Source organism: Festucalex cinctus, chromosome 1 (genome assembly GCF_051991245.1).
Source record: "Festucalex cinctus isolate MCC-2025b chromosome 1, RoL_Fcin_1.0, whole genome shotgun sequence".
Classification (NCBI taxonomy): domain Eukaryota; kingdom Metazoa; phylum Chordata; class Actinopteri; order Syngnathiformes; family Syngnathidae; genus Festucalex; species Festucalex cinctus.
The window spans coordinates 15,637,487-15,925,844 of NC_135411.1; the positions used below are offsets into that span (position 1 = coordinate 15,637,487).

Genomic DNA, 288,358 nt, shown 5'->3' on the forward strand with positions numbered 1-288,358 from the left:
TGGTAAACGTAGTAGCAGTCATGAAGCAGGAGTTGTAGTAAAAATGCTAATAAGAGTAGCATAGTAATAGTTGTAGGTAGCAACACTAAATAGTTCCTCATTTATGTAGCACTTTTCCACCTTACAAGGCCTAATCATTTTGACAGCGTATCAGGAGCAACTGGGAGTTCAGTATCTTGTGCTGGGATACTTTGACTAGCTCACAACGGCTTGGGATTGAACCCACAACATCACGGTTGGAAGATGACCACTCGATCATTTAGCCACGCGTATGTGTAGTGCTAGGAGCAGTCAGAGTAGCTGCAGTATAGTAATAATAGTAGTAGTAGTTCGGGGTGTGCTCAAAAAATCGATACGGCAGTACATCGTTGCGACCCTCATTACAATACATGTATCGATACGCATGCGTCAGAATCGATATTGCTCGTTAAGTTTAAATAGGCAGTTCACGTTTGCCTTTGCAGCCTGCATTGTGCCTAAAAAATAAAAACCAGCAGCCTCTTTGAAGTTAATTGCCTTCAATTAATGCAAAAATAGCTCACCAGTGATTAGACACTGTGTCTTGCTAAGAAAAATGAAAGCAGAGGAAGAATAACATTTATTTACTTATAAACTTAACATGGCACATGTATCTTAATGTACCAATTTTCCTATATTTTGTTTAAAAAACGAAATAGAATGTGTTACATGAAAAAAATGGTGCTTTTATTTCCCCATATATTTCAAATAAGAACATTTTTTAGCTGTAATTTTAATACTTTAATATTTTTGCTCATATCGGCTCATGCTTATTAATAAATTTTCCCGGTGTATCTGTGAAAACTGCTCCTTGCTCTGCAGTGCGTACACATTTAGACCAGGCATGCCGCTTGGTGGTAAACCACAAGAGCTACTAACAAAAAAACATTTTTGTCATCCAGCATAATAAACATATCCTTTAGGTATACATATGACTTTATTATAAAATGCAAGTAAATTAATGTAAAATATCGGGATACGTATCGCCTTGAAGATCATGCATTGGGATATATATGTATCGCGATACGTATCGTATCGTGACCCCTGTATCGTAATACGTATCGTATCGTGAGGTTGGAGGCAATACCCAGCCCTAGTAGTAGTAGTAGTAGTAGTAGTAAAAGAATTAGCTCGGGTAAGAAAAGTAGTAGTCAGAGTTGTAGTTGTGGTGATAATATATTATTATAGCCACATGTACTTATTAAATGCGACACAAGCCGTATGCTGCCCGCTCTTGAATGTCAATAAACAGATAGTAAGAAATCTCAATGGGGGACTTACTTGCACTATAGCAATATTTCCAAAGTAGGCCATTGTGCTAATATTGGAGCAAAAGTCAGGCGTAAAAATAGAGCGTGAAATAGATCTGCTCCTTTTTTTTGGGAGTGGATGAAAAAAAAAAAAAGAAAAAAAAAAAAGAAGAGTGTTTTCCTCGGGTGCCACAAGTGAGACCTGATTAGGCCTCTGTTGGCTCCATCCGCTGCACCTCCAGCCCGGCATTCTTTGCTAAGGACGACCTCTAGAAAAGACATGATTGAGAAAAGCTAATATGCAAAATAAAGTCTCCTGCATGAAGTGTGCAGATGGGCAGCGTTTGAGGGCTCAGACGGGGGATTGGGACGGCAGCCAACAGGCATTGACAAGTGTACTCTTGGCAAACAACTAAAAGTCTGCAAGGAAGTAAAAAAAAAAAAAAAAAAAAGTCCAAATCAAGTGTGGGATTAAATTCAAAATGAGATGACTTTTAATTTTTTACATTTAATTCAAGGGGAAGTGGAAGTCATGTCAAACATTGTCTTTACGATTGTCGGGTCATACGTCATCACAGTCAATGTCAAATGAAAAGCATGTATCGTTGAGTCAAATAATCTACTATTTTAATGTAAATGGACATAACCCTGTCCAAAAAAATTCAAATTTTTCATCATCATTTTTCTTTAAATGTATTAATTTTATTTAAAAAGTGTTCATAATAATGAACACCTAATTTATATACTGTGTTATAAAATATATGACCACATATCAAATCATTCACTGTCCAATGAAATCCCTGCAGGCAATTGGTAATCTTGATTTTTTTTTTTTAATGCATCATTTTTTTCAATTACTTTAAATATCATGTTTTCATTCTTTCTTGAATGACAAAAATATGTGATTATGATTCTTAGTTATCATATTTTTTTAAATAAAAATAAAAAGGGGAGGGGGGAAAAAAAGTGATCACTATTCAATGGAAAGTATGGAAAGACATTGACCCACAAAGGTTACAGAAAAATGTGTAAAATGACCAACAACTCTATGCCATGCACCTCATGCTACATGAGCAACTCCTCCTGCACTTTTACATAAGAAACATCATCTACCAAAAATGTTTGTCCATCTCTGCAAACAGCATCTCTATCCTTCTACTTCCTCTCTCTGTCGATCTGCACCTTCTCCAACTGTCTGCTGTTTCCATAGCGACCGGGCTGGCTTCAATTCCTGCTCTCGTTCTTTTTATTTCTGCCAACAAAAGACATCTTTCACAATGGCTCTTCCTACAGAAATCTGCTTTTTCGTCACACACAAACGCACACGCGCGCACACAAGTGCAGCGACTCCGTGAGCGCCTTGGTGAGGCTTTGAGATCGACTGTAGTTTTTGTTTTGTGTGCTGTATAGTGGAAATTACGCAATATTGACAAATCTAGAGAAACTCAAACGCACATTTTTGTCATGTACTCCTCCTAATTAATAAATAAACATCAATTAGGGACCAAGCCCCTTGAGTTCCCTCTAAATCACAACACATCATCATCTCTGATAGCTTTTTATGTGTTTATGTGTTATGTTCTGAGGTTGGATCCCAAAAATGCAGACACAAATAAGACCTTAACTATTTATTCCCATCGAGAGGCGTGGAACAAACTTGACTAGATGAGAAACAACGAGAGTTGCACAGAGGAACAGAGGTAATAATCCGACAAAACACACACTTCTCAGACAGGCTTATATAGACAGCGAATCGATCTGATTTGCTGTGGCTAGACATGTGGGTAACAGGACTGACATGGAATTATCTGATTGGCTGTTGACCAGATAAAGAGATTAAAGATTCTGACATCACATAGCGTCTTACCAGTTGAAACTAGATGCTGGTTACATCAGTTCAAAACAGACACTTGACCTCACGGTCATGACCCAAACATACCCTTGCATGACCCTAATCATGACAGTAAGCTTAACCCTTGCATGACCCTCGTCATGACAGTAAACATAACCCTTGCAGGACCCTCGTCATGACAGTAAACATAAACCTTGCATGACCCTAGTCATGACAGTAAGCATAACCCTTGCATGACCCTAGTCATGACAGAAAACATAACCCTTGCATGACCCTAGTCATGACAGTAAACATAATCCTTGCATGACCCTAGTCATGACAGTAAACCTAACCCTTGCATGAGCCTAGTCATGACAGTAAACATAACCCTTGCATGACCCTAGTCATGAAAGTAAACATAATCCATGCATGAGCCTAGTCATGACAGTAAACATAACCCTTGCATGAGCCTAGTCATGACAGTAAACATAACCCTTGCATGACCCTAGTCATGACAGTAAACATAACCCTTGCATGACCCTAGTATGACAGTAAACATAACCCTTGCATGACCCTAGTTATGACAGTAAACATAACCCTTGCATGACCCTAGTCATGACAGTAAACATAACCCTTGCATGACCCTAGTCATGACAGTAAACATAACCCTTGCATGACCCTAGTCATCACAGTAAACATAACCTTTGCATTACCCTAGTCATGACATTACGAAAGTACAATTAAAAATGGATTACTAAAATGGATTTTTCTTTCGTTTTTTTTGTTTTTGTTTTTGTTTTGTTTTTAGCCAAAAATGATTGTTTCCACATAACATATATATTTTGGTAGCCTTGCTAGGTCTGAGTATCATTCTACTCAAATGTCTACTGGGGTTCCACAGGGTTCAGTTTTAAGGCTCCTGTTTTTCTTTTTTGCCTTTGCTTCTATCTTGATAAAGCACATGATTTCAGTCAGATTCATGTGCCGCTTAAGAAGAAAGATGCCTTCGCTTAACAAGCATGCCTTGAAAACGTTAACTTTAAGTTGGACAGTGATTTTAAATTGGATCGGCAAATCGATGTGGTAGTTAAGATCAGAAGTCAATTTGACCTACCGGTACATCACAACAGGAGGGTTACATTTCAATTCAATTCAATTTGAATGACATTTTATTAACCTTTGTTATGTTTTTGGGCCAATGTGACCTGAGGCAGAAGATATTATTTTGTCTATAATTATGATAACCATTATTTTTCCATGAACAATTAATACCTTTAAAAACTGACTCTACTTGGCTAGTATCGATCATGACAGGACACGTGATGCAACTTCCTGTGAAGAAAAGGAAGTTGCCTCTTCCAGCCTCGTGATACAAGCGCACACGCGTGAACTATAAAGAAACATGCTTATGCACGTCTGCATTTATATAATTGCATGCTTACAGCCAACATTTACGCAAGTGGTTCGTTTGAGTATTTTTTTTTTTTCTTTAAAAATCACATTTTTTCCTCTCAGTTGTTCCCTAGCAACGGATATCCGCTCAAATGTATGACTAACCATGCTGTGGAAGTGGATGCTAACTGTTCATTAATGTGAAAGAAATGTAATGTGTTGATTTTGTTGGATATGTATTAAACAATAGTAAGGACATTCAGAGTAACTATAACAATTTGCTCCAAAATATCTTTACTAGCCTTTTTATTTGACCATTTATGACTGAAAAATCTTCAAATGACGTTTTAGCTGTTCATAATGGAGATTTGGGTTCGAATTTCCTGCCCTGTCTGCAACGTCATGTGCATCGTGTATGGCAGTTGTGTCCAAACTCGGTCCTACAGGTTTTGGACATTTCCCTTTCCCCAACACAGCTGATATATGATCAGCTCATCAACAAACTCTGCATAAGCCTGATAATGATCCTGTTGATTGGAATCAGCTTGTGTTGGAGCAGGGAAACATACAAAACCTGCAGGACTCGAGGACCGAGTTTGCCCACCACTGATGTATGTGAAGAACGATATGTGCAGTTTCCTTTTTCGGCCACAGGTGGCAGTAGCGATTCAGCCATCCGTCCATTTTCTTGACCGCTTATTCCTCATAAGGGTCGTGGGGGGTGCTGGCCTATCCCAGCTGGCTTCAGGCAGTAGGCGGGGTCCACCCTGAACTGGTTGCCAGCCAATCGCAGGGCACACAGAGACGAACAACCATCCACACTCACACGCACACTAGGGACAATTTGGAGCGGCCAATTAACCTGCCATGCATGGCTTTGGAATGTGGGAGGAGACCGGAGTACCCGGAGAAGACCCACGCAGGCACGGGGAGAACTTGTAAACTCCAGCCAGAATGGAGCCTGGACTCGAACCGGAGTCCTCAGAACTGGGAGGCGGACGTGCTAACCAGTGACCACTTATACACCATGCCACCCCCATATATCGATCCATATACAAAAATAAAAAACAACACAAAAAATAAATATAAAAATAAATGTGCAAATGAATACAAAATAAATATATACATACATTTAAATATCAATCAATAAATACAAAGGTTCTGCTCCCATATTTATTTATTTCATGCTGCGGAAGCTGTGAGCATGAAATGCGTGATGAAACGTTATTCAAATGTTTTTGATTGATTTTTTTTTTTATCTCGTGTGTGTGTGTATATATATATATATATATATATATATATATATATATATATATATATATATATATATACATATATATGTATGTATGTATATATGTGTATCATTGCCATTGATATGTATTTTTTAGGGATGTAACGATAAGCGCAATATGATATTAAAACTGCTGTTGTCGTCATGTTCACAATATTTAAATGCTGTTAAAAATCTGTTAAAAAAAAGTCAGGTTGATTTGCATTTGTGCAGTTCTAGCACCCTCTGGTGACTAGTTTTTTAGTGCAATTTAATTTTCATTTGGCATGTTTTGGCCCTTCTATGTTTAAAATCCACACTAATTGTCAGATAAAGGGGAACGTAATATGCCTGTGAAGCAAGTCAATATGTGGAGGAACTCAATGTGCGTGCATTAACAACGTAACATAATAATAATAACACAATAATAATAAAACATAATAATACGAATAACATAACATAACATTGCTGTTATGTACAAAAGCACAATATTGTGCTTTTTGTAGTATGAGTTTTTTTTTTTTTTTTTTTTTTTTTACAATATTGTGACCTTTTTTAAGTATCGCCAACCTCCCAACAATATCGTGATAATATCGTATCGTGACGTTTGGATATCGTTACATCCTTAGTATTTTTTATTGAATCTTTTTTATTGTTCATTTTATTTTATGTATTTATTTATTTATTATTTGGGTATTTTTGGTCCTCCATAACCAGTTGAGGAGTACAAAGACAAGTTGCTGACAGTCAAGCCTGGTAGTGGGAGTGTGATGGTCTGGGGCTACTACGGATGATTGAGGAAAACATGAACGCTAAGCAGGATACCCTCCCTCCGGAAACTGCGCCGAAAAAGCGATATTCCAACACGATAATGACTCCAAACCAAACCCGCCTCCAAGACGATCACTGCCTTGTTCAAGACGTTGGGGATGAGCACCTCTCCAGACCTAAACCTAAATCTTGACACCATGCCCAAGAGATTGTGCTGCAAAACAATGATGGCCACAAAAAAAAAAAAATATTGACCCTTTGGGCAGTTTCACTTAAGGGTCTACTCACTTTTGTTGCCTAACGAATGTATTTTGAGCAATTTTGAGGGAACAATAAATTTACACTGTTATATATAAGTTGATGCTATTTTTCATTGTGTCAAAGTGTCATTTTTACAGTGTTGTAAGAGGGGTACTCACTTTTATAATGTACATAATGTAAATACCACCTCAAATTCTCCTCCATTTTTCCTTCCCTTTGTAATCCTAAATTCAGCCTAATTGCATGAAAGCTGCAATGAGTTAAAAGCTGTCAATCCCAAAAGCATCCATTGCTGCTTCCCTGCTGCTCTCCTACATTGATTCCCTAGCATCCCCTAATGGACAAAAAACTGCAATACACTCGGCACTCAAAAAGAAAAAAAAAAAAAAAGAAAAGAAAAAAAAAAGAAAAGAAAAAAAAAAAGGTAGCACAGCTTGGTGCATCCTTTCACGTTCCCAATGTGTTATGTCCAATAATAAAAAGTGAGGCTTGCAAATAAACAATGAGCTGCTAACTGTTGGAGTGGATGTTGGAGGAAATAGAGGAAGAAGGAGGGGGAGGAAGTGTGCGTCTATGGGGTGGGTGGGCTTGGGGTTACGCTTGATGGAGAGCCACTCCACGCTCGAGTGTTGGCAAGCGGCTCATCACGGCACCCTCGGCTCGGCCGTTAATGGCTCCTGCAGTCCCCGCATTGCTCAACACACGCACACACAAATAGTGAAAAGCTGAGTTTGGAGCCATGAATCAGTGGGAGATGATTGTGTGATTCAGTGCTTTCCTGCAGAACTCTTCAAGAAGAAAAAAAAAAGTAAGCAGCATCAAAACAGCATTAGTTCTGTGTGTGGATTATTATTATTATGAGTTGTTGAATATTATTATTTTCCTAATTTATTTATTGAAAAAAATCTATTCTTAATTGACTTTGTAACGTATTTCCATTTTGATGGTCCCTGTAAGTGAGCCGCACAGAAGCAGGTGGAGGCTATTTAAAGCGACGAACATATAAGCTCACCTTTGGGGGTTACTGGAAACGGAGACGCATCCATCTAGCCAAGTCTTCAACTGCGATAATCATCTTATGTAGGCAGTTGTAAAAGTACAAAAAATAGTGGAATACCGGTTAGCATGTTCGGCTCACAGTTGGGGGACGACAGATTTGATTTAAATGCATGTAATTATTATTTAATGATATCTATTTGTGTTTAATTTTATGTAAATTAATTTAATGCAATTAATGGTAGCGTTATTGCTGTTTAAATGATTTAATGTAATGCAATTTTATTTCATAATTTATTTTTACATTTTATTTTAATTTATTAAACTTCACTTAATTTTTTTGTGTTATTTTTTAATTTAATTATTTTTATTATTATTTGTTTAATTATTTTTGATACATGTTAAAAAAAAAATACCTGTAGAAACGTTACATTTTGTAAATTTACTGGCTAAACCTTGACTTGACTTGACTAAAAGACTTTTACTAGGTCAGTTACATTATATTAAATAATAAAATATACAGCGTATTAATGGGTCTAATATTATATTATACATGTTATATTTGATGTTTATAAGTGTTTTTTTTGTTTGTTTGTTTTTTAAAGATTTTTTAGGGGCATCATGATAGGTTATCATTTGTTTTCTTTTTTTTGAGAGCGAGCTCAGTACTGTTCATACGGTTGTCTTACCGATTCAACATGTCATCATCATTGCACTCTTTTTTGTGTGTGTGTGTGCGTGTGCGTGTAGGTGTGCGTGTTCTTGCTTATTAATTCACCTGAAACCTATTAAAAATTCCATACCCTTCACCTTAACCAAATACTCGAGTCCCGCCAGAGTCGTGAAGTTTCAGGAGACCAGAGGAAGGATCAGAGAAAGGAAAGATGAAACAAAGTGAAACCCAGCACTGACCAACCACCACCTACTACCCACAGAGTTAGAAACCAGAATCTTTCACCAACCCCAGAAACATCTGAATTCCAACAAATTAGGGAGACCTCAAGAGACCAGAGGAAAGACTAAAGAAAGGAAGGAAGGACAGATGAAGCAGAGTGAGACCTTCCACCTATTCAACGAGCAGCGGGAGAAGCAAATTCGGTTTGAATTTCAGTAGGTGCTGGTGTGGTGGATCTGGCAATGCATGAGAACTCACTGATCAGCCAAAAACTCCTGATCATGTAAAGACTACTTACTACATTTGTTAAACTCATCAGGGTAATATATGGAAACAGGAGTTCAGAACAACTTACTCCCACTCCTTTCTGCGAGCTTGCGGCGTGCTCTGCATCTTGTGAGCCTGGTGAGCCATGATGACGTCCCTCTGCTCCACGAGACCCCCGCGGCGCCGGAGAGCGCCGTGCGGGCTCGGGGAGCCCGAACCCCGGTCGGACTCGTCGGCTCCGGTACGCGTCAGGTCGAAGCTGGCCGCCCGGGCGGGAAGGTCCGGGAACTCGCCGTGCGGCACCTGCAGGGAGCAGGAACGGGCGCCCTGCGCCAGGCCGGGCCGACCGGCCGGGAGGGGCTTCCGCCAGGGCTCGGGTTCGGGGAGGGACAGGGAGGAGTGAACGCGCTGTTGCCCACCCGGACCGCATGTGGACGGGGAGTGGAGGGTGGGCGTGAGGGAGACGGACAGGGACTGATTGGAACTAGTCAACATCTCGACGCTGGCAACAGTCCAACATGTAAAGATGTCTGGGCAGAGACAAGGAAGCAGGAAAAAGAAAATGTCAGCTATTTAGACTCCAGTATGGACAAAAACAGAGGAAAACAGGAGGACTTACATTTTTGTACATTTGATTTAGAAAATAAATACATTGGCAAAATGACATTAAAAAGTTAAAATGCAACATAATACACTAAAAACAGTTGGGTCAAAAAGAACCCAAATTGGGTCAAAAGGGGACTTACCCAACTTTTTGGGTTTTCAATTGACCCAAAAAGTTGGGTCAAATGAATAACCCACAAAATGGGTTGCTTTGTGGGTTATTAATTTAATTTGACTTAAATAATGCAAAATGTTGGGCCACTTCCTTTTTTACCCAGTTCAATTAAGTTATTCAAATAACCAAAAAACTGGGTCAAATGAATACCCCCACAAAACAACCTCCAAAATTGGTTTCGAATGGGTTATTAATTGAATTTGACCGAACTTTGGGGGTTAAATAAATATTTTCGTAATTTAACTTTTTGGGTTAAATAACGCAGGGTCAGTCAGTTCTTTTTTTTTTTTTTTTGACTATTCAATTAACCCAAAAAGTTGGGTCAAATGAATAACCCACAAAACAACCCCCCAAAATGGGCTGCTTTGTGGGTTATTAATTTAATATGACTTAAACTTTAGACTTAAATAACTCAAAAAGTTGGGCCACTTCCTTTTTGACCCAGTTCAATTAAGTTATTCAAATAACCAAAAAACTGGGTCAAATGAATACCCCCACAAAACAACCCCTAAAATTGGGTTGCTTTACTGCAACTCAACTCAACTCAACTCAACTCAACTCAACTTTATTTATAAAGCACTTGAAAAATAACAGCGGCTGAATACAAAGTGATTGCAGTGAACATAAAACATAATAGATTTAAAGTTAAAATAAAAACATGAAACATAAAATAGAATACAGTCTTCCCTCGCTATAACGCGGTTCACTTTTCGCGGTCTCGCTGTATCGCGGATTTTTTTTAAGTGCAATTTTGCATATTTTTTTACAGTAATATACCCATTTTATAAAATTTATGAAGGTTTGAACATTGTCAATGTTTGAACAAGAGAGAAATGTGAGAACATGTAAATGCCTCAATGAGAAAAGTGTATAAATTGTGCGGTCGGGGATTTTAGAGCCTTAAAACATTTATAAGAGTTGTAAAACATGAAGCTAACTACTTCGCGGATTTCATTTATTGCGGGTATTTTTTGGAACCTAACCCCAGCGGAAAACGAGGGAACACTGTAAAACAATTTTTTTTTTTTTTTTTTGGTTATTAATTTAATTTGTCACAACTTTTTTTAGGGTCAAATAACAGAAAAAGTTGACCCAACTTTTTTGGGGTCAAATAACTCAAAAGTTGGGTCAAATGAATAACCCACAAAACAAACAAACAAAAAAAAAGTTGGTTTTTTTGGGTTATTAATTTAATTTGACCCAACTTTTTGGGGTCAAATAACTCAAATAGTTGGGACAAATGAATAACCCACAAAACAAACAACAAAAAAAGTTTTTTTGTGGGCTTATTAATTTAATTTGACCCAACTTTTTTAGGGTCAAATAACTCAAAAAGTTGGGTCAAATGAATAACGCACAAAACAACTCCAAAAAAAATGGCTTGCCTTGTGAGTTAATAATTTAATTTGACCCGACCTTTTGGGGACAAATAACTCAAAAAGTTGGGTCAAATGAATAACGCACAAAACAAATAAAAAAATGGCTTGCTTTGTGGGTTATTAATTTAATTTGACCCAACTTTTTTGGAGTCAAATAACCCAAAAAGATGGGTCAAATTAATAACCCACAAAACAACCCCCACAAATTAGTTGCTTTGTGGTTAATTCATTTCCTTTGACCCAACTATTTTTGGAGTGAAATAACTCAAAAAGTTGGTTAAAATGAATAACTCACAAAAAAAAAAAAAATGTTTTTTGTGGGTTATTAATTTAATTTGAGCCAACCTTTTGGGGTCAAATAACTCAAAAAGTTGGGCCAGTCCATTCTCGACCCAATTTGGGTTATTTTTGACCAAACTGTTTTTAGGGTGTTCACGTTCACAATTAAAAAATAACAATAAAATCACTATAAATACTGGTAAACAATTGTTTATTTTACTTTTTTTTAAATTACATTTATTATTTGCTCGCGAGCGTTTGCGCATGTAGCAATTGTTTTTTCATTAAGGTTGCAAAGTCATTCACTAGATGTTCACAAACTGATTTTTCTGTTGCACAGAAATGTTGATGTTCAAAATCAGGACACACCTGTCTCTGCTGGATGATCAGCACAACCAGTTGACATTATAACAAAACGAAAAACAGGATGTGCTCACGACACAGTTTCAATCTTCATGGGAAGAGACTCGCCTCCAAAAATGCAAAAAAAAATAAAAAATATTCCTCTGCTCTTGAGCACTCTTTTCTTCTACAAGCGTTCCAAATGACAAGAGTCCAAAGACGGGGGCGTGGAGAAGCAGAATGGTCCCGGCGGATCCTCGGTCGCACAAAAAGTCACAAAAGATGGATCAGATGTGGAGGCTGGAAGGAGGATGAGGAGGATGAGGATGAAGATGAGGCCAAGGCACAGCAGTGACTCACTCGTCAAACGTCAACAGTTTGGAGTGTTTGAAAGCGCAAGACTGCAGGTCACACGCCAACAATGAATGAAAAGTCGAATTGAACATTGAAAGGCGGCGCCGTGACGGTTTGCGCAACCGCCTCACACTTCTCAGGTTCTGGGTTCGAAGCTCATCTCTGGCCTTCTTGTGTGGAGTTTGCGTGTTCTCGCTGTGCCTGTCTGGTTACTTTCGGTATCGAAGACGGCAAATTGTTGTGAATGCTTGTTTGTCTATATGTGCCCTGCAATTGGCTGGCGACCAATCCAGGGTGGACCCATCCACTCACCCAAAGTCATCTGGGATACTAACTCAAATGCGAGGCAGAAATGCTAACCACCCTCCACCGTGCTGCCTTTTTCAACATTTAGTCGAAATCAATTCCAATCAAAATGTTCACAAATGGATGGCATATGATTAGCTAATAAAATAAAAATAACATGACGAGTCTAACACAATACAATAAATAAAAATATATAGGACCAGGATGCTTGTTATCTGGTTTACTAATAAAATGTTGAAAATTACCTTAACTAAAATGCAAACTTGTCACCTAGGTTAATAATTTAAAAAAAAATGTTGCTCTCAAGTTCATCTCAAACTAAAATACAATGTTTTAATCAAATTAACTCATTCACTGCCATTGACGGAAAAAGACGTCAAATTGTGCATTTTTTGCTGGTCTGGCAATGAATGTGTTAAATAAATTGTTAGAAAATTATATAAAATCCATCCATCCATTTTTTTGACCGCTTATTCCTCACAAGGTCGTGGGGGGTGCTGGAGCCTATCTCAGCTGGCTTTGGGAAAGTAGGCGGGGGACACCCTGAACTGGTTGCCAGCCAATTGCAGTATATATACAATAAAATGAAAATATTTATCAACAGGGTTAACAATTAAATATCATAAATAAAATAACATTAATTAAATGTTACACCTGGATTGATATTAAAATAAAAAGAAAAACTATTTAACAAAGCAGAATAAATTGTTTGAGAATTGCATAAAATGCATTAAAAAAAAAAGTTTCACATACTGTAGGTTAAAATAATTTAAATTAAAATAATGTTGATATATTTGAAAAAAAATAAATAAATAAACATTTTTTTAAAATTAAAATAAAAAAAATTGCTTAAAAATACAAAAAATATTTTTTTAAATCTTACTTGGGTTACTAATAAAACAAACATAATAAATAATACATAAAAATTAATAAAATGTTATACCTGAGTTGCTAATAAAATAAAAAAATGTAACATAAAAAAACAAAACAAAAGAACAATATTCACTCGTTGGACATAATATAATAGTAAATTTCTTACACATGAAATGCGGCAATGGATCATAATAAAAGAAAATAAAATGAAACATTTTCACTTGGACGCAAACTACACTCCAAATGGCTTGATAATAAACAACATTTGATGACGGTTGCCATGAGGATCTACAACTTAGCAATACTATGCAATTGATCCGTTTTGAAATAATGATTGCTTGAAAAACAGATTATTGGTTCAACTGATGAATGTGAAGATGGGAGTAACCGGCTGTGATTTATTTTTTGCTTTAAACCGCCCTTGCGGCTCACAATACACATTACGCACTTCATCCACATCAAGTATCGCAATTCATCCATCAGCCAATTATGTTGACCTGCCCATTGGGTTCAATTGGAGCAGGTGACCATTCCTTAACATCAATTGCAACTACAATTGCAGACACATATGAAACAAATATGAAAGTCATGCACTGATTAGACAAAAATGAATCACTTTTACCTCCACCAGACGACCTTATTCCTTCACGGCGTCCGGTTCGGGTTGCATCCTCCACGCAGACCCTCCCTGGCCGCTCCACACAAGTTGGGAACGAGGATGGTGATGATGAAGAGGATGATGCTTTCGCGTGGATTCCTTGAGCGATGCTTCCCGCCGAGGGGGGTGGGGGAGGTGGGGGTCTATAAATACCCGCCGGGTGGCTGGCAGCCAAGGAGCATCGTTCCTTCCTTCCCCTACACGCAAGAGCGTAAACACAAGTGGAGCGTGGCAATAAAGCGAGACCACCAGCCCCCACAAAGCCAGCCGCCCCCTCCTCACCCCTCAGCACCCCACCCCAAGCGACCGGCTGCCGTGCTATGAGTCACTTTGTGTGCTTGCTTCTCATCTTTTTCTGCAAACAATGTCAATAATTGTCCTTTGTTGACCATTCAAACAAGATGCGAGTGCAACAGGTTCGCTGGAGATTGAGAGATTGTATATATGCGTGCATGTGAGCGTACGTCGAACTACACTGACCACTAGATGGTGGAATGAAGCCACATACCTCAGCAACCTCTCAATCGATACTGTGTGATGCTTGATTGACGTCGCAAAAATAAAAGCCTTACTTCAAATAGACAACATCTATGTTACAAAAATGGTCTAAGAATGATAAAAAAAAAAAGTGGTTTCTCAGAGTAAAATGTAACTGTATAAATAAATCGAACGTCACCTCTTTGTAGGGCTGTGCAATTAATCGGAATGCAATTACAATTTCAATGATTACACTCCACAATTATGACATTAGCATCATCGTAAAAGATTATTAATACTAATTTTTGATTCATAAATTTGCACCTTTTTTTTAAATTTTAAATTAGCTAACTTAATATACTTTGTTTCATCCAAAAGGAACTTGCACAATTATGTTTCAAAGAATTTTACTGCTCCGTCGCAGGAATTATGCAATTATGAATAATTCATCTATTACAATTTCAATGATTACACTCCACAATTATGACATTAGCATCCTCGTAAAAGATTATTAATACAAATTTTTGATTCATAAATTTGCACCTTTTTTTTTAAATTTTAAATTAGCTAACTTAATATACTTTGTTTCATCCAAAAGGAACTTGCACAATTATGTTTCAAAGAATTTTACTGCTCCGTCGCAGGAATTATGCAATTATGAATAATTCATCTATTACAATTTCAATGAATACGCTCCACAATGATAAAATTAGCACAATTGTACAAAAACATTAATACAAATTTATAAATTTGCACCTTTTTTAAATTTTAAATTAGCTAATTTAATATATTTTGTTTAATCCAAAAGGAACTTGCATAATTGTGTTTAAAGAATTGTATTTTATTTGTCATAATATTTTTTATTTGCTTTTTTCTTGTTTTGTATCAAAAAATAAATGGTTGTCCTACTGCACAGTGCTGCACTCCAACTTCAAGTTTTTGCCAACATTAATAAATAAATATCCATCCATCCATCCATCCATCCATTTTCTTGACCGCTTATTCCTCACAAGGGTTGCGGGGGGGTGCTGGAGCCTATCTCAGCTGGCTTTGGGCAGTAGGCCCTGGACTGGTTGCCAGCCAATGGGAGAATAAATAAATAAATAAATAAATATTATGAATTCTGTTTGGTCCAAAAGGAACTTACATAATTATAGTGTTTCTATTGTTTTTTTCAATTGATCTTAATATTTTTAAATGCTTACAAATTTTCTTGTTTTGTACCAAAAAATAAATAATTGTTTGAATAATCGTGATTCAACTATTGCCAAAATAATCGGGATTATTATTTTTTGCCATAATTGAGCGCCCCCTACCGCATTGGTTATTAAGGAATTGCAGCATGTGAAGTTGAACAAGTAATTAAACACCTCACCACAAATAAATGTCATCATCCATGTCACAAAAAAAGCATGAGAATAACGAAAAATTGTTTGTAAGAGTAAAAATGCTAAATGGATAAATAAATCAAGTGTTAAAGTGTTGGTTTAGACATACATGCATGTGCACTTGAAAAAATAAACACCTCACCTCAAATAGATCCCTCCATCTATGTCACAGAAATGGTGTGAGGCTCAAATATATGCCTCTATTAAATTTTTGAGGTAAAAAAATTGTGCAATAATGCTGAAAATGTTGCAGGGCCACAGCATCTGAATTTCAAAAATTAAAGACCTCGCCTCAAATACAGGACCTTTACCATTCGTCCATGTTAGGTTAGCTTGTTTTTCCCGGCGTCGGCGCTTCCTGCATGTCCCGCCCCCAAACGCAAAGCCGCTTTGTGATTGGTCTGAACCACAAGTGGTGAAAATCAAAAGCTCAGTACAAGCTGTATTCTCCGGAGTTTGTGAACCCACAAATACCGCGAGAATTCAGCTTGCACAAGCAAGGTGACAGAAAATGTGCTGCGGGTGTGCACAACCACATTATTTCAGTTGTTTATTTCTACTTTCCTGCTCTTAAAAAGACTTTTAAAAAATCATTTAAGTTGTACAGGTTACATGCCAGAGTGATGTTGTTTTTGTTTTACTGATTTATCTGGGTCTCGTTTTTTGTACCACAAAAAAACTGGCATTTTAACAGGGGTGTGTACTTTTTTTTTTTTTTTTTTTTTTTTTTTAAATATCCACTGTATGATGCCATGACATTGTTCCTTGTCTGTCTGTCAATAGCGACATTGATATTCTTAAATGAAAAGTCCAGTACTTAGAACATCACTGGACAGCGGTAAAAATGCGTTCAGTTAACAGCTCATGATTTTTCTCCCATTACATTTCATTTTCAATGTTGTCCTCTTATCGAGATAATGTTAGAATCTCTACACATTCACATCCCTTCTATTCTAATGTTCCGGCTGCGACAAAAGACACATTTTTACAATCTATGACTAAACTTAATGAAAATGTATGAGTATAAAAAGCATTTGAGTCACCACATTTGAAGTTATTGTCACATCCTGACCACAAGAGTACCAGGAAGCTCACATCCTGTGTGACGAAGAAAATGTGCTATTATTTGACCACACTGTTAATTAAAAGTTCACCTGTGTTCACCGCAGTAATTCCCCAAGCAGACGAAGAGGCGTTTCGCATTGGCCGCTAAGGCCTGCTGCCTTGACACATACGGATTAATTAAAGAATTTTAAACACATTCTTGCGTAATGCTTCCAACAGTGCTGCCAACATACCTTGTGGCTCGCTCAACCAATCAGCACACAGCGGCGTTTTTTAGCTCCACCCACAACATAAGCAAATGGATATAGCGGTGAGTCTAAATAAATGAGAATATCGAACAAAATTATACAAAATCAAATTGTGAAATGTGGTTTTTGTAAAATACATTTCCCTTAAAAAAAAAATAAAAAATACTTTTGTTGATTGGTGTGACTTAGAAAGAAGAAATATATAAAGTAAACCCATCAAATAGCGATAGATGAAGTTATGGTCACAAATGAAAAGGCCACGATAGAGTGAAACTGCAATAACCGAGTTTCACCTTTTGAATTGAACAACTGAAATACATTCAGTTTTCCACCATAAATATCCAAATGTGCCCCACGATTGGCCAGTTTACACCATCCAAAGTCAGTTGGCATATAGACTCCAGTTCACCTGAGGCCAAGCACCATAGAAAATGGACGGACGGAGCGTTTTGTCATCAAGAGTCAATTTATTTCCATATTCTAAAATGCAAAGGACATAAACAGGATTTGAGAATAAATCCAAAAATGTTTTACTGCAGCAAGCGATTATGTACAGGAATGAAGTCAACAAACATTTACAGGATTCAACATTTAGAGTCGACTTTTTTTTTTTTTTTTTTTACTCCGTAACATAGACAAGACTGGACTCATTTGTACTGAAAGCGTTTTTTTTTTTTCTTGTTTTTTTTCTTTTCTTTTTTTTGTTTTGTTAGTAACACAACACAATAATTCATTTACATTACAGTGAACTCAAAAGCTCACTTTTAGTGCATTAAGGTCCGCTGAATGATCATATATGAAGGAGTATTGGGGCCAAACTGTGAAAAAAAAAAATCATAATCATTGTAGAAAAAAATTGTATTTATACAAAAAAGTCATAATCTATGAATAAGGAAAAAAGGTCTTACATTTTTTTTCAAGAAAAAAATGCAATCCCATGATAATAGTTGCAATTTTTATTTATAAAAAAAAAAAAAACATTTGCACAAAGTCACTTATTTTATTTATTTTATTTTTTGAAAATAGTATTTTTTTAAACAATAAATTCAAACTTTTCAGAAAAAAAAGTTTTAATCCCACTAGATTTAAATTTTAAATAAAGCATTTTTAAAGTAAGTCATATTTTTTTTGCCCATGAAAAAAAATAACAGTTACAGGTATATATTATTTTAATCTTGTGTTTTTTTCTGTAAAGGTATCTGCATTTTCAAGAAAAAAAGTTGTAATCTTGATTAAAGTAAAAATATCAAAAATAAGACTTACAAAAAAAGTAACTCCTCCTTTACTTTCTTTTTGTAAAATGTATTCTCATAATATTGTGACTTTTTTCTTTATCCTTGAAAAAAAATGCACACATACCAGACAAGTTTGTCATTTTTTCCTCCAATTGCATACTTGTAAGATTACGACTTTGTTCCCATAGTATACTGCTTATTTTATTTATTTATTTTTTTCTCCAGTGTGGCCCGAATACTTCTTCATACTCTTAGATGGAAGATTGTAGTATGCCTTTTTCTCCCGTCGGTGGCGTGTCCATTTTTACTCGCCACTCAATTGACCTAAACATGCTTCCATACGTTGGCGAGCAATTACAATTTGATTGTACCATCAATATGTCATTCAATACACATGAACGTGTCACGATTGAGATTCTCTATGACATCAACCAAAAGGTGAGAAAATCTTCCGAACCGTTTGGAATTCAGTCCACTTGGGCTGCACATTTCAAAGTCATCATGATGGTTTTTTTACAGTGTAATTTGAAAAAAAAAGAAAAAAGGTCCCACTTCAGATGCAAGAATGTGAGCAAAATAGAAAGAAAGAAAGTATGCTTAAAGCAGGTGACAAAGTGCCAAGCTAAGCCGTGACAACTATTTATACATGAAAAGTAACTCACCCGGTCCTGGTTGGGCTCCAACGTCCAGCGGGAATGATCACTCTCTCCCTTTCTGTTTGTTGTCGGATTGACATGTACAAGATTATGATAATGTGCTATAGAATAGAAGAAAACAGCCATCGACAGTGTCAATAAATCAGAGCTCATACTGTAAGAACGGGACCAGTTTAAATACATGACTTACACACCGCTTTCCTTCCCTCTCTTTACACCTTCAGAAGGGAATAACCAAAGTGCTCCGGTCAAACTTGTAAAAAAATAATGTATACACCCCCACGCGACTGAGCAGAAAAGGGGGAGTTGGTGGTAAAATGGCTGCCCGTTTACGGGGCGCTACTCTCCCCAATCATCACTCTGGTTGTCGTCCCCGGGCTGGATTAGTTGTCATTTATTGAAGGGGAGGCACGCGGGCAGGATGACGGTGGAACAGGCCGGGCCCGCCAAAGGTTCCGCCACCTCGCCTTCCAACTCTGTCCATGTGGCCTTCTCCGGGCTGTAGCAGATGGTTGAAGACTTATACGCCCCCTAGGGGGGGAAAAAGGGAATGAAGTCAGAATCGAGAAAAAAGGTCAAACTGAATTAAATCAAGTTGAATATTTGTTCAAGACATTTGGGCACATATTTTTACCAAGTCATTTTTTCTAGATGTATTTTTTAAAATATAAAAATGTGTTAATTCTTATCTTCTAAGTCAAACTCTAATAAGAATTAAATTGGTTGATTAAATGTATAATTTTTTTCAAAATATATCTAGCAGCTAAAAAAGTCATTTTTAATTTAAATATATATATATATATATATATATATATATATATATATATATATATATATATATATACATATTTTTTAAGTTGTACAGTAATTTTAATAAATTTACATTATTATTAGTATTTTCAGACAATAAAAACTCGAATGTTTCAAGATTTTTTTAAATAATCTTGCCAATGAAGTTGCATTTTTTTTTCAAGATAAAACATGTTTATGGAAAAAAAATAATATATTTTTAATTTATTTGATTTTTTTAAGAAAATAAGTTATAATCTTAAATTAACTGAAAAATGAAATTAAAAAACAGCAATTTTTTTTTACATGTTCTCCAGAAAAAAATCAGTCTTATGAAAATTACGTTTTTTTTCAAAATGAAATGTCTTTCTTCAAAAAACAATTTTGTACAGTATTTTATTAATGTGACATTTTTATAAAACACATTTTTTTGGTTTTAAACACAAACTAAAAAAACTAAATTAAAATAAAACTTGTATTTTTGAAGTTGTTCTTTTTTAGAATTAAGTTGTATTTCTCGCAAAAAGTTGTATTTGTTTTTGAGATAAAATTTGTAAAAGTTTTTTCAGGAGTATGATTTTTTTTATGGGTTTCTTTTCAGAGAAAAAGTCTTTTTTTTATTTTTTTTTTTATAAAAAAAAGTTGTAATCATCATACAAGAATAAAGTTGTATTTTTTACAAGATAAAATGTTTTTATTAATTAAAAAAAAGTACATCTAAAAATACCATATTATTTCTAAGAAAAATCCCTTTGTTTTAATTTTTAAATGTCTGATAGGATGGTGACCAAGCCAGCGTATGATTCATTCAACTCACCAGTGAATCTAAAATTGATAAAGCATATAAAATTGATGGATTTTTAAATGTCTGTAATGTTTTTATCATAAAATTTGTAAATATATGCGATTCAAATCAAAATTTAACTAAGAACTAGTAATATTTTAACAAGTCAATTACAAGCTCCTCCTCTGTTCGCCTTTGTTCACCTCCCCTCGTAAAATGCATTCCCATAATATTGCTCTTTTATATTTTATACGCCCACAGGGACAGAGGTCTTTTGTTTCATTTCTAGGAGGATATTTGGCGTTTAACCAGAAATGCCTGCTCGTAGATGACGGCCATGCATCCTTTGGGACATCCTAAAATCAACCTAAAACAATTGACACCTGTTGAGATATAGACACTCAATATGGGAACACGCCCCCCAAAATATGAGATAATTACCCTTGAAGTATAATTATCCGATGTGACATACTGTACCGTACCATGCTCCAGCTGTAGCCACCCACGAGGAAGATGCTGTCGTCGAGGACGGTGCAGCCCGGCCCGCTCCGTCCCTCCAGGATGGGCGTCTGCAGGATGTTCCACTGGTCGGCTTTGGGGTCGTAACACTCCACTAACATGACGTCCAAGTGAGAGAAACCTGCCAGTGGGGACAGAAAAAGAATGAATGGTTTCAGGTTAAGTTTGCATGTGGCTAGAAGGACTTAGCAAGTTGCTAAATGCAACAACAAACATTTCGCGAATTTCATCTGATGCCGTTCAAATTGAACTCTTTGACCGCCAAAAATGTTTAATGACGTATGCTAAAATCCTAATAAAAGCGCTGTTATTGTGATTGTATTGTATTGGTGTTAATGTTTTATGTTATGTTTGTTTTTTGTGTTTCTGTGAAGCGCTTTGTGACAGCTTTGGCTCTTTGAAAGCACTATATAAATAAAGTTGAGTTGAGAGTTTACTTTTTTTTTTCCTCAATGGGGAGTGCAATGTCTTGTGCAGCACTACCTGCTCAATGGGTTGTGGAATCAAAAACACCCACTAACTATGGCCAGCTGTATATGAAATTACAATGAAACACGACTGATATGATGAAATTGAACATTTTCAAGGATGACGTGAATGATCAAAGCCTTTGTCACATTAAATCTAATTCACAGAGCGTCAATAAACAACAAAAAACTGTCTAAGTCACTATTGTGCAAAAAATGTATCTTTTTTTAATCTCACTCAAATGACCTATTTTCGAATGGTGATTACTAAAGAACGGAATAAGGTAGAAACATACTTTTTTTTATGTTTATGTAGTCATAGCGCACAATATTTTGTTTGCCTTGAAAGATGAGTGAAAATGCTCAAAATCGGCTGCCACTGTTGTTTTTTTTTTATTGGATAATGTTTGGCAATCAAAGAAGGGTTCTTGTCCTGACCTAAGAAATCTGTACCAAATTATAACCTTAGATTATGTCTACCTCACTAGGAAGAACTATAAAAGCAATAATATTGGACAAAACCTGAAAAGAATTAGTTGAAAAGGACACCTGGCAGAGAGTTTCGTATGTACACCAATTCTCCCTTCGCAAATCTTAAGTTAGATGTCCTTCAAAATAAAAAAAAAAGTTCTTGCTTGAGAGAGAATCCATGAATGAAAACCTGAATGGAAAATGTTGAAAAGGATTGTGTGCGCGAGGAACGAGTTGACCGTATTTCTTTCAGATACAGTATCTCGCTCGGTTTGGATGTTCTTCGAAAATCGATGTTCTTGCTTTCACAGAGAAATAATCCCTGAAAAGTGTGTGTGAGTGTGCAAAATGGCACCTGGCAGAGCGTTGCAAAAAAAACGTTTGTGAGCGCTGATGTGACCTGCTTCACATATCTTGTGTTGGATGTCCTCCAGAATCAATAAGGTTCTTGCTTTGACATTGAGAAAGAATCTCTGAATGGGAACTTGAAGAGGATGAGGGAAGATCTGCTTCACAAATCTGGTATCAGTTACGGTTCTTACTTCGAGTCGAGTTGTATTTAACGCATTCACTGCCATCAACGGCTATAGACGTCAAAGATACCTTTTAAACTGGGCTGGCAGTGGATGAATTAATATGGCATATGTGGGTAGGATTTAAAAAAAAAAAGGGTTACAACTTCAAGATGGAGGTAGGGTTTCAAACCAAGGCTAGTATTTCAAATTAGGGTTTCAAGCCTGGTTTGTGTTAGGGTTTCCATTCATCGTTAGGGTTTGAAATCTGAGTTAGGGCTTCATGTTGGGTTTGAAGACAGATTTTGGGATTTAAACGATGGTTAGGGTATCAAATTAGGGTTATGGTTTCAATCCAATGCTAGGGTTTAATATTAGGGATTCAATCCAGGGTTAAGATGTCAAATAAGGGTTTAAATATGGTGATAGACATGAGAAATGAGGGTTAGGGTTTCAAATTGTGTTTCAAGATGCGGGTAGGGTTTCAATCAAGGCATAGGGTTTCAAGCCTAGTAGAGTTTCAAGACAGGATTGGGGTTAGGGTTTCAATCCAGGCTTAAGTTTCAAATGGGGTTTTAAACTAGCGTCAGGGTTTCAAATTAGTGCTACAAGCGGAGGGGGTAGGGTTTGAATTTAGGGTTTCAAGACAAGGTTTAGGTTTCAATTTGGGGTTAAGGTTTAATCCAGGTCTCAATCCAGGGAAAGGAATTTAATCAGGGTTTCGTGCCAGGGGCAAAGTTTCAAATTAGGGTTTTGAAGCAGAGCTACGGTTCACATACAAAGTTTTATCCCGACATAGCGAGATAATGGTTTCATAAATATATTACTGAAAATAAAGCTCTACAGATAGGACAAGAAGATGGAGAGAAAACATTGAGGGTAAAAAAAGAAGCGTCTCAAAATGTTTTCACAGGAAAAGCAACTTGCGATACAACAACATTGTGTTGTATAGCTGAAGAAATGAGAAAGAAAGGAAACAATGCAGTGAAGACCATGGTCGCAAGCGGCAAAAAAAAACCCCAGATCAATTTCTTGATCGTTTGCCGACACGCTCCGGCGCTTACCTTTCAAGTGGTTCCCCCCGATGGCGTAGAGGCGATCGTTCATTCCGGCCAGCGTGTGAATGGCGCGCTTTGTGTTCATGTCCTGTTTGCGGGCCCACACGTCCATTAGCGGGTCGTAGCAGTACAGCCACGACACGTATTCGCCGTTGTGGACCCCGCCTGGAAAAGGCAAACATACTGGACATTAGGGATGAGCACATGGTGCAAATACTTTGTAAGTACATTTCTCAGATATCTTTACCTCATTTTTCATTTTGTGACAACTTTTCACTTTTCCCCATACATTTGAAAACAGAGCTGTACTGTTTTCTCTTTGTCAAAATAGGCTCCTTTTTTTTTTTTTTTTTTTTTTCAACCTCTGCAGACGTTACTACAAAGCAGTTGAAATCTTGATTGATTAATTGAGATCTTGGAGACTTAAAAGACAAAAAAAAAAAAAAAAGTTGAGTGGTCTTTAGCAAATGAGAGTGTGGCGGTTGCTAGCTGTTAACTAGCTAGCTGCTAACCCATTAGCCGGTCTGCGTGATGAGTGACTTATGAATGTGCTTAAGTGTTTGTTCTCTGATTAATCGTTCAATAAAGCTATTGAACCAGCAGCTGTGTGTATTTTTTTACCACTTGCATTTAATGATGCTAGGCTATGCTAAATTAGCTAACATCAAAACAATCCCTTGTGATAGCCATTGTAGATGTGCTACAGTGCATTTTATCTTCCTTGTAAGCCTGAAATGATCCCAAACTTTGGACATTCTCTGTCTTTTAGGGATTCTTGTCACCTGACTCACTGCTGTGTTGCTATAAAGAGTTGTGCTTGTGACCCCTACAAAGCTTCAAGATGAGATTTAGCTAATTCGGCCTTTTTTTCTAACTGAATTATTCGAGTTATCCAATTAATTGCAGTCCTAGAAAGACAATATAGAAAGGGTAAGGAGTATTTCTTTTCACTTGTCATAATTAGCTAATTTAGCATTTTTGGTTAGTCAGTTCATAATGTTAGCAAAGCAACTGACACATTTTGCTGATATAAAAGCCGGGACCAATGCTAACTAGCGTTTTCCCTCATTAGTACCAACACTATGAAAGTTAATAAAAAGAAAAAAAATTGTGTGCACAGATGTTTTGAGTTTTTTTTCAGTGTGCCACGTTATTAAAACGGGTACTCAGATTAACTGACAAATAAAGAATATGAACTTTTTCATTTTTTTACTTGAGTAAATGAACTGCATAAGGACTTTCACAGCTATAGACATGCCTAAAACACATTTACTGTAAATGTAACAAAACATTAAGTGCCAATTTTACACTAACAAATACAAAGCGACCGCCTGCTTGAGCAGCCTCAATCCTACTTGTTGTTTTCTCTGACCTGATATGTAGATCTTGCCGTTGTGCACGGCGCCAGCGTGGGCGGCCAGAGGCTGCGGCAGAGACGACACGTAGTGCCACTCGTTGGTGTCCAGGTTGTACGACTCCACGCTGGACAGGTAGCCCGTCTCGTTGCGGCCGCCGATCACGTACAGGTGCTTGTCCAGGCGGCAGGCGAAGAAGCTGGCTCTCCTGGGGAGGAAGCGGCGCCCGCGAGATGTCAAGGAGCGGAGCAGCGAAAGAACTCAAATGCCGTCAGTACTGTGTTTAGGAAGACAGGTTACCTCCTCCGTATAAATCATAGTAACATCACTCAAGTTACAGTTTTCTAAAACCAACGAGATATTGAGTTGCAACTGTTTTTTGCTGAGACTTACAAAACTACACACTGAATCAAATGAATAACCACTAACCATGACATCTTAGGGCAGGGGTGTCCAAACTTTTTCCTCTGAGGGCCACATCCAGAAAAATAGAAAGCTGCAAGGGCCACTTTGATTTTTTTTAAAGTTATTTATTAACACATTCATTGCCAGACCAGCAAAAAAAAATGCATCATTTGACGTCTTTTTCCGTCAATGGCAGTGAATGAGTTAAACATGGTAAAAATCAATGAGGCAATTATAAATTGTTGATATAATGTGCAGTTACTTATTGAAAACTGCTAACAGTCACAAGGCAAATAGTGACCCCTGTGTGCCATTATAATAGATATGCCTGTCCACTGAGCAGCAGCTGATCCCAACTTAACATTCTGAACCACAACAAGAACAATCGGTCGTCAACTGACCACACTTAAGAACCATTAATCTAATGTGATGTTTTCACAAATTGGACCTTGACACTAAGAAACAAGTGGATGAAACTATTTTTATTTCTGAGATTGAATTATTAGCTTCAAATTTGTCTTTTCATAGCTAGAAATGTTTAATCCACCCTCTTTTTTATTTTATTTTTTTAAACAGCATTGAAAAATTACTTATAGTATTTGTCGCGGGCCGCCAAAAAAATGTATGGCGGGCCGCAAATGGCCCCCGGGCCGTAGTCTGGACACTCCTGTCTTAGGGTTTCAAGACAATCTTACATGTTCAAATAGCCTGTGTTAGGGTTTCAAGATGGGGGTAGGGTTCCAAGCAAGGGTTAGAGATTGAAGTTAGGGTTTCAAGTGGGGGGTAAACTTTCAAACAAATGTTCGCCTTTCAAAATGAGTGTTTCAAACCACGGTTATTGTTTCAAATTAGGGTTTATAGCTGGAGTACGGTTGAAAATCAGGGTTAGGGTTTCAAATTCCGGTTCCAAGCCAGGGGTGGAGTTTCAAACAAGGGTTAATATTTCAAATCAGTGTCCCAAGTCTAAATTAGGGTTTCAAATTAGGGCTACTTCTTTTGTTGTCCCATTAGGGGTCACAAAGGCTTGAAATTAGGGTTCAAGAAATGAGTAAGGTTTCAAGCTGCTTTAAGTTAGAGTGGGGTTAAATCCCGGGTTAGGGATTTAAATCAGAGGTTTAAACTTGAGTTATGGCTTCCAGTTAGGGTTTCAAGCATGGACTGTGGTTTAAAAAGAGAGTTGGTGTTTCATATGAAGGTTTCAAGCCAGTGTTAGGGTTTAAAATTAGGGTTTCAAGCCAGGGTCATTTCCATTGACTACAAGTTTTGATCGCTACTGAAACCCTGATGCTCTGGCAAAAATGAATGGATTAATACTAGTAATAAAAAACCCAAAAAACATCCTGCTTCATTTTAATACAAGATTTACATCGTGCTGAAAGTGGCCTCACCTCTCCTGCATAGGAGGAAGTTGAATCCAACTGTTGAATCTGGGATCATAGCGACTGACAAAATTGGTGCTGTGTTTTCCTACAGAAATGGAAATTGAGAAAACATCATACAGTATTTACAATCAGGATTTTACAGTCTTTGTTTCTCACTTGATTGTCATCACAATTTCACAATAAAGCAACTCGACACGTCAAATATTCCACTGCTACTTCTCGGTGCCAAATCATGACAAGTGTGACTGGTGGGTGTTGTTTGTCCACTCGGTGCTCATTTGGCTTAAAGTTGTGATCTCAACAAGTAAGTAGTGAGTGCTGGAGTATACAGTACAGTTCACAGAATTCTCTTTTGGTTTAGCGAGCACAAAAGGACGGGAATGGAGAAGTGGTGAGGTGCTTCGCCGTTACCGTTGGGGTTCCATTGATCCTCTCCGCCGAGCAGTAGCAGGAAGTTCTCCACCTCTACAACGCAGTGATGGGCACTGTTGTAAGGCATGACTGCGTGGCACACAGAAAACAAGAAATTTCAACTATGAATGATGGATATAGGGAGCTGAGCCCAAAACAACAGAAACAACACTTGTTCATGAGTTTTAGAGGAAAATCAAACCCGATCTATTTTCACAATAGGAACAAATCTGCGATAGAGAAACAAAATCATTTTACCCCTCGGATACACTTAAAACATACAAGTTGTTAAGACATTTTTAAACACATTGTAAATGTATTTGAACTCACACAAAGAATTGTAAAATGTATCATTATGTATTACATTGTCTGTGTGTTAGATATGCGCCTTAAGGGGCGGGGCTTGGTGCAGTTGTCTGTGACGTCAGTAAAGGCGCAACGATTAATCAACTTTAAACTACCCAATAATTATTTTGATATTCCATGAATTGTTTAGAAAGCTTGTTTAATTTAAAATTGTCTAAATCTTTAGCATTTCAGCCTCTCAACAGGAAATATTCTCAGAAATGAAATCTGACTTATCTTTGTGTTAACATCTGCTTTTATTTTGGAAATCTTTTTTTTTTTGTTGCTAATTTTCTGACATGTTACGGACCAGAACAATAATTATATCTGACTTCATTTGTATTTGTCCATTTTCACTGCAAATTCCTGTTGTTGTTTTTTTATGTCGGGATGGAAATTTAAGCGTTCTTTTTAAAATTCTGATTCATTAATTAATTGACAAAAAAATAAACAGATGAATTGATTATTAAAATAAATGCTAGTTGCAGCCATAGACATCAGCAAGTGTACGTGTGAGTGTCCGGGTGTGAGCTGTAGACAACAGCAGCACCTGCATGAGTCTGCCCATTGTGCTAAAGTGACCCCTTGAAGGAAAAATCAAGTAAAAAACAATTTCTTTACAAAAATATGTTCCATGCACCCCACAAGTCTTAAACACAGTATTCTGACTAGTATTGCATTTGTGGAATGTGACTTCAGAAGCAAAATCCACCCATTTTTATCCATCTCAGGGGGCGGCCATTTTGTGTCGTACTGCCACTTGCTGTCGACTGAAAATGACATCACAGTGCATAAGTGCACAGCTTGCGAATGTTACAGCTCAACTTGTTTTCCGGGTTTGGTCATGTGACGTTTGCAAGATGAGCCCTGAGCAACTGTGAGGTCATTTTCAGTCGGCAGCAAATGCCACACGTATTTTATCCATCTTAGGCGACGGCCATCTTGCCACTTGCTACCAACTGAAAATGACATCACAGTTGCTCAGGGCCCAGTTAACGATGGTTCAGCTTGCGAATATTACATGACCAAACTCAGAAAACAGGTGAGCCGTGATTGATTACCAGAGCCCTGAGAAACTGTGGTGTCATTTTGCGTTGACAGCAAGTAGCAAAATGGCCGCCCCATGAGATGGATTCAAACAGATGGATTTTTCTGAGTAATCAACATCCCACAAACACAATATTAACTCATTCACTCCCATCCATTTTCACAGAAGCAGTCCCGTTCGCTCCCGGCTGTTTTACTGGATTTTGACTGATTTTTGCAAGGCCCACAGAATGTTGTGTTCTATTGCTATAAAAGCATGGAACCTGCAAAAGAAAATTTAAGTCTCTTCTTTCATCAGGAAAAAAAATATGTTTCTATCTGTTTCTGTTTCGCAGCGATTAGCATTAGAAGAGAGCTAAATTTCATCAGTTTTCACAAATCTATTCAAAATTGTAAGTAATTGAGCTTTTTTTCTACATGGCCCTGGTTGATCTCCTTTGCTCTGCTGCCACCTGCTGGCCGTTTATGTAATAACTACCATTTCTGCAACCGTTCTTTGCAGTTGAGAAGCTGCATCAAAGCCTTCTGTATGCTCTAGCATAAAAACAAAAACAAAAACAAAAAAAGTATAAATACGTCTCTGGGACACTTAGAACATTAAAAAAAACATATTTACACGTCATTGGGAGCAAATGAGTTAATCAGTATTGCTCTAAAAGGAGTTGGAGAGTATCCTCGTTATCATCACTTTTGATGGGGTTCACCTGCTTTCGCGCTCCCTCCCTGTCCTCCATCTTCTTTTGTTGCGGTGACCCCCATTGAGATGTGGAGAAATGGTCTTGGGTGACAGTCGTAATGAACATGATCGTGTTCACTCAATAAATCTCGGGCGAGGTGGCGTCTTGGTGGGGAGGGGGCTCTGGTGGAGCACAAATCAGTGGAATGTTAAGGCCCACCTGTCTGTCTCCATCAGTCATTTCCACTGCCGCCTTCCCCGGCGCCTGATGGATCACAGTTGCTGCAGAATTAGACAGCCTTGAATCTCATTTCTTTCCAATTGGCCCTCTCGCTGCAATCTCACTCGGCCCTGCCTGACATGTGCCGCTCCTCGACGAGGCGGGAGAACGAGAGAGAGAGAGAGAGAGGCGCTAACGCCGCGTACGCTAAACACAGCTTTATCTCAAAAACGAGGGGATTAGGTTGCCTGCCTCCAGTGCACCTCAAAGACAAGTACCATATGACTGCCAAACTCCCTTACATGCTATTTACATTATCGTTCAGTCAGCAGTATATAGGCCACGCATGGGCGGCTTTTGATTTGATGTCGAGCGACTTGAAATCATCTCGTACTCGTGGAAGGGGACGGGCGGTGGCGGCGGGGTGGGGGGGGAATCTCTGCGTAGTCGGAGGAAGCGGGACAGTTGTCCTGCCGCTACAGGTGCCTCGGACACAGGCGGGATAAGTGGCAGGCCTACCTGAGATGGTGGAAAGCATAAAACATGCCATTGGCTTTTAGCTCTCCCCCGTGTTGCACCTTATTGTAAAATGAAAGTGGATGAAGTTAATCTACCCTCTCGCTTTGAGATCCTCCTGCAGGGTCGCCTCGGTGGCGGCTGTCTACACTGAGCTCAGGGGCTCACTAGAGGGAGTCAGAAACCTCCGCATGGAGGCAGCAGGCCACGCTTGACTGACTCCACGGCTAATGCGCCAGCTCTCTTTTTCTTTTGTGTCCTTTTTTTTTTTTTTTTTATTCCCGCACTAGGGTGGAGTCCCGTTTATCTTTAATGATGCAAAGTACACGATCACGGGCGTTTGTTCACGCTCCTGTTGGTACACTAGATGGCAAACTCGACACTGGGATCAACGGCGATGCGTCTCCGTGACACACAACAAGAGTGAAGAGAATCAAGAATCGTCCCAAATTATCTTGATGAATGTCTTAATCAAAGGCTGTCCCTCTCAGGTTTCGCCTCATTGGAAAGTTATGATTGAATGTTAATAATCTCCTCTCTCTTTCACGTCCATTGTGTGCGCAGGCGACATCAGACGCTCGCTGATGTGTTCAGGGGATGATTGTGCAGTTTTGTCCTTCCGCAAGGCCACGGACCATTTGAGTGTTAACTTTTTTAGTTGTGACTGATGGAAATCCCCACTGACCTTTTTGGCGAGTTGCCGTTTGTACCCGTGAGGGCTGAGGGTAATGAGCAAATGGCGGTGCAGACTGAGCATGTGCGTGTAGAGTGCAAATTGAGGAATATGGAGTAATGTAAGCAAAAAAAAAAAAAAAAGAACACATGATAACCATGGCTTTTAAAAGACGACAGAAAAAAAAGTCAGGCGATTAAGATTTGTAATCGTAATTAATCACATGACTTCACTAGTTACTCAGGATTAATCACAATCTTTTATATCTCTTATAAATGTACAATATGTATAATAAAATGTTTTTTCATACTCTTGTTAACATAAAAGTGAAAGGTTAAACTAATAGATATATGGCTGCAACCTTTTCGTAATTGATACAGTAATTTCATAATAATTCATAAAATTTAGTTACAAGCAAAATGATGTACTGTACTGTAAAAAAACACAACCCCCCCCCCCCCCCCCCCAAAAAAAAACCCAAACAAAAAACGGGTGTGATATTGATTTGTGTTAATGTCCTTATTCTGCCACTAGATGGCATAATTGCATTTATAAGATGTTGGGATCAGCTCAATGCATTTTACTCAACTCAACTCAACTTTATTTATAAAGCACTTTAAGAACAGGCATTGCTGTATACAAAGTGCTGTACATAAACATAAATATCGGTTGTGCAGTAAAGAATACGGTAACAAAACAAGAACAAAGCAAATGTTTTGAAGTTCGTATACAAGTTGTTTTTTTTTACAAGTAAATACATTTTACATCAGTAAATTAAGAATAATAATAAAAATTTACTGCTAAATACACTGCTAAATAAATACTGCTGAATTTGGACATGGACGTGTCTGCTGTACAGTGTTCCCTTGCTGTAACGCGGTTCACTTTTCGTGACCTTGTTGTATTGCGTATTGTGTTTCGTGCAATTTTGCATAATTTTTTTTTACAGTAATGTAGTTATTTTATAAAATTTATGAAGGTTTGAACATTGAGAATGTTTAAAAAAGAGACATGTAAGAAAATGTAAATGCCTCAATGAGAGAAGTATATAAACTGAAGGGTTTTAGAGCCTTCAAACATTTCTAATAAATGTAAAACATAAAGCTAACTATGGATTTCACTTATTGCGGGTATTTTCTTTGTAACATCAGCGGAAAACGAGGGAGCACTGTATTGAGACTGGAATTCCCCTAAGTAAAGGGCGGTCATTAATCTCACGTTATAAAATTTAGTGGCATTAAATTAACTCAAAATTAATTTTGCACTAATTTTGACACCCCTATAAAAAAAAAACACACAAATTGTGCGGTGAGAATCTCCGAATAGGCACAGGAAAAAAGTATCTGCTAATGCTGAGAAATGAGCAACAACAAATAAAAGCTCAATAAGAGAAAATAGAAAATATGCTTTCCCATTATCTCAAGTTTGACCTTTGCGATATGAGAGCAAATAGAGGGGTGAGTCTGGAAAAGGTCGAGGATGGATGGGCGCGAGGGACGGAAAGTGGCTCAATTTCCACATATGAAATCCTATTGCGAGTGGTTGGATAAAGAAACACTGTCAGATAATTGATGCTCGGAATACAGGGGATTTATGACGGACTTCTATGGCGGCGGCATAAACTGAATTTGTACGCAAGTCGATAAGCGCCAGTCTATTAGTAACCTAGCATTATTCAACAGGGCCATTTTTCCGTCACATGTGTGACATTGTTCCACTAATTCTGTTGGGCTTCCAGCTTCGGCAATAATTGAGACATGCAAATTATAGGATATTTATTGTCTTAGGTTAGCTCTGTCGACATGTAAGTAGTGTAGCATTTTCACTTCCCTTCTTAGAGATACTGAGGAAAATGTGCCGTCACGTCACGTGTGTGATGTCACGTGCGTCTACTTACGGATAATATGTTGACAGAGCTAAGATAAAATAAATATCCTAGAATGTTTAAGGTCTCAATTATTGCTTAAGCTTGAAGTCCGAAAGAACAACTGAATTGCTATGAGACTGGCTCGAAAGTCATAATTACAATAAACATTAATTATAAATATTTTAAGACAATACCTTCTCAGCAATAAAGATAAAATAATCGAATGAAAAACAGAACATATGTTGCCATTTAAATTAGTGTTGTTCCGATACCGTTTTTTGTCCCCCGATACCGATTCCGATACCCAGCTTTGCAGTATCGGCCGATACCGATACCATGCCGATACCTAAGGTTTTTTTTCCCTCAACATGAAAAAGCTGTCCTGCCATTGGTTCAGAGCATTCAAGGGCCAATAGGATATCTTAGATTGGCATGCAGTGAACATGTCACATATCAGTGAATGTCGTGCACCAGCAAGACACAAGATGCTGCATCCAAAATCCTATATTAGTGTGGGAATTAATGGTATCGGCATGTTACTTGTGAGTATTCACCGATACCGATACCACTGTTTTAATGCAGTATCGGCACCTCTGACGATACCAGTATCGGTATCGGAACAGCACTAATTTAAATACAAATTCTTACACCACTAAACAAACTAGTTAATCATGCACCGTTCGCAACCTCGAAAATGTTATCGTTTAATTGTGGGAATGCTGAAAGCATCCCACATGTTATTCGGATTTTTATTCTCCTCACTTTTTTTGCCGAGAAACAACTGCCACATAATACTTCCGATTTACACCGTTCAAATATCAACTTCAAAAATTTATGCCTTCCGGGCTATTTATCGTCTCATTCCACATTACTTACAGTATTTAACGTTAAATATCAACTTTTTCCCATTCATTTTCAATGTGAATGACATTGAACTTTCCACGCCCACTTCCATACACATAACTGAACATCATGACCAGCTCTCTGATACTGCTTAGTGGCATTGTCCAGTAACTCTGCGATCCTGGGTTCGAATCCCACCTCCAACTGTACATTGCAAAAATATCTATGGCAATTATGCTTAGTGACATAAATGTATACCAAGCGACTATCATGTCAGGAAATGCATTACAATTTCACTGAAATGATTAAATGCATGTTGGTTTGCTGTTTCAGATGACACTTGTCAAAATAAATACACCGTTAGCCATGAATCTGAACAAGGCAACTCATCTCAGTCCTTAGAGGAATTGCCTCCCCCACAGAGAACCACATTCGATGGTTCGATACCAACTGACTATCGTTTCAAAAAATGGATTATAATTTCTCTGAAATGATTAAAACCCACCTTAGACAGATTGCAGTTCAGTTGTTCTTTTTATTCATTTATCTTTCAACTTCAATTAAAACTTTGTAATTTTCACATAATGTATGAGATTAGCCTTCAGCTATTAGCATTCAGCTTTCAGCATTCCCACACAATTTCTCCAGAAATTGCACTTAGTTTAGTATTAACATTAACCTTCCTGTAGCTATGTCTGAAACATTTTGATGGCACACCGGCTTGCTGTACAAACAATAACATCTCACTTGTTGCCACGGTGACACTAGATCACCTACATTAGTGGCGTGTAATATTGGAGGCCCAGCCAGGTCATTACTTGCCTGTTGCTAAATGCTAGTGTCCATGTTACAGATGCTATGGGGAAAACTAACTTTCAAATTCTCAAATAATTCACTCCTGGCTGGGGAAATCCCTCTGAATGTTCTGAACTCCTGTTTCCACACTGGTGTGGCTGGCTGACTTTCCACATCTGACATTGTGTCAAACTAGTTTAGAATGAATCAATATTGTATTGACTTAATATCTATACTAGGGATTAGGGGTGTTAAAAAAAAATCGATTTGGCAATATATCGCGATACTTCATCTCGCAATTCTCAAATCGATTCAAACGGCGGCTGAATCGATTTTTAAACTTCATTTTTGATGGAAATATATTCAACAAAACGTCTGACTTCGGGTTAGGATTCACACCTTGAGCATGGAAGAATGTTATATGAACGGAGCATTAAGCCTTAATATTTTATTTTAATGCTGTTCAAACATGAAACAGATTACAACCTCTATAAGACTGAAATTTCAGATAAATAAATAAAACATTTTCATACAAATATTACACTCTACAAGTTTACTGATTAGTATTTTCTAAATTTGAATGAAAAAAAAATCTCAACAGTCGACTTATAAATTCGTACCGGGAATAATCGGTATCGAATCGAATCGTGACCTGTGAATCGTGATACGAATCGAATCGTCAGGTACTAGGCAATTCACACCCCTACTAGGGATGATATTTATCAAGTATGGGGGGAAATTAACTCTATGAATTTATTCAATCATTTTTGTGATGCAGAAATCTCCTTTTAAATGTTCTGTACTCCTTTTACCTCACTAGTGTTATACTGAACGAATGATGCTACTCGAAGGAGTTGCATCGTAGCATGGATGTAGCTTGATATCATGTTGTCATGCTTTCGACAGCAATATAGTTGATAGTAAATCAACAGCGCCTCTGCTGGTTGCTGCCTAGTACTACACTCCATTTTACCTCACTGTGGACTAGCCAGGACATTTATTGTATTGTGTTAATGGAGGATAAATTCCCTTGATCAACAATGGGCAAAAAATATCAATCACATAATCAATTAATATTTGGAATGAGGATTCTCTGAATGTACTTAACGTCTGTTGCATTGCTAGCAAAAATAATGCTGCCAGCAGGAATTGCGTCATAGCATGAATGTCGCTCAACCAGCGTCATGTTGTGCTTTATTGGCTAGCAAAGTAGATGAGAGTCCATCAACAGCGCCTCTGCTGGTCGCAGCCAAGTAATGCACTCCTTTTCACCTCATTCCCTTCAAGACAGGATCGCAAACGAGCCATTAATCTGTTGTGCCCATTCCGAGTCAATGCTAAAATGAGTTTTAAATGCTAACATAAATTCAAGATAGTATTAGTACAGATTGTCGAAAAAATAGCAAGTGACCTTCCTGCTAATGCTAAACATTCGTTTTTTGTTCTAAATTCAACACGAGTTAGGAGACTCGGGCCACGTTTAAACTGTTTGGGTAAATAATTAGAGCAATTGAGCAGGTATTGATCAACGTTAGGTGAATAATCAGGATGAATTTGAAAGCCACGCGGCAAAGATATCACTCAAACCCCGCGTTCAATCTCTGCCACAGCAGATCATTAGATTCAAGTGAATCTCATCATGCATCTCTGCAGCATATTTCAGCAAAAACAAGGCGAACCAGGCGTGACGCTCCGCAGTGGCGTGAAGTCACGCTCTGATTAGAAACTTATATTAAAAAGTGATAGTGATATATTATTACCTGAAGGATTTAGGGAACTCCTTCGCTCAAATTAACCCGCGTTAAAGTCATCCACAGGAACGACCGTAAAAATCCCCCAACAGGAGAAAGCTGGCAAAAAAGAAAAAATCAAATAAAATCTTTTGCTTTAAACTCACTTGTGAGGATCTTCCATGTTTTTTTTTCATCGTCGTAGTACTGGACCAAATTGCTGGGGAGGCGATCGGGTCCAGGGGGCAAACCACCCACCAGTAACAGCATTCTCTTATTGGAGCGGATTCTGTCATGACAACAGGAAACAATTGCAATAATAAATAAATAAAAGAAACACTGCTCCCATACAGCTACATTTATTACAATTAACAAAAGGCACACTTTTCACGGGGGCTGTGTTATCGAATGGTTATTACACTCTGAAAATGTTTGGTTCTAATTAGCTGTGAAGTGAGGATGGTCCTGCAGGGTGCCGTGCCGGAGGCGAAACGGCAATTGACGACATAACCTTGCCTATACAATGTCTCCATCTCATTGGCTGCGATGATTCATGTGACGTCCCCCGGCCGTTTTGTGAGAGTTTGCGTGTGATGTATAACCCTGCGGCGCCACGCTTTACTCGACATTTAGGAGAATCGTCTGGCTCCTAATGGGCCCCAACACAAATCTAGCAATTAATCACAAAAGTGCGGTAATTATATTACATTAATACACCTTATTTCCTTTTTCATATTGTCCTTTTTTTTACGCATGGCTACATCGCTCGCGTCTCTCTTGCTCTCTTCGTGCCACTGGCCAACTTGGATGTGTTTTAGGGGTTATTCGTATGCAAATGAGCCCCTGGACATAGATAATGGTGATTAATTGAGAGGAGAGACACAGTGGCATGTGAAACTAATTATGACGATTTCCGATTCCGTGTTCATTTAGGCACTTGTGTGAAAATAGATGTTAGACGGATTTCTGCAATCAAAACACTTATGGGAGATGAACACCTATGCTTATTATTATAACATCGCTGCCAATCAATTAACATCTGGACAAAAGATGTCGACTTTCAGCTTCTCAACAACTTAGTATGGACTTTCATAAATGTTTCGATATATTACTGGCGTATATAGTCTCATCAAAATGAAGTATTTCGTGACAAGAAATTTTACATGTAACGTCTTATAATAAATAATAAAAAAATAATAAAATAAAAAATAGCAATAATAAAAATAATAAAATAATAAAAATAATAAATAATAGTAAGTAATATTTACTTGAAAAAAAACTAGTAGTTTTTTCACTCAAAAATTTAAAGTAAATTTTACAAGGAGTTTTGACTACATTTTACAAGTTTATTTATTTATTTTAAAAGAAGAAGACGTTGAGGAACGAACTCACGACCTTCAGCTTGGGTGAGAGCCACTCTACCACCTGAGCCATGCCACTCCTTCTGTGTGTTAGTATATTGCTGGAGTCCTCGTACCGCCAAGAGACCAGTTTCGGTCCCATTTTGAACTCACCAGTAATGCAGTATAGTGGCAAACAGCAAAGAGTGGCACGACTCAAGTGGTAGCATGGCTTTTTATTTTATTTTATTTTTTTTATATAAACTAGTAAAATGTCCTCAAAACTCTCCTTGTAAAATTTACTTGGAATTTTTGAGTAAAAAACTTTACTATTTTTTTTCCCAAATAAATATCACTCCCTATGTTTTACAGTGTGCAAGTGACAGTGGTTAACTCATTCACTGCCTTTGACAAGTATACTTGTCAGTTGTATTTTTTAGAGCGGTGTTAAATGGGGGCGAATTTGAGCATGCTCCACTTTGAATATCAAACTTGGAAACAACTTTACTGATGCCCAACCACCAGTAGATGACATCATTGCCCCATTTTATACCAAATAAACACAGTTTCAGAGTCCATGGCAGAAATGGCTGTATTTTGGCAAACCTACATTTTTCTACTGTCAATTATAAAAGAACGGGACGGGGCAAAATGTAGGGCGTCTATTCTGTTATTTGATAGATTGGGTTTATATATAATTATTGAATGTAATATCACGTGAGTATTGAAAATTTAAACATTTTCTAAAATGGCTGGCAGTGAACTTAAAAGCCATACTACAACACAGTGGTGAGCAACCTGATGCTTGTGGGCCACACACGGCCCGTGGTGGATAAAATCTGGCCCGCCATGCCACAAATGCTTAAATTGCCAATGAAGTATGGCCTGTGAATGACTACAAAAACTGGACTGTCCCCTGATGTCGTAACAAAAGAAAACATTGCAACTGACTACACTTAACTTGTTGACATTTACAAGATAAAAAGTGGTACCTGGTGATTTTATAATCTTACCTGCTGGCTGTGGTCTGCTTGCAGTGCTGCCTAAAGGGCATCAGGTGGTAGTTCATGGCATCCAACAGCAGCTTCTGGCAAACCGGGTCACTCCTCATGAAGTCCACCGACTGCACCCTCTCCACCAGCTCCGGGGCCGGGATGAGAGCGAAGCGCAGCCTCTTCATGAGGTCCGGCGCGTGGTGCATGCGGGTCTCGCGCTCGTGCTCCAGCCACAGCACCGACATCTGAAAGAGCGCCAGCTCCGACTCCACCGGCGGCGGCAGAGCGTCCAGCATGGCGCACATCTCCTCAAAGTTCAGCAGCAGCACGTCCTCCACCAGATACTTGTTGGCCAGCTTCTTGGTCTCGTCCAGTCCGTGGAGCGCGGCGATCTTGCAGATCTGCTTGTAGTTCTGCACCGAGATCTGGTCGTTGAGAAACTGCACGCTGAGCTTGGTTATCTGAGGGATGTTGAGTATCTTGCTGACCGACAGCACCTCTTCCACAGTGTCCAGTGAGAGCGTCACGTTGGCCGTGTACAGGTACTCCAGCACGAGTCTCAGTCCGATAGAGGAGCAACCCTGCAGGACCAGGTTATTGATGGGCCTGGCGCTGGGGGTCACCAGCTTGTCGTCGGGCGAGGACGACGGGGTGCCGCTGCTTCCCTGGTCCCCCTTGCCGCCCTCGTTCTTGCTGATGGCATTGTGGGAGGAGGAGAAGAGCGACCTGAAATACTGGGAGCAGGACGCCAGCACCGCTTTGTGGCAGTGGAAGTGCTGCCCTTGGGCGGTGAGAGTCACATCGCAGAAGAGCTGCTTCCTCCACAGCAGGTTGAGTCCGTGCAGCAGCGTGTCACTGTGCGCCGGGTCAAAGGTGGACGTTCTGTCACCCGATCTGGACATGGCTTCCTGACTGTGGACGCCACCTGGGCAACAAATAAACCACGCAAGCCATTTACCTCCGAGCAGCACAAACACACGGAGGCTTAGTCTCAGCAAAGAGAGGAAAAACAATCTCTTGTACAAGTTAGTGATCCAGGATGACGAAAATTTCACATCCCACGTGGATTAGGTAGTCTTCAACTAACAAGAAAACGCTTTACTTCCCATCGTCAACCATGCTTAAACCGAAGCTGTGGTTTAAGGAGCGCAGGAGAACGACCGAGATGCTGCGGATCTTCAGCCCGCGACGAGGCTCCACTCGGCGGATACGCAGCGGCGAGATCCCCGCTAGGGAGAGCATGCAGCACGGATCCCTTCTCGTCCTGCCCCCCCCCCGCTACCAAAACACCACACTGCGCGCGCAATTCTTACATAAACAGTCAATCTTCGCGTCCAAAAGTATATTTAAAAAAAAAACGGCGAAAAGTTCACGGCGACGTGCGCGTCTTTTGTTTGCGACAAAAACGCCATTTGTGCGTGCGTAAACTTACGCGCGCAAGTGACAACTAAATGATGAGAGCAAGCCACAACTTACCTGACACACTCGCCACGCACACACGCCAGAAAGAAAAAAAAAAAAAAAAAAGAAAGTAAGTAATCTTCGGAGGGGCTCCCCAGAAAGCTCACTCAAGAGTTCCTTCTTTTGTTCTCCTTTTTAAAAGAAAAGCGAGTCCAACCCCCCCAAAAAAGAAAGAAAAGAAAGTCCCAATTTGGCGTTATTTGTTGATCATTTGTTTCCTCGGAATTAACCAGAAGTGTGCGAGTATGTGAGAAGGGAGCCGTGCTTTCTGCAAGAGGAGAAGAAGAAGAAGAAGAAGAAGAAATATACGTGTGACAAATTATGCTACCAAGAAACAACACATCATTATCCTTGGGCCTGGGGCTCAGTGAGTCGTAACGAGAGTAATAGGAAATCCACGGTTGGGGAGAGAAACGGTCGTGCATGGCCGGTGGAGAGAGACCATGCAGGGGTATGGATGCTGGAGAGACTCGCAAAATTATGGCTCAAGGCTATTGTAAAAACTGTCGAGCGTAAATGACTGCGATTTCAAACATCTATGGAAGAAAGGAAAGAGGGAAAAAGGGGGGAGAAAAAGGCGAGTCTCGTTTTTTTTTTTTTTTTTTTTTTTTTCCACCCCTCGCTGTTATGGAGAGAAACCGTCAAGTTTTAGTGCGCATTGCTAATTAGTCAATTTCTCTCTGCCTTCACAGCCCGGCGACTTTGCTGCTGAGCTGAAACTGCTAATTTCTGGGACCAGCCTTTTTTTGGCTGTGAACTGGATGGATGAATGGCTTGTCTCGCACAAATGACAAAAAGCCCCTGCCTTAATCTCCATCGGCAAAATAACCCCTCATCCACACCCCCCCCCCCAGCTAGTCCTTCAAAAAGCAAGGTGCTCCATACAACTTGGAATTTATGATGCATATGCACACGTCCACTCTGTGTTCATGGCGCACCTCTGACAGAACAATACTGATCATTCCACACTTATTTGTATATGCAAGCCTGGATACAATCAGAGAAGTGTGTTCTTGTCGGGTGTATGCATGTGCACAAATTGGCCCCCAAACCAACTTTGTCTCACTATAATATTAAGACAGACATGTCACACTTTATATCACTCTATTTCCCTGCATCAAACATCGAAAACATGTTAAGGACAGGGGCCCTCGAGGACCAAAGTTGGTAATAATCTTAGTTCCTTACCCACCTCCAGCGTCAATCAAATACAGTAGGGTTAAAAAAAAAAAGGGTCCTCACAGCGAAGCATACAAATTCTGACATCAATTGTTACTAGGGGTGTGAATTGCCTCGTACCTGACGATTCGATCCGTATAACGATTCATAGGTCACGATTCGATTCGATACCGATTAATCCCGATATGAATTTACAAGTCGATTGTTACGATTTTTTTTTTACTCAATTTAGATAATACCATTCAGTAAACTTGTACATGTACACTGTTAGATTTGTATGAAAATGTATTATTTATTGATCTGAAACTTCACTTTTATAACTGAGCCACTGTATTTAACAAACAGGTTGTGACCTTTTTCATGTTAGAACAGCATTGAAATAAAATATTAAGGCTTAATGTTCCATTAATCTAACATTCTTCCATCCCTAAGGTGTGAAAGTTAGACGTTTTGTTGAATATTTTTTCATCAAAAATGGACGTTAAAAAATCGATTCGGCTGCCTATTGAATCGATTCGAGAATTGCGTGCTGTAGTATCGTGATATATTGCCGAATCGATTTTTTTTTTAAACACAACTAATTGTTACAGACCTGTGAGGAATTCGACAGAGAGGACCCTATTTTCATGCCCAGCACAATTTTAGCACAAAGTGCATTTGTAGAGTTTTCCTTCTTTTGCTATTTTCGTATGGCAGTTATGGAAAATGTCAACACATTTGCACCGTTGTGAGAATGAACACAGCCAACTTGATTTGGCGTAGCGCCCCTCATTCGTTTTAAATTCAGCATGGGAGAGGTGCGCTGCATGAATTAACTGATGTAATAATTCAGAGCATTCGATGCATGTTGTTGTCATGTAGTATTTATGAATGGAATATGACTTACTTAGATATGAACACTAGATGGCTCATCCGCGCTGTGAGCCATTGGGAAAAAACGTAACCATAGGGCAGCCATCTTGGAACAGGGCTGCTCGATCACTCATAACATTACAGTCAATGTAGCACCGACTTTGAAATAACTGCAGATTGGCTCATCTCTCACAAATTCTCAACTGATTTTCATTTATGTTGTTAGATATGACATAAGAGATGACACAAAAAAATGTTTTTATTAATAGTGGAAGTCAACCTTTCTTGACAATAATATGTTATATGTGACCTCACTAGTCTAAACCTGACATTCTAATTAATATTACATTTGTGGAATATGAGTTGTGAAGCAGAATCCAGCTGTTTTTATCCATCTCAGCCATTTTGCCACTTGCTGTCGACTGAAGATGACATCACAGTTACTCAGGTTGAGGCAACGACCAATCACAGCTTACCTGTTTTCTGAAGCGGACCTGTGATTGGTTGTTACCTGAGACCTGAGCAACTGTGATGTCATTTTCAGTTGACAGCAAGTGGCAAAATGGCCGCCTTCTGATACTGATAAAAACAGCTGGATTTTGCAGCTTAACTCATATTCCACTAATGCAATATTAACCAAAATATCGTATTTAGACTAATGGGGCTGCATAGCATATATCATTGCCAAGATTTATTTTATTATAAAAAAAAAAAATTCGGAGGTGGGGGGGGGGGGTGACTTGCCTTTTACATCTGCAATTTAAACATTTTAGAATCCAACAAGTTATGATTATTTAAGTGAATCAATCATCCAACCTGCAGAGCAGTCCCCTGCCCTAAGATGGCCGCCCAGCGGTTATGTTGCAGACTCCACCTTGACATCCACCAGCAGAGTCTTAAGTTCTGTCTTAGTTATGTATGTTTTTTTTTTTCTTTTCCTGCATGCTTTCCCTAAGATCTGTCTGTGGCCCATAGGTGGGGCAGCTGAGCACCGAAGTACACACCTGTGGGCAATTGGTAATTAGTTCTTTGTTTTAAGGCTCCCCAGCATACCAGCAGGTTGCTGGATCGTTCTTCCGTTTGCAGTGTGCATTCTGGTTTTCGTCTGTTTGGGTTACAGTCCGGTCCTCCTGTTTGTGGGAGTGGGTTTGTTTTTTTCTAGCATTATACATGATTTGTTTGTACTTTATAATTTATGCTCTTACCCAAATGGTATCACCTTTTGTTCCACACTTTTGTTCTTTTGTACTTTACAGTTTTGTTTGTCACTTTAGTTTTTTGTAATAAAGACTATCAGTGCTTTCGTCGACGTCTTGTTGCTGCTTTGGGCTCCGACTAATCACAAATCTTGACACGGAGACCAGAATGCCTTAATCAAATTCACCAAAATCACATTACACCACCTGCGCCACCAATTAGTCCTGCTTTTACCTGGTCTCAAGTCAAATCTACTTTTTGTCACTACGTTGTCAGGTGTGCCCGGGGCGTTTAACTCATTCACTCCCAGCCATTTTCACAGAAGCAGTCCTGTTCTCTCCCGGCTGTTTTACTGGATTTTGACTGATTTTGCAAGGCCCACAGAATATTGTGTTCAATTGCTATAAAAGCATGGAACCTACCAAAAGAAAGATTAAAGTCTCTTCTTTCATCAGGAAAAAAAGTATGTTTCTATCCGTTACCGTTTTGCAGCAATTAGCATTAGAAGAGAGCTAAGTTTCATCAGTTTTCACAAATCTATTTAAAATTGTAAGTAATTGAGCTTTTTTTTCTACATGGCCCTGGTTGATCTCCTTTGCTCTGCTGCCACCTGCTGGCCGTTTGTGTAATAACTACCATTTCTGCAACCGTTCTTTGCAATTGAGAGGCTGCATCAAAGCCTTCTGTATGCTCTAGCATAAAAAACAAAAACAAAAACAAAACAAAAAACGTATAAATACGTCTTTGGGACACAGAACATTTTTAAAAAAACGTATTTATACGTTATTGGGAGTAAATGAGTTAAAAACTTTCTTGGTCTGGAATACCCAGAAATGTGCAGCATGGTCCGCCAAATTCTCAAACACAGTAAACTAGACTTGCGCTGATATGAAAATGATGTGCCTATATTTGCACCGAGTGCAGGTGCACCTCTCTACAAATATAGAGTCCTGAATCTAAAGCCCTGAATCTGGGTCTTTTAGACAGAAATAATAGTACACTAACCATGACACACAAGAGGCTGGCTATGTTAGCCAGATCGCTGTAATGAAAGCACGCGTCAACACACTAGTTCCCCTTTCAAGAGGGGCGCACGTGTCCCACACATGCCCAAAACAATCGTCCCAGTGTCTCACCAATCTCTGGGGTCCATCACTCAGCTATCACCTGTCCCAAGCGCCCTTTCACACACGCACACACACTTCTAGCACAAATTGCTAAAGAACTCCGAAGAGTTGTCCCCACAATCTTGCACAATGACGGAGACCAGAATGATAAGAAGACTGACTTGGAATTTGGTCTACTTTAATGGCAACGGATGGTTAACAATGCTATGAAAAAATTGGTCGAGAATGACTTATTAGGACATAATGAACTGTCAATTAAATAAAGAGCTCAATTAGAGCAAAAAAAAAACTTCCATGTGGGACTCCCGTGGGACCGACGGTGACAGATACCTCAAAAGTTATACGGAATGACAGATCGGGATAAATGTTCACGTACTATGAAACAGAACATTGTGCTTTGGATATGGACATGCACTAACTAGCACATGGAAGATGTTTTTATCCAAATGAAACGTTTGAGAGACACTTAAAAAAAATTTTCAAACATGCCTAGTTGGTGTTTACTACAGTTTAAGTCGTAGTTGCGAGGACGCGTGGCAGCGCTACAGTAGTTGGCCGCGTTGCACTTGGGAGTCACATACTGTTATCTTTACAAGCGCTCAGTTAGCACTAAATTACCCAAGTCTCCAGCGAGCCATTCCAACACAATAAAATGACCATTTCCAAACTCTTTCAGCTCTTTGTAGCAGCTCAGTCTCCCGAGGCCGCTGGTCTTCAGATTGCTGGGCGTTTATGGTTGCAGTGTGCAGCAGGAGGAGGTGGTGGTGGTAAAGGGGTGGAGGAGGAGGAAAATTGGGGAGGGGGGAAAGGGGGGGGGGGGTCATCAGATAAGAGAAGAATTTCAAGACTAATTAAACCCGTTGAGACAAAGAATCACACTACAGTGATTTACAACTCTCTGTGCCAGTTAACCCGACTCATATTTAGGTGTCATATTACACAGATCAGATCAGGTCCACCTCCATTCCTATTGAAGGAACCCATTAGAGAGGATGTCAACAGCAGGAAGACAGTTATACGTAAGGTCACGCATAGACAGCTTTTTTATTAGCTAAAATAAACACGTCCATTGGCTAAATCGCAATGCTATGGTAAGCTACAAAGAGCTGATTTCTGCACATCATAAGGTCAGCCGTGTTTTGTTCCGTTAACATAAAGGGTGAGCATTTACTCCCATCAGTGCACCGAAACAAAAAGGCAAAATCCAAACTTGTGAATAGCAAAGTCTTTCATCCGTAATTCCGTTTGCTAGCTTCTGCAGACAGAAAATTGGGTGGCGAGGGAGGGGGGGGGGGGGGGGGGGGGGGGGTTATGCTAAGATAGAAAGTATTATTTTCCTAAATGGAAGGTGTCAGATGGTCACGGAAATGTGATCGGCTGTTCAAGATCACTGCTTCCCATCTGCAATTTGTGACGTGTGAAAGATTCAGCCCAAATGTGCTCAGCGAGCGTAAATCCTCAGCACTTTCTCTTATCGTGGAAAAGCAAGATAACCAGCTGTTTACAGATCACAGAACATATCATATTAATATCATGGAGAGGGCGATATCATCTTGTTTGAAAAAAAAAAAAAAAAAAGATATAAATTTTGTTAACCATCTGTGGTATGGTATTGCAATTTATGAATTAATATGCGTAATGTGAGTCAATTAAATTGTAAAAGTACACTGGCAGAATTACATCCAATGCAACAATTCAAAAAGTAGGATTATTTCTGGAAAAGAGATTTTCTTTCAACAAAGTCTGCATTGTACTAAAGGCTTTGGAAATAACGCAAATTATTAGGAACAGCTCTCAGTATTGCGCAATACAGTTATAAAACATAGCAAACTAAAAGTGCAGTCAAAACTGAAAATACTCATGGTAAATCTGCAGGTTAAAAAAAAACTAGCAAAAATATTTAATAATATACTGTAGCGATATGTATTTTAATGCAAAGTACCTCAATCGACCTTATACACAATAGTGTACAAGCTGGTTCAAAACAACTGGACAACAGTGAGGCACTTTTAAGATCTTTGAACTGTGAATTTCTATATTTAGTGTTGCATTAATTTAGAAAAACAAAACAAAACAAACACTTCGATCGATTTTGGGTGTTGTGGTTAAAGCAAGTTAAATGCACCAGTTCTCAAACAGCAAGGTGGATCCCCCCCCCCCCCCCCTTGGGTACGCGTTTCGATACCAGACCCCAAGAAACCTTTTTTCTTTTTTTTTTTAAATCTAAAGCAGGGGTGTCCAAACTACGGCCCGGGGGCCATTTGCGGCCCGCCGTCCATTTTTTAGTGGCCTGTGTCATATGCTAAAAATGGCATTTGACTCAGTTCAAATAAAATAAACAAAACAAAAATGTTTGGAGATGGTCAAAGTAAGAAGGGAGGGTATCGAAAAACGGGTGCAATTAAAGGTTATTTTAGTTAACTAAAACTAACGAGAAAACAAAATCGAAGATGCTTTAAAAAAAAAAAAGAAAACTAACTGAAACTACATTTTATGTTTACAAAACTAACTAAAATAAAACTATCTTTTAGTAGATTTATTTTAATGGAACTGGAATAATGACGTCGTGCCCATGGTGTTTTTTAAATGTCGTGTACGAATAATACACATAAAAAAAAACCTCAAACTAATACTGAAACTAAACCAAAAATAAGCATTTATTAAATAACTAAAACTAATGAAAAACTAACAGAACCACCCTGAAAAATAATTAAAACGAACTAAATTAAAAAAACAAAAACAAAATAAAAACTAAAATGAAAAATTCCAAAATTGTAATAACCCAACTGCCATATTACAAATAAATCGGTTGATATACCGTAGCATTTTTCTAAATATGCTAAATATTCTAAATAAAAAGCACAAATAAATTATTTGTACAATTTTTAAGACTAAACACAATTTATCTTCATAACATTATGAGGCCCTTGCGCCCTTCTGATTTTCTGTATGTGGCCCTCAAATGAAAACGTTTGGACACCCCTGATATAAAGGGATACTTCACTTATTTAGCCCATTATAGCAATAAAAAGTTAATATTTTGTCTATAATTAATTTGATACTTTCATTATTTTTCACGTACAAATAGTACCTTTAAAAACACATTTTGCAACTTGCTGTCGACTGAAAATAACATCACGAGGGCTCAGGTAACCAATCACAGCTCACCTGTTTGTTAGGTTTGGTCATGTGACATTCACAAGCTGAGCTGTGATTGGTTACCTGAGCCCTTGTGATGTCATTTTCAGTCGACAGCAAGTTGCAAAATGTGTTTTTAAAGGTACTAATTAACTAAGGTACATGAAAAATAATGAAAATATCAAATTTATTATAGGCAAAATATTAATCTTTGACTGCCAAAAATGGCTAAATAAGTAAAGTATCCCTTTAATGGGTTTGGGAATAAAGTGTAATTGTACATCCACAACAGTAGGTGGCAGTGGTGCTCTCATTGTCAGAGAAATCACAAGGAATAATAGCTCCTCTCCAGAGTTGTATTCATGAAAATTTCATAGACAAATTGTAAAATTTATAGTTGAGGCAAAGAGGTGGGCGGTGGGGACGCAAAAAAACAATTTTATTTTCTTCAAAATAAATAACGGAGAAGCACAGATTTAAATGAAAGGTCAGTTGTTTTGATTCTTCTGTCATTCTAGAATGGAAAAGTGTTCATTTTCTGATTGAAATAGTGCATGTTGGCACAGATGGGGCTCGTCGAGGTCATGAAACCGTATTTTAGAGGATCAGGAGCTTTTGAATGGGAGCAGCTGCTTCACAAAGACTCTAACAGTCTCCTCGCTTCTCCATGAAGGGAACAAATGAGGAGAAAGCAAAGGAGTCAGAGGTCGCAACTTTCCTTTCTAGTGCTCAGTTTGGGAGAGGAAAGAGAGCTGGAGACTAACACGAGTATTTATTATACTGACAGTTAAGTGCGTGCGTTTCTCTGATCAGATATGACTCCTAAACCACCCACAGGGGCAAAAAAGATAAACAAGACAGGACTAGCACTTTTGCGTATACAGTATGTGCCATTCGGGGAGCCCTGCTGTTCTCTAACCCCCCACACATGGCGTAGCCACCACAGACACGCCTCAGGGAGTCAGCAGGCAGCCGGGAGAAACAGGCGGTGCCACCACATACACACACACACACCCATGCGAGCGCAGGAACATATGTGTGTGGTTCTCAAATTAAAGAAAGAATACTAGTTTGTGGGGTTCAACTGTAACTGGGACTGACCTGAGCGTAGAGTCCGGACTTGTATGCGTGTGTGTGGGTAGTGGGGTCTGAAGTGGCTTTCAGCTGGGAAGTAAGGAGGAGGGGGAGGGTGGTGGGGTGCTGCTTCTGCTGCACAGTCCCCCAGCGTGATGCATCTACCTTCAGGGTGGCAGCAGGCGTGGAGTGGGGTGCGACGGAGCGAGCACGGGCTCAGTGGCGCGGTCACCTGGGGACGCTGAAGCTGTTGTAGCAGGACTGATAGTTCTTCCTTGGGAGGACTGCAAGATGAGCCCCATTGTGTTAGCAAAGTCCTTCTCATACAAAGTTCTCAAGCCTTCAGCATCATACTCAGAGCTGTATCTCATCATTTGACCTTCTCGTGTAGATAAAGAAAGGTTGATAAAAAAAAAAGGAGTACCTAATGTTTTGGCCAATGAATGTGTAAAACGAGATGTTTAACTTTTATCTCAACTGGCGTACTGTATTTGAGATGACGAACATCAAACGCATATTTCTATTGACAGTTGCAAGTCAAAACAAAAAAACAGATTTATGGTGCAGTTCCAACACTAACCTGTGAGAGGCAGCATGATACCACAAGGTTTCAGGACTTCCTGGAAATACGAAGAAAAAGAAAGAGAAGAAGGTGTTCTGTTTCAGCACAGTTAATTTATTTAAAAAAAAAAAACAATGCATAAAATATGTATTCTTTATTATTGTCTACAATGGTTGCACCAGATAATGGTTGGTCGCACCACATACTGTATTTTTCCGATTATAAGTCGCAGTTTTTTTCAGTTTGGCTGGGGGTGCGACACACTCTGGTGCGAATTATGTGTGAAATTATTAACACATTATTATATAATTTCACATGTTATTTTCACACTAAACCGCAAGAGGGCGCTCTAGGCCTGTGTTGATAATATCAACATTGCCGGTAGAAGAGGAAGCGGCGCATCGTCTACCTCCCGAGTTGGGGGAGTTGTTTAAAAGTGACACCGAGGATGAGGTTTCATTGGATTTAGTAATTTGGAGTGAAACTGATAGTTTGGTAAACTTGTTAGCATGTTCTTTATGCTAGAGTTATATGAATAACTTGTAGTGATGGGAACATAAGGGAGAGTTCCGGGTGAGAAGGTTTTGTTTTGTGGAAAAGGGGAGTTAGCCTGTTAGCTTCTAGCTTAGTGGGGAGTTGCTGTTAAGACCTCAGAAGATGATGTCAATAAAACGCCAGCCTTTGGCTCCGTGCTTCAACACTCCGCCTCCGACTCCCGTCACTGCTCGCTACAAACTCTTAATATGTTACGTCGTTACTGACATTACCAGGCATGTCAGTCATGTAACGTTAGTATACCGTACACTTATTCAGCTTGTTGTTCTCTCTTTTATTTTTATTTTAAATTGCCTTTCAAGATGACATGTATGATTTTGGTGTTGGATTTTATTAAATAAATTTCCCCCCAAAATGCGACTTATACTCCAGTGCGACTTATATATGTTTTTTCCTTCTTAATGATGCATTTTTTGGCTGGTGCGTTTATAATCCAGAGCGACGTATAATCCGAAAAATACGGTAATATTTTCAATTTAAATCAAAGTTTTGAGGCTATCAATTAGCCATCTAAACAAAACAAACTAGCTAGCTACACAAGTAAAAGTCTAACGAAAAAATATATTTGTTGGACAAAATTAATATTTATTATTTTTTCCAGGTCATACCACATGATGTCCACATATGAGCTCTACATACCAGTTGCTAAAAGGGTAATTTTTTACATAGCTGTGAGTTATTACAAACCCGATAGCAGCTCCCAAGTGTCCTTGACTGTCTCATGGGTAATATAAAAGTTCCAAATTGGTTATTTATTTTTGGTCGCACCACATGATAATCCATAAAATAGGCATTATCAGACAAACTTATCCGTCAATGACCCATTGACAGTAATAACCAGAACTGCCAATACCGCCTACTCGCAGTAACAAGAATTGAAGCCACCGGCAGCCATCTTGCGTTGCCAATCACTAAGCACACCTAACTTGAATACATTGATTTCTCTGTGACGTTTTCACGTTATTTTCTGTCTCTACGGCAAAAATGGCACAGTATATGGCATACGGTTGAACCAATAAGTCTGTCAGAAGCTCTAAATAAACATTTCATCGGCAAAGATTCCATTACAAATTTTCTCTCAGAATGTATATCTCCGAGTGCTACTCAAAGATTCATCTGCATCATGTTGTCGGAATCATTAACAATGACATGAAAGCAAATTCCATTCAAGACTTCTGTAAGTGATGATTCACCATCCTGAAATAATATCCGTCCTTTCGTTGGTGTTGATGCAGCCAGTGAAATTCATTTTTTTTTTATGAGACTCATATTACTCCATGCAGGGATTCTGGCATAAAATATAATGTTTTCTGTGAAAAGGACTAACAGAAGTTGTCAGTTACAGAGGCAACGCAAAATGGCTGCCCTTTGGTTTCAACCTCAAGAGGCAACTGACAGTCAAAGTTAACATCCACGGTTTAACAGCACATGGCTTGGCCAAACTCATTGTTGACCATGAAGATTTGCCATCAGAAATAATAAACATCCATCCATCTATTTTCTTGACCGCCTATTCCTCACAAGGGTCGCAAGGGGCGCTGGAGCCTATCTCAGCTGGCTCTGGGCAGTAGGCGGGGGACACCCTGGACCGGTTGCCAGCCAATCGCAGGGAATAATAAACACATTTATCATATTTTCCAAGCATATCAGGACAGAAGAATCACTCTAAAAAACACTCCTACTCACAGAAAAACCACTCAGGATAATAATTTGACAGAAGCGAGCAAGAATGCTCAAATTTGGCCAGATTATTGGCACGACGATGTTATCCGACTTATAAAAGTGGGCCAGCTGCATTAATAAGCGTCGAATGAGCCACTTATCATCGTTAAAGACGCTGTCTCCATGTGACATAAAATCTGATTTAATATTACGAAGGGAAGTCATTTAAAATATGCAGTCAAACGCCACACGAGACGGTTAAAAGTGCTACCGTGCTGCTGTTTTGGTTAGCAACTGGCTTAGCGGTTAAGTAACTACAATAACCATGTGTGAACAAAAATAATTATGATCTGAGATAAGTTATCTGTCTAAGTCAGCATATAGCCACTAGGGATGTAACGATATACAAATGTCACAATACGATATTATCTATCACGATATTGTGGGGAGGTTGGCGAAATTTTAAAAAGGTCACAATATTGTAAAAAAAAAAAGAAAAAAAAAAGCTCATACTAGAAAAAAAAACTATATTGTGCTTTTGTACATAACAACGTTATGTTATTATTATTATTATTATTATTATTATTATTATTATTTTTTTTATTATTATTATTATTATTATTATTATTATGTTGTTGTTAATGCACATACACATTGAGTTCCTCCACATACTGACTTGCTTCACAGGCATATTATGTTCCCCGTCATCTGACAATTAGTGTAGATTTTAAACAAAAGGGCCAAAAGATGCCTTATAGAAATTAAACTGCACTAAAAATTTGGCCACCAGAGGTTGCTACAACTGCACAAATGGAAATCAACCTGACTTTTTGAACAGATGTGTTGCATTTAAATATCGTGAACATGACGACGACGATATTGTAGCAGTGTTAATATCACGATATCACGATATTGTGCTTATTGTTGCATCCCTAATAGCCACTATGAAAAACCGGTTGGATGGATTTGATCAAAACACAAAGCTTCGAATAATATTCTGTGGTAAACAGTGTTCACTTCACTAATTCCTTTGGCAAAGGCAAGCCGACAAATTATTCCAAAGCTTTTCATTTCTGAAGCGTACATTTTGTGTCGCAACTATTGGAGTCCTATCTTTTGGAAAACTCGGCGTCGAACATGGTCAGCTTTCGCAATTATTCAGTCCACTGACAAGTGAAACAAATGGGACCAACCCAGTGCATCCTGCATTATCTCCACTCCTTGGATTCGCTGACAATAATTAATACAATGGCAACTTTCTGTTTCCGGGCACAACATAACATAAGCTTTCCCTTTACAGACAGCTGCTAGAGGAAAATACACCTGGGGGCGATGTCATACTGTAGACGGTGGCCCATTGCAAGCCAGGTCACATGGTGACAGTACCTCTTAGCTGCGATGATATATGTATGGTATGGTGATGAAATAGAATGTGAAACATGCCAAGAGAAAAGTGCAAAGACCCTGACCTACGCACCAAGCACGGCCCTTCCATTTTGTGTCAAGGAAGGTCACGTGACACGAGCTCACTACAGCACACACACTATTTCATCACATTATCATCAGACTCACATCAACATTATGTCTAATATATGTAATAAAGTGCATATACACACTCGCTGGACACTTCATTAGATACTCACACAATCGAGTAAGAGCCAATACAAGAGCTGTCAGGGAGGTATTCATTTAACAATGTGTTTATTATTGCACTGCATCATGGGGGAGAGCCGCTTGTAATGTTTTGGGCAACTTATTTAGCTACACGAGGGAGTCTAAATATGAGACAAACCTCTCAGTATGCGACCACAAGAAAAAAATGGAAAGTAAATCAATTAGCTCAAGGCTCAATTTGTCACCATCACAAAACATAAATGTTTTAAAGAGGAAGACAACCATAAACATTTCTTGACCTCACTAGTCTAAACTTGACATTCTGATTAATATTACATTTGTGGAATATGAGTTATGAAGCAAAATCCAGTCATTTTTATCAGTATCAGGAGGCGGCCATTATGCCACTTTCTGTCGACTGAAGATAACATCACAGTTACTTAGGGATCAGGTAACAGCCAATCACAGCTCAGTTTCAGAAAACAGGTGAGCTGTGATTGGTCGTTGCCTGAGCAACTGTGATGTCATCTTCAATCGACAGAAAGTGGCAAAATGGCCGCCTTGGCACCTTTTGATAACGAAAAAAACTGCTGCTTAACTCATATTCCACTAAGGCAGTGCTTCTCAAATAGTGGGGCGGGCCCCCCCAGGCACGAGGGGGGCGTGTTTGACCTCGGGGAACATACTTTCTTTATTTTTATTTTTATTTTTTACTGTCCTAGAATAAATGCATTATTATTTATTGATTTTATGTCATTTTATTTTTCCGTATCATATGAAAAAATGTCTATAGTTTAATTAAGGATTTAATTTTATTTTTTAATTTCAGATGCACTTTAAATCTTTTCTGTTACAGTTAATAAAGCTATTCTTTGTAAGTTGGTCCATATTTCTTTCTTTTTTTTATTCTCTTATACGTTAATATGGATACAGTGTTATGCAGAGGTGTGCTTATAATAATTTTATAGACAAATGATACTTACTGGGGGGGCATAGAAAATAATTGAGAAGCGCTTCGCTAAGGCAATATTAACCAGAATATCGTATTTAGACTAGTGAGGTTGCAAAGAACATATTGTCAAGATATTTTTTGACTTCCCCTTTCAGCAACAAATGCAAAAGAGGTTAACAGTGTAGAGTAAAACAAAGTAAAACTAGTCACCCTCTGAAGATGCCTGGCAGACAACAGAGAGAACAGGAAGAGCAATACTATCTCCTTGTTGTGTTTTAGAGGTACTGTACACAAATTGTGTTTATCATTTATTAGGTATATTATTGTTAAGCAAGGACTATTCAATTTTTCCACTGAGCACGTGTTGAAAATGAAACCGTGTTACCCCAGTGGAGCGCCGAAGATGAGAAGAAAGAGTTGTTTTTTAAAATCAAAACTACAGTTTCAAACTTTTTCACTGTAACAACAGCAAGAGCAAGAAGCTTTTGCTAGTTGCAAATGAGATGATCCACTTCAAGAAAGCTTTTAAGGACTTTATGTTACGTACACTAGCTCAGGAAATAGGAAAGTTTTCTCAAATTCACACTTTTCTGTTGATGATCAACATTAATGTTCCAAAACTTTTTTTGATTATCCAGATGTGGAAGACTCATGATTGGGTTTTTATTGCGCAACCTGATGACTAAATAGTACGGACGGATGAGCACCAATACGTGGTTATTTGTATCGTGTTAATATCCGACCATATTTCAAGGTATTGATACTCACGGACAGGATCAGCCACTCTCTTGTGGCCGTTTATGATCAGAAACTGGAAATTAGAAGAATAGAAAAATGACATTAATTTCATGCAAGTTGAAGAAAATGCTATATTGGGATACATAAAACTTTCTTTAAAATTAAAGTTATCTGTAATTGTTTTTGGGGGATAAATTTTATGAATCAAAAGTACTAGTGGTATCCATACTAGCGATGTAACGATAACGGCAATATTGTGATATCGCGATATTAAAACTGCCACAATATATCGTTGTCGTCATGTCCCGATATTAAAAGCAGCACATCTGTTAAAAAAAAGTTGGGTTGATTTCCATTTGTGCAGTTCTAGTTTTTTATTACAGTTTAATTTTCGCGAGGCATGTTTTGGTCCTTCTTTGTTTGAAATCAACGCTAATGGTCAGATGAAGGGGAATGTAATATATGTAATATTTGGAGGAACTCGATGTGTGCGTGCATGAGCAAGTAAGTGCCTCAATGTTCAGTGTTATTGGAGATTGTAGGTTGTTTATTTATATGCATTGCTGTTATGGACAAAAGCACAATATTGTTTTGTTTAGTAGGCGCTCTTTTTTTTTTATTTATTTTTTTTTATTTTTTTTTATTTTTTTTTTTACAATATTGTCACCTTTTTTTTAGATCACCAATCTCCCCACAATATCGTGATAATTATTGTAATTAGGGATGGGCGAGTACCGAAACCAGGTATCGGTATCGGGCCGATACCAGCCTTTTTTCAAGTACTCGAGTACTCGTGACGCAGACGAGTACAAGCGACCGATGGCAGAGTGGGAAGACGTTAAGTGAGTCCTCCTTGCCTGTAACTGGCGCTAGCTTGCAGCAGTTTTTCACCAAAACTTCACTGGTTTGGAAATACTTCATAATTGTGAATCTTAAACTAAAAGAGCATTTTTGTGTTTTATTTTGAGTGTTAAGACTATTGAAGAGTGACTGTGCTGTTTTTTTTTTGTCAAAATTAAAGGAAATATATTTGTTTCAAAATATCTTTTAGTGATTTTTTTTTTTATTTGCCCAAATGTACTACTGGTATCGGCAGTTGGTATCGGTATCGGTGAGTACTGAGGGTTTGACAATCGGTGTCGGTCTGAAGAAAAAGTGGTATCGAACACCCCGAATCGTAATCGTGTCCTTCATATCGTGATATCGTATTGTGATGTTTGGATATCGTTACATCCCTAATCCATACATGGTATTGGTATCTTTGGCTACTCAAGAGTTGAGTATTTGCAGTGGTATCTGTCTGAAAAAGTGGTATCAAGCATCCCTAATGTATGTTATCATAACAAAAAGCTGATTTTTTTTTTTTTGGGTGCGTGAAGGGACCGATCCGTCCCCTGAGAGAATTGCCGCCACTCCTATTTCGGCCGATGAGTGTATTACAGGTTTTTTAATTATAGAGGAGCACATTCCCCCAGCATCCATTAAAGGAATGCCATGCTAATTTTAAAACCTCACAGCAGGCACTGGCGTCGACGGCAAGAAAAGTGGATGAGTTTCTCTTTAACAGCTGTAATTTGTGTTTTCCAATCACCATGCTGATTTCTGCTCATTATGCTCCGGTTTCACACCGGTAAGTGAGCAAAGTTTGGATTGATTGACTCTAATTAACTAAGAAATGTTCCGAGCCACGGATTTATTATCATGCTAGCTAGCCACAAATGTCAGAGACTTTCACAAATTATTATCCTGCTAAGATAAATATCTGGGAAAATCAGACGAGTGTGAAAGCAGAAGGAACATGTATTGTTATCCTGATGAATTAGTTTGGCATGTTTTCTGCACGTTAAAGAATCACTTGAGAGAATACACAATTCAAAGCATTGACAGATCATTTACTTTGCTGAACTTTGCGGAAACTGAATTACAGCGCCTGGAATTAGTACTGTCTTAGTTTTGTGTAAATGTTTAAAGATACATTAAAAGGGATAGAGCGCACATGCAACGTGTTTTGATAAGAAGTCAGTTGAAAAACTTGCAACAACACTTTCTGTTTATAACTAGACTTCTTGAAATTGTGTTTGATTATTTGAATGAATATTTGAATTCAGACAAGAACAACATCCCGGTATTCCACGCATTCTTGGTTTATGTGTAATTTCAATTGGAACAGTACTTGTAGTCTGGAAACCACGGTCGCCATGAAACACATTTCTAAGGCAGGTCAAACCTGACCAGACAGATGGTGAGTGGAAAGAACCAATCAGCAAAGAGTGGGCGGGACGTTGGAAAAGCAAGTTTGATTTTCACCTATAGTGTAGTTGCCGTAGTTGGCGCACAAATATGGTCGACCTGAGCACGCGCGCCTCAGATCATGTAATCATATTCTCGGGCGCACACAAAGTACATTTAAAGAGACAGTGTGTAGAATTTAGTGCCATCTAGTGGTGAACTAATAGAATGCAACAGCATAAGTTTGAAGTGCCTACTACAGTGCCTCAGACAGACTTCGCAAACCTACCACCAATTACTACGTTCGTGAAGTTCTTCTCCTTCGGGTAACTGTAGCAGAAAGTTGCCCAGTGAAACATGTCAGTCTCCTCTAAGGCGCGGCGTGATCTTTATAATATGATTAGCTATTACAAGACCTATTATTGTATATTAAAAAAAAATGTATGTTGATGTGATAGAACGTGTTTTTGCATATTACTGAAATTAATAGTGGGGTTTTAATATGAATGAAGATTGAAAAAATCTAAAATCCAAAATTCTACACACTGTCTCTTTAAAAGGAATTACAAGAACATCAACACTTGGATGAGACCGCCTTCCACCCTGATCATGCATCCGTGTGATCAAAGAGTGCGATTAAAGTATTTTTAAGAAGATAATGAATTGTTCAATTGATTTCTAGTGATTCAGAGGGATTTCCAACGCTGTTGTCATATTTATTAATGAAATACGATGACATCCCCACACACATCCACAGACCTCATAATCTGTCTGTCCCAATCAAATCCACCAAAATCGCATTATACCATTGCACCACAATTTAGACACCCTTTTAGCGAGTCTAAAATCTAGTCTACTTTTTGTCACCAAACTGCCAGATGCGCCAGGGTCATGCAATGGAATACGCCGGAATGCCTATTGAGGTGTGTAGCATGGTCTACCAAATTCCCAAACACCGTAAATTAAACTTGCCCTATCATGAAAATGAGAATTTAAAAAAATATGTTTTTATTATTATTTTTTAAATTTCTTTTGTATTTTTGTTGACAAATACAAAAACCTGCAGGGCAACACACAAAAAAAAAATAGATATTTTAAATTAAATTATATTTTAATATAAACCGGGGGGACAGTCAATATATTTCTACATTGTTTTTTTTCAGGTAATCCAAAAAAGCGCAATCTTTTTAAGTCAAATTTGGCAAAATTTCCTTGGTCAAGTCTGGCTAAACACAATTATTCATAGTTGTCGTATTAAAATATACATTTTAATTCAATGAGAATATCTCTTGATTCAATGACTGATTGTTATGCCCAACCTAGACTACATGGTATTTGTTTTGTCACTGGTGTACCCCAAAACTTTGTCAGCATCTCCCTCATTGATATTTTCGACACAGTCGCACATCTCTTCTCCACTCACATTCTTTCCCAGTTCTCCGTTTCCTCGGTGGCTCAACCGTGCTCTCCGGCTGGGGAACAAAAGGCGGCCCGGTCAGAGAGGACACCTCCATTTCCCTGTTTTCAAAGAGACCTCAAAGCAGAGAGTTTTCGTTAGCCTGAGAGCCACGCTCCGGTTCACATGGCTTGCCGCTGATGACTAAAAGCGATCGCTGGGGTGAATCGGCGCGAAACGGGCCCGTCGTCTGCATGGTGGCGCCACGCTCAAATGCTGCCTGTAAATCAGATTTTTCTTTTTTTTTTTTTTAAAGAAAGGATGCCGCTATAGAAACGGAGAGAAAGAAACACTTCGATATATCACAGAATCAAAGCCCACAGTAAGATTTTTGCATCCTCGTCACAACAAACTGCAAAACGCAAATACAGTTTTATAGCAGGATTTAGGTACAGTGATGACAGCTGGTTGTAACTTCCAGTCATTCAGGGGAGTCACAAAGAATATAAACAAAGTATCATGATCTATTATTAAAGAATTGTGTGTAAAAACAACACTTACTAAAGTTACAATTTCATAGCTACCTGTTGCTAAAAAGCAAAGCATGCAGAGTCTCTGTCCTCGAAATGAATTGCATTCAATGAATGGGGGCAATCATTGCCGGCAGCCTCTTAAACATCCACATGCTCTCCTTTATTTCGCACCCACTTCCTCTTTGTTTTAATATAGCAACAACCACCAGCGCAATCCGCTTCTTCCTCGATAATCACATCATGTTACTTGTGGATCATTAAAAAAAAAAAAAGAGCCAGAAAAATGATGTTTCCTGAGAAGAACACTAGATGTCGCAGGTTTTCTGTTGCGGCGAATTGATAACTACATTTTACGTTTGTCTGCAGTTTGTCAGTGATACTTGCCTGGGTAGGTGCTGCAGTTTTGGTTAGCAACAAAGTTCAAATGGGCACATCAAGTGAACAAGTTGTCTAGCTATGCTTTTTTCACAGATAAGATGTGTTTATATAGTTCAAGTGGATTACACAATTGGGGACTAATTACTGAGTCCCATTATTTAAGAAAATACAGTAAATATCATGTGTTGATCAGGTTGTCTATCTCTATATTTGCCATGTGATTGATTGGTGACTAGTCCAGCGTGTCCTTTCATAAGAAGCCAGCTAGGATCAACCAAGAAAAGATTAAGCCATATGAACAAATGATTCATCCATTTCCTGATGGATCATTTGTCAATGTACTACTAGTAACAAGATTTTTAGAGGTCAATCTTAGGGATTCTATGCAGGTCAAGTTAAAGTTTATAAAGACAACCTAAACTTCATTTCAAACTAAATTCTTCCCAATGTCAACGATGACCTTTTTCTTGTTATTGAAAGCTACTAACAGACCTGTCGGTGGGCGTGAGGTTGTTGTGTCCATACTGCCCCCTTCTGATGCCACCAGCAGACCAGTTTGGTAGCACGACCACATTTACAGCACAAAACCACTCTATTAGCCCGCCACAGACAGACACAACGGGAGCAACATGTATTCCTAAGCGATCCTGAAAGCGGCAGATTTCCGACAAGCATCAAAAAGAATTTGTATTCATGCATCATTTTCATTATTTATCATTCCTATTTTGATGGATGTAAATATTTAATGGGTCGGTTTGCGTTTTGGCATGTATTATTTATTCAGGAACATTGAACTTTTAAAATGGAGCATGCATCATCAGCATGATGCTGGTGACAACAACAAAAAAATATTGATTTTTTTGAATGCGATTCAGTTAATATTTCAATTTGAAATAATGTTTCCCCAGGCTTTTTTTCTTTTCCTCCCATAGTGCAGAAGCAACATCCTTTTGTGCACACTATTTACCCCTGGATTGCTTGGGGCTAATGTCTCAATAATTTTCACTCCTTTCTCAGGTCCTTCCCACAAAGGACTTAACTAATGATCCGTGGACAAAATGAAGCATTCAAATTTATTCATTAATCATTCATCTCCAGCTCATTGAAAATGCTAAACTTCCACAAAATTAAGATTGAATATTGAAAAGTGATTGAGGGAGACAGCTCTCCGAGTGACGGAGAGCGTCGCGGTTCTGATCGAGAACCAAACCGCCATCTCTGAATCAAACGCAGGGTGGTCAAGGTGTGCTAAGTGCTAGTTAAGGTCACCGGCTTTCACTAGTTGTAATTAGATCTCGGAATCTGGAGAAGCGTAGAATTTCTGTCAACACGGCCTGTAATTATTCTCTTTTCCAATTAATGGTGACATAGATTAATTATCTGATGAGGCAAAGCCAATTGCAATCATTCACCCAGCTAAAATTAGATCAGTCCTGACAGCAGCATGAAAGTCACCTGTTTCATTGTTATGGATCTGCAGCGAGTAAAAGAGGAGAGGGGGGGAGGAAGATAGTGAAGCGTGTGAGGGTAAGTAAGTTGTCTGGTACAGGTGAATGTCCCGAGCTGAAGACATCTACTTGTCCACTCTGGATTGTTTGCTCAGGTCATGACTGGTTGATGGATGCTTGGAACGCAGAGTTGAGCTCAGTTTCATGTGACAGCGCCTCCTGGTTCAGAACATGAAAGCAATAATTAAAACTTGGAGTGTCAAAATTAGTACGTTAATTTTGAGTTAATTTAAAGTTCCTTTAACAAAACTTTTTTTTTTTTACACGCAAATAATAACCACCCCTTACTTGGAAAATTTAGCTGTAATAAATTTAATAATAATGCATACATTTGTGGCGACTTGGGGTCAAGTTGTATTTTACAATCTTAAAAATGTGCAGAATTTCACAAGTTACCTCATGTTAAAAATTAGGTAGCTGTTAATATGAAAAGAAAAATGCACACTGAGCTGTCACCAATGTCTTACAAATTGAATTATGCCATCTAGTGGCAGAAAAATGACCTAAACACAAATCAATATCACGCTTTTTTTTACATTAGAGCATTTTTTTTTTTAAATTTATATCAAGAGCTGTCATACGACTAAATTTTTAAATCAGATTAATCACATCTTAGAATTTTGATTAATCATGATTTAATTAAAAAGGCTTTTTAATCAACATGTTTTTGGCAGCAAAATTTAAAGAGCACCTTTTATGTGTTAATTCTCTCGACATTTAATGTTATGAGGACGTCTTCAACATTTTTTGATCCACCACACACGCTCATCCTCCTCTTTTTCTAATCAGTTAATTACTTGCATAATTTAAAATGGGAAAAAAATGACCCTGATAGTTTGACATGAACAAATATTCTGAATGTCATCCGCGAACATTTATTAAATGCTTTACTTTAATGCATGTAGTTTGTTTTTTTATGATTTTTATAAATTATGAAATTACTGTATCAACGACTAAAAGATGCAGCCATATTTCTATTAGTTTCCCCAAACTTTATGTTAACAAGAGTCTGAAAACCTAGAAAAGAAATATTTTTATAAAATTTATTTGCGATGAAATTTGCGATTAATCGTGAGTTAACTTTTGGAGTCATGTGATTAATTACGATAAAAAAAAAACAAGTTTTAATCGGCTGACATCCCTATAATTGAAACGAATGAGAGTCAGCGCCGATAGTGTGCTACTTATTAAACAAGAGACTCATGGTCAACCAAGTGCAGGTTCACTGCTCTTCTGTTCTCAGCATGCAGTTTTTCTATTAAACTGCCTGGCACTGTCAACCAGCTTGGGAATGTGAGCCGGCGCAGCCATGCAGAAATTCTCTGACTAACAATTATATCAGAAACAGGATCTTGGATTACCGTCCCCCGGGACTGGGCCGGTGGGCGTCTGCTCCAATCATTACCGGCCATTCAACAAGGCTCGGCGCTGCTCTCCACTGTTAGCCATTGTCAATTATGCCATCCCTGGTGTAAACCCCACGCAACACAAAGCTGAACTGCCAGTTCCGGCTGTAGTGTAGCGGGGCTGACAGCCCGCTGCATCCCCCTCCCCACTTCACTCCACATAACCACCAGCATATCTCCAGCCCCTGAGGTTTGCCTGCATCCCTTTCCCTTCAAGCTACTTTCCAGCAAAACCGCATCGAGCCTGACCTTCCCGCGGCCTGGCCTAGCCGGCGGGGTCAAGTGGACATGATGGATCCGTAAGAGCCCCAGGAGGATTCAGTCCTCCTATTGATTTCTTACTTCAAAACTGGCAAATGACGTGGCTAATTCATGTCGCACTCAATTAGAAGCTATTACCATCTCTGTCCAATTCTTTAATATTCTGACAGTCCTTCAAATTTTCTGCTTTTTTTTGGGAGGCTTGGCCTCTTCACACAAGGAGCTAAAGTGAGTGCTGCCTGCTCTGATGGCTCCTGCGCTCAGCTGTGACGGGTGACGGTACGGTGCGCTTGAATACACCGGCTCTTTTGTCCTTCACACTCTGCAGCCCACTGATAGCTCCTCCCCACCCCGCCTCGAGCTGTGTGATGTGCCGGGGGTAGGGAGTGTGTGCGCGTGTGCGTGTGCTGGTGCATTCGGAGGCTAGGCCAATGAGACATGGCTACCCTCTGTAATGTCCGGACTGGAGCCATCAAAAAGCATGTCAGCAGTCTAAGGAGTGTGTGTAGTTTGTGTGGGGAGGAAACCACTTGATAGTATTTTCACAAGGTGAAAAAGCTCTAATCAAATCATGGTGTGAGCAAATATCCGGTCAGTCAGCTCACCTTTGATGAAAAACAGCAAAGCAATTGAATCTACCTTTTGTGGCTATTAACTCATTTGCTCCCAAAAATGTATATACGTTCTATTTTAAATATTACCATGGTCTCAAAGACGTATTTATAAGGTTTTTTTTTGTATGTTTTTTTTTATGCTAGAGCATACAGAAGGATTTGATGCAGCCTCTGAAGTGAAGAGAACGATTAAAGTAAAATGATAGTTATTTAAAAAATGGCCAGCAGGTGGCAGCAGAGTATAAGAAATCAGTCAGGGCCATGTTGCAACAAGCTCTTTTCCCCACTGTTTTAAACATCTTTGTGAATAATGATTAAACTTAGCTATATTCTAATGCTAATTGCTACAAAACAGAAACAGATAGAAATGTACTTTTTTTTAAGAGAGAGAGCTCAGAATTGTTCATTCATCAGTCTTTTTTGAGAGAGAGAGAGAGAGAGAGAGAGAGAGAGAGAGAGAGCTCAGAATTGTTCATTCGGCAGGCTTAGCGATTCAATATCTTATCATCATTGCACTCTTTTTTTTTTGTGCGAATGTGCGCATTTGTGTGCGTGCGTGTGAATTCGTGTAAATTTGTACTCATTAGTTCACCTAAAACCTAATAAAAATCCCATTACCCTTCACCTTAACCGGATACTTCAGAGTCTCGCCAGAGTCGTGAAGTTCAGAAGGTCAGGAGACCAGAGGAAAGGTCAAAGGAAAGAAAGATGAATCCAAGTGAAATCCAGCACCAACTAAATACCACCTGCCACCCACATGGTTACAAAACCAGAGTCTTACGCCAACCCCAGAAACCTCCAACAGATTAAGGAGATCTCAAGAGACCAGAGGAAAAACTAAAGAGCGGAGGAGGGAAGGATAGATGAAGCAGAGTGACACCAGCATCCACTGATTCAACGAGAAGTGGGAGGGAGAAGCGAATTCTGTTTGAATTTCAGTAGATGCTGGTGTGATGGATCTGGCATGCATAAGGACCACCACCAAAGAGGGGAGCCGTCGACTGCGGCCCAGCAAAGCGAGCACGGGCCCCCCAGTATCCCCCAAGCCATGACAGCACCAAGGCAACACCCCATGCCTCCCAGGCTGCCACCGGCCGGAGAGCCAACCAAGACACCCCGACCCGGACCCACTTTTTTTTCCCTGATGAAAGAAGAGACTCTAATCTTTCTTTTGGTAGGTTTCATGTTTTTATAGCATTCTTTGAGCCTTGCAAAAATCAGTCAAAATCCAGTAAACTAGCCGAGAGCAAAGGGGGTTGGTTCAGTGATAATGGCTGCGAGTGAATGAGTTAAGAGGTTCTGGTAAAAGTGGACTTTCCCTTATGCTCGCACGCTACCTGGCTCCGGAATAATGTCGGACAAAATGATTCATCACTGTCCCCCCGTCCGCCGTGACCTCAGCTCACATCACAGCGCAGATGAGACGCTGATTACGCTCTAATTGAAGATCCTTACGTCTCAACCTTGCGGAATCTGCAGCTACTCGTCCGCATGAGAGGAGGGGGGTTGTTCTGCTGCCAAAAAAAAAAAAAAAGGTCCCACTTTAATGTAACGTGAGCTTATGTCCGACACACGAGGTCAGCGGCATAAGCACCCAAGCAGACTCAGCATCATCTGTCCCGTATCAGTTGCTCGTCTGAGGACTGGATGGACAGAGTGGAGTCAATGATGCAAGGAAAACATTCAGACAAATTATGTGAAGAATTTGTATCAGTGCTTGTCCTACCAGTGTTATCCAAAAGAATGTGTGTGTATTTGGGTTGAGGCCTGCGGTTATGGGAGTCATTTATCTCAGCTGGTCACAATAAATGTAGACTCATTATTTGAACCAGGTCGGTGTTCTACCATTAGTGAATGAAAGTGACATGCTCGGGCATGTGCACGTCCTCCATTTAAAAAAAAAAAAAAAAAGAGTTAGAAGTTTGTGTTTTTACTTGGTGTGTATTTGAGCGGCCAAAATGACATTTTTTTTCATTTTATTTATTTATTTATTTATTTTTAGTTTCCTAACGGTCCAGTAATAATGAAAATGCAAACTCAATAAAAACATTTTTTTAAGTAAGGAATGATGTCATTGCCCAACCTCAAAACACCTAAAAATATATTTACAAAAATATGTTGTACGTGACTCCACTAGTCTAAAAGTGGTATTCCGATATAATATAATAATTAATATTGCGTTTGTGGCATATGAATTACGGTAAGCAGCAAAATCCATCTGTTTTTAATCCATCTCAGGGGGACGGCCATTTTGCCACTTGCTGTTGACTTAAAATGACAGCTGCTCAAGAATCAGCTAAGGACCAATCACAGCTCAGTTTGTTTGTGAATGTCATATGACCGAACTCAGGTGAGATGTGATTGGTGAGATGTGCAACTGTGTTGGCATTGGCTTTTGATGGATTTTGCTGCTTAACTCATATTCCATAAAAACAATATTAACCCATTTATCCATCCATCCATCCATCCATCCATCCATCCATCCATCCATCCATCCATCCATTTTCTTAACCGCTTACTCCTCACAAGTGTCGCAGGGGTGCTGGAGCCTATCCTAGCTGGTTTCAGGCAGTAGGCGGGGCACACCCTGAACTGGTTGCCAGCCAATCGCAGATTAACTCATTCACCCCCAGCAATTTTCCTGAAGCAGCCCCCTTCGCTCCCAGCAGTTTTACTGGATTTGGACTGATTTTGCAAGGCCCACAGAATATTGTGTTCTATTGCTATAAAAACATGCAACCTACCAAAAGAAATATTAGTCTCTTCTTTCAACAGGAAAAAAAAAGGATATTTCTATCCGTTTCCGTTTTGCAGATATTAGCATTAGAATATAGCTAAGTTTCATCATTATTTACAAATCTGTTTAAAACAGTGGGGAAAAGAGGTTGTTTCAACATGACCCTGGTTGATCTCTTATACTCTGTTACCACTTGCTGGCCATTTTTGTAATAACTACATTCTCTTCAGTTCAGAGGCTGCATCAAAGCCTTCTGTATGCTGTAGCATAAAAAAAAACATAAAACAAGTATAAATATGTCTTTGGGAGCATGGTAATATTTCAAATAAAACATTTATACGTTTTTAGGAGTAAATGAGTTATACAAACAGCAATCATCTTTTCTCTTTACAAAGTGAGGGAAGGCATGATCTAAAGCTGAAGTACAGTAAATCCATCCTAAGTACATACAGTCACAGATACAGTTACTGATTTTTTATTTTTTTTTAATATTGTTTGTAGACTATTTTTGTTGTCCATTGCACCTGCTCTCTCTTCATATATTATGTATGTTTCAAAGTGTTTGTATTGTTTGAAAATTGTGTTTAAAGGCCTTTAGAAATCTATAAATGCCATAAAAACACGCCCAGGGTGTATTTACATGGGGTATTTCTTTATGGCGGATTTTCACTTGTGGTGAGATCTGGAACGTAAACCCCATGATGGAGGGAGATTACTGTACGTGCACTGCAGGACAGTTCTGAAAGCCTACTCAGTTTCGACGATGTAACCGTAATTTGTATGCCATTCGGAAGATGTCCTAGCTTATAGCTAACGTCTAGTCCATAAATGATAAACAATCGAATGAAAAATATTAAGTGCAACGGTAAATGAGTATGCTTTCATTCTTGTGCCACATTATGACATCGTGCTGTGCAAACTAGGTCATTTGTAACCTTGAAATGTTGTATACCGAGAGCCCTTTATATTCTTTCATTGAGTGACTTGGAGGATATGACCCAGTAGAAAAACCCTGTCTGAGCAAAAAGTTGAATCACTTTGTAGTGAATGGTGACAGTTTGCACTTTACTTGACATGCAGACATACAAATACTGTACCTGGGCTGTTTTTATTTTCTGGTCGGCTTGTCGACAAAGAGCCTGGCAGCGGTCCAGTTGAGCCTCGCCGCCGAGGCTGCGTTGTCTGAAGTATTTCACCAAAGCTTTGTGCATCCTCTTCTGCAACAAAGAGAGCTAGGGGGAGAGAAGGCAGAGAAAAGGAATTGGTAAGGCAGGGAGAGGAAATTAATGGCAGTGTTCAAGAAGAATGATGGAGGGGAATAGAGAAAGCAGTCAATAGCCCATTCTGCAGTACACGGGCCTGACAGGAATTTCACAGTCTCTTGGTTTCTCTGCCCACTCGTGTGCACTCATCAGAATCCAGTCACATCTGGCTGCCAGGATGGGGGGTTAATTTTCTCTAAATGCTTCAGCAGTTTTGTTCTAGCTGAGGCAAACTCTGTGACTGCAAAGCTGATGAGTAAAATATTTCTACTTCACCCAGTTTAACTTTATACCAATCCCCTCAAGACATATTTTCCACGTACACACGGAGCCATGAACCCCCCACCGAAGGCAGAAATTATTCCTAGCCTCTTGGAAAGGCATGCTGCTTGCTTTATTATTTGAACACAGTTTCACGCAAAAAGAGGTTTCCATTGTGATTGATGACATGGCAACCTCACACCCACACCTTTACTCTTTCGACAAAGCTTATCATCGCCTGGCAATGTGTCCTCCAATGCTGGGAAGTGAAGTGAATTAGCGAAGTCATCAGCTCCTTCATGAAAGACAATAACACGAAGGCTGATTAGGGTACCCTATTAAGAAAGCCGAGCATACCCGTATGAACAAACCACGACATGCTATCATGCTAAATGGGTAGTAAAAGATTATTATTATGATTCTTTTTTTTAAATAGGAGCCCTTAGATACTAATTTATTTCAATGGTAAATCACAATTGACCTTTCGCAAACTCCGCCCTCCAAACGAGCATTGACCAATCACACATTTAGAAACCGTTGCTATGTAAGCATAGTCCGTCACGCTTTACTCAGCTCTCGATGACGTCCATAGTCTGATTGATTTTATTTGATGGCTTACGAGACTGCTCACCTCCATAAAACTTTACGGAAGAAGAGTGACAACCATTAACAAGCTCCGGACCTCCAAAATGATGAAGCGGTGTGCCTACGGAATATGTAAATCGGACTGTGCTAAGGTAAGACTATGCTAACTCTAACGGGCTAACTAGCTAGCTGTAGTGTAGTTTGCTTTCGGGGCAATAACAAAACGATATCAAAGTTATTGTAGTTACTATTAATAAATAATATATATTACTAGAATGTCATTGCCATCTAAGTTAAGCTTGTTCAGTCAGTGGTTAATGTTAGTTTAATGTCTTCTGTTAGCTTTTGCATTTGTCTAAATGTTGCGAGCTAACGTTAACACAAAGCTTCGTCAATTTTGGAAAACTTAGCGTCCTAATAAGTGCCCCGAGCTTATCTTGTTTTCATTTTTCATGCAGCATTTTGTGAACGGACACCCGTCTCCGGAGTATCCCAACCTTGTGCTTGCTGTACAAGTGTTGAACCAGACAAGGGAGCAGCTCGAAGGCTGTTAACCTTAACTAAATCCATGGCTAGGGTGACATAAATATTTTTTTTATGATGGACAAAGAATAACAATGACTGATCTGATGCTTTCAAAGACAAAAAAAAAAAAACACTAATGTTTAGCTAGCTATAAACACCGAGGTTTAGCTAACTTGCTGACCTAACAGTAATCCTCATATTTTAACAATACTAGACTAATATAAGTAAGAAAACTTATCCGGCAGTACAAGAGCACGACTGGTCCATAATGCTGTGCTGGTTGCATCTGAAGTATAGGTCGTGGGGTTTTCTCAGATTTAGCGTGTGTCCTGTATGTTTCCCCTTCGCTGGCTAATTTAATATTATGACTATAACCCTCCACTGCATATTGTAAACCTTTTTGCCTCGATCTGGAGGATATTGCACTGGTATTGCTCCAAAAGAAATCACTAATACACGCCGGTGTAAGTCTTCCCGTCACGGCTTGTGCTGTCGGAGTCACCAAGCTTGACGGACTAGCAACAGTAACTAAGGGGGGCGGAGCTTATGCGAAAGGTCAATTGGGATCGGTATTTGAGTGAAATTAGTTATGCAGCAAAAATCCATCCGTTTTCATCCATCTCAGGGGGTCGGCCATTTTGCCACTTGCTGTCGACTGAATATGACATCACAGTTGCTCAGGGCTCAGGCAACGACCAATCAGAGCTCACCTGTTTTCTGAGCAACTATGATGTCATATTCACTTGAAAAGAAGTGGCAAAATGGATATTGATATTCTTCTGATATTGATAAAAATTGATGGATGGATTTTGGCGCTTAACTCATATTCCACTCACGTATTATTAACCAGAATACCATATTTTGACTAGTGGGGCTGCATACAACATATTGTCAAGGCATTTTTTGGAGGTTGACTTCCGCTTTAACAGCAAACTTGTTGAGACTGAATCAACAGTGTCCCCGATGGTCATAGCCAAGTAAGGCATGGAATTTACACAGGTAGTAGCCAAGTGTTTATTCATTCAAATGAAAATATGCACTTGCATATTTTTAAGATGGAAGCCTTTAAGGCTCCATTTAAAAAAAAAAAAAAAAAAATCATCTGCGCGACTGTTTACATGTTTTGGAGCTGTTGTTTTTGTGTGCAAAATGGCAAAACTGATTAATCAGTTAACTATTTGATCTTCATGTGAAAGATTAGAGGACGTTTTGAGGGACGTGTTTAATTGGGCATGGCGTTTTTAAGAGGGATGGGAAAATACAGTGAAAATTCACTGTTTGAATCAATTAGAAAGTTGGTAAAATGGAGTAAGCTTCTGAAATTCTCAACTAACCATGAATCGAGGGGTCTTGTTTATAGTCAAAGTAGAAGTTGAATCAAAGTAAGACATTCGCAAACAAATCAACATTTTCGCTGATTGTCTGACAGATGTTATGGACCAAACCAGAAATTATAACCAATTTGTCTTTGCAGTTTCTGCATGTCCTGTTTTCAATAAAGAGGTGCAAATGTAAAACTATTATTCATCAGATTCATCGATTTAAAAAACAAAACAAAACAAAACAATCAACAGCTTAATTGATTAGAAAAATGTTTTTTTTTTTATTCACGGTCTGCAAGGTTTTTTTATACAAATATTTACGGCAATTATCTGTTAGCTCAGTATACAAATTGTGGTTGTGTCCGTAGAAACGGTTATTCTGGAGAACCTAGCCTCCGCTATTCACTGAAAAACCCACCTATTCGCTGGCCATTGCCATGTCAAATGAAGAAATATTGCTTTGGTGCCAAGGAACTATGTTGAACTGAGGAGAGGAGCATCTTTTAGTCAGCCCATGGAGTTGTCTGCTTAAAATAATAATAATAATAATAATAATAATAATAATAATAATAATAATAATAATAATAATAATAATAATAGTAATAATAATAAAAAATAATAATAATAAAATAAAATTAAATAAAATAAAGGGCGGCACGGTGATTGAGTGGTTAGCACAACCGCCTCCCAGTTGTGAGGACTCCGGTTTGAGTCCAGGCTCCGGCCTTCCTGGGTGTATTTTGCATGTTCTCCCCGTGCCTGCGTGGGTTTTCTCCGGCTACTCCGGCCTCCTCCCACATTCCAAAGACATGCATGGCAGGTTAATTGGGCGCTCCGAATTGTCCCTCGGTGTGCTTGTGAGTATGGATGGTTGTTCATCTCTGTGTGCCCTGCGATTGGCTGGCAACCAGTTCAGGGTGTACCCCGCCTGCTGCCCATAGCCAGCTGGGATAGGCTCCAGCAACCCCCGCGACCCTTGTGAGGAATAAGCAGTTCAGAAGGAAATTACAAACCTTTCTATGTGGGCGTCAAACACTGGCAGCCTTTCACTTTTCACGGCAGGCCTCGTTGCCTATTCCTCTCAAACAGTTGCACGCAAATAATGCCTTTATAAAGCAGAAATTTCTGAAATGTAAATCATCTTGTCGAGCCTTCTTTGTTACTTGTCGGTGTTTGTCCAATGTTAATTTGTCGTATTGTGACAACATAATGGTTCATTTACAGCGGTTCACCTTGACGGCACTCAATGTTGTTGGGATGCCGTTTTATTTTCACTGCATCGTTCTGCTGAATATCAAACAGATTAATGTGAGGTGCTGATTTTCTGATCCCAACAATGGTAAAGGCTGTTACACAAGAAGCGCCTCAAGTCAAGAACAAATCAATTAAAGGCAGTGCAGTCTATACATACATAACTGTGGCATGAAATGCTGGCGCTAAAATATTAGTAAAACAGCCCAAACGAGAAAGAGTCTGCAAGTATGTAAATTTGATTTAACAGGATAGGTCTGAATCTACATGTTGACATAAGCTTGTTAAAAAAAAACACAAACACACAAAAATTAAACTTAATTTAGGAATATAGCAAAGAAGCCAAAAGGCTTGTGTTGTAAGAGTGTCGAGTGGAGACAAACAAAAACGGTGGAGGGCTGAAGCTGGAGTAAAAGGAAATCAGGCTTTGATCACGAGCGTGGAAAATCCTGTCCACAGGATTTTATTTTTGCATGCATTTTGCACTTGATAACATTCATGCAGTTAGATGAGGAATTGCTCAAGTAAAGGTATTAGTCAGTTTTTTGGAACAAATAATATGTATTTTCTCATTGCAGGGAGCGCACAGCCTCTTGGTGACATTAAAGCTGTCAAGTGCAATTCCATTCCGGTTAAATAGTGCCAGAAACTATAAAGATTAAACAGGGGAGAAGCATTTGTCTCCATCAAGACGTCTTCCAATGTTATTTTAGTACCTACCGATAACATACAAACGCATGTGCGCCTAAATGACACCATCTTAAAAGCCAATTTAGCTACAATGAATTTAAAGAAAAAAACAAACAAAAAAAACAAACCTTAAACTATAACCTGTGATTTGCACACAAACATAACAGTTGGACTACTAATATAATGAATCCCCTGTGGCCAATACAAATATTACAAAATACAAATGCAAAGAATACTGGAGCAACCTAACGTAAAGAAAACGTACCTGTGTGATCTCTGCACATGTTTTTTTGTCACTCAACACACGTACGGCCTCTTTTTTTGTCTTCCATGGGGAGCTTTTGAAGACCTTCGTACTCGCTGGCCAGTTGCTTGTTTTCCCTCAGTGCAACTTGACATGCATCCAACACAGATTCAACATTAAAGTATTCATTTGTCATACTTAGATTTCAACTACTTAATAGGCAGCAGTAATGACTTTTAAAGGGGATAATTATGCTGCATTCAAGGATGGTCGGAAGTCGGATTTATCCGAGTTGTTTTTTCTCCAGTTCCGACCTGAAAGCGTTCGAGAAGAAAGTAAACAACTAAAATGCTAGTGATAAATTGTTTTTTTATTTTGGTCCTTAAAACTCATTTTGACCTCCAGCAAACTTACCTTCTTGCAATTTTGCTATTTGTATCTTATATCATAAGCATTTCATGCAGTTCTAATTTTATGCAGGAAGATTGCGGCACACTGTCACGTATGTTGCGTTACGTGAAGTTATGCTGGATATTTATGAATGAAGAAAGCTATCTAGTTTTCTTGAGTAAATTGTGTTTTACTATTCACGGTTATTGTAGTCGGTCGATGAAGCCGGGATGTGGAACGGAATCTAACGAAAATATAGTAGGAGAGTGCACTAAGAGTTGAGAGTAACGGCAAAATGGCAACAACCACACGCTTCAACCAAAATTATCTTTCCTCATTTACCTAATACAAAAAAAGTGTAAGACTTAATGCAAATGTGTTTTCCTCTTTTCTTTTGCAGTCTAAGTTATTTTTTCAAATATCAGCAATACCTATAAAAGGCCACTTGCTAACATTGTTGCTCAGCAAGCATCTACTAATCAATCTCCATTATGTGACTTTAAGGGTGAGTAGTTTTACTTTATTTTCGCTGTCTTTTTTTTAAGTTAGCTTCTTTTGTATGGCAGTTGGGACTGTCCAACTGTTTTGCATACACAGTTCAAGGTTTTATGATGGCAACAATCTAAGCCAATTATTTACTATAGGGGAAAAATGTCATGTCTGGGGTCACGCCAGGGTTAAGTTTGAGTTCATGACCTGTTAAGTTGGGTTCATGACCATGAGGTCAAGTGTCTATTATTTACTGATGTAACAAGTGTCTGTTTTGAACTGATGTAACTAGCATCCAGTTTCAACTGGTTTTAGGCTATGTGATGTTATGTGATGTCAAGGGCTATGTGATGTCAAGAATCTTTAATCCCTTTACCTGGTCAACAGCCAATCAGATAATTCCATGTCAGTCCTGTTACCCACATGTCTAGCCACAACCAATCAGATCGATTCCTTGTCTATATAAGCCTCCTGAGAAGTGTATGTTGGATTATTACTTCTGTTACCACTGTCTCTCTGTGCAACTCTCTTTGTTTCTCGTCTAGTCAAGTTTGTTCCATCCCTCTTGATGTGAATAAATAGTTAAAATCTTATTTGTGTCCAACCTTCAGCACATGACAAAAAAAAAAGTTAAACCAAAGTGAGAATAGCACACTAGAAGAGAAAAAAAAAGATAAATACACTGCCTGAGTTCACTTGATGTGAGTTGAATACTTGCTGAGGCAGCACAATGCACAGCACAGATGCAAATATGTGATGCACATTACACATACGATGACGGCAAGTATGATCATATTTGAGATTTTTTTTGCCATACCGAGTTTGTCTACAATACAGAAATAATGTACTGCTAATTAAGTATAAATGAACAGCAATGCAGAAAACCTCTCAAGTGTGGCGTCTCCCTACATGTTTTCGCTAAATATTTCAAGTCTACCTGGAGACATAATGGAGTGTGTCCCCCTATAGTAAAAAGCAAAGAGCTCAACAGTGATGAGTTGAACCCAGCAGAAAGGGGGCCTGTAAACATGACAAATGCCTGCCATTGATTTTGGGTTTAATTACTCCGTGCAGCTCTGACAAAGCCCATCTGACGCTGTTGTGAAATGTAAATGGAACAAATTACACTTGGTTGCGCATACGAAACTGATAGCGTCTGCAGTTTGCATTGTTTACTTTGCTAATACCGAAATATGCGCGTTAAGGAGCGAGGAAAATGAAGTGGAACCTCCAAAGTGGAACACGATCCATTCTGTGACGCAGGTTGGCTTCAAAGTTGGGCTTGTTACAATAAAAACGTTTCCCGTAAGAAATAATTTGAACTTATGAATCGGTTGCAATTGCTCATCATAAAACCTTTACTATCTCTACAGGCAATGTTTTAAGTTACTTTTTAATATGCTTACATGTCACACAAGCATAAAGTAGAAATTAAACACTGGGCAATTAAATTAAATGCTGTACAACTAAACTAAAGTAAAACCATTCACCATTTGAAGATGCCAAACAGTGACATGACATGATATCATGCTAGTCATTAACCACTCTACTATTTCCGTTAGCATCCATCCATCCATTTTCTTGGCCGCTTATTCCTCACAATGGTCGCGGGGGGTGCTGCCGCCTATCTCAGCTGGCTTTGGGCAGTAGGCGGGGGACACCCTGGACTGGTTGCCAGCCAATCGCAGGGCACACAGAGACGAACAACCATCCACGCTTCCGTTAGCATCTGCTTGGTAAATTGAATGACTATACTGAATAGGCAGACATTTCTTGCTCTACGGTTATACAGCGAGTTACAACGCACTCGACCTACAACGTTTCGACTTTACGATGACTGCAAGTCGTCCGCCATTTTGTCCCTTTGTCCACCATTTTGTCTCTAGTGTTTCTGCTTAGCTAGTGCGCTAGCACTCATCTGTGTTTGTGCACCAGGAGTATCTATAGCTATTCCATCCACCGCTAAGCAGTAATGGTAAGTACAGCATCTTATTTTTATTTTTTTATTTTTTAAATGTATTTTAGTCATTTTTATACAAAGTATTTTGATGTAAATTTCAATTTTAACGTGAAAACCGACGTATGCGGAAATTCGGGTTACATCGCTTACAAAAAAAAAAAAAAAAAAAAAATGTGGATGGTCATTGAGCTGAAGTCTCATGAGAGTTTCTGACATCTCACATGAGGTCACAAAGGATGATAGTTTGAATTCTTAGGAAGTGTAGTTTTCCAGAAAAGAAAATTCAATACCACTTTTATTCGGACCAATAACAGTAAAAGTACTCAATTCATCAGTGGTCACTGATAATAATACCAAGTATCGGTACCACTCGTACTTTTGATACATAAATTCTCCATTAAAAAAAGACCAATAATTTTAAATTAAGACCTATATAGCCCAATATATATATATATATATATATATATATATATATATATATATATATATATATATATATATATATATATATATATATATATATATATATATATATATATATATATATTTCCCCTCAAAATTGCATGAAATTAATGGCAATTTTGTTTGCCTAATTTCTAATCTCTAGTTCCTGGTCATAAAATGGCCACAAGACAGTGGCCAATACTGGTATCGGCCGCTGTCACGAGTACCATTTCCTTGAAATAAGGCCTGTCTTTCCTTTGATCCTTCCTCTGGTCTCCTGACAACACAACTCTGGTGGGACTCTGAAGTATCCGGTTAAGGTGAAGGGTATGGGATTTTTAATAGGTTTCAGTTGAATTAAAAAGCACAAACTCACACGCATGCCTGCACACACATACACCCAAACACAAAAAAAAGAGAGCAATGATGCTGATACGTTGAATCAGTAAGACTGCCAAATGAACAAAATTGAGCTTTCAAAAAAATAAAAAATTGTTCAACATATGTGGCTATGTTTTTATGTATGTACTGTAAATACGGCATTCTGATTAATATTGTGTTTGTGGATTGCGACTACAGCAGCAAAATCCACCTGTTTTTATCCATCTCAGGGGGCAGCCATTTTGCCATTTGCTGTTGGCTCAAAATGACATCACGGTTTCTCAGGGCACTAGTAACAACCAATCGCGGCTCACTTGTTTTCTCAATTTGGACATGTGGCATTTGGAAGTTGAGTTTGCTGCTTCATTCATACTCCACAAACGCAATATTAATCAGAATATCATGTTTGGACTAGTGAGGCTACATAGAATATGAGTGTAGAGAAACGTTTTGGGTTGGCTGCCCCTTTAAATCATTTACTCTCAAAAGCGTATATGTTCTATTTTAAATATTACCATTCTCCCAAAGAGGTTTTATGGGGTTTTTTTTGTGCTAGAGCACACAGAAGGCTTTGATACAGCATCTGAACTAGCAATGGTAGTTATCATAAAAACGGCCAGCAGGTGGCAACAGAGTATAAGAGATCAACCAGGGCCATGTTGCAAAAGGCTCTTTTTCACACTGTTTTAAAAAGATTTGGGAATAATGATGAAACCTAGCTATATTCTAATGCTAATTGCTGCAAAACGGAAGGAGAGGAAAGAAGAGACTCTAATCTATCTTTTGGTAGGTTCTGTGTTTTTATAGCAATAGAACACAATATTCTGTGGGCCCCGCAATATCAGTCAAAATCCAACAAAACAGCTGAGAGCAAATGGTTTGCTTCAGTGAAAATGGCTGGGAGTGAATGAGTTAAACTCGTGAATACGCACATTTTATGTTTTTTAAACATCATCAATAAATGTCTATGAGTGTGAGTGTTCCAGGATGTACAGCGTCTGTCACCCAAAAGTCAGCTGGGATCGGGTGCAGCTCACCCACAACCCCCAATGAGGAAGAGCGCTATGGAAAATGTATGGATGGTTATTTTGACATGCAGCTAGAGGTTAAAATGCTAATGTAGATATCACACGCGCTTTATTTGAGTCTGTGTGATTAAAGTAACCAATTTACTTCTCGGGGCCGACTCTCATCTTTGTATTTGCCGGGGACTATTGTTGTGGCATCAAATTTTGTCAAGTGCGAAGACGAAAGCCTTTTCTTTGCTTGGCTAACTCTTATCTGGCTAATGGGAGTTGTGTCTGTGCGACTTCTAATTCTTAAATTGTCTCACACCAACAACTTCCTTAAAGTTGCTGCACTTGGATGCGTGCCGGCTTAAGCTCCATTGCCTTTTCTTGTTTTGAACTAATGCATTCTTGATCACCGTTTAATGAAACTATATACCACATGGCGATTTCACATTAGATAAGCCATGTGAAACCCCCATCAGCAAAGAGGGCTCTGGATGGGGCTGATAATCCTGCAGATGAAAACCTTACAATGAACAGGGCTCCCTCTCGCAATTCCCGGCGTCTTTTAAATCCCAAATCCAAATTATATGTTTATCCCGAAGCAGTGTCGGCCCACAGGTAACAAGCAGCGCGAGGCTCGCGGCATCTCCCTGCGACACGCATCATCAAATACATCCAGACAAAAGACTATAACAACTGTGAGTTGTCATTTGTGGGAAAAGCACTTAAACAAGATTGACCATGGCTTGTAGCTTTAATTGCCCACAGCTCTTTTGTCTGCATCTTGAGGGGGAAGCATTGTAACGAGCAATGTGCTAATCCACAAACAAACAGCGTTTTTATTTTTTTATTTTTTTTTTTCAATCCTGACAGTGTTTGACACCATACGTCATGTGCTTAATTGTCGGCGTGATGTTGCGTCACCTTGGTTTTTGCTTTATTCTCGCCACGATGTGAGCGCCGTGCCTCTGCGTGGATCGCCGCATGCTTTGTATATCCAAATGCAAGGTGCTCATTATGGCAGCAGCTGAGTCCCTTTTCAACTCCTCCATGTAGAAAGAAGCCCTGATGGGAAAAATTATAGCATGAAATGTTAAGTGAATGAAAGCCATTGTGGCACTTTTGCTTTAGTATTGAACAATAATGCTTACAAGACAATCAAGGATGTGTCAAGTACAGTATCAGTTAAAATTCAGTAGGGATTTTGCTAGGACAGTCGACACTGAAAGTCAGGTGATTGGTCTGATTGAACAGAAGACTAGAATTTAAAATGATTTAAAGTTTGACATCAGGTAGTTCAGCCATGTTCCAGGTTTCAATAAAAATCAAATTTTTGCTCGCTTGGTGTGTGCCGAATAACATTAAAAAAAAATATTTAATTGGTTTGAGCTAGCACGATAACACCTGTATTATAAATGTTTGTATACAGTGTTCCCTCGTTTTCCGCTGGGGTTAGGTTCCAAAAAATACCCGCAATAAATGAAATCCGCGAAGTAGTTAGCATTATGTTTTACAACTCTTATAAATGTTTTAAGGCTCTAAAATCCCCGACCGCACAATTTATACACTTTTCTCATTGAGGCATTTACATGTTCTCACATTTCTCTCTTGTTCAAACATTGACAATGTTCAAAACTTCATAAATTTTATAAAATGGGTATATTACTGTAAAAAATATGCAAAATTGCACTTAAAAAAAAATCCGTGATACAGCGAGACCGCGAAAAGTGAACCGCGTTATAGCGAGGGAAGACTGTATATAAGGTTTGGCCTCAGCTAATTGGGCTTGAGTCAATCTTCCTTATATCCTTCAAAACTAGGGATGGATGAGTAGTTAAAAAAGGACTCAAAACCTACCTTTAAAAAAATAAAAATAAATAAATAAATAAGCTTTTCCTGGCTGATGATGATGATGATTATATATTTTTTTTATCTACCGTGTGCTTCCATTGCTTTTATTGTTGCCTGTGATGTGCACTTTGAGATTTATTTTATAAATGTAAAGTGTGTTACACATTAAATCTATTATTATTATTGTAATTATTATTGTTGTTACTGATAACCAGGTATTGGTATCGGTGTTGATATCAACCTTATTTTAAGGTATCAGGAACTCGTGACCTTGGCCGACCAGAATCGACCATCCTGCTGTGGCCATTTTACAATCAGGAAATAGAAGTTAGAAGAACAGAAAATGGACATTAATTTCATGCAAGTTTAAGGGAAAATACTATATTGGGATGTAGAGGTCTTTCTTGAAAGTTATATATCATTGTTTTGTTTTTTTCATTTTTTAAATTTCGTAGTATTGGTATCGGTACTAGGTATTGGTATCGGTGACTACTCATGAGTTGAGTACTCGTACTGGTATCAGTCTGAAAAATAAAATGGTAGCGAACATCCCTATTCAAAATTAATAGGATATTTAGCCATGGCTAAATATTGAGCGACTCATTGTCGTGGCATGGAAAAGTGACCCAACGGGATATACTGTACTAGCAAAACGACATCCATTTTTCATGGTCTTATGCTGCCTTCATGTGGTATTGTAATTATGATAAATACCACATGTCGAGTAGAAAATTGCATGTGAAAACCCGCTCATGTCATATTTCCTACTGGAAAACTGGGAATTTATTTTGATCCCGAAGTTTCCGAGTTGAGAGAACTTTTTAGGTTTCAACATGGCGGAGAGCGCAGAAGGATTCGTGAATGGTAAGAAATATTAACACTCATAAGGGCGTTAACAATCTACACAATTTTGTAGCTTACACAATCTTACTATGACAACAAAATCAGATGAACTCGGTCGAAATTAGACGTTTCCGTGTGGTGAAAGTAGGGTTAGTTGTGGTATTTGATTGACAGTTAGCATTTGAGGGGGCGTGGCTTCAACACACAGCAGACACAACCACAGTTTGAGAGTGGAAAAAGTACTTTAGCTTGATTTTTTACATGATTCTGAAGCCTCAATTGTATATACTTATATTATTATTATTATTATTATTAAAATTTGGCAGGGTTGTTAACACTCTTATTTGACGGTGTAAAATTCAGTAGACATTTTCACTTCACACAGACTTTAATGATGGTACAGATTGAAATCAGATAGCTTGGCTAGATTATGTTAATTCTTGCTTTGGAAAAGCCCTAAAATTTGTAAGGATGCGACAGAGTGGCCAACAATGTGTTATTAGTTTCCATCTTCTACCTACTGGAGTTTTGCCATGGCTTCAGACATGCATCCAATATTTTCTTCCATTGTATCCGAAGCATCTTTGTATTGTTCGCTCTTCTTTGTTAGGTTACCAATCCTGCCAATTATGTTGTCATCATATCGCCTCGTCGTCGCAGACTGGAGCTCCTGCACACAAAGAATATACATAAGAATAGCTGTCACTCACTTTCTCATCGACAAACGCGACAGAATTAGCCCACTTGAGCAAGTGTGAGACGTTTCTTTCTTTACCTCGGCAGCTGTCAGTTGGCCACGTTTCAGTTCTTCGTCCCTTCCCAGTCCAGCGAGTGTCCCAATGTGCTCCCGCTGCATCTGTTCTGCTTGTTGTGTCAACCTATTGACATTCTATAATCACAAGAACACTCTGGGTCAGTTATTGTTATTTTATTTAAAAAAATTGTGGTTTGTGTAGGTGTTGCAGCACCTCAACTTGTGCTTCAAGACCTTTTGTTGCCGCAGACGCCTCCTCAAATTCAGCCTGAAGTTTTTGGTTGACTAGATTTGAGCTTGTCACTCCAATAAAAATCATATATGCTTTTGGGACCTGGATAGTCTTTTGTTTTTTTCTTTTGAGAGCTCAGTATTGTTCATTCAGAAGTCAACATATCATTTTTTATTTTTTTATTTTTTTTTTAATGGGCGTGTGTGCGTGTGCATACGAATTTGTGCTCATTAATTTACTTGAAACCTAATATAAATCCCCTTCACCTTAACCGGATACTTATGAGTGTCGCCAGAGTCGTGAAGTTCAGCAGGTCGGGAGACCAGAGGAAAAATCAAAGGAAAGAAAGATGAAGCAAAGTGAAATCCAGCACCAACCAGACACCACCTGCCACCCACATGGTTACAAAACCGGAATCTTTCACCAACCTCAGAAACCCCTAAATCCCAACAGATTAGGGAGATCTCAAGAGACCAGAGGAAAAACTAAAGAGAGTAACTAAAGGAAAGGAAGGAAGGAAGGAAGGACGGAAGGATACGGGACCTGGATATTCAGGGTGGGCTGACTTGACTTAATGCGTCTCTAAATGCCATCACCATCTCATTGTAATTTCAGATACAATAAATTTACATACTGTGCATAATCTGGAGCAGTTCAGAATTAAAGAGGCTGTCTGCCGGATTCACTCAGGAAAATGCACTTTTTAAATACAAGATGTACACACTTTAACTTTCTCTCAGTCTACACAATCTGTGTTTTTGTTAATCTTTTGTGGTAATTTCGTTTTAAACCCCCACACCCCCAGTCTGTATTTTGCCATTTTGTGTTCTCACTCACAGAAGCTTACGTATGTGAATGAGTGAGTGAAGAAAAAAAAATAATCCGTGCGTGCTTTCAAATTTCCGCGGGAGTGACGTCACGCAGCTGACACGTTCGCCCGGCCCCGTTTGCGACACGCCACCTCCCCGCTCTGCGATTGGTTGGAGGGTTGTAAACACTGTCTTTCCACTGAAACGTCCCACTGTTTACAAAACAAACACAAAATGGCAAAATACAGGCTGGGGAGGTGGGGGTTTAGGATGAAATTACCACAAAAGATTAACAAAAACACAGATGTGTAGACTGAGAGAAAGTTAAAGTGTGTACATCCTGTATTTAAAAAGTGCATTTTCCTGAGTGAATCCGGCAGACAGCCTCTTTAACATTTACCAAGTACAGTCACAAAAATTAAAAATTTGGTTTTAAACGTAGACCAGAGGACTTAAGCATTGACATTTGTATATTTTCCCACTGCCAATACCTTAAGTCCTTCCAGCACAGTCATCTGACCCATCATCTTATTTTGTAGTGTTTCCATCTCTCCCTATAAGGAATAAAGAAAGGAAAGCCACAAGAAAGTACTGAATATCCCTCGACACTCACACACGAAATGTACAACAGGTTACGGGGCAAAGCCTCCACTGACCCTGACCCGCTGTTCTTCCGTGAAGGTGAACTGCTGCCGTTGCTTAAGCTCCGCCCGAGTGACGCCGTGCTGGGCCTCAATCCGGGTGACTTGCCGGCGGGCTTTTCCCCATTGCTCGTCAATGGCGGCAACCTTCTGGAGCATCTGCTTCCTTTCCTCGCACATTTGCCTCACTGCCGTCTGGCTAGATGGAGGGTGGACACGTAGAGTATCGTTAGGTGCGGAGGTTTTACGACGTTTGCCTAATGGATTTGAAATAAAACTGTCAAATATGACTAAAGCGTCGACTTTTTGCTTTAAATTAAAACATTTCATAAACACACACAAAAAAATTGTCTTTATGAATTACAGCCATTTGATGCAGGAGTACTTTCATTTCCAGGGCCTCAAGAAGTGTTTAGACCAGGGGTGTCCAAACTTTTTCCTCTGAGGGCCACATACAGAAAAATAGAAAGCTGCAAGGGCCACTTTGATTTATTTTTTTTTAAAGTTATTTATTAACACATTCATTGCCAGACCATCAACAAATGCATCATTTGACGTAGTTTTCCGTCAATGGCAGTGAATGAGTTAAACATGGTAAAAATCAATTAATCAATTATAAATTGTTGATATAATGTGCAGTTACTTATTGAAAACTGCTAACAGTCACAAGGCAAATAGTGACCCCTGTGTGCCACTATAATAGATATGCTTTCCACTGAGCAACAGCTGATCCCAACTTGACATTCTGAACCACAACAAGAACAATCGGTCGTCAACTGACCACACTTAAGAACCATCAATCTCATGTGACGTTTTCACAAATTGGACCTTGACACGAAGCAACAAGTGGATGAAACTATTTTTATTTCTGAAACTGAATTATTACCTGTAAATTTGTGTCTTTGCATAGCTAGAAATGCTTAATCCACCCCTTTTTTTTTCTTTTTTTTTAACAGCATTGAAAAATTATTTTTAGTATTGCCGCGGGCCGCCAAAAAATGTATGGCGGGCCGCAAATGGCCCCCGGGCCGTAGTTTGGACACCCCTGGTTTAGACAATAGATGCATTTTTAAATACAACCATCAGTTTTATTAGCCTACTTGGATCAAAAAGCCTGGCGAAAAGCATCTCCAGGGAGGAAACTCAGATTTGAGTGCTACTTCAGGCAGTCAAAACGAACAATTTTCATCTAAAAATTTAAATTGATGCCTTTATTTCGAATCATGACGTCATTGCTGTTGTTGTGAAATGGTGAATGTCCTAATTAGGTGACAGCTCTTAGTCTTCACTTCAGTTTTGACTGTCTAGTTCAAATTTGAATTTTAGAAAGTACTATCAAAGTAAAAGCGTTAAATAATTAATCACAAAAAAATTATCGCATTAATCATTAGGGATGTAACGATATCCGAACATCACGATACGATATTATCACGATATGAAGGTCACGATACGATAATTATCACGATATTGTGGCGATATTTAGAAAAGATCACAATATTGTAAAAAAGAAATTATGCAAGTAATTAACTTATTAGAAACGGAGGATGAGAGTGCATTTGATCAAAACATGTTGACGACGTCCTCATAACATTAAGACAGTTGTTCTTCAAATGTGGCGGGCAAAAAATTTTGCTAAAAAAACTTTTTAATTAAGTTATTAATTGTGATTAATCAAAATTCAAAGATATGATTAATCTGATTTAAAAATGTACCGGTAATCGATTGGCAGCTCTAATTTTAGACCACATTAGGTGCATTGGATAACCAGCATAGGAGCTATTAAAAAAAAAAAAAAAAAAAAAAAAAAGCAATATAAATATCAAACGCTCACTTTTGACTGACACCGTCACTGACATATTAATTGAACATGTTTATTATTAATGTATTTGTTCTTCAAAGTCATGTACACGCTGCATCATTCTGAAAGGCATTATTATTATTATTATTCATATATATATATATATATATATATATATATATATATATATATATATATATATATATTAATAATAATAATAATAATAATGCCTTATATATATATAGTATTATAGAAGTTTGACCATTTCACATAGCTAAATAAGTAAAGCAATTTAATAGAATGTTTTTCATAATTATGCAGCTCCTATTATATAGTGTCAAACAAAAATAACAGGACTTTGGATACAATTTTCTCCATTTTGTAGATGTAGATCTTGACAGACACAAGCAAATGTGTTGCGCTTTGCTGCTCGTCTCTGCAGGACACCTCTTCTTCTCCTTTAAGTTTCTGTGGGTGTTTCAAACGTGTTTAGACAACGCGAGTACAACAAAGTCTTGTCTTAGTAGTGGAAATTATGTCAAAGTATAGCCGTAATAAAACTTTGAAAATCAACATAATAAAATGAATGTGCAATGTTGCTACATGTATGTTATCCTGACAGTACTTACCGTCTTCTCAATTTCGTGCTGCAGTGCAACTGGTTTCTCTTTTAGTGTCTTGCTGGTTTGTATTCCCACCTGAATTTTAGATTTTAATTGTGCAGTCTACAAATTGGAAAAAGAAAAACATGAAAATGATAAATCTCTTGAGTTTCCCACTAATACAAAGGAACCTCCAAAGTTGAACACAACCCATTTTGGGCTCTAATTTTGGATCTAGTGTAGTTGTGGTACACTATACAAAAAATAAAAAAAAATAATAAAAAAATTTAAAAAAAGCCAAAGAAAACACTTATAACATGTTTGTTTGCATGCAAAACTCCATACAGGACGACTATCCTAGAACAAAAACCGAACTCTGAACTGTGAGGAAGACGTGCAAACCACTAGCCCACCGTGCTACCACTTTGGAGGTTCCGCTGCACACAATGATAAGATACCTGATTACTTTGTGCCGTCTTCAATGCCGTCATTTGAGGCAAACGCCGGGTCACGGATGCACACTCTTCCTCCGCTTGCGCGACCGCCTTCTCGGCCTCCGCAATTTCAGCGCAGAGGCTTTTCTCAAGCGTTTCCAAGTGGTTTAACTCTTCTCTGAGGTGACAAATTGTTTTGAAGGTAAGTGAATTAAAAACACGGTCGAGGGAAGGATGTGAAAACCAAAGTAGGATGGCATACGGGAAAAAAAACAAGCAATCACAACAAAGCAACTTTTTTGACTTTGACTTGCTTTAATTTACTTAAAGGGGATATGTTATGAGTTTGTAATTGTTTGTATACAAATTGTTGGGTCTTTAGAGTGCCTGGCCACCCATCAAGTGTGAAATTAAACAACCAAGTACAGTAAATCTTTTGTTATCTTCCTATTTCTGAAAACATGCCTGTGAACCGTTCTGGATTTTGCCGAATTCTGATGTTATAATATCGTGATATTATAATACTAAAACTGACACAATATATCGTCATGGTCATGTCACGATATTAAAAAGCAGCACATCTGTTAAGACTCAGGTTGATTTCCATTTGTGCAGTTCTAGTACCCTCTGGTGGCTAGTTTTTTTTTTTTTAGTGCTGTTTAATTTTCACAAGGCATGTTTTGGTCCTATGTTTAAAATCCACGTTAATGGTCAGATGAAGGAGAACGTAATATGCTTGTGAACCGAGTGAATATGTGGAGTAGGGGTGTTAAAAAAAAAAATCGATTCGGCGATATATCGCGATACTACATCACGCGATTCTCGAATCGATTCAATAATCGGCAGAATCGATTTTTTTTTTTTTTTTTTTTTTTTTTTTTTTTTTTTTTTTTTTTTTTAGGATTCACACCTTGAGCATGGAAGAATGTTATATGAACGGAACATTAAGCCTTAATATTTTATTTTAATGCTGTTCAAACATGAAACAGATTACAACCTCTATAAGACTGAAATTTCAGATAAATAAATAATACATTTTCATATAAATCTTACACTCTACAAGCTTACTGATTAGTATTTTCTAAATTTGAATGAAAAAAATCGCAACAATCGACTTATAAATTCGTATCGGGATTAATCGGTATCGAATCGAATCGTGACCTGTGAATCGTGATACGAATCGAATCGTCAGGTACTAGGCAATTCACACCCCTAATGTGGAGGAACTCAATGTGTGCTTGCGTTAGCAAATGCCGCAATATTAAGTGTTATTAGAGATTGTAGGTTGTTTATATGCATTGCTATAATGTACAAAAGCACAATATTGTGTGCTTTTTTTTTTTAGTAACTCATTTTTTTACAATATTGTGACCTTTTTTTGTATCGCCAACCTCCCCACAATATTGTGATAATTTGTTTACTGCAAAACTGATACTTATGTTTATGTACAGCACTTATATATAGCAATGCCTGTTCTTAAAACACTTTATAAATAAAATTGAGTTGAGTATCATGACCTTCATATCGTGATAATATCGTATCATTACATCCCTAGTTACAATTAGCCAGTGATGGTTCGCACATGCGCCATCCATCTGCAGCCTGGAAGCAGGGAGACGTCTGTCTTCAATAACGGCAACAAAAATTTGCTAGATTTTGAAATGGGTTGGAAAAATCACGAGAGGCACTGAATCACTACGTTGGAAATGTTGAGTAGCTCCGCCCCCATTGTCATGGTTACGAAAGCTGTGCTATGGATTTCCATTTCACAGAGAACCAGAACTGTTTAATCTGTGGGAAAAAAATGCATATACAGTGAAATCCTGCTACAGAGATTATCACATGTAATCCCACAATTTGGCACTAAATTAATACTTTTTCAACTACTTAATGAATCTCCTCAAAGTACTTGTTCCATTAGCTATTAGCTCAAGTCCAGCGTCTCTCTAACAGTGACAGTTTGCGATTTGGCAAGGAGGATGTCGTCGTCCAAGTGGCGATTCAAAAGCTGTTTGTGTGTGTCACTTTCCGCTGGACTTGCTCCAGTTTGTCCCTTTGCACTTTTAGCTGACACACAAGCTAAGAGACATCTTTAACCCAAGCCTCTTGTTCTGGATAATAAAACATACATTTTCACATTTGTAGTAGCGTTGCCATGACGATGAAATCACTGGAGCAGATCGTCTTAAGGCGAACGCTATTTGTTCTGATTTGGAGGAAATAATGTCAGTTTACCCGTTAGAGTCAAGAGACATATTATGGAAAATTGATTTGTTAATGGCTTGTATACAAAAAAAAAGTTGGGTCTCGTCTGGAGTGCCTGCCCAAACCAACCAAGTCAAATCTTTTATCTGCCTAGTTCTTAAAATGTATCTGTAAGCCACCAAGTTTCACTGCAGATGACATAATTAGTTAGACTGGGTGAAGCTCAAGAGCCACTTTCAAGTGACGATTGGAGTTCGGCCACCAGACTACACTGTCTACATCATCCATCCATCCATTTTCTTGACCGCTTGATCCTCACAGGGGTCGCGGGGGTGCTGGAGCCTATCCCAGCTGGCTTCAGGCAGTAGGCGGGGTACACCCTGAACTGGTTGCCAGCCAATCACAAGGCACACAGAGACGAACAACCACCCACACACACTCACAATCACACCTAGGGACAATTTGGAGCGCCCAATTAACCTGCCATGCATGTCTTTGGAATGTGGGAGGAGACCGGAGTACCCGGAGAAGACCCACGCAGGCACGGGGAGAACATGCAAACTCCACCCAGGAAGGCCGAAGCCTGGACTTGATCTTGCGTCTACATCATGTCATGTAAAAACATCCACATCCCCAATGCCCGCTATCATATTGAAGTCAAAAGGTAAGCAGAGCTGCACTGAGTTTTCTTGGACTCACAGATTAGCATTAGCTAACAAAGTCAGCTTCTGATAAGTAGCACGTCCTTGAATTCTCTGTGAAGCTGTGGACATGGTGGTGGGGTATTTGTGTTTTATGCTCCTAAAACGCCGTGCAGTGTTGAAGTGCTGCCTGAATGAGTGAAAATGCGCTCACTTGCTTCCCCCAACTCTCGTCACAAGCCTCAGGCTCCACCCACTGCTGTCATTGTGTGAAATCTGTCCTTGCCATTGTCAAGTGCTCACACCAGACAATGTTGTCCCATCTCAATCACACCAATTTCAACAAGACATGAAATATGGTGCATAATGTGTACTTTAATTCTTGATATCTACTTTAATATGATGTTTTTTAGGAAGACAACTCTAATGTATCCTCATAAACTGACCTTCTTGCACAACACAACAGCACTCCGGTTGCCTCCATTGTGAAACATTTTCAAGTTTCTTCTCTTTTTCTTCTTTTCTTTTTGACGAGGGCCTCGGCCGCACGCTGACGATCGGCCTCCAGTCGCTCAATAAGGTATGAGGCTTCTCCAAGGACGTCGTTTATTTTCTTCAACAGTGGTGATAATGGACAGCTTCCTGCAGGGATGACAACACTCGCAATAGTGCATTGTATGGTTGCAGAACACTGCATCTTTCAATGTTGAGCTGATATTGCAGCAGTTTTTCATTGAGTAGTGCTTGAATCGTAATGGAAGTCAGACTTTGCACATTGTCTGTCAGTTGTTGTTTTTGGAATATACTGACTCATGCAAGCACAGGGAGATTCTGAAAACTCCAATACTGAAGGCTGCGGCCAAGATTCTAACCTTTCCTTTGCCCATAATTGTCTAAAAACAAAATTATTTTCAATAAAAGAAAAGCTTAGAAGTCAACCACCGTCTCGTAACTTTTGACACATGGGGCCAAGATCATCCCCGGGCACACGGCTGTGGTGTCTTTGAGAAAGACACCGATACATTACTACACTACTAAGAAACTCTTTTACTGTGGTGTGCCTAATGAAGTCAAATGCTGTGTTCAAAATGGCCATATGTCAAAATTCACCTCTTAAGTCTTTTGCTGCCACACAGTACCCAAAAAACAACCCTGACAGTGCCAGCTGATTTCGAGCATTTTAACTCATCTTTCAGGGCAAACAGAATATTGTGTGCTCTTACTAAATAAACATGAAAGATCACGTTCCATTCTTTCATTAGAAAAAAAAAAGTATGTTTCTACCTTATTCCGTTATGTAATAATCACCATTTGAAAATAGCTAAGTTGAGAATATAAAAATGAGGGGGGGGGAAAGGCTTTTTGTGAAAAGATACATTTTGTGCACAACAATGACTTTGATTAGATTTAATGTGACAAATCATTCATGTCATTGTTGAAAACGTTCTATTTCATCAGATTCGTCATGTTTCATTGTAAATGGATACACCGGCAGCCCATTGAAAAGAAATTAAAAAAAAGAATAAAAAAAAAAAGAGAGAGATACAATGCTGCCATCTGCTGGGCATAGTTAGTGGGTGTTTTTGATTTCACAACCCATTGAGCAGGCAGCGCTCCATTAGACGTTGCACTGCCCATTTATTTATGAAAAACAAACAAACAAGCAAAACATATTTGACGTCAATTAACGTTTATGGCAGCATACATCATGATTTAATAATCGTTATTAAACGTTTTTGGCAGCAAAAGAGTTAAGGTCATTGCAAAGCCCTCGACAATCAACTTGGAATCTTTGGTAGGACACCTGCGGAGGAAAAAGTAATATTTTACAACATTAAACGTATGTTGCAAAAAAGACGGCAAGCAATCACCTTGAAGTGTCGCCGTGTTGGTGATTCGCCTGGTGAGCGCGTGCTTGATCGTTTCCATTCTGGTAGGAAATACAAGTATGACTTTTTGGTCGTTTCCAGTTACATTTAGTCCACCTGCTGCTGATGCCATTTGTCCACCATCCTGCGGAGCTCCCGAAAGTGGTGAACAGCTTTGCTGACACTTGGGCAGGGACGCGACAAGCGCGACGTCGTCCGGAGGAGACGGTCGACAGGCCTGCTTCATGAGAACATTGAGCTCCGTGAACCAGACTGGAATGTTTGTGTATCACAAACAAACACTTGTCACTATTTAATGAAACAAAGCCCCTTGAAATATACGTGGAGGTAGAACCATCGCAGCATGAACATCAGGAAGCAGCAGATGTAGTTGGAACAAACACTTGCTCTATTTGATTAATTTGACTCTGCAAAGTAATTACAAAAAATTATTTGGCTGTGAAACATCTTCTGCGACTCCGTACTCTCACTTGGGAGTGTGGTTGTATAGACTGACATGTTTTGTTTTTGAAAGTGTCAGGGAGAGAGGAGCAAACTCCAGGCAAAGCCAAGGTGGGGAAAGGGCGCCATCTGGAGGTAAACAATACAAATAAGTGATGCATGGCAGACATTTTGAGCAATTTGTATCAGAAATACTTTACACGTACCTGATGAGGACAAGCACTGTAGAAAATGAATGGATGGATTTATATTCAATATAATTGTAGAACATTCAATGTAGCCACTACAGCATTTGATTTTATTTGTATTTTTTTAATGCCAACATTCTACATTATGACTGTAGAATATTGTCCCTAACCACTGGGCAACACAGTCTACAAATTAACTGAAAAGCACTGTAAAAAAATATGTATATATCTTTAAAAAAAATATAATAATGTGTATATATATATATATATATATATATATATATATATATATATATATATATATATATATACATATATATATATATATATATATATATATATATATATATATATATATGTGTGTATATATATATATATATATTGCCTCAGATATTTATATCCATATAATTGGATATACAAATAAAAATGTGTGATATTTTTATAAAAATGTATGTTTGCTCTAGACATTGTTCAATATTAATTTTAAATTAAACAAATATTTGTGTTATTTACATTCTGTAATAGTTGAATGCTTCTCGAGCCACTAACAAAATCAATGCTAAATAAATATAGATATTTTGAGATATTTAAAGACATTAATTGTCAACAACTGAAAGATTATTATTCATAGTACAATATCTGTTCCGATCACTAAGCGATATTAACATCAAATGAAAGTATAAAAATAAAAAAATTACATCTGCCATATTTATGTTCGTAATTGTGAAATATCTCATAATATAATTGTTGAATAAAAACATTATAAAAATAAGAAATAATTCCGATATTCATATTCAAACAACAGTAGAATACTGCATGTGGTCTAGCTATTAAATAATAATATTAAATAATTTGAAAATAAGAGTAACAGAACTTATTTTTTATTTTATTTTTTACATCTTTTGAATTCATTATAAGTTATATGTTTCTTGGTTCCAGCCCTACTAATTAGTCACATGAGAGGGGCAAAATATAAGAAACACTTCTCAGTAGGATGCAGCTGCCCTAGGCTGTGTCATGCTGAGCTGTTAATGTTAATAAATTCCAAAACGTCCAGAAAGTTCCACATACCTGTTGATAATACAATGCAGGACTCCAAATAAGCGGTTTCACATCACAATTTGAAAGACACAATTTTCATTTCGCGCCTCATCAAAGCACAGTGAAGTGAGACTCAAAAGCGCCTAGACGGAACGAAAAAGCTTCGCTGGGCTGGACGTCACCTACTGCTGGTCGTCAGATGTGCTAGGTAGAAATGAGCTTCGGTTGGCTACGAGTGCACCCAAACACATTGCGGAATCACTCCTCAGTCAGTAATCAGCGCCTCAGTGATGGTAAATAAGCTACATATCATTCTAGCGAAAGGATGATCAGAAAAGATGACGACACCATGCTAATTGCTATGCTAATCTAAGATTGTCAGGCTAGCTAGCTAACCACTAGTGCATTAAAACCAGAATTAAGTGTTAAATCGTCATAGCTCTGCGTCAAGATCACCGCCAGTCTTAAAGAATTCCTACCAACAGGACCACAAGACTGGGCAAAAAACGAGAGCTGTGCCGTCAAGTGATCTTTGTTGATAAAATGTTACGTCCATTAATGCATGGACAACAACTGTGTGCTCACTAGTATTGTTCCGATACCGATACTGGTATCGGTAGAGGTGCCGATGCGGCATTAAAACAGTGGTATCGTATCGGTGAGTACTAACAAGTAACATGCCGATACCATTCATTCCAATGCTAATATAGGACTTTGGATGCAGCATCTTGTGTCTTGCTCGTGCATGACATTCACTCATATGTGACATGTTCACTGCATGCCGATCTAAGATATCCTATTGGCCCTTGAATGCTCTGAACCAATGGCAGGACAGCTTTTTCATGTCGAGAGGAAAAAAACCTTAGGTATCGGTATCGGCCGATACTGCAAAGCTGGGTATCGGAATCGGTATCGGGGGCCAAAAAACGGTATCGGAACAACACTAGTGCTCACAAGAACTTTATTCACCATACATAGGTATCCGTACTCGCAACGGCAGCCATCTTGTGGCTGTTTTACGATCAGGAACTAGAAATTAGAAAAATAGAAAATTGCCATTTATTTCACACAATTTTAAGCGAATATTGGGATATATATATATATATATATATATATATATATATATATATATATATATATATATATATATATATATATATAAAATTATCCGTCATTGTTTTTTGGGGAGAAATTTTATGTATCAAAAGTACTATGGCAAACGGCACTTCATTTATATAGCGCTTTTCCACCTTACAAGGCCCTCAAAGCGCTTTACATTTTGGACTACCCATTCACCTACTGATGAAGCAGCATCAGGAGCAATTGGGAGTTCAGTATCTTGCTCAAGGATACTTCGACGTGGTCACAAAGGCATGAGATCGAACCCACAACCTCTGGGTTGGGAGACAACCACCATACCACTGAGTCACGCCGCCCATTATTGGTATTGGTGCTTCATATTGGTATCGGTGTACTAACTCATACTGGTATCGGTCAGAAAAAAAAAAGTGGTATCGAACATCCCTATATTTAATCTATGTTTGCCTTATATAGACTATGGCAGAACAGGTATGCACGACATTCTGCCTGGTGACACGATTGTGCTGTTTCACAAGTGTAATAAAATAAAATGAATTCATGACCATTTCCTGTGGTTAAATTTGCCTTAGTTTATGTTATTTTATAAATATGTAATTTATTGTTTTAGTTGAAGTAATATAATGGTGAGGAATATCTCAAGATTCACATTTGTCATGTTTTTTTTTTGTTTTTTTTTACATTTATACTCTGATTAAAGATAATATTAATAATAAAAATAACAATAAGAACATGTTACCAGTTGGCGATAGCCTAAAACGCTTAACGTAACATTGCTTAACATGCACAATAATAAAATAAATGTTCTGATATTTTCAGAAGTACAAAGTGGTAGATTTGGGTGATGACTGACAGCAGTTTTCAGTCAAAAAAAGAAGTTTTTTTAAAGGTTAATTTTAGACTTTCCACCACTTATTACTTGTGTAGTTTTTTCTCACTGAGTTTTCACTGTAGTCTATTTTTCAAATAGGACTACTGTTTACTTTTACTTGAGTCATATACCGCATACTAAAGTAAAAGCACTTCTACTTGACTACGACTTTTTCCTATTCTAAATACCTCTCTCTTAATTCAGTTGATAAGAGCAAGTTGGTGTGGTGTTCAATTCATGAGTACAAATTGGTGATTTGCATGAGGCTGCCAAAAAATATATAGCTATGTAGCTTACCTAGGCTAGTAGTCAGTCAATTTGAGGTCATTAAGCTAATAAATAAATAAAGAAAAAAGAACAGAAAGGGGGAAAACAATCCTATTTAGGCTAAATGGGCTTCCATACAGTCCAGTTCAATTGTACCTTGTTTAAAAGCAGAATCTGGTCCTTCTATTCTTGGAGGGAACGTGAGGGCCTCGACAACGTCAGCCATTTGACGGTCACGGACACAAATATCCACGATGAAAATCACCACAAGTGAAGGTACAACATAAAATTATTGTTTAGCGGTAGGGGGGAAAAAAAGCAAATGTTAACTGAACACTCGCCAAAACTTGGTGTTTGGAGTAGACTCTACTCCAAACACTACTACTCTACTCTACTCTACTCTAGAGTAAGCTAACGCTAGCATGAATTGATACCTTCATAGTCTCCGGATAGTGGGAAGTCACTTACCGATCTCGCGTCAACGCTTAATTAACTGAGCTAATAACAAATTAATGAGCTCGGCGGGGGTCGTTGTCATGGCAGAAAGTGAAAGTGAATATCGACTTACTTGGAAATGACTCGTTTACCTAAGCTAAGTAGCCGCTTTGTGTGAAACGATTAGGCTAACACCACGCCGGGTTGGTAAGTTGTCTTTTTTTTTTTTTTTTTTTCAAAGTTTCACGTGAATCAACCAAAGCGCTCAGCCTGTCAATCTTCCTGGGACGGTTGCTAGGCAACAAGGAGCTGCGCTCCAGGGTCCCGAGGCGTTCAAAAACATTGCCTACGGTTGGAAATATTCTTTAACAAGCTGAACATTTTTAACTAAAGCATTTCGCGTTCATTATGTACGTAGTTCGTTGTATAGACGTGAATTAACCTGTATGATACTTGAAATCAGCCTCATTGACGCATGGTTTAGTATTTTAAATATTAAGAGAGGTTAAGGTAATTATTTCAGTTGCAGTACTTTTACTTAAAATAATGAAAGAAAAATGTAAAAATCACAGTAATATTACAAATTTTGAATGTGACTATTTATGCGTTTTAATATGCGCTCACTGGCAATATATCTTCCACGCAGGCTTAGTACCTATGTCCATTACGTCATTGTCAAGGGGGTTGGGAATAAAACTTTGCATAGTCATGTTATTTTAAAAAATGGGACCTCGAGAAAATAGGCTTTGGATATTCTCCATTTCTGTTCCAAACTTGAAATATCCTGCAGCCAAAAGGGGGGGGAGAAAGAAAAAAGAAGACGCACACTGGCGCGAGTGACGAGATTCCGCATTACGTCATCTCTCAAAGGCCACCCGTGTGCGTGTGCGCGCTTTGCAAAGCACGAACATTCCCGACAACACCAGCGAGTCCGACAAGGGGGGGACGGCCGCTTGTAGTGATGCGTCGCCCGGCCACGAAGGAAGCCTGGTAGCGGGCTGCAGGACACGGTCGCCGGTGTTGGTGGTGCGATTCCCGGAGGGACGATGTGGCGTGACGAGCCTCGGAATACGTTGTGGTAAGTGGCCGTGCAGCTGCAGTTCAATCGCGACCTTAACCCAAGACTGTACCGTGTGTAGTCTGACACTATACGCGGTGTAAATGACACTTCTGCGTTGATGTAAACATCGGAATGGTGCGTTTAGTGTTTCACACAGGTGTCTCCTGTAAGATGTATGCTGAGCATACGAGTCAGTAGGCGCCTGTTGCCTTTCTCGCTGCCCTTTTACCTTTTGACCACAATGGCTGCTGTGGATGTTTCACATGCGTTTCTCCCTGTGTGCAGGCCAGTGCTTGGTGCTTTTATTTGGTTCGGTTTTGTCCCGTGCATGCATGGCAATTTGTGCACTCATTCAGTACCTTATCATAGTCATTGTGTGCACTGAAATGACCTTAAAAGCAGGTTTCCCCAAACTTTTTTTGGATTAAATTAGAAATTTGCTGTGCAGCATAGTACGATAGTGGTTTTCACTTCCGCTCCGGAGTTCTGAGGTTCTGGGTTTGAATCCCAGCTCAGGACTTCCTGTGCGGAGTTTTCAATTTCCCTTCACTTTTAACTGATTTTACATTTCTTTTACCAAATTTAAAAAGTAGTTGCGTACTTTAATGTATGTTTGCCACCATTTTTCCTAACTTCCGATTTCAAATTCAATTTGTTGTTCAAGATATGAGTGAACCAAATCACGAGTTTGTCAAAATATGAGCAGACGTTTTCTGTTTGTTTTTTCTTTGACATGCAAGCACAATTTTTACATTCAAGCGTTGTATGGTGAACTGTCTCAACTCACTTTCACAACAAGCAGCAGTTTGGCAGAAAGTGAACAATTCTTCAAAATGGAGGGTTGAAGCAGTTTATTACCACTTTCAGTTAGAGATTACTGCACTAAACATTACAGATGTAACAATAAGTGCAATATCATGATATTAAAACTGCCACAATATCGTCGTCATCATGTTCACAATATTTAAAAGGAACACATCTGTTAAAAAAAGTCAAGTTGATTTCCATTTGTGCAGTTCTAGCACCCTCTAGTGGCTAGTTTATTAGTGCAATTTAATTTCCATTAGGGATGTTTTGGCCTTCTATGTTTAAAATCTATGCTAACTGTCAGATGAAGGGGAAACTAATTTTCTTGTGAAGCGATCAATCTGTGCTTGTATTAGCAAGTGCCTCCAATTTGTTATTAGAGATTGTAGGTGGTTTTATATGCATTGCTGTTATGTACAAAAGCACAATATTGTGCTTTTTTTTTTTGTATGAGCTCTTTTTTTTTTTTTTTTTGCAATATTGAGATCTTTTTTACTGCGATTGGCTGGCAACCAGTCACCCTGCCTACTGCCCATAGCCGGCTGAGATAGGCTCCAGCACCCCCAGCCAACCTTGTGAGGAGTAAGCGGTCAAGAAAATGGATGGATGGATGGATGGATGGATGGATGGATGGATGGATGGATGGATGGAGATCTTTTCTAAATATCGCCAACCCTCCCACAATATCGTGATAATTATCGTATCGTGACCTTCATATCGTGATAATATTGTATCGTGATGTTTGGATATCGTTACATCCCAATTAAAAATAAAACAAATGTGTATTTTGACAAAAAATGCTGCCAAAAAAATGCTAATTTCTATAGACAGGCTAATGAATAGTATCGGTGTCATGGTGTTTTTCAATTGTTTTTTTTTTACAGTATACTTACTATAATACATTAAAAGTAAGTAAAGGTGATACACAAATATTAATGCATTTTTCCACCATTTATTGAACAGAGACACAATAGCAGAACACACAAACCCAATTAGCACACTTACACAGGAGCTGCTGTCAGCCACAGCTCACGCCCAGACACTCACTGATGTTTATACAGAACTACAATATTTACAATATCCTCTGACTGCACATTTTATCCATGCAGTTTCTGTGCATGTTCAAATGATAATTATACAATTAATCATGAAAAATCATCATAAAAACAGTTATTGTAGATTTGAGCCACCAATTGCTTATTTTTGGCCAAAACTATGGCAACAAGTTAGTAATCAGATCGCAAGGGGAAGAGACAGCTATGCTGTGCAGCATCTCTGGATAATTTTTTTTCTCCCTCTGGCTCAGAGGATGGGAAGCCAGTGTAGTTTATAGTATCGCGGTGAAAAAATAACTCCCGGCCAATCGGTGTTAACAGCTGCCATGTGCGGCAAACAGGCAGTAGACTGAAACTCTAGTAAGTGTGTTTGTGTACAGAAATGTCACACCATGATGTGCTCCAGCTCACTACAGAGGACAGAAATGAACTTCTGTACAAAATTAGGGGACAATTTAGACACCAACGTCATTTTTGAAAACTACAAAGTAGGTTGGTTGCAAATTAATACTAATGTTAATTTTTCTTTTTGATCAAGAACAAACTTTCCAATATAATAATAATAATAATAATAATAATAATAATAATAACATTTCTATTATTGTCTTTTTCCGATGAGTAACAGGGCTGTGTTGGTTTGAGTCACACACGCCAGTATATCTGAAAATCTATTATTTTTTTAATATGAAAAATAAAAGAGACAAGCTTCGTGATGTCATTTCTGCTGAGTCATGTAGCTCACTTTTTTCCCACCACTCTTCCTTTATTTGGCTAAAAGGGGTTTAGCAATACACATTTAGAGCATTGTTACTATTTAAAATATGAATGTGAAAATACCAATTTATCAGGAAGACCATCCATCCATCCATCCATCCATCCATCCATTTTCTTGACCGCTTATTCCTCACAAGGGTCGCAGGGGATGCTGGAGCCTATCTCAGCTGGCTTTGGTCAGTAGGCAGGGGACACCCTGGACTGGTTGCCAGCCAATCACAGGGCACACAGAGACAAACAACCATCCACACTCACAAGCACACCTAGGGACAATTCGGAGCACCCAATTAACCTGCCATGCATGTCTTTGGAATGTGGGAGGAGACCGGAGTACCCGGAGAAGACCCACGCAGGCACGGGGAGAAACTCCACCCAGGAAGGCTGGAGCCTGGACTCGAACCCGAGTCCTCAGAACTGGGAGGCGGATGTGCTAACCACTTACTTACCGTGCCGCCCTTATCAAGAAGACATATTAACAAAATCATACAGAAAGCTTATTTAAAACATCACATTTGACATTTAAGTTCATAAATAGAGAGGCTCAATCGGAAAAAAATATCAGTGGTTGCTCAAGAGCTGTTTAGTATTTCAAAGTTCAGTCAAACGTTTTCTTTACAGTAATGTGCTCTATGTGCCTCCATTGGTCTTAACACGGCGTTCTGATTAATATTGTGTTTGTGGAATATTAATTAAAGGGATACTTCACTTATTTAGGCAATTATAGCAATAAAAAGTTTGTCTATAATTAATTTGATACTTTCATTATTTTTAACGTACAATTAATACTTTAAAAAAATAATTTTGCCACTTTTGTCGACTGAAAATTACATCACATGTGCTCAGTACTCAGGTAATGACCAAACACAGCTCACCTGTTTTCGAGGTTTGGTCATGTGACATTCACAAGCTGAGCTGTGATTGGTTACCTGAGCACATTGTGATGTCATTTTCAGTTGACGGCAAGTTGCAAAATGTGTTTTTAAAGGTACAAATCGCACATGAAAAATAATGAAAATATCAAATTTATTACAGACAAAATATAAATGTTTGACTGCCAAAAATGGCTAAATAAGTAAAGTATCCCCTTAAGCAGAAAAATCAACATGTTTTTATCCATCTGAGGGGGCGGCCATTTTGCCACTCGCTGTTGACTGAAAATGACATCACAGTTGCTCCTGGCTAACAGCCAATCACAGCCCACATGTTTTCTGAGTTTGGTCATGTGACGCTCATAAGCAGTGATTGGTTGATGCCTGAGTCCTAAGCAACTGCAACAGCAAAATAACCCCCCCATACCTCTGAGATGGATGAAAACAGGCAATGGCAAAATGGCCGCCCCCTTGAGTTGGATGAAAACAGGTGGATTTTGCTGCCTAAATGATATTCCACAAACAGTATTAATCAGAATGCCTTGTTTAGACTAGTGGGTGATCATAGAACAAATTATTAGGGATGGGCGAGTACCGATACCAGGTATCGGTATTGGGCCGATCCCAGCCTTTTTTCAAGTACTGAGTACTCGTGACGCAGACGAGTACAAGCGACCGATGGCAGAGTGGGAAGACGTTAAGTGAGTCCTCCTTGCCTTTAACTAGCGCTAGCTTGCAGCAGTTTTTCACCAGAACTTCACCGGTTTGGAAATACTTCAAAATTGTGAATCTTAAGCTAAAAGAGCATTTTTGTGTTTTATTTTGAGCGTTAAGACTATTGAAGAGTGACTGTGCTGTTTTTTTTTTGTCAAAATTAAAGGAAATATATTTGTTTGAAAATACCTTTGAGTGATTTTTTAATTTTTTTATTTGTCAAAACGTACTACTGGTATCGGCAGTTGGTATCGGTATCGGTGAGTACTGAGGGTCTGAGTATCAGTATCGGTCTGAAAAAAAGTGGTATCGAACATCCCTACAAATTATAGTAAATAAAGTAATATTTACTTTTGTCTCAGTACAGGATTTTCACAAGTTCTGTTTTTTTGCGCATTACATGGAATATAAGACATTTCAAGAGAGGTACAGAAAATTCTGTAATGACCTATACATAACTGTCTGAACTGGTGTCACATACTTGCCCCCCCCCCAAAAAAAAAGTCTGAGTCTGCATTCCTTGCCATGTCTTTTGGCAGGATTAGGCCCCAGAGGCTGTCGGTGGTTAATGGTATGTACCCTGTATGTGATGGCTTTCTCTTTTAAGGGCATCCAATGCTGCCAGTGTGACAGTAGCACAGAGAGTGAGGTAGGTTTGGGTTGGAGGGTGGGAGAGAGTAATGTGTGTTGGGCACATGCCAAGAACGAGATTTCGGCTCTTGCAACTGGAGCGCCAGTAAAGCTGCACAAGAATGTGGAGCCTTCTCATTTGATAGTTAAAGATAGAGGCAGCGCAGGCCGCGTCCTAGACGCGTTCTAATTTCAGACACATCTTTTGTCGTTATGTTCCCCCCTTAAGACGGGGATTTGGCCTTGCGTGCACTTCTTTCCGTCGGGACTTTGTAATAAGTCAAGGCGAGGCGAGCGGAAGGAGTCGCAGCATGGTGTTTTATGAGAGGTATAGTACACTATGATTCGTTTTGGCTGCTTTAATATCTACTCATGCGCTCGATTGTATCAATCTCTGTTACTTCCCGGAATGATAACAGTCTGCCGAAGGTCGCATGGCTCGGACGTGACGTGCGAGCGCTGCTATCGTTGTGGATCTTTTAAAAGTGCATATGTTTGCGTTTATATTCGCTCGCAGGAGCAAATGATGAATGGGGCAGGCTCGGAGTGTGACCCCGGGTTTTCACTGGATGCGGTTGCGGTGCGGTTGCGGTGCGGTGCGTCTTGACTGCGTGCTCCGGACGGGTCAATTTTTTTGTCAATCCACACCGGCTCCGCACAGCTGCGGTCCGGCAGCTCCGTCGCCGCCCACTTCCCAACGTGTCTCGCGGGGCCGCGCGCGCGCGATCATGTGGCATTTCACAACGAGAGATGGACTTCTTTTGATTTAACCTTTTCTTCTTCTTCTGCTATGAGATTCCATGCAGCATCCTTTTTTTGGTTGTCCTTGTAAAGTATATTAATAACGAGAGTCGGGTCAGTGCGGGTCCACTCTTTATTTCTGTCTTCCGCGTCCGGCTGCCGCTCAGTACGGCAAGCGAGACGGGCACAACAAGCAATCGCGAACATCAAACTCACAATACATTACAGTCCTTATAAAAAGGATGTGCCGTGTCATATATTATTTTGTGGTTTTCCACCTCCAATATAAACCTCTCCTCGTCCATGTTCGCTGGTGTCTAAACCGTGAATGAGCACATGGCCCGGCGACGCCCACGTCACGTTTTGCTGAAAAACTTGCGAAATAGGAGCTGGCGAGTGTTTTATTCTGAAAGGTAACCGGAAATTTATTTTGAAACTGCCTCGGTCTTCCTGTCCCGCTCGATGTGTTTTGTGCTAGCTTGCCATTTGCCGGAGGCCTACCGCTGCGGCGTCCGGCAAAAATAGAAAATAGGCTATCCTTGCGGAAGGCTTGCGGCACGCCGCAGGCCTTCCGCAGTCGACACGCAACGCACCCGCAAGCGGTGTAAACTGCACCATTCGAATGAATGGAATCTAATTGCTTGCGTCGCCGGACCGCACCGCAACCGCACCGCAACCGCATCCAGTGAAAACCCGGGGTGACAGTGGACTAGTGGCTGCTGGTGGCGGCCTGATGTGTACACATCTCAAAGCATGGCCTCACAATGAATCACGCACTACTTCATGGCCGTGTCTTGTCCTAAAATGATGCTCAAACTGCTTTTCTGTTGGATTAGCCTCATGGCTGCTTAGTGGTTGGCATTTGTGCCTCACGGTCCAGATATTCTGGGTTCGAATCTCAGCTACAGCTTAACCGTGTGGAGTTCGCATGTTGTGAGTTTTCACAAGATACTCAAGCCGCCTTCCACATTCATGTTTGCATGTTAGGTTTATTGAAGTCTCAAAATTACTGATAGGTGTGAATGTGAGTGTGAATGGTTCCTCTATGTTCCCTGTCCAGGCTGTACCCCGTCTCGCACCTAAAGATCTTAATGAGGATAAGCACTATAGAAAATGGATGGGGATCCAAACAGTAGGCATGGGCCGATATTGGATTCTGACGGTATGATAACTTGAGCCAAAATATCGCTGTATCACAACATTAAAATTACAGCTATAAATGTAAATTTTTGAAATATTTGGGTAAATAATTTTTTTCTTCTTCCATTGATCACAATCTATTTTATTTTCCAGCAAAATATAGAATATTTAGTACATTAACTAATGTTTACAATGAGTTTAAATAAATAGCTAAATAAATGTTAACAATCTTCATCTGTTTTAATGCTTCTTAGTAAGTCACATTACTGATGTGTTTATTTATTTATTTTTTTTTTTTAAGGACACTCACATTAACTCATTCATTCGCAGCCATTTTCACTGAAGCAACCCCCTTCGCTGTTTTACTGAATTTTGACTGATTTTGCAAGGTCCACAGAATATTGTGTTCTATTGCTATAAAAACATAGAACCTACCAAAAGAAAGATCAGAGTCTCTTCTTTCATCAGGAAAAAAAAAGTATATTTCTATCTGTTTCCGTTTTGCAGCAATTGGCATTAGAATATAACTTAGTTTCATCATTATTCACAAACTTGTTTAGAATTGTGGGGAAACGGCTTGTTTTCAAGATGATCTCTTTTTTATACTCTGCTGCCACCTGCTGGCCATTTTTGTAATTACTACCATTTTTTTTTTTCAACCGTTCACTGCAGTTGAGAGGCTGCATCAAAGCCTTCTGTATGCTCTAGCATAAAAACAAAAACATAAAAAAACGTATAAATACGTCTTTGTGACACTTAAAACATTTAAAATAGAACATATATGTTTTTGGGAGCAAATTAGTTATCAAACGTTTGTAACGATGAGTTTAAATAAATAGCTAAATAAATAAATGTTAATCTTCTTCTGTTATAATTCTTCTTATTTATTTTTAAGGACAACGCACATTAATCAACAGAGCAAAAATGCATGTGTTTGCAGTGTCTCTTTCCTCTACAGCGTACACAACTGCTCACCCTCTCCTCTCTGCTTACCGAGGAGAGGGGGCAAAAATTAACTAAATTAACTTCGAAGAGGCAGCTACTTTACTCAACTCTGTAAGCAGCCACTCATATTGTGCCCTGCTCAGAAGCCCCTTCAGCTCATTACATTTAAAAAAGCGTTAAAGCGGTATGCGACCCATGCCGAGCAAACTGATTTGTGTCCAATGGCTACCATTTAGTATTATACTTTCTACTGTTTTTTTTGTTTGTTTGTTTGTTTGTTTGTTTGTTTTCCTGTAGCAAATATTTTAAGGGACAGTAGAACCTCCAAGGTCAAAGGTCATGGAAATGTTTTTAAAGTGTCGCCATCATGACAACTCTTAAGTGTAAAAGCAGTCGTTTAAGTAACATTTTAACAACCTTAAATACACCATACAACTGTAAAAATAAGTGTACTGTTGTAAATAAATTGAGTAAAATAAAGAAAGCTGATATTTTAACATGTGATGTCACATCAAAGTAAGCTAATACATTCCATTTTTCATTATTCAGTTTTGATTTTGAGTTATTCTTATTTTTTTTACTCCGAATTTGTGTAGTTTTCCAAATTATTCGACCCTATTTAGTTTGAATTCAGAGGTTCCACTGTCAGGCATTAAAGTAGTCTTTACACCTTAGGAACAAGCACAGGACATGTTTTAGTGACCTTGAACATGATTCAAAAGTGCAAGTCTGAGAAGTTTGAAAGCTGATCTTGCTTAAATCTGACCTTGAAAATGTGTCTAAACCCTCTGTAAACTCTGTAAATCCATCTCAACGCGTTCTTTTCCCTCGCCAACTGTGGTTCAAAGAACCACAAGTGACTGTTCGCAATGATTGGGATCAGAAAAAGAAACCTGCTGATTTTAAATCCTGGTACTTTTTTTTTTTTTTTTTTTTTTTTTTTATTACGCCACACGTGTCTGCAGAAAACGGCTAATTACTGTCAAAGTAATATAAAATCGTATGCCTGAATGATCATCTCAAGCCTTTTCGTCCAAAGAAAACGACCGTCCCCCCTAAGCTACATCTCATAAATGATATTTACGATAGAAAAAAAACTTTCTTCCGTAAACTTTGCCCGTCTGCAGTGGGGGGGGGGTGTTGAGTCAGGCGTGTGAGGGGGGGCGGGGAGGGGTGTGTGTGGGGGCTTGCTGCCATGGCAACAATGCACATGACTAGGTGTATTAGATTGCCTCGGACAGTGTGCGGCGAGGCGTGGTGTGAGTCGTCTCTCGGCTGCTCCCTCTGCCCCGCTTCCTTGAAAGTCTTCTCCTTGTCTTACTTATGTTTGCTCACCTCCCCTCGGATTCTTTATATATATATGTGTGTGTGTGTGTGTGTGTTGTACATTCAATTTGGAAATGTAGCAAAACGGAGGCAAAAGTGAAGCAGGGAAGGAAAGAATGCTTAGAGGCAACAAAACTGCCCTTGTGTGTGTGTGTGTACTGAATGCTTAGTTTAAATGTTTGATTTTAAAGTTTCAGATTCATCGATTAATCAATGAATAATCGATTATCAAATTAAACGCAATTATTTCTAGAAGTGAGTAATCATTTAGAGCCATTTTTTTTAAATGGAAGCCACGTAGAAAAAAAACTTCTATGTACCCCCAGTCCACCCATTTTTTCAAATCTGTCTTAGCGGGCAGCCATTTTGTCTTGTCCTGCCACTTGCTGTCGACTGGTGACATCACAGTGACGACGTGCTCGGCCTGTGAACATCACATAATTACTAGGGATGTCACGATAAGGGCAATATCGTGATATCGCGATATTAAAACTGCCACAATATCGTCGTCGACCATCTTCACAATATTTAAAAGGAACACATTTGTTAAAAAAAAAAAAAAGTCAGGTTGACTTCCATTTGTGCAGTTCTAGCACCCTCTAGTGGCTAGTTTATTTAGCCAATTAAATTTTCATTAGGGATGTTTTGGCCTTCTATGCTTAAAATCTATGCTAATTGTCAGATAAAGAGGAACCTAATTTTCTTGTGAAGCTATCAATGTATGCTTGCATTAGCAAGTAAGTGCCTCAATATTGTTATTAGAGATTGTAGGTGGGTTATTATGGGATTTTAGGGTTTTGGAATTATTTTAGTTTTTGTTTTGTTTTGATTTTTAAATTCAGTTAGTTTTAATTAGTTTTCAGGGTGGTTCTGTTAGTTTTTATTAGTTTTAGTTCTTTAGTAAATGCTTAGTTTTAGTATTAGTTTTAGTTTTTTGTTTGTTTGTTTGTTTGTTTTTTAATGTGTATTACTTGTGCTCAATATTTAAAAAACACCATGGGAGCGACGTCATCTGAAGGTGCTTTTCTATTGGCTGCTACTAGATGATGTCACTTCTATGTGACATACTTTCAAATGTCATTATTCTGGTTTAGATCAAAATAAATCTACTGAAAATTACATTTAAAGTCATCCGCAAAGTCTCATGCATTAAATTAATTACCACAGACTAAAACGAAGGAAATTTTTGCTGTAATTATAGTTTTATGTATTTTTATGTATGTTTATGTATTTTAGTTATTTCATTGTTAACTAAAATAACTTTTAATAGCACTTGTATTAAAATTAAATGTATTATAAATATTTTAACTGAGTCAAATGCCATTATTAGCATATGCCGCGGGCCACTGAAAAATGGATGGCGGGCCGCAAATGGCCCCCGGGCCGTAGTTTGGACACCACTGCTCTAGCATAAATAAATAAAAATAAATTATAAATACGTCTTAAGGACACTCAATACTTTAAAATAGAATGTATCTATAGTTTTTGGGAGCAAATGAGTTAAACTAAATGAAGCTCCTCCCCCACTTTAACAGGTCCTTGAACCTATGATGCCACCAGAGGCAGAGCAATATTTTTCTATTAGACATGGGAATAATGAAGGATAGCACCCCCCAAATTCTTGTATTGCATCTCATTAGATTGCGCAGGTGTACCTAATGAAGTGTTCAGTGCATTTCTATGTACAAAAACACAAATGAAAGTACATGAATTTGAGTTGTGGTCACGCTGAATGGCTGTTGTCTCATTATGTCTGCTTGTGTTAATGAAGTGGTTCGAGTCTCGCATGCACAATGGTTTTATCAGTTGCCTTCTGACGCTTCAGGGAATTAAGCCGAAAACATTTCGTGTTCAGTCATCAAGCCGTGATTTTTATGAGGACGACGCTAAAAATCAGGAATGCGTAGATTGACTTTTACTCTCTCTCTCTCTCTCGATCAGAATGATTGAAGACTGCGGGTGGAGCGGGGACAACATGGCAGACAGAAGGCAACTGCTTGTCGAGATGAGTAAGTACTAAGGCGCACACGCCCGTGTCCTGATCTATGCCGGCCTCCCTTCACCCGCCGGCCATTAACATGTCCGCTTCTCCCAAGTTTGCGTGTAAGGCAAATATGATGGAGATGAAACGGTCCCACTCGCGTCATATCCAGGTTGATGATAAACTGAAGGAGGGTGACATACCCTTTATCAAACAATGCATCACGTTTGCCCCTCCTTGTAGCCCCTTAAGGTAAACAAATTATTAGAAATGCTAAACTTTTATGTATTATAATTTATTGCAATTGATTAATAAAATGTGCAGTGATCATACTGAAAGAAGGACCCACTTGAAAAAAAAAATGCAGGGAAAAATATAGCTGTGAAAAATGTGAACTCATCCGATACGTTTTTAAGACCTTTCACAATAAGGGTTGAAAAGCTCGAGTGAACTTTAGTTAATTGCTGCGACTCTAGTCGTCGGCCCATTAAAAAGTAACTTCACACTAGACTGAGAGGCGGCGCTTCGCTTGTATCGCTTTGGACGGCACCCAAGGTCCTCGATGGGCTTCGTATGACATCTTTTGAAAGTGTTAAAATGGGGAAAAAATGTTTTTAAATGTGAGCGAGTCCATACATGAGGAGGAAAACAAAAAAATCAATAGTGTTCTTTAGGGGTGTTAAAAAAAAATCGATTCGGCGATATATCGCGATACTACATCGCGCGATTCTCGAATCGATTCAATTAAAAAAAAGCGGGTTTTTTTTTAATTTTTTTTAATTTTTTTTATTTATTTTTTTTAAGAGCTCAGAATTGTTCATTTGGTAGTCTTACCGATTCAACGTCTTATCATCATTGCCTTTTTTTTTTTTTTTTTTTTTTGTGTGTGTGTGAATCGATTTTTAAACTTCCATTTTTAATGGAAAAATATTCAACAAAACGTCTGACTTCGGGTTAGGATTCACACCTTGAGCATGGAAGAATGTTATATGAACGGAACATTAAGCCTTAATATTTTATTTTAATGCTGTTCAAACATGAAACAGATTACAACCTCTATAAGACTGAAATTTCAGATAAATAAATAATACATTTTCATATAAATCTTACACTCTACAAGCTCACTGATTAGTATTTTCTAAATTTGAATGAAAAAAAATCGCAACAATCGACTTATAAATTCGTATCGGGATTAATCGGTATCGAATCGAATCGTGACCTGTGAATCGTGATACGAATCGAATCGTCAGGTACTAGGCAATTCACACCCCTAGTGTTCTTAAAACCCGTAGGCGTTATTGTGACCGGTTTCGGGTTTTTGATGGTTCTGACCAAGTCATTTCAAAATAAGATAATGCCCAGGGGTTAAGATGACCAACACGCATAACCATATTTCTACCAACAAAAACAAGTCCAATGTCTGTCTTAGCATCAAGATCTGACCTGTGAACGGCAGAGTGCCGGAAAATACAAAGTAAAAGAAACCGTATTAGTAGAAGAATTCGAAAAAGTGAGGCTCGCTGTTTTCTCATCTGGTTATCAGAGTTGATGTAAACGCTTCTCCTTTTTTTTCTTTTTTTTTATTATAGTTAATGACTGACTTGTAAGACACAATGCCAAAAATTACACTGGCTATTATTCAGTTACATGTCACAATCACAGAAACAGTGCATTGGCCGATCACGTTTAATGAACAGGTTTAACTCTTAACACACACCAAAGGATAATCACTTGTGATAATCTTTTAAAGATATTGGATTACTGATAAACTTTGCTGACTTTTCCCATAAAGCGTGGAAATCAGGCTCAAATTAGACCCATTTGCCAGTGTGTGTACCACCCTTCAGGATTTGCTGATTGAACAAGTTCAACATTTACTATTGTCACCCGACCATTTTTCTAAACAGATTGGGGGTGAAGAGTCACCCAACACTACAGGATAATCACAGAGGATAGTTTAGAGACATCTGTTAACCGATAAACTGTGCTAACCTTGATCGTAAGGGCGAAGTCTGGCTCAAATTAGGCACGATTATCGGTATGTGATGAAGGATTGCTACAAGTTTAACGTTTACGATTGTTGTCCATGATGGTTATCCCACTCAGATCGGGAAGTAAAAACCTCAAGTTGGAAGGGAAAATGCTGAAATTAGGCCCGTTTTTGATATGTGTGTACCCCACTTAAGAATCTGCGATTGTCAATATTGAACAGGTTTAATATTTACATCATCACCCCCGATTCTTTTTCCAAACAGAAAAAAATTTGACCTATTATCAGCATGTGTCTACCACACTATACCAAGTGACTATTTTGCTGGCTCTCTGTGGGGGAAAAAAAAATACTTTATTTGGGGTGTCAAAATTAGTGCGTTAATTTAAAGTTCCTTTAACACCACTATTTATTTAATGACCGCACCTTACTTGGAAAGCCTGTGCTGAGGTAATTCCAGTCGCAATGCAGCAGACACGTCCACGTCAAATTTAGTAGTAATAAATGTAATAATAAGCATATATTTGTGGAGATTGCAGTCAAGTTGCGTTTAAAAATTTTAAAATGTGCATAATTTCATAGGTTACTTAATGTTAAAGATTAATATGAAATAAAACAATGCACTGAGCTGTCACCAATGTCTTTCAAATGTCATTATGCCATCTAGTGGCAGAAAAATGTTCATTTTTAATTTGAACTCAATTTTATGAATTATTATGAAATTACTGTATCAAAAACAAAATGTGGCCATATTTCTATTAGTTTAACATTTTTTCCAATTTTATATTAACAAGAGTATGAAAACATAGAAAAAAACATTTTATTGTTCATTTTTTGTACATTTAGAACAGAAATAAAATTTCTGATTAATTGTGAGTTAATAACTATTGACATCATGCAGTTAATTATAATAAAAAATTTACTCGCCTGACACCCATATTATTGATTATTTGATCATAAGGTAATTCACTCAGAAAATCTTCCTCAGGGGCTCAGGATTTGGACTCCATTCGACTGTCAACATACAGGACGGCCTGCAAACTGAGATTTGTGCAGAAGAAATGCAACTGTGAGTATGACGTGTCCACTTACGCCTCTGCTGCCGCTTTGTGCCGCGCACTATTTTCCCCACTTTTCTCCCGCAGTGCATTTGATCGACATCTGGAACGTCATCGAGGCCTTCCGAGAAAACGGCCTCAACACCGAGGAGCTCCACGCCGAGCTCCCCGTGGCCCGCCTGGAAGTGGTGCTGTCCACCATACTGTACCAGCTGAACAAACGCATGCCCACCACGCATCAGATTAACGTGGAGCACTCCATCAGCCTGCTGCTCAACTTTCTGCTGGCGGCCTACGACCCGTGAGTCACTCGTGCTGCTTTGTCGCCTGAGGTGGAGAAATACACGCACAGTGTGGGAGGGAATCTGCTGACTATCGACTCCAACAGTGTCACAAGTGCAAATAGTGTGTCATTTTTCTATAAAAAATCACACAAAGCACAGTGGAGCCTGTGAACATAATATTTAGGGAAACGAGTAAGCTGGCACCCATGCTAGCTGACAGCCAATCATAGGGCACCTATAGACGCAAGCACCTATAGAAGCAAGCAATCGCACTCACGTTGAAACCGCTGATCAATTTAAAGTGGAAGTGAACCTTTAACATTTCTTGACAATAATATGTTATATGTGACCTCACTAATCTAAACATAACATTCTGATTAATATTACATTTGTGGAATATGAGTTATGAGGCAAAATCCAGCCGTTTTTATCAATCTCAGGGGGCAGCCATTTTGTCACTTGCTGTCGACTGAAGATGACATCACAGTTGCTCAGGGCTCAGGCAACGACCAATCACGGCTCATCTGTTTTCTGCAGCTGAGCTGTGATTGGTTGAACCAGAGACCTGAGCAACTGTGATGTAATTTTCACGCGACAGTAAGTGGCAAAATGGCCGCCTTCTGATATTGATAAAAACTGATGGATTTTGTTGCTTAACTCATATTCCACAATATTAACCAAAATACCGTATTTAGACTAGTGGGGCTATATAGTAATAATTTCAATTAAAATTAAATAATACTACTAATAATAATAATAATCATAATAATCATAATAATAACAACAACTCAAAATTAATAATAATAATAATAATAATTCAAAAATATTAATAATAATAATAATAATTCAAAAATAATAATAATTCAAAAATAATAATAAATTAAATAATAATTATTAAAATAATAATAATTTTATTAATAATAATTATTATTATTTCAATAAAAAAATTTTTGGGGGGGGGCGGGTTGACTTCCTCTTTCAAGTTTTCAATTAATCATAAATGCCCCGAGCACCGGCAGAACAAGCAAATTCCACACAAAAGAGGGCTTGAGCAGAGATTTGAACCCAGAATATCTCAACTGCATGACAATTGTGATAACCACTCACCACAGTGCTGCTTTAAAGTTAAAGAAAATGTCCACATTTTTGCCGGAAATTAATGGTGGCCACAACAAATTTTGACACAGGACATTTTCACAGAGGGGTGTACTCACTTTTGTTACCATGGCTTTACTTTTATGTAAACACTCATCTATACACTGACTACTTTTCATGTCAAAGTGTCATTTCTTCATAAAAAGATATAATGAAAATATGTGCAGAAATGTGAGGGGCGTCATCACTTTTATGAGATACTGTAAATTGATTCTTGTGTTTTATTTTTAATTGTATCATTTTCATTGGCATTGCTCGTTTCAGTGTCTTATGTTCTGTTGTCTCACATTCACATTTTGTTCACTTTTTTTTGTATGTGCCTACCTATAATATAATATTTTTGTTTCTAGAGATGGCCACGGCAAGATATCTGTCTTTGTTGTGAAGATGGCCCTGGCAACATTCTGTGGAGGGAAAATTCTGGATAAATTAAGATGTAAGCAGCAACTTTTCAAAATGATACACTTCACAAAAGTAGCATGCTGTATGTAGATTTTAGTTCACATAATTAATGTGAGTAATTTATTGACTCAGAATAAATAAGGTGCTGATCTGTTTACAAGAGGAAGTCATTGGATCAGGTGGTTCATTGGATCCATGATTAGTGTAATATGATATACACTACAAAATTATATAAATGTAAAAAGATTTCATCCACGTTTGTTTTGAAATGCATGAGAAAACCCAGCAGACTCCCGGTGGGATATATAATATATATCTACAGCCCAGCATTGCTTGTTATCTGAAGGCGATGACATCATCATCAAGTGGCTGGCGAACAAGCAAAGAAAGTGATGAATTCCATGCTGGTTGTGTTTTTTAAACAAAACGATTTGAACAGCTGCTTGTCTTTAATTTGTTTCCCACAATAAGTGGGGTAATTGCATTGTGTGCGATGCTGTAATTAGCCGACTGCGTTGGAAGCCGACAATTATTTTTGATTCGTTCTCGTGATGCCGCCCCCACAGATATTTTTTCGCTAATATCCGATCCGGCGGGAATCATGGTGTACGCGCAGTTTGACCAGTTCCTGAGGGAGGTTCTCAAGCTGCCCATGGCCGTCTTTGAGGGGCCGTCGTTTGGCTACACGGAGCAAGCGGCCAAGAGCTGCTTCATGCAGCAGCAGCAGCAGCAGGTGAAGGTTCATTAATTAACTCATTGACTCCCGCTCCTTTTCTCCCGGCTGTTTGACTGGATTTTGACTGATTTTGCAAGGCCCACAGAATATTGTTTCCTATTGCTATAAAAACATGGAACCAACCAAATGAAAGATTAGAGTCTCATTTTTAATCAGGAAAATAAAAATATTTCTATCTGTTTCCGTTTTGCAGCAATTAGCAATAGAATATAGCTACGTTTCATCATTATTCAGAAATCTGTTTAGAATTGTGGGGAAATCAGCTTGTTTTCAACATGGACCTGGTTGATCTCTTATACTCCGCTGCCACCTGCTGGCCGTTTTTGTAATTGCGTCACCCGTTCTCTGCAGTTGAGAGGCTGCAGCAAAGCCTTCTGTTTGCTCTAGCATAAAAAAAACAAGCAAACATCAAAACGTCTTTGGGACATTTAAAACATTTAAAATAGAACGTTTTTATATGTTTTTGGGAGCAAATGAGTAAAACCTCATCATGTATGTATTGTCACATTTCCCTGCCTTGAATATCACTTTGTTTGCATTGTGAGCAGAAAACGGTCTCCCTCAACATTTTCCTGGACACGTTGATGTCAGACCCGCCTCCTCAGTGTCTGGTGTGGTTACCGCTCATGCACCGGCTCGCCAATGTGGAAAACGGTATGTAGCACACGTATGAGTAAGTTGTTCTTTGCATTATAACCCCAAGTCACAACACAGTACACGTACACCTCACACCCTTTTTATGAGTCCTCCGAAGGCCATACTCTTAAAAAAAAAAAAAAAAAAAAAAAGTGATATGGCAATATTTATTGTGATACATTATGAGCATTTGTGAGTTCAGTGTTTTGGAGCTTTTTTATAACACAAGGTTTTATTATTATCCCTTTTGGGATCACTGCTTTTATGAATGGATCGGCATTTGCGGTGCCTCAACGTGGCTGAAAATGCACATTTCTTGCAAGCCCTGGTGAAAATGGATGGACAAGAATCGATTTTGACCTTATTTTAAGGTATCGAATACCATTGTGGAGGTTGCTGATATCAGCCACTGATACTTAAGGGATTTTTGACTCATTGAGCCATTTTCAACAGTAAAAAATGATATTTTTTTCTGTAATTAATGTGATAACTGTTGTTTTTCATCCATCCATCCATTTTCTGAACTGCTTGTTCCTCACAAGTGCCGCAGGGGGTTGCTGGAGCCTATCCCAACTGGCTATGGGCAGTAGGCGGGGTACACCCTGAACTGGTTGCCAGCCAATTGCAGGGCCCGTTGTTTTTGAACAATTAATACCTTTAAAAACTAATTTTGCCACTTGCTGTTGACTGAAGATGACATCACCTGTGCTGGGGAAATACATAACGACCAATCATAGCTTACTTGTTTTCTGGGTTTGGTCATCAAAATGAGCCATGAGACAAAATACAATCTTCTTACTGTTGACGATGATTCAATGAGTCAAGTATCCCTTTATGGCACAAAAAAAGTAAATCCTCCTTGGCAGTAGTTGGCACTATACTGCAGTAGTCTGCGTCAGAAAGAAACATCTTTAGAATTTTTTGTCATTGTGTTGAATTAAATTTCATATAGAAAGTACTGGTATTGGTGAGTACTAGTAAGTGTGGCTATTCATACTGGCACTGGTTTAAAAAAACAACAAAAATAAAAGTTGTATTGAACATCCCTATATTTAAGGGTTCCATGTGACCCCCAAACCCCACTCAAATTGACTCACTAGCGCCCCCTGGACAGCTTGAAAAAAAAAAACATCGCCAAGACACCAGTTTCACTAATCAACATGAAATTAGGTGAACATGTCTATCATAACAAGACTCACAAAAATATCTCAAGGACCCATACCTGAAATAAAACAATACGTCAGCCATTTTGTTTTGAAGCAGCCTTTTTATCCTTGAGTTAAGGCGCACTCGACCTAAGACTTTATAACGGTTACACCTGGTCCGCCATTTTGGCCCCTCTTCCGCTATATAGCCCGCAGTGTTTTCCCCTCGTCCTCTATTTAGCCCTTAGCTAGTGCTTGTGCACTTGTGGGAGTATCTTTGGCTTTTTCACCCTTTTTTTTCCCACATCATGGCCCCAAAGATGAAGAAAGCTACATCTTCTATCAATGTTGGGAGACACCGATGAACATTTCCTTATATGTGTGGCGTATGGCAGCAAATTTTGCTGATTGTTTTGTGTATTTTTAAATGAAAAATGGGGTAAATGCCTCCTGATCACTGCTCACGTCTTTAATTTGTTTTTAACTCTTTCACTCCCAGCCATTTTCACAGAAGCAGTCCCGTTCGCTCCCGTCTGTTTTACTGGAGTTTGATTGATTTTGCAAGGCCCACAGAATATTATGTAATATAGATATAAAAATATGGAACCTATCAAAAGAAAGATTAAAGTCTCTTCTTTCATCAGGAAAAAAAAGTATGTTTCTATCTGTTTGCGTTTTGCAGCAATTAGCATTAGAAGAGAGCTAAGTTTCATCAGTTTTTGCAAATCTATTTAAAATTGTAAGTAATTGAGCTTTTTTTCTACATGGCCCTGGTTGATCTCCTTTGCTCTGCTGCCACCTGCTGGCCATTTGTGTAATAACTACCATTTCTGCAACCGTTCTTTGCAGTTGAGAGGCTGCATCAAAGCCTTCTGTATGCTCTAGCATTAAAAAACAAACAAACAAACAAAAAAACGTATAAATACGTCTTTGGGACACTTAGAACATTAAAAAAAAACACGTATTTATACGTTATTGGGAGTAAATGAGTTAAAATTGCACAGTGGGCCGGATCAAATGCTCTGGTGGGTCAAAGTCCCAACACCTAAGAGATATAATCTCATTTTACATGACCATAAATGACTCTTGTATTAAATGTATTATGGAAAAGTATCTGTTTAATACCACATCTATTTATTTATGCATGTGTGTTCTTCCCCCCTGCAGTCTTTCACCCGGTCGAGTGCTCCTACTGCCACACTGAGAGTATGATGGGCTTCCGCTACCGCTGCCAGCAATGTCATAATTACCAGCTCTGTCAGGACTGCTTCTGGAGGGGGCATGCCAGCGGTTCCCATAGCAACCAGCATCAAATGAAGGAGTATACATCATGGGTAAGGAGCGGGGAGGGGAGAGGGAGGTGTGTCTGCGGCCGCACCAGTCAATGCGGCTATTTTTGCACCATGACGTAAGGGTGGCTTTCAGGCCGTGTTTGTAACCAGCATCCTTAAGAATTAGTGCACTCCTGGTGTCTTCTGTTCACAGAAATCCCCGGCCAAGAAGCTGTCTCATGCTCTGAGCAAGTCTCTGAGCTGCGCATCCAGCAGAGAGCCTCTTCATCCAATGTTCCCCGACATGCCGGAGAAACCGCTCAACCTCGCCCATATTGTGTACGTTCCAGTTGCTTTCTATACTTTCTCCACTGAGTAGGATCGGGTCACTGCCTCCTCGAAGTCTTGAGCGAATCCAGTCAATCCCGTGGGTCAGCTAATCAATGAGGCTTAATTACAGCCCCCGGGAGCGATCGGAATCTACAACAATGTCGCGACTGTTGCTTTCACTTGAGCTTTTGTTGTCTTTGTGTGAAAGTCTCCCTGATGCCTTCTGTTAAATCAGGTAGCCGCCCCCAGCATAAATAGTCTCAGGAAGTCAAAGCGTTCCCATGGGAATTTAGGAGGAAATCCCATGAAAAGTGAAGCTTAAGATGATTTAACACTTTTTTTTTCTTTTTTTTTTGCATGCACAGTACAGAATTTGTCTTTGTTGTGAGAACCATTTATGACTCGAGACTTGCGTTGGACGGAATTTTAGCAATTCTCCCTTCTGACGGCCCAATTATCCTTTGGTGTGTCAAGAGTGAATTTTCCATGATTGAGACATAAAACGATAGCCAATTAGAAATCGACCAAAAGTTTGCACTTCTGCCGCACACAAATAGAAGAGAACTAGTTGTGTAGAGTTTTTGTGTAACTCGTCATTCACCTCAATAAAAATGACAAGGAGAGAAGTTTGGCATTCCCACACATTTCAAGAATCAGTGAAGATAATGAAGATTGGTATGTTTGTGCCCTGCTCAAGGTACTTTGCTCAAGGGCATCCATGCCGGTTGGGGGATATCAAATACAAAAGTCTTCAGCCACAGATTTCCCTTATTTACACTAGAATGGTTTCAACTGAAAACACAATTCATTTCAGTTATACATTTGTGTGACAACTTGTTTTTAAGACTAAAAACGAGTGTTATCAAGCTATTTTAGGACAAAGGAATGAACAAAAATGTGCGTTGAGCCGCAAAACATTTGAAGATTGTGATGAAGGAAACAGTGTGTTTGTGTTGTGAGGGCCCAAAAGCTTATTAGAGCTGCACCATAACACAAAAATATGAGAACAGCATCCAATAAGTACACAGTCATTTTCTTCTACCATTCCTCTTCTGTTTTTTTTATTTTATTTTACTTTTTTATGCTTTGTTTTTCATACATTTTTAGACATTTCTGCCTTTCTGTCAATTTTGTGACATTTTTGGCAATTTTATGGACACATTAAGGTCATTTTCTGCCTCCTTCCCCTTTTGGATATATTATGGCAATTTTTTATTTTTTTTAATACATTTTTTTGCCTTTTTTTTGCTAGAAATTTTCTGACCTTTTCTTTTTGGCAGTGTTGTTAATTTTATGTTAATCTTTGGGATTTCTTCTTTTTGGACATTTTATGGTTACGTTTTGAACATTTTCTTTTCTGCCTTTTTATTCAATTCTCTGACATTTTTCATGACCATTTTATGGTAATGTTCTTTTTTTCCTCTTCATTTTTCGGCATTTTATGGTCACTTTTTGGATGTTTTTACATAACTTTAAAAAACTTTTTCATCTATATTTGGTCTCTCTTTTTCTGACAATTTACAAATTTGGACATTTTTCGAGTATTTAATGATTTATTTTAATCTAAATCATTAATTCAGTAAAATATTTTATCCAAAAATAAAAATGATTATTTTTTATTTCTTTATTTATTTATTTATTTTTTAGATCCACAGGAGAGGGTCTAAAAAAAACACATGTCGCTCCAGAGCCGCAGGTTGCAGACCACTGGTCTAAACGCTGAAAACGACCATCTGTGTGTTCATTCTTTAAGTTACGCCCAAGTTTGTACAATACAACAAAATTTCCAGCTCATGCAAAAATGTCGGCAAATCTCATGAGACCAAAACTCTGATTTGCCTTAAGTAGGTGTTTTTTGTGATGTCCCCGCTGAAGGATACAGAGGGAAACAATGATTGATTATAGCTGCCATTTTATTTTCATTCATCTACTGTAGTTCATTTTATTCTCGGGACATTGAAACAATTGCAACTAGACCGTTGTGATTATTTTAGAATTTTGTGAGTTGTTATGAGCCACATATGGCAGCCAGTCACAATTCCCCAAAATAAATATGGCCACCGTATTTCAGAATGTGTGGTTTTTACAGTGAATACTCAGACCAAATCTCTCTTATGGAAAAGTATTACATTGACACCGTCTTGTGGCAAGCAAGTAAGGGGAGGAGCTTCATGTCGCCTAATATAAAAGTAGTGCTTCGCCACCGTTTTGTGCAATTCTAAACCTTTTTTATAAACCTATTTATGGCAGGGCTCTGGTCCTTATAACTCGTAAATAGAACACGGTAACTGTAATTTTACCATTAGCTTGCTTGTCTTTTATGCAGAAAAAATATTAACTGGATGTTAAAAGTTTCCTCTGTGACTTTTCTCTCTTTCCTTTGTTCTCTCTAGAGACACGTGGTGAGTGTTCTTTGATTATTTAACACCTCCCAAAATGTGTCCCTTTGAATCATGTTGTCTTTTTGTTCTATCACCCACCACTCACCCACTCTTTAGCAGCTTCTAACTTTCTTTTGCTTCTCTTTTCACTTCGTTTCACGTCATTGTGTTTTGTGCTTTCTTAACTATAATATTTCACATCTACTCATGAACCGATTATCTAAAATCTAATCTTACCTTGAGTCAGTTTTGTGATTGAAACCGCCACTTGTCTCCCTAGGCCGCCAAGACCAATGAACGTCCCCAGTGAATACTCGTTTTCCCACTCCATGCCAACTTCAGGGAATCCGTACTCCACCAAAAAGTGAGTACAACAATAGATGCCCTGGATTTTTCCAAGGGATCCTTTCAGCTTGTAGTGCTCCCAGCGGACTCCAAACAATTGTGTATGTCTCTACGTTGCCTCCTCTTGCTGAATGCACCTAGTTTGCCTTCCAGCACAAGTCATGATATCGCTCAACATCTGTTGAAAAGCAGAGGGTAAGTGACACAGGTGTGAGAGTGCTCCCATGCATGTGTGTGGTGCACTAATATGGATAACAATGATAAAATGAAGTAATAATACTCACCCTTTGAATCCACCAATTCTGAACAATCAAAACTTTTTCAACATTAATGTGACCTGTACAACTCAATGGAAAAAAAAGTAATGGAAAAATAAGCAACTGATTGCCCATGGTTGTAAATGGAAATGGTTGCACAAGTGTGCACACCCTTACTGTTCGGAATTTACCAATCACATTTAAAGTCATGTAAAAATGGTACACACACTTTAGATGTTATAGTAGGATTTTCAGGACTTTTTTTTTCTTTCTAGCAGAAGCCACAATGTTTTGAGCTGACACGATTATTTTGAACTGTTCATAATTCCCCTCACTTTGACTAAGGTATCAGTTCACCAGCTGAAGACAAACAGCCCCAAAGTATGATTCTGGTATTCTGGTGTGATATGGTATTTTTTGTGTTGACATACACTAAACATTGGTTTCCCACTTTTGTACAGATTGTGTTTGAGGGTGTGCACCCTTTTGCAACTTCATTTGTTTTACTTCTCTCTTTTTTCTTGTCTAATTTTTCTTCAATTAATAACCCCTTCAGACCCGCATTTTTTCTGCTGGGTAATTTTTTAATTTTTTATTTATTTTTAGTGGACACCAGGATAGTATGGCTGTAAACTTGCCAAGCTTCTATGAAACATTTTTAACATGAACATCATGCAAATCAACTTACGATTGTGACTGATTAGCTTGGATCCAATCATGAACCAGAAGTGTTGACATCATCCAAATTATGTATATGCAAATATGTCATGTCCACTGCAATCATATAGGTCCAGTTGTGCAGGTTATTAATGGTGGAAAAATTTCTTAGCATTTGGAAGAGGTTGAGTAGCCTTTTTATGTATTAACCTACCTATTTATCTACCTACTTGTTAAAAAATATCTGATTTGCAATTTTTACATTTGCCTTCAAGTTATACATCAGATGGGCTGATAGTATAGATATATAGTATCGGCTCATCCAAAAAGTGGTTTATTTTTTGTGTTCCTTTTCTGAATGAGGCCTATATAGCAAGAGTTTGACTTCAGTCACACCGACATTCAATAGTAAGTGTTGCTCCAGGGAACACTTCTCCCATTCATGAATGGGAAGAGAAGAAAAAAAAAGAAAAAAAAAAAGGATGTTGTGACGAGTGAGTGGTATTCTATACGTTATTGAGCATGTCAGAGCATCTGGACACTCTGTTCACAAATGCTGCCAAGCAGTTCATAATATGTCAAATCTTACGCAACCAAGATTGACAGTACCAGGTTCTAATACCAAACATAAAACTTTAATTCCAAGTTAAAGTAGCATTGATAATAGTTTGACTATATACTGGAAGAATGGTCCCAGTTGTATGTGGTGAATCACATATTGAACCCATGTTCATGATTTCCATATTTTCCTTTTAGCAAATTTATTTTGGTTTACAACTGAAAACTTGCATTATTGTCTTCTATAGTATAGGACTCGGACACTAGGACCAACAAAGCTTGGCGATTAGAATTGCTGTAATACCTCTGCCTAGACTCAATAATTAAGCGTAAGCCTGAATTTTCTCATTGAGGAACTTTTTGTTTATTTTTACTTATTTAACTTTGATTTATTTTGGGCAAATGAGAACAGATTCTCATTGGCAATGCCAACCTGGCTGCAGACAGTGGAGTAAAACAAAGAAAATGTACAATGAGGAGTTGCTAGCAAAGGTAGAAGCAAATTGGAACGTTAGCTTAAATATTCCCACCAAAACTAAATTAAAATTAGCTCATAGCACTTTTAACTTAGTTTTTTTCACTGATTGTCATTTTTTTAGGCACATTCTGAATCAAACAATGTCTACAAATTAAGGGCAAAACTGCTAATTTAATAGCTTAGCAACAGGTCACAACTGTGGTTGCTAGCTTGCGTGCGTGCTAGCACGAACATGAAACTGATGCAGCTGTGGACTTCAGCCAATTTTCACTTCATTGTGGGCACCACCTGTGCTTTCTTTACCTTGGCCTCAATTTCTCTGACGTTTAACAAGAGGGCGCCCATTGTTTGGTTGCTGAATGCTCACGTATCGAATTAAACCACATGCTTGTTTAGCGTAGTTAGCTTGTTTAGCGTAGTTAGCTTGGTTAACTTGGTTAATAAACACTGACACCCTTCTCAGTTTTTGTTTTTGTTTTTTATCTCAAAAACCTTTTTTAAAATGGGATTGGCTAGTTTATGATGGAGCACAGCGTAGATACGTGTAGTGTGTAAACAGTGCATGCAACGTGTAGCGTGTCTGCGGGGCATGTCCTTAATCACGCCGCCGGCCTTCATAAGCACACATAATGTGGCCTTGTTCCTCTTCAGCCACCCATGAATGGCTGCTTTTCAGGCGTCTCCTCAAATCTCTTGTTTTTTTTGTTTTTTTTTCCTTCCCCTCTGCTCATGTGCCCGGCTCTCCTTTTGTCACCTGTCATGTCATCTTCTTTCTTTATGTTATTTATTTTGTTTATGAACTCCTGCACACGTCCAGGTTACACTGCAACCTGGATGCGGTTGACAGACTCGCTGACGAGCACATTCTCATTGGTGTCTATGTGAAACTGCTTCAAAACAACCCCAAAACATGGTTAGTGGGTGTGCTGCAGCATGTGTGCCCTTCCCTGTATAACATCACTGAGTCAAAACCCTGCATGCATAAAGAAATATATATTTTTTATTTATTTTTATTTTTTTACAACTAGCAAAACATTTTAATAGATTTGCACTTACTGCCCACTCTATTAGGTACAAATGTACCGTAATTGACAGAGTATATTATTAATATAACACTTTACCGTGCAAAAGTCTTACATCATTGTTTTAGCAATGCTATACGTCATGATCATATTCTACAGTGACATTCAAAAGTAGCCTACATCGTATGTGTTTTGGATTATTTTGTTTTTATATACCACCGAAATTGATTTAACACTTTGAAACAATTTCACAAAAATATAACATTCACCACCCAGAAGATATGGCCATCTAATTTATGTGAACACAGAAATTTGGTGATTGGAGGTGAATTAGATGGGGGGGGGGTTAAATTGCAGTGTTATGAGCTTAATGTTGAAATATTATGAAAAATTATCTTTATGAAAAAAGTTAGAATATCACAAAAATAAAATTTTAATTTTATAAAGTCACCCAAAAAAAATCTGACTTTATCTCTTAAGATTCTCTTTTTTTCTGAAATAAAATGACTTTAATTAGTTTGTCTTAAAATAATAACTTTATTTGCCCAAACTTATGCCATGAAAGAATTAACTTTCTTCTTGGAAAAAAAAAGGCTTTTGTTCTCTAAAAACTAGCCATTTATCATGATTTGGCATCTTTATTTTCATATTCCATTGGCTGGCAACCAGTTCAGGGTGTACCCCGCCTGAAGCCCATAGCCAGCTGAGATAGGCTCCAGCAACTACCGCGACCCTTGTGAGAAATAAGCGGTCAAGAAAATGGATGGATGGATGGATGGATTTTCATTTTCCGTTGGGAAAAAAAAGCAAAACAAAAAACAAACGCACAAATCTGATTTTTTTTTTCTTCATAAGATATTAATTTATTCAGGGGGAAAAAATACTTTATTTTTGCAAAATTCTTTTTTTTTTCCTCCAACATGTCTTCCTAATTTTGTACATTTGTACATACATCTTCATTGTAAAACTGATACTTTGTTCTCTTCCAATTACATTTTTTTTTATTCTTTTTTAAATATGTCTTTTTATTTCCTCAATAGATTTGACTTAACATTATATACATATTTTTTTTTATTATTTTCTTCCAGGAATATTGCAGCAACTTTATTCTCACATTTACTGTTGTATATAGCAAATCAGATCTCATTAGAGTGGCGTTCTCCACCTAGTGGGGAATTAGTTAGAATCTGTTTAATATGGAAGGAGGTAGCATTTTTGGCACATGTTGTGTTCTCATAATACACATTACGATTGCATAATGCAAATACTTGTGACAGATTAGCTTTTGTAGCGAACTGATTAATGCTCACATTTCTGATTGGTTCGTCTCCATATAAAGTAACATTCAAAAGCAGTTGGCTGTGTTTAGCATGGACTAAAATGTTTTTTTGTCAGACAGGTTATGTAATCTCGCTCTCTCTTGCTCTCGCTCTCTATTTCCACACTCGCCAACAAAATAAAAATAGAGATGCTTGCGTGCGCACTAATATGTCTGTCTGCGTTTTAATGGAAGTTGGCTACACTAAAGTGTCTGCAGCCATATTAAATTTGTAACTCAGGGGTAACATATCTGCCTGTGTATACAGTGGTTATGAGCGTTTTTCTTGTCCTATATTCAGCTCTTCTTTTTTTTCCCAATCCGTACATTGCTGTGTATTCAAGGTGTCATAATATGATTGCCATCTCTATTTTCCTCTCCATCAGCTTGCTGGAGAGCAGCAACCATCAAGACGAGGAGCACAGCCTCATCGCCCGCTACGCTGCTCGCCTGGCTGCAGATGCTGCGGTGAGACACATGAACATACTCTGGGGAAAATCAGTCTTTGATCCACTGCCAAGTTTGTAAGTTTGCTCACTTACCAAGGGAATAAACAGACTGCAAATTTATGGTTGTTCACTGATTATATAATAGACGGAATAGGTGTCAGAAATGCATAGAAAATGTACAAGTTATAAAATATACATTTTATTGAGTGAAAAATATTTGGTCCTTTAGAACGCGGCTAAAAATTTTGGGTCTGTTTTTTCAAGAATCCCTCATAATAATGACTAACAACCATTAAACATAACTACGATGTGAACCCCTACATTTCATAGGAATTAAAAAGTGTCTGCTATTCTAGAAAAAATTTTGTGATGTTATGAAAACAAATTCATACTTGTTAGCAAAAAAACAACAGCATGGTAATGTTTCAGACTAGTTGAAAAAAAAAAGTCATGTTTATAAGAATAAAGGCGTACTTTATTTTGGCAGGATAAAAATAAAACATCAAATTTCCTCACAATAAAGTCGCAATATTAAGCAGTGCTTCTCAATTATTTGCTTCTCAGTTCCGCCGATATATATATATATATATATATATATATATATATATATATATATATATATATATATATATATATGTATATGTATATGTATATGTATATATATATATATATATGTATATGTATATATGTATATGTATATCCCACCCCTGCCACTTACTGTAGTGGGTGAGCAATTACACTTTCATCTTGTATGGCAAAAAAAAAACACACATAAAGAACAAATGAGGTCAAACACTACAATCCCCCCGAGGGGAGCCCGCCTCTTTGAGAAACTGTATTTTTTGTCAGAACAAGGGAAAAAAAGACAATTTCAAAATATAGCTTTACTCTCATAATATTCTGCTTTTTATTCAGGGGGGAACACATTTTCTGTAAAAAAAAATAAGAATAAAATAAAAAATAGAACAATATTTTTGAAAAATTACTGTACGATTTAAAAAAATCAAATCAAATCAAATAAAAGTTTGTTTTTAAAATCCCTCCCAAACCTGTTGACTTTTTGCTGCTTTCTTACCAACAAAGGGATTCTCCACCAAATTCTGTTTTTTGTTTTGATTGGTTATCAAATACATGCCACTTGATAAAATGTTTTTTTTTTCTGCATTTATGTTATCTATTACCAAAAACAATAAATAACCATGAATAACTTTATTTCTTTGACAAGAGGCAAAAAAATAATAAATTCCCACACTCTACTTGAAGTTATTGTGCGCACTTTACATTCTTGTGTCTTTCATTGTTTGTGTGAACAAAATGGCTCAGTTGACACAGTGTCTGTGCTTCAGGCTCAACAGCAGCACAGAGTTCCCGCAGACCCGCCGTGCTCTCTGGATGCCAACAAACAGCAGAGGCAGCTCATTGCCGAGCTGGAGAGTAAAAACAGGTGAGGGGTTGAACGCCCCGAGCTGGCCTTGTTGTTTTTATTTGGATTCACAGCAGCTCAAACTAAGTTGGGGCTTGGACAAGCAGACCTCAAACTATTTATTTTACAAATGGTCAAAGGTTGTATATTTGTTGATATTTTCTGTCCTGTAGTGTATTAACATGAATGGATACACTCCCTTGAGCTTTGTAGAATAAATCGTAATACATATCTGAATATGCAGTAAAACCTTTTTTTCCAGTTGTATTTCTGCTGCCTTCTAGTGACGAATTATCATGTATTTATTTTTTTGTGTGTTTTTATGAATTTTAATTCAATTCAATTACACTTACTTTATATAGTGCCAATTCAAAGCAGAAGTTAATTAAAGTCGACTGTAAAAGTATAACAGCAAGGTCAATTCTTTTTTTTTTTTTAAACCACCCACTTTTCAAGTGAGCAAAAGTACATTATTATTGTTAATTTGTTATTTATAATAATAATAATTATTATTATTATTATTATTATTATTATTATTATTATTATTATTATTATTATTATTATTGCAAATAGTAATAATAATAATCATCATCATTATTATTATTATTATTATTATTATTATTATTATTATTATTATTATTTGGAATAATAGTAATAGTAATAATAATAATTATTATTATTATCATTATTATTATTATTATTATTATTATTGTTATTATTATTATGCTTTTGCTCACTTAAAAAGTGGGTCGTTAAAAAAAAAAAAAAGTGCTCTGAGTTGCTTAACATATCTAGTTATAAAGACCCTAAAATAAAAACTGGAATTCTTTAAATTTTTCTTTAAATAAATAATAATAATAATAATAATAATTATTATTATTATTATTATCATTGTATCTTGTCATTCTATCTCCCCCCCTAAGATTTAAAAAAAAAAAAAAAACTTTCTTTAAATTTGGCTTCGAGACATCACATGATTGTACAGTTTCAAATGTAAGATAAGATAATATCTCTATATGTTGTCTGTAAAGTGTTAACACTGCACATAATCTTCCTGGCAATGTTGCCAGCGACACCCAGCCAAGTCTATAAAATTGCACATTCATCTATCAGTCATCCTGGCGGGAGCTCCGCTTGACCCTCGTAACAGTCATTAGTTCTAAATCACACCACTAAAGGGGCTCCGAGGGGCGCGATGTGTCATAAATTTAATACTTTTTGTTGAAAAAAAGTCTTGCTTGTGCGTGTCACCCAGAGAAATCTTGCAGGAAATTCAACGACTGCGCCTCCAGCATGAGGAGGCCTCGCAGCCGCCGCCTGACAGGGGTCAGCAGAACCCCGCTCTGCTGGCTGAGTTACGACTTCTCAGGTAAGCATATTATGGAAAAAAAAAGATTTTAAGCGCTTATATGTGTGAGAATTCGCATTCTGTCTTCTTTACAGTTAAGAAAGAGTTGAGTGCCGATTGTAACTGCTTGACGTGGTCTGTATGGATGTGACATAATGATGTCATCAATCTGTATCTTTCCCCCCCCCCCCCCCCCTCCTGTCAGGCAACGCAAAGATGAGCTTGAGCAGAGAATGTCGAGTCTGCAGGAGAGTCGCAGGGAGCTCATGGTGCAGCTGGAGCAGCTAATGACGCTTCTCAAGGTAGCGCAGACAAGAGCCCTCCATCTTTTTCACCGTGCTTCCGTGAAGTCAGGGGGAACATTTTTTTTTTTTTGTTATACATTTTGTTCCATGTTGAGAAGTTACGGTTGAAATAACATTCAAATTGGGTCATTGTGTTTGGTATTTTCAGGTAGTGGCACGTAACGAATTACTCTGGCAGTATTTCCTAAAAATCTGCTCCAGAGTCAAATGTATCATCATAAAAATGGATCTACGGGAACCGTACAGGCAATTTTAATAACACTTCAACAATCTGTGAAGATAACCATGCATCCATTTTCTATAGTACATATCCTCAATATGGTGGCGAATGAGCTGGTGCCTGTCCCAGCTAATTTTGGAAGGCAGGATAGACCAACTGTTTTTTTTTTTGTTTTTTTTATAAATATTTTTTCGGCACAATATAGCAATCCCCCCAAATAATTCTAGGTTAATTTGATAACTGATTAGTTATCCATTAAGCGATGAAGCATTGCACCTCTACTTGCATATTTTGTAAGTTACTGTGCTTGCCCAAGACACACTTAGGACCGCCCCCTCATTTGAATATTGCTGACAGCATCTGCAGCATGAAATAAATATGAGAACAGAGCAATTTTATTTATTGATTGACACTTAATTCTATTTGTATATTTATTTTGTATTTATTTCCTCATTTATTTTTATAAATATAAATTAAATATTTTTTATTTTTTGAATCACATTTTTTATTTTTGTTTTTACTTTCACTTTTTTTATTTATATAAATATTTTTTAATTGCCATTTATATTATTTTTTGTATTTTTTTTTTATTATATTTTTAAATGCATTTTTATTTTCACTTGTATTTATTTATTTTTTTAATTTTAGCAAACACAACGTATGACAATATAAATTGGAAATTGGGCTCAAAAAGTTTAACCTACCATATTCATCCTACACTGTCTTTAAAAGTTTAGGTATCTTCCTGCTTAGTCCAAAAAGATCAATATGACTCCATTCAAACATGCAAGGGGACGGGGGCATGCTTATTACATGCTAGAGTAGATCCAAATGAACCTTAACATAATGTGGTTGTTGTTATTTTTTTCACAGCTAGCTGAGGAACAGAAACAAGCTGTAAGTGCGAAAAGTTTGAGGGAGGCAAAAACTATTTAGCGCATGTTTTGAAACAAAAAAAACAAAACATGTTTATTGTTGCCAGGTGAGCGTCTTGTATCAAAAATAAATTGATAAATTGAACAGCTAAGATTTTAGTGTCAGGATATTGTCAATGTCTAATCTAATTGTTCCTCATATAGTGGCTGGTTTATTTACTCCACTGCACAGAGTATGAGGCGTATTTTGGGGGGATGTGTTTTAACATGAGGGAGGCCTTTAGTTGTACAAATACTTTTGTATTACACAGGACAATAATTAACATTATCTATTTGTGGACAAACATTTAAAAATATTATTTAAAAAATGTTTTAATTTGTAGTAGAGAAAATCCATCCATCCATCCATTTTCTTGACCGCTTATTCCTCACAAGGGTCGCGGGGGCTGCTGGCGCCTATCTCAGCTGGCACTGGGCAGTAGGCGGGGGACACCCTGGACTGGTTGCCAACCAATCGCAGGGCACACAGAGACGAACAACACACTCACACGCACACCTAGGGACAATTCGGAGCGCCCGATTAACCTGCCATGCATGTCTTTGGAATGTGGGAGGAGACCGGAGTACCCGGAGAAGACCCACGCGGGCACGGGGAGAACATGCAAACTCCACCCAGGAAGGTCCGAGCCTGGACTCGAACCGGAGACCTCAGAACTGGGAGGCGGACGTGCTAACCACTCGACTACCGTGCCGCCAGTAGAGAAAATGGAAACCAAAAAAATCACATTCAACTTGTAAATAGGTTTTTCCACAAATACAAAATAATTTTATTTAAAAAAAATTCAATAATAATTTTATTTTATATCAACAAAAGCTTGATTGTAGTCATTTGCATCATTGCCTCATTCGCTCCCAGCCATTTTCACAGACGCATTCCCGGTCGCTCCCGGCTGTTTTGCTGGATTTTAACTGTTTTCCAAGGCCCACAAAAAAATGTGTTCTATTGCTATAAAAACATGGAACCTACCAAAAGAACGATTAAAGTCGCTTCTTTCATCAGGAAAAAAAAGTATATTTCTATCTGTTTCCGTTTTGCAGCAATTAGCATTAGAATATAGCTAAGTTTAATCAATTTTCACAAAGGCCCTGGTTGATCTCCTTTGCTCTGCTGCCACCTGCTGGCCGTTTGTGTAATAACTACCATTTCTGCAACCGTTTTTGCATTTCAGAGGCTGTACCAAAGCCTTCTGTATGCTCTAGCATTAAAAAAAATAAAAATAAATAAAAAAAAAAACAAAAAAAAACAAAAAAAAACGTATAAATACGTCTTTGGGAGCAAATAAGTTAAATATTTGAGAAATTTACAAAAAACATTTGAGATGTACCAGGTGACAATTATAACAATTTGAGGCCACTATTTGAGGAAGTACAGTGTGACCTTATGCTGTTTCTAAGGTACAAGGCGTTCATTCAAGGCAACCACAACTCGTAACACGAGAACTAGAAAAGTGCATGTAGATTGACATAACAGACTGTACATACTGTGTGTCCCTAACCTGTGTTTAATGCTTCCAAAAAAATAGCCGTACTCTGAGTTTAACACACGCTGCAGGAAATCATTTTGTTAACCCCTGCTGAATTTGTGAGTTTGCTCACTTATTAAGACATATTTAATTGTGGCATTACTGTACGTTTAATTTTACAGCATGTTATTTTTCCTCATTAAGACTAGCACCCCCAAAACCTCACGCTTTTCATGTTCAGCAAGGGATCAAACAATTATTTCCTCACCTCTGACTTGCCCCGACAAAAATGTCCTCATGTGATGTTGCGTGTCACAGACTCAGGGTACCGGCTCTCCACGCTCGTCCCCTAGTCACACCGTCAGCAGGCCCATCCCCACGCCAATCCACTCGGACTCGGCCGGCACCACCCCGACCCATACACCTCAGGACTCCCTCATGGGCGTGGGGGGCGACGTTCAAGAGGCCTTTGCTCAGGGTGAAGCAGCTCGATTCCAAAAGATTGCAATGTGGTAACATGCGAGGTCAATATTTTCTTATCTTCTCCGTCAAAGGTCCCAGGAGAAATTTGAGAAACGACCTCCTCATCGCTGCTGACTCCATTACCAACACAATGTCATCGCTGGTCAAAGAGTTGAATTCAGGTACAACTAAAATGGCCGACGCTCCTGATCTGAACAGCAGTGTTGTTTTTGGCAGCCATTTTAGTTTGAGTCTTCAACGAAAACGGCAAAAGATTTGAGTCTAGTTTTACCGTGTTACTACCACTCATATTAACTCTTTGACCGCCAAAAACGTTTAATAACGAATAGTAAAATCATGATGTATGCCGCCATAAATATTAAATGATGTCAACTACGTTTTTTTTTTTGTTGTTGTTGTTTTTTGTTTTTTTATCAATGGGCAGTTCACCGTCTAAGTGCAGCATGTGCCGCCTGGTCAATGAGTTGTGGACTCAAAAACACTATCTATGGCCAGCAGATGGCAGCATTGTATCTCTTTTAAATGGGCTCGTTGCGTATGAAATTACAATGAAACATGATGAAATTGAACGTTTTCACGGATGATGTAAATGATCAAAGCCTTTGTCATATTAAAATATTTGTTGATAACGTGTGGCAGTAAAAGAGTTAATTACCAGTACTATTAGGTTTGTTTGTGTTTGTGTGGCAAGAGAAACCGTCCTAAATGCTACATTTACATGCTACATGTTCAAGACATAACAGTAGCTAACACGAATAGACCCTTCCAGTGTGACGTCATTTTGAAGTGCAACCCTAGCGGTGGTGGAGGGGCAGCGCAATCAATGTGAGCTAGAAAATAGGTCAAACAGTTGATAAATCAGCGACCAATGCTATGGTGAACTTGTGCGCGGCCAACGGATGAGAGAGATGAGATCATTCTTTCGGCTGCCGGCAGCGATTCTAAACCCGGCGAAAGACAGTGAGGAGTAAAAGACTAGCATGGTGGCTAGCGTGAAACTTCAAGCAACGTTTTTTTTTGTAGCTAGCACCTTCAAACGACTGGTTTCAATTATTCGCAGTAATGTAGTGTCCTACTCTGGATGTTTTTGTGACACTTAACATATTTCCCACCTTTTAACGAAAACGCTCGCCGAAAATCAAGCTCTCTACATTCATTTGTTACGGGATGTTTCCCCTCCGGGAGGCCACTTTAACCTGACTGAATTTTATCACAAGCAACATATGTATAAGATGTTGAAACAGACTCGGTAGTTTTATTGTTATGTGTTGCTGTTGAAGGGTTGTGGTGAACACATCATGTCACGCTCTTATTTAACTTAATCCTAATCAATTTATGTTTATGAATTTTCTGCCCTGTCAATTTGAAGTATTTTTCTGTTTTTAATAAAGGGGTATAAAAAAAAAAAATCTGATTCATCGATTAAACAACAAAATAATCTAATCTGTTTTTCTTTTTAAAGACAAAAAAGGTTCACATTTACCGTATTTTCCACACTATAGGGCACACCTCATAAGGCGCACCTTCAACGAATGACATATTTTAAAACTTTTTTCCATATATAAGGCGCTACAGTAGAGGCTGGGGTTACGTTATGCATCCATTAGATGGTGCTGCGCTAAAGTGAATGTCAACAAAACAGTCAGATAGGTCAGTCAAAATTTATTAATAGATTACAAAACAGCTTTCTGACAACTCCATTCACTCCCAAAATGAATAAACAGCTGTTTTATTATTTTCTCTGAGGTAAAGTATTAGTATTAGCTAGCGATCCAAGATGGCGGGATCTTCTGCGCATGCGCGTCACCGATCGTGCAGGGTCACCGACAGCGTCTTGACAGCGAGACCTGTTGCGGCTCAATATTGATCCATATATAAGGCGCACTGGATTATAAGGCGCATGGTCAGCTTTTGAAAAAATTGAAGGCTTTTAGGTGCGTCTTATAGCTGTGAAAATACGGTACCTTTACTAGTTTCGGCGTCCACTGCCACCTTCCTCATAAGCCCAGCTTCAGAAAGCCTTTTTTTTCTGATTCAGCGGTTAATCAACAAGATAATCTACAGATAAGTCAATTATTAAAATAATCGTTACAGTCACTTGCTACTGAGGAAGGCGGCAGTGGACACCGTAACTAGTAAAGGTAAACGAAAACCTTTTTTGTCTTTATAAAGAAAAACAGTGACTGTAAGAATTAGAAGACAAGATGAACATTTTTAACCAAAATAATAGTTACTTGCATCCCTTATGTTCTTAGTTCACTCACAATTCAAATATTTCTATCATCTGCCATGTTCTCACAGAGGGTGGCAGCGAGACTGAGAGCACTGTGGATTCCGACCTCGGCCGCGGCGACACGTTTGCAGCAACAACAACATCAACAACCTCAGATCCCTTTCTCGGTTTCAAGCCCAGGATGGCCACCACGGAGCACGAAGAGGAACGTTACGGCAACGACCTGGAGCGGCAGCTGGAGGACGAGCTCAAATTCGAGGAGCTCATGAAGCACAGGCAGGAGCCGGACAAAGCCTGCATGGTGAGGTCTTCTTTCCAGAAAATGGCTACCTGAATAGCGTATTTCTTTATTTGGTTCATTTACTCAACTGTAGATCAAACCGTATACTAGGGATAATTTTTTTTACATTTTCATGTATTTACTCAAGTGAACTATACACTCAAGAAAATGGGGTTCTAACTTGCTGTGTGTGGTGTTGGTGTTCACTTTGTGCTACAGATGACGCTTCAGCAGTGACAGTGCGGATCCAGGACATTGGTGAATATGTACTCCATTACTGTATATTTTCAAAAAATCACATTTTATTTTAAATATATCTAAATTGTTACCTCACCAATTCACTAATTAAAAAAATGTAAATAAAAGCCTTTTTTTTAAAGATTTTAGTAGGATTTTTAGCTTTAAAAATGTAAATAAAGCCTTTTTTTTTAACATTTCAGTGGGATTTTTAACAAGTATGCATATAATATATAAATATATATATTATATTCTATTATTATTATTATATATAAATATATATAATATAATATAATGTACAACAATATTTTTTCAGAAATTGTGCTATGGTTAATTTTATTTTGAATAATTAAAATAGTGAAATTAGGTATTTTTATTACATTTATTTTATTAAAATAAAACATTTATTACTTTTGTTAGCGTCATATTTCTTTTTAAATTCCATAAATGAAACATGGAGATTTTTTCCCTTTAAAAAAAAAATATATATATATATAAATAAATTGCAAAATGGTTTATATTATGTGTATACAATAGTTTGTTTGTTTTTTTAAATACAATTATCTATTTTTATTTCATTTTTTGTCAATATTAAAAATTTTATTTTTGTTGTGATAATATTATTTAAATGTACATGGAATTTTTGAAACTATTTTTTGTCACCAGATTTTTTTTTCAACAGGGGAAGATTTTTTTTTCAAAAATAATTCAAATTAAAATAATGATAGATGACAGTTGTTTAATTTTAAGGTTTTAATGCTTAATCAAATAATATTTGTGGGGCTTTTGGCTGGAGACAGGGATGTCTGGGCTTCGCTACTTAGGTTGCTGCCACTACAACTCGAAGGCAATAGATATGGATGAATTCAAATAAAATAAAATCCTGTTTCTCACCAGGATTTTTAACAAAAATCAAAATAAAACGAGAAAAAATATATTTGTATTTAATATGTAAAAATTAAAATTTACAAACAGAAAATATTTGTACCATACACTACATAAAAAGTACCTCTTTTCAACACTTCAGCTTGATGCTACTTCTATAAATACTCTGTTTGAAATGAAATTATTGAATATTATTACATACGGTAATTCTATTAACATTGTGTTCTTGTCGGCAGGCAAGCAATATCAAAAGCAACAATAAGTGACGACACTGGACGCAACGACACTGGCCAGGATCCTATAACTTAGAATATACATTTGTGTAAAGAATCTATATATTTTTAACCAACCTCATATTTAAAGTGAAACTGTGAGCCGATGAATAAAATTCAAGAGATTATTAATCACCGAGCGCGCTACGATTATTATACCACAGGTGCCATATCAACCACGTGATTCTTTTTCTTTTTTTTTTTCGCTTTGTATTTGACTTGTTAAGCCGATGTAGAAATGTACTGTTGTGTCTGTGTCTCATATGATTTATCATACAATACAACACATTTGAGTTGTATATTTTTAAATAGACAATACCAACCTGGTCAAATTTTAACACTTAGACTGGAATCTCAGTTTTTGTGATAAATCTGTTCCAAATAATGTGACTAAAAATTAACCGTAGGAAAACTGAAGCAATATTTTCCAGAGGAAACTAATATGTTCTTGTCACACAAAAATATTGACAAAAAATACATACAGTGATACCTCGGCTGACGAACGCTTAAGCTCACGAACTTTCGCCTCACGAACATTAAATTGGCGAGCATATAGTCTCTGCTGACGAACTAGTTTTCGGCGGACGAACCGAACCACGCGGTCGAACAGCACCACGGTGGCGGCCATGAGAAGCTGACGCACGCTCACGGCGTCCCAGTTCGTCACCCCCTTTCTTTTAGTGCGGACGCGGCTTGTGTTTGATAGACATTTTGGACCATATTGAGTGTACTTTTGCTATTATGGGACCGAAAAAGACCCCACCACAGGCTAGTGTTAAGCCTAATGCTGCGTTCTCACCAAAAGCGAGGGACGGCGGCGCCTTTGCATTGTAGTCAATGGAGTTCGCGCCACTAAAAAAAGCGAAAGTGCTATCACGTACCTCAAAAAAGGAGAAAATAGTGCCACAGCAGTTTAGTCCCAGGAAAGAGGTGAAAGTAGTTGGTGGTGCTCACTTTTTGTTGACTCGCTAAAGTGCTCCACTTCCTTGTTCACCAAGGGACACGCCTCCTCCGCTCCGGTGAGCACGAAAGTGCGAATGAGCGGCAACCGTTCCATAAACACTCTACGCGATGAAACGCTCGCGAATGAAGTAAGTCTACCATTGCTACCATCCTTAAGAACTACCATCACAAAGGTAAATAAAACGACTATTATACAGTACAGTTTATTTCTTTAATTACAATACAATAGCACATTTATTATACATAAAATAAGGTATATTTTTGTGTAGTTTTAAGGCTTATTTAGTAGAAAATTATGTTTTATAGGGACCTGGGAACGGATTATTCTCATTTTAATGGTTTCTTATGGGAAATAAATGTTCGGAAGACAAACCTTTCGCCTTACAAACCCTTTCTGGGAACCAATTATGTTCGTGAGCTGAGGTATCACTGTATTGAGAATATATAACTGAATATGCTAATGAAATGGTTTAATGAACATTAAACAACACATTTATATCTATCAAAGACCCTTCGAACAAAACTGGGACATATGAAAACTGAGGTTCCACTATACTGTATTTCCATTTATTTCTTATTGTTATTGCTGTGTGTTGTTTTTGGAACCTTTATTTGATGCATTAGTGATGATAATAATAATGCACACTGCCTTAGCTTTTTGGATGACATTTCAATGGAGTTCAATCATTGCGGCATGTAGCTAACATTCAAAAGCAATGCGAGTCCATTTTCACTGGTAAAGAAACACTGTAAAAGCTAACGTGTAGGTAAACAATGCACTGTAATTACTGTCATGTGATAAGTACAGTTATTTCCGCTCATGGTGGCAACTACTTAACCACAGATTGGGGAGGCAATGTGTCACGTGAAACTAGAGTTAAAACCAAAACTTGAATGCTACGTGTGTGATAAGACTCTGCAACTGAATTCATCTGAGAGATTTTTATTTTTTTTTGCTCCTGTTTTGGTTAGCAACAGAGTTCAAATGTGCCCAGCAGTTAACTCCTAAAATGTTTGATGAACAATAGTGTTTTGAATTGAAATAAGGAAATAGTTGATTATGTGTGCGGGCATTTATTTGTCCTGAGCTGACACGGCTTCTACTGTATTGGAGGCACGGACATTATTTGAGGGAATAATATACAGAATATTCTCACAAAAATGAGCAAAACATAAACATAGGTGACTTGAATTATTTGGAAAACAGTCTATGTGCTTCTGTGGGTGCTGCTGTTTTGGATAGCAACATATTTTAAATGGGCTTAGCAACAATTGTGTTTATGAACCAATGTAATGACACTAACTACCTATTTTTTTATTACCTAATTTGGAAAAAATACATTTATATTAGGTGTTTATTTTTTTTGCCGAGTAGACCTAGTGACTTATTTGGGCATGGCATCTAATTAGGGGCGTGACCATTATTTGAGGGAATCATGTAAATTGTATAATGTGACAAAAATCACCAAAAAGAAAAGACTTGAATTCATCTGAGGTACTGTTTGTTTCTCTTTAAGTGCTGCTGTTTTGATTAACGACAGAGTTCCAATGGGCTCAACAGTAAACTGAAACAATAGGGTCTATGAACTGAGAATAATTCCAGTTGTGATGGCCACTATTTGAGGAAATACTGTAAATTATGTAAAATAATAAGAGGAAGAAAAAAATCACCAAATTCACTTTGAGCACTGAACAGGTTTACAATCAGGTTTTTAATTTAATGTTGCCCCATCTTTTGTAATTGTTTCATGTGTTCCACCCGCATTTTAAGTCAATGTAAACTGTTGTTAGATTTGCCTGCTGTCCATACAAGTGTTGACGTAAGCAGGATGTTGTGAGCGGATCGAAGAGCTAATGTGTATTTTGGTTACTGCACTGAAGAGTTAAATAAAAAGATCCGTGCAAAACACAGCTCGGCCTCTCTTTTTTTTATGACATAAAATCATAAAATATGTGCCGTAGTGTCTATAGTCTGGATTTACCACAAAATTCTTCCTGTGTATGTTTTGCTTTTCTTCTTTTTTTTTTTTTTTTTTTTTGCATGTGGCGGTGATGCATAATAAAGTGTTGACACCATACATAACTCTTGCCCGGGAACTCCTTTCTATTTCATTTCAAGCACGACACACTTGAGCTACTCTGCCTCAGCAGTGCACATTTATTAGCTGTCGTAAACGCACTGCAAGCTGTCTGTAGAGGACACACTACTGCTCCCTGGTGTTCAATGTGAGACATGTTTTTAAATTTCCCATTTAAAATCAGACATTATGCAAATTTACTATATAAAATCAGACCTATGTCGTGCACCACATTTTGTTTTCCTAGAAAGGACACATTTTTAACCTGCATTTTATTCATCATGTCAGTCGCCACATAATAATATATATAAGAAAAAAAAACGTGAATGAAATTGTTGTATATTTTCAAAAACAAAAGAACAAAAAAAAAATCGGTGTTAATTATTTATCGTTTTAGAGCCTGAAGCGTAAAGAAGAGTGAAAGCAGTCCCTTGTTGCAAACCATCAACGCACCCGTACGCGATTGGTCACTCTGGTGACAGATGTTTTACAACCGACCAATCGGCAATGACATCGGTGACAGACTGTCCAATCAGGCGTCGTTACTCCACTCCGCGGTGGAAGTGAATGGGCGTTAGAGGGGTGGGGTGACTCAGCCGGAAAAGCTTTTTTTTTTTTCAACGCCTCGTAAACCTGCTACTCGTGAGTTAACGGGTGAGTCCAATCTGTGCCGCCGTGTGCTTTTGTTTCGTTAACTTGCGTGGAACTCGAGCAACGTGGAAATGTAAATTTTTGAGTCTTTTCTGTTCTGGGTGCGTAGCGGTTTGTAGTGATGGTCGCGGCGTCGACCGACATATGTGGGCTGCCTGTCACAGTCTGTCAAAAGTCTTACAGGGAGCCAAACAAGACCATGTCGTTATCATCAACCTAGCTGATTGTTAGCTAATTATTGCGTTGCGCTGTGTGTGGTGTGTTTCTCAGAGAGTCGTTATTTGTCGTATTGTTTGGTCTTAGTAGCTGGTTTGGTGTGGTTAGCGAGCTTCCTTGCTACGGCTACATCTGCTTGAAAAACTACAGGAACTCCACTATCGCATTTCCCCCGTTGGGAAAAGGGCCAGTCTATTTTTGAACAGCGGAGGGGTGCTGGTGAATGATAAGACGGGTGTCCATTTATGCTTGTCAAGTATCCGGTTCTATTTTGGGGTTTAAGTAGAGATCTTATCATCATTTAATGTTGCTCCCGTTCCATTTAATAGTAGTTTTAACAGATTAACTATTTCAAATTATTATCAGTACTGTACACCCCTTTGCCTGGTCATGATTTGGTTACGTCTGAATTGAGCTTTCCTATTGCATGTGCAGTTGTACACCCACGGTCACTTGACAGTTTTAAGTTTTACAGCGCCATAAACACGTTTTTCAATAACAAGAACCATTTAGTTTACATTGTGATAGAGAAATTATAGAATAAATAAAAAATATTTATCTTTATTTATCCAGCTTGGGACTTGATAAGATTCTCATTTTCCATGCAAACTTGGTTACAGACAAAAAGTACTGTAAAACAAAAACAATGTGTTTTTCTCCAATATGAAGTAAATAGTCAGATTATTGCTGTTCACTGTTATACTCACTTCAGCGAGCACAGAAAGCCAAACAAAGCAGCTTTGTGGTCCTACTGTCTTCATAGGACACTTCAACATGGGCCACATTCTTCTGGGTGGCAAAAGCCAAAGCTTCTCTGATGGGTCTGGTAGTAAACAAACTTTTAGCCCTACATTGACCAAAGCAGAACGACTGAGAACATGTTGTAAATGTTTCATGTTAAATCCCCTGAATAGAACTTTTGTTGATGGCTGCTGTGTTCCAGTGCAGTCCAAAAATGTAGTGTATAGTGACTTTTGGGACACATCATAGTCTACGTATACTTCATCTATCCTCCTCACCCATAGATTAGATTGGATTAATATATCTAGTGATGCAACCTCCCAAACTGAACAGGTTTTTGTCGTCACTTCGTTCAGGTCAGTCGTATTTGTAGGAGCCACATGTTATTTTTTCTTGCATTTGCAGTAGATGGCCACAGGTGGCACTGCAGGCACTCCCTATTCCTTTTAAGCACAGGTGTAGGTGAGTGGAAGGCAATGCGGTTTTTACCACTCGTTCATACTTACACTCAAAACACTCACATTCATTTTACAAGTATAATTTCAGTTATAAGGTTAGCAGCACAATTTATGTTACAGGTTTGGAAGCCATTTTTTTTGGGGGGGGGGGGGGGGGGGGGATTTGCTATTTGAATGAGACCAACACCCCAAAGAGTCAAGCATGTTAAAAACATCTCCATCATGGCGACATCCATCCATCCATCCATTTTCTTGACCGCTTATTCCTCACAAGGGTCGCGGGGGCTGCTGGCGCCTATCTCAGCTGGCTCTGGGCAGTAGGCGGGGGACACCCTGGACTGGTTGCCAACCAATCGCAGGGCACACAGAGACGAACAACCATCCACACTCACACGCACACCTAGGGACAATTCGGAGCGCCCAATTAACCTGCCATGCATGTCTTTGGAATGTGGGAGGAGACCGGAGTACCCGGAGAAGACCCACGCGGGCACGGGGAGAACATGCAAACTCCACCCAGGAAGGTCCGAGCCTGGACTCGAACCGGAGACCTCAGAACTGGGAAGCGGACGTGCTAACCACTCGACTACCGTGCCGCCAACCTGGACATGTTAATGTCAAAACAGAACAACGAAAGTACATTCGAACCATATTTGGAGCTATCTGATACAGTCACTGGAATAGCCAGTTGAAGGCCCTTACTCAGCAGCTTGTCCAATGCAAAACAAATCGCTGTGCTGGTGTCAGGTAGAATGTTATAAAAAAATAAGCAAACTCAATAATTTCAGGAGACTCCAAAAACGGCATGTTTGTTCAACCATAATAAGCAATGCATTTTTAAAACTTTATATTGGTCAATAGTTTGTAAAAAAAAATAAAAATAATAAAAAAATAACTAAAAAATAAATAAATAAATAAATAAAATGAATACAGTTAAAAAAAAAAATGCATACACTAGATTTGTGAAAAAATGTGAACTTTTATTTTCACAGAAGTTTTTGGGCTGATGCCAGGGCATCAGCATGATGCAAATGGCTGCATTTGGCTGAATGAGACTCGTTTTGAAGCACGACGAAACAGTGGTTCAGGGTGGATATTTGTTAATTATTTTTATTTTCTTTATTGTTTTAAGACTGAAATTAAGCCGCTTTTCCACCCAGAATTGCACCCATTGTGATTTGGCAATCGCATTCTACTACATGGGTGCTTGTAGCCCATTATTTTGGGTGCCCAAGCACCTCTAAATTGAATCAGAACCCCCTAATATTCAAGTGATTATTCTTTTTTTTAAATGAGAATTGTATTAACATAAGAGTAACAAAATTATAGACAAAAGTGTGTGTTAATATTAAAGCTATAAGGTGCTACTGGCAAGCTAACTGATTGAATGTCCATGACCAAAACTTGTTATGCTTCTTTTTCATAAATGGGGGGGAGTAAATTGCGTAAAAATGTACTAAACGGTTAAATATATATTGCCTAGCCAGGAGCTCAGCACCCCTAAACCTCAGACACTAGAATTGCCCTTTATTCTACTACGTTGCTATGTCGTTTTTAATTCAAGTAAACGTTCACCACTAGTTACCAAACTTTTTTTTTTAAACTCATTTACTCCCAATAACGTATAAATACGTTTTTTAAATGTTCTAAGTGTCCCAAAGACGTATTTATACGTTTTTTTGTTGTTTTTTTATGCTAGAGCATACAGAAGGCTTTGATGCAGCCTCTCAACTGGAAAGAACGGTTGCAGAAATTGTAGTTATTACACAAACGGCCAGCAGGTGGCAGCAGAGCAAAGGAGATCAACCAGGGCCATGTAGAAAAAAAGCTCAATTACTTACAATTTTGAATAGATTTGTGAAAACTGATGAAACTTAGCTCTCTTCTAATGCTAATTGCTGCAAAATGGAAACAGATAGAAACATACTTTTTTTTCCTGATGAAAGAAGAGACTTTAATATTTCTTTTGGTAGGTTCCATGCTTTTATAGCAATTGAACACATATTCTGTGGGCCTTGCAAAGTCAGTCAAAATCCAGTAAAACAGCCGGGAGAGAACGGGACTGCTTCTGTGAAAATGGCTGGGAGTGAATGAGTTAATATTCAAAATTCTACATTTCTACTTATAGTACAGAGTTTGGATGCAACTATAAATGTCATTTATTGTTGCGTAATTTAATCATCATTCTTTTTTTTTTCTTTCTGGGCGTTAGTTTCTTTTGAATCATGATTAAACGATTGGCCATTGTTACTGCTGTTGAAAGCACCCCGTGAGTGCTAATCGGTGCTTTTGATGTATTGAGAGGATCAATGCTTTTTGGGTGGGAGTGACGCAGGCTGCCCACTAAGCGGCGTCGTTGTCACATGACCCGGTGTGCCATCTACGTCATCTTGGCAGATTGGCAAAAGAATAAGCAGAGCGAAGGGAGGTAAAAAAAAGAGAAGAATCCCTTTCCCGGTTCTCGCTCTCCTCCGCGGGTTTTCTTTGTCGTTCCACCCCCGGTGCTCGCGTGTCTTTTTTTTCCCCGGCCGAGAGTGTGCGAACAGGGCGTCTGTTCAACGCTTCCGAGACGCAAATGCCCGGTCCCACCCAAGCCCTTTCCCCAAATGGAGAGAATAACAACGACATCGGCCCGGACGGCACCAACATTATTCCGTACAGGAAGAATACAGTGCGAGGGGAGCGCGCCTACAGGTACAAATCAATGGTAGAATTTAAAATATGTGTTGTTTTATTGTGGCCTGGTCCTCCCGCTCCTCCTCGCCGTCTGCTGCGGCTGTCATTTTGGCCCTGTTGGCTATAGCAACCGCGATTATCCTTGCTACCGTAATCCTTGTAAAACTGATTTTTGTCACACACCGTCGCCATGGGTGACGTTTTGCTTCTAATGGCGCCAAGACAAGCACACATTCGTCAAAAGCAAGCAAACAAAAACGTTTGTGTTATCGTTTGTACGTTTGACGTTTCCCCCCCGCCTCCCCGTACCTCCACCGGGCAGACGTCAGGCCGAGCCGCGGTGCGCTCAAGTCGGCTAACAAAGCATGCTAACGCCGCTCGCTTTGTTGGTGACAGGCAGGACCTGCATGTGTAAACGTACATGTGACGATAGGCTGTTTTTTTTTTTTTTTTTTTTTTTTTTTTTTTTTTTAAATAGTGTGTTGTGTATGTCAGTTAAGACTGGGCGAAAGGGTGGGGGGAGATCACGTTCATTTTTATTTTTATTTTTATTTTTTTTTAATCCAGTCTTGATTATTGCCACTATTTTATCTTTTTAAAACGTCTGTACTGGCAACTAATAAACTACAGCATAATTCAACATTTTTTTTTTTAAAGCTATGAAGTGCATTTTTAACACATTATCTAGGTATGTGACTTTTTTTTTTTTAGCAGCATTACGAATGTAATTGAAAACAGCTTGAATACATGAACACATTTTTTTTTTCATCAAAATATATGTATTAAGGAAGTTATGACATTCTAAGACCCCAAAAATGGCTCCTTGTTTCACACTAAAAACAATAGAATGTCCTGTGATCAATTTTTGAATCTGAGACTATGGGTCATGCAAACAGAGCATCACGAAGACGCTACCTTTGAAAATACGCTATCATTAACAATGAATAAGGTATGATTAAAATTAAAAAATTGTCATTTCCCATTTTCGTTGGCATCATACAAATTGTATTATTATCATTATTATTATTATTATTAATTCAATCTCTGGTGTAATAACCTTATTTATTGATTGATTGAATTTTTACTTTTTATTATTGTTATTGTTATTATTATTATTATTAATTCAATCTCTGGTGTAATAACCTTATTTATTGATTGATTTAATTATTTGTTATTTTATTATCTGTTCTCATTGCTGCTGGGTATGTAAATTTCCCAGAGTTAGCCATCCCAAAGGGATCAAAAAAGTCAAGTCTTAAGTCTAAGTCTAAGATGTCAGAATGTCCTCAAATACAGTTATTTGTTATGAGCACAACAGTAAATTTACAAAACCTAAACATAGTTTAATGGCACAAAAATGCTATGAATTGTCACCAAAATTCACATGCACATCTCTACTTATGTCAACTTTTACCCTCTGAAAATATCTAACAATTGCCACGTTTTTTGTTGTTGTTTGGTTTTTTATTTTATGGGCATTAAGACTTTTTCCGACCATACTATGTGCTCATTATTTTAACTGTACCTCAAAATTAGTTGAGATGTTGATATCAAGAGCAAACTCCCTTTCAACACTTTTTTTTGGGGGGTTCAAAGATGAGGCGAAATAGAGGATTCCCCTGTACATCATCACTAAAAATTAATGCGGAAAAGCCCATTCTCAAACAACCAGTGTGCATTTTTCTGAGAAGAGCTCAAACGGACTTTGGCGTGACATGATCACACGAAACTGGCGTCACAAATATGGGTGGAGCTGACTCCATTGTCACATACTTACATTACCAAATAAGAAAAGAATTCATTCAAACATCCCAGCCCCCCCAAAAAAATCTGACAATCATCGCAGTTTTTTGTTTTTGTTATAAAGTCAAATAAATACAAAGATACAATGTAAAACAGTCAAATATTCTGCTTGATGTTAATAACGTTATTGTTGGGTTAAAGTGTATTAGGGTCACTTAGCGAAGGGGGTGGAAGGGTGGGGGATAAGATAAGAATTTAAAGTCGACATGACGAGATTTAAAGACATCATGCCGTGAGTGTTACATGTTGACTTTGAATGCTGCCACGGACATCATACATTCATCATCATTGTCAACCTTTAAATCTCATCATGGAGATTTTAAATCTCATCACAACGATGACCCTCGTATGCCGGCGTAGTTAAAAGTACCAAAAATGTTCTTTTATTCATTATATATTAAAAAAATTAAGTGGGTTAGTAGAGAAATTTTATTCTGCCAACATCATTAGTGTTATAGCATACTAATGCACAGTGTTCAAATTATTACTGTTGGCTTGTATTAATCATTCATTTCTTAAGAAGGCCAATTAGAATTGATATTGCACTTAGCTAAAATGGAAAGATCATATTCATTTATACATAAATTTATCATGTTTACAGTTATGTAATATGCTCAGAATTGCTCTGAATTGTTTACTTCAAACTGTATCCTCAAAATGTCATATTTTGGGACTGCCGTAAACTGAGGGCCCCCCTGTATAAGACCGCCTCACAGGATACCATTGCGTAGTACTGCTGCAAGCCATTTCACATGGAGACTGGTTAGCTCCCGTCAAATTGATTCTGATTGTGATGACTGAGCTGCATCCAAAGTGGATGGAACGGGTGAGCTGGAAGCCTGACTCAGCAGCAGCATCACACCGAGTTAGGCATGTGAGTTGACTTGGTTTTCTTTATAGTCTTGAACATCCCAGCTGACTTTGGGCAAGATGCGGGGTACACCCAAGACTCATCACCAAAGAATCGTAAGGCCCGTCCATGTAAACAAACAAGCGTTCACATTGTGACGTCACATGTAGTCTTAAATGAAGCGCAAATGCGTATTTTTGGAAATGTGGTAGGAAGCTGGACAACCTGCAGAAAACGCACACAGCCATAGGCAGAACATGCAAACATCTAGGGCTGTCAAGATTAATTGTTCTCAAATTAATCAACAACTATTTTAATCGACTAATCTTTTTGCAGCCATTTTTAATTAAAAATTGTCCAAATTCTCCGATTTCAGGATATCAACTAGGGATGCACGATAATGCCATTTTCAACCGATACCGATAAACCAATAATTTAGAAGTGCCGATGTCGATAACCGATAAATAAGCCAATAATTGTTTGCAAAATTAACTTGAATACAAATATCCTTTCGAGTCCTACTATAAGTCTATCAAATACATTGAAACATTGTATAAACTTTGCACAAATGTTTCAATGTATGTAAAGCACCATGAAGCTGAATTTTATTGATATAAGCCACAACCACAACAGATGAACCAACGTGGCATTTCTATAATTATTGCTGGATTTCACTATTATCTGGTTTATCTGTATGAAATCAAGTTGCCAATAATTATCGTCAGATTCCTCTATTATCTGGTTTATCTGTTTGACGTCAAATTGGTGGATAAGTGCCGATAATTATCGGCCACCGATCTTATCGTGCATCACTAATATCAACAGTAATTGTTCACTGATTTTGTAGTCCTTGATGAATGAAGACTGATTATCTTCTGTGTTTAATAAATATAAGACATTTGCAAACATCTGTTTTTAATTTAGAAAACAATGACTGAACCGGTAACATTGTACAATGTTTTTTTTTTTTTTTTTTTAATTAAGTCTTTATATGAATACAAAGTTGACAACAACCATTGTTTAATAAACTGTAATCAGCCAGAAAAAAATGCTTTTAATATGCACTTTAAAAAAATGAAAATGAATCAGATTAATTGATAAATTAATAAATTCTTAAAAAAATAAAATAAAAATCTTCGCTCATGATTAGTGATAGCACTACAAACATCCCACAGGAAGGCCTGAGCTGAGTTTTGAACTCTAACCCCCAACTGTGAGGAAGACCTACTCAGCACTCGACCACTGTTTGATTTACTTTAAAATTGCTGTTTTGTTTCCACAGGTAAAATCAAATTTAACAACTGTTTTGAAATGTATGCAAGCTGGTGTTTGGCTTCCAGCGTTGACTTACTGGTAAATGTTACATAACCTGGTTCATTTCTCTGAACATCATAAACATTATGGATTTGTCCCTCTGACTGAATGTCAGTTTAAGGGTAGCCATTTTGGACTTCATGCTTTGTTACCATCACAAGATAATAGGAAAACACTTATTTAATTTTCCCACACTGGATTTCAAGTGTTGTCGTTTTGTGTTTTACAGCTGGGGGATGGCGGTCAACGTGTATTCTACCTCAATAACCCAGGAGACTATGAGCAGGCATGACATCACAGCCTGGGTTAACGACATCCTCTGCCTGAATTACACCAAAGTGGAGCAGCTCTCCTCAGGTGAGGAACATTTGCCAATTCCATCATGCGAGGTGGCTACCAAACAGTTGGTTAAAAGGCTCCCGTGGAAACATGCGCATGGATCTGGTTCTACATGTGGTCTTCGCCACATAGCATCGTAGTGTGACTTGAATTGCCCCTTAAGGGATCATCATGAGCAAATAAAAAACAGGTGGCAGGCGGTCATCCCCTGCTGTGACCAAGTAGTAATCCAATTCCAAGCCACTCTGCCAACACACATTAAGATGCCGGCTAATTCCTTCATCTTGATGACTTGGTTGTGTGTTCTACTAGTTGCTTGTTTGTGAGATTTGTCTGTCTGTGTGGCAGTGGTCCAGTTTCTCTCAGTCATAGCGAGTTGCTCTTTTATGGTGACTTGTTCTTAATAAATTTTGAGCGCCTTCGCGGCATTTAGTGTCACTCGGCTTGGCTGTAGGTTACAGCAAATAACATTTTCCACAATATAAAACAGTTTACACTTGTGTCAATATTAGGGATGTAACGATATCCAAACATCACAATACGAGATTATCACGATATGACAATCACGATACGAAAATTATCACGATATTGTGTGGTGATTGCCGATATAAAAAAAGGTCACAATATTGTTAAAAAAAAAAAGAGCTCATAAGATAACAAAAAGGACAAAATTATTTTGTACATAATAGCAATGCATATAAACAACCTACAATCTCTAATAACGCTTGCAACTGTGAAGCTCTTTTTTGCTAATGCACGCACGCATTGAGTTCCTCCACATATTTTTCATTTCCTTTATTTCAGGCAATAACTTGCAGTTGAACACAGGAGAAACAATTCATACTGTAGTTTCATAATATGAACAAAAAACAAACAAAAACTAGAAAAAAAAATAAGAGAAAAGAGAAGAAAATGTATGATTTTGCCTGAAAGGGAGTGGGGAGAAGAAAACTTATTTTGATCCCTCCTCCGTCTCTAATCTATAAAAACACAAATATACAGTATTTCCTCACCAACCTTTTTGAAACGAAGAGCCACTTCCACCAGTTTGATGCACGCTTCTGAAATAACAAATTCGCTCAAAATTCCTTTATTTATATATTAATAATAATGATACTCATCTGGAGTGAACATAAACTAGACATAAACTATCTTAGTCCATTTTATAGAAATTTCTGCAAATGTCTACATTTTCAAAAGGTCACATCTACAACCTTTCCTAGGAAATTATAATGTCCCATCATGTTGGTGATCCCTGGTTTATACTGTGTGATATATTTTTTTCTTTTCAATTTTGTTTCCCCTTGATTTTGGATGATTTGTTGACTAAAAAAAAGTGGGTTATTCTTGGGCAGCCATGCTTGTAAACAGACGTTCTCAGAAATACAAGACAGGCATTAAAAAGACGGTTAATTTAAAACAATGCGTCATCGCAATGTAGTATAATGCAGTTTTGTAATTCTAAAAGAGATATTAATTAATCCTCCATTCTAGATTTTCTAGCAGCTGAACCGGACTGGTTAAAAGAAAAAAAAAAAAGTTTCATATTAAAGGGATACTTTACTTATTAAGCCATTTTTGACAGTCAAACATTAATATTTTGCCTATAATGAATTTGATATTTCCATTATTTTTCATGTGCAATTAGTACCTTTTAAAAACACATTTTGCAACTTGCTGTCGACTGAAAATGACATCACAAGGGCTCAGCTAACCAATCACAGCTCAGCTTGTAGGAGTGGGTGATACGGCCTAAAAATCATATCACGATATTTCAAAGAAATTTGCGGTGATGATATTTTTGACGATATTGGTCATAATTACTGACCAATAGATTTGTGATTGACACTTCAGAATAATAGCACTTTTATGGCATCAACAATATTTAAGCCACCATTTTGTTTTCCAGAATTGAAATGTAAACAAAGTGCAAATATACGAACTGTAATAGAATAAAATGGAAATAAAAACAGGCCAGATAGTGTTTACCCTGTGAATTATAATATAACTGCTTAAAGGACATTTACTTAGCAAATACAATGAAAGCACATACCTTCAGAAGTCAGTGGCAAATTGCATCCATCCATCCATCCATCCATCCATTTTCTTGACCGCTTATTCCTCACAAGGGTCGCGGGGGGTGCTGGCGCCTATCTCAGCTGGCTTTGGGCAGTAGGCGGGGGACACCCTGGACTGGTTGCCAACCAATCGCAGGGCACACAGAGACGAACAACCATCCATACTCACACACACACACCTTCGGGACAATTCGGAGCGCCCAATTAACCTGCCATGCATGTCTTTGGAATGTGGGAGGAGACCGGAGTACCTGGAGAAGACCCACGCGGGCACGGGGAGAACATGCAAACTCCACCCAGGAAGGTCCGAGTCTGGACTCGAACCGGAGACCTCAGAACTGGGAAGCGGACGTGCTAACCACTCGACTACCGTGCCGCCCGGCAAATTGCATGAGTCAAAAAAAAAGTCCGCTATTTTCTCCTGTGTGGTTGAGCCTCGTGATGTTTGGGGGGTTGCCAATGATACGGTAGCAGCCAGTTTGTGGCGTCATGCTTTGTACATTGCAGGCAAGTGTATTGTTAAAAAAATGTTTTCCCTCTGCAATTCTTTTGGCAGTGGTTATTTTTGCCGCAACCGGCAGCAACCCTCCTCCTTGCCGTGAATGGCTCAAATTGTTTAATTAGAGGAGTGAGAAAATGTTTCCTTGTAGACATTACAAGCGGGTATGAATAACACAAATGTGCACTTTTAGGGCGCTGCGCGATAGAAACGTGCACGCCTTCTCGTCGAGAGCATATTAGCTTAGCGATCGATTAGCATCACAAACACACGTGAATTAGATGGCGAATTACCGGTTACGGTAAAATAAACACCCCGGATTGTTGATCTTGGACACTCAATGCGCGACCGCTTCAGTATTAACCAAACACCCCCCCCACCCCCCACCCCATAAGTGGTGCGTCTAATTAACTTTTGTTCACCTCCAACCACTCGAGCTGTTTATATGTTTACGGCAACGGTTTTCCTGCACGATTTGCAAACGATTGTTTTTTTTTGTTTGTTTGTTTTCCTCACATTATATCTGACCTCTAGTAGCAAAACAGCCTCCACACGAACCTCACTCCCACTTTGCCGAAGACGCGACAGAACTGGTTGTAAGAACTGGCTGCAGCTCTTGCAGCCTCACACGCTCCTACATTGTTTTTTGTGCAGCAGCTAATGACGCGTGTACTTCCAAGTTGACACGAAAACGTATAATGTTACGCATTACGCCATCACATCAATTTCACGATATGTCAAATTTTTATCACCTCACCGCAGACGATATTTTTTGGAACATCCCTATCAGCTTGTGAATGTCACATGACCAAACCTAGAAAACAGGTGAGCTGTGATTGGTTACTTGAGCCCTTGTGATGTCATTTTCAGTCGACAGCAAGTTGCAAAATGTGTTTTTAAAGGTACTAATTGTACGTGAAAAATAATAAAAGTATCAAATTATTTATAGACAAAATATTAACTTTTTATTGCTATAATGGGCTAAATAAGTGAAGTATCCCTTTAAATCACAATATTGAGTGGAGGGGGGGAAAATGCAATAAGATTCTTTTCTCAAATTGGTCAGCCTGTACAATTTTCCATGTTATGTCCCCTTTAAGATTTTTTTTTTCCCTCTCTGGCATGCTTAGGAGCAGCCTACTGCCAGTTCATGGATCTTCTTTTTCCGGGCTGCATCAGTCTTAAGAAGGTCAAGTTTCAAGCCAAACTGGAACACGAGTACATTCACAACTTCAAGCTGCTGCAAGCGTCTTTCAAAAGAATGAAAGTGGACAAGGTGGGTTTTGATTGCTCGCACCGCAAACGCTTTCGTACTGTTTTTGCGCCCTTCTTTATAACCTAACCTGAACACTCTCAATTCAGATTATCCCAGTGGAGAAACTGGTCAAAGGCAGATTTCAGGACAATCTGGACTTCATCCAGTGGTTCAAGAAGTTTTTTGACGCCAACTACGACGGCAAAGAGTACGACCCGCTGGACGCCAGACAGGGTCAGGACGCCATCCCTCCACCGGACCCCGGCGAGCAGATCTTCAACCTGCCTAAAAAGTCCCACCATGCCGCCAGCTCCCCAACTGCAGGTAAACATTAGAGGTGGGCGGATCGACCCAAATCTCGATATTATTGATACCAAGTCAGTATCGATATCGGATCGATTCTGGCACTAAAATATCGATCTAGTAGTTTAGTTTCAGTTTGGCCCTTTTATGCACTGCTGCGGTTTGGTCAAACAGATAATGGGCATGTCACAGTCGTGTTTCGATCATGTGACTTCTCATCTTTGTCGTAGATTGCATGAACACATTCAGTATTGTACTTGAAAAACATTTTTTTTCTTGGTACTGTATGTTTTATATTTGTTGTTGCATGATAATGTTTAACATCTTGTTTATTTAGGTTGAAAAAGAAGTGATAAAAGCAGCATTTTGGTTATTTTTGTATTTGTAGTTTCTTAACAGTATATGATAAAGTATTTTGTTTAAATTTCTTTTCATATGATCTCTTTGTGCACTTTAAAAACATTAAAAAAAAATATGCTGCATGGTTCGAATGTTTCTGGGGGGAAAACATTGATAAAGTATTTTCTATTCATCAATTAACTGTCCTAATTTTGTCTTTAAAAAAAAAAACTTAAAGGTTGAAATTTGATTGTGAATAGGCAATTCAATGATACACCTACCTTAATTAAAAAAAATTATATATACTATCATTTTTAAAACATATCTATCAATATCGGTATTGGCGATACTGGCCCTGTATTTACTTGGTGTCAGATCGATACCAAAATTTGCAGTATCGCACACCACTTGTAAACATCACTCCAAATGCAATTATTCTCACTCACAATTTAGTGGTGTAAGGGTGCACGAAATATCATGCTTCAAAGATGTACCTTGGTTTTAAGATTGCGGTTCAGTTCAGGTTGCTATAGTAACAACAAATACAAAACATAAAATAGGAATATATTTCAATCAATCTGAAAATAAAGCATGTAATAATGGATGCATGGATAAAAGAACTGCAAGTTTGACATGGTGCTGAAAGTATACCAGTCACTGTGACGTCAGCTAGCCAGAGGCTGAGCTTCACTGTGTTTGTTTACACAATAGAGGCGGGACCAGTTTGTGAGACAAATACTTTGCATTTCCCTATAACTAAATGATGTACAGTACACCAGAAAATACAAATACACTTGTACAGTGCTCCCCTCATCATATTTGTTTTAATTTTTTGAACACTGCTTCCAGGAGCATCAAGGTCAAGCTCCACAACCCCAAAGTCGGCAACACCAACGTCCAGACCCTCCTCAGCCAAAAAAATCCCCTCTGCATCAACTCCCGCCAAAGGGGAGAAGGAACTAGAGGCGCAGGTCACACAACTTACTGACCAGGTAAGACTTGCGTAAAAGGTCACCTGCTGTGTATATTCTTCTTGTAGCGCTCCTTGTCGAGGTCTTGGAATGTGTGTTGCAAAAAAGCTAAAGAAAAAGCAAAACGCAGGAGGATAGGCTTTGCGGCTTGCTGGACGGAGGTCTTGCGAGATATGCAGACGCCTTGTGCATATTCCAGCCTTGATGTTTTGTACTACTTCATAGTTCATTTTTCACTAAAATGCTAGTTCATTTTTAAAATGAGGTCAGCCTTTGTCGGTTCCACTGTACTAAAAAAAAAAATAGGGGTGTCAGGGGATTAAAATTGATAATCGCATAACTTCAATAGTTAACTCGCGATTAATTGCAAATGTTATATCTGTTCTAAAGGTCATTTTCCTGCCACTAGATGGCATAATTGCATTTGTAAGACAGTGACAGCTCAGTGTGTTTTTTAACTTGTGAAATTCTGCACATTTTTAAAATTGTAAATTACAACTTGATCCAGTCTACACTCTACAAATATATGCGTTATCATTAAATGTATTTACGTGGACGTGTCTGCTGCGTTGCGACTGGAATTTCCACACTACAGGCTGTCATTAATTATGCGTTAAAAAAACAGTAGCAATAAAAGAACTTTAAATTAATTCAACATTAACGCACTAATTTTGAAACCCCTAAAAAAAAATAGTCTTAACTCAATACACAGCTGTTGTTTAGCATCGTTCCCAAATTGTTGGAGTATCTCCAATCCATCCATCTTGCTTTTCAATAAAGTTTTTTCTTTTCTTATTTCTTTATTTTTCCTTAGATAATATCTTAAAAGAATGAACATGAGTGTATTATCTGCAACTGGATGATATTCATAAACTGATGTTAATTAATCAATAGAGGACTTTAAAAAAGGCTAATGATTGAGTCGCTATCCATCGGCTAATCAATAAACCATTAGGCCTTTGAGCACTGCTCCTGACTTCTAAAACGTGCCATTAAATCACGCTTAATAAGGATACATCCCAAAATCAATTTGCTACTGCGGTTAAGCTGTCGCAGCATGTGACTGATAATCTGAAAGGGAGTCCACAGCTTTTGTCTTTTATAGGAGACATATATGGAAAATTGACCCATTTAATTGCTTGTCTAAAAATAGTCTTGAATGACTGTTCACCCCTCAAGTGTGGAATTGCACAACCACTTGGTTACCATGGCCTCCGGGGGCGGCACTTGAGCCTTGCAACTTGAGTGACTTCCAATTGCGGAAGCAGAGCCCAGTGTGTGCTTGGGAGGGGAAGCGAGCCCCCTTATAGACAATGAAAGCATTTTCACTTGTGAAGGCAGCACTTCATACATCCGAACATGCATGTAAAAAAATTAATTGTTGCTGTGCTTACCTTTTTGGTTTTCACCAACATCACACTTGATGGGTGGGCAGGTAGTCCAGAGACCCAAACTGCAGTAAACCAGGACTGAGCCATACCCAAAATAGCAAAAAAAAAATAAAAAATCCTACAATATAATTATACTCTCCTACAGTGTTCATTTCGTTAATGAAAACTAAACAAAAATACCTTCGTCAACACACATTTTTCACCAGACTAATTGTCAAGCAATAACGAAACTTGTATCATTAGTTAGCTTAATATTTTCTATTAACCACTGAGCAGAGCAAAAACTTACACATGCAGCGACGACTCCCTTTTTTGCTAACCACCCAGGCAAAAAACTCAGCCCCACATACAAAGATCTTAGAACAGTGAAAATGTATCTGTTCAACATACTGTACTTCACTGACAATTCACATTCCTATAAGTCAGGGTTTTGGCGCCATCTTTTGGTAATTTGGGGTGTTGTGTGTTGCGCAGAAATGCGAATAGGTGAGTTTTCAGCAAATATTTTAGGATAACTTCCACAGAAAAATACACTAAGTGAATTAGTTAATTGAGAACTATAAATAGGCAGTTGGAAAGTATTAATTTAAAAGCCATTTAAAAGGCAATTTTCCATTTTTTATATTTTATGACTCTTGGAGACTTTTAAATTGTGGGGTAAAAAAAAAAACGTAACGACCCGTTTAAAGTTTGTAAATAAATCAGATTACGTCATGATTTTGTGGTGTTTGTGTTGGTAGGTGAACACATTAAAGGTGGCGCTGGAAGGCGTGGAGAAGGAGCGGGACTACTATTTCAGCAAACTGCGAGAGGTGGAGCTCCTGTGTCAAGAACAGGGTGAAAACAACGCCCCCTTCGTCGAGCGGCTAATGGAAGTCCTCTACGCTATGGACGATCAGGTCAGGAAAACAAAACCCCTGCTATTTGCAGGGTACAGGGAACAAACCCTTTAGCTAACAGCGTGACAGAGAGACATTTTATCCATCCTGAGACAGCCAAATAGTGAAAATAGTCCAGGGCTTTGGCGCCATCTTGTGGCATCTAGTTGTTTTTAACTCATTCACTCCCAGCCGTTTTCACAGAAGCAATCCGTTCGCTCCCGGCTGTTTTACTGGATTTTGACTGATTTTGCAAGTCCCACAGAATATTGTGTTCAATTGCTATAAAAGCATGGAACCTACCAAAAGAAAGATTAAAGTCTCTTCTTTCATCAGGAAAAAAAGTATGATTCTATCTGTTTCTGTTTTGCAGCAATTAGCATTAGAAGAGAGCTAAGTTTCATCAATTTTCACAAATCTATTTAAAATTGTAAGTAATTTAGCTTTTTTTTCCTCGATGGCTCTGGTTGATCTCCTTTGCTCTGCTGCCACCTGCTGGCCGTTTGTGTAATAACTACCATTTCTGCAACCGTTCTTTGCAGTTGAGAGGCTGCATCAAAGCCTTCTGTATGCTCTACCATAAAAAAAAAATTAAAAAAAACGTATAAATACGTCTTTGGGACACTTACATGAAAAAAAAACGTATTTACACGTTATTGGGAGCAAATGAGTTAAAAAAGTAAAATTCAGTGAAATGGCGATTTTTTTTTTTTTTTCCAGCAAATTAAAGAATTAGAGAATGGGAATGAGTGAATTAGCAAATAGCTAACTGCTACTAGTTGGGAGAACACCGTACAAAGCCTATTTAGTTCTCAGCACTTTCTTTTTTTCTTTTAGGAGCGAGCTGAGGAGCTGGCTGAGGGAGATGGGCCCGACGTGGACCAAGGAGTCCACGAGGAGGTGCCGGATGATCAACAGGAGGAGGAACAGGATGAATACTGACTGAAACACACTTTCTTCTATTTAATATGTGAGAACTCTTCCTGTCCACTTTTTTTGTTTTGTTTTGCTCTCTCAAAGACTGAGCAAATTGAAGACACCTCCCAAGTAGAAGCACCATCACCTTATTCATTTTTTTTTTTTTTTACCTTTTTTTTTTTTTTACCTTTTTTTTTTAAATATATCCCTCCGCTCGCTGTTCAGTGTTTTGGGAACTTTTTGCTGTGGTCACAAAGTGGAGCTCAGACCATCACAAGGACTATCAAATGTTTTCACTCGATCAAATGCTGAAGTTGTTGCTGTTAGCTTTCCAATTTTCTTTTTTTGGTTGTTTTGATGTCCACAATATTGACATGATTGCAATAAGCAAAAAGCTCGGAAAGGGCTCATAGTAGCTCTTACCTTCCCTTCCTCCCAGTACGTGTTGTTGCACTGACATTTTGAGTGTATTGGGCAATCTGTCCAGAGACCCTCGCCATATTTATTGTCATTCTCGAGCCTTAGACATCGTAGATTTCTAGGTGGTCCTGGGTCCGTGTGAAGACGGACTGATCACATGAATTGTGAATACAACACCACTGTATGACTAAACTAGTACGTGTTTGAAACAACTTCAGTTTCACACCATGCCACAACGGTTATATTGATAATATGCCATAAGTCAGGAAGGACGAGGCATTCTTTTTTTTCTTTTTTTTTCGGCAAAGATTTACAATGCAACATTTTTAGTTTCCGAACCTCAGCTTGTGATGAATCTTAGCGGTTAGTTTCTGGTGTTAACGGTCAGTCCACTGAGTGTTTTGTCACGCTATATATTCCAGTAAGTACATTGTATACCCTTTCTTAATATTGCATTATTACTAATAGACAATTGGGCAGTGCACCATAATGCTATAGTCATATATTACTGTGTAAATGAAAAGGAATGTAAACCATATTTGCTGTCAATAATTAATGAATGGTAAATGTACTTTTTTTTTTCTCTCTCTTCCATGTCCCACTCATGATGCATTCCCAGGAGAAAAAAAAAACAACTTTTTTTTTTTTGCATGTTTGCATTTTATTTGTGAATAACTTGACCTTTTTACATATTTAATAAGAAAAGCAAGTATGTTAAGTGAGCTTCTTTTGTATGTTTAACCTGCTATTTGAAAGTTGTTAAGATTCGGATGAATTTACTGTAATAAAATGTTGGAGTCCACATCGTCATGCTGTACAAAAAATCTTCACACATAGTAATGAAGATTACTGGAACCTGGAGAATAGGTTAGCAAACTTCATTTTTGTGCCGCGGTAACTACAGGTTGGTGGCATGTTAGATTGAACCTCAACTTGCAGTAAGATTTTTTTTTTTATTTTTATTTTTTTTTTATATAGATTAGATTAGCCTTTATTGTCATTATACAAGTACAATGAAATGAAAGCTCTGCCATAAGTGCGCAAATAATAGACAGATAAAAATATATACAATAAAATAAATAGGTTAAAAAATAAAATAAAACCAATACTGTATAAAACCACTGTACATATTGCAATGTACAAATGTGCAAAAGTGCAATGCTGGATAGTTTTCATTCATACATCTTTCATTATTTTTCATATTTACATATTACACGATATAAACACAAACCATCCCTGAACATCGGGTATGGTCATCTTTCGTAGAGGACTAGAGCTTATATAAGATAGCGTGTGTAAAACAAAAACATGTTGCTGATTAAAAACAAAACAAAAAAAATCGATGGAGTCAATTACAGTACAAGATTCCATGTTTACCCTTCAACAGCCAACAAACCCCCATGAACAGCCAAGCCCTGGGCTAAAAATAGCTCACCAATGATGGGATGTTTGTTGTGAGATGTTGTGATGTGTAGAAGTGAACATTTGCCAGGGAAACACTTGAAGAAATTTTAAAAAAATATATTGATATTTGATACCTTATTAATGTTTTTTAAAATATTTGTGAAGAATCATTCACATTTTCTTTGCAACTTATAAAAGTAATTTCAGCATGTTTAATTGAAATCTGTCTAAAAGCGTCACCTTCTTCACGAGGCACACTGGTGAGTAAATCAAACGCATCTCAGTTGTAGTCTTTTTCTTTTTTTTCATAAGGGCTAGATGGGATGGGTGTATTTAAAGAAACTACAGGTGACAGCCATTAGAAGGCGCCATTTTGGCTCCTGTGTAATTCAAACAAAAACGAAAGTAGGATCGGTGCACGCTGGTGTCTAAATCAAACGCAACGCAGCTGTAGCAATGAATCGCCGTACAGTAGAAACGGTTTCTGCCAAAAAGTTGGAGTCCCAAACGATGCGAAACTGGCGGTCAATTTCGCACTTTCACTTGGGATTATGCGGTGTCAAAATACGTACAAAGTAGCCTCCGGCTCGGACGAATCTTCATTTACAAAAACATGACTTCGAGAAAGGTAAGAAACTAGCTCATTAGCTAGCTGCATAGTGCTTACTTGGCAGGTAAGTTAGCTTCTCTACTTTTGACCGCTCGCAGCAGACATTTTTAAAAACTATTTAATGAAAATAGGTGGGATTTGTTTGCCGTTTTGTGTGTATGTGTTTGTGTAGCGTAAAAAGTGGTCCAGGGATTTAAAGTGCGTCTTCTTCCCGGATGATATTGGAGTGAGAAAAACATCCGCACTTTCGTCATCGTCCTCAGCCACAGTCAGGAGCTGGGAGAAATGTGGAGAGAGTTTTTTGGACTACCCGCTCATAAAGGTGGTTAAAAGAAAAACAGATTTATATATATATATATATATATATATATATATATATATATATATATATATATTTATATTTACAGTCATTCAATTATTACACTCATGATTTATAGTTGACATTTGGTGCTTTGTTGCAGGATGTGAAGACTTCAGGAAGAAAACTGTCTGTAGTAAGAAAATTGGCAAATTCACCTGTTTCAGGTATATTGGGATGCAAGCATAGGAACAAATTGTAAACTCGTTCTATTGTCCCATAACATGACAACTACCCCTCTCAAATACCACAGACCACCGCAATGAGGACCCGGTGGACATTGTGTGGAGCTCCTCCAGCGACAGCGGACAGTCAGACAATGATGAAACCCAAGAGCAGCGACATCACCAACCTGAGGTCGCAAGGAGACCCTCGAACGCCTTTCAGTTGTACCCCAAAGCACTACATACTCTTAACACTGATGAAGGTACATTAGTAATAATTATGAGCACCAAAGATAATTTTTATTTATTTATTTTTTTTAAATCACGAACATCTTCCTTGCGTCTGTCTCTGCTGTAGATGACCTGGCCGTCATAGAATCAGATGGGTCGGAGCAGGATGTGGAAAAAGACAGCGGCCAGCAAATCTCAGACTGCGAGTCGCCTTCCAGTAATGAGGAAACCGAAGATCTTCCAGTAGAGCCTAGGGATGTGAGTGAACCATTTGCACGTCAAACTAACTTGAAGTAAAACAACTTACTTTTTATTGGTCTGACAAACAGGAAAAATGGGTTAGCAGAGGCATATTATTGGATTTTATGTTGTTTTGTGTTGATCACACTGGTGAATGCCGGCTGCTTCTCATTTATAGTTCCAAGTCATTGCTATGTATGAACAGTAGATGGGGCTGTACACCTTCTTATGCTTGCAAGTCAAGTCTTCCTGGCAGAGTATTTATGCATGCATATTTGTACTATTGTATATTCTGTCCAGTATTTATGTATCATAAGGTAAGTTAATTGACTTTTCAAACAGTTATGATTTTTGTTGATGATGGAAGCACAGTGATTTTTTTTTTTTCATTTTATTTATTTTTTTGGTTATGCATTGAGCAGTTTTCCACTAGGTGGCATATTGCTCACATGCCTACGCTACAGTAGGATCAAACCCACGCCTGCTGTTTACTTTTTTTTTCTCTCTCTTGAATCTTCTGGTCATGTTCCAGACTGTCAAAGTTCACAAGCTGAAATTGCAATAAAACGCTGGCCGGTGCTTCTTCGCTGCAGCTATTTATCCTGCATAGTGAATGTTTGTAGGGTGAAGAAAATTGTGTGGGGGTTTTTATGAGACGATGAAGGAATCCAGCTGTGCTGTTGATGACATATTTAAAACAGTGTTTTTCTTCTTTTTTTCTTTTTTAATGATTGTGATACATGTACAGTTGATGTAGACAGTGAAATACCAGCTTTCTGCCTTAATCTTTCCCATCTGTTTACCTTCTTACAGCAGTTTATTTATGTAGACGACAGATAGTTGGGTCTGAATGTTTATGAACTGGTTCCATTTATATACCTTGCTAGTTGGGGCTAAATGTTTATGTTACCACAACTGCACATTTTAGCTGCTAACTAGTAGGGACTGAATGTTTTCTATCATGTGCCCTTACTGTAGTGCCCCATTTATGCATATAAATATTTGTTTTTGAATGTTAACTTTTTTTTTCCCGATTATTACAGCAGTCCATTTCAGCAGCTTACTAGTTTGGTTTGAATGTTTATGATATTTGTCCATTCTTAAGACAGTCCATTTATGCAGCTAGCTAATTGTATCTATAATTTATTCCTTTCTGATAATAGCCAACTTATTGGGTCTGAACTCTGAATATTTACTCTATGGTTCCCTTCTGTCAACAGCCCACGTAGGAAACTAGCTGGGTCCAAATGTTTACTATTTTATTCCCTTTTGACAACAGCCCATTTAGGCAGCCATCGTTGGGTCTGAATATTTACTACTGTATATTGTTCACTTTTGTCAACTTCCTATGCAGCAAACTAGTTAGGTCAAAAAAAAAAAAAGTGTTTACTATTGTATTTATTTGTGATCTGTCAGCCCATTTATACACATGACTAGCTGGACCTAAATGGATTCCCGTCTGACTACATCCCATTAATGCATCGAACAACTGTATTTGGGTCTGAATGTTTACTTTTGGATACTCGTCTTGAATCAGCCCATTTCAGCAGCTAATTCACCATCTTCTTTCCTTCTTATGGCAGCCCATTTTAACAATTCACTAGTTGGGTCTGAATGTGTGGTTCCCTTCTGTGATTGCAGATAAGTAGTTTGGCCTGAATGATTGGATTGGTTCCCCAATGACAGCAGCCCGTTTAGGCAGCTAATAACTTGTCTTTCTCCCCAGCAATTTTTTCCATTTTACACCTGAATTGTTAATTTTACAAGCAGCATAAAATGATTTATGATTGCCAGGGGTGTGTTTATCATCTATATGCGCCATACGTATACGTCGTCGGCGTCAAACCAGTGCTGGAGGCTTTGCTTGTTCTCAGGTGCAGTGTTTGTGAAAGGCTGGGCTGGCATGGAGGGAATGTGCAAGGAGTGGCATCATGCACCAGCTCATGACCGCACACTGGGTTTTTGTTGTTTCAGGTAATTGGCGTGCCACATTGGGACAAATTAGTGATGTTATGTGGTGGTTGTTGTTTTGAATTTTAACTGTGAAGGCTACTTGCCATCAAGTCTTCCTTGGTGGTGTTGCTTTTCACCCTCTGTTAACGACTTTCTCGTTAGGCTCACGGATATACAAGAGTGAATGCTGTATAATGGACAAGCTATTCTGGTGGACTGGACAGTTTTCAAAGTAGAGTCTTGTGAGGAAGTTCTCAAGTTTGTTGAAAGGAAACGCATCAACAGATTAGCATCCCTCCCGCAAAGTCGGCTACTTCCTCTTGTCACACTTAATTTTTTGCTGTTATCAGCTCTCTGGGGTCAAGTGACATTAAAGACCATGCTATCTGGAGGTGTGTGGTCACAGACCTTCAAGAATGAAGAAAATACATTTGCTAAATCTCCTGCTTCACAATAAGTCTTTTTTTTTTTTTATTTGTAGGCCCCTGTCAGGAGATTCCATTACTTTAAACTTTAGGGAAGGAAGTGCAGTGAAAAGTGTGCACACGTCTACATACACAAGTATATACAACGTTAAAAACAAACAATATGAAAGGGTAACACACAAGTGGTGAAAATATTTAGGTTGTGTATACAGTGGAACCTCCAAAGTCAAACAGTTTTGTTTTTTTCCCTGTGACGTTGGTTCTAAATTTTAAAATAAGTTTCCCTTAGGAAATAATTTGTTCCAGGCTCAAACTATCACTGTCTTAAAAAAAATAAATAAAAAAAATATTGCTCATACGATATTGGAAATCCACACGTTTATGGTAGCAGACCTTTTATTTTTTTATTTTTTTAAGATAACTAGTTAGGCTAGGTAATCTAGGCTAGTTAGACTTGCTATCTGTTTCCGTTCATTACAGCCCATTTAAATGGTAAATGGACGACTTTTTAAGTTTTTATGTAGCGCTTTAACGACACCGTATGGTGCCCAAAGCGCTTTACATGCATCCTAACTAGTAGGGTCTGATGTTTACGTTATTTCCATGATCGCAGTTCCCAATTTTGCCAGTTCTGTTATCTTCCATTCTCACAGCAGCCCATGTAAGCAACTAGCTAGTTGAGTCTGAATGTTTTTCATCTGGTTCCCTTCTGACAGCAGTCTATCATCGAATCTTACTGAGAATTTATGACTATTTTCTTTGTCCGCCGCCCAACTGTTTTCTTTCGTATCGCAGCCCATTTATGTGTTCAACTCATGGAATTGGGTGTTGGCTTTGTTTACTTGATTTCAGCAGCCCATTTTGGCAGATAATGAGGTGGGCCTGAATGGTTACAGTCTGGTTCTCCTCCGACAGCAATCCATTCATGCTTTTAAATAGATGGGTCTGAATGTGTAGATTGTGTCCCTAATCTAAAACCATCTGCAGCCCATTGAAGCAACTAAATAGTTGGGTCTGACACTCTTGACTGTTTGCTAGCTGGGTTCCTCTGAGAGCAACCTACGGTATTTATGTATTTAACCAGGCTCAGGCCCCACCACCACCCACGCACAGCAACCCATTTAGGCAGCAAAGTAGTTGGCTTTTTTCCCCTCTTTTACTGGACATAATTTTCTCTTTTGATATAGATTTGAAGATTACACATAAAGTGTTTATTATGCTATTGAAAATCCACGCCCTTTTATTTCATCACAATAGGGTCCATTTCCACTTCTATGGTTGCCATCACACATGCATACAGATCACCTTTTAACCTTTTTAGATGCTCACAGATCTGAACTCTTAGAAGAGTGGCTGACGTCACTATGATGCTTTGAACTCCCAAGGTTTGGTCTCTTCATGTTTTTCATTGTCTTTCTGTGTGGATTCCAAGACGAGAGCACAACGCAGCTGTTTGCATCACACATAATTCCAGTGCTTACTGGAAAGCTCGCACGGACACGGCCAATCCTAAATCAAACCGGATCTAACGGGATCCAGACGAACAGGTCCAGGTCCCCAAAGTTTATGACTCCAGATAAATACGCGGCTGACTCACTGGTGCAAAGCTTGCCAGATTTGTGTTGTTGTACTTGCGCTGGAAGTACATAGGAGGAGCTGCGAGGGGGAGGTGTTGTGTTTCAAGGAGTACTTCCCAGATGAGGCTCGCTCGCTCCAAACCTCCTAAAGCCGGCCACTCTTTAAGGTTCACTAACCTCCGCCCCACATGGCTGGAGTAGGGCCACGTCGTCAGAGCAAGACTATAAACATCTTTTTTTTCTTTTCTTTTTTTTTACTACTGTTTGTTCAGATGAAGTTGCTCGTGGACTCTCACGCGGTGTACTCAGAATGCTTTCAGCATTGGGTTAAAAGGCATTTTTGATTCTGAGCCAGGAACACAGTGTTCCGCTCTTCCTCCCGCGCACTCGCTCTCTCTCTCTCGCTCTCTCGCTCACTCTCGCTCTCTCTCTCACTCTCTCGCACTCTCTCTCTCTCTCTCTCTGTCTCTCTCTCTCTCTCTCTCTCTCTGTGTCTCTCTCTCTCTCTCTGTGTCTCTCTCTCTCTCTGTGTGTCTCTCTCTCTCTCTCTCTCTCTCTCTCTCTCTCTCTCTCTCTCTCTCTCTGTGTCTCTGTCTCTCTCTCTCCCTCCCTCTCACTGGCTAACTACTGTGTGACGTCGCCTGGCACCCGGCCCAGCAGGGTCAAGTTGATTCAAATGGGAGAGCTTGGTATGCTGGTCTTGTCTACACATGACAGGAACTCAGGTTGCATGTGGTTTTTTCCATGAGATTTGATTGCATCAGTTGCAATGAGTCGTGACGCAGCAAAAAAAAAAAAAAAAAAAAAAGAAAAAATAAAATGGCTTGGGAATTATGCAGCATGCCACAACCTTACAGTGCGTATTTCACACAATATTGATTCAGTAAAAAAAAAAAAAAAGTCTCTTCACTTTTGTGTTAGTCTAAAAAGAGTCATAAAATATACCTGCTTGAGTGCTAATTGGAAAAATGAATACTCAGTTATCGATAAAGTAACATTTTTAGGTAGCTTTTTAGGCAGGTCACACTGTATACTTTTTGTTTTTCGTACCCATTTAGGGAGCAAATTAGCTGGGATTCAGTGTTTTTCCCTTATTATAGTTAAGCTGCTAACTAATTAAGAACTGAACATTAACTTTCTGTCCCTTCTTGCTCTATGCATCTAAAAGTAGTTCAGCTTGAATGTTTATTTCTTTTCTCACTGCAGCCAATTTAAGCAGCTTGCTATTTTGGTCTGTTTATTTTTGCTTGCCTTCTTTTCAGTAGCTCAATTAATCAGCTAACTAATTGAGTCGTCCTGTTTACTTTCTGTTTTTCTTCGAACAGCTACCCATTTTGGAAGACAACCACTTGGGCCTGAATCAGACCATTAACTCATTCACTCCCAAAAACGTATTTATACGTTTTTTAATGATTTTTTATTTTTGTATTTTTTTAAATGCAAGAGCATACAGAAGGCTTTCGTTCAGCTTCTGACATGAAGAGGTGGCTTAAAACAATGTCAGTTACTACACAAAATGGCCAGCAGGTGGTGGGTGAGATCAGCCAGGGCTATGTTGCAATAAGCTCTTTTTGATAGTGTTTTCACCTGGAATGCGAATATCAAGGAAACCTATCTGTACGGAAACGGACACAAATCTATTTTTTTTTTTCCTGTTGAAAGAAAAGACTCTTAATGTTTCTTTTTGTAGGTTCCATGTTTAGATAGCAATAGAACACAATATTCTGTGGGCCTTGTAAAATCAGTCAAAATCTAGTATAACAGCTGGGAGCAAAGGGGGTTGCTTCTGTGAAAATGGCTGGGAGTGAATGAGTTAATCAGCTAACTACTGTGTCGAATCATCAAAATGTAAAAAAAAATGCTAAGTCTAACTATTTGTTGAAATGTCTTGACTCATTTTATCTTAAAGCAACTTGTTTAAAAATTCAAACAAAAGAGTTTATGTAGCTCCCAGGGTCATCAGCATGTCTTAAAATGTTAAATGTATACCTAAACAATTAAATATCTTCCTATAGTTTATGAAACATTTAACTTGTCTTTGTTTTAATTTCAAACAATAACCAAGGGTGCAAAGTTCCCAGGGTGAGCACCATTTCCTATGAAGCTAACTGAAAATCTGAATAGTTCCAGCAAGTTAACAGTTTTAAATTTCATCGCTTATTGGCTGTCAGAATTTAAAAAAAAAATAAAAAAATATCGGTGCAGATTACTGACCCGGCCGATAATCGGTCTCTCCCCAGTTTACTTTATTATTCCTTTTTTCAATAGATCATTTACACAACAATTGAGTTGAGTAATTCTTTCTTTTCCCCATGTATAACGCAGTTGGAAATCTCGGGCTATGTCTCTGACGGGGAGACTGATGGTGACACACTGACTGCCAGCAAACTGGACACCGAGACTCTTCCAGGTGGCAGCGGCGAGGGCAACAAAAGATCAGTCAGCGACTGGGTCCGATATGCTCAGGCTATGCTACAGACGCCTAAGAAGCCATTTGACAGGCAGTCTAAGACCCCCGAAGATTCGGCCAAAAAGAAAAGGAAGTTTCAAAGGTGAGAAGAAAGTTTTTAAAATGTTATAAATTAGGGATGGGAGAATCGCTGTGCAGGTGGGGTGTCATCGAATCCTGCAGGCAGCGCATTTCTACTTGAATAACTTGTGTCAACAACCAGATCCATTCAAGCATGTTTGATGTTTTGGCTTCATAAAAGGTGCAAGCCAAGTGTGTTAGTGAAAGACATCAGGTTGACACGAAGGTAATGTTTTCACATTTTGATGAAAGTGACACCTGCCTAAATGTCACCGGCATCGTTAAGATCATCTTCATCTGTGGTTTGTCGGCTTACTGAGAATTTTCTTGAACTACAAAATATGGCACGTATGCCTATCACACTTCACCATCTGTGTGTGTTTGTATGTATGTTGAGTAGCGGAGGTCTTGCGGAGAGGCTGCATAGACTTCACTGCAGGCAGAGGTCAGCTATAAGCTTCTGGAGGCACCGCACCACTTTGGACGACTGGACAGAAACCAAAGGTGCCGAAAACCCCTTTCACGCTCGAGCCTTTTAGGCACAGTTTGAGAACTGTGGAAATGTAACACGACTGTTGAGCTGTCATAAGTTACAATAGGCCACCTTTGCCTTTTTACACAGAATGCAGCAAATAATTGATATTACAGCAGCTCAGCTGTGTTCAATTTCACACTGTGACATGGTATCCCTCAAACAGACAATTAAATGCATGATGTCAGCAGGCTGGGATGAGAGAGTTTCTATTAACACCGCCTCTTATTCCCTTTCACACATCCTCCATACCACTGCCATTTTATCTTTTGATACTACCTCCAAAAGTCGGGAAATGTGTCAGTGCCTTTCACGCAGAACAATGACATAGAACCTGGACTACTTTAATGAGCAAAAATTGCCTGACGTCAGCACTTACTTTCAACACGGTATGGGAGAATGGAGTGCCTGGTGTTAAATTTGACACCCCCATCCTAGATTTCCACAAGTCCCTTTCACACAGCCATTGTCCCGCCTGTTATGCTTCTATTACTACTGCCGAAAGCCAGGAAATTTGCAACTCAACTTTGCCACCCCCCATTTGATATTGATACCTGCCATGCAGAACAGAAACACGGGAAAATTATTACTTGGACATGAAAAAACTGTTGACACCCCATTCTCAGCTGGTACATTTCACACAGAACAACAAAAGCACAGGGAAAAACACGTTTGGTTCCGGTACGACCCACTTGATAAGAACAATGGTTTTAAACACAACAGCATGGGAGTAGTTTCCGGTCTTTAATTAAAGGATACTTTTATTAAGCCAGTTTCAACAGTAAAAAGATAATACTTTGTCTGTAATTCATGTGATAACTTCATTATTTTTCATGTACATTTATTACCTTTAAAAAAAAATTAAACACATTTTGCCTACTGTTGACTGAAGATGACGTCGCACATGCTCAGGAAATGGGTAACGATCATTCATGGCTCAGTTTGTAAATGTCACATGACCGATCCCAGAAAACAGGTGCGCCATGATTGGTTGTTTCCTGAGCACAGTTGATGTTATCTTCAGTTGACAGTATGTGACAAAATACCTTTAAAAAATGTTTTTAAATAATTAAGTTATCAAGTTAATTTGAGACAAAATATGTACTTGTTACTGCTATTGGCTGGCAACTAGTCCAGGGTGTACCCTGCCTGCTGCCCAAAGCCAGCTGAGATAGGCTCCAGCACCCCCCGCGACCCTTGTGAGGAATGAGCGGTCAAGAAAATGAATGGATGGATATTTACTTTTTACTGCTGGAAATGGCTAAATGAGTCAAGTATCCCTTTAACTTCACAAATTCATCCTGACTTTTCACTATTCACACAGCCACTATCCAGCCTCTGCTACTACCGCCAAAGCCTGAATCGTCACAAGTCGGTTTGAATAAAAATGGCTTTGACTTACTATGCAATGGGGCTTTTGCCTTTAAATACAGCAGTTTTGCAGAAACCAGCACTCACGCCATCTTATCTAATTGCGGGATGCAGGTGACACGGTGATATCATATCTTTGCTGGCTTCTGTAAAAGGTAGATGAAAAATAGACTATAACTCATTTGCTCCCAAAAACGTATAAATATATTCTATTTAAAATATTGCCATGCTCCCAACAACATATTTATACTTTTTTTTTTTTTTTTTTTTTAATGCTATAGCATACAGAAGGATTTGATGCAGCCTCTGAAGAGAATGCTTGAAGCAGTGGTAATTGCAAAAGCGGCCAGCAGGTGGCAGCAAAGTATAAAAAAATCAAAGAGCGCCATTTTGCAAAAGGCTCTTTCCCCCACTATTTTAAATAGATTTGTGAATAATGATTAAATGTAGTTATATTCTAGTACTAATTGCTGCAAAACGGAAATATATAGAAATAGTTCTTTCTTTTGGTAAGTTCCATGTTTTTATAGCAATAGGACACAATATTCTGTGGGCCTTGCAAAATTAGTCAAATTCCAGTAAAAATCCGGGAGCGAAGGGGATTACTTCAGTGAAAATGTCTGGGAGTGAATGAGTTGAGATCAGGTTATTTTTCCTACTTTTTTATCCATCCATCAGCCGGTAGGTTCAAAACTTCTAATAAAATTGACAGCCATTACTCCAGCATGAATCATTTTTACACTTTATCTAACTTTGTAAAATCTGGGATTTATTTATTTTTTTTTTAATAAAAGTGAGTGTCTAGAGAGGCCACGCTGAGGAAGTATGCTTTGAACTCTGAACTCGCTATAGGTTCCATGCAGGAAACTGTCTACCTACTATTTGTTTTCCTTTCCGCGGTGTACCAAATTACCTTTCGCCGTCTACAACAATAGCTCATGCTTGACAGTTGATAGTGGAAAAAAAATGGGGCATTCGGTGACTTAGATTAGTTTAGCACAGCGGGTGCACAAGCGTCGTCGAATGAGATTTAACAGAGTTTACCAATATTGCTCCTTACCCTGTACCATACTTCAACCTGTTTCTAAGATTTTGGTGCTTTATATACTTATTGATGGCATCAAAGAGTATAAGGAACACCAGGGAATGTAATGCTGTGCAGCACGACATTTCTGCAAACTAAAACCACAACACTAAACGTTTAATTAATATGTCACTAACAGTGTCAATTCTACATAATGTTTTGATCAATTTATGTAAGCCTGGCAATATTTAAATGAAGTGCCTTGCCTTAAATTCTCTGCACCATTATTACCTCCTGACCCAATTCTTTTGTTGCGACTCACTGGAGGTTAGTTATTATTATTCTGACGTGTTTGCCATGTGGGAGTTGATACACATAGCAGAAATGCAGCCCGTGTCTTGACAATTGCACGTTAAAAAATGTAATAATTAATAATAGCTCTCTTGTGAGCTCTTTCATATTGTTTCAGCGTAGTACACTAAAATACCCCCTCCGGCCACGCTCAGGGAATCGGTAACACTCACAAAGCCGTATTGTGTTCAAGCTGACAGGCTGCCATTTCACAATCCAGCGCAATCAACTTTACACCCCAAAGTGCGCATGCTGAGCCAAGTCGCTTTCTTTTTGATTTGGCCGCTCAGAGGGATTTTTTTTTTTTTTTTTTGATTGCCTCTTGTTTATTATCTTTCAACTAACAAAGAAGTGAGTCACAGTGGACTCAAACTACTGTTTTAAAATCAGCTAGTCACGGTGACAGCCTCTGTGTTATCCGCGGTGAACGATAGAATCGAAAAGTGCACAACTAACACTAATGAGTCCTTCAGAGAGTTGACCGTGAGCGCCAAAGGCACGCACACACTCAACATCTGTGTTGTTGTTGCTCCGCTCTCCAGCGGACAGGCCCGGCGTGCTGGTGCTGGAGGTGCTGGAGGTTCAGGAGGAGTGCGGCGCGCAACTGGTGCGCTGCCAGCACCACCCGCCACCCGGTCCCGCCAAGCCCCATGTGCTGGTGTTGCTCTGCAGGGAGACTGCAGCCCGGCTCAGCCCGACGCCCGCTGACATCATCCACATACACCCACCATGGTGAGAGCATGTATTCATTTCGAGTGAGTGCCGAGGACTAAGGCCACAAGAGACACAAATATATAGGTTTCCATTCCATTTAGGGGTAAAGACAGGGCTGGTTGTTGCTGTTGCTCAAGTTCAGAGGAGGTCACACAAAATGCAGCAAAATAGTTCACTCATGCCAGCATAGAAATAAACAAGACATTAAAATAAAAGCCTCACCCATAAAGGCGTTCCAGCTGGATTTGTATAGCATACTGCTTTTTTTTTCTTCAATGTACATTTCAAGTAGCACATAACATGTCAGCACAGTAGGAGTGTAACGATATCCAAAAATCACAATACAATATCACGATATGAAGGCAAGGCAAGTTTATTTGTATAGCCCATTTCATACACAAGGCAACTCAATGTGCTTTACCCAAGGAAAGACAACACATAAGCATCAAGAAACAGTAAACATTCAGAGGATGAAAAATAAATGAAAATAGGTTACAAAATTCACTAAAAAAAAGCATACAATAACAGTCTTAAAACATTATTCAACAAACTTTAAAACATTTAACATAAGGAAGTTTAAAATAATAAAAAACACTTAATTAAAGTTGTTTAAAAGTCCCTAATCAAAGGTATCTGAAAAAAGCAAAGTTTTTAACCTGGATTTAAAAGCATGAAGGTTACCATGCGATAATTATCACAATATTGTGGGGGTGTTGGCGATACAAAAAAGGTCATGATATTGCAAAAAAAAAAAAAAAAAAACATAAAAAATTATTGTGCTTTTGTCCTTAACAACAATTCATATAAACAACCTACAATCTCAAATAACACTTAATATTGAGGCACTTACATGCTAATGCATGCACACATTGAGTTCCTCCACATATTGACTCGGATCACAAGCATATTCTGTTCCCCTTCATCTGACCATTAGCGTGGATTTTAAACATAGAAGGGCCAAAACATTCCTTGTGAAAATTGAGCTGCACTAAAAAAATAAAAAATGAATAAATAAAAAATATACACCAGAGGGTGCTAGAACTCTACAAATGGAAATCAACCTGACTTTTATAACAGATGTGCTGCTTTTAATATCATGACATGACGACGAGGATATATTGTGGCAGTTTTAAGATCCCAATATCACAATATTGCCGTTATTGTTACATCCCTAGCATCCAGTGTCAACACCAGGCAGTGACATGAAAGTTAACATCCATCCATCCATTTGTTTTAACCGCTTGCTCCTCACAAGTGTCACGGGGGTGCTGGAGCCTATCCCAGCTGGCTTCGGGCAGTAGACGGGGTACACCCTGGACTGGTTGCCAGCCAATCGCAGGGCACACACAAAACAACCATCCACACTCACAAGCACACCTACGGACATTTCAGAGTGACCAATTAACCTGCCATGCATGTCTTTGGAATGTGGGAGGAGACCGGAGTACCCGGAGAAGACCCACGCATGAAAGTTAACAATAATACGTAAATAAAAACAAATATCCAAAGTTACTTTAACAATGTGTATAACATGTATTATAACATATACATTATCATGCATAACATATATCACAAAGTTGGATCTCACTGGTGTCGGGCCGAAACATAAGTCACAATTTGACAAATTTTATAGATTTTTTAAAATATTTACTTTTGGTTAGTCCACACATGTGGGTGTCATTTTTTACGATTTATTGAGCAAACTAAAGTGATGAAAATGGCTTGTTCTCTTTCTCTGCAATGTTAATGATTGAAGAAACATGCCGTTTTGGGGGTCTCCTAAAAAGTGATGATTTCGGAGCTACAAGGTTTTGGCCCAACACCAGCGATATCAGGAATAAGTGACATACATCACCAATTGGTGTAAAGTATTTCGATGACGTCAAGCTAGCATTAATGGGATCCATCTTGATCTGTGTGTATACGCTGCACTTACATTGGCATATACCCAGTGGATTTCAATTTTTATCCAAATTTGAAAGAGACCTGATTTCCATCTGAAAATATCCAATTCCATGCTTTTTTGGTTTTCCCCATTCACGCTGCCAGAATGCTTATCCTGGGTCGCAAATCTAACTTGCAGCACTGGGTTGTAACATGCAAAGCAATAAACACTTGAGCTACAGATTGAAGCTCTCAAGGGGCTTGATTGAAAGGGAAAATATATATATTTTATTTATTTATTTATTTTTTAAGCACATCGGCCTTTTTCCACTACAAGGTACGTAATTGGCTTATGTTTGCATTTCCACATGAAGAAACAACTACTGAAAGGTAGTATTTTCAAGTAGTGGTTCATGAGTGGAACTACTCATTTGTATGGTTTGAAAATACACTGCAAGAAATAGCCATAGCCAGCTGAGATAGGCTCCAGCACACCCCTCGACCCTGGACTGCAAGAAATGATCAAAAACAGTCACTCATAACTAACGACATTAGCCTGTAGATGAACCTTTGCTGTGAACACCTGACAACACAGACTGCACCAAATTGAGGCAAGCAGTGCTGGTACTACATAAAGTGCCATAATACTTGAGACTTTAACTCAAATTTAGGATTTCTCTCAAATTCTTAAATTTGGTATTTGCTTTTTCTTCCAAAATTGAAGTCATATTTATAAATTACTATAATATGCAATGTGTATGTAAAGTAATGCAAGTTTACTAAATATTTACTAAATAAATAAATAATAATATATAATAAATAAATAAATATATACTAAATACAAGGTCTTAAATTAGGCTGACGTGGCCCGAAAAAGTCTTAAAAAGTCTTAAATTTGGTGTCCTAAAGCCAGCTGTCTTCTTTTATTCATGTTTTTTATTTTATTTTTTTTTATTTTATTTTTTTTATTTTTTTTATCGTTGCGTTTACTATAGCATGACCTTTAGCACATTATTGCCAGGCACACATTTGACGTCTGGGTACACGCGTTAAGTTTGAAATTGACGACATATCAGTGTCAGTTGAAGAAAGTACACTCTGTGAGCTCAAATAAGAGGAACAACTTGCACCAACGTGACAAAAAAGTGCATGTTCAGTAAAAACACTTTCCTGCGTTTCCGTCTTTCGGAGATTTTTTTTTTTTTTTTTTTGTGGGACAAATTCATTTCCGGGCAGCAGTTAAAAAAAAGAAGAAAAAAAAGAATCTTGGTAATTGCACAACAGCACAAGAGTTCACTCCCAACAATATGCTGGACAAAAAAGGGGAACAGGAAGCATTGAGCGGTGGATGGTTGTTTGACCGTGGCCCATCAGGGTCTATGCACAAATAACAAATATATGCCGTGACTTGAAATGATCATTAACATGCATCAGGTAATGACTAATTTTCCAATTGTCATTATGTCACTATTAGTTTGTGTTTACGCCGAATGGCTCAAGTGATATGACTCCAGTTCCAACACATGGAATTGTAGATTCAAATGGCACTTCTCCGTTAACTGTCAATGTGAGTGCAACGTAAATGCAATGTCGACTTCATATCATTGAAAGCACATTTCATTTTCATTTCATTTATTTATTTCATTCTTAAAAAAAAATAGAAAAGAAAGTGGGCAGAAAGAAGTAAAACCTCTGACCCTAATTAACACCAAATGTATGACAGCTATGTTCAAGGTGCACATAACAATTTTACAAACTTACAAAAATAAATTCAATATTATCCTTTATTCCTACCATTTGATGATTGTCTGCCCCCCCAAAAAAACTGCAAAATAAACACAAAAACAACCGCTGTGAATCGTAACATAGAGCAAAACCGTTATCAATTACAAACGGTCTAAATATGTTTTATTAGTTGTGCGTCCACCCACCATTAATTAAATAAAATTACAGGCAGCTCCCATAACGTGGAGATTTATCGATGGAGGGCAGGAGTCAGCCCAGACCAACTTAAAGTTATGTAATATATAATATTTGTGTTATGTTATGTAGGTATTACTTTTTACTTTGGAGTTTTCACTGTTTCATGTTTTGAGACTTGACTTGGAGACTTGGAGTTATTTACATGCAATTCGTGCATCATGTATTCTGTCATTGTAAAAGAATCCGTTCGTTCAGTTGTTTTTCCAAACAAAATTCGTTCCAAAAACCAAAATGAAGAAAATGTAGAACGACTCATTTTCTGATTTCTGATTTTGTGCAAAAATGGGAAACATGAACAACGGGCAATTTGGGTCGTTTCATCCAGTTTGGATATTGATACAGTATTTGCACTTGACGCAAGTTGTGTGACCCAGAAGCGATTATTTTTTATTTATTTTTTTTTTTTATTTTTTTTTTTTAATCTGACTTCTGGTCGTGCACTGATCTGTATATATTACTGGATAAGCGCTAAAAGAAAAGAGGGGTCTTCAAAGCAGCACATCCACCCAGCCAACCACCAATCCCACGTCCGCCCCCGACTCTATACTAAGAGCGTACGAGCTGTATATGTCTAATCTGTACGTATACATATCTGCTAGCGAGATGGGAGTGGTAAGATGGCCGCCCTGTGGCTCCAACGGCTTGCATGGGCGTGAATGGGTTATCGGCTATCCAGTAATATTGCTACGAATTGCAAACATGGGTGATTATGTGCTCTTCAGGGGGTAAGAGGCTAACTCTGAGGCCAGAAGACATGACCACTGTCAATGTTGATCCACGAGTCAGATAAAACAACCAAAAAATACTTCTGGGTCACCCAACTTGCATCAAGTGAAAAGATCCAAACTGGATGAAACGTCCAAATTACCTGTTGTCCGTGTTTCCCATCTTCCATTTGTGCACAAAATCAGAAATCGAAAAACGAGTCATTCTCCGTTTTCTTCATTGTGGATTTTGGAATGAATATTGAGAAAACAGCTCTTTTCTTTTTGTACTTCCCGTTTTGTTTAGAAGAACGACTGAACGAATGATAAACAGATTTAAAAGCATCCATGTGGGATACGTGTGACATGAAATGTACATAGAAATAGAAAATCGGATATTGGTGTTTTGAACTGGACACTTGGACCTGCAGTGCAATTCCAGTCTTAGTTCCAACAGCTGTGTCTCCTCAGTGTAAAGACCTGTTTTTTTTTTGCCCCGTTCACCCCCATATCAGCACCAAAGGCCCAGATGTGCCTCGCAGTCCCTCACATGGAGTCCAGATAGGCGGGGGCCGTGTATGTTTGGGGCTTGTTTTGGAGTGGGAGCGAGGCAGCGGTGGACTCCAGCTGTTGGGAGTTGTGAGTGAGTGCACTCTGGAATATCCAGGCTGGCGGAAGCGCTGGGGCCTCCTCGACGTGCTGACGTCACGGACAGCTCCAGGGAATGCTTCACATTCCTCTTCCTGGCAGTCGTTAGGTCATTTCCAGCAAGCTGAGGGGGGGGAAAACACTCGATTATTTTCTGGAGCGTTTAGGGAGAGCGAGTGTGAGAGCGAGCCAAAAGAAAGTGATTGGAAACACATGGTGGTTTCAGCACCTTTCGTTTTTGTAAATCTTGTTAGAATAGAGGGTCGTTCACGCGCTCAAATAATTTTTTTTCACATAACCATATATTCTATAAAGCGTTTTTATATGTAGAATAATGCTTCATTACAGAACCAGGATACCAAGACTGTTGTCAGTGGGGGGGGGGGGGCTACAATGAAGGCACCAGTATGTCTCGTAAAATTCCTCTTTTCAAGCTTGTTGCATGACACTTGAGGGGTTTTTTCACCCCCATCATTCATGCGTAGGATGGCTCCGCCCATACCTACCCGCTCTTTGCCCCTGAGTGGGCTGCGGTTCGAACGGAAATGCCTGCGAGGATGATTCACCTACGCGCTGTGACGCCAGCAGCCGGCCACTCCTTACCTGTCAGCTGCCCACTCACCTGTTCCCAAAGAGGAAGTAACTTCCTCTTCCTGTTCCGTTCAACAGTACTGTACATTCCGCTCCAGTAATACGCTGCAGTGCGCGTGTATAGCGATGACTGACTGATCTTTGGCCAAGTGTTCAGTATGATAAATGGTGTCGTGCTTCATCACTCTTATACAATGACTGCGGCGACGTAGGGGTTTTTTGGATAGGCGGCGGAAGTCCATGTTTGGTAAATATCTGCTGCTGTGCGGAGGCTAAAAGAACAAATTTAATTTGCATAATAGCACAACTGTATGGCCAACTCCTAATTGTCATATTTAACTAATGAGAGCTCTCAAATTTGATTGAAGTGAGCTTTAAAAAAGATTTTAGATTTAGCCTTCTTAAACCTGCAGATGTCGTCCATAATGGGGAAAAAAATGCATAATAGAAAATATAGTCTGAAACATGTTTTTATTCCCTAAATACTTTTAAAAATAAAGAACAAATTTTGTTGTCCCATCTGTTCCAGAAAGAGTTCATTGTTTGGACAAAATTAAACTCCTTTGTTTTGGATGACTTTTAGATTTCATGCTTTCAAATAGTACAACAATGCAAAGTCATTCTTCTATGATTATGAGTCAAAACATGATGCTTCGTGTAGGCTGGCCTTGGAAGAGATAAGAAAAGTGCTTTTCTCTTGGGGGAAAAAACTTTTGTCCAAATATGTACGTAAACACAGTCCTTCATAAATTAACTTAAAATGTTCAACATCATGATCAAATGAGCTGTCAAACTGCATGGCTCGGAGGAAAAATGTTTGCAACATAAATCAACAAAGCACCATCAATCACTGCTTTTACAACATGAAAAGCAAGATTGGCTCCCACGATTAACTTCCATCAGGTTAATTTCTTGTCATATGGAAACAAGTGATGTCTGTTTCTCAGCAGAAAGTTTGTCACTAGTCACTCTTTAAAAAACTGGACCCCAGAGAGTCAGAAAAGTCACTAAATTAAATAACTAAATCGCTAATTTAGCAATACTGGATGTGCTTTTATAAACTATTCCATTTTCTCTCTTTTTGCAGCCATGTTGTTAGTCAATACATTTGGCGAGTCATTTTGAACTATTGAAGAAATAATTCATTAAAAAAAAATAAAAAATCCTGACAAACATGAATAAAGTGATTAAAATTGATTGTTCATGTGACACTAATATAAATAAAGGGGAGGGGAACATAAATGTTAAATGGATAAGTTTTTTTTTTTTGTCAAAATACTTAATATTTTTACTTAATTCACATTCAGAGAAAATGTGAACTAAGAAAATAAACATGAATATAAATAACAAATATATAAATAAATTTTCAAGGGTTGATTCTTTCCCTGAAGGGTTCATTGTTTGGACACAAACCAACCGCCATTTGACTTGAATGACTTTTAAAATTCCTGCCAGGCCAAACATGCAAAGTCATTTGTGTGTGATTGAGTCAAATCACGATGCCTGGTGGCCCTCCAAATGCTGTCTTGCTTTCCCTAATTGTAGCCTCCCTCGAGTCTGGCCTATGTCCAAGTGTATACAGGTGAACGGTACAGTACACTGTGCACAAAAAAACTGATGTTAAATGGTGCATACAGCCCATGCCTGAAGCATTGACTGATATTTGTTGTGCTTGGCAGCAAACATCGCCAAGGGTGAATGTGGACTCAATCAAGGACGTTTGGGCTGGATTGAAGATTTAAAAAAAAATAAATAAAAATAAAATAAAAAAAATCACAACAATTCCATTTGTGATTTAAGAATAATATTTTCCAGTGATACACATCTAAACAAACATTCTACTTGTACGTGTGTGTCGTCTTGCTGCTTCATTCGCATCAACGTCAGAGGCAGGCTGCAACACGCATGCTAGATCCAGTCACAGAGTGCAATTGGCGCTGACTCAGCAATAATCCACCATTCTATTCTTCATGTCACATGTGGAAAGACTTAGTCGTAAATCAGTACTACTATAAACAATGTGCTGTGTAATTATAAGGGCTGTTTTTCAAGTTCCTTTAATACTCGGGGGAGGTACTGTTCACTCTCTCAGGTATACATGTTACAGGGCCAAACCAGAAAAGTTTTGCTTGGGTTTTGTTTTAGAAATAATTTAAGAATGTCCACTTTGGCACCCGCACGCAAATGAAATTCAAGCCACTAAAAGAAAAGGCGAGGAATAGCGTAGAGTGTCGTTTTCATGTCATCGGCCAACAATCAGCCTGCCTGGTTGTGACAGGCGTGGATGTGTTTTTCTGATGATGTCACATCTGGAAGGCGTTTGAATGTAGCTGTGCACAATTGCATGTACAGTATAGTTGGTAACGTTCACACTTATTTTAGCATATAAAAAGTAACATGAAGCAAAGTGAGACATTTGTATCTCTTTTCGAACCTTTTTTTTTTCTCTCAAAATGTTATTTTTCAATTCTTGGAGTGGCATGCCATCCCACAACTGTGTGTGATGACCATGTGAAGATGGTGTCAGATTGTTGTGGCTGTGTATATAGCTTTTCCACATGCTACTTCGGCTACGTTAGGGTAGAAGCAGTATGATGCACTGTACGCGTTGTTGTTCAAAGCCTATGGACTGTTATACAGTACCTGTATTTGATTTGTGGATGATTATTTTTAAAATGTTTTTAAAATAATATTTTTGTTGATTTAAAAAAAATAAATAAATAAATTACTGCACAATATTTATCGTCATGTTTTTTTTTGGTTTTTTGTTTTTTTAAAGAGCTCAGAATTGTTCATTCGGTAGTCTTACCGATTCAACGTCTTATCATCATTGCTCTTTTTTTTTTTGTGTGTGCGTGCGTTTGCGTGTGTGCGTTTGCGTGCGTGCGTTTGCGTGCGTGCGTGCGTGCGTGCGCGTGCGTGCGTGCGTGTGCGTGCAAATACGTATAAATTTATACTCATTAATTCACCTAAAGCCTTATAAATATCCCATTACCCTTCGCCTTAACCTGGTACTTCAGAATCTTGCCAGAGTCGTGAAGTTTAAATGGTCAGGAGACCAGAGAAAAGGTCAGAAAAAAAATAAAGAGAAAAGAAAGATAAATCAAAGTGAAATCCAGCACCGACCAAACACTTCCTGCCTTCCCCATGATTACAAAATCAAAGTCTTACGCCAACCCCGGAAGCCTCTAAATTCCAGCAAATTTAGCGAGATCTCAAGAGACCAGAGGAATAACTAAAGAGAGGAAGGAGGGAAGGATCGATAAGGCAGAGTGAGATCCATAGAAGCCAGTACATCCAATCCATCAAAGTGAAATCCAGCACCAACAAAACCCCTCCTGCGTGGTTACAAAACCAGAGTCTTATGCCAACCCCAGAAGCCTCATATCGTCATGTTTTAATCTTGCACACACGAAATATGCCAAATTAAAAAAAAATACTAAAACTAATACAATTTAATCCTAGACTTTGAGACAGTGTTCATTAGGGATGTAACGATATGGGCAATATTGTGATATCGTGATATTTAAACTGCCACAATAGTCGTTGTCGTCATGTTCACAATATTTAAAAGGAACACATCTGTTAACAAAAAAAGTCAGGTTGATTTCCATTAGCTCCCTCTAGTGGCTCCTTTGTTAGTGGAATTTAATTTTCATTGGGGATGTTTTGGCCTTCTATGTTTAAAATCTATGTTAATTGTCAGATGAAGGGGAAACTAATTTGCTTGTGAAGCGATCAATGTGTGCTTGATTTAGTAGTTAAGTGCCTCAATATTATTAGGGATTGTAGGTGGTTTATATGCATTGCTGTTATGTACAAAAGTACAATATTGTGCTTTTTTTTAGTATGAGGTCTTTTTTTTTGTACAATATAGTGATCTTTTTTAAATATCGCCAACCCCCCACAATATCGGGATAATTATCGTATTGTGACCTTCATATCGTGATAATATCGTATCGTGATGTTTGGATATTGTTACATCCCGAGTGTTCATTAGAACCATTTACTAATAATCCATTTCTCTCTCTCACTAGCTTTTGGTAGGCTCTCCCTCTAGCTGCTCTTATTAGCCACTCCAGGTAGTTTTGCTAGCCACTCTTGCTCAGCAGGTCGCTCACTCGCTCACTCCAATTAATAATCGGTAGTAATTGGTGGTAGGCTTGCGAAGTGTGGTGCGATCTGTCTGAGACCCCGTAGTGCATGTGCTTCAAAATTGTTGCAACTTATTAGCTCAGATAGCACTAAATTCTGTCCGCAGTACCTTTTAAAGCATTTTCGAAACACATAAAATTAAGAAAACCCAATAAACTTGCAATGAAAGTTAAATAAAGTAAAAAATAAAAATAAAAAAAAACGAAATCAAAACTAACTATAATGTAAATTCAGAAACTATTATAATCCTGCTTGTTACTGACTACATCCAAATGACCTAAAGCAAGTCAAAAGTAACAGTGAAGATTTATCCCAGTTCAAGCGTCTGAGTTGCTCCGCTTATCCCGCAAATGCATGTTCCTCATAAAACGGAGCATTGTTTTAAAAGAAAATAAACAGGCTTTGCAACAGTATCAAACTTTGGCGTGAAGCATACATCTGTTCAACATTCAAACTTTCCTTGTAGATCTCATACAATACATCACAGTTTGACATGAAACACTGACATTCCAACTGTCTTACCCCCAAACCCCCCTTGATTTTTTTAATGTCTCTCTCATTCATTTCTTTGCAGGCAAAGTCTCTCTGTGGAAAGCTTAGACTGTGATATTATTCTTAACACCTACTTCAGCCAGAAAGTCAACCCCGCTTCTTCCAAAGCGTCCGAGTGGCCGCTGAGAGACCTGTTTGCGGCGAAACAGCTCGTACCATACCCTCTGTGTCGGACGTTTGGAACGATGAAGTTTTGCAGGGTAGCTGAGGAAAATGATACTGAACAGGTGTGTGTAACACTGAATGATGTCGTTCTTCAGGCTTTTGGCAAATCTCTGTGTAAAATGGGCTTAAGTTGCCAAATGCATTTGTCCAATTTCCACATCTTTAATACCCTCAGGTAAGAGCCTGCGACGGTTCTAGCAGGAGGGTAGCAAGCTCAGCTGTCCTGGCAAGGCAATGCTATTCTCTCCTGGAAGCGATAGAGTGCCTGGGCCAGGCTGGTTCTGTGGGCCGGGATGTGGTGGTGGTGGTCCAGAGGGTCTACTCCATCCCTGCACCTACCGCATCCATCGCTAACGTCAGACTGCGCTCCTGGGCCTCCTCTGCTCCTCCTCCTCCAGAGCAAGGCAAACGCAGGTACTGTCTAACCATTTTCCCACCATCCAGGCCTTTATTTTTTTCGCCAGAAAAAATCTGGATGAGATTAAACATTTCATGTGTTTTTTGGATGCTTTCGGGGCCACAGTGTGGAGGACTCTTTGGTGGCACAATGTGTCTCAGTGGTCAGGCTATTGTTCGCATCCCAGAAGGCCTAACAAAGCATGCACACTGTAGCCATATGCCGTTGTTTGACAAAAAGACACAAACATGTCTTATTGAATCCAGCCGCACTGCGAGTGACGTGCGCCAAATTCTCCACCAAAAAAAGAAAAGAAAAGCAAGCCTGTGTGATCTTTTGGAATATCATGCACCAGCAAGCCAAAGTTGAATTGTTGCCCACTTGCTAGCTGGAACAGGTTTGTAACCGTTACCTTAATTTTCCAAAAACAACAAAGTGAGTGAAAGCGTGCTACATTAATGATAGCTGTGGTCTCCTCCAAATGATGCTTTTACACTTAATGGTTCAGTATTCACAATATGATATCAAATACATTATGGTAATCTATCCCTGGTGTTTGTGATACTGTACAGTAAAGGTTGTTCAACCAAAAAATTAATTAATTTTGGAATTATTTATAAATATGGAATTATTAAATTTGGAATTAATTATTATTAATATTAATTATCTGCATATTATTAGTGGCTAACCGTCGACAACTAGTTTTTCTGTGGTTTGAAGTTTGAACTGAAGATGTACAGATCCAATCAAAAGTGCAATGTCATATGTTTGCAGCTAACAAAGCGAGATCCGGCCAGGGCCAAGCTGTACTAATATATTAGATACCGTAATTGCTGGACTATAAGGCGCACCCAGTACATTTCTAAAGGAAAACTCTTGTACATACATGAGCCGCACCTGACTATAAGCCGCATGTGCCCACATTGAAACGAGATATTTACAAAGACAGACGGTACACAGAAAGAGTTTTCAAAGGTTTAATAATATACCTTAGCTTTTCTTTCCAAACAGTGCCTGTGAAGCGGCAGTAACACAGCAGCAATACGGTAGTAACTAACAGGGCTGGTTAAAAATAACATACTCATAAAAGTCACTGAGACCGAGACTTCTTGTATTTTCCATGATGAGGGTCTGTTCATGCTAATTTTATTCATGCACAAAGCGCCAAGTTATATTAAACTTGCGTCCTCCTCGCAACATATATTCCACCTGTCTCACTCTTACCTTTTCTGCTTGAGCGCCACTGGCGGCCGTCAGAAAAAATACATATATTAGCTGCATCATTGTATAAGCCGCGGGGTTGAAAGCATTTGAAAAAAGTCGCGGCTTTTGTCCGGCAATTACGGTACCTGATTGTTAGGTGTGAGATAGTACAGAAAATCCATAGTATGGTTCGTGCCTGTTTTCGTGCCATATTTTTGGAATGTGTTTACGTCTTTAGTATTATGTTTGTTCTAGAATAAAGCATAACAATGTAAACAAGCACAATACTGGTGTAAGATTTGGATTAACCGTGGGTCGATTGGTGTTGCCTGACTTTACTGTCTCGCTTGTTTCCTGACCTGAATTGTGTAGCCCCTTTTCATGTATTCTGCTCAAACAAAAGAAATCGCACCACACACATCGTTGGAAAATCTGTGGTAGCCTAAAACGCCATTTAATTTCAAATATTAAAAAAAAAAAAAAAGCTGTATTAAATCCTAACCGAGTTGCCCGCAACGGATAGGACACCCATGGAGTTACGTCAGTGCGTAGAGCTAATTTTGCTTTCATGGTGACTGCATCCGTTGCAAAGTGTCACACACAGCAAAGCTTGTTTGAACCACCAAACACTGTTTTCCAGAACTTAAAAGTATTCCTAATGTTGTATTCATCACTTTGTTCTGACAGTTGAAGCCCACCAATTTTTAGTATTGTTAATAGAGCAGGAAGTTTACCGGATATTCCTACACAGCGGCAAGTGCCCTCTGCTTTTTCTTGTGGTTGAATACATAACAATATAAAACAGTGGGAAGATGTGGATGCTGTGCCTATTTCGTTGATGGCACCAGCAGTACTTAACCCTTTGTCTTACTTTTTCCACACATATGGACAGTAATGGTTGCAGTTTTTGTTTTTTCAAATATTTGTATGTGTAATATGTGTTTTCTATTTTAAAGTTTAGTTTAGCACCCCGGTTTAGAGCTGTTAGAAGCCTTAATATAAATACAATTTATATTGCAGAAGTATGCTCTCGTGAAACATTGAAAACCTGTGGAGTGAGCTAAAGAGGAGTGCAAAGGAGAAATTGCCCAAAGATGAATGGTTGAAGAGCTATATTATTTATAGACTATATTATTTAGAAAAAAAAATGTTAAAAGCTTAATAAAATTAGCCAGGAAATCAGACTCAACACTGTCATCAGAAATGAGTCTTGTCACTGTCGGCAACTTGGCATCAAGCGCATTTCTAAGGCGGGGCAAACCTTACCAAACAGTCAGTGAAAACATCCAATCAGCGAAGAGCAGACATGACATCCTAAAGGTGGAATGTATGTCTGGAAGAGTAGTAAACTTACGGACGTACATATGAAATATACAATGTTCATATGTAAATTTGTGAGTACACGATAACCGTGGGCATGTCAAAGAGAGACAGTAGTGAATGACTTATGGTGTTGTTGCAGTAAAAACTTGATAATTCGTGTTTGCCAGGCTAAAAGAAAACGTCTTAACCTGGGGTGCCAATAATTACTGTATGGAGGGCTGTGTATATACCATGGTAAATAATAGACCGTATTTTCCAGTAGTTTGCACAATGGCAAAAGAATTTGCGGTCATGTGCTGCATGAATGCATGCTCAATTGCCACTGTTCTTACTATTTTTCCATTATAGAAGCGTTTTTCATACAAATATTTACTATAATTACGACTTGACTAACTGTATTAGTGGTAATAACAAATACAATGAGTTCTGTCTTATCCATATTACATTGCTACCATAGAAGCGGACTCCATAATAAACAGACTGTACTAATGTAAATTGTAGAGCTTTTGTAATTTAGCGCTTTGCATCACAATCGCACGACGAATGGCGGGCAGTGGGTCTGAGCACAGTATGTACGAGTGGACAAGTCAAGTTTCATAGTTGAAACAGGAAGCCAAACCGGTCCAAAGTCCTGCACTGCAGGCTGTTTAAAACCTCCGGTGACTTTGAAATGACACACCGCAGTGCTGTTGTAGTTAATGAATTAGTGAATGAGCCATTTGCAGTCAAGCAATCCACTGTGACCTTTAGTTGCCTGGCCCTCCCCGCGCTGCTTGTTTTTGTCCCGCGCTGAGTAATAAAATAAAGGCTTTGGGCTTGGTCGGAACAGGGCCGGCCGAGCGTGGGTCGCGGCCGCCGCCGTGCGATGACGCCAGGTCAGCTGACACACATCAAGCCCGTCTTAAGGTTGTAATCCGACACTCGCGCCTGCCATGCTTCCTCCGTGGCTGGTAAACAAACGCCGCCTCCTTTGGCCCGGAAACGCTCGCTCCCTTCTTTTTCGCGCCTCTCTACTTAACCAAAGTCAACAGGTTGAGTTAGTAGTTACGGAATGGAGGTGGGGCCCACTGATAATGACTTCAGGATATTTCTAAGCCTGCTCATTGTTACATATTTGCCAAGGGGCCATATATTGACCCACACTTCTTCCCTTTCTTTCCTGACTTTTCTAATGGCAGTTTCTTACTGAAAAAGAGGTTTCTACCTTGGCTCAGAATGGAATAGATCACTTTTTTGTTTTTGTTTTTTGTAACGCAATTATTAATTAGGTTGTTTTATGACAAGGTGAACAGCAGAATGAAAGGAGCATTAAAAGATCAATAATTAAAATTGTATTGTAATGGAAGATTAAAAATGTCAAATCGCTACTGCCACCTGTGGTCGAAAACAAACTGCACGCTCGTACACGCTGCGCGCACTCGTACGTGCACGACCTCAATACTGAAGACTGGGCTCTTCATATCCAATTAAACTATGTTTTCAGAGGTAAGAAGTTTTATAATGTGACACAAAGCTGGCCACTTCACGGAATGAGACTCTCGATCCCCACTAAACAATTGATGTCCACGGGATGTGCAGATCATATTGCTTTAGTCAGTCGAAGTCCAGTCCAGTGCTGTACTCCAAAACGATGTGCAAATTACGTCAATTAATTGGACCTCATTCCGATGTCAATATGCAGTTACATATTGTAGTCACCCCGCTCGAGGGACGTCAACCTGATTCTAGTCATTATCATTGTTTTGCTGACAACCAAAAAAATAAAAAATACTTGCTTTCCTCGCTGGCGTGACCTCAAAGACGATGCTATGCGCTGGTCCTCATGGGAATTGTGGTCTTCCTACAGGCAAAACATTACCGCTGTTGACCATACGGTGTCGCCATAATCAACGAAAATTAAAAGTTCCTTGTTGTAGCATTAATCAGTAAGAAGCGTTTTGAGCCGAACATCTTGACCTCTTGACTGACGTCGCTGAATTATTTTGTTTCGTTTAATTAATCTTTAAACAGTACCAAATAAACAACAACAATCACAGCTAAGACTGTTTGAAAGCGCTAATATAAATAAAAATGACTTGACTTAATAAACTGGAATCCTCAGTAGACGTTAATGCAAAATGCATTTTTATCCGATTCTAAAAATATTTGAAATTTGCATCATGCCGTTGTGAAGGGAAACAGTTGTAAGAATAGTCAGCATCATTGTTTGTAGTTTAAAAAAAAAAAAAAAAAAAGTCTTTATATAAACAATTCAGACATTACATGAAGAAAGAATGTGAACAGCAGCAGGAATAGTCAGCAATATTGGGCATGTCATCAAGTAATGACGTGCATCAATAAATAGTGCGTGTATATCAACTCATGGGTGATTGTGTTCCTCCCAGTACTTTTCCAGGTTGTTGGTGACGAGAGAAAAAAAAAAAGTGGGTTAAACTATCATCCTGGTGGTCCTGCTCTGTGTGACGACGAGGACACTTTGTGCTTCTCATGTCAGGTCCCCAGCCTCAATGACTCACTCACAATGTTTTTGATACTTTTGTTGTTAACACACCCAGGAGAAGGCTAGATGAGGGCGATATTTACGCCTGGTGAAGATGTTGAGTTCCTGTAAATTTGGAGTAGAATAAACAAGAAGATTAACTGTTTGCAGGAAGTGAGAAGAGCCTTTATTTTCTGCGGCCGCGAAGGAACAAAATGTGCTGCACGGATCCTGTTTCAGCCTTGTTTATCAGCCTACTTGCACCGATTGGTGGACAACACTCAGAAAGGAATTCCGCTTGACCCCCCACCCCCCTGCAACGATGAGGCCTCTCTGCTGTATTCTTATTGCGTGGGTCACTTACTCAGTGCGTTGCCAAGTTATGTGTGTGCGTGCACGCAGAGTAAGTGGATCGTAATTCCTGGAAAAAAAAAAGTTGCGCTGCTAAGAATTCTGCGCTTGCTCGCAATAACAAATTCCTCAAAACAGCCTGTGAGTGTGACTGAAAGAGTGAGGGGGTCTCACTATGAGGAAGCAGGGCTGTCAACGGCCAAAAAGGAGGAGGCTTCTCGTTTGTGTCAAGCTGGTACAACCACCCGATTTGTTATCTGTCAAGTCTTGGATCAGATATATTTCACTTTTCTTTTCTTGGGCTCATGTTGAGACAAGCTGCAGTGAGAGCAAAACAGAATATTTGTTTAACCGCATTTGGCTCCAACAGCGGGGGATACTGTAAACATTTCTAATTGAGGATTATTGACAAAAAATAATGTCTTGTCAACTTCTGTTACTAATATGATCAAGGATTAACAATGACAAGAATAAATACAATTCCTTTGTGAGCCCTAGTATAAACCCGAATGTTGCTGAAGTCATACAATTCAGGATTGAACCTTAAAAGTTGCACAAATATGGAGGTTGAATTGTTATCAATTGTGATCACACAAGATTTCACTTGGCAACATGGGCAAATCAAGTATTCACTTTACAAGTATATCACACATATATTCCAGTCAGCTGTTGATTGACAATGGCAAAAAAATAAATAATAATCATGATCAATCCCTTGTTTTCTTAACTGCTTATTCCTCACAAGGGTCGCGGGGGTGCTGGAGTCTATCCCAGCCGGCTTCAGGCAGTAGGCGGGGTACAACCATCCACACACACAAGCACACCTAGGGACAATTTGGAGCACCCAATTAACCTGCCATGCATGTCTTTGAAATGTGGGAGGAGTACCCAGAGAAGACCCACGCGGGCACGGGGGGGGAACATGCAAATTCCACCCAGGAAGGCCGAAGCCTGGACTCAATCTTGCGTCCTCAGTATTGGGAGGCGGACGTGCTAACCAGTCATCTACCGTGTCGCCCCAATTCCTTGTTGTTTTCTTTAAATATTAATTTCTCTTTAATTGCTCTGAACTCCTTTTTTCCCCATAGTTTTATTTGGCCTGCCTTTGTGGCCGCAGCTCAACTCTGAAACACCTTAATAATGTCATAACTAGGGGGGTCAAAATTAGTGCGTTAATTTAAAGTTCCTTTAACACCACTATTTTTTTAAACGTGTGATTATTGACTGCCTCTTACTTGGAAAGCCTGTACTAGGGGAATTCCAGTCACAACACAGCCGACACGTCCATGTCAAAATTTAGCAATAATAAATTTAATAATTAATAATGCATATATTTGTAGAGACTGTGGTAAAGTTGTATTTTACAAATTTGCAGAATGTGCAAAATTTCAAGTTATGTTTAATATTAGATAGCTCTTAATATGGGGGGGGGGGGGGGGGGATGCACTGAGCTGTCACCAATGTCTTACAAATGCAATTATGCCATCTAGTGGCAGAAAAATTACCTCAGTCAACACAAATCAATATTACATTCGATTTTTACAGTACAGTACATCTTTTTAATTTTTACTAAATTTCATGAATTATTATGAAATTACTATATCAATGACAAAAAGATGCAGTCATATTTCTATTCCACTTTTATGTTAACAAGAGTATGAAAATTAGGGGGGGTGGGGGGTAGAATTATTGTACATTTTGTGGTACATTTAGAACAGATATAAAATTTGCGATAAATCATGAGTTAACTAATGTAGTCATGCGATTACGATTAAATATTTTAATCACCTAACACCCCTAGTAAAAACTACCGCAATTATCAAGACTTATAACACATGTTACACACCCAATTTCTGGCCACACTCAAATTAGCCTGTGTTTAGGCACTGCCCCCTGTCTTATGCTGGTAATTGACTTTGAACCTTTGAATTGAACCTTTCCCCTTATATTGCTGAACCAGTATGGCTTTCGATACCTTGATGACCACAAGCAGAGCCTTAAATAGTTGGGGAAGCGGGGTTTGGGGTGGGGGTGAGAGCAATAACCTGTAAAGACAAAAAAAAAAAAGAAGTTTTCACTCACTTCATTCGCCACCATTCAACAACTTTACTGAGCAATCAAGTCGGTACCACGTATCAGACGCTAACGCCATTACCTAATGCTAGTCTGTGCATCCAGCAGAAACTCAGTGCAGCTCTGCTTACCTTTTGTCTTTGTCATACTAGTGAGAGTTTCACACCTGTGGAGGATGTGAATGTCTAGTGCATCTGAATAATAATGTTGCATACTGCTGCTCTCACTCTGGCAGATCTTAGTGGATTTATTGTGTTGTTTAATTTTGCACTTCATGTTTGGCCAGCCACTGCAAAGTCATAACATACAAGCACTTAAAAGTCCATTTTCCGGAATATGTCCCCTTTAAACATTATCTCAGCAATTGTTTCATGAGGAACAAGCTGTTCTGTTTCTCTTGACCACAACAAAACATTCGCTCAAACATTTATCAATGTCTGACTGGTAAAAATGTGGGTATTTTTTTGATGTTTTGGAATGACCAGAAGTGATCCTGACGTTTTAACTCTTGTGGTGTGAACCGTGTTCTGTTAGTGACACATTTTCGAAAATGAGTTCCAGACCGGGTGGGGTCTGTTCACTCTGCGCTGACTCACAAGTCAATCCATATGTTGTTTTTTTTCAAAGATGAATTTAGGTGTTGCATTAATGCAAACAATTGGTTAGAACGCTGGCGTCCAGCATGAAAAGTCATGTGGCGAATGTTGTTTTTGACATCTATTTCTAGATGAACAAACACACGGCCGACCTCTTGTTTACCAACGTGCACGTTTATAGTCCCAATCAGGTGGTTGAAAACCATCTCCAAACGTTCCCAGTGCCTGGAATTTTTTCGCAAGCATGCACATACATGACGGGCGCTCTGACGATCCTCCCTCCCTTTTTTCCCAGTGTTCTTCTCCCGCCTCCTCCCGTTCCCTCGCTCGTCTCAGCGGGGGATTTTAACCTCCACTGTTTACGCCTGCGAGCTGGTGCGGCTCGCCCGTGTCTGGACTTGACTGCCAGAGATAGATACCGAGGGCCTGTCGCGGTTCCAGCTCGTGAATACACACCACTTAGGCTTGTGTGTTTTTAGGCCAAAGGTCCTTTCTGTCAGCAGCAGCCTGTCAAACCAGCCACCAGCATAAACACAGAGTGTCACCGAGACAACTCTTGCATTGCATTACTGCTGGAAACTCTGATTTTTTTTTGATTTTTTTTTTGGCGGACAGTGATTGTAGGAATGCAACCTGGTTTAGCACTCTGTGAGGAATTGCTATATAATAAGAGTGTTTTCGGACATCTGCACATGCTCAAACTTTAAACTGACAACATTGAAAAGTATGAGCATTTCAGTGGAATGTTGATAAAAGCCTTGAAGGCAGAAACTGCATTTTTAACATTTGTATCACGAGCTCCCACATTGAGTCATAGATTTAAGAGGAAACGTTTATTTATGATAGTAGTCATTATTTATTAAATTAATGTCACAACATGACAATATAGTATCACATTTGTGTTGGAATTTATAGTCATTAAAATAGTGACTTGTCATAATATGTCAAATGGTCTTTCACCTTTTCACCTACTAAGGCACTCAAAGACTTTGCATTCATTTACTGATGGCGCAGCATCAGGAGCAAGTGGTGGTTTAATAGCTTGCTCAAGGACACGTCAACATGGTCACAACGGCTTGGGATTGAACCCACAACCTCTAGGTTGGGAGACGTTCACTCTACCACTGAGCCATGCCACCCCCCATATAATATAAGAATTTCAGGAAAAAATGTAATGTAATATGCACATTTTTCTCTGAAAGTAATATTACCGCTTTAAAAAAAAAAAGTGAATACATTTGTATGAATAATCTCATGTTACGTGACTTAAATTAAGTTGTAATACTACAATTTTTTAAAATGTTGCAAATAAGGGATTTCTCTTGCGTTGCACCCTCAATTTCATATTTTTGAAACCATGTATAAAAAAATATATATATACTTTTTAATATTTTTATTTTTATTTCAGTATTTTTGTTGCAGGTTTATATGTTCAATAAACAAACCAACAAACAATTATATTTTTGCTATTCACTGGCCAGCCCGCTCCCTATCGCCAACAACCGTATTATAGTTCACTTTATTTGACAAATATTACTGACTAATATTACAAACCTTTTCACATAGCACTATTCGGGGGGGACACATAAACTGTCAAATTTATAACCTTAATTCACAAATCTGAACTTTTTTCTCTTTCACATATAACTTTTGTTATAATAGAAATTTGACTATACTATGATACGATACGTCATTATTAACATATTACAATATATTTCTTGTAATTTTAAGACTACCGGTATTCATTCACATAAGGACTTAAGACAAATTCTTCACTCATATGTTGATTATGTTACTTATTAATATTGACAATTTATTTTTGATATTACTGGTGTGTTATGAGCAGTTCTCATGGAATACTATGTCTTTATTCTTCTGTTGTGTATTTTTCTTTTTCTTTTTTGGATGAAACTGAACGCGGATATTAATGCATGTATGATGCTTGTCATTCCCAGGCTTTGTGTGTTGGTCCAGGACAGCTTTGGGATGTTCAGCGTAGTGCAGCTGCACCTACTGGCCCAGGATGACCTGCCGCAGTACTGCCGGGCGTGGCGCGGGCATACGTGCGTGCTCCGAGGTGTCAAGGTAGTGCAGCGTGTCACCCGAGAAAGGTGAGACTCGTCTTTGTGGGATTATAGGTGAAAATCAACTTAACAGCCACATACTTGGGCTTTTAATAGGGCTATTTGGCATTTTATCTTATCTCAGTCTGGTATCTCTCTGGGAAAAAGATGACATGAGTCAGATAGCTGAGGCTCGTAAAGCGGCAAGGACGGAAGTGCGCTTCTTGAAGCTCAATTTGTCATGCACAGGACTTTACCGTCCTATGTGAAAAGCCGAACATCCCCTCTGCTGTCACTCTGCAGTTCTCATGAAACTTGTTACGTTGCCCTGCCAGTCGTGCTTCTGTGTTTACATGTAAGATGATACTGAGGCTGCACACTCACGAGTCCCTTGTGAGCAACCATCGTCAGAGTCCGAGATTAGCAGCAGTTAGAAGAACTGACACGAGAGCATTTCATGGCAGGGCTGGGGGGGATATGTTTATGTCCTCAGCAGATAAAGTTCCTCGAGGTGGTCAGTGATGGATGAGCCCATTCTCAATTCTCACACATGAGCCATGTTGTTGGCTGCAGTGAAAAAACATGTGGCGGGGTGGCTGAGGCTTGGCTAAATGAGATTTACTTCGAGGAACTGTTTTGATTCAGTTATTTGCAGTCGGCATTTGAATGTCAAGACAAATAGAGTGAAATCACCAACGTCCGACACCGTTTAAACTTCAAAACCATTTTCATATAAGAAATAAGAAACATCTGTTCCAAAGCCAGGCAGCACGGTGACCTAGTGGTTAGCTGGCGTCGGGCGGGATCATCCTACCTGCAAATTCTGCACTTTTCAGGAGACCAAAATAGATGGCATGTTTGTTCAACCATTAACACGGCATCATCAAAGAAAGCAAGACATTTTAGACACTTTAGATCAATAAGTAATTTATTAGAATAACACACATGTAGACTGACTGATATAGTAACTATTTGTGGGGGGGAAAAAATTTAAAATTTTCCAAATGATGGCATTGGTGGTTTCAGGCTGACTCCAGTGAAATTGTCTAAAGGTGGGAATAAGTGGTAATGCTTGTTTTTAAATTAAGTCTGTCATTTTTTTTTTCTGCAGGACAGCGAGGACTCAAATAGTTAAATACACTCATACATATGTAAAATACAAAATCATATTTTACTTTTAAGATAAAAGAAGAAATCAATTAATTTGACTCAAAACAAACCATCTTATTTGGATGTAAATATGAACAAATGCATTTTTTAAAGGTCCACCAAGGTGCATTCCACAATTTGGCGACAGCAAACTAATGTTACATCTCATGTGAGGGACATGAAGTGAAAGGCAGTCAGCGGACCGTTGTGACCTAACACAACAATAAAATGACACCAAACCCACCGAAATTCATTGTTAGTTTTACAACACACAGAGGGAAATATATTTTCTATGTATTTTTTACTTTTATGATTGAAACACACAATTCACCTCTCAATAAATTTTAATATCTGAAATAAAAAAATATATATATTATTACAAAAGTTAGTTGTAATTGGCCTTCTGATTTTTTTCCCCCCATTGTTGAATGAATTTGTCAGTATAACGCGAGTTTCACTGTTAAATACTGAATAAATTAACTGTTCTACCATATTCTGATTTATTAAGTTGTACCTGTGTATCTATGCAGTGGTGTCAGTTTTTCATATCAATCTCCTGGCAAATAAAAAAAAATAAAAAATTGAAGAGGCGCATTTTGTTCAAATGTCAAGCATGAAGGCCTCGTAAATGTCAGGCACGAGGCCTCTTTGGCACCGACACTAGCAATGCGGCTTACTCATGTTGCCATCATGGGGGGAGCAACATTTTTTTTCCGTACCAACATCCGTCAAGTGCTGTTTGACGTGTGTCACGTAAATAAAAAAATTAAATAAAACAGAAAAAAGTTCCATGAAATAAATGCGAAGAAAGACACGTCTTAAAATGCCAAACTAAAAATTACCTGACGATGAACCTGACAAGTGTGGCTGCATGCAATGTTACTCATCCTCAAGCAGTCTTACGAGACTCGAATGGGCTGCAGAACCGGTTCCTTACAAAGGACGCCTGTGATTGCAAAGCTGACTAAGTCGCTGATAAGACGGCACAGCACAGATGAATGAGCAGCATTCACTGACTACCGTAAACGCATGATGGCATTTTTTTCCCCTTTTCTTTCCTCCCTTCCGACGAAGTTTCGGTTTGACAGCATGGACCATGTCCAAACATGAGTCGTCTGTCATTGGGGGAGATTAAGGCTAATCAAGCAGTACAAATGTGTCACGTCAATTTCTAAATTGTTTTTTGTGGGGTGATGGGGGAGGAGGGGGCTACAATTCATGTTTTTTGCTGTAACACTGTATATTTACTCACTAGTCATCACATTTCTGTGATATTAGTCATTATTACAATGCATTTAAACTTGGTTTTGGCCAGACTTGTGTTTCCCCCTGACAGTTTTGGTAGTGATAAACTGATATATATTTTTTTTTTCAAAATATTAGTTGTCAAGGAGGCCAATAATCAATATTTCAAGCCGATATTCATTTGCAGTAAAAGATAAAATATGTCAAAATTTTAAAAAGTAACTTTGTTTGAACGCCATTAAGCATGTTTGTAAAAACAGCTTTTCAAATGTTCAACACTTTGAAGGCTTTACTTTTAATTTGAAACATATAAGGATTAGACAGCTTTGTTTTAAAAATTATAACAAAAAAATTGCAGGGTCAAAATTGCTTCAAGGGTCATTAGCATGTATTCAGCGGAATTAAATAAAGCAAGTAAATAGCTCACAAGCTCAGTAGCCTAGTTTTTGCCGAGACTGGGAGGTTGTGGGCTCAGTCCACGGCTGTCATACCAAAGACTATGAAAATGGGATCCATTTTGCCTCCGTGCTTGACACTCAACATTTTTGACAAGTAAAAACTCTCTGTGAACATTTTAGAAATCCTGATGAAAACCCCAAATTTGCTACTTTCACGTTCACCGCTCAGTGAGATACCAGCTATATTGGCCTCCAGATAAAATAAATAAATAAAAAAAATAAAAAATAAAAAAAAAAGGCCGATATTTGTCAGAATGCCAAATATCGGCCCGGCCGATAATCGATCTATCCCTAATTTTTGACACCTTAGACAACAATTAAAAAACAAAAAGCAGAAAAAATAATAATAATAATTTACGTTAATCATTGTAACTGCACAACTGATTGGTTGTAATGTCGTTCAGTGTGTGTACATATTAAACCAAATATTTATTCAAGACTAGAATGCAGCACGCTGAAAAAATAATGCTCTCAGTGAAAAATATCATGGAAAGAATTTCCACACAATCAAAATGGGGGTTTTTTAAGCGTTAAGCAATTTTATTGGTTTATCAGAATGTACTTGTATGTATTTGTTATTGTATTGTGGTTAACTAACTAATTTACTAGGATTGGGTCCATCTTAATTCAGTGGTTCTTAACCTTGGTTCGATCGAACCCCAGGGGGTTCGGTGCCTCAGTCTCAGGTGATGACACACACCCCACTAAAATTATTTGTGATGATACGCCCCGCTTGACCATCATTGGCAGCGGGTGATTACGCTACATTGATTAGCCTATCTGTGCACTCATTAGTCAACTTGTGGCTGTTGTGATGGTACGTCGTGTGATATCTTATTGTAATCCCTTAACTGTGTCGAGCAAAACAAGAAAGTGGTCTGATGAATATGTGCAATATGAATTGACATGTACAACGGAACGTGTGGTGTTCCACAGGGTTCAATTCTGGGGCCTCTGTTGTTTGCATTGTATTTGTATCAATCACCAATCAGTTTTTTTAAGTAATTTAAAGTATTTAATGAACCTATCGTGCATGTTTTTTGGAATGTGGGAGGACACCAGGGAAAGCTCACACAGGCACGAGGAGAACATGCGAGCTCCAAAGTAGAAAGGCCGAAGCCCGGATTTCAGCTCGCAACCTCAGAACTGTGAGGCGCTTAAGTCTAACCAGTCGCCCACTGTGCCACAAGCAACATTACCACAGCAAAGAGCACAAATTTTCCACTAGCATTTAGTTACTCATCCAAACTTGTGATGACTTCTCAGCATAGAACTGTGATTGTCTCGTGTTATTTCAACTTGAATGCATCTATTTAAACGTGAAGTCGACCAGATTTCATGCAAATTCCACTTGATTTACTCGTGTTAATTTTACAAATATGAAATAATTGATTACCAATTAAATGTTAGATTTAAGTAAATTGAAACGGCCAGCCAATATCCTCTGCAAAAGTCCCTGAGCTTTTGGAATAGACAATGATCATGTTAATAATTTCTCACAACAATGACAGCAACAGCATGACAGCGGGAATTGAGAAGAGTCAGCAAAAAGCATATATGAGCAGTTGAGAATGCCCTGCCTCCCTCGCGCTACAGTGGAAGTGAAACTGCTTGCCAAAGTTCCACTAAAGTCCTTTATTCAGCAACAAATCCCCCCCATCTGCCCCACCCTATTCTCCTTACTCTACATCCTGTCTCACTCTCAGGCGCTCCAGTCTTTTCAGCTTGATAGACAGTCTGTGGCCTCCACTGAAGCTCCCCCTCGACTGCCATGGGAACGCACCAAGCATGCACAGTGTAAGTTCCAACGTAAGACAGCTCGAAAAAATAATAATCACGATTATTCAAACAATTATTTATTTTTTGGTACAAAACAAGAAAATGTTTTAAGCCTTTAAAAATATTAAGACCAATAAAAAAAATTATTATGTGAATTCCTTTTGGACCAAACAGAATTTATAATAATATCTATTTATTTATTTATTTATTTATGTTGGCAAAAACTTGAAGTTGGATTGCAGCTTGTGCACTGTGCAGTAGGACGATCATTTATTTTTTTGTACAGAACAAGAAAATGCATAAATGTAAAAAAACAAAAATATGAAGACAAATAAAATGATATGAAACACAATAATTATGCAAGTTTTCAATTAAACAAAATGTATTAAATTAGTTAAGTTATTTAAATTAGCAAAATGTTTAAAAAAAAAGTTGCAAATGTGTAAATTTAAACAACTCAAAAATTAGTATTAATCTTTTTTTTTTTTTTTACAATTATGCTGATTTTGCAATTGTGAAGTGTAATATTTGTAATTAAATTTTGATTAATTGCACAGCCCTATTCCAACACTTGCTGGAAACGTTATGTATGCCTGCACAAACCAATAGAACAACCTGTATGCACAGACCACCGGAACGTCCCCTCAAAATTGGCCAATTACAGAGAGGCAAAAAATAAATGTGACATTTTGACCGTTTTGTACATATTCGCACATAATTCGTACATAAATGATGTTGTTGACACGTCCATGTTGTTTAAACTTGACTTGATTATATGCAATGACTTCCTCGAGGGTGGGCTTTGTTGTTTGGTTGCTAGGCAAGTTAAAGCAACCAACATCAACTTGAGAAAATCACAAGAAATGAGGCTAAATTTCCAACATGTTGAAGCATTTTTTGAAATAAGTTCATCATAATTGTCACATTTTCATCTCAGAGCCGTCCCCTGAGCTTCTGCTACCTCCTGTCAGGTCAGGAGAGCTCCGTCGAACCCGTGGGAGAAGGTCCGAGCGTGTCGCCGCTGCACCTTCCGTCCACAGGTCGAACGTTACGAGATATACTACAAGTGAGACACTTTTCGTGCAGGCAGTAATATGAAAAATGAAGTTGCGCAATTGCCAAAAACCACAAACTTCTTATTTTTTTCACTTGCAGAGTGACCACAAAACATTTTGTTGCAGTTTTATTGCCACTGTTGTTTACAAGAGAATACAGGTAGGCCTGTGCTTTTTTTTTTTCACTTTTCATGTTATTGTTCAGAATTATCAATTTCATTTTCGGGTGGACCTCAAGATGCACACGTGCAACTAGAAAGAGGTTCTAAAAGATTCACGCTTTTCACACACTGACATGAAATTGTCACAATAAAATGAACTAAGAAGTCTCAGGAAACTGTGCCCGAAATTGAACAGGAAGTCCACCATTTTGGTTTGAAGCAGCCATTTTGGGCAAGTTCTACTCCGGCGAATTCACCCAAATGAGCCCTAATCAGAAATAGACAGATGGGCAATGCTTAAAGTGGAAGTCAAACCTTAAACATTTCTTGACAATAATATGTTATATGTGACCTCACTAGTCTAAACATGACATTCTGATTAATATAACATTTTTAGAATATGAGTTATAAAGCAAAATCCAGCCATTTTTTAGCCATCTCAGGGGGCGGCCATTTTGCCACTTGCTGTTGACTGAAGATGACATCAATGTTGCTCAGGCATCAACCAATCAGAGCTCACCTGTTTTCTGAAGCCGCGCTGTGATTGGTTGTTAGCTGAGAGTTTGCTGCTTAACTCATATTACACTCACGCAATATTAACCAGAACACCATATTTAGTTTAGTGAGGCTGCATAGGACATATTGTCAAATAAATAAATAAATAAATAAATAAATTGGGTTTGACTTCATCCTTAAATTGCTAAGCTATTTTGCAGAACATGCTGTCAAAGTTTGGTGATTCTTTTTGTTGCTGCTAACAGCTTTAATTTTTTTTTTAATTTAGCACTAAAATTGAATGAATTCACCCCCCCAAAAAAATAAAAAATAAATAGGTTGCCAGAAGCCGCTCAAACCACCTTTTTTTTTTTTTTTTTTTTTAATCTTATTTGACCTCCAAACTGATAAGATTGGCAAAAAGCACTCGTATCACTACGCGTGATAATGTGCGCGAGGCTCGGCTGTTCTCTGCTATTGATTGGTCAAACCTTTAAACTTTGACCAGGATGAGATAGCGGCTACAGGTGGACTTTGTGCACTGCAGTACCGATTAGACGTGCGTGTGCGGCTCCGCTGGCAAAGTACCGCTGTGTGTTTAACGAGATGAGTGAATCACCCCGTATGGTTAAAGCAATTACACATAAACGTAAGCGCTAAGATGACTTAATATTTCCCTTCTAGCGCTTTGCTTTCAAGGTTGCATTGTGAACATTTGCGTCTCTTTCTGCCCTCAGAGCTGCGAAGTAGGTCAAGGTGAGGTTTGGCTGCTGCTGACAGACCAGAGCCTGCAGGACAGCTCGCCCGACAGGCCCTGCAGGCGAACAGTGGCACTGCATGTGAATGCTTCCTGTGCGCTCACTTCCTGTGTCCTCCAAGCACTGAATGACCCCGCCGCGTGCCGCTTGTCATTCACAGACGCCATCAAGGAACATGGTAGTCTTTCTTTTACTGTTCTTTTCAATGTTAAATATTATTAGTCCGTTATTAGGCTGTTATTGTTAGAATTACAATATTTCCTTTTTTTTTTCATTTGTATTTATTTTATTTATCCATCCATCCATTTTCTTAACCGCTTGCTCCTCACAAGGGTCACGGGGGTGCTGGAGCCTATCCCAGCTTGCTTCGGGCAGTAGGCGGGGTACACCCTGAACTGGTTGCCAGCCAATCGCAGTATTTTATTTATTTTATTGAACCAGGTAAAAATGGTTGAGAATTAATTCTTATTTACAAATAGTGACCATTCCTCTAGGACTGAATTTACACTGCAGGTTCAAGTACCCAATTCCAATTTCATGCGTATATCTTTCCTTTTTTTTTTCCACCATATGAATTTCAAGTGACATGGATGTATTAACAATGACGAAACACATGAAACAACTCACATTCACATACGCTCAAATTGCATGCCAGAAGCATTAACACCGGGAAATGACAACATGTCCTAATTGACACAAATATTAAATATTATATAATGGCTTGGACTAACTCACAAGATGGTGATTACAGGGCTGGTTTTAGTTACATAATCTTTGGCTAGCTGACTAACCTGGTTGACTTTTTTTTTTTTTTAATCATTATAACAAGCGCAGTCGTAGAGAGGCTACCAATGAGCTTTATGTGTTTATGTTTCCATTTACATGTTACACTTTTACTACAAGTTGGAAGAAGAGAATGTATTGCTAAAAATTGAACCATGTGACTGTGAAATATGCAGCAAAAACTTTTATCTTCCCTTTTTCATTATTGCATCGTCGCCATATGATTACCGTGGAGGGTCTATCGGTGGTGTTTTTTCACCAATGCAAATTATCTTTCATTCAAACAATAAAAAGTATGTGAAGTGAAACTGGCATTTAAAACAAAATGAGAGGGGAAAAAAAAACAGTAAGTTGCTGAAAACATACTGTAAACATGGACTCCCCTGTAAGCCCTGCTTTAATACAGTACTTGCTTCAGTAAGTGCTGCTGTTTTGGTTAGCGAAGGAGTTCAAATTGAATCTCAAACACAACTTATGTAGGGGCCCCTGGAGATGGATTCTGAGTGTGCCTGGGCCGCATCAAATATTCCACAAAAAGGGGCTCAAGCATTAAAAAATAAAAAATAAATAAAATAAAATACAACTAATCCAATCTTCTCAGTCTTCATTAATAACAGTTCAGGACATTAACGATTCTTCAGAACGTCAACAAGATTGGCAACCCAGTCCTCTCTCTCATCTCGCTACTGAGTCACTAGTACTTTTGCTTAGTCCTCAGCTTGTCTAGTTTTGAGTCATGATGACTGGAACTGGGTGACAGGACATCTTTTCCTTCACTTAGTGTCACTTCAGAATTACATTTTGCCAAAAGAGCCGGAGCTATGGCAGTCAATAAGTGATTTAAAAACAAAAAAAAAGGAAACAAAAAACCCGCACACAAAATGCCCAAGTTGACACGGCAAAAAAACAAAACATTAGTGTTGTACTAACATTAACCTCTGATGTCGCGCCCAATTCACACTGACTGCTGAAAGGACGCGGCGCATTTTCCGCACGGACTGCAAGTCACGTGTGTTGCGTGTCAGGAAATCTGCACCCACCAGACCACAAGATCACGTGGGGTTCACGCTGGAGAGTTGAGTTCACGCGATAACAACGCGATAACAACCGTGTATATAAAGTCCTATTTGTAAACAATAGCCACTTGCCTGTTGCCACATCGATATGTTTTTTGGACTTTATTTCTTACCATGGGTAAGTACGTTTTGTGTTTAAATAGTGTTATTTTGTATTGTTTAATTTATTCTGAGCTGATTTTATTGTCTAAAATGTCCGACTCATGTCACGCTATGTAGTTAGCTAGCTTCCCTCCCAAAAAAAAAAAAAAAAAAAAAAAGAGTTCGCAAACGGTTTCATTTTGAAATATACCCGCTTTACCTTGATGCGAGACGTTCGACTTCCTGTCCGGCTCGTGTAATTTCTTCAGCTTCATGAAAATCCGGATGCGGAATTTTGAAAAAAAATAGAACGTTTGCGGAAATCTTCCGCATCGCCGCAGTCGTTCCACACCGCAGACTTACCGCACCTCTGCTGATGTGACACGTAGACTTGAATGCATTCTATCTTTGCGGCGTCCGTACGCCCGCCGTACAGAAAACGCACCGCGTCCGTTCCGCAGCCAGTGTGAATTGGGCTTAAGGGGCCTCAAAATATCATCTTGAGGGCCGCAAATGGCCCCCGGGCCACAAGTTTGAGACCATTGATTTATAGTCCTCAAGGAACCTAACATTCATGTTTTTGGAATGTGGAAGGAATCCTAAACTAAAATGTTTGATAAATTTTCTCTTTGGTGAGATATATTCCACATTTTCAAGACATTTCCATCGTAACATACGTTTTCTTATTTATTTATTTTTTAATGCATGTAGGTGTCCTGTTGTGCGTGGAACATTCCATCATTGAAGTCGCGGACTCCGTAACCTCTCGCTCGACACAGGCGCCCCCGGCCCAACCGGTGAGACTGGATCCACTTGATGTAGAGGTTACGCCAAACTCGCTGTGCACTTTCACAGGTCAGCCCCACCCACCATATACCATCAAGGTACCTCTTTGAGTTTGAGTCAATGAAAACACTCCAAATGTACATTTTTCGGTTTGAAATGTTTGCTAGAAAACCAACACTAACGCGTTTAATTTGCCTCGGCAGCGTGACGGGCCAAACCTTCGGAGAAAAGTGTTTGCTTTCTTTGATTCCTTCCAACTGTGCAAATGTGTCTTATAGAAGAAAAAAAAAAGTCCCAAAACATGTTAAATCAGATAATAATCTGCATCTGTCGACTTGTGCGTGTCACAGTGGAGGGGCAAAGTGCACACCCCCGCGACCCCTCTCGCTTCTTCTGTCCGCACATGTTTGCTCAGGTGGCGGAGAAAATAAATACAACATTATCTTTTGCGCTCAAGTGTGAATCGTATCTGCTGGAAATGATGAGTGGAGTCAGGGCCCGGGCCCAGAATGTGCTAGAACTTGTTATCAATTTCTTATTTAAGGCAGCATATTTGTGTTGTTTTTAAAAGCGTGTGAGAGGAGTAAGATAGATGTGGTTCTGCTTTATGTCTCGTTGCCATCTTGGATTTTTGAAAAGTTGCAAGCAGCGATGAACAAGACCTTGCATTGTTTTCATGGCGAATTTTCATAAATGATCGTCATAATTTGAAGTCATGCTCCGCCCACATTGGATGGCATAGCTGTTGATATTAAAACTTTGCTGATTAGTGTCATCCATTTGTCAAGGATTCCTACATTGATTTGAGGTTGGGCAAATCCCTTGATTTGAATAAAAAAAAAAGTTGGTCAATTTTCGATATAGATCTCTGAGACCTCTTTGTGCATTCAAGTTGTAATAGACCATCCAATTTTGGGTGGATCATCTAAACTGGTGTCTAGTTTTTTTCCATCTTTATGAGAAGCCTTGAACCTCAGATTTTGACGCCATCCTCAGCACACATTAGATTAACTGTAAAAGCTTTGCAGTTTAAAATTGATGGGGCTTGTTTGGACAAATTCCTTAGCAAGAGTTTAATATAAAACCTAAAACGCCAAACAGAAATGGTCGGCTTGTTGTTTAATTTCGGGTATGGGTCCTTAAGATTTTTTTGGACATCCTATTATAACAAAAATGTCCACACAAAAAAAAAAAAATTAAAAATTCATTGGGTGCTCCTGAAGATTAAATCGTATATATATATATATATATAAATATAAATAATGTATTTTTAGTATTCCAATTCCAAGGTCCTTAAATGAGATTTATTTGTCGGAAGAATGAAAACCGATTTCAAGATGTTGACACATCAACTACCACCGACTATTTTATGATCATCGCATACAAATGTGCGTTTTTATCTTCGCAGGTTTGATCGTTGGTGTGGATGAGAGCGCGTCGTACTCCTGGCCCGTGTGCAGCCTCTGTGGAAGCCACAAATTAGAACCGACACCTCTGCCAGGGTAAGCTTCCAAGATGAGAAGAGCCCCGTGGCTGTTGTCGTTGACTCGTTTGTTTATGTCACAGTCGGAGATTCCACTGTGCCTCATGCAAGTCGACGACGGACAAGCCAATCACCAAAGTGCAAATGAAAGTTTTCTTAAGCTCTGCTTCTCTTCAAAATTGCACGATTAAGGTTGAGGTGAGTGTGCAGTTTAAGATAATAGAATTATACCGCATGCTGTAAATGAGCATCTCAAGATTAGCACCAGGTGGTAATCACCAAGTGAATTTTGCTTTTTCTTTAGCTTTTTTGGACACACAGACTTCAAAACCTTTGCTTTGAGGAATAGTTGACAGAATCACATTGCAAACGCGCGAGTTGTTTGAATTTGGAGATGAAAATAGATGTCATGCCACTGTTAATGACTGGGTGACTGCCAATGTGGAGTAAACATTTTTGGCTGGCGTGTATGTTCAAACATACTTGCAAATATGTTCGAAAGTATTAAAATATTTTCGAACATACTCGCAAATACGTTCGAACATATTCGCAAATACGTTCGAACATACTCGCAAATACGTTCGAACATACTTGCGAATATGTTCGAACATACTTACAAATATGTTCAAACATACTCGCAAATATGTTCAAACGTACTTGTAGGCTACATGCTACAAAGTTAGCATACCTTCCCATAATGCCACGGGGTATTATTTGTGCATGCGCGAGTGAAAACAAAACCCCATTTTTTAGGCATTTGGGCCACATTACCAATTCATTAGAAAATTAAGTAGACAAAAAAAACAGTGTTTATTCATAACTGTTACGATTTATTATGTATGCCGTGCATGATTTAGGTTCATCATTTTTTTCACTCACGCATGTGGAAATACCCCGTGGCATTATGGGAAGGTATGCTATCTTTGTAGCATGTAGCCTACAAGTACGTTCAAACATATTTGCGAGTATGGTCGAACATATTCGCCAGCCAAAAATGTTTACTCCAAATTGGCAGCTCTATGCTTCCGTATTCAATTTGTTCACTAATAAAAATAAATAAATAAAAAAAATAAAAATTAAAAAAAATATTTTTTAACCTTCATAAGCATAATACATCAGGTGGTGCCCTTTAGTGGTTGTAAGTAATTTTAATCTGTTGTAGTAGACGTTATTACAAACTTCACGTAATGTCAGTCATTTAATCATTCATTCATTACTTTAAGTTACTCTCATGTATCAGTATATTTTCCAAGAGTAAGACATAAATTATCCTTAAACATGACAATTATCTTCAAATGATTTAAGATTATTTGGCGTCGGACCAAAAGCGCATGAGTCACATTTTGGTGAATTCCATGTTTTTTTTCCCCACAAATCTATACTATTTGTCAGTCCGTAAGTATATGCTATTTTGACATATTGAACAATCAAAATGGTTGAAAATGGCTTTCTCGTATTCACGGTGAAATTATAATGGTTGAACAAACTTGCTGTTTTTGGGCTCTCTTTAAAAAGTTGACGATTTTGGACAGTCAGAGGGAAAAATAGCCATTTATATTCATATTTAAAATAAATTCAATATTTTGTCACCCACTTAAAATAAAAAAAAATTAAAATTTTAATTTGCCTGAATCATCTCTTCATGATGCAAATGTTTCAATTTTTTGTGTTTCCTGGGAAATCTGAAAAAAATAAAAATAAATGACAGGCGATTATTTTAAGAAGGCGCCAATTTGGGTTCCATAGAAAAAGATGCAAACATGTTTAAGTGTTTATATACGTGTACATACAATATCGTGTTATTGTGTAACTTGTAATCAGTCTTGCAAAGAGATAAAACCATCAGCGCGCTCTCTGCTGATACGCAGTATATGTTATTTAAACTGGGGGTCAATGTGTCAGTCAGCATCTGGTGCACATTAGTGGTGAGTCATTAGTTTTAATTTACAGTCTTAAGAGGATTATTAGCAGCATTAATGTCAACACACCTTCATTTTTTTTTTCTCCCTCACCACCACACAGCTGCAGCAAAGCACGATCATGTCCCTTCTTGACACGGCCGGGCTGGAGCGTACAACTGCGGTAGGTTTTCTTTTTCGTTTTTTTTTTTTTTTCCCTCTCCTCTCCAAGTACAGTATACACACTTTGTTACATAACACTGGGCTGAGGCGGGCGCTCTGATTGCACCGCATTGATCTTCTGTAAAGTCTCATCTGGCGATAAAACTGCTCTAATCCCTGAGTTGTTGATATATAAAAGTTTACACTACTTTTGTGATCGTTATGTAATTGATAGAATCTCTGTGGGATAGTTGTAAATAAGTATTTTTGATTTATATCAACTCAGACCAACAAACGCTTGTCTGCTTGCAGGCATGAGTTACTTTCACATGATACCTGGACATTCAATGAGTAATTGGTGCACTGCATAGAAAGATTGATGGATGGATACTCATATGATATAGATAGCCAACCTTGATTAGCGAATTTTAGCAAATAAAGTTTCCTAGAAGTAATTATAATTGTTTATATTAACAGTTTGAACCAATAGTGATAATATCAAGCATTTCAACATCTTTTAATATTGCTGTACACTTAAAGGTACAGTAGCGTACATACATAGCCTACAGCTAACCACACAGGTACATAATGTACAGCACCTGTACGTACACATCAACAATTTTGATGATACACAATGTACAGTACCTGTTTGTACACGTCAGTGTTGATGACGACGATGATGACGATGACGACGATGATGACGATGATGACGACGACCGCAAAGTAAAATACAAGAATTACTGTCCATTGATGGTGCCGGGCCAGCAGGAAAGTCCACTAGCTCAACGTGGCAGTTAGCATTTTGGCAAAACCGCTGGAACCACCACATAGTGACAATATGAACCAGTGATCACAGATAGGCTTTTAATGATGTTATGCTAAGCTGTTGTTATTGGTTCTAAAATGGCGTCCCATGACTGCTTGTGGAGCCAAAAGTAGACATGGGACGCCATTTTAGTGACACTCACAAATTGAACACAGTTTCTGTTGGATTTGTGGTTGAAGGAACAGGTGAAAACACGGTTAAGTGAAAAAATATTTTGATTTTTTTTTTTTTTTTTTGGTGTGTGTTAGAGCTGACAGTTAATATTAACTGAATAGACGCTATAGCATGTATTCCGTAGTCAATATTTTGCCACAAAAGACAAAAATCTATTTTCTTTGGATTTGTTTGTTTTTTTACGTTACAGAAAATTACAAATAGGCGAGTTTTACCGCAAATAATGGAGGATAGGTTCCCAAAAATCTGCAAATACCGGCATTTGAATTCACAAATGCCAAACTGCAGGTATGCGGGGTGTCACTATTTGGCCTTTATATCTATAAAAGCATCCACCTTGAACAATACTTTGTTGTAAGTGCTGCAATTAAAAAAAATGAGTAATAATGAGTAGCATTTATTTGTTTGCACCCATGGACTAATTGGTGCATGGCATTTATTACAGGAATGGCTACTGTTTGAGGAAATATTTTAGATATCATAAATTTACTGCACATAATTAAACAGATATTTATTTACCAACTTTAGTGGGGGGCGAGGCATCATGTCTATGGTGGGGTCTTTAGTTTCCCACTGCAAATGATGTTGATGAACTGAAACAATTTCAACTGCTATCATGTAATGCTAAACATTTTGTTTTGTATGTTTGTGGTTTCAGTGTTCAGAGTATGAGGTGTCCAGTGTGCTGGGGAAAGAAGTGGGGCCCCTCACTCTTTACGTCCGAGTGGTCTCCAGGAGACCTTCACTATGGATCAGCCTGGAAGAAATCTGCCTCTGAGGTTTTTTTCTTTTTTTTTGGTCTACCCCCCCCTCCCCTTTTTGAAGGCCTCTTGGTGACTGCATGAGGCGAGCAACAGGAAGCCGATCGAGGTGGTGGTGGTGGTGTTGGTGTGGAGTGGCGGTTGACAGGCCCGGCCTGGACCAATAGCGTGCCTCCTGTCAAAGCCGCCCACGTGCTCCATGAAGCATATTGCACTTGTCCCGCGTTTATTTAAAAACTTTAGAATAAAGTTGTGTTACTGCATTTCACTACGCCACAGACCAGTGTGCACATTTACAGCTGTTTCTTTTATTGTAGCATCCATAAACAAAATGTTTCATACAAACTATAGAAAAAAAAAATCATGCTCTGGCTCTTATACAAAGTCTGGAATTACAAAACATGTACCATGGCAGGTATGTATGACATCATGTAAATGCAGTGGTAAAATAATTTAATACAAAGAGAGAAAAATAAATCCCACAAAAAAATATGGCAGCAACATCATCATCATATTTTCCAGTGCCATTATGGTAAGCTTAAAATACATCTGGTACAGATGGTAAAGAACAAATCGTCTCTGAGGTATGTCTTCAAAAAAAAAAAAAAGTTTGTTAGCAAAAGGAGGGCGTCACCCCGGTCACCGACCCTCCGCGCTGACGCTCGCCGCAAAAGAGGCGCCGGGCATCTGCTTGAAGAACTCTCGGAGGCCGCCGAGCTCCCGCGTGAGCTGCTCGATGGTTTTGTGCAGTCTGTCGTTCTCGGAGCTCAGCTCGATCAACTTCTGCTGCATGTCCAAGTTGCGCATCTTGGCCTTGTCCCTGCTTTTCCGCACGGCGATGTTATTCCTCTCCCGCCGCTGTCGGTACTCCATGCTGAACCTGTCCACCGCCTTCTTGGACTTCTCCCGGCCGGACTTGCGCGGCGAGCCCTTGGCCGAGACGGGCTCCGGCGTGGTGGGCGGCGTCGGCTGCCCCGTGGGGAGGCTGACCGAGGTCTGGGCGCAGGTTTCGATCTGACACGGCAGAGACGACGACATGTCGCTGTCGCTCCAGTCGGACTCCTGCTTGATGGGCGCCCCGTACGGACCCTTGTTGTCCAGCGCCGCCGAGTCGGACCTCCGCTCGGCGGCGTATTGAACCGCGCAGCCGGGCAGCGCTGCGCCCTGCGCGGCATACAGCTCCGCCTTCTCCTGCTTGACCGTGTTGAAGAGGTCGAGGAAGAGCTCGTCGTTGCACAGCTCCAGGTTGGGCACGGACGTCATGGACTCGATGTACTGGCTGAAGTCGATGGCGCTCTCGTCGTCGTACATGGCCGGGGCGGTGAGCTCCGCCATGGTGGCCCCCTCCTCCGTCCGCAAGGACGGCTTGCACGGGCCCTGCGGCGGACCCCCCAGCTTGACGCTCTCGTAGAAGTTAGCGGGCTCCATCGCCCAACTCATGTTGCATGGTGGAGACACGCCGTGGGGGTCAAGACTGTATATGTCACACATGAACTCTGCTGGCTCGTCCACGCGGGGCGCTTTGATTGCGTTTGCTGGTCCGGAGTCACTTCCTGATCCTTGCTCGCTGAAGTGTCAGGACGCGTTTTTTGACGCCTTGTCAAGTTGACGCTTCTGACTCGTCGCTAACTTTGGCGCACTGTTTTGTATCGTTTGGCGGTGACGTCACGCGCACCCTCCCTCCGGCGGGCCAGTCAAGTTGGGAGCGGGGTCACGTGATCTCCGGTAACTTCCCATTCGAAGGGAACAGTGGGCGTGTATGTTCCTGTTTTTTTTTTTTCTTTTCTTTTTTTTCCCAAATAACTACTACGACTACATGAATGGCTCTCAGAGTTGTTTACATACTGCTGCAAAGTTTCGGATCAAGATAAATTCTGGCCCACGGATAGTTGATATCCAACAAGGGGCATACTGGGGGGGTGGGCGGGGGGATTGTTTGGCTGTCGGGGGGGGGAAATAAAAAACAACCCCCCACAGAAACTCCCTTGACAGACATGCAATATACTGAGTTTAAAAAAAATAAATGCAATAGTGTAGTAGCCTAATGCTGAACATATTGAGTTGTGGAGATTAGCCTTGCACAATATATAAAAAAAAAAAATATATATATATATATATATATATATATATATATATATATATATATATATATATATTGATATCGCGATATTGGCCTATGCAATATGCATATCGCAAAGACGTGCAATAAGTTTGATATGGAATTTTATGGTTTCATCTGAATTAGAAAAGTCAGACTGGTTTTCCTGTTTGACATTTGTTAAACATGACTAAAAAGGAGAGAAGACACTCCGTTCAAAGCTTGGAAGGAGAGGAACTGACTGATACAATTCACTACTGCACTCTCTGAAAAAAAAATCCCCTCCTCACCCTCACTTTTTATTTGGTTTCCACGCCCTTAGTTACATGGGCGTTTCAATGCAAATGCAAAACATAGTGTACTTAACGAAAATGTGCACTGCCATCCAATAGGTGAACATTATCAAGACGTAATTACAATTAAGAATACATTGAGTTTGTTTATTTTGCCGCGTGAAAAAAAATGTATTTCTTTCATTAGATAATAATGTAATTTCTTACATATACATGTTAAATATCGCAATCATATCGATATCGCTGTATTCAGCAACTATATCGCATGTTTTTCCAATATCGTGCCGCCCTAGTGGAGATGATGCAGAGTGACAGTTGCAATTTTAAAATTATCGACTTGTTTATCGTGTGTGGTTTACTACTGTACTCCAAATCAATGCAGCGCCACACACAACCGCGACGTCACTTAATTGTAGTACCAAGACTGACCTGTGAGAGGCAGCATGGTTCCACAGATTATCAAGACAAAATCACATTTATTGGCCAATCTAAAATATATAAGGAATTTGTGTCCAGACACTCTAGTGTAGTGTCAATTATTATATAAAAAAATATATTGAACGGATTTAACATGTATTATTGTTGCCGTGACCAGTTTCTGAGCATTTTTGGGAGCGGGGGACACTAACGCACCCCACACACAACATAGGATAATAACTCGAGATAATATTTTCCCGATAATTGATCTTTGGCTAATTTTGATTGACAGGGAGGAAAAACTCAGTCTTACACACTTCCACCACAGGATAATCGCTGAGGATAATCTTTTAGAGACGGCTGATAAACTATAAGGGCCACACTGCTGTTTAACAAAATCTAATGTTACAAGATATTGTTTATTAAACATGAACGTTTGTGGATTTTATAGTTAACGGGGACACACATATGAATAATTGGGTCAAATTTGAGCATATTTTTCCATTTCAACACTGAGGATTTGATGTCCTGAAAAGATTCTCCCGACTGATTATTCTGTAATTTGGGGTGTGTTAAAGTGATTTCCCTCCTTATGGTAAATATTTCTATGAAACTCCCTTGTAGGCCATACATATAACCCAATCATATTATGGCAAACAGTAACTGTGTCGTTGAGCGTGCTTCTTTTGCTGCGTGATCATGTACAGGCGCCGTTCGCATCCCCAAAGTGTCGCATGTCGGGAAGTGGCGTCAAGTAAACAAAAGTTTCAAGTCGTGTCATAACGACTCAAGCGCAACTTTTGTGTGTATGGATATTGCGCCACACAGTGGGCGAAGTGCACTCTTGCAAGGTGAATGAGTACTATTTTTTTTTTCTCTTCCAAGCTGTGGCGGTGTCACATCTTTTTTATTCTTCTTTTTAAATTATCTTATTTTTTATTGAATAAGTTGCGCAAAATGATCAGAAAACGATAACTGGCAGAAACTAATTATCAATACAGTAGAGAGCGTTTAGTAATTGCGAAGGGGACAGTTAAAGTATTTCCATAGGGTACGACATAAAGTTGGCAATTATGGGCTACAAAAAATGTTGATATGCTACTTTTGTTTATTTTTATTTATTTATTTTTTTAATTTTTATTTATTTTTATTTATTTTTTTAACGCATTTCGATGAGACGGCAAACAAACCCGTCATGGACTGAACCAAACGAGATCTAGGTATTCTCATATTACTATAACCGTCACACAGCACATATAAGTAATATTCACTTCAATGCAACCATTCAAAATATACATGTTTTCTAAAACTCTTCTTTACATATTACCGGGACTGTTACACGCACATTTAACGCTTATATGGACAACACCTACAATCGAATCCCACCTTCAATAGTGGAAGATTCAGCCGGAAACGAGAAACTGATCCTGGCTCACCATTGGCCCAAAGTTCCCCGCGAAAGCTACGTCACAAGCAGTTTCGCGCCATTGCAGCGATTCGACAGACGCGTAGGCAGAAAGAGGTAAGAAACAAATGTTTTACTTTGTTTTTGTGTGGTCAAACTTTGTGTTGATGTCAAATGCATCCCCGTCAACATCGATGAACGTGTTTTCCATGCTTGCCATTAACGCTGTACCATTGTTAGTTCCGTAATACCGAAACTGGTTGTCAGTGCAGGTTATTGTTTGCTGTGCAGCCACATGCGTAATGGTGGAAATACTGAAAGATTCCATCGAAACACATTATTAGTATCTGACAGGTACTGAGTTTGTATATCCAATACTATCATAGTGATTCGTAATGAATAATTTGTTTGGGTCATGGAAGATGGGTTATGGGAGCATCACGTCAATCAGCAGTGTCATTGGGCTATTTTATGAGGGTGGGGTGGGTATCTTAACTTTTTAATCCTAGTTTAAATGACACTTTATAATGACTACTTATTGCTTGTTTTTTTTTTTCAAGTTATACTTTGTGTATCTATTTACATTATTCATTACTTCAGCTCATAGTGTAGCCTAAAAAAATTTTTATTTAATGAAATATTTCATATTTCTTTGTGTATCATAATATCGAAGCACATCGTTGCTTTTTTTCCCTCGCCACAAAATTATTTTTTATTTATTTTTTAATCCTTGTTAAGATAATAGTGCGTTTTGATTTTTATCCATTTGGCTATTTTTTTTTAATTAGGTCATTTGTTTTGCTATTTTGCATTTTTTTATTTGTTAGGGTATTTTTTTTATATTATATGAACATTTTAGTATTTTTAGTTAGAAATCTATATATATTTTTTTTTTTAACTTTTGTTTATTTAATTGATGTGTATATTCAGCATTTATTTATATTTTTGTGTGAAGGCTGTAGTTGACTTTGTAAATGTTTAATTTTATGATTGCTTAGGTTATTTATTTATTTTTAATCATTTTGTATCATCATTAGTCTACTAGGTTATTTTATTTGTATTGAATAACTTTGTATTATTTCAGTTGCTTGCTTTTAATTTAAGATCTATACTCAATACTACACTTTTTTTTTTTTTTTTTTTGATGGGGGCGATCCCTGTTTGAAAGCGCTATATAAATAAAGTTGAGTTGAGTTGTTTTTCATAAAAAATGCATATTGTAGGTTTATCAACGTTTATGAGAATGTTTTGAGTATTCTTTTATTTTTTCCCCCACGATGCACCGCAATGGCTGTCAGCTGTTAGCATATTTATGCTGCTCGCTGTTTCAGCCCGGTCCTGTTACATTTTGAGGTTGGATCCCAAAAACACAAACACAAATAAGATTTTAACTCTTTATTCGCATAACATCGAGAGGCGTAGAACAAACTTAACTAGACGAGAAACAATGAGAATGCATCAAGCATCACGAGACGCCCAGCCCCTTGGGGTGCGGAGAGGCACAGAGGAACAGTGGTAATAATCCGACAAACACACAGTTCTCAGTTTGGCTTAAATAGACAGTCAATTGATCGGATTGGCTGTGGCTAGACATGTGGGTAACAGGACTGACATGGAATTATCTGATTGGCTGTTGACCAAGTAAAGGGATTAAAGATTCTTGACATCACATAGCGTTTTTCCAGTTGAAACCAGATGATGGTTACATCAGTTCAAAACAGACACTTGACCTCATGGTCATGACCCAAACGTAACCCTTGCATGACTGAGTCATGACAGGTCCCTATCTGCACTCAATTATCGGGTGTCCACTATACTAGGTTGGGTTTCTTCCAAACTGCTTTTTAAATTTGATAACTTGTAACTTTGTTTTTACTTGTAAAATGACTTCATGATGTCTTTTTTTTTTTTTTTTTTTTTTTTTTCATGTCCAGTTCCACTCTCCACAATGTCTTCTCCGGCATCAACCCCTGGTCGTAAAAGAGGGAGGAGCACCAACCCGTCCACACGTATGTGGTACTTATTTGTAAATATTTCAATGTGATATATATATTTTTTGTAGGAGGAGTAATTGTCTTGTGTTGTAGCCAGCAGCGATGGCCTGGCCTCCTCGCCGGCGTCTCAGCGGCGCAGAGCCCACGACTCGTCGGCAGGCGAACTGATGCCCATGCCCACCTCGCCCGCCACCGACCTGCTCAGCCCGCCGGCGCCGCAGGACGTTTCGCTCTTCTCCAGTCCCCGAGCTTCAGGTGACTCGCGCGACACGTGCGCCTCTTTTATCAAAACGCTTACCGGACGTCCTTTTCGTGCAGTCCTCCCAAACGACGTGGACATGAGCTCCCCTCTCATGTACGGGACGCCCCGCAGCAGCATCCGGGGCACTCCCGCCCGCCAGCGTCCCGATCTGGGATCCGCCAGGAAAGCCCCTCAAGTTGATCTCCAATCGGAGCCGGTGAGCGCGACCCAAATGGTTCGTCCAAATTCACGTTCTCTATACGACTGTGTTTTATTTGGATGGATTTGTTGTTCCCAGCCGAGCGGCGAGGGCGCGGTAGCCAGCGAGTCCAACGCGGGTCAGAGGTTGGTCATCTGGGGGACTGATGTCAACGTGGCCACCTGTAAGGAGAAGTTTCAGGTATGTGGTGACAAAACAGACTGAACGCAAACTGCTCACACACCAAAAACGTCCTCATCACCTGTTTGGTCGGCAGAGGTTCCTGCAGAGGTTCGTGGACCCCAACTGCAACGAGGACGAGAACGCCGGCCTGGACCTCAACGAGCCCATCTACATGCAGAAACTGGAGGAGGTAACGACTACTGCTGCTCTCTTCTAGTTAGAGAATGTCGCTCGTAAATCTTTTGGTCTGCTCTGACCTCAGATCAGCGTTGTTGGCGATCCCGTGCTCAACGTCAACTGCGGCCACGTGCAAGCCTTCGACGCAGAACTGTACAGGCAGCTCATCAGCTACCCGCAGGTTTGGGTCCTCCGTTGTCTGTTACACTCACTGACCTGAATGTATGACTGGATAGCTGATAGCCCATACATGCCCGTGCAAGCTGTTGAAGTCACAGGGCGGCCATCTTGCTCCTCCCACCTCGCGGGCAGACTACTGTATAAACTATGCGGTATAAGTACAGATGAGACATATACAGCTCGTAGGCAGTTAGTATCAGCCCGGGGTGGTGCTGGGGTGGTAACTATTTTTTAACATGTGTTTTAAAAAAAAAAAAAAAAAAGTGGACGGTATGTGCTGCTTAGATGACCACCTTTTTCTTTTATCGCTCAGTTCCTCAACTCTAATATTAGATTTGGCAAAGGCATCTTTTGTTGAATTACAGTTATAATTCTTTAATAAAAAAAAAATATACAAGTTTTCTCCTGGACTAAACATCAAGAAGCATATAATTTATACATGTATTTAAGGCAAGTTGTAAAATGTCTGAAGTCCTTTTGTTCGTGTTTAATAAATTTAAAACATAAATAACTAAGTACTGTCTCAATGTTTTGCTGTTGTAAATGTACAGGATCGTATGCCGAGAAACAATTCTAGGGAGGAGCAATATGGCGGCCTTGCGACTTCTAAAGTCTTGGCCGATTGGTTATCCAGTCATATATTCAGATCAGTGGTTAAACGTTTTGTGCTACGTTTCAGTGCTACGTTTTCATGTGGGGTTGAGCTGAGGGATTTTGGAAATGTAAGCCAAAAAAAAAAAAAGTACAATTTTGTGGATCATTTGGTAGTTAACTCGACTAGAAAATTGGGAATTGTCTGTATTTATAAAAAAAAAAGGCAGAAATTTTTCAATTAAATTCTGTAAATGCCCATGTTTATCCAATTTATCAATTTTGCCAGATGACATCACAGTTTTTCAGGGCTCGGGTAATGAACCAATCACAGCTCACCTGTTTTCTGAAGCTGAGCTGTGATTGGATGTTACCCGAGACCTGAGCAATTGTGATGTCGTTTTACTCAACAGCAAGTGGCAAAATGGCCGCCTTATGATATGTGACAAAACTGCTGGATTTTGCTGCTCAAGTCATATTCCACTAATGCAATATTAACCAGAATACCATATTTAAATTAGTGGGACTGCATAGAACATATTATTGTCAATATTTTTTTTTGAGAGGGGGGGGCGGTGGGGGGGCTTGACTTCCCCTTTTAACGTGGTCTTTAAACTAAAAAGAAAACTTTTCCATAGTTTGAAGTGGAAGTTTTGAATCTAAGTGTAATTTGTTCACTCCAGTCTGAGCTCTCATTTGAACTCTTTGACCGCCAAAAACGTTGAATAACGATCATTAAAATCACGACGTATATTGCCATAAACGTAAAATAACGTCAACAATTTTTTAAACATTTTTTTCCTCAGTGCAACGTCTAAGTGCAGCGCTGTCTGGTCAATGGGTTGTGGAATCTAAAACACTCTAAACTATGGCCAGCAGATGGAAGCATTGTATCTTTTTTCCGTGAATGATCAACACCTCTGTCATATCAAAGTTTTTCTTTGATACCATCTGGCAGTAAGAGTTAATTTATACAGAGCTAGCAAAATTAATCGATTAATCAACAAGTATCAGATTATCAAATTAACTATTTTAATAATATAGTAATTGTTTGGAATTTTTTAATTCAAAATTGTCCAAAATCGTCTTATCAGTATATCGACAGTAATTGTTTAAGGATTGACGTCGTCCTTCATGAAAGAAGATTATCTTCTGTGTTTAATCAAAATAAAACATTTGCAAACATCTGTTTTTACTTTGGAAAACAATGACTGAACTGGTAACCTAGTATAACATCAATATCTGCCCTTTTTTTTAAATGACTATAGGAATAAGAAATAAACACCAATCACTGGTTAATAAATAGAAATCAGGGGAAAAAACGTTTTCCTAATACACTTTAATGCAAATTTAAAATGAATCTGTTTAGTTGATTTATTGATTCTAAAACTATTCGATAACGACAACCTTCAATTTAAATACAACTTGCACCTGAGTGGTCGAAGAATCGGCCAAATATGGGGGAAAAAAAAGTGTGGCTTTCAGTCCAAAAAGTCTAATAATTGTCTGTGTGTTGTATGACAGGAAGTCATTCCCACCTTCGACATGGCGGTCAACGAGCTCTTTTTCGAGCGTTTCCCAGACTCCAACCTGGAATACCAGATCCAGGTGCGTCCTTACAGCACCGTGAAGACCCGCAACATGAGGAGCCTGAACCCAGAAGGTGAGTGGGACCCGCGTTACGCCCCAGCCGTGACATCCCGCTCGCATAACACTCATTTTGGCGCCGGGGTGGGGTGTGGTTGACGCCGCAGACATCGACCAGCTGATCACCATCAGCGGCATGGTGATCCGCACCTCGCAGCTCATCCCCGAGATGCAGGAGGGCTTCTTCCAGTGCCAGGTGTGCGCCTTCAGCACGCGCGTGGAGGTGGACCGCGGGCGCGTCGCCGAGCCGGCCGTGTGCCGCTACTGCAACACCACCCACAGCCTGGCACTGGTTCACAACCGCTCCGTCTTCTCCGACAAGCAGATGGTGGGTTACCGAGCAGATTTGTTGAGGCCGCGTGGGCGGGGTCACGACATCTGCGGCTTTCTCACGGAAACAGATCAAGATTCAGGAGTCGCCCGAAGACATGCCGGCGGGCCAGACGCCGCACACCACCATCGTGTATGCGCACAACGACCTGGTGGACAAAGTGCAGCCTGGAGACAGAGTCAACGTCACCGGTGAGACGCAACTCCGCAGGATGAGGCCTCATTCAAGGGACACAATTGAAGTATCTCTAATAATAATAATAATAATAATCCATTACATTTGGGAGCGCCTTTCAAGACCCTCAAGGACACTGTACAACAGTGTACACTGTACAAAACAATTCTACAGATTAAATAAAATTATGACTAATGGGGGTGTTAAAAAAAATCGATTCGGCGATATATCGCGATACTACATCGCGCGATTCTCGAATCGATACAATAATCGGCAGAATCGATTTTGTATGTTTTATTTATTTTATTTATTTATTTATTTTTTTTTATTTATTTATTTTTTTAGGATTCACACCTTGAGCATGGAAGAATGTTATATGAACGGAACATTAAGCCTTAATATTTTATTTTAATGTTCAAACATGAAACAGATTACAACCTCTATAAGACTGAAATTTCAGATAAATAAATAATACATTTTCATATAAATCTTACACTCTACAAGCTTACTTATTAGTATTTTCTAAATTTGAATGAAAAAAATCGCAACAATCGACTTATAAATTCGTATCGGGATTAATCGGTATCGAATCGAATCGTGACCTGTGAATCGTGATACGAATCGAATCGTCAGGTACTAGGCAATTCACACCCCTAATGACTAAAAAAATAAAGGTGCAGTGTGTAGGCGTTTTTGAATAGGTGGGTTTTTAGTCGTGCTGTCAAACGATTACAATTTTTATTCTGATTAATCACATTTGTTCATTTTGATTAATCACAATTAATCAGCTAAATTACTTGCATATTCGCGTAATATGAAATAAATACAAAATACCGTAATATTTTGACATTAACGCATTTTATTATCTGAATGTCATTTGCAAACATAGATTAAATGCAATGTACGCAATTGCATGCATTGCATGTATTGCTCAAAACATAACATCATATAAATTTGCTGCAATTCAGAAATTATTAATTAATTAAATGCAAATTACTTTTGTTTTATCTAAAGTCCCGTCGGAGTGTTTTTTTTTTTTTTTTTAAAGCGAAATTTTCCACCGATCACACCAACTGGAGTCACCCCGCTCATTTTAGAACAACAGGTGTAGGAAATGCCGTGCATTGACCTAATCACTGACCTGCGCAGCCTTCAATGTAACCATCCGCGGTTACGTTCAAGGCTCAAGTGTGGTCAGAAAAAAATAGTGCAATTAATCTGCGTTAATTTGTGATTAATGCGACAATTATCTGTGATGAATTAATCTATTAACGCTTTAACTTTGACAGCCCTAGTTTTTAGTTCAAAGCAGAATAAATGTGGTGTGGGGAATGTGTTGGAATTAAGATTGGAATCAAGTCTCGACCAAACGTGATTAAAAATCCAGTGCTTGTATGGGTGCCAATCAGAATTCAGATTCTGGTATGGTCTAAATTAGGGCTATAACTGAACATTATTTTAATAATCAATTAATCTGTCAATTCTTTTGTTGATTATTTGATTAATCAGATGAGTAAGCTTTAATTAGTACTGTCACTATCAAAATATTTTTAGAATTGATTAATCTATTGATTATTCAATCGATTAATCGACTAATTGGATTTATGTTAATTTTGCATCAAAGTGTATTACAAAAGCATTTTTTTCCTAATTACTGACCAGTGATTGGTGTTTATTACATACTTCTTATTCATATGGTGATTAGAAGAGAGCTAAGTTTCCTCATTCAGAAATCTATTTGCAGTTGAGAGGCTTCATCAAAGACTTCTGTATGCTCTAGCATAAAAAAAAAACAAAAAAAAACATATACATACGCTTTTGGAACACTTAAAATATTTAAAATAGAACGTATTTATACGTTTTGGGGAGAAATGAGTTCATATGGCTGTTTGATGCCACTTTTTTTCACTGATACTAATGTTGATTATAAAAGTAGTTGATACATAAAATTTTATATTAAAAAAATAATAACAGATAAAAAAAACACCTATATATCCCAAAGTAGCATTTTTCTTAAAATTTGTTGAAATGAATGGCAATCCTCTATTTTTATCATTTCTCGTTCCTGATCGTAAAACTGCCGCAAGAGTATCGGCCACCAATATGCGAGTACCTTGAAATAAATAAAATAGGTATCGTATCGATACTCACTCATCCCTACATAATTTAACAATTAATTTGATAATCAATTAGTAGTTAATTAATATTGCACCTCTAATCTAAATACTGACTGCAGCCAGCGGAGTCATGTGGCGGTTACCCTCATTTAAATCCATGAAGGGAGGAATCAGCGCAAGCCAACTAATTGCTATTATGTGTTATTGTTCATTTTTAGCGATGTGACACCACCAGAACAGATGCGATAACAGGAAGTGGAACTTGCATACAAACGAGATCTGGTCAATTCCTTTTACTCAGTAGATGCTAACATCGATAACATTTAGCTGAAAGAATTGAGGCTAGTAGCTCGCATGAAAACGTGACACTCACCACCACAGATGTGATAACAGGATGTGGAACTTAAAAACAAAATGATATACAAATGAGATTTGGCGAAATTCCTTTTACGAAGCAGATGCTAACATCGATAACATTTCGCTGAAAGAATTGAGACAAATAGCTAGCATGAAAACGTGACGCTCACCACCACAGATGTGATAACAGGAAGTGAAACTTACAACCAAAATGACATACAAATGAGATTTGGCCAATTCCTTTTACTAAGCAGATGCTAACATCAAACTAACTGCTAACTAAATGCTAACATTCAGCTGAAAGAATTGAGGCTAATAATGAAAACGTGACGCTCACCACAACAGATGTGATAACAGGAAGTGAAACTTACAACCAAAATGACATACAAATGAGATTTGGCCAATTCCTTTTACTAAGCAGATGCTAACATCAAACTAACTGCTAACTAAATGCTAACATTCAGCTGAAAGAATTGAGGCTAATAATGAAAACGTGACGCTCACCACAACAGATGTGATAACAGGAAGTGAAACTTACAAACAAAATGACATACAAATGAGATTTGACCAATTCCTTTTACTAAGCAGATGCTAACATCAAACTACATGCTAACTAAATGCTAACATTTAGCTGAAAGAATTGAGGCTAATAGCTAGCATGAAAATGTGACGCTCACCACTACAGATGTGGTAACAGGAAGTAAACTTACAAACAAAATGATCTTAAGCTCATAAATATTCACACATTAAATCGATCTTGAAGACAAAATGGCTAATGTGCCGGCGCTACACACGTGGTCATGAAACTTTGTACTGTAGCTAACGCCGCCGTGCGTTGGCAGGAATCTACCGGGCGGTGCCCATGCGCGCCAACCCGCTGCAGAGCAACGTGAAGGCGGTGTACAAGACGCACATCGACGCCATCCACTTCCGCAAGACGGACGAGAAGCGCCTGCACGGCCTTGACGACGAGGCCGAGCAGAAGCTGTTCACCGAGGACCGCGTGCAGACCCTCAAGGAGCTGGCGGCCAAGCCCGACGTCTACGAGCGCCTCGCCTCCGCCCTGGCGCCCAGCATTTACGAGCATGAGGACATCAAAAAGGTATGTGTGCGCTTGTGTCATTTTGTAGTATAACTGTGTTTATCAAGTTGGCCCTCCTACTTTCCTGATAAAACACATTACGACACCTAAAGTACAAAAAAAAAAAAAAAAAAAAGTGACCGACTGTCACCAAAATTTCTGTGCACGTGGATATAAATATCCTAATCATGGTGTGAAAATATTGCAGTGAAAGTCGCAGTTGTTTTCAAAGTTGTTTTCAAATGAACTGTCAAGCTTTTTATTTCTTTTTCTTTTTTTAACATTTTCTCAGCTTAAATTGACAGAGTTGCTCAGGGCTCAGCTTGCGCAAGTCATATGAATAAAAATGTGATTGGTCGTTAGCTGAGCCCTTAGCAACTGTGATGTCATTTTAGTAAGTGACAAAATGGCCGCCCCTGAGATAGATAAAAATGGGTGGATTTTGCTGCTTAATTCATGGTCTATAAACACAATATTAATCATAACGGTTTTAGACTAGTGGGGGGTAATGTTGTCACTATCAAATCTTTTTAAAAATCGATTATTCCAAGTATTTTTGTTAATCCACTATAGTTGGACGCAAGTAGAATTGAATGGATAAAAGTACTCATAGTTTATCTTCTATGCATAGCGTCGCTGTCCTGTGAAAAACTTATGTCCATTTTTGCAATTTCTTAGATTTTTCCGTTTTTATGTGATGAAACTGAATGCATGAATGACATCCCAAAAACGTTTAAAAGAAAAAAAAAATGAACGTGTTATGTATAGGACAGCTACGATATGCATTATTAAACATCAACAAAATTAGCCTATGCTGAACAGCTAGCAATCGCGATTAGCTAGCAATTAACACTTCAGGTAAGCTAACACTAATGCTGCGTTCGAGGATGGTCGGAAGTCAGTTGGCTTTTGCCAGTTCTGACCTGAAAGCATTCCAGGCGGAAGTAAACAAAATGGCGGATAGTGATAATTTGATTTTTATTTATTTATTTTTGTTCCTGAAAACATTTTGACCTCCAGCAAACTTCTCTTCTCGCAGTTTTGCTTCATTTATGTATTTATCTTATTTCGTCACGTATGTTGTGTGATGTTATTTTTAATATTTATGAATGAAGAAAGCAATCTAGTTTTAATACTCAAGTAAATTGTGTTTCCAAAGGGGTCGCCATTGTAGAGTGATGTCACATTATATATTACACATGTGATAGTGTCTTAAAAGTCACTTCCAGATGATGTTTCAACATTATTCCATGAGTCAACAAGAGCAGTTAGCTAGCAGTTAGCTACATGAGCTCAATAACTCCTTCTTCCTGTCTTCTTCTGGGGCACGTTTAGTGCAAACTGCCTTACTGGTTCAGTGATGAACACCTAAAAACAACTGGCAGGTTATATTTGGAATAATAATTACAGCCCAAGTGCTTTTTAGGACGTTCCTGTTTTGGGGAAGGTCAATCTGATGTATTGTCTTTAATCAAAACCAACAGTGAGTTTTTTTTTAAGCAGACAACTAACATCCGTCAATTCAGCCACTAGATGGTGCACTAACAGAAGAAATAAAGATACAATCACAGTTGTCATTCCAATACACGCATCTGTAAAAAAAAAGAAAAAAAAAAAGACAATATATAAAAACATGGCCAGACCAAACATGGTTCCCGCGTAGCATTGAGGCAGAAAATTTAAGTTCAACTATTTTTAAAGTCAGCTTGTTCAATTTATTAACTTTTTTTTTTCTCAGCCCGACTAGTGGGGCTTACATAGAACTAGGTACAACGACCCCCCCCCCCAAAAAAAAATCACAATATGAAGGTCCCAATATGATAATTATCACAATATTGTGGGGAGGTTGGAGATAGTAAAAAATGGTCATAATATTGTGTTTAAATAAATAAATAAATAAATACAATAAAAAAAAAATAAAAAAAACAAGCTCATCCTAAAAAACACGCAATATTGTGCTTTTGTACATTACATTAATGCATGTAAACAACCTAAAATCTCTAAGACGACTTAATATTGAGGCACTTACTTTCTAATACATGCATACATAGAGTTCCTCCACATATTGACTCGCGTGCCACTTCATCTGACCAATAGTGTGGATTTCAAACATAAAAGGGCCAAAACATGCCTTGTGAAAATTAAACGGTACTAAAAAACTAGCCACCAGAGGGTGCTAGAACTCCACAAATGGAAATCAACCTGATTTTTTTATTATTTTTTTTTAAAGATGCACTGCTTTTAATATTGCAATGTCATGATATTTCTGTTATAGTTACATCCCTACATATATATTGTAAAGAAAATGTTTGGCTTGACTTCCCCTGTAACGATTAGATTGTTGTAAAGTTTCTGTCCTTGACCACATTGTCCCGCTGGTTCCAGGGCATTCTCCTGCAGCTGTTCGGCGGCACTCGCAAGGACTTCAGCCAGACGGGCCGCGGCAACTTCCGCGCCGAGATCAACATCCTGCTTTGCGGCGACCCGGGCACCAGCAAGTCTCAGCTGCTGCAGTACGTGTACAACTTGGTGCCCCGCGGGCAGTACACGTCCGGCAAGGGCTCCAGCGCCGTGGGCCTCACCGCTTACGTGACCAAGGACCCCGAGACGCGCCAGCTGGTGCTGCAGACGGGCGCGCTGGTGCTGAGCGACAACGGCATCTGCTGCATCGACGAGTTCGACAAGATGAGCGACAGCACGCGCTCGGTGCTCCACGAGGTCATGGAGCAGCAGACGCTTTCCATCGCCAAGGTACGCCGACGAGTCGCGTGGGGGCGGGGTTGAAAACCTGCTCTCCGAGATCACGCCTTTCGGCTTGTTTTGCGCGCAGGCGGGAATCATTTGCCAGCTGAACGCCCGCACCGCCGTGTTGGCCGCCGCCAATCCTGTGGAGTCGCAGTGGAACCCCAAGAAGACCACCATTGAAAATATTAAGCTGCCTCACACGCTGCTATCCAGGTCGGTATCGATTTAATCGCCACGTCGGACGCCATTTTGTCCAAATAGAGCGAACGGATGGACTCATCAAATGTGGCATTTTTCCAGGTTCGACCTGATTTTCCTGATGCTGGACCCCCAGGACGAGGCGTACGACCGTCGGCTGGCCCACCACTTGGTGGCGCTGTACTACCAGAGCGAGGAGCAGATGGAGGAGGAGTACCTGGACATGGCCGTGCTGAAAGACTACATCGCGTACGCGCGCACCTACGTCGCCCCGCGACTCAACGAGGAGGCCAGCCAGGCGCTCATTGAGGTACGAGAGTCACGTAGTCAAAATATGAAAATTACATGTAGATTGTATTAGTATTAGTGGGGCAACGGGGTCACAAAAGTCACAGATCAATCGTTTTTTTGGGTCAGGGCAAAAAAAAAAAAAAAGTTGTCTTCATTTATTTAGTAAAATGTGTGTTGTTGTTTTTTTTGTTCTGTTTTGGGGTTCCCACCAACCAATCCACAGATTGTGCGCGATCCGAACAGACCACAGATCGATCATGATCCGTTGCACCACTAGAATACATAAAATGTAGAATAAATGTTGGTATGCTCTTCCTCAGGCCTACGTGGACATGAGGAAGATTGGCAGTGGCAGGGGAATGGTGTCGGCCTACCCCCGACAGCTGGAGTCTCTGATCCGCTTGGCCGAGGCCCACGCCAAGGTGCGCTTCTCCGACAAGGTGGAGACCATCGACGTGGAGGAGGCCAAGAGGCTGCACAGGGAGGCCCTCAAGCAGTCGGCCACCGACCCCAGGACGGGATTCGTGGACATCTCCATCCTCACGACTGGTAGGTGACGATGTCAAAAAAACACGCGCAGAAGTTAGCCATTATGTTATTAGCTTTAATTAATCGTGATTGAGGGGTAGTGAACAATGCTGGTGTCTCCTATTTTTTTATTTATTTTTTTTTTTTTTTAACCATTAACTACAGCTGTGAAAGGTCCGTCAAAAGAATAACAAATTTTCCTCAAGCGAAAAGCAAATGGAAGCTAACCAGCCGGTAGCTAGCGCAAGCTAACAATGCTATTGCTGCTAAACTTCACTGCTTCTTACTAAAACGGTACAGACAGATGGTAAGTTGGTCAATACTGGCTGTGACTGGTTGATACTGGCCGTAACTGGTTGCTATCAACAGAATGTGAGCAAAAACTGAAATTATAAACTAATCTAAATAAAACTGTTTTTTTTTTTTTTTACATTAACTACAAATGTGAAAGGTCTGTCAAAAGAATAACAAATTTTCCTCAAGCGAAAAGCAAATAGAAGCTAACCAGTCGGTAGCTAGCGCAAGCTAACAATGCTATTGCTGCTAATCTTCACTCCTCCTTACTAAAACGGCACAAACAGAGGGTAAGTTGGTCAATACTGGCTGTGACTGGCCGTAACTGGTTGCCATCAACAGAATGTGAGCAAAAACAGGAAGTAGAAACTAACCAAAATAAAACTGTACAAAAAGATATACAGTAATAAGAACAAAAGCAGTAGGGAGAAAGCTATCAAAATAAAATAAATCAGACGATACCAGTCTTTTTGTTCATAGGAACTTTTTGTTGAATGGGAACAAAAAGAATTATGTCCAAACCTCACAGAATGAGGTCTTTTTGTGAATCAAAAAGTCGGTTACCAGCTCCGGCTGAGCTTCCTAGCAAGTGGAATGGGTGCGCTGCATGTTGTTCATTGTGTCCCTAATATTGATTTCCTGCTGTCAGGTATGAGCGCCACAGCCCGTAAACGCAAAGAGGAGGTGGCCGAGGCCCTCAAGAAGCTGATCCAGGCCAAGGGGAAGATGCACGCCATCAAGTACCAGCAGCTGCTCGATGACCTTCGAGGGCAGTCGGAAACTGTAAATATTGTTTCTTTCTTTTTTTCTTTTTTTACATAATCTCCAGGAAATGACCCATCTTATTTGACTTCCTCCCAGGCGGTGACCAAGGAGTTATTCGACGAGGCACTGCGAGCCCTCGCCGACGAGGATTACCTGACGGTCACCGGAAAGACGGTGCGGCTCCTTGCCTGAGACACCCCCTGACTCCATGTACAGTTTAATTTCAAATGTATTTTCTTTGTACTGTTAAAAAAAAATAAAAAATGTCTGCATTATTGAAGCAATTTTTCTTGGTGGAATTCGATTATTTTTGTGTGTGTTTTTGTTTTTGTTTTGTTTTTGACACATGGGTTTAAAAGAAGTTGTTAGAGCTAATATTTGGAGATTATTTACTGTACCACCTATTTCTTCTCTCATTTTGTTTGTAATAAAGCACAAGCAATTAAAAGTGGCTCAATGGGGTCTTTTGTGGAAATATGAATTGGCTAAAGGAGACAATTTTTTTAATGTTTTGGCCATTAAAAAATACTGACACCAACCAACCCTCCACAAAAATCTAAATATTTTTAAAAGTGTTGCAATTGCAGCTGTCAAAATTAATCGATTAATCAACAAGTAATCGATTTATCAACTTAACCGACTATTTCAATAATTGAGTCATTATTTGGAGTGATTTGTCCAAATTCTCTCATTTCAGCATAAGTTAACTAATTTCTGTAGTCCTTTGTGAAAGACTGATCAAAATAAGACATTTGCAAACAACTGTTTTTACTTTTTTTTTTTTTTTTTTTTTATCACTATATGAATATGAAATAAACAATTACTGGTTAATAGACAGTAATCAGGGAGAAAAGGCTTTTGTTTTTATGTAAATTTAAAAGGAATGGTTAGTCGATTAATCGATTCAAAACAGGACCAGTTGCAATGTGACTTAATAAAATTTTGGTTTCACTGGTCTAAAAAAATGTATTGTTTTTGGTAGTGTTTTGGACCTGAAAAAAAAAAATCATGTATCCTACAAAAAATAATTACATCGCATTTTTGTTTTTTTCTGTGTGCTATAACACCTAAATGACACATGCAGTTTACTTTTATATAGAAAATAGATAAAAAATAAAAACACTAGATCCAATTTAAGTGTTTAAAACCGATTTAACTTGGTTAGTGTTGCACCTGGAGCACGGACTTATATACGTAGACTTATATACGTATACATAGTGTTTCCTCCCAACCAGCTGTGTGCCGTGAGAGACTATCCATGACTAGTCTTTTGCCCTGCCTTAATTTTGGCCTTGTTTTACTGGCGCTTCTACTCTGTTTTTGTTTGTCGGTGTGCCGTGAGATTTTGCTAATGTCAAAAATATGTGCTTTGCCTCAATAAGGGTTAGTAAACAACTTATACTGTATAAATAAGCTCGCGGACCGTAACGGAACCGACGGTACCCCATCAAGGCAGCGAATGAGGAAGAGGGCGTGTCGCCCGTGCCGCTTGCTTCCCCGCCGTGCGGTGACGTCACACTTCTCTGCGCTTCTGGACTCGGCTGAAGAAGATGGCGGCCTCCTCAGGTCTGTGTGCCAAACAAACTAGCATTTAGCCAGCTTATAAATATAAATATTACCGCCGAACCGGAGCTCGCAGCCACCCCTAGTCACGCTTTGGTTCCGCCGCGACGCTCACGAGACTATGGTTGAATTAAAAAAAAAGACACAATGGGGGAAAAGCGCTATGTAATGCATGCAGCTAGTGTGTTGCTAACTAGTAGCTGAGGCGTTGTGGGTAGAGCGGAATAACTCATGAATGCGTCTCACTGAGAAAACGGACACATTGTGAAGGCAGTGACGCGTTTTAAATTCATTTTTTACTCTTTTTAAACAAACCACATAAACGTAAGGAATGCCCGCTAAGATTAGCCGGGCGACGGTAACGTTGTGAGTGACCCAGCGGCGTCCGTCCATTGACTGTGGATTGGGTGTTGCTAACTGGGGCTAGCCTAGCCGCAGTAATAAAGCGAGCGTGTGGCTCATGATTAGCTGCAATAATGTGTTGACAATGGACTCATATGGCTAGCCTGATAGCATGCACCGCTATCTGCGGTAGATTATCTCCATGTCAGGTGACGCTAGTGGCGTCTACCCGCGTTAGCATTCCTATCATTTTTTTTCTTTTTAAATTATCATTGGTATACACCTCATGGGGACTTTCCATATGCTTCGTTGTTTTGAAGCAGTGTGTGTCTAAAGCTGTTACCGTCTATCATTGTCATGCTTTGTTCAGCAAACAGCTGTAGCCTGTCCTTTTGCGAAAACGAGTTGGCTGCCCTGTAATCATTGTAAAAGCGCTTTTTAAAAATATCGCTTGATGTTAAAAACGCTTTCATTCCAACTGTTTGAAACGAACCACATTTAAAGCTTCGTCGTGACACCGCTTCGTGTTTAGCATAGCCAGGTGTTGTGTTTCTCGTGCGTAAATAACATGGGGTTAAAATAGCAATGGGGTACGCCCAAAATATATCAGAGCTCGAAAGTGCTGCGGTCTATTTAACAGAGAAGTCAAACAGAGGTGTCAAATCCAAGTACAGTACAGAATGTTAAAAAAAACAAAAAAAAACCCTGCCACAGTTTGGCTTCAGTCCACAGGTGCTTCTACCCAACCGGCAGGTAAACTAGCTACACGGTGAGTTGAAGCACCTGTGGCTAAAGCCAAACCGACAGGGTTTTTGCTTTCTGGAACTGGATTTGACACCTCTGACGTCAAAACTTATGTCATATACAGTCGTATGAAAAAATTTGGGCACCCCTGATAATGTTCAAGATTTTCCTTTATAAATCATTGGTTGTTCGGATCAGCATTTTCAGTTTAATATATCAGATAGCAGACATACACAGTGATATTTGAGAAGTGTCATTAAGTTTATAGAATTTACAGAAAGTGTGCAATAATTACTTCAACAAAAGTAGGCAGGTGCATAAATTTGGGCACCCTTGTTGTTTTATTGATTTGAATACCTTTAGCACTAATTATTGGAACACCGTGTGTTTGGTAAGCTCAATGACCCTTGACCTACATACACAGGTGAAGCCAATCATGATAAAGGATATATATGCTACATTTGAGGACGAGTAAATTGTGTTTTGCCATTCAGAGTGACGTCACATTGTAGTCCGCTGGTGAAGTCGGAGTCCTTTTTTTTTTTTTTTTTTTTTTCTTCCGACTTCTCGAGTGGAATTTCCGAGTTCAAGGGGGCGTTCCCACACACACTTCCTGGTTTGAACTCGGGAAAAGTCCGACTTCCGACCATCCTCGAATGCAGCATTAAGGTGGCCAGTTGCAAGTTGTTTTCCTCTTTGCATCTTCTCTGACGAGTGGCAATGTGGGAGCCTCAAAACAACTGTCAAATGACCTGAAAACAGATTGTTCAACATCATGGTTTAGGGGAAGGATACAAAAAGCTAGCTCAGAGCTTTCAGCTGTCAGTTTCCACTGTGAGAAACCTAGTGTGGAAATGGAAGACCACAGGCACAGTTCTAGTTAAGGCCCGGACTGGCAGGCCAAGAAAAATCTCAGATAAACAGAGGTGAAGGATGGAACAGTCAAACTTAACCCACAGACCAACTCCAAAGACCTACAACATGATATTGCTGCAGATGGTGTCACTGTGCATCGTTCAACTATTCAGCACACTTTGCACAAGTAGATGCTGTATGGGAGAGTAATGCGGCAGAAGCCTTTTCTGCGCTCATGCCACAAACGGAGTCGCTTGAGGTATGCTAAAGCGCATTTGGACAAGCCAGCTTCATTTTGGAATAAGGTTCTGTGGACTGATGGAACTAAAATGGAGTTATTTGGACATAACAAGTAGGGATAGACCGATAATCGGCCCCGGCCGATATTTGGCATTTTGACAAATATCGGCATCGGCCATGTTTTGAATCTGAAGGCCGATAAAGCTCACTGAGCAGGGGATACTTGCGAACGTAGCGAATTTGGGGTTTTCATCAGGATTTGTAAGATGTTCGCAGTCAGTTTTTATTTGTCGTAAACACATTTGGAACATATTCACACAATTTTTCACCGCAAAAATCTTTTTGAAACGTTTTTACGAACCCTAACAAAAACCCCAAATGAGCTACATTCACATGAATTTGTTACTCAGTGAGAAATTATATATAGTTTGAAAGAATCCCCCCCCCCCCCCTCCCCATTTTACTGCAAATGAATATCGGCTTGAAATATCGGTTATCGGCCGACTTGACTACAAATAATCTGTATCGGTATCGGCCTTGAAAAAACCATATCGGTCTATCACTAATAACAAGGGGTGGTATGCAGGGCGGAAGAAGAACACAGCATTCCAAGAAAAACACTTGCTACCCACAGTAAAATTTGGTGGTGGTTCCATCATGCTGTGGGCTGTGTGGCCAGTGCAGCTACTGGCAATCTTGTTCAAGTTGAAGGTCGCATGGACTCCAGTCAAGTATCAGCAGATACTTACGAACAATGTTCAAGAATCAGTGACAAAGTTGAAGTTGCGCCGGGGCTGGATACTTCAACAAGACGACCCTATACACTGCTCAAATTCTGCTAAGGCATTCATGCAGAGGAACAAGTACAACGTTCTGGAATGGCCATCTCAGTCCCCAGACCTGAATATTATTGAAAATCTTTGGTGTGATTTAAAGCGGGCTGTCCATGCTCGGAAACCATCAAACCTGACTGAACTGGAGATGTTTTGTAAAGAAGAATGGTCAAAAATACCTTCAACCAGAATCCAGACCCTCATTGGAAGCTATAGGAAGCGTTTAGGGGCTGTTATTTCTGCAAAAGGAGGATCTACTAAATATTGATGTCATGTCTCTGTTGGGGTGCCCAAATTTATGCCGCTGCCTACTTTAGTTTAAGTAATTATTGCACACTTTCTGTAAATCCTATAAACGTAATTTAACTTCTCAAATATCACTGTGTTTGTCTGTTATATGATATATTTAACTGAAATTGCTGATCCAAACAACCAATGATTTATAAAGGAACATCTTGAAAATGATCAGGGATATTTACAATTTTCATGGTAACCTATCCCCCGTTAATCGCTGATAAACTCATTCATTGTTTTTGTGGTCAGACCAAAGTGATAGCAGTAGTGCTTTGGCGCCATCCGGTGGCATCTTGGAGACAATGAAACCGTTTCAAGTGAGTTGAAGAGCTCTATTTAGACAAAAGTAGTCCTTTTTAGTATCCAGTGGCAATAATTGTAAATCCTTTTAGTATGGCGTGTGTAGGTGGCAATTACCTGCAGATTTTTGCTATTGGCGGCAGTGCTCAAACCATATTGGTTCACTGTAGTTTGGAAACTGTACTGGTGCGTCTGCTAATACTGTAATAAAAAAAGATTGGCTCAGAAATACAGGCGTTCTTATTGCCAAGGAAATTTATGCCTCAGGCTATAATATGGAAAAATAAGTAATATACCTCACTGTCATACAGTAAAATTAAGCTGACACACAAGTTTCAAATTGAAGCCAGCTTGGAAAAGGGTATCTGTAACTGACTTGTAACATACAAATACATTTTTTTGCAAATAGAACCCAACAACCTATTTTCAGCAGCACAATCACCAATTTTTGGGGTTAATAATAATATGCTGGGCAAAATTTAGGGGTGGATTGAGCCAATGTTACTCTCCGGACGCCTGCTGAGATTGCTGTAGATTTAAGTCAGCAGTCCTCCTCGCTAATTTTTGCTCTCTGAAATACAGGGAGGCCACATAAAACCATTTTTAAAACAGTTTAACCACTCCCACATACCCTTTAATACATTTAAAACTGTCAAAACATACTTTTCAGATGCAAAAAAATGTGCAAGCATAAAATGTACAGAACATAATCTTAGTAATGGAAGTGCCGTCTGTTGTGAATACCCCTAGATGGCAGTAATACCTAAGGTATGGAATTCTTTAGCTGGTTGTTGGGCCGGAACTAGAAATAAAGCATTTTTAATACATCAGCTGCATAACTCTTCTTCCAAAGCATATAGAGGAGATTTATATTTAACTGAATGGTCAGGAAGGATCTTCCAAGCCTTTGAAGGGGTTGCATTTTTTTTATTTAACATGCCAACTTTTACTGCTTTTAATTTGTGTTTTCAATTCTGGACAGTATTTATATTCATGTAATGTAAAAATATATTTGTAGTTAGTTACATGAGCGATATAGCAGGGTTGCATAAGGTGAGCCCCAATTCCAGGTTGACGCAGGGCAGGAGGCATCATGGCATCATGTTATCTTCTACAAGAAGACGGCATAATGATGGAGAGGGGACCAACAGTGCCAACAGTCAAGTAGTACACTCCATTTTTGCCTCAAATTCGTCCTTTATTGATTAAAAAAAAAAAAAAAAAAAAAAAGTAACCATCAAAGAAGATTGTGACTTTGAAAGTGGAAGAAGTAAAATGGAGTGCAGGGATGATTCAAATGTTTTCACCCCTTTTGTAAAATGGTGGTAAAGACGACTAGATTGTTTTTAAGTGCTGGCCACTTTTCATATCATCGTTTACAACCCGGCGAACGACTGTCAGTCTGCTGTGTTCAGTGCCAAAGTTCCTCAGAGCATTTCCCATGTGTTGAACGCTCCTTCTTGTGACATTTTGATTGAGTGTTTTGCAGCCCTGTTATTAACTGGGCTGCTGTTACCACGTCGGCCAGAAAAAAAGAGCGGCCATTACCCTCAATCATTTGTTCAGAGAAAATCAGTAGTCAAGCCTCCGTGTGCTCCCCGTGGAGCAAGTCTTTGCAAATGGCTGATTCATGAGCATGTCCATGCTGAAGCTCTTTGTCAATATGCATTAAGATGCTCTGACTGTTTATAGTACCAAAAGGGGTGTGCACACTAATCAATTGATCGATTTGTGGTTAGAGTTGATACGACAGTCAATTCATTGTTTTTTGAAGCAGCATGACATGAGCTACATCCTCTCAGCATTTTATTCTTAACCCAGTAAAAGATTAACTTTGGGGCATAATTATTAGGGGTGTTAAAAATAATCGATTCGGCGATATATCGCGATACTACATCGCGCGATTCTCGAATCGATTCAATAATCGTCAGTATCGAATTTTTTTTTTTTTTTTTTTTTTTTTTTTAGGATTCACACCTTGAGCATGGAAGAATGTTATATGAACGGCACATTAAGCCTTAATATTTTTATTTTAATGCTGTTCAAATGTGAAACAGATTGCAAACTGTTTGTGTACAGTGGCTCACGGTTATAAGCCTCAAGTTTTAGATAAATATATTCATACAAATCTTACAGTGTACATGTACAAATTTACTGATAGTATTTTCTAAATTTGAATGGAAAAAAATCGCAACAATCGACTTATAAATTCGTATCGGGATTAATCGGTATCGAATCGTGACCATTCGTATCGGGATTAATCGGTATCGAATCGAATCGTGACCTGTGAATCGTGATACGAATCGAATCGTCAGGTACTAGGCAATTCACACCCCTAATAATTATAGTCATTCAGGCCTTACTAGTTTGCTGTATAAATAGAGATCCTGTCGTCACGTGACTTTCTCTCACGTGAATGACGTACTTCAGAACCCAAACAAGGCACCGTTTGATTTTACGTGAATCGGTGCTCGGAAGTACCGACCCAAATCGGTCCATACAACAAAAATTACCGTCTTTGTTACCCATCCCTACTCAAAATGCCATCGGAGTTGGCAGTTTCATGCAAGTCTTGCAGTGTTATTGAGGTCTGTTAGCCACTACTAATTGGACCAATAAGGGCTGCCGAGGAGGGCTAAATACTAGCGTTTATCCGTCATCTTTCCGCCCAAGAGCATTGACAGTTACTCTGATGAAAAGGACATGATACACATGCGCGAGGTGGACATATTTAGATTGCCGAAGAAGTGTCAGGAGTGTTTTTTTTTTTTTTTTCCAACTTGGCGACACTGCTTGTAGAATTAGTGAGTTCTTTCAAATCTGATCATACAAAGTAGGGGCGTTAAAAAAAAATCGATTCGGCGATATATCGCGATACTACATCGCGCGATTCTCGAATCGATTCAATAATTTTTTATTTATTTTTTTTTTATTTTTTTTTATTTTTTTTATTTTTTATTTTTTTTTAAGAGCTCAGAATTGTTCATTCGGTAGTCTTACCGATTCAACGTCTTATCATCATTGCCTTTTTTTTTTTGTGTGTGTGTGTGAATCGATTTTTAAACTTCCATTTTTAATGGAAAAATATTCAACAAAACGTCTGACTTCGGGTTAGGATTCGCACCTTGAGCATGGAAGAATGTTATATGAACGGAACATTAAGCCTTAATATTCTATTTTAATGCTGTTCAAACATGAAACAGATTACAACCTCTATAAGACTGAAATTTCAAATAAATACATAATACATTTTCATATAAATCTTACACTCTACAAGCTTACTGATTAGTATTTTCTAAATTTGAATGAAAAAAAATCGCAACAATCGACTTATAAATTCGTATCGGGATTAATCAGTATCGAATCGAATCGTGACCTGTGAATCGTGATACGAATCGAATCGTCAGGTACTCGGCAATTCACACCCCTAATACAAAGGCTTTACAAGTTGGTACAATCCGAATTTAGTTCCCGTTTTTGTGTGCTCAAAATGCCATCAGAGTTAGCAGTTTGGTGCAAGTGTTATTTAGGTACGTTAGCAACCTAGCTTCTAGATTGGCCACGGCCGCCGACATTTATGCCGTGAAAAGTCTTCTTTTTTTTTTTATGGTGTTGCTCAGTTATTAAATTCAACTGTGTAATTAATATCTCTTGAACTGTAGCAGCACACATGAATGGAACAGATCATTCCCCCCACAATTTGCGTGTGCTAACAGTTAGCATCTGCTGATTCATCCACCATGTACAAAGTGCAACATTGGCTATGTATTGATTCTTCTTTTTTGGTAACCTGGAGCATGCTGATTTTTATTTTTTATTGATTGATTGATTTATTTTTGTCTCTTCTCGTGACAGCTGGTCCGCAGCAGCTGTCAATCATTGTCTAATAAGTGTGGCGTTTGCTGTTTGCTCAAAGTGGCAGATGTGTTTTCTATCATGCCAAAATGGCTGCGCTAACGGCCATTTTGGGACGCATAATATCAATGTCAGGATCTTTATGATGCTGTTGAATGACTTAGGTAGACGTTAGAGAATAGACAAAATGGTAATTAAGCTTTAATACCAATCACAGTTTGATGTAGGACTTTAGTAGCGTTGAGTATGCTTGAAGAAAGTGTTTTGTCATGTAGCTTTTTTAGCCATTCATAATGGTCAACAAGAATCAGGTGCGCTTTGTTTTGTCTCACTTGAATGTGAAGAGCGTTGACTCAGAGCTTTGCTGCCTTCTGTACACGCTGCCCATCAGAATTTAAACCAGGCTTTTAATTTGATTGAAGGGCTATTTAATCTCCCTCACCCGGCCTCCATTAATTTACTATCCAATAGTGGTGTAAAAATAATGTTTTTGTTTTTGTTTTTGTTTTTTACAAAAAAGATGTTTATTTTTAATTTCGTGTGACTGTTCTCTACTACTGTTCCATACTCAAGGATGGAGATACATATCAAGTTTCCTTTGATTAATTAATGTGTGGGTGATTGCACAGCGCAGGACATAGTAGATGGATTTGGATTTGTGCAACTGTTTGATGCTACAGTTTGCAGTGACAGAGGCTTTGTCAGTGTCGGGAGTTCACAACAGCGTCATTCCCAAAATATGTCAGATGGTGGATAATGGTTGTTTTTTTTTTTTTTTTTTTTTTTTTTTTTTTTTTTTTTTTTTAATGCATATGTATATTTTGTGCACCCTTGAGTCCTGTGGTCCCCAAATGGAGCGGGAGAAAAGGCTTCACTTTAGTATTGTCTGTCACTAAGATCTGCCATTTCCCAGAGATACCAGGACTACACAGAAACACGATTACGTTGAAGTCCAAAAGATAAGCATAGCTGCAATGTTGGTGCAGATTAATGGTGACTGGGTGACGGTATTTGTTCCGCTCCTCTTATTAAAAACTGAAGAAAAAGGTCGAGAAATCTCATGGTAATTTTTGGTTAAAACTTTAATTTCTTATCAAAAGTATTGTTTGTTGCAGGAGTTATTAAGGTCCCGCGCAATTTCCGCTTGTTGGAGGAACTGGAAGAGGGCCAGAAAGGTGAAGGCGATGGTACAGTGAGCTGGGGCTTGGAGAACGACGATGACATGACCCTCACGCAATGGACCGCCATGATCATCGGGCCAGCCAGAGTAAGAACTTGTGCCTTGATGCGGGCCACCCCAGTATCGCCATATATTGTTTGGCACCCTTTCTATGAGGGATGTCACGATAAGGGCAATATCGTGATATTAAAACTGCCACAATATCCTCGTCGTCATGTTCACAATATTTAAAAGGAACACATCTGTTAAAAAAAAGTCAGGTTGATTTCCATTTGTGCAGTTCTAGCACCCTCTAGTGGCTAGTTTATTAGTGCAATTTAATTTTCATTAGGGATGTTTTGGCCTTTTATGTTTAAAATCTATGCTAATTGTCAGATGTAAGGAAACCTAATTTTCTTGTGAAGCAATCCATGTGTGATTGCATTACCAAGTAAGTGCCTCAATATTATTTATATTGTAAATAATACCCTTTATAAATAACCCTTTGAACCCCTAAAAAACCCTTTGTAAATAACACCCTTTCTATATCACAGATTTTTATGTATATTTTTTAAGGTATCGTTTTTATAGTGTCTTACTTTATACTGACTCCTGACCCTTGCATGTTGGAAAGGAGAGCCACAGTCTTTAAACTGCATTTTTAAATGACATCTGTTGTTGTGTATTACACATTGCAGTACTTTTGAATTTTGCACTTAACAAATATCTTGTATAAAAAACAAAAACTAAAAACTAACTGGCTCTGAAAATTCCACTAGGTACATGTTAACCACACAGGCTGTTCAATACTTCCAATATTTTCGATACATTTGATTAGAGCTGCCATAATGAATCGATTAATTGTTGATTATCAAATAAATCTGCAACTATTTTAATAATCGAGTAACCGTTTGGAGCCATTTTTTTTATTTACAAATTGTCCAAATACTCTGATCTCAGCATATCAACAGTAATTGTTTATTGATTTCTGTAGTCTTTGATGAAAGAAGACTGATTATCTTCTGTGTTTAATCAAAATAAGACATTTGCAAACATCTTTTTTACGTTGCAATACAATGACCGAACCAGTAACACACTACCATCAATCTACCTTTTTTTTAATCGCTGTATAAATATGAAGTAATCACTGCTTAATAAACAATAACCAGGAGGGGAAATGCTTTTGTTATACACTTCAATGCAAAATTAAAATGAATCAGATTAATCGATTGATTAATCAATTCAAAAAATACTCGATAGTGACAACACTACATTTGATGCTGGTTTTGGTGTGTTCAAATACGTTTGCAATGTTTTTAAAGTGTGTGTTTGGATGAGGGTTTAAAACTTAATAAAAGTTCTTTATGCGGTCTCCATATCGCAAATTTTCACCTTCGGGTCTGGAACGTATCCCCCCGCGATAAAAAAGGGTTGCACCGTAAATTCACTTTTACTCTCCTGTCTTTTCAGACCAATTACGAGAACAGGATATACAGCCTGAAAGTGGAATGCGGACCCAGGTACCCAGAAACAGCCCCGACTGTTAGATTTGTTACAAAAATCACCATGAACGGGATAAATAATTCCAACGGGACGGTAAGCCCACTCCCTTCGTTATTTCCGATGCTGCGTTTGTTCACCTGCGTCACCTGTCAACTGTTTGTGTTTGTCTCGCAGGTGGACTCGCGTAGCATACCAGTATTAGCCAAATGGCAGAATTCTTATAACATTAAAACTATCCTTCACGAGTTAAGGCGTCTTATGATGTCCAAAGAAAATATGAAGCTTCCGCAGCCACCAGAAGGACAAAACTACAGCACTTAATCACCGTGGATTGTTTTGACCCTCTGTCTTAAAAAGCCTACGTAGAAATATCATTCAGACAACGACAAGAAAACAAAAGAAACATTGCACATCAACAGTATTGTCCATGCAAGAGCAGGATTGGACTCTCATATTATGGCCTGGCTCTTTAAAAAAAGAAAAAAAAAAGTCCCTGCAGTTGAGTTTAAAAGATGCCAAGAAGAGCGAGCAGTTAATGAAGTGACTATTTTGTTCAAGCTGTACCAGCAAGAGTGCTGATTTCTGCTTTCCCAACTGATCACTGATGAAGTTGTGTGTACACCAGGGCCCCACCAGAAGACCCTTTTTATTTTCCGTTGTTTTTCACATTCAACATGCAGATGGCGCCATACAGAACTGTGACTATAGTCTCCAAGTAGTGTCACGAGGTGAGGAAGATTTTTTTGTTTTTTTTTGTTTTAAATAAATATATAAATATATACTATGTATTTGACACAATACCAATGCTTCTGTTCTCGAGGTCTTTCTCTCTGACATGTAACAGACGTTGAAGCCTGTTCTGTTCCGGAAAAAAACAAACAAACAAAACTTGCATTTAACTTCTAGTGAAAATGGCAGGTGACTGAGCTTGTGATTTTGCTGAAATTAAAAACCACTGCAAAAAACAAACAAAGTCCCAAATGCTTTTTAACTTGTTCTGTTTTGTTGTTGGTCTGGGGTCCACCATGTTTGTGTGGGGTTACTACCTCTTCCTTTCACAGTAACGTTCATTGAAGACTCTAAATCGGGCATGGTGGAGAAATTAAGACATTTTGGCAATTTCCGGGTGGGCCCGTTTTCCAAATGTCCTACTCAGGGCTCCTAATATTGCAGCCAGAGCTTATTACACTCAAAGGTAGGCCACTGACTGCACTAACTTTAAAAAAAAAAATTTTTTTTATTGCGGTTACCACCAAGTCACAATAACATTATTTGATACAAGACACCACTGTAACTATATGCACCCTGTCCATACAAAATAACCTATTAGGAGGCATAACAAAGTCCCAAGTGTTACTTGTCATGGCAGCAAAGCATGCTGGGAAAACCTGCTTGTGATCTTAAAAGTTGGCGTCAGTCTGCAAGTAGGTTTCAAAAATAAGAGCGCTAACAGGAAGTGCCCAATAACTGCCTAAATATTGCTGGCTTAACAGCGTTTGAGAAACTATATGTAATCTAAATTGTGAATAGTTGTGAATGAAATTGGAGAGGGTCCATGTCAAGTTTCAATTCACTTCTTTCCGTCCCCTTTCATTATTTGAATTTGAGCACATTACGAAAAGTCAAATCTAACTAGGATTAAAAATGTTTACTTTTCTGCCAATATATTTCTTACTGTGATGCAGTTTTTGTGTAAGAGAGTTTCACTTGCCCCAACCCTAAATCACCTAAAATTGCCTTTAAAAAAATCACTTAAAGCAAGACTTGGGGTGCACAATCAATCATGACAAGGGTAGTTTATTCTTCTTCTTCTTCAAAAAAAAAGAAAAAAAGAATTTGAGTGGAGTATGTAATAAATGGCAGTGATTACTAACCGGAGTTGAAATGAAGATGCTGAGATGAGCATTCTAGAAAGCTGCTAAACATGCAGCACAGTTAAACAGAGAGCCATCCATTTTCTTGATGGTGAGCCACACCCTGGACCAGCCAGAAAAAACATAGCTAAATTCACCATACTGGTTAAATACATCACATGATTTACGGATGCCATGTTATTTCTATTCCCAGTATCGCCTTGAATTGGCCTAGTTAGTTTTTGGCACTTAATCACTACATTAATTCTCATTGTACAAGTAAATATTCAGCCTTTTAAACTTCCCAGATGTTTGGTTTCTTCATCTAATTATCTAAAGTGGCTTTGTGCGGCTCATCATAGTGTGGTCGCTTTGATCCGTTTCAAATGATGCGTCACCCGCTTAATGAAGCGCTTTTAACTCATTCACTGCCTTTGACAAGTATACTTGTCAATTGTATTTTTTAGAGCGGTGCTAAATGGGGGCGAATCTGAGCATGCTCCACTGTAAATATCAAACTTGGAAACAACTTTACTGATGCCCAACCACCGGTAGATGACATCATTGCCCCATTTTATAGGAAATAAACACAGTTTCAGAGTCCATGGGAGAAATGGCTGTATTTTGGCAAACCTACATTTTTCTGCTGTCAATTATAAAAGAACGGGACGGGACAAAAAGTAGGGAGTCTATTCTGTTATTTGGTAGATTCGGTTTATATATAATTATTGAATGTAATATCACGTGAGTACTGGAAATGTAAAAATTTTCTATAATGACTGGCAGTGAATGAGTTAAAAGACTTTTTATTTCAAAAGGTGGAATCGTGCAAAATTAATCTTGTTTGCTTTTATGGGGAATTTCTCTTCATGTAGCAACACCACAATAAGTTGACACCAGTTCAATCCACATTGGTGTTTTCGTTGATTCTGCATGGCGTCTAATATAAGCCCGGTAACATCATGATGGATCATGGGTTTTGAAAACAGACCCAAAATTATGTCAGACAGATCCCTTGCCACATGGCAGCCATAACAGTAGGTCACGCCTTCATACAGGGGACCTTGGTCTATGACAGTTACTGTCCTACAGTGTCAACTTAACAAATTTGTACATGTCAGAATGTGCCGGAGTATATCAATAACATACTAACATATCGTCACCGTCCTGTGAAAAACACAACTTTTTTTCTCTTCATTTTTGGGATGTCTGCATTCAGTTTTCATTAGTGTTGTTCCGATACTGTTTTTTGGCCCCCAATACCGATTCAGATACCCATCTTTGCAGTATCGGCCGATACCGATACCTAAGGTTTTTTTTCCTCAACATGAAAAAGCTGTCCTGCCATTGGTTCAGAGCATTCAAGGGCCAATAGGATATCTTAGATCGGTAAGCATGTCACATATCAGTGAATGTCATGCACAAACAAGACACAAGATGTTGCATCCAAAATCCCATATTAGCTTTGGAATTAATGGTATCGGCATTTTACTTGTGAGTAGTCATCGATACCGATACCACTGTTTGAATGCAGTATCGGTATCGGAACAACACTAGTTTTCATCCCATAAACGTAAATGTATAAATGGAAATAAGTTTTTTTCACAGGGCAGCGATGATTTACTAACGCATTATTACAGTAAAAAACAGTACTTAAGGAATTACAGTTGTAGGTCAGGTAGCAAAAAGCATGCTCCCCCCTTACCTCCCATTTTTCATTTATGTTTTGGCCTACAATTGTTTTGCTACACAAATGTACTGTACTGTAATCCCCCCCAAACATTTGTGCATTGCCTTTCATAAATTTAGCTATTTGTGCTTTTTTTCCCTGTGGAACATAGCTATTAACCGAATAACTCACCTATTCGCATTTTTTTTGGTGTGTGTGTGTGTGTGTGCTTTGAAATGAGTAAATAAGTGGTGGCATCAACTTTCCTTGGCCTCACTATTACAAGATGGCGCTATCTAAATAGGAAAGCCGTGCCGCAGTTTATGTCAAGGGCGTACGTTGAAGTGGAATGTCTGGACTGACTGGGAGGAGCTAAGTGTAGCCTGGTTTGATAATGGCAGTTGTGATAATGTCTGATGAGTTTCAAAGGATTGTTTTGGAATGATGGTTTGTCAAGTTTTCATACATGCATTAGTGTGGGTTTGTGGCAGTCTGCAGCTCATTCTGAATTGCATACAAATTGTGGCTACATTTAATCACAAGACATGACTTGTATTGTGACTGGGCACGCTGTCTCAGTGTATGTTTGATGTAATCATGATGAGTCACAGGCTCAACTCCGTGAGCAGATAAATGTATTTTCCTTTTTTTTTTTTTTTTTGCCGTTGTCCCTCCCCTACTGACCTGTCATCTCTATTGTATTACCCTAGAGGGCGCTGTGCCTCCACCCGGGCATCGAGTCCCGCGGTGAAGTGACTTCTTCTGTGTGACCCTCACAGGCTGCTTGAGTGCACGTTGTCACGCTTAAGTAAAGTGACATGTTTAGCACTTAGGCTTGCAGGAGGTTGCTGCGGTCGCAGGCGTTTGTAGTGTTGTGAGTGTGTGTGGGTGTGTAGTAGCAGCATTGTGTGTACTCTTTCACTTAACGTGCGCATATGTGGGTGTGAAGTGAGTCAGTGTTTTGCCGCAGAAGATGACCTCACGCCCTCCCCTCATGGGGGGCCGCAAAGGCAGGATTTTGACTTTGGAGAGACGATATCAAAGTGTCTAGATGGCTGGTCTTCATCCTTTTCACTTGATTTGTTTGTGCCTCCTCTTCCTCCACTCTTCGAGGAAGTCATGAATATGAAATCTCAAGTCTGTTCACTTGGCGTAGCCCCCCCAACAACAACAAAAAAAAAAAAAAAAATATATATATATATATATATATATATATATAAAAGAGAGCCTCTCGGGTAGTGAATATTTGTCACTTTTTATTCAGCACGCTCGCTCAAGCCTTCATGTTCCCGCCAGCTTATTTGAACAGAAACAGTGAATCGGTGCTCAAGGCCCGTCACGCTCATCTTCGCTTCAAAACTTGACACCTGCACAAAGGCAACAAACATGCATTCCCACAGATAGTGGCCTCGGCTTTAATAATCAGCACACCACCAATTAGATGTAAAGTCTGCATGTACTTTATCTTTTTGGCTGCCTGGAGGGAAAAAAAAAACAGCTTTGGTGTTTCTAACTGCCTTTAGGGGTGTGCATCTCTTCAATAAATCAATAAAAAAAATGTGATGCATATCTTTGATTCAAAGACAAAATTGTTACAGTTCGATTCGGTATGATTCAGATTCAATTCATTATGTTATGAGTCAGTTCAGGTTGGTATGATGCAGTGAGTTTCTTCCTTGATTTGGTCTTCTCCAATAGTTGAATAAATAATCCCTGGTCACTCGCTACTTACTTACTGAAATTATGTACAAGGTAGTCCTCAACTTACGAACACAATGCGGTTGTTTGTAAGTCAAATTTGTTAGTAAATCAAATCACGTTAAATTTTGTTTCAAAATTACATTTTATCAAGTTATTTAAAAAAAATATAAATATGTAAAAAAATGAATCTAATTAAATTATATACCTTATATATACTTTCTATACAGTACATACATTAACTCATTCACTCAAGCAACCCCCTTCACTCCCGGCTGTTTTACTGGATTTTGACTGATTTTGCAAGGCCCATAGATTATTGTGTTCTATTGATATAAAATCATGAAACCTGCCAAAGAAATATTATAGTCAGGAAAAAAAAAAAAGTATATTTCTATCTTTTCCGTTTTGCAGCAATTAGCATTAGAATATAGCTAAGTTTCATCATTATTCACAAATCTGTTTAAAACGGTGGGGAAAGGAGCTTTTTGCAACATGGCCCTGGTGGATCTCTTATACTCTGCTGCCACATGCTGGCCGTTTTTGTAATAACTACCATTGCTTCAAGCATTCTCTTCGGTTTAGAGGCTGCATCAAAGCCTTCTGTATGCTCTAGCATAAAAAAAATAAATAAATAAAATAAAAACGCATAAATACGTCTTTGGGAGCAAATGAGTTAAAAAAAACATACATTAAATTACATCATCCATCAATCATCTGAACCACTTTTCCCTCACAGTATATTAATTAAAATTTTTACACAGTGCAATACAAACAAAATAAACATGCCTACTGTACATAGATGGTGGAGGGTTGTGGCAGAGAGGGGTACTACAGTACAATACTGTACCATAATGTACGATGTGGCGCGCACTTAAATATTAACTTGTACGCAAAATACAGCTTTTGTCAGCCTTTGTTCGTATCTGCGAATGTTCGTAAATCGGATGTTCGTAACTAGAGGACTACCTGTATTATTAATTAAAGACTGCGGTTCTACAAATGAAGGCCTCGCCTCTAATATACGGCTAAAACCGCGAACAGATGCCTGGTACTCTCTGCAGTCAGGTAAATAAATACCCTATTTTGTCTTCTTTTACGATGTGAAAATATAGCGTCTGTAGGGTGGAGCCACGGGAGCAGTTTAGTGCTCTAGATGGGATGGAATGCCAGCAGCGGTCGAGAGGGACATACATCTCGTCTGCAGCCGGCAGACTGTCGGAGGCGGGTCTCTGCTGCCAGACCGCTAACCTTTCACCCTCTGGGGCCAAAAGGTCCACCTTGTGTTGATACTGTAAAAAGCCTTTCTTTCTTTCTTTCTTTCTGCTTACTCACTGGAGAATGTGTCCTTTTCTACTTTGTATTGCTCTAGCACCAGACAGTGTGTAGTATTAGCGTCCTCTGGAAATTTTAAAAAAGAAAGAAAAAGAGCCCCAGTGACCAGTTTTAGTTATTGACATGGAATTCAGTGGACATGTACAGAATGCGCAAAAAAAAAAAAAAGTCTGAAGGAGCCATGCCAGAAATTGAACAGGAAGCAGCTCATTTTGATTTGTAGCAGACATTCTGGGCAAATTCCAGGTTTCGTGCTTTGTCAAAATCAGACTACGGAATTCACTCAGATAAGCGCCGATCAGAAACAGGTATGCTAAGAAGATAGACGACGCTACATTTCAAAGCTTTTTTTTGACTACGCCGTGTAAAGTAATGAAGCATTGCATCAAACTTTGATCATTCTTCTAAGGTATTCCTGAAAACATTAGTGTTAAGGTATATAATTGAAAGGGGAAACCTACAATTTCTATGAACGGGATTCCAGGTAAGGGTGAAGTTTTTTCTGAGTTTTTTTTTGTTTGTTTTTTTGGACATGCTAGAACTTTCCTCTTGACTAGTAGAGAAGTAGTCGTTGGATTGGAGGTGTGTTTTTTTTTTTTTTTTTTTTTTTTTAAAGCAATGTCTGCCATCTAGTGGTGAACATTGTGATTACAACATAAAACTGCTCCGCTAGAGTAAATGTTTTTATTTAAAAAAATTAGCAAGCATAATTGCCCATCCCTGGTCTAAACCATCAAATGTGGTCAGGGCATGGTGTCAAAATGGAGTGCAATGCCCATTCATTGCTGCCTTAATTGTCTTTGTTATTGTGAACAAGCGTTGATTTGCTCCACAGTTATCAAGGACGGAGAATTAAAAAAAAAAAAAAAAAAACTTTTATAAAGGTAACGTTCAGTTACTAAGCAACATGAAACAAAATGCTTTTGACTTCAAAACAATGCCTCAGAAGTTTAATTTTAGCAGTGTTGAAAATATTATGGCAAGCTTTGCCTTGAAAAAATAAAAACATGCTTATTTTGATTGACACTTTAATAAATTTTGGTCTATTATAGTCAACATAAATCACATTTCTACTACTATAAAAAGATTCTCATGTACTAAAATAAGGTAACCAAAACATTAGAAATGGCAAACTACAACCACAGCCGTAAACACTCCGTTAAAACGAACTACTCTCATGTTGTCAATCAAAACGGTTAGTGAATTTGAGTGCTCAAATTGGCCTCTCACTTCCATTTTGATGACATCCTTTTCCCTCATAAAGTCAATGTCAATCAAATTCACGTGAGCGGTAGGTGACAGTTATATGTTCGAAATGTGCCTCAACTTTTATATAGTACTGTATGTGTAGTCTCAAACAGCTGCAGGATACTTTGCGGTCGCTTTCAGCCATGCGTTCTTTTATTACAATACTGAACATGGTGCATGTGTGCCTAATGTAGTAGAGTACAACTCAATATGGCAAACCTGAGCTACTTGTGAATTATTAAGATCCATCATAGTGCACATAACAGTGTTTACTGAAACTAATTATCCGAGCGGATGGAGTTATGTTGGCAAACGCTGCGCCTGGTGAGTGTTGAAGTGGTGTGTTTACAGTCAGATAAATGAACACGCTCGTCTTTTTGATGTTAGCCCAGATTGGAAGCACGTGTCCACACTCATAGTTTTAATTTCAAGCATAAAGCTCCAAAAACGGTTCACTGAAAACTCTCAATAGTGTGAATGTGAGCGGTCGTCTGCATTGCCCTGCGATTGACTGGCGACCAGTCCAGGGTGAAACCCACTTCTCTCGCCAAATATCAACTTAACTTATTGGATGTATCGAAATTGTTTGTAAGGTGTGAATGTGAGTGTGCGTGGTTGTTGTAACGTGTGTTCTCCGACTTATGCCTCAGCTCAACCATAACCCTAAGCGAGTATATGCTATGGAAAATTAATGATGGAAAGTTTTGGACATCAAACTGTCACAAGCTCCTTGTCATGATGGTGTCATATTTGAGTGATGTTTTGTCTCATGAGATGTTTTTGTTTTATGTGGCCATCATCAAGTTTCAACTGAAGTGATGTTTGCGTTCATGTCCTGTTAAGTTGGCTTTGCGACCGTGAGGTCAAGTGTCTGTTTTGTACTGATGAAAACGTGATATAGCCATTATATGGTTTCAACTAGTTTTAGGCTGTGTGATGTCAATCCTTAATCCTTTAGATGATGTGTGTGGTGTCAGGAATCTTTGGTACTGTGTGATGTATGGGTCGACAGCCAATAGGAGAACTTCATGTCATACGATGTCTTGCCACGCTCTATGATAAGATTGAGAGATTCTCTATAAGATGTCTGAGTAGTGTGTGTTCTATTCCTGTGTACAGCGTCTCTGAGTTTCAGTCTTTTGATGTGAATCCTCCTTTCAGCACATAACACTCACACTTTTTTCTTTTTTGGATTTAAGTCCCTTTGTTTTCTCTGAAGCAAGTTGGTAAAAGAATAATGTTGAAAGTCACTGTGAAGAAAACTTGGCTATTGAGCAATTATTATTATTTTTTTTTATAAAGAAAGCACTTTAATTTGGATCTTGTGTGACAGGTGTGCATTTATATCCATCTGTTTAGGACGTTTGACAAGAAGGAGCGCTGAGTGAAGCTAGATTTCTTATTTTAGCTTCTCGTGCTGCTAGCTAGCTGCTAGTTTGTTACTTGTGGTGAAAAGGGAACGTTTTTATGTTTTACGTTAGCAGTAAGTTTTATTTTATGAGATGACTGAGAAGATGAATGCAGCTATAAATGATTAAATTCTTATTGTTCAGTATACTAATATCTGCATTGCATCATGCATGTTCATTTAGCATTTAACGGTTTTCAATAGTGTCAGTTGGACTCTGGAATAAATTATTACAAATTTGATAGGTCACAATGAGAAACTTGAGTGTGTGGCGAGCATATGGAAGCTAACCACACTGCTAGCTAACCGAAGAGGCTAATGTTATAGTGTAACATCTTCATGTTCTACTCCTTATCTTCAAATAGCACATAGATAGAAAGATAAACTCAAATCCACAACGTTGGCCACACAAGTCCTAAATCAAAGTCCTTTATATGCCAAAAAAAAGTCAGTCTTTGCTTGCTAATGTAGTGCATTACATCACTCTTTGCTCCTTGTAAAATAGACATGCCAGAAAATCTGTCATAGTCTTGAGATTTCATTGTACCCAACAGATTTAAAACACACCCAAGCGAGTGGTTTCTAATGACAGCTCAGGTTAGATGTGTCATACCAAAGTTTAGGTTGCGTTAAGCTGCCTGGAACACAAACAGTGGTGTCGGCGAGGCCACCGAGGAGTCGGTTTAATAGTCAGAGCAGGCGACCATGAATGGAATTGACGTCCTTCGGTGCGCAGAGCTGTCAGTTTCCAAAGAAACTATCTAAAAGGAGAAATGTGCCAGAGCACAATAGCTGGAAAGTAGGGGAGTGCGGCGATGCTTTTCCTCTTGTCAGCGTCCCGCTCGGCCTCTTTTGTGTAAGCACTTCCGTCCTGTGAAAGCCCCTGATGGCCGGCCGGCCGGCGGATCCTCCACCTGTTAGAGAGCGTGTAGGGTCCGCTGACAGGCGGGCCACTAAACCCCTCCAAACCCCCACCCCACTTCCCTCGTTCGACTGGCGCCAGTGCAGTCTTTGATTATTTGTCTTAACAGTTCATTTAGCGCCACCACCAACACATGCGCCAAAGCTGCCTTCACTTGCTCGTGCATCGCCGACAAATGGGACTTTTATGAGTTCCTTTCACACTTCCCCCCCCCTCCCACCACCTCACACACTCCCACCGACATTGTCCGCCCAACACCATCCAGTGGTTCTCCAGCTGGGGTCCCAACTAGACTGCAGGTGTGCCACGAGTCGTACCTTAGCATTAGCATCTGCTCTGTTCTTCTTGCACACTTGTGTTTTCATTTTGACTCGCAAAAAAAAAAAAAATTTGTAGCGATTAGCTTAATCGAAACTTAAATACCATTGGTACTTTGGGATACAATGGTAGTTGTGTTTATTGGCGTTAAGATTATGAAGGGGTCTGTGGAAAAAAAAGAAAAAACAATCTCCCATATGATGAGTTCCTGGACCCTAAAGTTTGACAACCCCTGCCCAACCAAGAATTTTTTTTTACCCACTTGCTGATTTCTTGCTCTAATCTCTTCCACATCTTGCCTGCAAGAGTTATTTGTGGCCAGATCAGCCCTGTGTTTGTGTTATGAGGCTACATTTCATGACAACGTTATAGACCGCAGAATGGGCGCCACTGCTGCTCACGAGAATCTGAATACCGTATCCTTAAATTACACTGGCCATGTTTCCACCAGGGCCTCAGCACAATATCAATGCAGTGATACATCCTATTTCTCATGGTACAGCAGTGTTTCATCGTTGCACTTCCACGGCACCTAAAGCTAACATTAGATGTGGTAAATAATCGCATACTATCAGAGTCACACACGGTGATAAAGCTAACTACGTGGAAAATACTCGCTAAGAATGAGATGTGAGGTCACCCTGTTGCTAAAGCTAATGCTAGGTGGAAAATATGACATGGAGACAATATGATCGAGACACTAACGCAAAGTGGCATGAAGTTAATGGAAGGCAGAATCAGTTGTCAACTAACAATTAGATGAGATGGATGTCTGCTTAAACTAAAGCAAGGTGCAATTTGCAAACACTGGCTAACTTGCTTTGACGTAAGACTGTTGACTGCTAAACCTAATGCTAGCTGATAAATTAGAAATGTTGCACAGCTGCTAAAGCTAATGCTGGGGGCAAACACTTGCTAACTGCTGCTAACACTAATTTAACGTCGGAAATACTAACCAGCAACTGGAAGTTGCACAGCGACTAAAGCCAAAGCAAGGCAGCAATTGCTTGTAAACTTGCCATTAGTTAATTCACACAGCTGCTTAAGATAAAATGAACTGCCAAATACACACTGACTAGCTAATAGATGGGTCTTCCTGTCTATCTAGATAGGTAGAAAGATAAAATTTGAACAAACTATTCATTAGACAAACGCCTGGTCACAAATTCTCTCTAACTCGCCGTTAGATGAGTATTATGACTAATGTTGGCTGGAAAATCCTTGCTAACTAGTCCGAGAGTTCTTTCAGCTACTAATTCTGATGCTATGTACTAGCTGCTGTCCAGCCATTAGATGTTTGTACAGCTGCTAACGCAAGGTAACTGTCACGCCGCCACCAGAGTGGCGGGTCATGCTTTTATTTCACAGTCAGGTTCCTGTTTTATTTTGAAGTCATTAACCACCCTCTCACCTCAGGTCACTTGCCCTTCCTCCTGCACAGTAATCACCGGTCCACGCCCATGATGGTTTCCACCTGCTCCCAATCAACCCGGACATAAAAGCCACCTGCATTCTCCCCTCCGTTGCCGAAGTGTCACATCTCAGTGCATGGAAGCGTCCTCACAGTCCTTGTTTCACAGTCCTTGTTCTTTGTCTTGCCTTGCCTTGTCTTGCGCCTTTAGTTTGCCCCTTGTTTTCCTCCCTAGCGGAGCGCCTTTAGTTGTCCCTGTTTTTGAGTGCCCTTGTTTTATCTCCAGTTTGGAGCTCTTTTTGTTCTGCCTTTTTTCCCTCCTTGAGAGGTGTTTTTGGTTCGAATTGATTAAAGCTGCAGCCTTGTTGGCCAACTGTCACTCTGCGTCTGAGTCCTACCTCCTCGCTTCGTGTCAGTACACTTCGGCCAGCATGGACCCAGCGGAGAAGTTGGAGGCTGCACTTCGACGACAGGCCGCCCGCCTGTCGCAGACAGAGGAGCTCCAGCAGGCGATGGTCACCCGGATGGGAGAGCTCGCTGGACAGGTGCAGGAGCTAATGAGCCACCTGCGACACTCCACGCCGGCCATCACGAAACCAGAGACCGCAGAACCACCGATCCCAACTCCAGCCTTGACCGGGGCGGGGTTGAGACTGGCTCCCCCGGAGCGATACTCGGGAGACCAAGGACAATGTCAGGCATTCCTGACCGAATGCGACTTACATTTTGAACTCTCGCCACAGGCTTTCCCCACCGACCGTTCCCGTGTGGCCTTCATGATTTCCCACCTGACGGGACGACCCAGAGACTGGGCTACCGCGGAATGGGCACGGCACTCCCCGACTTGCTCAACTGCAGCCGGGTTTAGCAGGGCACTTCGTCTTGTTTTCGATCCCACCAACATGGATCGGGAAAAGACTCGAGAGCTAAGCAATCTCAGACAAGGCCGAGAATCGGTTAATGACTATGCGATCCGATTCCGAACTCTAGCGGCCAAGAGTGGCTGGAATGAGACAGCCCTCTTTGATCATTTTTTGAAGGGGCTCTCCGCTGCTATGCAAGAACTCCTACTACCCGTGGACTTACCTAGCGACTTGGACTCGTTGATCTCGCTGGCCATCCGCACCGATCACCGGAGGCGAGATCTCACGTATGCCAGCGGACACCATCGAAGGACCGGCTCCGGATTCTTTCGGCACCCCACAGCAAGAGAATCACCACAAGGGGCACTTCCCCAGTCATCCACCGCGGGGAGGCCCAGCGAGAGTGGTGAGGAGCCAATGCAGCTTGACCGCGCCCGACTGACTCACCAGGAACGCCAGCGACGTCGTCAAGAGGGGCGATGCTACTATTGTGGAGAAAAAGGACATTTGGTGGTAGCTTGTCCTACCAAGCGAGGCCCTCCGGTGGGTTCTGAGACTCGGAAACAGGTCAAGAACCGAAAACTCACGCACATCACGATTTCCTGCAATGACATCTCCACAGACTTGCTAGCTCTCATTGACTCTGGAGCAGACGAGAGCCTCATGGATTGGGGTCTGGTGGAAAAATTGCAGGCAGGCACGGAGCCACTTTCCACCCATATGAGGGCCAGGGCGCTCAATGGGAAAGACTTATTTCTCATCACGCATGTCACAGAGCCACTTGAGATTCACATTGGGCAGCACAGAGAACTCCTTCGTTTTCATGTCTTCCGCTCCCCATCACACACACTGGTCCTGGGACACCCCTGGTTGCAGTTGCACAACCCCCGCATCGACTGGCGATCGGGGCAAGTCCTGGACTGGGGAAAGGACTGTGAACACCATGGGTTGGAGCGGCCAGCGGCAGAGGCACCTCCCGCTGCCGTCCGACAGGTGACTCTTGTGAATGACCAGGAATACCCGGACCTGAACACCGTTCCCACCTGCTATCATCCTCTCAGGGAGGTGTTCAGCAAAACCAAGGCCATGTCACTTCCTCCACATCGATCCTATGACTGTGCAATTGAGCTGATTCCTGGGTCTTCCATTCCCAAAGGGAGATTGTACTCGGTTTCGGGCCCCGAACGCAAAGCCTTGAATGAGTACATCGACACGTCTTTGAAAGCAGGACTTATCCGGCCATCGTCATCGCCAGCTGGAGCTGGTTTTTTCTTCGTGGGCAAGAAGGATGGTTCGTTACGTCCTTGTATTGACTACAGCCCTTTGAATGAAATCACAGTCAAGAACCGTTATCCTCTGCCTCTGATGTCCTCAGTATTTGACCAGCTCCAGCAAGCCAAGGTGTTCACCAAATTAGATCTTCGAAACGCCTATCATCTCGTCCGTATTCGTGCAGGGGATGAGTGGAAGACCGGCTTTAATACTCCCAGAGGCCACTATGAATACTTAGTCATGCCATTTGGACTCACGAATGCGCCAGCTGTTTTCCAGGCCATGATCAATGACGTGCTCAAGGACTTCATCGACCAGTTCGTATATGTTTATTTGGACGACATATTGATTTACTCACCGGACTTGAAAACCCACCAGCCCCATGTCACCCAAGTCTTGAAACGCCTGCTTGAACACCGGCTCTACGTAAAGGCTGAGAAGAGCCTTTTCCACGCCGATACCATCTCATTTCTGGGATTCGTCGTATCTCCTGGCAAAGTCGAGATGGAATCGGAGAAGGTCAGCGCGGTCAGGGACTGGCCCACACCTGAGTCCAGAAAGAAGGTGCAACAGTTCCTGGGATTCGCCAACTTTTACAGACGATTCATCCGCAACTTCAGCTCCATCGCAGCTCCACTCCATGCCTTGACCTCGCCACAGCAACGCTTCGTCTGGACTCCGGAGGCCAACGCCGCGTTCAACACACTCAAGAAACGTTTCACAGAGGCTCCGATACTCAGAGTTCCCGACCCTACCCGCCAGTTCGTGGTTGAGGTAGATGCCTCCAATCTGGGCGTCGGGGCCGTCCTATCCCAAAGGAGCCAGGAGGATGGAAAGGTGCACCCCTGCGCATTCTTGTCCAGGAAGCTCTCCAAGGCCGAGCGCAATTACAGCGTTGGAGATCGGGAACTACTGGCGGTCAAGGTCGCCCTAGAAGAGTGGAGGCACTGGCTGGAGGGCGCAGAACACCCCTTCATCATTTGGACAGATCACCGCAACCTGGAGTACCTGCGCCAAGCAAAAAGACTGAACCCCCGACAGGCCAGGTGGTCATTGTTTTTTAACAGATTTTCGTTTTCTCTGACCTACAGACCCGGAAGCAAGAATGTTAAAGCAGATGCCCTTTCACGTATGCATGACCCGGAATCCACAGCAACCGAACCTGAACCCATCCTGCCGAGAGACTGCATAGTAGGAGCCCTGTCCTGGCAGATTGAAGAGGAGGTCAAGGACGCCCTTCAAGACACGATCACCCCGAAAGAATGCCCACCACGACGGCTTTTCGTCCCGGAGGCCCTAAGAGCACAGGTGATCAACTGGGCACACACCTCTCGTCTGTCTTGTCACCCAGGTACTCGCAGGACCCTGTTCGCTGTCGCCCGAAGATTCTGGTGGCCTTCTATGGAAGCCTCGGTACAGGAATATGTAAAGGCCTGCCCAGTCTGTGCCCGAAATAAATCATCTAATCAACCTCGGATGGGCCTCCTTCAGCCACTACCGATCCCCTCAAGACCCTGGGCTGAAATATCAATGGACTTTGTCACTGGACTTCCCACATCACATGGTAAAACCACAATACTTACAGTTGTTGATCGCTTCTCAAAGATGGTCCGCTTTATTCCATTACCCAAGTTACCCTCCGCCAAGAAAACAGCAGAAATAATGATAGACCAAGTATTCAGAACCCATGGATTCCCGCGACACATTGTGTCCGACCGCGGGCCCCAGTTCGTCTCTCGCTTCTGGAAAGAGTTCTGCAGAGCCATAGGGGCCAAGGCGAACTTAACCTCGGGCTACCACCCGGAAGCCAATGGACAAGCCGAGAGGCTAAATCAACAGCTGGAGACCGGACTCCGGTGCTTGGTCTCCCAAAATCCGTCCACCTGGAGCAAAAACTTGGTTTGGGTTGAACTGGCTCATAACTCGTTACCCACCTCTGCCACAGGAATCACGCCGTTCAAATGTGTGCATGGTTACGACCCACCTTACTTCGCAGACCTGGAGGAGGAAGCCTCAGTTCCCTCGGTTCTCGCCATGGTCCGCCGGTGCCGCCGAATCTGGTCAGCGGCTCGACTGGCACTACAACGTCAAGGCGACAGGATGAAAAGAGCTGCTGACCGGAGGAGGAGGGCCGCACCCCAATATCAACCAGGTCAAAAGGTATGGCTATCGACGAAGAACCTTCATCTAAATGTACCTTGTCCAAAGTTGGCCCCTAGATTCGTGGGGCCATTCCCGATCACCAAGACAGTAGGTCCAGCCGCCGTGCGCCTGCGCCTGCCTCGATCCCTCCGCACCCACCCTACCTTCCATGTGAGCCAGGTCAAGCCTGTTCAGGACAGTTCCCTGGTCCCGCCCGAGCCTGCGCCGCCCCCTCCGGAGATGGTGGAGGGGGGCCCAGTCTATAAGGTCAGGAGATTATTGGACGTCCGAAAGCGGGGCCGGGGGCACCAATACCTGGTTGACTGGGAGGGTTACGGGCCTGAAGAACGGCAATGGGTGCCCGCCCGGTTCATTGTAGACCCCTCCCTCATCGACGATTTTTATGATGAACACCCCGAGGTTCCTGGGCCGTCGAGAGCCGGCCGTTGAGGGGGGGGTACTGTCACGCCGCCACCAGAGTGGCGGGTCATGCTTTTATTTCACAGTCAGGTTCCTGTTTTATTTTGAAGTCATTAACCACCCTCTCACCTCAGGTCACTTGCCCTTCCTCCTGCACAGTAATCACCGGTCCACGCCCATGATGGTTTCCACCTGCTCCCAATCAACCCGGACATAAAAGCCACCTGCATTCTCCCCTCCGTTGCCGAAGTGTCACATCTCAGTGCATGGAAGCGTCCTCACAGTCCTTGTTTCACAGTCCTTGTTCTTTGTCTTGCCTTGCCTTGTCTTGCGCCTTTAGTTTGCCCCTTGTTTTCCTCCCTAGCGGAGCGCCTTTAGTTGTCCCTGTTTTTGAGTGCCCTTGTTTTATCTCCAGTTTGGAGCTCTTTTTGTTCTGCCTTTTTTCCCTCCTTGAGAGGTGTTTTTGGTTCGAATTGATTAAAGCTGCAGCCTTGTTGGCCAACTGTCACTCTGCGTCTGAGTCCTACCTCCTCGCTTCGTGTCAGTAACAAATACTCACTAATTATCGATTAGATATGTCTTTACTACTATTAAAGCTAACAAAAGGCAGCAAGTGCTTGCTAACACTTAACAGCTACGAAAGCTAACTCTAGATGTCAAAGTGAGTTGTGGTTAGTTGAACACTGTTTTTGTGGGGTAGAAACATTCAAAGTACACCGAGAGTGAATTCACGTCGGGCCTGACGAAGACGAGTCTGCGGTGACGGGCTGCGGTCGCGGCTTCCTCCTGCTGAGCGTCCCTTTTTTTTTTTTCTTTTTTTTTTTTTCATGTGGCCACTTGAAAAACGTGTCCTGGCGACCACGGGAGACGACTCGCCGGTTTGTTTTGCAGACGAGCGAGGAGCCGTGTCCAAATATTTCCACGGCTCCTGCGGCCTCGCACTGGCATAGCGGCGTGGTGAGCTCATGCGTGCGCCGCCGCCGCTCTGTTTTGTGATGGCTCAGCATTCTCTCGTCTCTCCACTCACCACTGCCGCCAAGTATCAGTGTCGCAGTCCTCCTTTTGAGGTCTGAGGTTTTTAATAAAGGCCCATTTTATGTCAGCCTGGCCAAGTGTTGAAAAAGCACAGGTCGTGTTTTGCAATTTGACTTCATATCCGGAGCGTTTAATTCCCTTTCTTGGCCAGACGGCTTGACGATAGTGCCATCCATCAGCTGAGATACGCATCCTCTAAAGAGAGGCTTAAGTGTGCGAGACACTAATGGAAAAAGTCAGCCTACGTCGTAAACAAGACGTCTGGAAACGCGTTTCCTTCCACCGACTGGTTCGCTGTGGTGTCCTTTGCACCGATACATTCTCATCTGGCTTGTGGCATAGGTAAGCCAGATAGTGATAGCTTTTAGCCACATTCACTAGTGCAAAATAGTAGTAAAACGATAATTTGTCTGTGCACTACAACATACAACCAACAGCTATCTCACTAAAGTTTCATTAAAATCTGTTATAAACAGTCCCTAAATACAGTATCCTTGGAACCAGCAATCCATATTAATTTGCAATGCTAAAGCTAACGCTACCTGGCAAAAACTTGATAACTGTTCCTTAGAAAAGCTGCTTGGCTGTTAAAGCTAACACTAGCTGGGAAATGCTTCTACTAAATCACTTGGATGCTAAAGCTCGGTGAGAAAAATGGATAAATAAATATGCACATGACGACCATTAGACGAGTCTTCCTTTGGCTACAAAATCTAACTAGTTGGAAAAAGCACACTAACTAGCCCTTAGTCATGTCTTCTTTTGGATGATAAAGATGTTATGAGGTGGCACATACTCGCTAATTGGCGTCAGCGTAGCAATCCATCCATGTTCTATACCTGGCTTTTATTCATATTATATGTCAAGTTGTCAACCAGTAGAGATACTAAACAACATCCAAAGCTAAATGACAACGTCAGTGGTCAAGAGGGACGGAAGGAGACGGACTTCTCAAGGGAATGCTGTCTTCTTCATTGTGGATTCCCTCCTCTTCCTTCCTCGCATTGTCTCACATCCTCTCCTCCTCCTCGGCTGCCACAATAGCGGGCAGCAGCGGTAGCGTCGGACACCGTGGGGGCAACCGGGGGGACACCAACGCTCGGACAGACAGGAAGCCACCTTACCTCTCGATGCAATTAAGCAGAACAAAAGAAAGAAGCTTTGGCGTCCTGACTCAACACGACAGCTTAGCGTGACGCCTTTGAGCTTCGGTGGCCTTGTCACAAGTGCGATAAACTTTGTAAATAAAGTCTCTGATGTTTTACGCAAGTGCTGCTCATTTTTGGTAACACTGTTGGCAACCTATTTGTTTAAAAAATAACAAGAATATATGAGCACGAGTTTGCTGTTCATGCTAATGCTCGATGGTAAATACTTGATAACTAGAAACATAAGAGTGGGGTGGCTATTGAGCTTAATTCTCTGTGGCAAATTCTTGTTAACTAGCTGTTAGATGATTTGTTAGGGCTGCTAAAGCTAATGCAAGGTGGTAATTACTTCAAAAGGAGGCACTATAGGAGTTGTGTGGCAGCTAATGTTGTTGTAGGGGGTGCTATTGCAAGTTGTCCCGTTTACCGCGCACCAGTTACGCATTGTAAAATTGGAAATATACCACTAGAAAGCTCAGCTTGCGTTGTCTGACTGGTGAATGGTGACCGCAGTAGATAATTGACCTTACCGTAAGCCGCGCCCGCAATACGTAGTAATCCAATCCAATGTCAGCGTCGGCATGTGCGTTTTACTACGGACAAACAAAGCAATCTAGCTCCCGGTGGTGCTTTGCGTGGTAATCCAAAGCCAAGAAAAAAAATTATAAAAAATTTTAAACACTGTAGTCACAGCTTGTGTAAGAGAGACACTGTCCAGTTTATTCTCTTCGCTAAACCCTCAAACAACTACGAAAAATGTCTGTGCTGGATCAAAGTTGTGAAAGACGACACACGAACAGTTGAATCCCTCCAAAATGACCGGAAACTACTACGTCTGCACTAAGGTAATGTTCTCCATTGTCGTTTTTAGCCAAAGGCTAACGATAGTCCAGGTAGCTAACATTCCACGCCTTTGTTAACTATTTACTATTAATGCCAACAAAACATTGAAACTATGAGGTAATATAAATTCATTCTACCCCGCTTGACAGGAACATTGTCCAAAAACCGGTTTTGCTGACAATCGGTCAAGTGAGTGAGGCTATCTTTTTCTGTCTTCTGTGGCAGCAGGCAGCAACGTGTATTTCCTTTGTTTTTGGGCAAAATTGTATGATGAGGGAGTGAAGATACCCTTCACTAAAAAAATTTAAAGCCCCTTCGATTGCTTCAAAGAGAAATATCGGCGTCCTGAAAATACCTGACCGAGAAATCACAAGGAAGATCTGCCAACTTTGCCATTACTGTGAATGCGCTTTAGCTCATCTCGACCGGTAAATGTCCGAGGGCTCTGCTTGTTGCATTTAGTGGGCGGGGAGGGGTGTGTCACTGTCAAGTCAATTGGACTACAACTTGGTTCTTGGATGCCAAAGCAGGAAGTAGTTCGTTCTAGTTCCGTTCAACGTCTGCTCCTGTTTATATGCGAATAGCAAATGAGAACGCAAACGTGAATATGGAAGTAAATAGGAAGGAATTTAACTGTTAAATTTGCTTTTAATTGGTTTGTCATATGAATCGCTCTGACAACTGCACAATTGACTTACACTTAAACACAAAAAAATTAGACTCCGGGATGGGACCTGCGTACTATCGGGACAAAACAATGAGGCTGGCGAAATCTGCCGGAATGTGGGACAGAATGCTCAAACTGGACATCTGGTCACCCTATGTTAGGGGTTTTGTCTTCTAGCCAGGCCAGCATAGTCCGGCCTATGGTATTTTTGTATTCTTTGGTTAAATACTAACGAGCTGTAAGATCGCATAACACGTGAGGTGGCTCATATTTGCTATCTAGTTGTTAATTGAGCCACGCAGCTGCCAAAATTAATGCTCGGTGTGATATTCGCTGTGTACCTCACACAGGTGCTAGGCAGAGAATACTCGCTAACTAGCAAATAAAGTAGATGAGACACATGGCTGTTAAAGCTCATCGTAAGTGGGAAATTGTCATGACTAGGGTCATGCAAGGGTTATGTTTGGGTCATGACCGTTTGGTCAAGTGTCTGTTTTGAACTGATGTAACCAGCATCTGGTTTCAACTGGTAAAACGCTATGTGATGTCAGGAGCTATGTGATGTCAAGAATCTTTCATCTCTTTATCTGGTCAAAAGCCAATCAGACAATTCAATGTCACTCCTGTTACCCACATGTCCAGCCACAACCAATCAGATCGATTTACTGTCTATATAAGCTGTCTGAGAAGTGTGTGTTTTGACGGATTATTACCTCTGTTCCTCTGTGAAACTCTCGTTGTTTCTCGGCTCTCGATGTGAATAAATAGTTACAATTTTATTTGTGTCTGCGCTTTGGGATCCAACCCCAGCACATAACAGAAATATGCACTTATCGATCAGCTGTTACTGTGATTGTTTTTGTGGTAAATGTAGGCAACTGCTGTATTTATTTACGGTATGATAATTTAAAATGTAAAAAATAATGACATGAGATGCATAATTATATTCTCAATTGTGATTTTTTTTATTCTTACACATTCCTTCTTATCGTTGCAGAAATTTGAAGAAAATCTCCATTAAAAGCAACACTACAGACTAAATGAAGACAGTTTATGGGCATAGTGACTCATTTGTCATCATATTTGAAATGTGTAACTAAAAAAAACACTTTTGCTTTAGCAAAGGAGCCAAATGTCAGCGTTTTCTCACTATTCTTCTCAATAATAATAATAATAATAACAATAATAATAATAATAATAATAACAATAAAAGACCTGATGGCACCGCTCAGTAAGTGGGATTAGGCTGCTTCGTGCTGTATGAGAAAATAAACGGCGGCCAAAACGGGCAATTAAGTGGATCCCAGAATGAGAGGCTCCAGCAGGACGCACCGATAGTTTTTTTTATGAGCCATTTCCTTTGCCTCGCGCCAGCAGAAGGAATGCTCACTTTTCTGCTGCACACACACACACACACACACACCCTTTAGTTTCGTTTAGTGTTGCAACATTTATGTGAAGTAATTAAAAACATCCACTGGTAATTTAATAGTTCTCACCAAGCAGAGACATGAAGTCTACACTCTTCCTACCCCCCTCCACTCGCTCTCGTTCTCCCATTGCTATATAAATAACCTGGAATGTTGCGAGTACACAGATGATTTTGGCCAGAATGCAGCATTTTTGCAACAAGTCCTGTTCTGTGTCACTTTGACCCCCGCGCGAGCTTGCCGAGTTGCAAGCTGCACAATCGCTAATGCAGTGTTCCAGCCAAGGTAACTCGAAACTAAATGTCATATTTTCAGGAAAATAAAAGTAGGCCGTAAGTGTGGTACAAATGTCCTCATTCAACCACATTTCATTTCATTTATGCTGCATATTCCTGTATTGAACTACACTGGTCGGGTTTTGGTGAAGAATCGCATCTGTAAAAAGTGAACAGAAGCTTCACAGCGTCTTGTATAATCATTTTTATTCTCCTCCCGCCGCCGTCAGGAGGGGAAAATAAATAGAACAATTTGGAAAGAAGAAAAAAAAAAGTCATAGCCGGCACATTGGTGACATCAGCACAAACGCAAAGTACGCCTGCACTTTAATGCTCTCCATTTCCCATGCAGCCCGCAAGTAGAGCGAGGTCGCCTGGCGCCACAGTCATCATGCGCGTCCATCACTCGCAGCGCTCGCTGTTTTTCTTTGCAGGATGAGCTCAGCTCCTCCTCTGGTGCTAAGCGTTCATTCTGCCGAGATCCTAACGCTTTATCTTGGCCATGTTGTTTCAATAGCGGCCGACGGCGGAATGTCCCCAGAGACGCGCCTTGCCCTCCCAATAGGCCCATTCATTTGGAGGACAGCGGTTGAACATGTGCTTTATGTTAGCACTCCCTGCAAGACGCACCCAACCTTTACACTAGCGACCTACATTTATTACATTCTACCATTGAGAAAAAGAGCCTGTAGACTCCAAAAGTTCAAGTTGTTTAGTGACAATTAGATCACGGCGGTAACAGTCAGCTGGGCCTCACAGCTGTTAGCTTGTGGCGGGAAACGGATAAACGATGCTAACAAGTTTAGCGATCGGAAATACTAGCTCGCAAGACTTAAAAGCTGAAGTTGATCACATATCATCTATGTGTAATAATGCAAAACACCAGTAAAAATCACATAAAATTAAATGATAGCTTAACAGCGGGAAATAGCTAAGCTAACAGGCATATCGACCAGAGATAGACCACAACAAACTTGGTGTGGAATTTTTACAAATCGCTGGAACTCACAGCTGTTAGCTTATGCCGGGAAATGGATAAACGATGTAAACAAGTTTAACAATCTGAAATAGCTAGCTAGCAAGACTTAAAATCTGAAGTTTATCACATATGATCTGTATGTAATACAAAACACCAATAAAAATCACATAAAATTGAATGTTTGCTTAACGGCAGGAAATGGCCAAGCTAACAAGGCTATCGACCAAAGATAGTGACCACGATAAAGTTGGTGTGTAATTTTTACAAATCATGTAAAAACATGGTCGTAATAAAGTTCCGTTTATGCCAATAAATGTTTGTGGTTTACCGCTATTAGCTTGGTGGCCGGAAATAGCAAAGCTATCAAGCAAGTGCAGGAATTAACAAGTAAATGTATTTTTTTAAACGATTGTTTCTTTATTATGCATGTAAAATTCATGTTTTTAGTCATGTGAACCTAAGATAGTTAAAAAAAAAAAAAAGAGGCTAGTTTGCTTACTAAACAATCAACTCAACTACATTTGTTATCGTAGTCATAGCAATGGCGATATTCAAGATGTTGGCCATAATGATAAGTCGGTGTTAGCTTAACATCCTGCTACAAGCTTGGCTAAACATCATTTCAGTCAGACACCACTCTAACCTACTTGTCTGTAAGATCATGTAAGGACAAATGAGTTGACTGACACTATCCTGTCAGTTTGTTTTTCTTTTTGTGTGAGGTAAGCGGAGGTTTTAGATTGGATGAAATTATTTATGGAGTGTTTGTGGCTTACAGAGCCATTCATTGTTAATTAGCCCACAGCAGATTACAGCGAGACTCTGCGACATCACATTTCATTTGGAAAAAGCCTCTCAACAGGTTCTCCTGTTGCTATAAAAATGTTGCATTTGCAACGGTATCACTTATTACTTTGGAAGATTGCAATAAAAATAGATATTCATTGTTTTGTTTTTTTATATTGTTATTATTGTTGTTTTTTGTCAGTTGAAAAGACTTTAAAGTTGAAGGAGGAACTAGATTTTTGTTGTGACACAATATCCCGAAATAACCTTGGAATTTCAGTTACATCTTCATAAAGTTAGCACACAAACTGAAATCAGCAATCCTACCTAAATGTGTTCAAGATAAATACTAATGCTAAAGAAAAAACATCCATTTTAAATCAATGTGTCTTCAATTCAGAACCATTATAGAGCAATGCCCTTTATTCCATTGCTGTAAAACACAAATGAACGTGAGTTTTGTTGGCATTAGCATTTAGCATGTACAAACAGTATATTACTATCTTGTGTCTCCTAACAATGGCATGTTTGTCATTGTTGATTTGTACTGGGGGGGAACAAAATAAATTGTGCTATAATGCTAGTGGACTAGCCAGAACAAGGATTTTTAAGACATGCTAATGATTTTTGTTGCCAATTAGCATGCACCTCTAGTAGCTTCTGACAATGTCACTTTTAAAAAAATGATACCAAGTCAATGTAGCAGCTTTTGCTCAACTGTTTTTGTTGATAAAGTTAACGTTGAGCGAATCTTCCTTTTATAAGGCCCACCATTTGTAAGGCACCTTTGCCTTTAACAAACTTTTGACTTAATATCTTGCCTCAGCCATCTCAGATAAGAACAGCGACCGTCTGGAATTTCCGTATCTCCAAGCGCCACTGACCATTACTCAAGTATGCTTTAGTATGAATTATGACGCTTTACGTGCGGCGTGAAGCGGCGATGGCGCTGATGATTCCGTGGCGCCAACGCGAGTAAAAAAAAAAAGGAAATACTCAAGGAGCCTTTTGTTTCTCTTTATTTCACAATTAGTAGCCATCTTGTGAATAGGTGGCAGAGGCGCTACAATTGGACACATTGTGTGGAATTAGCGTTGTGGTGCCCGAGGTGGCTCCCCCCGCTGTGTTTTTTTATTTGTCACCTGGGAGCGCCGCTCCGAGGCCGGGTCACGGTCCGGCTCAGCGGGGCACCCCCCGAATTGCCCGTCGCTGCCGCCGAGGCTGACCCTCAACAAGGCCGCCATTCAAAGCCCCGCGGCTCACCCCGTTTGTCAGGAATGTCTCCTGCGCCGGCAGGGGGGCTTCAACGGAAGTCAGATGTGCTTTCAAGGGAACACACGGACGAAGCGTGCGCGGACACTGCTGCCTTTCAAAGGACATTCAAAGACCTCCTTTGACGCGCACTCTGTCAGCTTTATCACTTCCACGCTAAACACCCTCATCAGCTGTCATACGACATCATTCAGGCACTGCAAAGGGGTATCGCTTTCACAATAAACAGTCAAAGTTAGGTGGGAAAGGAAAGTGCTGACAAAAATAGCGTAATCAAGGGAGAATAAAGTCGTAATTTCCAAATGCTGCTCTGGTGTGTGTTTCTGTGAAAATGCATCTGTTCCTAAAAATAAAAATCAGACTTGAATTTTGTAATGTGCAAATAGAAATGGACTTTATACACATACATTCAGTTGTGCTGAGAAGTTTACATACCCGTATGTAAACATCTCAGCACAACTGTATGGTGAGAAAAAGGTGTAATGCCCATAAAATCCATCATACTGTGGCAATTGTTTTGATATTTTCAGAGGTTGAAGTGAACATTAAAAGAGTTTTTGTGTCAACACATTCACTGCCATAGACGGCTTTAGACGTCAAAGATTCATTTTTTTCCTGCACACGCAATACAACAATGTGCAAAAAAGCTTTTTCGTTATGCATCAACTTGGTATTAAAGCAACAACAGTAAATTGCAGCGTTTACTACACATAGTTAAAAAAAACAAAAACTTGCACCCAACTTTAACACATTCACTGCCATAGACGGTTTTAGACGTCAAAGATTTTTTTTTGTCCTGGACTGGCAGTGAATGAGTTAAGTGACCTTTAGCTTTGGTACACTGCGATTGGCTGGCAACCAGTTCAGGGTGTACCCCGCCAACTGCCCGAAGCCAGTTGGGATAGGCTCCAGCACCCCCGCAACCCTTGTGAGGAGCAAGTGGTTTAAGAAAATGGATGGATGGATAGCTTTTGTACATGTACTGCTGTGTACATTTATGAGCACAACTGAAATAACAAACATAAATTTGTTGTAATATTCTTGACAGTCATCATCCAGCTTAATGTTGTGATCTGATCTCATTATTAATTGACTTCTTGTAACACTATAGTTTTATTCTTGTCAAAAAAAATCTGACTTTTTCCTCTTTTCATTTATTACAAATAATAAAAAAAATCTAAGCATTTTTTTTCTTTTCATATCTGTCAAAATCTGACATTGTCATCTTCTAATGTTACAAATAACAAAAAATCAAAAAATGACTTTTCCCTCTTGTAATATTACAAATAAAGATTTTAAAAAATATATTTGTTTCTTTTCATATAACAATTTTTTCTTTAATTATTTTATTTTTTCGTGATTCTTGTGAAATTAAGACTTTTTTTTTTTTAATTTCAAACGTATTATTTTTTTTCCTTCATAATTTTATGACTTGTATAAGAAAAGAAAAACAAAATGCCACAGCCAACGCATCGAACCAGACTACTAGTAACAGACCACTACCAAAAAAAATAAAAATAAAAATAAAATAAAGGCAATTGTCAAAATCTGGTGACGCGCTCTGATGGAACACTTTGTATCCTTGTAACCTTGTATCGGTTTTTGAGGTTCTGCGTATAGTATAATATACGTATATAGTATAATATATTCTGTCACTTTCATTAAACTATAAAAACATAGCGTGATTGTCAAGGAAGAAGCCACAGAGAGTGGAAGTTAGAAGTGTGGAAATGAATGATGTGCCCAATTACTTTCTTTACAAATGAAACTTACTTAAAAAACCTGCGAAAAATGTCATGTTTTTTTTTTTGTAATTTAATTTCTTTGTCTTGTCAATGTGTCCCTTTTGTAAAGAACACAAACCACTTCCCTCTACAAATGTATCCAATTATCAGCAATTTTAAGCTTGCTTGTTCCATTTTCCAGCAGGAAATGTTGACTTTCCTACAGCTTTAATGAGGTCGCTAATCGATATTTTAAATCAGCCCGTAAATTGAATTGACGGGCCGATGCCAAAACTGCTTCGCAGTGTGAAATGCAATCCGCGTTCGCTTCACCTCACTCAAATCTGCCTCTTGTTAATACATTGCTAATATGATCCATTCATGATTTGTGTGTGTGTGCGCGCTGTTTTACCATCCACAACAGATTTTCGTCTCCTGTCAGCCCCGCGACAAGTAATAATGACACTTCTTTTCCGCCCAGTGGGATTATTGGACCACCACCGTTACATGAAGTGAAGTGCAAGTCAAACCAAAAGGAAAAGGCAGCGCTGATTAAAGGGGTCCTGTTGATGGAAAGATGGCACAAATCGCAAAGGCAGCGGTGGCCAAATAATGCGTGGCAACGTGTGCGTCATCCAAATTGCAGTGAATGCCGCCAGTCGCAATTGCGGGGGAAATCGCGATGCCAAAATAATGACTATACACGCCATTCTAATAGTGCGCAGCTTATCTTTTTTTTTTTTTTAAGCATTCTTTTCACTGCACCTTCTGTTTCTTTCTTTTACTCTCCGACTACAAGAAATATTTTGCTATAAAAATAGTTACCATGTGCATTCAAGCATTTTTTTTCTTAAAATCTGACCTCAATGTACAGACAAAAGTGTCATTCAATAACTCTTGCTCGGGCAATGTACAATTCTATGACAGAATAAAGGTCTCTGGGACAAAATAAGAGTGGCTCATCATGAGGGACATAGCAACTGCATAGTGACTACAAAATAAGAGTGACAATTATAAGCACAGAAACTGACCACATGAAAAGGGACATAGTAACTGCATAAGCATAATACCTCCATAGCAAAATGACCCCCTGACCTGCATATGCATAATAACCGCTTAAGAGAATACGCCAACATTATATAACACAATGACCCCATAGCCCAACCAAAACATATTATACATAAAATAACCTTTATTTTTGTTTTTAATTAAATAAGTTAAAAGGAGGTTAATACTTGTCATATGAATATTTGCCAAAATTTAATGTGTGTCATATACATTCATGTTTGATTTATGTTGCACTTTTTTTTTTTAAACAACCCAAAACGAAACTTTATGTTGTGTGCAAAATAGTGACATCTAGTTCAATTCTTTGTTTGTAAAAATTACATTATTTTTTGTTTGTTTTGAATGACTGGTCCATAGAATGACCTTATCAACACATTTCATTACCGGTATATCTATTTAAGAAACAAGGTTATGTTATTGAATTCTAAATAATGAGACCAGTGCTGCTTGTGTGTAATTGAAAAAAACATGTATAATCAGCTGATTTAATTGACCGTATAATGAGCCAATTTGTTGGGCCCTTTATGTTAGTATTTTTATTTTATTTTTTAAAATATTCATATAGATTCATAATTTTTTTGGGGAGTATTACAATATTTATCACAAAATTTTCAGTGAATTATTTGAATTATATGGCAACACATTTAGGCAGCAGACCGAAATTTTTGTGGCTTTTATTGGAAAATCACCAGATGAAATCGTAGTTTTGTTGATTTGATTGCTTAAATGATAAAAACAATTCCCCGACCAATTTTTTTTCCCAATTTTCCTGCGTGTCCTTTTGATGCCATGCCTTCCTTTTGACTGTCCCAAGAGCACATTTCCACCTGTTTTGCACTTCCGAGCAGTCAGTGCAGTGCAAAAGGACATCAAATATTCCCATGTATTATTTAGAGTGGGCTGGCGGCAGCCGTCACCACCTTCAGGAAGACAAAATATTCAATGTGTTGTTTGCTTTGCTTACATAATCAACAGGTCAGGTGTGCCAGCCTGCGAGTGCGTGTCGCCGGGTAGAATACATCCAATCAGGTCGAGGGAGGATAGACTTCCAGTGTTTGTGGAAGCAGAGAGGGAAGCCATCTCGAGTTGTGGAGGACCGCAAGGTTTTGCTGCCTGGCTGGAAGCGGAAGGGTCCGGGCGGGAGGGGCCACAGCGGCGGCGGCGGTAACGCGGAGACTGTAAGTCATTGTAGCCCGACTCGACTGGCCTGGGTGGCAAAGATCATCAAGTCCTGGACATTCATCAACCTGCCGAGGAGGGCCGACTGACTGGAGCCAGCCCCCCCCCTCTCCTTCTGCCTCACGTTGAGTCAATGGGATCCAGTTGGACTGTGCCCGGGCCGCCAGACCCGGGTCAGTGCAAATAATCAGGCCTCTTGACGCCTTGCCTCGTTACTGGGTGATGGTGGGGAGGCCCGGGGGCTGAATGTGGGGGATCCCAAAGGAAACTGGGGGTCATGCACTGCTTCTGTCTTTGCAGGAGGTAAAGGTCACGACGTGGCCGAGGGGGACAATAGCGGTGTGTTCGCTAGGTTGCATTTTCTCTCTTGAACGGGCACATATTTGGGGGAAATGGACTTCTTCATGTTTTGGATAAAGTTGGGGCTCTGGAGTACCTGGTCACCAATTACACAAATATTAAAAAAAATATATATATATATTTCCCCCCCCCCCCCCAAAAAAAGGTGCACCCAAAGTAAATTTGAACCATTTGGAGTATCAGCATTTTTTTTTTTTTTTTTTTTAAAGATCCATCCATCCATCCATTTTCTTGACCGCTTATTCCTCACAAGGGTCACGGGGGCTGCTGGCGCCTATCTCAGCTGGCTCTGGGCAGTAGGCGGGGGACACCCTGGACCGGTTGCCAACCAATCGCAGGGCACACAGAGACGAACAACCATCCACACTCACACACACACGTAGGGACAATTCGGAGCGCCCAATTAACCTGCCATGCATGTCTTTGGAATGTGGGAGGAGACCGGAGTACCCGGAGAAGACCCACGCGGGCACGGGGAGAACATGCAAACTCCACCCAGGAAGGTCCGAGCCTGGACTCGAACCGGAGACTTTTTTAAAGATAACACTATGAATTTATTTGCTCCGGTGGGACGGCCACACCTTAAGGTAGTAACATTTAATTTTCTCCACCTGTGATTTGGTAGCTAGGCTGCGTGAAGTTCCACAGCCTCTTTCAAGCACTACCTGAACGACACAGGATGCAAATGCAGATACGTCAACACATTCCCTACTGCAATACCGCTGCTCTCACGCCATAGCCAAAAAGGTAAGCAGAGCTGCAATGACTTTTTATTGGATGCAAAAGTTAGCTTCTTATAAGCGGCACTTGATTGCTCAGTGAAGTTATCAACAGAGTGCTCTTGGGGGTATTTGGGTTTTGCGCTGTGTCCACAGTAGGGCGGTTGGTATCTGCCAAGGTTCTTTTAGTAAACTAAAACTAGTGAAAAAAATAAAATTCAAAAAACTATTTCTTTAATGAAATAAAATAAAATGAAAATGCTTTAAAAAAAACAAAAAAAAACTAACTGAAACTACAGTTTGTTTAAAAAACTAACTATAATTATAGCAAAAATGTCAATTTTAGTCTTTGGTAATTTAGTCTTTGGGATGATTTTTAATGTGATTATAAGTAGATTTATTTTGATATTAACCGGAATAAACACGTTTGAAAGTGTGTTACACAGAAGTGAATAGAAAAGTATCTTCAGATGACGTCGTTCCCATGGTGCTTATTAAATATTATGCACAAGTAATACACTTTTTTTTTTAACTAAAACAAATACTGAAACTAACTACAACTACACTAAAACTAAGCATTTATTAAATAACTAAAACTAATAAAAACTAACAGAACCGCCCTGAAAACTAATTAAAACTAACTAAATTTAAAAAACAAAACTCAAAACGAAGTAAAAACAAAAATGAAAATTCCAAAACTATAATATCCCTGGTACCTGCTCAACGTAACTACAAAAGTAACTTGTAATCTCACTTATGCTACGTGACTTTTAAAACTAAAGTACTCAAAATAACTAAGTTACTTTTTAAAGCAAGTAATCAGTAAAGTAACTCCTGTAAGTTTCATTTGTAAAGAAAGTAATCAATAAAGGAACAAGGTAAGAAAGCACTAAAGTAACAAAGTTACGTTTTAAAGCAATGAATCAGTAAATTAACTAAGTAAACTAATAAAGTAACTACTGTAAGTTATTTTTAAAGCAAATGATTAGTACAGGAACTAAGTTACTTTTTAAGGCAAGTAATCAGTAAATTAACAAAGTTACTTTTAAAGCAATTTGCCATTAAAATAACTAAGTTACTTTTAAAGGCAAGCAAATAATAAGGTAACTACGTTACTTTTTCAAATAATAAGGTAACTATGTTACTTTCGATAAAAAGTAATAGAAGTAACTACGTCACTTTTTAAAGCAAGTAATCAGTAAAGTTACTAAGGTACTTTTTAAAGAAAGCAATCAGTACAGTACCAAAGTTACTTTCTAAAGCAAGTAAATAGTAAGGTAACTACGTTACTTTTTATAGAAAGTAATCAATACAGTAACTAAGTTACTTTATACAGCAGGAAATCAGTAAAGTAACTAAGGTACTTTTAAAAGAAAGTAATCAGTACAGTAACTAAGTTACTTTCTAAAGCAAGTAATCAATAAAGTAACTCCTGTATGATGCTTTTTAAAGAAAGTATTCAAAAAAGTAACAGATTTTTTTTTTAATCAAGTAATCATTAAAGTAACTAAGTTACTGTTTCAATGGAACTGTGGCAATACTTGACATGACCAGGACAACATTGCTTTTTATGAAGTGAAACAATATTCCACTAAGCAGTTCAGTCCATTGGAATACAGTACTACAATGTGACAAGTGCAAAGGTTCGAAAATAGCAGATCCAGTCCATTTTTTGGCACCCTTTGTCAGGCTGTTACCAGAGTGGAAGAGCCTAAAGTGAAAAGCCTTTCACGGCACCTGAACTGTGTGATGAAATGTCATTGACTGGAAGCAGGGTTCAGTTAGGTACACAGGAAGTCATCCATTCACGCTGCAATGTTTTAACAATAAAGTGCAGGAGTGCTTCCCAAAAAGAAAGAAAAAAAAATCCTATTTTCAAATGTATGAGGTCACTGGAAAAAAGACAGCAACAATAAAAATCAACTTCCTCCATCATAATGCTTGTATGACTTTAGAATCCCAGCCATTAAAAGTGACCACTGCTGAGTCATGTGACCTGACAATAAATGACTTAGCTTTTCCACTGAAGGCGAAAACCGGACAAAAAAACAAAAAACAAAAAAAAACAGATGTTAATGCATTTTAGTGTTCTAGTCAATCCATGTTGACTTTTTTTTTTCCCCGTTTTTTTTTTTACTGCTCACACTGCTCAGTAATTGTTGATTCAGCACGTCTATTCCTGTGAGGTGTCAATCAAAACAACAAGAAGCTTGCCCAGAGGCTGTATCACAGCAGTGTGCGTCAGAACGGTACCCTGCCATGTACGACCCGCAACGTTAGAGTACATCTCTTGCTTCATGCTGACATCAGAACATGAAAGCCCAGCATGCATCAGAATTCAATCAGTTCAAATGATGTAATATTCTTAAAATGCAATAAAAAAATATATATATAAAATAAATGTAAATGGGTAAAAGCAAACACTGCAACATAAAAAAATAATAATAAACAATACATGAAAATATAACAATCCCAAATTAATAAAATGTAAAAAAATAATAATAATAATAGGTTGAGGCCACAATCCACCTATTGAGGATTTATATACAGCCGAGCCCTCTCCCCTGTTCGCCATTTGTAAGCTTTCTCATGCTTCCAACTCTCCAGCGTCACCGAAACACAAGTGACCTTTAATATCTAATGGGAGGAAGCGCTCCGAAGGACAGTGATAAAACATGAGCGTGCACATGAGGGCTTTGCTCTGCAAGTCATCAGCAGCTCTCCTATGCAGCAGTCACGGCCCCCAGCCTGCAGCATCACCGAGCTCGGAGCCTGGGAAAACATAAAGAGATGGAATGCAGGGGGTTTGGGGGGGGGGGGGGGGGGGTAACACCGTCTGCCCTGATGACACTCCAGAGTCTGCGTCCTCCATTTTCACTATGACTCACAGCACTTGTATTTACATTACGGGTGTATTATTACTAATAAGGCCGCGTTGCGTTATGTGCGCATCGGCCGCCAGGGTGTCGTAAAGTTTGCCGTGTTGGTTCAACAACTGTCTCATTTATGTGTGTTCGAAGTGGGTGATTCCATTTACGGCACGCCGGAGACTGTCCTTCCAATTTTCTGCAAGATTCATCCACTATGACCTGGATCGCCATTTGTCGAGCAGTTTCCTTGGGGATCCATATTGAGAATTTTACTTTCTACTTTTTAAGCCACAATTGAATAATTCACTGTGGATAGTAGTTTGCACGTCTGCACCACAGTTGTGGGGGTCAAGGTTCACCCCTTGGTAGGCCTATCTGTGAGGAGTTTCCATGTTCACCCCACGCTTGCATGAGTTTCGTTGGGTACTTCGGCTTCCTCACACGTGCCTCCAAAAAACATCCACGTTAGCTTCATCGAAGACAGGCAATTGTCCATAACTGTAAATGTAAGTGTGAACGCTTCTTTGTCGATATAATCTGTGATCGGCTGGTGACCGCTCCAGGGTGACCAGATTTTCAAGATTAAAACTCATTGACTCCCAGCCATTTTCACAGAAGCAATCCCGTTCGCTTCCGGCTGTTTTACTGGATTTTGACTGATTTTGCAAGGCCCACAGAATATTGTGTTGTATGGCTATAAAAATATGGAACCTATCAAAAGAAAGAGATTAAAGTCTCTTCTTTCATCAGGAAAAAAAGTATGTTTCTATCTGTTTCCGTTTTGCAGCAATTAGCATTAGAAGAGAGCTAAGTTTCATCAGTTTTCACAAATCTATTGAAAATTGTAAGTAATTGAGCTTTTTTTCTACACGGCCCTGGTGGTTCTTCTTTGCTCTGCTGCCACCTGCTGGCCGTTTGTGTAATAACTACCATTTCTGCAACCGTTCTTTGCAGTTGAGAGGCTGAATTAAAGCCTTCTGTATGCTCTAGCATAATAATTTTTTTTTTTTTTTTTTAACGTATAAATACGTCTTTGGGTCACTTAGAACATAAAAAAAACGTATTTACACGTTATTGAGAGCAAATGAGTTAAAAACCAGGACACCACAATTTAGTTAAAAATCAAATATAGGACCTACAATACAGTAAATTATATTTATAACAAATGTAGTCGCTAGTCAATCTGATGATTGGTGGTTGTGTTTTTGATTTAGTTAATGCTAAATGCTAACTTGGTTGTCCGTTCAACACCAATGCACACATCATTTTCCAACCATTTTTACTCAGTCTGTGCCATTTATCTCGGGCCGGTCCCGGTTGTAATATGCTGTAATATACTGCCAGAAGAGCTCAACTTGCAATCGCAGCATTAGGCTAGTAGAACGACATTTCCCATCATTCTTAGACACGGAAGCAGGAAATAGTTGTAGTTCTGGTATGACAAAAACACGCCTGTTAGTGATTAGATATGGATAAGAGTAAGAACGCAAGTGAATGTGAAAGAATAAAAAAGAATTGAACAGTATATGAATCGTTATGACATCTGTGTGATTGACATACACATGGCCCAAAACGGGATGCCGTGATGGGATCTGCAGTACACGGAACAAAACAATGGGGCTGGCGAAATCTGCCGGGACTCGGAACACAAAACTCAAACCAGGACTGTCCTGCTAAACTGAGACATCTAATGACCCTACTAAAGTCACCTGTGACACTAAAGAGGAAAGGTGCTACAGAAAGTGAATTGATGGGATCACTCCCCTAAATCCCAGAATGAAATTAGTCCCATCTGGCTACTGCTAACATCCTCTCCAGGAAGTAGCTTTTTGCTAACAAACAGACAAAGACAAATATGATGCTCTCGCCTTTTTGTTTTTGTAGTCTGAGTCACAGTGGAACTGTTCTCCCTGCCCCAAAATAAAAAAAAAAAGTGGTACGCTCCCATTGCCTTACGCAAGCGGCTACAAACGTAAGGAAGTGGCCTGATAAACCACAAACAAATTTTCCCTCCCTTTTGTGCGATTTTTGTTCTTCCCATTTTTAGCATTTGAGTCACAATGGAATCAATATTGGTACCCTTCATCTTATGTCTTCCACTGTGAACAAGGAAGTTGTATGCTCGCATTAGCATGTGAAAACACAAATATGGCACCCCATTTTTACGTTTTTGTTGTACAGATTTAAAAATAGTGAAGTCCAGCCCATCTTCTTCACCAGTAAGTAGCCAGTAATTCTTTTTATTTTATTTTATTTTTTTAATGGAATTACTGCTGGCACACTCTCTTCATACTACTCACCGTGAACCAAACAGTTGTTATGCTAGCATTAGCAAGTACAACAAACACACAAACAGCGCTACAACCTTTTTCCTCTCACAGTTGTTAATAGCCAAACCTTGGCTGTGTCCTGAATGCCATCCAAAGCTGTTAAATTTCCTCCTTATTAGACTTTTGTGTGTGTGTGTGGGGGGGGGTGAATTAACAGCCTCGGCCCCCACCTTGTTGCTCATCAGTCTCACTCCCCCAAGTATCCTCCCCTTCACCCGGGGGCCTCATGGGATCCGTGCAGTACAAATTTCCGTTTATATTCTAGTGGCTGCGGCTGACGACACCGCAGCGCTGCTACCCCACAGCTTGACGAGCCCTCCGATGGCCATTTACTGTACATGGCAGCCACTCTGGAGCCGACGCACATCTGGTGCCGACTACGCTGACTGAAAAACAGCGTAGCGGAGCAAAGCCGATGAAAGGCGGCCACCCCCCGACCCAAAATTTTCCCCTACTGCCGTCCTCATGTCCTCAAACCCTCCCTCCTCCCACAAGCCAGATCTCTAAGCCTTTTGGAAAAGCCGGATAGTGTAAACAAAAACTTGAGAGAGGCATTAAGAGACATGCCGCACTTAATGATGTGATAGCGGTGGGAACTTTTTCTGTGAGCGAGAGTGTGTGTGTCACAATTGATCGCTGGAACAGAATGAGTGTTCAGCCCCAAGTCCAAAGCCAGTTAAGATTTGACATGGACACAGATTGGTTTTGACACATTTATTTTTTTGTACATTTCCCGGGGATTCCGTTTTATTGCCTCCCGGGCACGGCTGGATTTCACGTTTACGAATGTGAAAACAATGCTAATTAGAGCGGACTGAAAAGGGATCGCACAAATCGACGGCGCATCCAAGAGCAACACAGGAAGGCGATTGCCGATGGATTTTGTAATCTGCTTTTTATTTTGCAACCGGCAGCTGACGTCTTTCACCCTCCCCTCCGCAAATCAACCCACAGCGAAAAAGAGGAAAAGGTCTTGACAAGGCGAGCAAGTGCAGGAAAAAGACGCTGTCAAATGTCAGACATCAGCAGAAAAAGCAGAAGTCGGCTGTAACTGACCTGCCGTGGAAACTCAGCCTGACGCATTACAATAAAATGCCCTTCAGTAAAGCTTTATTGATCAGTTGTTAACAAAAGCGACTACTTCACGGCTCTTAATATGGTAGGCTATGTCAAGATTTAGGTGTGATTGTGGACCCAAATGCAGAGAAGCAGGGTGAGGAGGCAGAGGTGAAGTAAAAAGGGAATTTAATGAAACCAAACCCCAAAAAAAAAAGGGGTTAAATAATGCAAGAAAGGAGTACAACAAGGCAGAAAACCAGCAGCATGACAACAATGAATCAACACAGACAGAGGGGAGACAAGAGACTAAATACATACACACTAATTGACACAATGAGACACAGCTGGGCAAGACATAAGTGGCAGAGGGTTCTGATAGGTTAACACACGAGGAAGTCAGGCAAACACAGGTGGGCAGGACAATGCTTGACGAGACAATGGGAGACACACAAGGAAAGCAGAACATAACAGATCATAACAACAACTTAAATGAACATGATGACAAACAAACAAAAACCCACTCAAAACTAGAACCCTGACAAAAGCAAAAAATAAAAACAAACCAAAACCCAACCCAAACCATGACAGGCTAGTGGTTCGCAATTCTTTAGTTGATGGTTTGAATTTCGTCTGCGTGGCGTTTGCATTCTTCACTTGCCTGCGTGGATTTTCTCCGGGTACGCTGACTTTCTCCCACATACCAAACGTGTGTGTTAAAGTTGGTCAAATTTAGCACAGACGGAAGTAAGTTTACATCTGTTGAGACAGTCTTTCTCAGTCCATGTATTTTTATTTTTATTTTTTTTAATTTTTTTTAAGGCTTCGCATCATGAAGTGGGCATCCATCAATGTGCCCACCTCTGCTAGTTATTAACATGATACCAACTCAATAAACCGCTAAATAAGAGCTTTTAAGAGTTCATGGCGAAGAGTCTATAAATTGGTTATTAACTCATTCACTCCCAAAAACGTATTTATACGTTTTTTAGGTTTTTGTTTGCTAGAGTTTTTGTATGAAGGCTTTGATGCAGTTTCTGACCTGAAGTGGTCGCTTAAAGCGATGGTAGTTATTACAAAAAAAAAAACCGCCAGCAGGTGACAGCAAAGTATAAGAGATCAACCAGATCCATGTTGCAAAAAGCTCTTTTCTCCCAGTATTTTCAACAGGTTTGTAAATAATGATGAAACTCAGCTAATTCTAATGCTAATTGCTCCAAAACATAAAAACAGATTAAAAAAAATATACCGTACTTTCCCCCCCCCCCCCCCCCCCCCCCCGATGAAAGAAGAGACATTTTTCTTTTGGTAGGTTCCATGTTTTTATAGCAATAGAACATGAAAATGGCTGGGAGTGAATGAGTTAATACATATCCATTAGGCTGTCTATTGCAAGTAAATAAGGTTTACTTTACAATAGGGGTGCCCTTATAAAGGACTTATGAATGGTTTATAGATGGGTTGGGTATGTTAACATGTTATAAATCAGGGGTGTCAAACTCATGTTAGCTCAGGGGCCGCATAGAGGAAATTATATTACCAAGTGGGCCGCATTGGTAAAATAACGGTATATAACTTAAAAACGATTGCCGTCAATTATACGCAGATTTTCGCTATTTGTGTGCCAGGCATAAATTACGGAGCTCAATTATTATCATATTATTCCAAAAAATAATACAAATGCAAATGGAACGTGGCAACACTGAATTCTGGACGTGTTAAATCTACCTGTTTTACATATGTATTGTTCCCAGAATGCATTGCGTGGCGCAGTTAATGACGTTATAAGGACGCAAATCCTTGTCATATCTATTTGTGTTACCAGTAATTGAATTTGTCACATTTAACACATTTGTTGGTCTATGATTAAAAATAATAATAATAATAAACTGTAACTTTAATTATGAATTTTTTTTTTTTTTACTTTTTAACAAAATCATATTGCAGACCTTATCTGGCCCGCGGGCCTTATATTTTACAACCCTGTTATAAACACTTAATAAACAGTTAAGTAAATTATTATAAAATGTATCCTCAAAAGGAGTTCATAAATTAGATGGTGATAAAATTATTAACATGTCAAAAAAAAAAATTCTTTTGGAGTGTTTCTAAATGAATTAAGATTTTTTATTTTTTTTTTAATGTCACTAAATGGTACCAATTAGGAAGGTTATATAAAGGGGTTAATGATCACTCTTAGTACTTAATTAACTGCTGCAAGTAGTTCAGAAAAAAACTCTTCACTTATAAAAGCTTTATAAACTGTATTAAAAAGGTATTAATGCATCATGAGGGCATAAAAACATGTACATATCATATACATATATGGAAAATGTTTATTAAAGAGTTGCGAAAGCGCCAATAACATCATTATCAGGCTATTTATGAGTCGATGCCGCGTTTGTGTGCTCCAGCGTTCAGTTGCTGGCTTGAAACGTAAAGCAGACGTGGGCTCTAAGAATGCGCTCGACATCCTGCCGCACTTTTTCCTCTCAGATCTGCTTTGTCGCCGAGCTCAAACCGCAGAGAGACGTACGGCGTCAGGAGTCTTGGAAGTGTGTCTATATGTGTGTGTGCGTGAGGGTACACACACACAAAAAAAAAAAAAAAGTGTCAAGGAATTCATTGTCTGCTCTCCACCTGTTATTATTCTGGTCCCAATCAACCTGCTAGCCAGTCTGGAGCCAGTGGCCATCTGGAAACACTGCTCTGTTTATAAACTTGGCAAGGATCAGCACTGCGGGGCTCTGACCTCCCACACAAATGTGGAAACAATTAGAGCGCAAGACAGTCTGGCTGATTGCTGCGCTGCAGCGAGCGCCGATCCCGCCGACGTCTGCCCCCGGACGCCAAACGCCTTGTTAGAGAAATCGCTAAGTCAGTAACGTCAAATACATTTTTTTGTTTTGTTTCGAGCGTGCGCACGCTTTCAAGATTTTCCTTGCGTGTTCGTGACCTTTTGCCTCCCACGGCGACACACGCGAAAACATAAACGTATGTATTGATCTTTGCGCATTGTGTCAAATGTCAAATTATTAAAAGCTACCTGTGGAAAGAAAAAGAAAGTTAAAGAAGGCAATAAAAGGAAGAAGCAAAGTCTTTAGTTAGCTGCTTTGCAATCTTCAACCTTTGCCTTCCAACTCGTCGCTTACAAATATCCTTAAGGAAATCTTGTCTATTTTGTGAAAAGGGAGTTTTGCCTTCTGTGTGGTGTTTACAGCATGTCACAAAAAGGAGTACACCTCTCACATTTCGTTTTTTTTCTATCTTTTCATAACACAACACTAAAGAAATGGCACTTTGACACTATGTAAAGTATATAGCAGGGGTGTCAAACTCATGTTAGCTCAGGGGGTCGCACGGAGGAAAATATATTATCAAGTGGGCCGCATCGGAAAAGTAACGGTATATAACTTAACTCATTCACTCCCAGCCATTTTCACAGAAGCAATCCCGTTCGCTCCCGGCCAGTTAACTGGATTTTGACTGATTTTGCAAGGCCCACAGAATATTGTGTTCAATTGCTATAAAAGCATGGAAGCTACCAAAAGAAAGATTAAAGTCTCTTCTTTCATCAGGAAAAAAAAGTATGTTTCTATCTGTTTCCGTTTTGCAGCAATTAGCATTAGAAGAGAGCTAAGTTTAATCAGTTTTCACAAATCTATTCAAAATTGTAAGTAATTTAGCTGTTCTTCTACATGGCCCTGGTTGATCTCCTTTGCTCTGCTGCCACCTGCTGGCCGTTTGTGTAATAACTACCATTTCTGCAACCGTTCTTTGCAGTTGAGAGGCTGCATCAAAGCCTTCTGTATGCTCTAGCATAAAAAAAACAAAAAAACAAAACAAAAACGTATAAATACGTCTTTGGGACACTTAGAACATTAAAAAAAACGTATTTACACGTTATTGGGAGCAAATGAGTTAAAAACAATTGCCGTCATTTATATGCAGATTTTCGTGGACCAGCACTAAAATTACGGAGCTCAATTGTAATCATATTGTTCCGAAAAGTAACACAATGCAAATGGAACGCAGCAACACTTTGTCGGTATACGTTCCGGACATCTTAAATCGACCTGTTTTGCATATATATTGTTCCCAGAATGCATTGTATGGCGCAGTTAATGACGTTACAAGGACGTTAATCCTTGTCACATCTATGTGTGTTACCAGTAATTGAATTTGTGTCGTATTTAACACGTTTGTTTCCGTGTATGATTACAAAAAATGATAATAATTAAACAAACCATAGTTTAAGTTGTGTAAAATAATGACATCCAGGACAACGATTCCCCGTACAAGTTGCATTGCAACATTGCATTGAGGACTGCTTGTGAAATTACAAATTTATATGTTTTAATTGTGGCTGGCTGATTAATTAGTCCGACATTACAAATTATTATTATTATTTTTTTTTTTTTTACTTTACAAAATCATCCCGCGGGCCGGATTAAACCAATTTGCGGGACTGATCCGGCCCATGGGCCATATGTTTGATACCCCTGGTATATAGCTTATATAACTCAAATATGAAATAACTCAACCATTAAAGGTAAACCAATAGCAACAAATGTGTGTACACCCCAAAGTGAAAATGTATACGATGGTTGTATGATAATTGTACGATGATTAAGAATGTTGAATGAAAAATGTTACATCAAACATTGCCTTGACAGAAGTGGTTGGAAGAAGCACAGTACAAATACTGTTACTGTACTAAAAAGGTAAGTCAACCCAAAAAAATTTCAATATGTGCCATCTTGCCACACGATTCTAAACACAGTATTCTGATTAATATTGCATTTGTGTCATATGAATTAAGTAGCAAAATTCAGCCGTATTCATCCATCTCACGGGGTGGCCATTTTGTCACTTGCTGTTGACTGAAAATGACATCACAGTTGCACAAGGGTTCGGTAACATCCAATCACGGGTCAGCTCGTGAATATCACATGACCAAACTCTGAAAAAAGGTGAGTCATGATTTGGTCGTTACCTGAGTGCTTAGCAACTCTGTGATGTCATTTTCAGTGGCAAAATGGCTGCCCCGAGATTGCTAAAAACAAATCGATTTTTCAGGTGTCTGTCGTTGAGAAGTTTTTTTTTCTGAATTTCTTACATTTGAAAACATCTTTCTAACCCTTACCTAAAAATAGACTTGTTGCTTTTTCCAAACCGCCACAGATGACAACACGACATGAAAAAAACAAAACAAAACGTAAAATAGAGGTGAAGTTAACCACGGTTGAGAGCTTGAATAATTGAGATCTCAGTGTCGGTGGAAAAAACGAGGAGGAATGTGAAGCAGGGTGCATTAACGGCGATGACGCAACAGATTTGGGGAAGCAAGATGTTTCCCATGTATGGCCTTTTTAAAGAATTGTTTGGCATTGTATTATGCATGTAAGATATGAACAGTGGTGTAGAGTAAGAGTGACTCGATGTCGGCTGCGGAAGTTGAAGCAGCATTCGCTCAGGGCCCGTCTCCATGGAAACGTAGGTCAGATTTATAGACTGGATTTGAAGATCACGTGAAATGGATACTGGTGTGCGGTCAAATCCAACCGGAATTTATGTCATGTGACCGACAAATTTGGCCTTTGAAGAACGCAGCCTACGAATTTGGAGACGTGTGCCAGACTTCGGTGTTCAAAAATTGTCCATCTAATGTAAAAAAAAAATATGTTCAGGTATGGTGTATTTTTTTTTCTGTTGTAATGAGTTCATTTTGTAGTTTTTGTTAATCAATTAGCTAGCTAGCTAGCAAAACGCTAGCTAGCAAAACACTAGCTATGGAAAAATTTTATTTTTTTTCATACAAGAATCATCTATTTATAATGCTGCTTGCTATTATTTTGTATATTTACTGTACTTATTTTATTCAATATCTCACACTGATGGACTTTATAAGCTGTGCTGGCTTGGGGTTGTTTTTTTATTACCTGCCCAGGTACAACAAATGCAAATTAGGTCTTAGCTAACTCTAGTACAATTCATTTACATTTTGGGCTATCCCTGTAAAAATAATTAAATGAAGAAACACAAATATCCATCCATCCATTTTCTTGACCGCTTATTCCTCACAAGGGTCGCGGGGGCTGCTGGCACCTATCTCAGCTGGCTCTGGGCAGTAGGCGGGGGAAGAAACACAAATAATTGAGCTATATTATGCTATTTTCTTTGAAATTGCCACATTATAGCAATCAATTGGAGCCCCTTCACTGAAAAACAGTCCAATTATACACGTAATATAGTTGTTAACATTTTGTATGATAGCTAACTTCTTGTGAGAACGCCTTGCTTTCATTAACGTGATAAATGGCAAATTGGACATGGATTCGCGCCACGTTCAGCTGCGATACTCCAAAAGATGAATTAACGACACAAACGTTCCCTGTTAGAAAAGAAGACGTGATTCACGTCTCAGACGGATTACGCCCCGATTGTGGCGCATTTCATCACTGCAGAATATCAGAGTCATACATCACGTTCATGGTTCCCATTTGGCTTGTTGCTGTTTGTCCACCATCACTCATGACCACCACTTTCCACATCATTAAAATACGTCGCCACCACGCTGGACGAGTCCCACATGTGGAATCGAGCGTCTCGGGTGCCTTTTCATCTGCAGCTTTAGAAGCCAATAATGAGGAACATAATGAATCAAGATGATCATAATGATGGGGGGGGGGGTCGAGGGGGTAACAATTGCCCAAGCCGTTTCTTGCTCTCTGCCTCATTTTCCCCTTCTTCTCACGTTCTCGTCTTTTACAAGAATCCGCGGTGTTCTGTGGCACAGCGCGCGAATTAAAGCCCGGCGGTTCTGCTTTTAATAAGCGCAGATTATAGGAAATGGGCCCAAAGCTCAATAGAACATTTCCAGCTGGAAGTCCGGCCTGCGAGCTTTAACAAGGAGTCAGATTGAATGCAGATACGACATTACATGCTACTTTCCCCCCATTATGCTTTCATTACTCACGTTGGTGGCCGTGCTGCTTCTGTGCTCTTGTCTTTTTCTCACAGTGTTGATGATAACGCACACAAAATATTCCGAATCCAATCAAAAGTGTCACAAAGTAAGCTAATGACGATGTAATGTGCATTCCAGGCCAAATGATGGCAGTCTCGCATCCAGTAGTCGCAAACACAACTATTCAAAAAAGTTTTCAGTTGGTTAAAATGATCTGGAAATTTACATAAGTGTTGAATTTAAGAAACAGAAATTAAATTAGTAATTATAACATTCAACAATTCAATAGTGAATTATTTCTTGCTGTTAAGTGTGCGTATCTAGGTTAAAATGTAGGCCTGTTGTTATGCTTGTCTATATCATAAAACAGAATGCTACAAAAAGGGCAAGCTAACGCCATTGATGAACTCCTTGTGAATCCCACGTGGAGTTTTGTTGACAGGTTTCTTATATGTCACGGTTGTTGAGATAGTTCTCTTATCATTAAAATGCTTAAAAACATTTGTGCGCTAATCATGTTAGTGTGTCAATGGAGATTACCATATATATTTTGCATGATGCTAATCATGATTTGTGTGGAACCTACATACTGTGTTTCATATTGTACAAGTCAATCTGTTAATGAATATAAACATGTAAACCATGTTTATATTTTAGATGTAAAATATATTTAGCAATACACATGATTAGATTACCAACCATCTCCTAGATAGGTATTGTGGATAATGTTAGCTACAAGTTAAGCTAAAGAAGGTCTTCTACTTTCTAATTTGGGTAAAATACACGACATTTGATTTTTCACCCTGTCCATCTGTAAAATTGTATGAATGTAAGTGTAATAGACCTATTGTGATAGTTTATTTTGATGATTGTCTAAATAGACGGTTACGCGCTAAACGCTTAAAAATGTTGGGCTAATCATGTTTGCTTATCAATGGTGATTTCCATCTAAAAAAACTAATGATAGGCTACTAATCTGCATTTTATTGTCCTATATTTATTGTTGTGTTAATAAGTTGTTTATATTTCAAATTTAAAACCTTTTTTTAGTAACTTTTCTTATTGATGGATAGAATGGAAAAATGTTAGCAACTGTAAGCGAAGCTAAAATCTCCTTCTTACCTCCTGGAGAGCGAAATAGCCTATATATATTTCATTAAATATTTCATCCTATCCATCTGTAAACTCAAACATAAGACTGCAAGGTCATAATTAAATCATATGTAGGGCTTTTGTGAGAGTTTTATATTTGCTGATTGTTGAAACAGTTTGTAGTAGTTCAATCTAAAACGCTTAAAAAAAAATGTGGTAATCACTTCATTATGTCAATGGTGATTTCTACGTAAAGTTTGCATGAGGCTAATCCATTCTTGGGTCTAAATATGTCTTGCTATATGCAGATTTGACATTTTTGTACAGTGAGTGTTGTCTTTATATGTCTTAATTTCAAGTTTAAAACATTTTGCCCACCAACCGCCTCCCGGGTGCTTTTGTGGATAATGTTAGCGATATTTTCATTCTCCAGAATATTTTTATTAAATGTCAAACTTTTAACTACTGTCTTTTATGTCTATAAATTCTACCTCGGGAGATGTTTTCTTTTATTTCTTTGACTTTTGCCTCGTACCAATTTCTGTTCACATCACGTTAAAAGCGCAGGTTCATGGAAAAGAACATCTTTGCAGACTTGTGGAAAAGGTCAGATGCTCAAGTCGTCAAGACCGTTTTTCATAATCTTAAGTGACTTATGATTATGAATCATTGCTGCTCATCTCACGTGACTTGGAAATTGCCGTGCTGCAATAATCATCACTTCCTCGCGCAACCAGCCCTCCAAAACCTTTCTTCAGTATCGTTTTCCACTTCAGTGTGCATCTACGTTATTCCCTCTTGGTGATATGAGAATCTAAAAATAGGCAGGCACTACCTGCTTGGGGAATTAGTGTCTAAGACAGCCACAGCCTCCCCTTTTTTTTTGTCCCTAGAAAAAGAACATCATGCACCCCCGCAGGCTGAGCAGATATTAAAGTAAAAATGGTGCTTATGTAGCATCTGGTGCCCTTCCTGCGTGTTTACGTCTTCTTGTACAAAGTGGCGCTGCAATTCACACGTACTTGTTGCAGTCCCTCGCCTCACACGCAATCGATCTTTTCAAGAACATTGTGTCTCTTTTTGACTAATCCAAGTCTTTGTGTGTGACTTCCTGGCTTGTGGTGCATGTGTGCGTTTCAAGCTTTTTACAATCACACCAACAAGCTTGTAGAACTGATTCGTGATACATTCCAAGCAGGAGTCGCAATCATTGGATGGAATGCGTGCACCTGCCTGTTAGCGTCCAGGTGTTGTTGTGCAGGTGCCGATGCATTGCAGCCTGGCTCCAGCTGGTGGCAACAGAGCTGCTGATTTTGTTGGTCATCAGGTGCAGCAAAACCTTTCAGCGCTCAATCAGTTCAAATGGAAGGGTTTGTATGGAATATGATGTACCTCAAAGGCCAAAGCTATTGCTGTGAATAAATAGTAGCTTACAAAAGGCGCATAGAAATCTAATTCTTTGCATGGGTCAACACTGAAAAAAAATTGACATGTTGAATGAAGTGTATAGTGTACAGCTCATATATATATAACTGAAAAAAACAGCAATTAATTGCTAAACTCCTAGCAACAAAAATGAGTACACCCCTAAGTGAAAATTGAGCACAGTTATTGATTTTCCCTCCCCAGGTGTCATGTGACTCATTAGTGTTATAGGTTCTCAGGTGTTACTAGGGAGCAGGTGTGTCAAATTTGGCATTATAACACATTCTCTTATACTGGTCACAGAAAATTCAACATGGCATCTCATGATCGAGTCACACGACACTGAAGAGAGAAAATAACTGTGCTCAATTTGGACATTTTCCACTTAGGGGTGTACTCACTTTTGAGCTAATTTGAGGGAAACAAATGTACATTATTAGCAGTACACGGACTACTTTTCATTTAGTCAAAGCGTCTATCTATCAAATCTATCTATCTATCTATCTATCTATCTATCGTTGTTAGTTAGCAAGCTATCTATCTATCTATCATTGTTAGTTAGCAAGCTAGCTATTGTTAGCTAGCACGGTAATATTGCTACCAATGTAACAATATCTATCTATCTATCTATCTATCTAGCAAGCAAGCCAGCTATTGTTAGCTAGCAAGCTAGCTATTGTTACCTATGTAACAATATCTATCTATCTATCTATCTATCGTTAGCTAGCAAGCTAATATCATTACTTATGTAACAATTAGCTAATTGCTAAACTCCTAGCAACAAAAATGAGTACACCCCTAAGTGAAAATTGAGCACAGTTATTGATTTTCCCTCCCCAGGTGTCATGTGACTCATTAGTGTTATAGGTTCTCAGGTGTTACTAGGGAGCAGGTGTGTCAAATTTGGCATTATAACACATTCTCTTATACTGGTCACAGAAAATTCAACATGGCATCTCATGATCGAGTCACACGACACTGAAGAGAGAAAATAACTGTGCTCAATTTGGACATTTTCCACTTAGGGGTGTACTCACTTTTGAGCTAATTTGAGGGAAACAAATGTACATTATTAGCAGTACACGGACTACTTTTCATTTAGTCAAAGTGTCTATCTATCAAATCTATCTATCTATCTATCTATCTATCTATCTATCGTTGTTAGTTAGCAAGCTATCTATCTATCTATCATTGTTAGTTAGCAAGCTAGCTATTGTTAGCTAGCACGATAATATTGTTACCAATGTAACAATATCTATCTATCTATCTATCTATCTATCTATCTATCTATCTATCTATCTATCTATCTATCTATCTTTCTAGCAAGCAAGCTAGCTATTGTTAGCTAGCAAGCTAGCTATTGTTACCTATGTAACAATATCTATCTATCTATCTATCTATCTATCTATCTATCTATCTATCTATCTATCTAGCAAGCAAGCTAGCTATTGTTAGCTAGCAAGCTAGCTATTGTTACCTATGTAACAATATCTATCTATCTATCTATCTATCTAGCTAGCAAGCTAATATCATTACTTATGTAACAATATCTCTATCTAAGTCAAGTTTAGTTTTCTACCCCTTTGTTATGGCTCAGTGGGTAAAACATTGCAATTTCTGGACAAATAGTGTCAAAGATGAGAATGAGTCATGCGGAAAGATGTTTGCAATGAGGAAGAAAGAGGCCTTGAGGTTGCGATAGTTGTGAAAAGTGGACAAATGAAGCGGCGGCGGTGGTGTGCAACCGAGCGTGGCACCGATGTTGCGAGGCGGATGGCACCAGACGGGCCCAGAGCTTGTTATCCAGTCAAGTCCAAAGCAGGCTGAGCTAATCCACCCGAGTGGCACTCTCATTTATGTCATGTCGGTTGCTATCCTTCAGGTGGCGTGGCGCCTCATCGTCCCACCCTCCACCATCTTATTCAGCGGACTTCATTGCCTGGGAATATGGCGGCACACGGGCTCAATCGTTGATGAATGTTTCAATTAAAGCAAGGCAAAGGGGGGAAAGGTTAGTGACTAACTGCTGGTCTGGCTATTATCTTTGGAGCCCTTTTCTATTTAATTAAGTTGGATCGGGGTTGAGGAAAGTTCTTAAGTCTCTGGATGGCTGCGACGCGTCCATATTTTTGATGAGTAACACACACAAGAAATGACCTCACTTATCACTCAGCAGTACTTTGGCGGATTTATTATTTATTTTTCATTTAATAACGGCTATTTCTGGCTTTTTGCTGCAGCGAGCCAGCTGGCGATGGCGCTGCAGAGGAAGCGAGTGGCGCAGATTTGAGTGGCAGGTGCTGATCTATGCAGCCTGTAAGTAAAAGCGATTCATTTTGAATAGAGCCTGCCTCAAGCTGTTACGGTGGACATTAATACAACATGCACTATACAGTATATTACTGTTACTGTTTGATACCACTTTTTTTTTTTTTTTCTTCAGACCAGTACAAGTACTCAACTTTTGAATAGTCACCGATACTAATACCAAGTAGCCATACCACCAAGTTTTTAAGGTGGTACTACAAATTGAGAAGCACCATCTTCAGCATGTCCACATTTAATAGTGGACGAACACAACCCTCCATCACTCCCGCTCTCGTCCTGAAGCAAGAGCTGCTGAGGTATTTAGTCAAAACAGCTGTGGCGTGTTTCAACCTGCAAGCCGCACTGGCATTCAGGAATGTCCTGTCGAGGTTTTCTGCTTCGCCGTCGCTCCCCACCCGCTTGTCAGTCTGTCATTACGGCAGAATGCATGCAAGCGCACGCGTGAAAACAAGTATACAGAAAGCCTGCATCTGAATATTCCAAGCTGACTTTAAATGACGCGGATGTATTGAAAGAAGGGAAGTGTCTGTGGCCGTATGAATAATGAATGAGAGTGGATTGCTGTGTCAACATTCGTTGGCTGTATTCCAGTGCGCATCATGGAAATAATGCTTCTCGGCACACAAACGCTCCGTCAAGGCGCAAACAGGCAGAGGCAATTGGGATGACGATCACACCTGCAAGCCTGTAGCTGCTCCAGCGCCATTGATCAATGAGACTGGGAGATGAAAAGGAGACGCGCCTTGTTGCGCCTCACCAAAGTGATTGGAATCAATGTGAGGGGAGATACGCGGCTCAAAATGAACACTATTAAAGTCTCGCCTCGCATGACAGCTGATCTTTTTTTTTAGAAGTTGAAACAAAGTTTTCCCCAGAAGCCCTGAAACCTTTCAGAAACACTTTTTATGACCCCTCAAACTCACTGTTGCATGGAGTAAGAATATATATTTCTGGGAAAATGGACATCATGGTCTGCACTCTGCAATTCTCTGTTTTGAACACCAGAATTTCGAAACACTGCTTGCTGAATTCTAATATAAATAGCAGAATGAAAAATTGATGAAAATGAACCTCATCATAAAGAAAAAAAAATCTGAACAGTAACAACTCTCGCATTACCATGGCAACAACAGTTTATAGTGGTGATGTTAAATGTTATTAGATCATCCAGGGCACAATTCATTATTTGGTTCATTGCCAGCCAACATGAAAATATTTACAGTATGTAAAAATGTGTATTGAATTGAATGTTTTCCAAAACAGCAGCATTTTGAATCAAACGAAACCAGCAACAATAATTTGACCCTTCTGACACTCTTCTGATCGTAAATTAAAGAATAGTGTCACTCTCATTCCCCTCCGAACAACAGATTAATGAACTTGTTAAGTCATTTTGGTGATTTATTTCTAAATACTGTACATAAAATATGTTTGAGGGTAAGTACTGAAAAAATGCAAAGACTGAGAACAATTTAGTGAATTGCCGATTTATAGCGTTGAAAGGTAACTGTTACTTATACTTGCTAGCCCACAAGCTAATGAGCAAGCAGGCTGATGAGCTTGGGCGCTAGCAAGCTCTTTCGACCGCGGCAGGATTTCTGAGTTAGCATCTTGCTCTGTGTTTTTGTGTGTCGGTCCCGAAACACAAGAAAACCTTTCACGAAAACTGTTTCTATTTGGTAGCCTGCGAGCTAAAGAGTGAGTAAGCTGATGAGCTAGCAAGCTAATGAGCTAGCAAGCTAACAAGCTCTCCCGACTGAGGCGTTGTCGTTTTAGTTTTTGTATGCGGGTACCCACTTAAGAGACCCTCATAGGAAAGCTAACTTTTATTAAACACAGCAGAAAAGGTTTTTCAGCCTGCAGATGACAATATACACTTTTAACAAATACGGTATAAACAAACATATTTGATTGGCAGGTGAAAATCGGCTTCAGACTTAATAAGGAGTTTGAATGGTTGTTTGTCTGCAAAAAACATCTGAAAGCAAATTTAGAAAAATGCAATAAATCTTTGTCTGCTTGTAATCATAGCAACCACAGAGGAACTATTTTAGTGGTGGACCTAAATCTTGGTGAACAAGCCTGGACTTCTCAGCGCTAACATTCATGAATATATTTATGTATAAATGTACATCATGCACCATGTTTCTACCAGCCTTTCCAGCACCATTTGTAATTAAACTGTATTTATGAGAACAGAACACTCTAATGTACTTATTAAATTCAAATTTAAAGCATCAGTAGATTGAGTTTTGGACCTCGGCTTAAAAAAAATGGCTGCGATGTCTCTCGTTACCATGGCAACAACTATATTGTAGTGTTAGTGTCTTGGTGGAACAGCCATGATGCTAAAAAAAATAGACATCATGATCTGATCGTTTATCAGCATTTTTAAATAATCTTTTTTTTTTGTATTTTTTTTTTACCATGTCTAAATATATCTTGTACTTAAAGGGAAAACCAAAAAAACAAACAAACAAAAAACATAACCTCTACTGAATGGATGCATCCCTTTGTGGAAGCTATTGTTCATACAAGAGTTAACTAATAAGCCTGTTTGAATTTGGATGCTAACCAAAACAGCAGTACTCAAACATGTAAACTGGTAATGAACGTATGTTGAAGCCATATTATTTTCGTAACATTAAATTCACAATGTGTTCGTATTCCATACGTAATCCGACCAAATTCTCGTGAGAACGGACTCTCAAGTGTCACCTCTTACCCGCTTCATTATATATCATCACGAGTGAATGCTAGTTGTTTTGGGCGCCGGCTTAAGTGGCTTTGGGCTCTTTGCGGAGGAACTTCCTGTTGTTTTCGTAGACTCAACGGGTCTGGAAAAGCCCGCAGCCGTGATTATGAGGAATAACATCTCAATGAATCTGCTTGAATCAGTCTTATAAATGTCCTTAGAACAAGACAAAGTAATGCCAAAGTATCCACATAAAGTAGAATGAAAGACAAGTGTCCACTATGCGACGATACACTTGTGCAAATAGCTCATTGTCACTCTATTTGTGCAGGCACATCTCACAGTCGTCACAGCTCCTGGTGTGCGTCTCTGGAGATTGAGTGACATGCGCTGCTTTTAAGAGGATTGTGTTGTGTGAAGCCGGGGAGGAGATGGACCGTGTCGCTAATCTATTCTGACACCGCCATGCTGGTGGAACCGCGACTCATTCAAGCAAAGCAAACAGCACCGCAGAGGCGGATCGTTTCGGGCCCTCATTGTGGGGAAGCTCCACGCCGCCAGGTATGATCCATTGTGGCAAAAGCCTTTGTTTTAAAAAAAAAAGAAAAAGAAAAAAAAACGGGAAAAAAAAGTGTATTTGCACCTCAAGGGGTACATTCGTGCACCATAAATTTAGGAATCTCTGTTGTGGACCACTACCATCCGAATCTAAAATCCGAATCTTACCAGGACATATTCGCCAATTTCACATATTCAATAGCAGATTGCAGCAGATAACAGAAAGACTAGAAGAGTCACAGAATGGCATAGAAGTGGACGTACATGAAAATGTGTTGGTCAAGTTATGGTTCAAACACCTGTTGTAAATTTTGCCATTCAGTTTTTTGTTAGGTTTGGCTAACCGCTGAACAGTTGGACAAGTAAAGAATTAAAAGTAGGATTCTCAAGTTACTTTTAAAAGGCTATACTGTGAAATTAATAATAATAAAAGTTATGGTAAAAATGGATAGTTTTTATCTTGGATTTAAAAGCATTTACACTCACTTCTGTTGGCAGCTTATTCCGTTTGCGTGCAGCATAACAGCTAAATGCCGCTTCACCATGTTTGCTTTGAATGCTTCACTCCGCTAATAGGCTCTTTGCACAGCTCGACTACTTCCTGAATTTAACACCACTCCTTTGTTTCCTGTCTTTCATGTGTGGACAAACTGATTAATCCAGGTGTGTCTGGCCAATGCCGTCGTGTTTACTGAGATCAGGCACACCTGGATTAATTAGCCTGTCTACTCGCGAAAAACAGGAAAAGAAGGAGTGGTATTTTATTTTATTTTTTTTAGTACACTCACTCACACACATACATACAAACGTGGCCTCACACATCGAAGGCAAGCAACGGTAACCACTCCGCCACCCAGAGATGAAGGAGTGATCTTGAGTTCAGGAAGTGTTGAATTTGTGCAAAGAGCACATTGCCCTGAGTGCAGACCCCAGAACCCTACTTGTTTTATATTCAATCAGCATTTCTTCAATGCATTGTATTAGATGACAAATGTCTTTAGTCGGGCAATAAATCAGACGCGTCGCTGTCGATGATTGTTTATGAATATCAGGAGGGAATAAAGTACGGAAGCGTGTAACTGCCAATGTTGAGTAAACAATTTTGACTGGTAAATACATTTGAATGCATTTGCAGATATATGTTTTAATGTATTTCCTTGTATGTTCGAATGTACTTGCAGGCTAAATGATAAAAAGTTAGCATTTCCCTCCAAAATCCCATGGGTTATTGACTTGCGCATGATTGAGTTTAAAAAAAAAAAAAAAAAAAGTAAGCATTATTTATTTGTAATTTTTATGATTTATTATTTTGTCTGCAGTGGATGATTTCCATTCAGCAAAAAAAAGTACTTTCAAATGCACTTGTAGGCGAAATTATAGAGTACCCCGGGGCATTATGGGGAAAAATGATAAGTTTTTAGCATTTAGCCTACAAGTTTAAACGTATTAGTACTTTCAGATGCACTTGTAGGCTAAATGCTACAATACCCCATGACATTATGGGGGGGGGAATCTTTTTTTTTTATTTTTTTTTTTAGCATTTTTAAAATGTATTTTAAAATACATTTGTAAATGAATTTAAACGTTTTTTTGCAGGTACTTTTAAACATACTAAATGCTATAATACCCCATGGCATGATGGTGAAAACAATGCTACGTTCTTAGCATTTAGCCTACAAGTTTAAACCTATTTGCAAGTATGAAATGTACTTGATAATACATTTGAATGCATTTGCAAATACATTTGGAAATATATTGAAATGTTTTTGCAAGAACTTTCGAACATACTTGTAGGCTAAATGCTACAATAGCATGATAGTAAAAAAAAAAATACTGAGTTTTTAACATTTAGCCTACAAGTTTAAACGTATATTTGTAAGTACATTGGAATGTACTTGAAAATACGTTTGAGCATATTTGCAAATACAGTTGAATTTATTGGCCAGTCAAATATATTTACTACACATTGGCAGTTCCACGCTTTCATAATAAAAATCATCAGATGGCAGATGACGTACAGTATATCAACAGCAACCCTGCAACCCCCCCCCCCCCCCCTCCCCCCATCTCCCACCCCACTGTGGACAAAAAAAAAAAAAATGAATTGAGTCTGTATTAAAGAAGTAGGCACCCAGCCTAACAAACGGCGGCGACCGTCAGCACCAAAATCTTCCAGACAAACGTTTTTTAGGGGTCATCGTAATCATGCACTGGCTCGCCCTGGGCATCCACTGCGCTTTGCACGCCACTGTGTGTATGAAAGCTTTGTCCCATAATGCTTTGATGTCATTTTCTTAGTGTGTGACCGTCCCTGCCATCCTGTAAGTCATTTTTATTGGCCTATGGGGCAGTTATAATTAAGCTCTATGAATTCTGCCCAGCATTATGTGGCATTGAAGTTTGCTCACCCTCCCAACTAACACAAAAAAACCTTGAAAAGAAAAACCTTAGCGGAGGTATTAAAAGTCATTATTCTCTGGGGATGCGCCGCACTTAAAAAACATTGAAATTAATTTTCCACTTGAGAGTCTCAGGAATGTTATATTTCTTCACCCTTTTATGCCTTCAGCGTTGTCTCGAAACGTTAAAATAAAACAGATGACTCCACTCCTGCGAGGCACCTGTAAAGGTAGTCGCCCACGCACACACGCACGCACACGCACCGCACAAGCACAAAGGCAGCAAGTCCGGCCATGTCAGCTGTGGGATTCTTGTCATCTCAAGGCAACGCTAATCACCTGCAGAGAGGAGAGGAAGGTGTGCGCGAGGGTGCGGGTGGCAAGTGTTACAGTTGAGTGTATTTTTTATTTTTTATTTTTTTGAAAGTCTACAGAATGTTTCAGTAGAGTACATCACGTGCATTTATTTACAACCACATAATGTTACTAATGTATTAACAACATTAAAAATAATGTTATTAAATCCTGTTATTAAAAGTCCCACTTCTACACTAAAAACGTTAGGGGTGTTAAAAAAAAATCGATTCGGCGATATATCGTGATACTACATCGCGCGATTCTCGAATCGATTCAATAATCGGCAGAATCGATTTTTTTTTTTTTTTTTTTTTTTTTTTTTTTTTAGGATTCACACCTTGAGCATGGAAGAATTTTATATAAACGGAACATTAAGCCTTAATATTTTATTTAATGCTGTTCAAACATGAAACAGATTACAACCTCTATAAGACTGAAATTTCAGATAAATAAATAATACATTTTCATATAAATCTTACACTCTACAAGCTTACTGATTAGTATTTTCTAAATTTGAATGAAAAAAATCGCAACAATCGACTTATAAATTCGTATCGGGATTAATTGGTATCGAATCGAATCGTGACCTGTGAATCGTGATACGAATCGAATCGTCAGGTACTAGGCAATTCACACCCCTAGTAACAATGGACAAAATGTACAAAAAATATTCAAAATCTATCAATAAACAGTGTTTAACATGAATGAATTTTTTTTGCAATTTGTTTTTTGAAATTTAAGTTGCAAGTCATATTTTCTTGTTTTTTTTAATTTTTTTTTATTTTTTTATTTTTAAGAGCTCAGAATTGTTCATTCGGTAGTCTTACCGATTCAACGTCTTATCATCATTGCTCTTTTTTTTTTTGTGTGTGCGTGCGTTTGCGTGTGTGCGTTTGCGTGCGTGCGTGCGTGCGTGCGCGTGCGTGCGCGTGCGTGCGTGCGTGTGCGTGCAAATACGTATAAATTTATACTCATTAATTCACCTAAAGCCTTATAAATATCCCATTACCCTTCGCCTTAACCTGGTACTTCAGAATCTTGCCAGAGTCGTGAAGTTTAAATGGTCAGGAGACCAGAGAAAAGGTCAGAAAAAAATAAAGAGAAAAGAAAGATAAATCAAAGTGAAATCCAGCACCGACCAAACACTTCCTGCCTTCCCCATGATTACAAAATCAAAGTCTTACGCCAACCCCGGAAGCCTCTAAATTCCAGCAAATTTAGCGAGATCTCAAGAGACCAGAGGAAAAACTAAAGAGAGGAAGGAGGGAAGGATCGATAAGGCAGAGTGAGATCCATAGAAGCCAGTACATCCAATCCATCAAAGTGAAATCCAGCACCAACAAAACCCCTCCTGCGTGGTTACAAAACCAGAGTCTTATGCCAACCCCAGAAGCCTCAAACTTCCAATAAATTGAGATCTCAAGTGACCAGAGGGAAAACTAAAAAGAGGAAGGAGGGAAGGATAGATAAAGCAAAGTGAGATCCACAGACACCAGCACCC

The 288,358-nt window shown here is 39.2% G+C and overlaps 9 protein-coding genes across 22 annotated transcripts in view; 5 read left to right on the forward strand and 4 right to left on the reverse strand.

Annotated features, from left to right (window-relative positions):
* The window catches only part of LOC144017493 (voltage-dependent R-type calcium channel subunit alpha-1E-like), an 80,941-nt gene extending 69,078 nt beyond the window's left edge, over window positions 1-11,863 (reverse strand). Inside the window, exons 1-2 of the mRNA XM_077519125.1 lie at window positions 11,757-11,863; window positions 9,040-9,481 (exon numbers count right to left, since the gene is read on the reverse strand). Of these exons, the coding sequence (XP_077375251.1) occupies window positions 9,040-9,481; window positions 11,757-11,793 (479 nt within the window). The 5' untranslated portion in view covers window positions 11,794-11,863. The remainder of the gene's footprint in view (window positions 1-9,039; window positions 9,482-11,756) is intronic.
* A 6,280-nt stretch (window positions 11,864-18,143) lies between these two features.
* On the reverse strand, window positions 18,144-66,771 carry klhl14 (kelch-like family member 14). 5 transcript variants are annotated; one of them, XM_077519145.1, is made up of 13 exons: window positions 66,460-66,771; window positions 60,292-60,503; window positions 48,798-48,837; window positions 48,245-48,501; window positions 38,687-39,114; window positions 38,208-38,602; window positions 36,022-36,143; window positions 27,143-27,232; window positions 26,738-26,816; window positions 24,962-25,152; window positions 23,596-23,754; window positions 21,045-21,202; window positions 18,144-19,520 (listed from the first exon to the last, which is right to left on the reverse strand). In XM_077519145.1, exons 2-13 carry the CDS (start codon window positions 60,407-60,409, stop codon window positions 19,380-19,382), a joined length of 2,178 nt encoding a protein of 725 aa, XP_077375271.1. In that variant the 5' UTR covers window positions 60,410-60,503; window positions 66,460-66,771; the 3' UTR covers window positions 18,144-19,379. The 5 variants fall into 5 exon arrangements, with proteins under 5 accessions (XP_077375271.1, XP_077375281.1, XP_077375262.1 ...); XM_077519155.1 differs by having other exon boundaries at window positions 38,208-39,114; window positions 48,383-48,501; XM_077519136.1 differs by having other exon boundaries at window positions 38,208-39,114.
* A 20,709-nt stretch (window positions 66,772-87,480) lies between these two features.
* On the reverse strand, window positions 87,481-93,578 carry LOC144017522 (uncharacterized). 2 transcript variants are annotated; one of them, XM_077519187.1, is made up of 4 exons: window positions 92,941-93,578; window positions 88,975-89,098; window positions 88,861-88,919; window positions 87,481-87,631 (listed from the first exon to the last, which is right to left on the reverse strand). In XM_077519187.1, exons 1-4 carry the CDS (start codon window positions 93,008-93,010, stop codon window positions 87,486-87,488), a joined length of 399 nt encoding a protein of 132 aa, XP_077375313.1. In that variant the 5' UTR covers window positions 93,011-93,578; the 3' UTR covers window positions 87,481-87,485. The 2 variants fall into 2 exon arrangements, with proteins under 2 accessions (XP_077375313.1, XP_077375322.1); XM_077519196.1 differs by lacking the exon at window positions 87,481-87,631 and adding an exon at window positions 88,432-88,793.
* A 512-nt stretch (window positions 93,579-94,090) lies between these two features.
* dtna (dystrobrevin, alpha) lies at window positions 94,091-134,691 on the forward strand. 4 transcript variants are annotated; one of them, XM_077519209.1, is made up of 21 exons: window positions 94,091-94,297; window positions 105,222-105,289; window positions 108,240-108,320; window positions 108,397-108,610; window positions 110,099-110,184; window positions 110,717-110,883; window positions 111,435-111,540; window positions 113,835-114,001; window positions 114,153-114,277; window positions 116,930-117,013; window positions 119,762-119,857; window positions 121,671-121,752; window positions 123,080-123,177; window positions 124,412-124,525; window positions 124,710-124,806; window positions 125,903-125,926; window positions 127,746-127,905; window positions 127,982-128,071; window positions 130,212-130,444; window positions 130,643-130,681; window positions 131,782-134,691. In XM_077519209.1, exons 2-20 carry the CDS (start codon window positions 105,223-105,225, stop codon window positions 130,658-130,660), a joined length of 2,109 nt encoding a protein of 702 aa, XP_077375335.1. In that variant the 5' UTR covers window positions 94,091-94,297; window position 105,222; the 3' UTR covers window positions 130,661-130,681; window positions 131,782-134,691. The 4 variants fall into 4 exon arrangements, with proteins under 4 accessions (XP_077375335.1, XP_077375341.1, XP_077375348.1 ...); XM_077519215.1 differs by lacking the exon at window positions 125,903-125,926; XM_077519222.1 differs by lacking the exon at window positions 119,762-119,857.
* Window positions 134,692-135,427: 736 nt separating this feature from the next.
* On the forward strand, window positions 135,428-153,760 carry mapre2 (microtubule-associated protein, RP/EB family, member 2). Of its 3 annotated transcripts, none has more exons than XM_077519260.1 (7): window positions 135,428-135,512; window positions 143,797-143,924; window positions 147,614-147,759; window positions 147,846-148,062; window positions 149,230-149,372; window positions 151,483-151,641; window positions 152,458-153,760. In XM_077519260.1, the coding sequence occupies exons 2-7, from the start codon at window positions 143,804-143,806 to the stop codon at window positions 152,560-152,562; spliced, it is 891 nt and encodes a 296-aa protein (XP_077375386.1). In that variant the 5' UTR covers window positions 135,428-135,512; window positions 143,797-143,803; the 3' UTR covers window positions 152,563-153,760. The 3 variants fall into 3 exon arrangements, with proteins under 3 accessions (XP_077375386.1, XP_077375370.1, XP_077375378.1); XM_077519244.1 differs by lacking the exon at window positions 135,428-135,512 and adding an exon at window positions 139,249-139,618; XM_077519252.1 differs by lacking the exon at window positions 135,428-135,512 and adding an exon at window positions 140,150-140,288.
* A 980-nt stretch (window positions 153,761-154,740) lies between these two features.
* On the forward strand, window positions 154,741-206,961 carry spidr (scaffold protein involved in DNA repair). 3 transcript variants are annotated; one of them, XM_077519284.1, is made up of 21 exons: window positions 154,741-154,990; window positions 155,145-155,294; window positions 155,434-155,497; window positions 155,584-155,757; window positions 155,853-155,983; window positions 162,246-162,472; window positions 162,851-162,954; window positions 166,271-166,460; window positions 176,982-177,186; window positions 177,300-177,538; window positions 187,502-187,657; window positions 192,168-192,258; window positions 193,178-193,306; window positions 193,396-193,455; window positions 194,689-194,887; window positions 197,361-197,504; window positions 198,844-198,937; window positions 199,002-199,116; window positions 200,941-201,000; window positions 202,637-202,757; window positions 206,943-206,961. In XM_077519284.1, exons 1-20 carry the CDS (start codon window positions 154,976-154,978, stop codon window positions 202,754-202,756), a joined length of 2,667 nt encoding a protein of 888 aa, XP_077375410.1. In that variant the 5' UTR covers window positions 154,741-154,975; the 3' UTR covers window position 202,757; window positions 206,943-206,961. The 3 variants fall into 3 exon arrangements, with proteins under 3 accessions (XP_077375410.1, XP_077375399.1, XP_077375418.1); XM_077519273.1 differs by lacking the exon at window positions 206,943-206,961 and having other exon boundaries at window positions 202,637-203,019; XM_077519292.1 differs by lacking the exons at window positions 193,178-193,306; window positions 193,396-193,455; window positions 206,943-206,961 and having other exon boundaries at window positions 202,637-203,019.
* cebpd (CCAAT enhancer binding protein delta) lies at window positions 203,028-204,375 on the reverse strand. The gene has a single exon (XM_077519326.1). The coding sequence runs from the start codon at window positions 204,228-204,230 to the stop codon at window positions 203,379-203,381; it is 852 nt and encodes a 283-aa protein (XP_077375452.1). The 5' UTR covers window positions 204,231-204,375; the 3' UTR covers window positions 203,028-203,378.
* Window positions 206,944-221,329, forward strand: mcm4 (minichromosome maintenance complex component 4). 2 transcript variants are annotated; one of them, XM_077519306.1, is made up of 17 exons: window positions 206,944-207,069; window positions 208,887-208,961; window positions 209,040-209,201; window positions 209,265-209,404; window positions 209,486-209,587; window positions 209,664-209,759; window positions 209,832-209,927; window positions 212,042-212,180; window positions 212,272-212,492; window positions 212,566-212,686; window positions 215,986-216,245; window positions 218,610-218,975; window positions 219,055-219,182; window positions 219,270-219,477; window positions 219,779-220,007; window positions 220,930-221,063; window positions 221,142-221,329. In XM_077519306.1, the coding sequence occupies exons 2-17, from the start codon at window positions 208,901-208,903 to the stop codon at window positions 221,235-221,237; spliced, it is 2,559 nt and encodes an 852-aa protein (XP_077375432.1). In that variant the 5' UTR covers window positions 206,944-207,069; window positions 208,887-208,900; the 3' UTR covers window positions 221,238-221,329. The 2 variants fall into 2 exon arrangements, with proteins under 2 accessions (XP_077375432.1, XP_077375441.1); XM_077519315.1 differs by lacking the exon at window positions 206,944-207,069 and adding an exon at window positions 207,151-207,306.
* Window positions 221,330-222,453: 1,124 nt separating this feature from the next.
* On the forward strand, window positions 222,454-233,706 carry ube2v2 (ubiquitin-conjugating enzyme E2 variant 2). The gene is made up of 4 exons (XM_077516898.1): window positions 222,454-222,611; window positions 231,187-231,338; window positions 232,701-232,826; window positions 232,908-233,706. The coding sequence occupies exons 1-4, from the start codon at window positions 222,596-222,598 to the stop codon at window positions 233,052-233,054; spliced, it is 441 nt and encodes a 146-aa protein (XP_077373024.1). The 5' UTR covers window positions 222,454-222,595; the 3' UTR covers window positions 233,055-233,706.
* Window positions 233,707-288,358: the final 54,652 nt, after the last annotated feature.

Bases quoted from the DNA above. Each gene is read 5' to 3' on its own strand.
- klhl14 (XM_077519136.1), bottom strand. From the start codon at position 60,409: ATGTCTTCAGCTCGGGACATTCACCTGTACCAGACAACTTACTTACCC. The intron at 21,203-23,595 runs GTAAGCGCCGGA...CCCCACTGGCAG, and splicing joins CGGGGGGAACCACTTGAAAG to GTTTCTCTCACTTGGACGTC. The intron at 19,521-21,044 runs GTACGGTACAGT...TTCCCCCCCTAG, and splicing joins GTGGCTACAGCTGGAGCATG to GGGGCGTATAAGTCTTCAAC.
- LOC144017522 (XM_077519187.1), bottom strand. From the start codon at position 93,010: ATGGCTGACGTTGTCGAGGCCCTCACGTTCCCTCCAAGAATAGAAGGA. The intron at 88,920-88,974 runs GTGGACTAAATG...ATTTCCTACCAG, and splicing joins ACAAATGGCATCAGCAGCAG to AATGGAAACGATCAAGCACG. The intron at 87,632-88,860 runs GTGATTGCTTGC...TCATCCCTGCAG, and splicing joins CAACACGGCGACACTTCAAG to GAAGCTGTCCATTATCACCA.
- dtna (XM_077519209.1), top strand. From the start codon at position 105,223: ATGATTGAAGACTGCGGGTGGAGCGGGGACAACATGGCAGACAGAAGG. The intron at 108,321-108,396 runs GTGAGTATGACG...TTTCTCCCGCAG, and splicing joins TGTGCAGAAGAAATGCAACT to TGCATTTGATCGACATCTGG. The intron at 110,884-111,434 runs GTGAAGGTTCAT...CATTGTGAGCAG, and splicing joins TGCAGCAGCAGCAGCAGCAG to AAAACGGTCTCCCTCAACAT.
- mapre2 (XM_077519244.1), top strand. From the start codon at position 139,500: ATGCCCGGTCCCACCCAAGCCCTTTCCCCAAATGGAGAGAATAACAAC. The intron at 139,619-143,796 runs GTACAAATCAAT...TGTGTTTTACAG, and splicing joins CGAGGGGAGCGCGCCTACAG to CTGGGGGATGGCGGTCAACG. The intron at 148,063-149,229 runs GTAAACATTAGA...CACTGCTTCCAG, and splicing joins CGCCAGCTCCCCAACTGCAG to GAGCATCAAGGTCAAGCTCC.
- spidr (XM_077519284.1), top strand. The intron at 193,456-194,688 runs GTAGGCCTGTGC...TTCTGCCCTCAG, and splicing joins TTGTTTACAAGAGAATACAG to AGCTGCGAAGTAGGTCAAGG. The intron at 197,505-198,843 runs GTCAGCCCCACC...TTATCTTCGCAG, and splicing joins CTCGCTGTGCACTTTCACAG to GTTTGATCGTTGGTGTGGAT.
- cebpd (XM_077519326.1), bottom strand. From the start codon at position 204,230: ATGTGTGACATATACAGTCTTGACCCCCACGGCGTGTCTCCACCATGC.
- mcm4 (XM_077519306.1), top strand. From the start codon at position 208,901: ATGTCTTCTCCGGCATCAACCCCTGGTCGTAAAAGAGGGAGGAGCACC. The intron at 208,962-209,039 runs GTATGTGGTACT...CTTGTGTTGTAG, and splicing joins GAGCACCAACCCGTCCACAC to CCAGCAGCGATGGCCTGGCC. The intron at 212,181-212,271 runs GTGAGTGGGACC...TTGACGCCGCAG, and splicing joins GAGGAGCCTGAACCCAGAAG to ACATCGACCAGCTGATCACC.
- ube2v2 (XM_077516898.1), top strand. The intron at 231,339-232,700 runs GTAAGAACTTGT...CTGTCTTTTCAG, and splicing joins TGATCATCGGGCCAGCCAGA to ACCAATTACGAGAACAGGAT. The intron at 232,827-232,907 runs GTAAGCCCACTC...TTTGTCTCGCAG, and splicing joins TAAATAATTCCAACGGGACG to GTGGACTCGCGTAGCATACC.